Source organism: Tachyglossus aculeatus, chromosome 12 (assembly GCF_015852505.1).
Source record: "Tachyglossus aculeatus isolate mTacAcu1 chromosome 12, mTacAcu1.pri, whole genome shotgun sequence".
NCBI classification, from domain to species: Eukaryota; Metazoa; Chordata; class Mammalia; order Monotremata; family Tachyglossidae; genus Tachyglossus; species Tachyglossus aculeatus.
In genome coordinates this window covers 18,851,863-19,140,220 of record NC_052077.1, presented here as the reverse complement: position 1 = coordinate 19,140,220, position 288,358 = coordinate 18,851,863, and the positions used below count along the sequence as shown (strand labels likewise).

At 40.8% G+C, this 288,358-nt stretch overlaps 1 protein-coding gene across 1 annotated transcript; it reads left to right on the top strand.

Annotated features, from left to right (window-relative positions):
• The first annotated feature begins 90,084 nt into the window (after positions 1-90,084).
• Positions 90,085-251,251, top strand: TTC29 (tetratricopeptide repeat domain 29). The gene is made up of 14 exons (XM_038755243.1): positions 90,085-90,156; positions 94,139-94,184; positions 97,486-97,560; positions 99,487-99,584; positions 101,376-101,459; positions 117,570-117,793; positions 124,486-124,671; positions 143,354-143,566; positions 150,279-150,364; positions 183,226-183,317; positions 189,085-189,208; positions 194,147-194,378; positions 250,434-250,491; positions 250,727-251,251. Exons 3-13 carry the CDS (start codon positions 97,531-97,533, stop codon positions 250,463-250,465), a joined length of 1,401 nt encoding a protein of 466 aa, XP_038611171.1. The 5' UTR covers positions 90,085-90,156; positions 94,139-94,184; positions 97,486-97,530; the 3' UTR covers positions 250,466-250,491; positions 250,727-251,251.
• The last annotated feature ends 37,107 nt before the right edge of the window (positions 251,252-288,358 follow it).

The following is a 288,358-nucleotide window of genomic DNA, read 5'->3' as shown; positions in this document are numbered from 1 at the left end:
AGATTTTTGAGGAGGGGAGTAACATGCCCAGAGCATTTCTGCACAAAGATGATCCGGGCAGCAGCTTGAAGTATAGATTGAAGTGGGGAGAGACAGGAGGATAGGAGATCAGAGAGGAGGCTGATGAAGTAATCCAGTCGGGATAGGATGAGAGATTGAACGAGCAACGTAGCAGTTTGGATGGAGAAGAAAGAGTGGATCTTGGCGATGTTGCGGAGGTGAGAGCGGCAGGTTTTGGTGACGGACTGGATGTGAGGGGTAAACAAGAGAGCAGAGTCGAGGATGACACCAAGTTTGTGGGCTTGTGAGAGGGGAAAGATGGTAGTGCCATCAACAGTGATGAGAAAGTCAGGGAGAGGGCAGGGTTTGGGAGGGAATACAAGGAGTTCAGTCTTGAACATATTGAGTTTTAGATGGTGGGCGGACATCTCTCATTCAGCTTCAGTGTTTTAGCACAAGTCTAATAAATATTCTTGCAAGATAATTATAAACTAGCAGAAATTATGTAAGGAACAGAACTACAGATCTTTTCTGAAGGAACAGAAAAATGAAGATGTACCTAGCCAGTAAGACTGATAAGCATCTCTAGCCTGAAGGTTTTCTTATCATTTAGCAACTCAATCAGTAGTATTTATTGAATGCTGACTATGTACAGAGCACTATACTAAGCACTTGAGAGAGTACAGTACAACAGAGTTGGTACACATGTTCCTGCATGTTTTAAGAACTCTTGTTTTTTTCATAATCATCAATGGTATTTGCTGAGTGCTTACTGTGAGCAAAGCACTGTGCTAAACGCTTGGGAGAGTAAAATACAATAGAGTTTGTAGACACGTTCCCTGTCCAAAACTAGTTTTCCTGTAGAAAGAATTCACAATGGCCTAAATGAAGAAGAGACCCTCTGTGACAGTGAGGTATTTTTGAACAGAGCTGCCTCCTCTGTTCAAAGACAATTATAGCCCTTTCATTGCATATTTAAAATAGATTGCAGGAAGGGAGTCCAAATGTTGTAAGCCAAGGCCAAGACAAATCAGCAGTTCTCAGTGTTCAACAGAGCGTAAACATTCTCTGCTAAAGTGGGAACAAGTGCCTATGAAACTCTTCTCTAGACTGCAAGCTCCTTTTGGGCCAGGAATGTGTCTACCAACAGTTACTCTCCCAAACACTTAGTACAGTGCTCTGCATTCAGTAATTGCTCAGTAAGTATGATTGATTGACATACTGGCTGACTGAGAATTTAGCTTCTATGCTATACAGTAAAGTGGAAATGCAAAACTAGTTTTAATGAATATATGAAAGAATGTCATTTAAAACTCTAATCAATCTATCATTTATTGAGTGCTATGTGCAGGGCACTGTACTAAGCACTTGTGGGAAAACAGCACACATTCCCTGCCCACAGTGAATTTACAGTCTCGCTTATGGATATGTATGTAAGTACAGGGGTGGGAATAAAGGGATCAAGTCAGGGTGATATGTATATATGGTTGTACATATTTATTACTCTATTTAACTTGTACATATCTATCCTATTTATTTTATTTTGTTAGTATGTTTGGTTTTGTTCTCTGTCTCCCCCTTTTAGACTGTGAGCCCACTGTTGGGTAGGGACTGTCTCTATATGTTGCCAATTTGTACTTCCCAAGCGCTTAGTACAGTGCTCTGCACATAGTAAGCGCTCAATAAATACGATTGATGATGATGATGATGAAGGGAATAGGAAAAGAGGAAATGAGGGTTTAGGGAAAGTCTCTTGGAGAGTGTGCTTTTCAATAAGGCTTTGTAGGTGGGGAGGGTATTTGTCTGTCATATATGAAAAGAGAGAGGCAGACCAGAGGCAGGATGTGAGGAAGAGGTCAATGACAGGATAGATGAGATTGAGCCACAGTGAGTAGATTGGCATTGTAGGAGCCAAGTGTGTGGGCTGTGTTGTATTAAGAATAATAATAATGGTGGTATTTGTTAAGCACTTACTATGTGCCAAGCACTTTTCTAAGCAGTGGGGTAGATACAAGGTTATTAGGGTGTCCCATGTGGGGCTCAAAGTCATAATCCCCATTTTACAGGTGAGATAACTGAGGCCCAGAGAAGTTAAGTGACTTGCCCAAAGTCACACAGCTGACAAGTGGCAGAGCCAGGATTAGAACCCATGACCTCTGACTCCCAAGCCCGTGAGGTGAGAAAGGAAGAGGCAAGGTGAGTTAGTGGTTTAAAACTGATGGTAAGGAATTGCTGTTTGATTTGTAGGTGGATGGGCAACTGCTGGAGGTTCTTAAGGAGGGGGAAAGATGGCCTGACCATTTTTGTAGAAAAATGATCTGGGCAGCAGAGTCAAGTATGGACTGGAGAAGGAAGAGACAGAAGGCAGGGAGGTCAGCATGGAGGCTGATACAGTAATCAAGGTGGGATAGGATTAGTGTTTGGATTAAATGGTAGAAGTTTGGTTGGAGAGGAAAGGACAGATTGTGGTGACGCTACGAAGGTTAAACCAGTAGTACTTTAGTGATTGAATATGTGGGTTAAATGAGAGGAGCCTAGGATGACGCCCAGGTTGTAACCTGACTTGTGAGACAGAAAGGATGGTGGTGCTGTCTACAGTAATGGACAGCAAGGACAGGGTTTCACTGGGAAGATAAGGAATCCTGTTTTGGACTTGTTAAGTTTGAGGTGATGGCAGGACATCCAAGTACAGATGTCTTGAAGGTAGAAGGAAATGTGAGACTGGAGAGAGGAAGAGAGAACAGGACTGGAGATGAAGATTTGAGAATCATCTGCATAGAAGTGGTAATTGAAGCCACAGGCATGAAGGAGTCTCCAAAGGAGTGGGTATAGATGGAGAATAGAAAGGGACCCAAAACTGAACCTCGAGGCATTTGAGAACTACCACTGGACTGTTACATTTATGACCATAAAGGATTTACTTGAAATTCTAATTCCAGAGATAACTCTTTAAGTGAGAACATTTCCTGATGAAATTTTTGTGCAAAATTAATGTTTCTTTGGCTCCTCACGAATTTCAGAATTTCTATTGAAGTACATCTCAGCTGGTAATCTTTGGAATTCAGAAATGACAACAACCAAACTCCCAGAAAAAAATCTTATTTGCTGATTTGCTGACCTTGGTGTCATCCTCGACTCCGCTCTCTCATTCACCCCCACATCCAAGCCGTGACCAAAACCTGCCGGTCTCAGCTCCATAACGTTGCCAAGATCCGCCCTTTCGTCTCCATCCCAACCGCTACCCTGCTCATTCAAGCTCTCATCCTATCCCGTCTGGACTACTGCATCAGCCTTCTCTCTGATCTCCCATCCTCGTGTCTCTCTCCACTTCAATCCATACTTCATGCTACTGCCCGGATTATCTTTGTCCAGAAACGCTCTGGGCATATCACTCCCCTCCTCAAAAATCTCCAGTGGCTACCAGTCAACCTATGCATCAAGCAAACACTCCTCACTCTCGGCTTCAAGGCTGTCCATCACCTCGCCCCCTCCTACCTCACCTCCCTTCTCTCCTTCTACAGCCCAGCCCGCACCCTCCGCTCCTCCACCGCTGATCTCCTCACCGTACCTCGCTCTCGCCTGTCCCGCCATCGACCCCCGGCCCACGTCATCCCCCGGGCCTGGAATGCCCTCCCTCTGCCCATCCGCCAAGCTAGCTCTCTTCCTCCCTTCAAGGCCCTGCTGAGAGCTCACCTCCTCCAGGAGGCCTTCCCAGACTGAGCCCCTTCCTTCCTCTCCCCCTCGTCCCCCTCTCCATCCCCCCCATCTTACCTCCTTCCCTTCCCCACAGCACCTGTATATATGTATATATGTTTGTACTTATTTTTTACTCTATTTGTTTATTTATTTTATTTGTACATATCTATTCTATTTATTTTATTTTGTTAGTATGTTTGATTTTGTTCTCTGTTTCCCCCTTTTAGACTGTGAGCCCACTGTTGGGTAGGGACTGTTTCTACATGTTGCCAATTTGTACTTCCCAAGCGCTTAGTACAGTGCTCTGCACATAGTAAGCACTCAATAAATGCAATTGATGATGATGATGATGATAAGTTACTTTTGCACATATTTGTTATGTGTACGGTTTTCACTTGCGACTTTCAGAAGTAGCGTGATCTTTTCAACATTGCTCTTTGCGCTCCCTCTAGTGATACTACCATGTATAAACATTGTTTCTGTGTGAGAGAAATGGAATTTCCCCAGTGGCCCACAAAACATTTAATGAAGTGTGTAGCACAAACATTTCATTACAACATATTGTGTACTTTTGCCTTTAATAACTACATTCCTCATCGAAAGACTCTCAATAGCTTTCAAAAATGAATTACACTAGTATTATTTTTCCCAGAATATAGTTTTTCCCTGACAGGAACGGCAGTTTCCTAAACTATTGTATTTATTAGCAACCTGTTGCCCTTCGACACCGGTGCCATTTTCATCGACCCTGATAAAGTGTGTATCATTTAAACTCTCTTTTAAAAATTATTAAAATAGTTTTAGGTTATTGTTTCCTGCTTCGTAACTGCGCACCGCAGCGCAGAAATCATTGCAGAGTAAGAGCAAGCGAGCTTCTGAAATAGACTTTTATAGTCACTGGAGATTAGACAAAAAGTATGGATATGTCTATCTTAGTAATGGTAATGGCAGTGGGGGAAGCCATTCCTTGATTGGAAACAACTGAGCCAGTGCTCTGAACTGCCTTTCAACAGCTCTCTATTGTCTTTTGTTGATACTTGGAAACACGGAGGAATCCCATTGTCAGCACAGTTTTTTTTAATATGAAGGATAGTTTATTTTAAACCACTCATTAGAGTGCAGCCATTTCCTGATCCCTCCCTCCCTCTCTCCACCAGAGAATACCCTGGTAGGTATTTTATAGACAACACAGCAATCATGAATCACCACGCCACCAGTGACTCTCTCTTTTTTTTTTTTTTTTACCACGTCAACAGATACCCTTAGTGAATTGTATAACCCCATAATTCTAACTTTGCTATCTCTTTTTATTGTATAAAATGCATTCGTGTGAAGTGAACCACTTGGGTGCTTGCATAAAAAATTTCTATCAAAAAATGACATTGTATATCGGTGTGATTTGAGCCTCTGACAACTGTTTTTCATTGATGTCCTTCATTTTAAAGCCTGCCGGGCTCCTCAGATGAAAGACACTTTACAATGTTGATACCATATAATTATTAATACTTAAGCACAGATCCTCCCCAAGGAAAAAAAAAGCTACTTTTGGGTAATGACTAATGAAAGTGTATTCCTCCAGAGGAGAAAAAGGCTTATCAATTTAGAGAAGTAGAATGGCTTAGTGGAAAGAGCTTGGGTCTGGGAGTTAGAAGACCTGGGTTCTACTTCTGGATCCACTACTTGTCTGCTGTGTGACCTTGGTCAAGTCACTTAACTGCTGTGTCCCAGTTACCTCATCTATAAAATGGGGCATAAATCCTGGTCTCTCCTACTTAGATTCTGAGCCCCAAATGGGACAAGGACTGTATCCAGACTAATTACGTTATATCTACCCCAGCACTTAGTACAATGTTTGGCACATAGTAAGCATTTAATAAATATAATTTTTAAAAGTCTACTATAGATAGGAATGATTCTGTCAAACATCATGCTCATGCAAGTAGACCAACATCAGCATTTTAGAAAATAAATTCACTGCAGCAGAAACCCGAGGATCTCAGATCAACATGTGACTCCACCCTAGTCCCTCAAAGCAAGAAACATTTCCGCCCACAAAAAGATGCCATTTTAATGAAATCCCTGAAATGAAATCTCATTCCTGTAAGCAAATTGAAAACTGCCTTTCATGGATGTGTTTAGCCCTGTTCACTGGACTTGATTTTGGAAACCCTTGAGTCCCTTAGAATACCAGTAACTTAGGAAATGTCAGGGAAGACCAGGAGTTACTGGCCAGTAGCTCCTTGGTTTGATAGAAGTGGGTTTGGGGAAGTCCATTTCCATGTGGACAGCCAATGGATGAGTAATATTCCCTGTCCAGTAAAGGGGCTGTAACCATGTGTTTGACAAAATTTAAATGAAGGAGGGCAGCCATTACCGTTTGCTATGTGGAAGGGAGAAACTGAGGCTTGCATTTTAATGGTTCTAGTAGATTTTCCATATCCCCCTGGAAGCCCTTCACTGAGAAGTTGTCACCCTTTGGTTGGAGATTTTTGGCAACAGATTCACAGTTCCTCTCCTAAAAGTGGAAAGAGAAACTTTCCTAAACAGTCTAATTGGCATCTTTCAGGATCTTTCTCTGCTTTTGGATACCAGTTTTAACCAAAATGGGCAAAAGTAGTTTACACATCTCAGTACCAGCAATTCAAACTCTGACCCTGAATAATAAGAAATAAGATATGGACTTCTAGCCATTCTTTCTGCCATTCACTACTCCATGGGTGAGTTTTTCTGAGAGAACTTTGAGAAATGCGATCATTTCTACTTTTTATTAAAAAATAGCATTTATTTAGCACTTACACAGTGACAGGCTCTGTACTAAGTGATGGGGTAAATGCAAGCTTATCAGATTGGACACAGTCCATGTCCCACATGTGGCTCACTGTCTTAATCTACATTTTACAGATGAGGTAACTGAGGCATAGAGAAGTTAAGTGACTTTCCCAAGGTCACACAGAAGACAAATTGGTGGAGCTGGGATTAAAACCCAGGTCTTTCTGATTCTCACCTCCATTCTCTATCCACTAGGCCATGCTGCTTCTCATACTTTGAGAAGTTCTCAAGAAAGTGAATGTGTCAGAGTGTTTCATGATAAGCCTATTGTCATTAAGTGGATTCTTGATTGAAAGCATTTACATCCATGTGACTATAAAAGGATTTTTCTGGGCCTCTGCCAGGGCTACTTAGTGAAATGTTTAGGAAATTTATTAGTGGGGCAACTAGACAAACTAGGGTGAGGTGGTAATCGGGACCATGCAACTACTCTTGGGAAACCAGGGCTCTATGAGGGTGATCTCTGTATCATTTAAATCAGCAGTTCTTGGCCCTTCTTGGAATCTGTTGCTATTTCCGTTGGCTTTTTACTTGTCAATATTTCTGGTATATTTGACTTATTCACGAGCACTTATGTGTTCATTTCAGAGATAGAACCAGTGCAAAGTTATAAAAACAAGAGAATGGAATTGTAGGGAACTCCCAATATCTTAATATAAATATCTGGAATTTTTTTATGAGGGGGACTCATTCTCCCTCTCATAGTTCTCTTTCCCAAATACACCTAATGGGGTAGTTTTTAAACACTTTTTAAATGTTTTTGGGATTTTGGAGTGCTAAATAATCTTTGTGATTCACTTAGATGACTTTTTTGTGCTACTTCAAAGATGGATGTGAAGAGAAAAAAAATTAACTCTTAAACCGAAAATGAATTCAGGAAGTAGTCTAGTGTTGGGGTTTTTTTTCTTTTCTGATTTTGTACCCTGGTCTGTTACAGAATCACTGCAGTGGTGAGATCGCAAGCAGATCGATTAATGAAGTCAATGGTTTCTGAAATAAAGCATTCAATTGAGCCAGGAAAAAAACTCTTTCTTCTAATGAGCCTTCTATGGCTGGTTCACATGAGTATGCCACCATACCTGAATAGAGAGCAGTAGGTAAAGTCGAATTGGGTAGTTGGAACCCGAACTGCCTCCTAGCTTCCAATCACATGATTTCTTCTTTCCCCTCATGATCAATACATCCTAGGTCATCTTCCATGTTCATCGCTTTATCAGTTTTTGAATCGCTGATGCTGTGTTTATCAACTCAGTGCAGTTAATCTAGAATGTAGATTCGTGTTGAGAGAACCTTCCTTTGCAGATGGCATTAATTGGCACTGCAGGCAAAGGGGAGTGTGGTTAGGATTGAATCTAACCTGTCTCCTCTGGAGATGGTCAGAAAATGTCTTCAAGATGGAGACATGCTTGGGTGTCAGCTAGACTGTCACTTCTCACCTATGCCTGCACTCTAAGCTTTTCACATGGAATACATCTCTTGAAAAAAAAAAGTCCAAAGATGAGGTATTTTGTGGCCAGAATGTTATCCATATTGCATGTAGGTGCAGAGAGTTTTCCTGTAATGGGAAAATCACACTGTAGCAACCATTGATTCAGTGGTTAATGGCTAGCTGGATTAAAAGGCATCACATAACTTGGACTTTTCAAAACAACTTCATATGTTATTGTTATGTTTATATTCTTACCACTCATTTCATTTGACTGTTTTTAGTACTGTAAAGATGCAAAAACACAAACACAAGGTATTATACAATAGCAGTAAGGCTGAGCAGAAACCGCATAACAGTCCTGCTTTGACCTATGTCCCGTACGTGTCTATGCAGGTGTCTGTAAACAGTCCAAATTTCCTTAATTTCCCCATAACGTGTGTGTGTGTGTGTGTGTGTGTGTGTGTGTGTGTGTGAGAGAGAGAGAGAGAGAGAGAGACCCTGAGCAAGCTAACTCATTTTCTGTGTCCCAGTTTTGCCAGCTGCAACATGGAGGTGATGATACTTTTCCCCTATCATCTCCCAAGGATCTCATGGCTTGATAGATGCACTTTTGAAATATATGTTGCTATTGGACTTGGCTTGAGGGAAATATGAGGAATTTGAACTAAGTAATCAAAATAATTATGTGCTATGCGTGATGAAATATTTGAAATCCCTGGGATGAGGAACTACAATTCCTTTCTGTGTTACTGAGGGCATCAGATTGCTGCTGTGTGAAAATGTTTTAGGAGTGCTGCCATTCCACCAAAGGTTTTCTGTCCTCCCCTCACCCCAGTCTCCCACAGGCACTGACTGCCCTGAGACACAAAGTGGTTACTTTTCATTCCGCCCTCTGCCAGATGGAAACAAACTGAAAGTTCATCAGCTTTTTTACCCGAGTGCAGTTGGGGCATGTGCCCAGGTGGGATCCTTTTGTCCTTTTCTTGAAATCTGTCAAAGACAAAGCTAAGGTTCAGTGGGAACAGATCCTAAACTGTTTTTGGTGGGTGCAACCACCACTGCAATGGATTTTAAAGGGAAAAAAATGAACAGTTTTCCTCTTTAGCACACCCTTGAAAGGAAAGAAAAGGGGGAAAGGGGGAAAGGGGGCAAGTGGCAAAACAGTGATCCAAAACAGGGGACCAGCTCAAATACAGTTTTAGCACCTCTGGCTTTCAGAACACAGTTGGATGTAATGTCTACATCAAGGAACTGACAGAATGAAGCTAACTGGTGTGGAAAAAAAGCCCACTCCTTCTGAAGCAGCTTCTAAATACCAGTTGTCTAAACCTATTGATAAGCATGGATGCATTATTAATGAAGCCTGCAGCCTGCCTGGTGCTGCTCAGATGGTTCAAGCATTTAGCAGGAAATATTTCTGTGAAGTGTGGCACAGAATAATGACAGTGTCTGTCTTAAATCGAACAAATGACTGTAGCAAGCTCTGGGGAGGCTCAGAGCTAGCAGATGCTTTCCAAGTCAAAGGCAGAGGGCCACCACCTGCTGTAGGCAGGAAGGCAGACAGCAGTCCACTGAATATCGACTGCTTAATAATGCAAGACAACAGGAACCCCTAGCTCTTCAAACATGGCACTGCCCCTTTATCATGTGCTTTTCATCACCCTAATGAGCAACTTGAAGAATTAGATGCTAAAATGTCTTCCAGCAATTCCCCAAAGACAGGAACTCAATCTGCTCCTAGACATTCCCTTCCGCATACAAAACGAAGGATTCTTCCTCTTCTTTTTTATCCAGACTAGTTAAATGTTCCCGGTATTCCACAGTGTACATTGGTAGCATCTGGGGACAGCAACTTCAACTCGCCTTAAAATGTCCTCAGGGAAAGGCAGTTTTCCTCCCTCCACAGTCTTCCAGTGTTTTAAAGAGTGCAAATCTACCTGATAGATGGCTTTGTGACAGATTGCCTGTTGTTAGTCAGAACTTCAGTAGGAATTTAGGAATCCAATGGGAATCTTGGAAGAAGATAGTGTATTCAACTGGGCTTTCCTTTGATGGCTTCCAAAGTCTTCGTTTTCTGCTTCTGAATGTGAGAGGCTCCTTTCTGTCACTTGCATATGAATGAGATTCAAGCATAATTCCAAGGGAAATCAACCGTCTCAGCCAGCAGAACAACTTAAGTGCCTTTTGGGATGCCACTTGGGAAAATAGGCCATACTAGGTGATCTATAGGGATGGCCTCTCCAAGCCAGTACTGAACGGGTATTGAGATGGTGTTTTTTCATATTCCTTTACTTTGGTGGATTGAATCAAACTGCTAGGCTGCTTTCAAGAGTCATTTCCAACTAATGCCATTTTCGTAGAACAGCAATCAATTCTGAAAGGTTGAGCTTCGCATTCATGGATGCTTCTCCACTGGAGACCTAAAAATTGAGAAGGAAGGGATTATGACTAAATTCCAACGCATGTGCTCATAGATCCTTTTTTTTTTTCCCCTGACATTGAAACCAACTGTGTTGTACTTTGACTGGTACAGGATTGTGGTCCTAATGCATTTTTTCCTCTGTATTTTCCCATCTTAACAGAAAAAGTGAAGCTTCAGTGAATTGTTCTGAATTGCAATCTTACAAAGAAACTGGAGGTATAGAATTAGTGTCAACAGGTATTCATTGAGAGGTGGAAGAATTATGTTATATAATAGCAGACTTTAGACCTTATTTTAAAAATCACTCATAAAATGTAACTATCATCCGTAATGCATACTAAGTGTAAGGTTAATATCTACTTAGTACTTAAATCACAGTTGTGTTCCTGAAGAACACTACGGGGGTGGATGGTTCGATACCACCACGGCTGGTATTAAATGTTATTTTACTGCATTAAGCTGCGAAATGTGAAGTTGTCAAAAGACAAAGCAACACAAAGTGTGATGCAGTAAGGCTGATGTGATATAGAAAGAGGGGTGATCTATTGATTTAGTAAGACTGGTACAGGATATGTAAGGTTAGTACAGTTCCATGTAGTGAGGTAGCACCTGGGAAGCAAAGGAGTGACATGCTGCGACTAACGTCAGTTGCACATGCACAACTATTTCTTCTGATGCCAGGCCTCTTCTTTCACCAGCAGAACATACATCCGTGCCAGTGCGATTCATGTTGTAGGAAGAGTATTCCAACATTCCCAAATAGAATTATACCGAAATCACACAATGAGAAAATATGCTATAGAAGGAGTGTACTTATGTGATCTTGTTTAAATATAAATATGCATTTATATTTATAAATGTCAATAGATAAATAAAGCATTGCCTATTTTCCCTCCTCCTCCTCCTCCCATTTCTGTCCAAATTCCTTGAATGGGTTGTAAACATCCGTGGCTTCTACTTCCTTTACCTTGTTAACCCTTTCCAATCCATTCTCCATACCCTTCACTCTGTTGAGACTGCTCCTTCTAAGGACACCAACATCCTCGCTGTTCTGCACACAGTAAGTGCTCAATAAATATGACTGAATGAATGAATCCTCCTCGACCTCTCACCTGCATTGAACACTGTGGACCGCTTCCTTAACCTAAAAAATTTATCCAATATTGGTTTTTTGGGCACAGTTCTCTCTTGCCTCTCCTTTTATCACTCTAGCCATACCTTCTCAATCACTTTCCTCATTTCTTACTCTGACCCCCACTGTTTAACTGTGGATGTCCTTTCAAGTCTGTTCTGAATCCAGTTAGTTCTATTTATCCTCTTTCCCTTGGGGTACTCATCTGACCCCACAACTTTGATTACTATCTGTGAGTAGATAATAATAATAATAATAATAACAATAATAATAATAATAGTATTTAAGTGCTTACTACATGCCATGCACTGGGTGGATACAAGCAATTAGGGTTTTTGTTGAATTGTCTATATTTTTGAGGGAACCTCTGATCATGTTTTTGCAGATAGCTATATGGGTTGCCATAGTCTGGAGTAAAAAGAGGAGAGATGGCTAAGATGATGGAAGAGATGATGGCTAAGATGAGAAGCAGCATGGCTCAGTGGAAAGAGGAGTCAGAGGTCATGGGTTCAAATCCCAGCTCCACCAACTGTCAGCTGTGTGACTTTGGGCAAGTTACTTAACTTCTCTGTGCCTGTTACTTCATCTGTAAAATGGGGACTAAAACTGTGAGGCCCCTGTGGGACAACCTGATCACCTTGTAACCTCCCCAGCACTTAGAACAGTGCTTTGCACATAGTAAGTGTTTAACAAATACCATCATCATTATTATTATTTAAGAGAGCTGGCAACTGGACAGGACCCATACAGGTTTTGCAAGCTAAATTCAGTTTATCAGTTTTAAATGTATTTATGTACCTGATTTATAATCATATACTCTATATTGTAAGCTTCTCCTCTAGAGTGTAAGCTCCTTATGGGCAGGGAACATGTCTGCCAACTGTTGTATTTTTACCCTCCCAAGTGCTTAGTTCAGTGCTTCTCACAAAGTAAGCACTCAGTAAATATGATACTTGTTAAATACTTTATTTCTGAATATTTGGAAGAGAAAGTACTGAAAGATTAGACAAAGTTGAGGGAAGAAAACTTTCAGAGCACCCTGTGGGGTTTTATCATATTTTCGTCTTTTAAAGACCACTCATCACTAATGCTTCACTAGGGCAAAGTTAAATTGTCTCCCTCTTCCTCCTTCCAGCCTGGAACTCCATCCTCCAAATACGATAGACCACCACTTTCCCAACCATCAAAGCCTTATTAAAGTCACACCTATTACAAGAGACCTTTTTCAATTATGCAGTCTTTTCTCAAACTCCCTCTCCTTTCCGTGTCACCTATGCACTTGGATCTCCACCCTTTCATTTCTGCTTTGGTATTTACCCCACCCTCAGCTCCAAAGCACTTAAGTACATATCTGTAATTTATTCATAATAATGTCTTTCTCCCCCCAGACTATAAACTTATTGTGAATAGGGAATATGTCTACCAATTCTGTCGAATTGTACTCTCCCAATTGCTTATTACAGTGGTCTAATAAACACTCAATAATACCACTGATTGATTGATTGAAAGTGTCTCACCACTTGGTACCTGTGGAGTCTTGAGTGGGAACTTCTTTACAATGTGGTTTAGGTCCAGTAAATCACAAAAGTAAATCACTGAGATTACAACTGGTCATGACCACCTGTGCTGTTTTCAATCTCAGAAAAAGCTCCCTTCCAAGACACTTGCCTTCTTTCAGGGGCTATGAAACTCTATCCTCGATGCTGAGGTAATCCCACAAAAATCTAACACCTTCTGTACTTGCTGCCATCAACCCCTAGAATAAAGACTCTGCCAGTGTTCTGACCACCCCCACCCCAACCACAATGACAAGAATGTGAGGAGGAACGCATAATTGTTTTATTCAGGAAAGCCTTTGATCAAGGGACGTTGGAGCTTTTGAAATGTCTTACAACTGGCTAGCTAGGAATCAAAGTTTTTAAAACTGGCAGGGTTTTGAGCCTTCAAAGATGTCTTTTCTAGGGACTGTTGGCAATTGCTTTCCCCAACTAGGCTCTGCTAAAAGGAGAAATATACTCCAATAATCAAGGCTCCCAAATAGCTTGTGATGGGGGGAAGATAGAAAGAGTGCAATTAAGGCAGTGTCAAAGCAAATAAAAACATATTCTGGGAGAAACCTTGAGATAGGTAGGACTTTCAGACCAGGGGCAGTGCTCAGTACTCTGAGTTAGTAGGTTGGCCAGAATAAAGTGAAGTTAGATTTAATCACTAGCCAAGAGAAATTGCCACAGGGAGGGGCTGGTGAAGCAGGTAAGTAGTCAAATAAGGCCTCCCAAACTAACTGAGGCCATTCTGTCGGGCAAACAGGGCCTCCTCTTTAATCAGTCCATTGTTATGCTTTTGTTCTAAGGAAGGCATCCCACTAGCTAAATAGTCTCCTGCCACTCAGATCCTTCTGTCTTTAAGTGCAGTTAGGTAGTAGGAGTAGGTGGTCCTAAGTTTCTTCTCTTTGGATGCCATCAATGAGAGTGGTTCTTCCCTGCTGGATATTCCTTCCAAGGCTAGGTCCCGGTGGAGGATTGCTCAACCCAAACAGTAGCCACTTTTGGGATGATGAGGAAGCCAAATTTTCTGAATACTAGGCTCCCAGATCCTCTTGGATACCAATATTGTTTTCATGGCTGTAGGTCTTTTTCCCACTGAATTCTGGAATCTGAATCTGAGTCAATGTTGTGGGAAGTGGTTCTGCTAGACTCTTGTTGTAGGCTACATTTTATTTTCAAAGTGATATAAGGAATTGATTTTTTTTTTTCTCCCTAGAGGTTTTTTCAAGAGTGTAAAAAGGTTACGGGGTAATAGTCAATCAACCAATCAATCCATGGTATTTATTCAGCACTTACTGTGTGTAGAGCACTGTACTAAGTGCTTGGGAAAGTACAATACAACAGAGTTGGTAGATGTGATCCCTGCTGCAAGGAGTTTTCAATTTACAGGGGGAAACAAATGTTGAAAAAGATTAAAATAGCTTATGGAAAGGGGAATTAAAAGAAATAGTAGGGTGAGACATTAAAATAGATTAGGGTTAGGGGAAATATAAGTATAAGGGAAACAGAATTGAAGAGTAGTCATTGGTGGGTTCAGCAGTCAGTGAATTATACAGGAACAGATTATTTGAAGTAAACTTTCTTGCTTAAATTTAGTTTTTATCTTCACTTTCTAGTCCCTGTTGTTACTAATCACAGTGATGTTTTCATAAGCTAATATGCTCTCTGATCCTCTCTCCATCTCAGCACACTAACTCAGAGAAGTGCTTCTGTAGTTATCTGATTTAATGGACTTTTTTAACCAATTATTTTTGCATTCTTAATCTAATACTTAGAAGTTTGTGATACTCTCATTCCTCTACAGATCCCCAAACTGGTTACATCAATATATTCAAAAGAGCTGTAATAAGATGTAGTGTTTGAGATTACTGCAGACCAAGTGAACTAGATTAACAACTTCCTGGTTCGAGTAAACTGCCAGTTCATTGAGGCTTACCTTTTTTGACCTGAATCTTCCTGCTATGGCATACGGAAGAAGGGGGCCTTTGCTTCCAAAGGTTTGGCATTGTGGAATGAAGCCATTAGTTTTGCCCTCATAGCTTTTTGGTAGCCAAAAAGATCCCCCTAGGAGCCAAATGGAGGGCCAGAAGTGGAGCCAAGATGATGTTCCCATTTTCTGCCCCGGCCTGCAGGCCATGGCAATCCGACTTGGCTCAAACTCGGAAGAGTTCCTCCCAACCCCACTGATCTCTGGCCCAGCAAGAAAACCTGGTGAGTGGTCCAGAGGTGAGGAGGACATTTGGCATAGCCACTCTAGGACCCTCCTGGCCCTGCCCTATCTAGCAAGGGATTGGCTTCCAGGGAAGCACTATCTCAGCTGGAAATGGGTGGTTTCCTGAGCTCAACCACTTTCCATTTTCCCAATGTCCTGTGCCAGGCTGTTCCACTCCCTCATCACTTCAGTTTGAGAGAGAAGCAGCATGGCTCAGTGGAAAGAGAATGGACTTGGGAGTCAGAGGTCATGGGTTCAAATCCCTGCTCTGCCGCTTGTCAGCTGTGTGACTTTGGGCAAGTCACATCACTTCTGTGACACCTGTTACCTCATCTGTAAAATGGGGATGAAGATTGTGAGCCCCACATGGGACAACCTAATCACCTTTGATCCTCCCCAGCGCTTAGAACATTGCTGTGAATGTAGTAAGCACTTAACAAATACCAAAATTATTATTATTATTGTGCAAAATAATAATGATAATAAAAATGATGATAACGACAATAGTTGTGGTATTGGCTAAGTGCTTACTATGTGCCAAGCACCATTCCAAATGCTGGGATAGATACAAGGTAATCAGTCCCTCACAGTCTTAATCCACATTTTACAGATGAGGTAACTGAGAAGTGAAGTGGCCTGCCCAAGGTCACACAGCAGATATGTGGCAGAGCTGAGATTAGAACCCACACCCTCTGACTCTCTGGACAATGTTCTTTCAACTAGGCCATGCTGCTTTCCTTGTGCCTGTATCTCACTTTAGCAAGCTTCACTCTTTTGACACCCCAACCTTGTAAACCTCATCTCAAGATCATACCCACATTTTTAATGTTTACAGTATTTGTTTATGAGATTTGTCAAGCACTTACTATGTGCCAGGCACTAACTGGAGTAGATACAAGATAATCAAGTTGGATACAGTCTATGTTCCACAGGGGGCTCAGAGTTTTAATCACCATTTTATAGAGGAAGTATCTGAGGCACAGACAAATTAAATGACTTGTCCAAGGTCACATAGCAGACAGGTGGCAGAGCTATTAGCATCCTGATCCTTCTGACTCCCAAGTCCGTGCTCTATCCACTGGGCACACTTAAAAAAGTTGACATCCCTGCCCATCAGAAAAAATCCCATAGTCTTAAGAACACAGTGCATTTGTTTTTTTAACCTGCCTAAGGAATTGGCACTTCTGCATGGGAATTGGGAGGCAATATCCCAACTGCATTTGAATTCCTTTCATTTCACGAGTTCATTTCATTCAGTGGTATTTATTGAGCAGTTACTGTGTGCAGAGCACTGTTCTAAGAGCTTGGGAGAGTACAATACAACAGTGTTAGTGGACACGTTCCCTACCCACAAGGAGCTTATAGTCTAGAGGGGGAGATATGCATTAATATAAATACATTGCATATATGGACAAAAGTGCTGTGGGATTGAGGGTTGGGTGAATATCAAGTGCTTAAGGGTTACAGGTCCAAGTAGGTGACACAGAAGGGAGAGTGAACAGGTGTCAGGAAGATAGCATTATTTTGGAGACATTTTTCAGAGATTTGCCAGTCAATTGTATTTATTGAGCTCTTACTTTACGTAGAGCACTGTACTAAGGTCTAGAAAGAGTACAGTATGGCAATATAACAGACAGATTCTCTGCCCATAATGAGTTCACAGTTGAGTTTGATGTTGCAATTTCAAAGCCATCATTTTGTCAGTTTTACTGTCCTGTTGGCTCTATTCAATTTGAAACCTTCAACTTGGGTAAAGTCTTTTTCTGCCCCATAATTATAATCTGCCCCACTGTCATTATTGCTGCAGGGAAGGGTGACATGTTGAAATAGAAATGTACAAATAAATAGTTCCACAAACTCCTCACACAACCAAACTTTGATGAGAGCTGTTAAAAGGTAAACAGATATAATTGGGTTTTATCTCTTCTCCCTGCTTCAGAATCTGTAACTAATATAGGAGATTACAGATAGTAAAATGATCAAAAATTTGATTCTTTGGAGAATAAATAGAAGAAGCTAGAGGCCTGGATAGTCCACATGCTGGATAATCAGCTTCTGACTGTTTGGAGAGCCAGTTGTAAACCATTCCTCCTAACCATGTTTTTCCATTTTATCTACTCATACTAAAAGTTAGGAAATGAATTTTTTTTTCAAGAATCAAGAGGAAGCTTTTGCTGTGCCAATAAATGACTAGGACATTGAGTTTTTTTTCTTGTGAGTTCCTCTTCCACTATTGAATAACCAGGATTCTTTTTGAAAGATGCATTTTAAGTGTCTTTCAAAGAAGTTGGCAGTTTGAGCTTCTCACAGAAGTGAAATAAACCATAAATGAGAAACATCAAAAGTAACTTACAAAGAACTTTTTTTAATATTAAAGTGGTGAATCAGAACTCAAATTAACAAGTGCAGGAGTCCGCCTATAATGAAATCTTTTTTCCAACATAACACTTCATTATAAAAGAAGTTTTTCCTATAATAGAAGCAAGTGTAATTACATTTTTATATATAATTAGGACATTATTATCATTTCACCATATCAAAGTTCATTATGAGACATCTGCAATGCATTTTTCATAGAGCAAAAATAAGAAGAGAACAGGGGTCCTTCAATTAGACTCATATAAGGACATCCACAGAGACCGAGTGAAGCTGATCAAACAGCTTAGCCCAAAAGGGGCCAGGTAGAGCCCAAGTTACTTTATGACATTGAAAAGAAGAGTTTTCTCCCCCTATCCTTTATGGTTTCTAATTATAGTTTTCACTCCAGTCTAATCTGCTCTATACTCTGGGAGTCCTGGAAATAGCAGTGAACGGTGCCTAATCCAGGTGGAGTTTCCCAAGATCTATAGAGACATTTCTGACATATTGCTTCAAGCAGTTTTCATTTTTTTTTTCCTTGTTCATTACGATTCTCATTGTACCCAATATCGTCACCTGGCAGGTGATGGGATTTTGTGCCAAGGGATCTTTATTCAGATTTTGTGGCCAATTTTGATCACCACATATTAACAAGATTTAGAGAAATTGGAGAATACCCAGAGAATGACAAAAGACCATGGAAAGCCTGGAAAATAATTCCTAAGAGCAAGGTCTGAAGGCATTGGAACTGTAAACCAATAAGGGAGAAAAGTTAGTGATGTGGTAACTGTTTAAAAAAAAATGGAAGGGAATTTAGATGGATGATGCTGGCCACTCTGTCTCTGTAACTCCTGAATTCCAAACAAGGAGAGGGGTTGAAAAGAAAGCAGGATAAGTTTCTGTTGAACATTAAGAAGAACTTCTGATTTCCGAACATTAGAACAGACTGTCAAGGAAACTGAGCCCGTTGTTGGGTAGGGACCATCTCTATATGTTGCCGACTTGTACTTTCCAAGCACTTAGTATAGTGCTCTGCACACAGTAAGCGCTCAATAAATACGATTGAATGAACGAATGAAACCATGGAGTCTTCATCCTTGAAAATCTTTTCGGTGCAACATCAATTAATATTATTCCATGACACCTACTGTGTGCAGAGCACTGTCTACAGCACTTGGGAGAGAATAGAAATGATTTGAATAATCTCTGCCCTCAAGGAATATACAGCCTAGTGGGGAGGCAATCATTAAAATAAAATCTCAAAGAAGAGGAATTAATAGAAGACAAAGATATGTATTTAAGGGCTATGGGGTTGGGGGTCGTGAGTACTGAAGGGCTTAGGTGATGTGGCAGTCATGAAGTGGCAGTTAGAGGACTATAAAGTGGGGAGATAGAAATTTTAAGTGGAAGACCTCTGGAGGAAATATAATTTCAGAAGGACTTTGAAGATGGAGAGAGCAGTGGACTGTCAGCTCTGAAAGGGTAGGGAGTTCCAGGTGTTGGGAGGATGTGAGCAAATGGCTGGTAATGAGAGAGGCAAAAAGTAAGGCACAGTGAGTAGGTTGGCTTAGGAGTTTCTGCTTGACTGGGAAAGGAATGGGCACCATTGGAGGTTTTTGACTAGTGGGGAGACATGTGTAGAATGACTTTTGAGAAAAATGATCTGGATTGCTAAGTGATGCATGGGCTGGAGAGAGGAGAGGCAGAAGGCAGTGAAAGCAGCAAGGAGGCTGATGCAGAATTCAAGCCAGAATGCAACAGGTGCCTGCAACAGACTTGTGACTGCATAATAATACAATAATTATAGTATCTGTGAAGTGTTTTCTATGTGTCAAGTACCATTCTAAGCACAAGTTAGGTTGAACACAGTCCCTGTCCCACATGGTGGTCACAGTTTGTATGAAGTGGAAGGGAAGGATTTGATGAGAGGGTGGTGTCAAGGATAATGCTATGGTTGTGGCCTTCAGGGAAGAGTAATATGGTGATGTTGTCAACTGTGACCCCAAATCCTGTGATTTAAGAATGAACGGGGTAAGCGTAATAATGGTAGTAGCATTTATTGAGTGACCACTGCATGCTATTCTCTGGACTAAACACTTGGTACATAGAAAACAAATAAGTACCATGACCCTGCTCACAGGGAGTTTAACAGTTAAGCAGCTTGGATCTTGGGTTCAACAGGAATAGGGGGTAGTGTTTTTCCACTTACATTCTAATTCTACTAAACAGAAGTGAAGTATACCCTATTAAAACGATCCTGCTGAAAGTCCTGGTTTTGCTGTACAGTTGGAGAGAGAACATTCTGGCATTTGAAATGGGCATTGTTCAAGTAAACCTCAGATATTTATACATAATGAGGTGTTATCCAATTTTCAGCTGGTCTGTTTCCTTTTTAGTGGATGTCTTCATGTCCAGTGTTTTCATTTTAAGTAAGTGTCTAGCATCCCTCCAACTCAGCTCCTACCTCCAAATTCCACAGCTTAGAAATGGTGGCTAAATTCACTGGACCTAGGAGGGGAATCCAAGTTTCTGGAGGAAATAAGGGGAATCGGGGTTCTCCTCCCTCACTTCATCCTGTAATTAACACACTAGAGTCAGGAGACCTCACCAATCAATCCAAAATATTTATTGAGCACCTACTGTGTATGGAACACAGTACTAAGTGCTTGGGAGAGTACAGTAGGATTAGTAAAAGTTATGCCTATCCTCAAGAAGCTTGTAATCTAGCAGGAGACAGGCACTGAAATAAATTACAGCTAGGAATGACTTTGTTACATTACACATTGTCATGGACATTTGTCTGGCTCTCTCAAGGGCTGTCAGTGGCCACCCTATTACTTCATAAGCAGCAGCATTATTTTAATTTATTATTATTATTTTGAAGCAATGAAGTAGGGGGAAAGGAGACATCCTTCTCATAGTGATAATAATAGCAGCAACAACATTTTTTGAACTCCCTACTTGTTTCAATGCCCTTGGGAAACACAAAATAAGTGACATATTCCCTGCCCACAAGGAACTTAGAGTCTAACAGGAGAGGCAAATGTAAAAATATTTACAACAATCGGAATCAAATTAGATTGAGCAGACATAAAAGCATGAGTGCTAAGCAGAGTGTAAATTCCTATGTGTTATAAATATTGTCTGCCTTGATGTAGTGTATCAGATTCCAATTATATCTTGGAAATGCAATCAACTGTACTTGTATATTGTATTTCTGGAAGTCCCTTTTTACTAAGCAAAACAAGTAAAGAATTTGCCTTGGTTTCAGCATGCAAGTTGGGTGAAACACCTCTCTTAACCTATGAAAGGATTGATCACATATGCAGAGTCTGAGGTGAAACATTCATATTTAATTATGTCAGCCAATAATTTTTTATGGTATTTGTTACATGCTTAGGTGTCAAGCCTGTACTAGGTGTTGGGGTGGGTAAAATCAATCAATCAATCATATTTATTGAGCGCTTACTGTGTGCAGAGCACTGTACTAATCAATCATATTTATTGAGCGCTTACTGTGTGCAGAGCACTGTACTAAGCTCTTGGGAAGTACAAATTGGCAACATATAGAGACAGTCCCTATGCAACAGTGGACTCACAGACTAAAAGTGAATCAGGCTGCCCACATGGGGTTCACAGTCTAAGTAGGAGGGAGAAGAGGTATTGAATCCTTATTTTGCAATTGAGGAAATTGAGGCACAGAAAAGTTAAGTGACTTGCCCATGGTCACAAAGCAGACAAGTGGCAGACCTGGGATTAAAATCCATATTCTCTGGCTTTCTCATCCATGCTTTATCCAATAGGCCACATTTCTTCATATCGTGCTGTGGAGGAAATGGTGAAAAAGAAAACTCCCAGGTCACAAAGATTCTGGCTGCCCCTTCTCATTGTCATCATCCTTCATTTCCACACTTTAATGCTACCATAGTTTCTAAAGGATTTAAATTTAATCTTCCAACACAAAGTTTGGCAAAAAGTCAGAGCCTTTGAAACTGAATACTGAGCCCATTATATTGTCAATAGTGGACAACGTATTTTGGCCAGTTCCTTTTAAAACGTGAAAACAAATGGATTGATTTTTGTATACTTTCCCTCACTTTGCTTTTTGTAATTTCATCTAAATCTACAAATTTCCCAACAAGGAGATAGTATGTTCTATAAAGAAGGATTTGAAAGGGATTTGTGAAATAATAATCGGGAAACAGTTTTTTAATCTAGCGGGGTTTTCTCTTTGGGACTCTTTGGATTTTGCAAAAATCCAGATTTACAAGAATGATGGACTAATATAAATGATAATTTATCAAGCTGAAGAGGTTATTTTATTATGATTTAATTTGTATTTCCATGCTTGCTAAAGTCAAGCCAGTCCCACTAGAGATTCCCTAAGTGCATATCTAACTTTACATGGCTGCCCTAGAGAAGGGAAATATCATCCATGGATTCATGGTAATTTATCTCACTAAATGATTGCTGCCAAAGTGATTTGTTTGTTTAGTTTAAACTTACTTCATATGTAATATTCAGCTTGTTTTCCCCCCATTTCTTGTCCTTAATATTTCACCAAATTTGGGGTAGAAGTCTATTGGTGGCATTAATGAGAATAATATAAATGGACTACATCTCTCCCTCTGTTGTACAAATACTGTTTCAGTGGATCATTGTCATCTCTCTAACAGGGCCCTGTCAAATAACACTGTTGAAATATAATGTGGTGGCTTGACCTTAGTGGGGATCCATCCTTACTCCTAGCCTAATGTTGCAATATTAGAGCTGAGGCATTAAACCTTAAATGCTATTCCTACAACGTAGACTGAGAAGCTTTTTCTACTGATATGTTCTAAGCGCTGGGGAGGATACAAGGTGATCAGGTTGTCCCACGTGGGGCTCACAGTCTTATTCCCCATTTTACAGATGAGGTAACTGAGGCCCAGAGAAGTTAAGTGACTTGCCCAAAGTCACACAGCTGACAATCGGCAGAGCCGGGATTTGAACCCATGACCTCTGACTCCAAAGCCCGGGCTCTTTCCACTGAGCCACGCTGCTTCCCTGTTGCTCTGCTTAAGGTCACGCGGCTGACAAGTGGCAGCGTCGGGATTAGAACCCAAGACCTTCTGACTCCCGGGCCCACATTCTATCCATTATGCCGCTTGTCTGCTTACTAATGACAGCATTTGTTAAGCGCTTACTATGTGCAAAGCACTGTTCTAAGCGCTGGGGAGGATACAAGGTGATCAGGTTGTCCCACGTGGGGCTCACAGTCTTCATCCCCATTTTCCGGATGAGGTAACGGAGACCCAGAGAAGTGAAGTGACTTGCCCAAAGTCGCACAGCTGACAACTGGCAGAGCCGGAATCTGAACCCAGGACCTCTGACTCCAAGGCCGTGCTCTTTCCACTGAGCCACGCTGCTTCTCTACCCCAAATAGGGCTTGCCAAATAGTAAGCATTTAATACCACAATGTAAAAACATTTTATGTCTAAAATCATTACAATACAACTGACTGCCCCTTTCTCTCCCCTCCCTCAAATCTGTCTGCCTTAATATTTACCTTGTAAAGGAATTAGATTTTACACCCGGAGCCAGGAAAAAGAAAATGGGAAGCAGAAGACGTGGAGGTTTGGATGGAGCTTAGCTGGCTGAGGTGGAAGTTCTGGAGTAATTAATTTGTACTTCCCAAGCGCTTAGTACAGTGCTGTGCACATAGTAAGCCCTCAATAAATACGATTGATGATGATGATGATGACGAGTAGACAGGAGCCACTCATGACCCGGTGAACCTGAGATAACCAGGAAGGAACTTTAGGCATGTGACGGGAAGCAGAGGACAAAGGTTGGGAAATGGAAGTAGCAATTTATTCATTCAATCGTATTTACTGAGCACTTGCTGTGTGCAGAGCACTGTACTAAGCGCTTGGGAAGAACAGGTTGGCTACATATAGAGATGATACCAGTAGTAGCATTTCAGTTTCTCCAGGGTGAATGCATTGTATTAAGCACTTGGAAACTGTAGAATATAGTTACTTGTTCTCTACCAAAAAGGAGTTTATATTCTAATGGGGGTGACTGTTATAAAAACATTTTCAAAATAAGCAGAATACATAATTGGGCATCCAACAGCAAAAACGTAGATACGTAGGCCAAAGACACGGCTGATATATGGTTAGATTGGGGAAAAAAATAATTTGCGTTTAGGGACTTGGGAGAAACAGGCTGTTTGAATAAATTGTTATTGTTAATACTGCACCTGTCTAGGGATCTGCTCACTATATCTTTGAACCCATGTGAAAAAAATAAAGGAAAAGCTCCAGGACTTTCTGGCTAGCCGAGAAATGTCTGAACTCAGCCGGACTGTAACAGATATAAATAAAAGCTTGTTTCTCTATATGCAGACCAGAGTGAACTGAGCCTCAAAAATCTAATCCAGATCTGGATCTCGGACTGCTTGTCCTTACACTGAAGTTCCTGGGGAGCCAGGAAGCTCTGGGGATTCTGGGCGCATTATCCCCATGAGAGAATTTGGATCCCTTGGAATTTTGGTCCTTAATCTTAAACCTGCTTGGGGCTGCCAAGGTAGAAATGCTTTGAATTACCTGGAGAGACAGGTAGATGGGACCTGGCCCATCTCTAAATCCCATTAGAGGAGTATCAGATCTAGGGTATCAAAGATGCTCTCGCTTGTTAATTGATTTGTTCGATGGATTTTGAGTTAATTTATACCTAGGAAAATGGACAACTGGGACAATTGCCAAATGAGAAATGAAAACAATTGCCCAGATTGGCTGGATATTTTCCTAGGTCTTATTCCGGGTTTATGTTATCAAAATAACAAGTTTGATCATCATCATCATCATCATCATCGATCGTATTTATTGAGCGCTTACTATGTGCAGAGCCCTGGACTAAGCGCTTGGGAAGTCCAAGTTGGCAACATGTACAGACAATCCCTACCCAACGGTGGGCTCACAGTCTAGAAGGGGGAGGCGGAGAACAAAACCAAACATACTAACAAAATAAAATGAATAGATCAAGTAAAATAAATAAATAAATGGAGTAATGAATATGTACAAACATATATACATCTATACAGGTGCTGTGGGGAAGGGACGGAGGTAAGATGGGGGGATGGAGAGGGGGAGAGGAAGGAAGGGGCTCAGTCTGGGAAGGCCTCCTGGAGGAGGTGAGCTCTCAGTAGGGCCTTGAAGGGAGGAAGAGAGCGTGCCGCGCACGTGATCGGGGCGTGCCGCGCACGTGATCGGGGCGTGCATGTCACGTGATCGGGGCGTGTCGCGCACGTGATCGGGGCGTGCCGCGCACGCGATCGGGGCGTGCATGTCACGTGATCGGGGCGTGTCGCGCACGTGATCGGGGCGCGCCGGTCACGTGATCGGGGGCGTGCCGCGCACAAGATCGGGGCGTGCCGGTCACGTGATCGGGGCGTGCCGCGCGCGTGATCGGGGCGTGTCTGTCACGTGATAGGGGCGTGCCGCGCACGTGATCGGGGCGCGCCGGTCACGTGATCGGGGCGTGCCGCGCACGTGATCGGGGGCGTGTATGTCACGTGATCGGGGCGTGCCTGTCACGTGATCGGGGGCGTGGCTGTCACGTGATCGGGGCGTGCCGCGCACGTGATCGGGGGCGTGCCTGTCACGTGATCGGGGCGTGCCGCGCACGCGATCGGGGCGCGCCGGTCACGTGATCGGGGCGTGCCGCGCACGTGAACGGGGCGTGCCTGTCACGTGATCGGGGCGTGCCGCGCACGTGATCGGGGCGCGCCGGTCACGTGATCGGGGCGTGCCGCGCACGTGATCGGGGGCGTGCATGTCACGTGATCGGGGCGTGCCGCGCACGTGATCGGGGCGTCCCTGTCACGTGATCGGGGCGTGCCGCGCACGTGATCGGGGCGTGCCTGTCACGTGATCGGGGCGTGCCGCGCACGCGATCGGGGCGCGCCGGTCACGTGATCGGGGCGTGCCGCGCACGTGAACGGGGCGTGCATGTCACGTGATCGGGGCGTGCCGCGCACGTGATCGGGGCGCGCCGGTCACGTGATCGGGGCGTGCCGCGCACGTGAACGGGGCGTGCCTGTCACGTGATCGGGGCGTGCCGCGCACGTGATCGGGGCGTGCCGCGCACGTGATCGGGGCGTGCCGCGCACGTGATCGGGGCGCCCCTGTCACGTGATCGGGGCGTGCCGCGCACGTGGTCGGGGCGTGCCTGTCACGTGGTCGGGGCGTGCCGGGCACGTAATCGGGGCGTCCCTGTCACGTGATCGGGGCGTGCCGCGCACGTGATCGGGGCGTGCCTGTCATGTGATCGGGGCGTGCCGCGCACGTGATCGGGGCGTCCCTGTCACGTGATCGGGGCGTGCCGCGCACGTGTTCGGGGCGTGCCTGTCACGTGATCGGGGCGTGCCTGTCACGTGATCGGTGCGTGCCGCGCACGTGATCGGGGCGTGCCGGTCACGTGATCGGTGCGTGCCGCGCACGTGATCGGGGCGTGCCTGTCACGTGATCGGGGCGACTGGCCTTCCCAGTATTTCTGACCTCCATCCTTCTATAGGTAATTATGGAATTTCTCTGGCTGCATTTCCAGCTATTTAATGGCCAGTCATTTTCCCAAATGATCAAAAATGGGTGCTTATTTGGGGGCTCTAAGATTAACACCAATTGCGATGTGCCAGCCCAGTGAATGAGTGTTGGATGATAGGGAAGAGATTCATTTTAGGTTCTATTTTGTGTTCCAGCCTTCCTTTCTCTGAATGCAGAGGGCATGGTGGACAAACTAAGGTACAATTCCAAAGTTGATCCTGGCAGATGTGAACATTATAAATAAACTTCACATGTAAAAAAATACACTGTACCTACATCCTCCATCCTGGATTTTTAATACAAAAACAGGAAAGCAAGACATTTTGTTTTACAGATGAACTGACTCTATGCTTACTTGATTTGGGTAATTATTTTTGTTAGTCAGTAATAGTAACTGGTATTTGTTTAGTACACACAATGTGCCAGGAACTGTTCTAAGTGGGGTAGTAGACACAAGATTATCAGGTCCTACATAGGATTCACAGTCTAAGTAGGAGGGAATCCCCATTTTGCAGATGAGGGAACTGAGCCACAGAGAAATTCAGTGACTTGCCCAAGGTCACACAGCAGCTTCATGAGGGAGGCGGCATTCCAAGCTGGGTCCTCTGATTCCCAGGCCTATTTCCTTCCAGTAGGCTACATTGCTCAGTAAGTACTAAGGCCTTTAGGAAAGCATCAAAAAAGTGAGGAAGGCGCCCTAAGGCTCACTCTTAGACACTGCATTATTATTGCATTTGCTCTGCTATTATTTAAAATACCCTGAACCATCTGGAAGTTGCCTCCCTTCTCTTCCTTCTCCATAATGTCTATCATTTTTGTCTCTGCTCTTATTCTTTCCAATCTAGTATATATTTGCAATTTGAATCAGCTTGTCTAACCTAAATAGATTGTAAGCTCTTTTAAGGAAAGGAGCATGTCTTTAACTTCCCTTTTTGTTTTGATGTATCTAGTTTGGTCCTCTAAACACAGTAGATACTCAGGAATTGTGACCATACGGCCCACGTCATCCCCCGGGCCTGGAATGCCCTCCCTCTGCCCATCCGCCAAGCTAGCTCTCTTCCTCCCTTCAAGGCCCTGCTGAGAGCTCACCTCCTCCAGGAGGCCTTCCCAGACTGAGCCCCTTCTTTCCTCTCCCCCTCGTCCCCCTCTCCATCCCCGTCTTACCTCCTTCCCTTCCCCACAGCACCTGTATATATGTATATATGGTTGTACATATTTATTACTCTATTTATTTATTTATTTATTTTACTTGTACATTTCTATCCTACTTATTTTATTTTGTTGGTATGTTTGGTTCTGTTCTCTGTCTCCCCCTTTTAGACTGTGAGCCCACTGTTGGGTAGGGACTGTCTCTATGTGATGCCAATTTGTACTTCCCAAGCGCTTAGTTCAGTGCTCTGCACATAGTAAGCGCTCAATAAATACGATTGATTGATTGATTGATTGATACTGATATTGATGATCAGTAATTTTTCTATTTTCATTCATTCATTCAGTCGTATTTATTGAGCACTTACTGTGTGCACTATTGAGCACTGTACTAAGCGCTTGGGAAGTACATGTCGGCATTCCTTGTACATTTTGATTCCTTTTGGTCAGCCTGAGGAAATGGAACTGAGAAATGTGGCTTTCTGTGACCACGACAGAGCCTCTGACAGAGCTAGGGATGGTAGTGGAGAAAAGGAACAATGTGGAGCTCTGGGCCCTGAAATGCTCACTTGTGTCTACGACCACGCCTTGCATGTATGCAACATGGGTAGGCATGCTAAAATGAGCTCTAGAAAATACTCAAGTTGATAGTCTTCCATCCAGAACAATGAACAAGTCTTGGTTCTTAGCCTCTGGGGCCAAAAATCTTGCACGGAGGAATTGTTTCTAGTGCTAGTGGTTTGCATGCACCAACCTCACTCTGCCGTGTCATCCAGTCATGTTCCAGCTGGGTCACAGAATACAATGCACAAGTAAGAGTGCAGGACACTGTGAAGGTCAGTTAGAGTTTTGTTTTGTTTTTATGTGTGGGGCCCATTCATGAATGATATAGATTCAGCATTCTTCTGGTAGCATTGAGCCAAATCACTGAAAGCTAAATGTTTGAAAGTCAATCTTCAGCAAATCAACTGTCAATGTTCAATTAGTTCTGAACCAGTTGTCAATAAATTAAGCATTGAAGCCTCTTCTTAACCTTAATCTTAATCTTGGGTTTAAATCTAACCCTGGCTCCACTGAGTTTTTTGACACATGTGATTGTCTTGTAGATTTATTTCTACTTTTCGCAACACCGATGTTTGGATTTGTGTTGAACATGGAACTCTAAACTGTTCATTTAGAAGATGATTTCTTACCCGCCCCCACCCCCAATGATTTAATTCATGGATATGATTTGTATAGCATGTTACTGACACTTTGAACACTATGACAAAGAATAGTGGGCAAAAACTGGTTATCTTATAATTATAGAACCCTTTTCCCACACTTCTGCAGAAGAGTTAGAAACCAAAGACATGGAGTAAGACAATATTCCTCTTCAGTTCCCTGAACACTGTGACAATGCTGTTTAGTTGTTTGTTTCTTTGTCTTGCTGGGGTGTTTTACAATAATGCTGTAGTGTTGGTTGCACCTGGTACCCTGAAGACATCCACGGAAGTTAAATTATGAAGCAAACTTAAGCTTTGAAGAAATTTTTATTTAATCTGTATTCCCCTGTTTCATCTACACATCCATCCAGCACAATCTGCATCATTATTAACTACACCATCTTTCTAAAAAAAAAAAAGTAAAAAGTAAGACATCTGTGTTATAACATTAATATATTCAAAGGTTTTTACTTTCATCTTGCAAGCATTAACACTGTAAATGCAGTGTAAGCGCAACTTCGAGCTTCATTGAGTTACCAGAAGAAAAATGTACTTAGTGGTACCAAAAAGAATATGAAGAAAGAAAGAAGAAGAAAAAGAGAATGAAAGGAGTCAACCAAACTGGGTGGTATGCAAAAAGCTGAATTTTATCCATAAACAGAGCCCTTTTTGCCTATTGCTGTTACATACCTTTGTTTCTAATTGCTAGCACAATTTTTAAGGCACTCAGGCAAGCCTCTAGCAGTGTGCTGAAGGTGTGTTTGTGCTGTTATGCCCTCTGGCTTTGCTGCCAGCCTATTCCCTTAGATCAGAGCCAGAAGGCAGACTATTTTCGAATACCGATCACCTCACCCAGACCTAATCCTTTGAGTTCTCTTTGGCATCTATTCCTTCTGCCAGTTTCCTCTTCTGTTCCTCTCTTTTCTTCTGAAGTTGACAACAAAGACATCCTCAGGGCCCTCCTTGATGTGAGACCACTCTTGATGTTGTTACAGTGTGGTTTTTTTTGTACCCTAAAGTTGCGCTACTTTTATATTCAGCTAGCACAATATTTGCACACCAGAAGATAAAGAAAATGTGAATATGTTATACAGAATGATAGTTTCTTTATAATTTGTACCCCTTAGTATTTCTTGATGGAAACCTTTTTCTTTTCCTGTCATTCATCTACATACCTGATCAAGAACCTGTAGGTGTCTTTTCAGAGGCTACGTTCCTCATATGCCTTAAATTGGCCTGACCTGCCACTTTTAATTTTAAAAGGACGGCTGAACAGGATGTGGATGAATATGGAATTTCTATGAAGCACAAAACTTTTGAACGGTTCCTGTCCTCTGTGATAGTGAGTTTTAAAAGGGAAATCTCCAAAGAGCTAATTAGTAGACAAGTAGAGCTCAGCCTGAACAAAGCTGAAAAGATAGCAGATAACTAAAAGGACCTGGCCAGAGCTGACAAAAATCAAAGCACTGACAGAGAACTGGCAGTAACCTTGGGCTGCTAACTGACAGGGACAATAAAAAAAATCCTCTGAACATGGCAGAGAGTGACAGCCCCGCTACAGGCTCTCTGAAGAGCACCAAGTCTCCGCCAAAAAGGAAGTAGCAATCTTCCGACAGGCAGTACTGTAGACCTCTTCCTCCTGACCCAGTGCCAACAGAGATGGGCTGGCTTTGGCAATTCTCTCACAGAGGCACGGGAGCTGAGACTCAAAAGCCTTGACAAAAACCCAAAAAGGTCTTCACTTTTGTTGCAGAGATCCTGCTGAACTGGAAGAGGAAATAGGTGACGATAGAGGCCAACATATCTCAACTAGTAAATGAGGTGGAGTTTGAAGGAGGGAAGTCTCATTGTTCAATTATGTGTTATTTTATTTACCTCCGTTCTCTGTATATTTCAGGCAATGAATATTCTTGGTCTGAATAGTCTAAACAGTTGTCTCTATTCTCCACTTTGGAATGCTAGCATGAATTTGGACTTGGAAAAAGGGATCAGTTTCTGTAAGCTCAGGGAGTTGACCTCCAGAGCACGGGCTTTGGAGTCGGAGGTCATGGGTTCAAATCCCAATTGTCAGCTGTGTGACTTTGGGCAAGTCACTGAACTTCTCTGTGCCTCAGTTACCTCATCTGTAAAGTGGAGATGAAGACTGTGAGCCCCCCGTGGGACAACCTGATCACCTTGTAACCTCCCCAGCACTTAGAACAGTGCTTCACACATAGAAAGTGCTTAATAAATGCCTTTATTATTATTAACCGAGAGATGCAGCAGAGAGAAAAGTCCAGAAGAAACTCACCTAGGCAAGTAATCAGTGAGTCCAATGTCAGAATAGGAAAATAATAAAATATAAATATATATAAAATATATAAATATAAAATAATCAAAACTTGAAAGAAACTTAGGGAACTTGAGGGCAAAGATTGATGAGCCTCAAGAAAACAAAGAGAAACAAGTAGTGAGTTCCATATAGGGACATGATTGAAAAACAAAACTTGCTAAGTAAATCTAAAAATGTAATATGATAAAGGAGTCCATCCAAAACAGAAGGGTGCTAAACTGACCCTTTGTCACTGGGGGTCCAAAAGTGAATAGTTGGTATAATTTCTTTATCAGTAAGCCACCTATGTGTGTCACACTTTCAGCTACCCAGTCTTTTGTTTCTTTTTGGCAGATCATTTCTGTTGGTAGAGGACACACACACTACTATAGTAATCGATGGTATTTATTGAGCACTAACTATGTGCAGAACACTGTATTAAGCGCTTAGGATAGTATAGTACAATAGACAAGTTTCCTGCCCATTACAACCTCAAATGCCATGCTTGCCATTATGCCATTTCATAAGAGGTACATGACGTAGAATCCTTCTAAGCACTCTTGGCTGGTCCTCCATTTGAACTTCATGGCAGTCTTATACAGTCAGTCGATAAATCATATTTATTGAGTGCGTACAGTGTGTAGGGTATAATACTAAGCACTCGGGAGAGTACAGCAAAATTATATAACAGACACATTCTCTGCCCACAATGAGTTTACAGTCTAGAGGGGGAGACAGACATTATTACAAATAAATAAATTACAGATATGTACAAAAGTACTGTGGGGCTGGGACCAGAGGGGATTCACTCATTCATTCATTAAATCATACTTATTGAGCACTTACTGTGTGCAGAGCACTGTACTAAGTGCTTGGGAAATACAAGTTGGCAACATATAGAGATGTTCCCTACACAGCAATGGGCTCACGGTCTAGAAGATGAATAAAGGGAGCAAGTCAGGGCGATGCAGAAGAGAGTGGGAAAAGAGGAAATGAGGGCTTGTCAGGGACAATCCCTTGGGGGAGGTGTGCCTTCAATAATACTTTGAAGGTGGTGAAAATAATTGTTTATCAGATATGAAAAGGGAGGGCATTCCAGGCCAGAGGTAGGACATGGGCGAGAGGTTGGTGGTGAGAGAGACGAGATCGAGGTACAGTGAGTAGGTTGGCATTAGAGGAGTGAAGTTTGCGGCCTGGGTTGTAGTAGGAGAGTAACAAGGTGAGGTAGGAGAGGTCAAGGTGATGGAGTGCTTTAAAGCAGATGGTGAGGAGTTTCTGCTTGATGTGGAGGTGGATGGGCAACCCCTGGAGGATTTTGAGGTGTGGGGAAAAGTCATTGCATGACTTTGCATGATCTTCTTGAATTTTTCTTTCCAATTCTGCTGCAGTATTTGTAAATATAACTCAGTGGAGGTGAGACATCAATTACAATATTGAATCCAGTAGAGTTTTAAACAGCTTTGGCAATACTGTGGCTCCATTCTGGGTGCTTCTACAGAGATTTATACAGCATGGACTGATTTCTGTTTGCAATTACACCTCACCTCCAGGGGGTCTATACACTTATATTTATTTCCAATTTCTTTGAAATGCTGTAAACAGCACTGAATTTCCCTATGTCAAGTGCTTACTTCTAGTTGATAAATGCACACCAAGCTGGGGTTTGGTGTTATTGGCATTTTTCTGTTAAATGACTGAGAGAGTTGGATAGGTGATAAATGAGTCTCTTGAGATGAATCCGACTTCTTCACTCCTGGAATATGGTGTGAAAGACCTCTAGTAAAGGCTTTGTGTATTTTTTTTGAGCAGTAAAAATTAAAGTTCTTTTACAGACCTCCAAAGTCTCCTTTCTTTAGCAGTACTGTCTGTTCTTTTTTGTGCAGTTGGAGTGCACTAGTTTAACTTGTAGGTACTGAATGGACATTTACTACCTACATTGATTTACTGTGACCATGTACTTTCTGCCCGGGAATTCTCTGCCTTTCAGAATTCAAAGGGTTCGTTCAACTTCATCCCAAATTATACCCAGAGCAGAGCAGCTTCTTTCCTGTATGAATTTGACTGACAATGAATTAAATGAATATAGGACATCGTAGATTTTTTTTTGTTTTGAGTCTGCTTGACATACTCTCTCAATTTTCATCTTTTAGCATGTGAGATGATCTTATTCCTTCTCATTTTCTTTTCACCATCTTCAGAGTCACCCGAATTTCAGCTGCCGCTTCAATACCTGTCACCTGAATTCTTCACAGACATTTAAAATTAGGTACGTTTCTAAAACATCTTTTGTAAATTATCCTTTACTCCCTGTCATTTTTTTCTGTTGACTTTGCCTTTTCATCATTATTTTTAACGTCTTCTGGAGGCTTTGTTTCTTTCTTAATATTATTTTCACTTTTGTCTTATTTGTTAATAGTTGCATGTGTAAGGAATACATTATATGAATTTGTTTATTTTCATGGAGGAGCTATATTTAAGTTTCAAATACATGCAATTTCTCAGCACATACTTTTTTTGCTAAATTAGCACATTAGCATTGCTTCTGAGCTATTTTAATTAGGTCCTCTTGATATAGTGATGACCTTTTGCTTTGATTACAGCATCCAGGATGTTAGAGAAAGTTCTTTATGGGTCTGATAGTTTATAATCAATATGATCTTTTTTATATCTTTATATTTCGAGAGGTTTTTTATCCATGCTTTCCTTTTTTTGCCTGTGATGTGCAAAGTATGTTTCTCTCTAAAGTGGATCTCTGAAAAAGTAATTTAAATGAAGGATCATTTTTAACTACAGTGTTGAAATGTTAATCTCCTGACACTCCCATACCTCAAATAGAGAGATACACCCCATGTGTCCCTCACCCACTGTTACAATTACACAGACACAGATTATGTTACTTCTTCTCTGTAGTTTTTTCACTCACTACTTTTATTACATAGCTCAAAGTCCAGGAAGATTTTTCTTTACTATTTCTAGCAGAGAAAATGAAGGGTCATTTTATTTAAAATTTTTTAAAATCATATCTGCAGATTGACCTTCCCTTCCACCAGTCCACTCCCAATACAGTGTCTTTCTAGAGCCTTTTGGTTCTTTAAAGTCCAGGTGATTCAATGCCCTCTTGGCTCCTCTTCTCTTTCCCAATGCCTGTCTTCATCCTGTCTCTTCTCTAAGAACTGATTAAAGTTCTGGGCCAGAGGTTGAGGAAGGCAGTGGGCTTCCCTGGTTGTAGTCAGCCCCCTCCAGCCATCCTGAAAACATACACACACATACCCCTTGGTCTGCCTGAGACTGTAATAATCATAATCATGGTACTTGTTATGTTCTATGTGCCGGGCAAAATTCTAAGTGCTGAGGCAGATACAAGATAACTAAGTTGGACACAGTCCCTGTCCCACACAGGACTCACAGTCTTAATCCCCATTTTACAGTGAGGGAACTGAGGCACAGAGAAGTTAAGTGACTCTCCGAAGGTCACACAGCAGACAACTGGAGGAGCTAATAATAATAATGGTGATGATGACATTTGTTAAGCACTTACTACGTACAAAGCACTGTTCTAAGTGCTGGGGGGCATACACGGTGGGATTGGAACCCATGACTTTCTGATTCCCAGGCCCGTGCTCTACTAGGCCATGACGGTAAACCTGTGAGCAAGGATCTACCAACTCTAAGTACTGTACTCTACCAAGTGCTTAGTACAGAACTCTGCACCCAACAAATGTGATTAATTGATTTATTGTGTCTGAGGAGAGCATCCCCCTTTCCCTGGCAATGCCAGGATTATTTTAATTCCAGGGGTGATTTCAGCAGAAGTAAGGTGTTGGGGGGAGTCTATGGGATTGGAAATATGATTTACCAAGGTAGGCTCTAGACAGCTGCAGTGGGCCTTCCTGAGAGGGGTGGGTCCGGAGCAGCTGCCCCTTCTGTCCAGTTGTTAAAGACCTTTTAGACTGTGAGCCCACTGTTGGGTAGGGACTGTCTCTATATGTTGCCAATTTGTACTTCCCAAGCGCTTAGTACAGTGCTCTGCACATAGTAAGCGCTCAATAAATACAATTGATGATGATGATGATGACCCGGCCTCCACTTTCACTCTTCACTGTTAACATTTCATTTTGCTCATGAAGGATATTTATATTTACTCTGTATATGAAAATGTAGACCGATCTCCGATGCTGTATTTGACTTCCCAATTGGTTCCTCCATGCCATACAATGATTAGGACTTTTAGGAGAAGGTTAATGCATTCTGAATGGCATTTAGAAAGATCATCTGAATAGCAGAATTTAGGCTAGATTGAAGGGAGAAGGGACAGGCTGAATGCAGGGGGACCAATAAGCAGGTTGTTGTAGCAGTTCAGCTGGGATGTGATGACAGGGGTACTGGATGTAAGGAAGGGGAAGGGCCAGATACTATTTGGAGTGAGCAATGGGACCAGATGTAAGAGTTACCAGTTACTACCTTGAGAAGCAGCATGGCTTAGTGGCAAGAGCATGGACTTGGGAGTCCGAGGTTGTGGATTCTAATCCCGGCTCTTCCTCTTGTCAGCTGTGTGACCTTGGGTAAAATGGGGATTAAGACTGTGAGCCCCATGTGGGACAATCTGATTACCTTGTATCTACCCCAGTGCTGAGAACCGTGCTTGGCACATAGTAAGCGCTTAACAAATACCATTATTATTATTACTACTACCTTGTTAGTCCTCTCACGGGAAGCAATTCAGAGAGAGTTTGCTCTCTTTGCTCAAACACTTCTGAAAGATTGGATACTTAATAAGCAGCAAAGTCAGAAATAGAGGCAAGGTCCCATATGGGACAAATCCTTTTACAAATCAAGGATCTTTCCTTATGTGCAAGTAGAGCAGGGGCATATCAGCCACATTACTAGTTTGTCACACTTGCAACCGTGGATAGGACCTTATCATTGAAAGTACCATCTTCAAAAATAAAAAACAATGTTAAACTAGTATAGTTTGTAGTTAGCTAACTTGTAGAAGTTTTTGTTCCTAGAAAGTGCAATCGTTCTTTTCTGGGCAGCAGGGAACCACTAGTGAAATATATAGTAGAGGCAAATAAACACACTTTATTTTGAATATCAGTCATTCAATCAGTTGTATTTATTGAGCACTTACCTTGTGCAGAGCACTACACTAATTGCTGTAGTACGCCATCATCTAGTAAATTATCCATGGCTTTGTTTGGAAACAAGCAGGCCCTGATTTAACAGCAGGGTTTTGCATTTTGGTTTTTTTTTTTTTTTTTGGTCTGAATCATTCCCTCCTTGGATAGAGTCTACCTTAAACCTTATCCAGCCTCTAATGCAAATTATGCTTCTCAAATTCTCTTATACGAAGCACTCAGTATATTCTTGCCAATTTAATAAACTATAATTTTCTTTAACTTGCCAAAGGTAAACATACCCTGGTGGCATTATAGGTAATGAACAATGTGAGTCAAATTTATGGTCCCATTTACAATAGCCACATTAAAAAAAATTAACACACTTCTCTCCAAAGACTGATGGAAAGGCCCCAAAGTATCAATTGGATAAAATTCAAACTTCTCCCCTTAAGGTCTTGGTTTTGAATGGAGATATGGCCCTAGTTTCATTAGTGACCTACCTCTCCATGGGCAACAGGACCAGAGTGGAAACTTAAGAGTTCTAACACTGTTCCTGCATTGAAATACTGGAACTTTAAGATTTTTGTTTAATTTTCCAGAACTTTAGTTTTCTGAACTATAAAATGGCAATTCCCATTCCATTTTAGGACACAGGGTGACCAAAAAGCATAGTTAGTGAATGGAAAAAAAAGAATGACTGTGGGAAATATCAGATTCCCCCACTGGTAGCCTTCATTGTAGAAGCAGCGTGGCTTAGTGTCAGATGTCCAGGCTTGGGAGTCAGAGGTCATGGGTTCTAATTCCTACTCCGCCACTTGTCAGCTGTGTGACCTTGGGCAAGTCACTTCTCTGTACCCCAGTTACCCCATCAGTAAAATGGGGATTAAGACTGTGAGCCCTCTGTGGGACAACCTGATGACCTTGTATCTACGCTTAGGACAGTGCTTGGCACATAGTAAGTGCTTAGCAAATAGCAACATTATTATTTGTGAACATAATGTGACATTGGTGCTGGCATGAATAGCATCTTTCATGAGCTCCAGAGTCAGTATAAAATAGTCACTTGGCCTAAAATTTGGGAGTTCCAGTCTTCGTAAGTCACGCATTAAGGAAAGTTGGTATTATGTTGGGCATGGTATATTCAACGCTGCACACGTCAACAAAGTCATTTCTTTCAACATCATTTCATGAGGCACTCAGGTAGACCTGTAGTTACAAAAGAACAATCCCTAATTCTGCCATTGTGTTCTTTTCAAAACAGATTGAAAACCCTTTCTACAAGAACTGACTGTGTAGTTAATACTGTATTTAAATTCAGATTTGGGTAATAGAAATATTATTTTTTAATGGTATTTGTTAAATGCTTACTATGTGCCAGGCACTGTACTAAGTGCTGGGGTAGATACAAGATAATCAAGTTGGACACAGTCCCTGTCCTATGTGGGACTCACAGTCTTAATTCCCGTATTATAAGTGAGGTAACTGATGCACAGAGATGTTAAGTGACTTGTACATGGTCACACAGCAGACAAGTGGCAGAACCCAGGTCCTCCGATTCCCAGTCCAGTTCTCTGTCCACTAGGCTACTCTGCTTCTCTATATCTTGCATTTATATAATAATGATGACATTTATTAAGCACTTCCTATATGCAAAGCACTGTTCTAAGTGCTGGATCTTATATCTTTTATTTATAGCTTGCCACCTTTCATCCCAGTAGACTTCTCAAACATTAACTGATTGCAATTATGAAACCCAGATGGAGAAATGGTAGAACAACCAGGATGTGACATATTTAAAGTCGGAGAAAGCCAGTGGCAGCCTGGAAGCAGAAACCAGGTCTTCTGATTTACAGGCAGTAGTGCAAATTTTATTGGGGAACTTGTCCACTAACTCTGTTATGCTGTACTCTCCCAAGAACTCCATAAATATGATTGCTTGATTGAGTTGTTAGGTTCTCTTCCTTAAAGGGTCACCTTTTTGGTGCTCCCATAAACCACTGACTGATGCTCTATTACCTACTCTCCTTTCTTCCTTTTGTTATAAATGCTCAGAGAAGGATCTCTAATATGAACTATTAATTGCAAGAGTATTTTTCATTATACTAATGTAGAACTTAAAAATATAATCGAGTTAATTTTATCAGAATTACAGTAGTTGCATCAAGCCTTTCCCGTTCCTTTTTAAAGTTTTCAATTAATGTATTACATTGCAATTGCTGCAGATCTGGGTGACTCTGCGGAGAAAAACCAAAGTGAGATACACTTAAACACAGAAGAAAGTCAGTAGTGGTTACATATTAGGTGCTGTGTGTGTATGCAGGATGAATAACCTACTTGAAAGCACCCAAACAACCTATTTCAGCTATTCATATGGACTGCTGTACACATCAGTTGTACATTCAACTTATTTGATTAGCTTTTCTGAAGCTATATATAATCATAATTCTTAGCATCTTTCACTTGCAAAGAACAATGTAAAGCTTGGGATATATCTGGGATATATTGGAGTGGTAAACATGAACTTTAAAAAGTTCAAAACTGGCTATTTAGTGTGGTTCATATGAACATGCAAAATACCCTTTCTAGGGAACACCCATAGGTCAGGCAAATGATAATATGAAATTAGATAAATATGAGGCATTGCTATATATTTTGTTTCTGATAATGTCAAGCAGAGGCTATATATTTTGTTTCTGATAATGTCAATCAGAGGCTTGATAGAATCATGTGATGGTTGTCAGGTGTTAGATTGTAAGCATTTTGAGGATCAGGCCTGTACTTCTTACTACTGTGGTATGTTCCCAAATAGTTGTTTCAGTGATTTGTACTCAGTAGGTAGTTGATAAATGCTGTTGTTAGTGAAAATGGCTCCTTCCCTTGACATCTAGTCTAATGTTTAGAATCAAACGCTAGCTTTTCTTCTCTATATTCCTATCTTGATTTATAGAAATTAAAAACTGGTTTTCCGTGAATGATCATGAACCCTCTTGAATCTCTTGATGCTTCTGGCCTGCAAAACACCGTATTAAAGCAAGTCACATTTGCATGTTACTTTCTGTGAGAGGAAATGTTTCCATTTGTTTTAAACTCAAAACCTTCAAGTTTCAAAGGGTGCCCCCCTTGTCTTGGTTTTATAGGATTGCGTTTATCATAATTCCAAATTTGTCCTTTCGATTCTCTTTCATGATGTAGACTTCAACTACATTCCATCTAAGCCATTTTTTCCCCATACTTTTTCATACTTACTCTTTCATACTGAAAGAGTTAACTCTTTCAATCTAGTCTCATAATAATAATGATTATGATACTTCATCATCATCATTCATTCAATCAATCATATTTATTGAGAGCTTACTGTGTGCAGAGCACTGTACTAAGTGCTTATAATCTGGTATTTGTGCTTATTATGCTTACTAAGTGCTTATTATGTACCAAGTGTTCCTCTAAATTCTTCAGTAGATACAAGCTTATCAAATAAAATAGAGTCCCTGTCCTTTATGGGGCTCACAGTCCAAGTAGGAGTGAATACGATTTAATCCCCATTTTACAGAAGGGATAACTGAGGCCCAGAGAAGTTAGTGACTGCCCAAACTCACACAGCAGACATGTGGCAGAGCCAGGATTAGAACCCAGGTCCGCTGACTCCGAGGCCTGTACTCTTTCCTCTAAGCCATGCTGCTTCTCATAAGGAAAGTTCTCTATTCATCTGATTATCTTGGTTGCCTTTTTTCCACAGATCCATTAGCTTAACACATCTCCAAAAGAATATACAGGTTTGTAAATAGATTCAAAAAAATTAACTGGGGAACCTAGGGAAACCTACTCCTCCTTCAATATTTTCACTGCCTTCTTTCAAATTTACTGGGGTCATTTTGCTACATCAGATGAAAGGCTAGATGTAGTCAACAACAACCTATTATGTTTTAAATTCTTCTTAAAATTATTTCTCATTCATCAACTTATTTCCAGGTCCAAGACCTGTACGTCTCTCTAATTTGCTGTATTCTTATCAGCAGCAACAGCATTTATAGACACCTCCTGGTGTTCTGAACTGTGTTATATATTGTAGTAAACAAGTTAAAGAGCCTGAGATCAGAAAATGAGCTTTATGGCGTAAATTAATTGGATATTTGCTTGATTTTAATTTCATTTTGCTGTCTAGATCTTGACCAGGGAAAATCATTTGTGGCATCAGATTTTAAAAGTGTTTAATCCCTTCCCTGGGTTAAAACCAGGTCCTGAAAATACGAGTCCTACCAATTTTATGTCACAATTACTTTTTAGTCATATTTTACCCTTCATCATCTTCTACATCCCTGTGATTGTTATGGAAGATTAACTAAGTGTGTGGCCTGGGTTCTTTATAGAAAAATCATGGATATTGATCTTGCCCTTGAGGGGTCTGCCCTCTCAGTTAAATATAGGCACAAATAGGCCAAAAGAGGGAAGTGGAGAAGAAGAAATGACTAAAATGAAAATTAAAGTTCAAAAGACAGATGTGTGTGTTATCTTGAAAATAAGACTTTCTCCTCATGAGCTTTATGCACCTACTCATAAAGAGTAGGGACAGATGAGTAAGTATGTGAGACAGGGACAACTAATGTTCCTAGATGATACTAGGGTGGGAGGCAGGTATTTTATTCTTACGTGCCTCCCTACATGCTCTCTGTCTCAATAATTCTCAGTATGATTCTTTCCCCACATAAGCTCCATGCTTGCAGCTTATCTTGTCTGGGTGTGGCATTTGAGGGAATGGCTTTGAAAAGTAGATTCAGACTTAAAAATGGAAGATGTTAAAGCCAAGGTCATCGGTTGGAATAGCTCAGATTACTTGAAGGTTAAATGGGTTTATGTGGTAGGGAACCATAGGTGACATTTAAAATGAGTTTAATGCCACCAGCAAAAGTTGACCCTAGAAGTTACAAAGCAGATGTGCCTACCTAAAGAAACTCACTAAGATCTCAAGGTTATTACTTAATATCAGTGCTTGTTAATAATAATAATAATGATGGCATTTATTAAGTGCTTACTATGTGCAAAGCACTGTTCTAAGCACTGGGGAGGTTACAAGGTGATCAGGTTGTCCCTTGGGGGGCTCACAGTCTTCATCCCCATTTTACAGATGAGGGAACAGAGGCCCAGAGAAGTCAAGTGACTTGCCCTAAGTCACACAGCTGACAATTGGCCGAGCTGGGATTTGAACCCTTGACCTCTGACTCCAAAGCCCGGGCTCTTTCCACTGAGCCACACTGCTTCTCCAATGCTGTTACTGGTTGTAAAAACCGGCCTAGGTCATTCTGCATTTCCAATAGAATGAAGCATGTTGTGAAAGAGGTCACATTTTATTCCATGGTTGAAGTGCTACAAATCTATGCTTCTGATCCTCCTGGAATTCTTCAAATTCATTTGGTTCCATTCCATACTCATTTAGCTGGCTCAGAGGAGAAAGATGCTGCTTCCTCTTTCCAGTTCTTCCCTTTCCCTAAGACTAGGGCAGAATGATCTGGTCATATCAGCAAGCCAGTATCACAGTTCGGAGGTTAAGACTCATTCATTCATTCATTCATTCAATCAATCATATTTATTGAGTGCTTACTGTGTGCAGAGCACTGTACTAAGCACTTGGGAAGTACAAGTCGGCAACACATAGAGACGGTCCCTACCCAACAGTGGGCTCACAGTCTAGAAGGGGGAGACAGACAGCAAAACACAACATATTAACAAATTAAAATAAATAGAATAAATATGTGCAAATAAAATAGAGTAATAAATGCATACAAACATATATACATATACACAGGTGCTGTGGGGAGGGAAAGGAGGTAAGGCGGGGGGGATGGGGAGGGGGAGGAGAGGGAGAGGAAGGAGGGGGCTCAGTCTGGGAAGGCCTCCTGGAGGCCATCTGTCATCTTGAGGAAGATTAGGAGGGATAGTATTGAGCGTCTAATGATAAGACACAGTTGGCAGTAGGGGCTTTGCCTTCACAAATGATGTGCCAGTCTCAAGAAATTTAACTTTGTTTCCCTGCCATAAAAGGCCATCCTTGCTAGGAACAATGTGGCACCTGCTCTGCCTGCAATCAGATCAGAACAGTACTGACTGTATCTGACCTTTCTTTTTATTGGTATATAAGCACGTATTACCAGTGCTTATATACCAGACACTGAACTAAGAGCTGGGATAGATGTAAGATAATCAAGTTGGGCACAGTTCATGTCCCATGTTGAACTCACTGTCTTAATCCCCACTTTACAGCTGAAGTAACTGAGACACAAAGAACTTAAGTGACTTGTCCAAGGTCACACAGCAGACAAACTGGGGAATTGAGATTAGAACCCAGGACTTGATTATTTTGCATCTAGCACAGTGCTTAACAAATACTACTGCCAGAGATATGACATAAATTGCCCAAGGCCACACAGCAGACAAGTGGCGGAGCCGGGATTAGAACCCATGACCATCTGACTCCCGGGCCTGTGTTCTATCCACACCACCATGCTGCTTCTCTGTACTAAACTCTATCCATTACACCATGCTAAGATATAAAGCTCAGGGTAGGAAAGGTAAAGGAACAGGGGTAAAAGGGCAAAACTGTGTTACTAGAGAATCGATTTCACTTTAGGAAGCGTACCTGACAGTACCCTGTGAAGTCAGTAGTTGCCCCTCACTGATGCAGGGACAGTGCATGACTCTAAACAATCAATCAATCAATTATATTTATTGAGTGCTTACTGTGTTGAGTACTGTACTAAGCATTCGGGAAAGTACAGTACAACAACACAACAGACACATTCGCTACCCACAATGAGTTTACAGTCTAGAGGAGGAGATGGACATTGATATAAATTAATAAATTACAAACATGTACATAAGAGCTGTGGGGATGGGCGGGGATGAATAAAGGGAACAAGTCAGGGCAATGTAGAAGGGAGTGGAAGAAACGGAACAGAGGGCTTAGTCAGGGAAGGCCTCTTGAAGGATATGTGCCTTCAGTAAGGCTTTGAAGTGGGGAGAGTAATTGTCTCTCCAATATGAAGAGGGAGGGTGTTCCAGGCCAGAGGCAAGATGTGGGTGAGAGGTCGATGGTAGACGACATGGAGGTACAGTGAGTAGGCTGGCATTAGAGGAGTGAGGTATGCCAACTGGGTTGTAGTTAGGAGAGAAGCAAGTTGAAGTAAAAGGGGGCAAGGTGATTAAGAGCTTTAAAGCTAAATGGTAAGGGGTTTCTCTTTGATGCAGAAGTGGATGGGCAACCATCAGAGGTTCTTGAGGAGCGGAGAAACATGGACTGAATGTTTTTGTAGAAAAGCGATGCAGACAGCAGAGTGAAGTATGTACTGGAGTGCAGAGAGACAGGAGGCAGGAAGGTCAGCAAGTAGGCTGATACAGTAATCAAGGCAGGATAAGATAAGTGCTTGGATTACTATGGTAGCAGTTTGGATGGAGAGGAAAGGACAGTTGCCTCGCTTTCTTTGCTTTTTGAGCCATCATTGTGTCGCAGCAAGCCATAAGACATTGGACAGCTAAAGAATGAATTATTTTTAAACTGCCACATGTCCTATTTGAATTCATTTTTCTTGTTCTTCCTACAACCCTGTCTTTCCCCAAATCTATTTTCCGTATTGCCCCTGCCATACGATACCTTCATTTGTGACTAGACTGTAAGTTTGTTGTGGGCCAGGAATGTCTATCAACTCTATTATATTGTACTCACCCAAGCACTTAGTGAAGTGCTCTATCTACAGTAAGCACTCAATAGATATGATTGATTCACTATCGAGTAGCAGATTGGTGTACACACACACACGCACTGCTTTGAAATCTGAGGTTATGTCTTCAACAGGCTAATATTCAATATCAAAGATATATCATTCCTAGTGAGCATAGTAGAGCAAAAATGTTCATAAATTGTAATAATGCAGCTGTATGTCATTTAGGGCTTATTGATTGGGAAACTATACCCTGGATTTTTTAACGGCTATTTTTATCTTTGACCTTTGGAAACAAATTTAACATCCGAGTTTTAGCTTTTTTTTAACTACAAATGAGGAGCACATTAAGTTCCTTTCTTGGTATTGGTCTTTCAGAGAGTTGTGAGGCTTCATAACATCACCATTTCTAAAGCAAGTTGTGATGTTCAGTTTGAAAAGGTCTTAAAAGAATTGCAAAGCTCTCCCATTTATGTGAACTGGTAAAATATGAGGTTATATCCTCTATATTGGTCAGGTGCCTGAGGCCTGAGCGGTCACATAGATTTGATTAATTATTTCAAGCCTTTAGGTACATCTAAGTTCACCTGACAAGTGTTAAAATATAATGTGTAGACAAGTTCCCTGCCTGCCATGGCAAAAAATATAAGATTGTAAGTGATTCTTCCTTCCATATAATAATGGTCTCTTTTCCATACTTAAATAGGCAGCCAGAGCTGCACCTAGCCTTCCTGACTCTGGTCTCCTATTCCAGCTTTTCTGGACTTACTGCAATTACTTTTGCCTGGTTGGAAAATTTTGTATAGCTTCTTGAATCGATTTGATAACTGGCAGCCTTGGGTTTGAAACAGAGAAAAGTACCTGTCAAGGGAGAAGGTAATTTCAAACCCTTTAATCCCTGATCATTGATGGTAAGGCTTCACTTACCTATAGTTAGCAACAAAGCATCAGGTGTTGTTTTGTACTCAAAATTGTCATGTAAATTGTGCTAAGTCAGGACAACTATAATAGAAAATGCCTTTAGTAAAAACAAACATGTAATGAAGAAAATAAAGGGTGCTATTAATGCCTTCAATATTCCAGCTTTAAAAACTATACAAATTAAACTGAAGAAATGTATCATTTGTGGAAGACTTGCTGAATTAGCTGAAATAGAAGGGTTTTGAAAGGACTCTGAGATAGTACACTTTTACTTAAACTATTGCCCGCTACGTATTAAAGCCAATGGATTTTCCATTAACTTCCTGAAGTGAAAAGCTGATTTTTGCTGTGGGGTTAGAAAATCTGAACTGTTCTGCTATGCTTGTTTTTTCTAAAATTGTAATGGTGATATCCAGGAACTGCAGTTATGGCCCCATTTCCATGCACCCATTGCTGCCAAATTCCTAGAATGGTTGCTTATTCATTCATTCATTCATTCAATCATAGTTATTGAGTGTTCACTGTGTGCAGAGCACTGTAGTAACCATTTAGCACTGTTTGCTTACAACTGCTGCTTCCATTTTATCTCTTCCATTTCCCTCTTAACCCACTACAATATGGTTTCCTCTAACTTATTTTTGCCCATATATAAGCACTCATATATATGTTTATTCAATTATTTATTTAGACCATTCTGTTCTCTATCTACACTCATTTCCTTATTGAACTCATTCGCTCCCATGGCTTCAACTATCCTCTCTACACTGATGACACCCAAATCTACATCTCTGCCCCTGCTCTTTCTCCCTCCCTTCAGGCTCGGGTCTCCTCCTGCCTTCAGGACATCTTCATCTGGATGTCTGCCCACCATCTAAATATGGACTCAATATGTCCAAGACTGAACTCCTTATCTTCCCTCCCAAACCCTGCCCTCTCCCTGACTTTCTCATCACTGTAGACGGCACTACCATCCTTCCCGTCTCACAAGCCTGCAACCTTGGTGTCATTCTCGACTCTGCTCTCTCGTTCACCCCTCACATCCAATCCGTCACCAAAACCTGCCGGTCTCACCTCCGCAACATCGCCAAGATCCGCCCTATCCTCTGCATCCAAACTGCTACCTTGCTGGTTCAATCTCTCATCCTATCCCGACTGGATTGCTGCATCAGCCTCCTCTCTGATCTCCCATCCTCCTGTCTCTCTCCACTTCAGTCTATACTTCACTCTGCTGCCCGGATCATCTTTGTACAGAAATGCTCTGGGCATGTTACTCTTCTCCTCAAAAATCTCCAGTGGCTACCAATCAACCTACACATCAAGCAAAAACTCCTCACTCTCGGCTTCAAGGCTGTCCATCACCTCGCCCCCTCCTACCCTTCTCTCCTTCTACAGCCCAGCCCTCACCCTCTGCTCCTCTGCCGCTAACCTCCTCACTGTGCCTCATTCTCACGTGTCCCGCTGTCGACCCCTGGCCCACATCCTCCCCCTGGCCTGGAATGCCCTCCCTCTGCACATCAGCCAAGCTAGCTCTCTTCTTCCCTTCAAAGCCCTACTGAGAGCTCACCTCCTCCAGGAGGCCTTCCCTGACTGAGCACCCTTTTCCCTCTCCCCCTCCCCCCAGCCCTACCTCCTTCCCCTCCTCACAGCAACTGTTTATATGTTTGTACAGATTTATTACTCTATTATTTTTACTTGAACATATTTACTATTCTATTTATTTTGTTAATGATGTGCATCTAGCTTTACTTCTATTTATTCTGATGACTTGACACCTGTCCACGTGTTTTGTTTTGTTGTCTGTCTCCTCCTTCTAGACTGTGAGCCCGTTGTTGGGTCGGGACCATCTCTATATGTTGCCAACTTGTACTTCCCAAGCGCTCAATACAGTGCTCTGCACACAGTAAGCACTCAATAAATATGATTGAATGAATGAATGTATATTGAGCACTTACCCTGTGCAGAGCCCTGAACTAAGTACTTGGGGAGAGTACAATGTAACAAAGTTGGTAAGCACATTCTCTTCACACAATGAGCTTACAGTCTAAAAGCTTTAAGTAGTTGTAAATATTTTTAGGTTTGTCTCCCTCATCAGTGCGTAAGCTCCTTTTGCACTTTAAAAAGAGGTTTGTCTCCCTCATCAGTGCATAAGCTCCTTTTGCACGTTAAAAAGACAGAGACTCCTTTTCACTTGTCTGCCCCAGTTTGATTTCATTTTCTACACTCCCTGAGATACTTGAGTTTTAGATCACTGAAAGGAAAACATATTTGAGTTTCAGATCTGGGAATTTGGGCATTATCTTGTTGCCAGAGTTAATAGCCAACTAGTTAATTATGTCACCTTTGTGTTTGAAGTTGACACTGCTGAAAGTGAAATTGCAAACAAGGCCAAATTCTTGTGCACCATGCCATTTCTGGCCTCCATACATGTGGATGAGCATTACACTCTTCCTCCTGTTCCTGCCCAGATCTCCCTCCCCCTCCAATTTTTTAAATAATAATAATGGCATTTATTAAGTGCTTACTATGTGCAAAGCAATATGTTAAGTGTTTACTATGTAAACCCTACTGAGAGCTCACCTACTCCAGGAGGCCTTCCCAGCTTGAGCCCCTTCCTTCCTCTCCCCCTCGTGCCCCTCTCCACCCCCCCATCATACCTCCTTCCCTTCCCTGCAGCACCTGTATATATGTATATATGTTTGTACATATTTGTTATTCTATTTATTTATTTATTTTACTTGTACATCTCTATTCTATTTATTTAATTTTGTTAGTATGTTTGGTTTTGTTCTCTGTCTCCCCCTTTTAGACTGTGAGCCCGCTGTTGGGTAGGGACTGTCTCTATATGTTGCCAACTTGTACTTCCCAAGCGCTTAGTACAGTGCTCTGCACACAGTAAGCACTCAATAAATACGATTGATGATTGATGATGATGTACCAGGCGCTGTACTAAGTTCTGCAAGCTAATCAGGTTTTACACAGTCAGTGTTCCAAATGGGGCTCACAGTCTTAATCCCCGTTTTACAGATGAGGTAACTGAGGCACAGTGAAGTTAAGTGATTTGACCAAGGTCACACAACAGAGAAGTGGCAGAGCCAGGATTAGAACCCTGGTTCTTCTGACCCAGGGCTGTGCTCTATCCACTAGACAACACAGCTTCAAATTTTCAAGATCACAGTCCTTCCCATTTTCGAAGACCTCCTGAAAACCTGCCTCTCCCAGGGGGTATTGCCCCAATTAAACCCCACCTTGCCAGGTATTTTCTCACCAGCCACAGCCAAAACCACTTATGTTTTAGGTATCCTAGCACTTGTGCTTATTCTCAACCTAGATTAACTTTTTTTTATTTATCATCTTTCTTTTGATATCAACTGTCCTAGTGCTTGAGACTGGCTTGAATCTGTTATTCCACTTCATTTTGACTTCAAGCTCCTGTTGGGGAGGATCAATTTTTTTTTAATTGTACTCTTTCAAGTGCTATGTACAGTACCCTTCACACATTAGGTGCTTGGTAATCACTCCCTGAGTGCATTTCTAAGGGCAGCTAGCCACCAATGGTGCTGTTTAATGGCACTTCTGACTCTACCTCATTGGAGAATTAAATAGAGCTGTGTATCTTTCATAAGTTTGGGAGGGGTTGGGAAGGTTTTATTGCTTTTCCTATGGCATTAGTTAAGCATTTACTATGTGCCAGGCACTGTATTAATCTTTGGGGTATATACAAGATAATCAGGTTGGACACATCCATACCCCACATAGGGCTCACAGTCTTAATCCCTATTTTATTAATGAGGTAACTGAAGCACAGAGGAGTTAAGTGACTTGCCCAAGGTCACACAGCAGACAGGTTACAGAGCTTGGATTAGATCCCAGGTCCTTCTGACTCCCAGGACCTTGATCAATCCATTAGGCCTCACTGCTTTTCATAAATTAGGGGTAGGGTTTAGGCTTGACGATGAGAAAAGAATGTTTGTTTTTGTAGTGATGATGGGTTGTGCTAAACCATCCACACACTCTCTCCTAGTCTCCCTGAGATCAGCAGCATAACATTATCTGTTTATGAGGCTTGGATTTTATTAATTTCACAATCGAACAAAATTGTTGTTTAGGCTGCTCTTTCATAGACAAATGGAGAAATAAAAAGAGATGTAAGTATAAGTTAAAAAATAATGTTTCCTAATCTATTTTTATAAATTCATAGATTTACTTTCTATGTATTTTTTTCTTAAAATAAATCTGAGATTCTACAATCCCACAGATACAATGAAGCAGTCGTATGTCTTATGAAAGATAGCAGATGCTAGCATCTGCTATTGTTTTGACTTTGGGAGAAAGTTTTGAGAATAAAGAAAAATTTAAATGCCATTGTCAGAGCTTCAGGTTCTTATTTTCATTTAGTTTAATTAAAATATTTGGAGTATGCCTGTTCAAGAACTGATGAGAGAAAATAAGATCTTTTTCTACTCCCCCTATTTCGGAAACTTTGCTGCCTTCCTGTTTCAACTGGATATTTTTCATTTGTCTCATTTCTTAACCTTGACTAGGGTTTTAATCTTATGGTGCTAAGTCCTTAGAAATATTTAGCACTTAGAACAGTGCTTGGCATATAGTAATCACTTAACAAATGCCATTATTATTAATATTATCATTATATCAAGACAAATTTTTTTGTCATAGGCCATTATGCCATTAAATAATATAAGCTTATTCCAAATCAGACTCCTGTAATATTCAACATTCACTGAGAAGTTTTAGTTTCTTTTTTATTTTCTTAAAATCTGCAAGAATTTGTTTATCTCAGAAAAGGTTCCTCCCACTTCCAACCGCACCAGCTTTTCCAGAGGGTATTATTTTAATGTCTCTGCTGAGTGAAAGGATTCTTTCATGACATTTCAAACCCTCAAGTACCAAAAGGGTAAATAACTTGAAGTATTATTTTTGACTGACTTGACTTTGAAAAAGGCACAGCCTACACGAACAACTGCTGAAATTGAGGTGTTTAGGTATTTCTCTAAGCAGTCCCCTAAGTTAGCCTACTAATGTTACTAATGATGATAAACCCTCTAATTCATTGTATTAATGAGTTAGGGCCAATAGAAAGAAAGAAAAATCTATAACTTTTCCCCAAACTTAGCTAAATGTCAAGGTTTTTAAAGGCCTAGTTAGCAAGTATATTAGATGAGATATGTCAGTTTCCCAATTTACGACTCTGACTTGTCTCTTGTGATTCCTTATAGCCTCTAGCCATTCTCCTCTTACCTGAGGCATTCTGTAGCAAAAACCTGATGCTTCCAGTCATTCCGCATTCTTGTGTTTCTTCAAAAATAATTGGACAGGCGCCTTTCCATAAACAATCATCATTAGTTATATAAGGTACACAGATAAGAATACCATAAGAATAAGTTTCAATGGAATGTCTTGAGCCAGATAATAATAATTTGGCTCCTACGCTAAAAATGTGATTGACAGGGAGTTAATGCACTGAGCACTTTTCCAGGAGGCTGTGAGGCTGAGCTCCTTGATGCTTAGAAAGTCCTGCTCTCAGAAAAGTGACACAGACATTGACCAGTGAGGGTGTTGCTCTTCAATAGTCTGTTCCGTTTCCAGGCTCTATGATTAAAGTCATTATGGAAACTGTCAGCAATGGGGGGGGGCGGGGGGAGGGAATGAAAACTGTCACAAGAAGCAATTGTCTGAAATTTTCAAAATTTTTATAATGGTAAACTATTTTAAAGTAGCAGAGAAGATTTGTATTTAATGAAGATAAACCCGAATGAAAAAGCTGCAAGTTTCAAATGGAATCCCCTTCCATGCTAATGCCTATGTTCTTCTTTTCATTTACTTTGCTACTGTATGGAAATGGGAGAAATCAACTGGATTTGTCCTTATGAATGAGACTTAATAGAAAAATAAATTGCCCCACTGCAAAATTCTATTCTTAAGAACAAAATGTCCCCTGTCATGTAATGAGCATTTAAACAACATTAAGAATCATACACAAAAATTACCATTTTCAACACTTTTTTATTTCAAGGGCTGTCATAATAAGATAGGGCACTTTCAATCAGAACATTAACCAGTGTGAAGTATATAATTTCTGGAAGGTTCAGATATTCCCATTTTAATATATATAAATGCTATAATATCCAAAACTCTACATTTACTACATTTCTTTTAGACCTGTACATAGCCAATATTCAAATTCTAAAATTACAATATGATTTTATAAATAGTTCAAAATTAGATTATTTGCTATATTAAATTTGTAATGTTCATTGAATTTACCAAGATTATAGAGTGCTGACTGATTGTTCTTGAATGTATGAAACCCTTCTGTTTTGGGTAAAAAAAAAAATGGAAAAATTTAATTTACTTTAGTACTTTAATACTTTATAGATATAGTTAGGTTTAAAACTTAGGTCTGTTATAAGATTTTTTTAAAAAAATTGAGAGTGAGGTAAGAAAATCATTCTCGCCTGTCCCGCCATCGACCCCCAGCCCATGTCCTCCCCCTGGCCTGGAATGCCCTCCCTCCTCACATCCGCCAAGCTAGCTCTCTTCCTCCCTTCAAAGCCCTACTGAGAGCTCACCTCCTCCAGGAGGCCTTCCCAGACTGAGCCCCCTCTTTCCTCTCCCCCTCCCCCTCCCCCCACCCTACCTCCTTCCCCTCCCCACAGCACCTATATATATGTTTGTACAGATTTATTACTCTATTTTACTTGTACATATTTACTGTTCTATTTTATTTTGTTAATATATTTGTTGTCTGTCTCCCCCTTCTAGACTGTGAGCCCATTGTTAGGTAGGAACCGTCTCTATATGTTGCCAATTTATACTTCCCAAGTGCTCAGTACAGTGCTCTGCACACAGTAAGTGCTCAATAAATATGATTGAATGAATAAATGAATGAAAGGGTGGGTAACTAAACATACTTGATCGTGAGCTTTTTTTCCTACCAGACTTTATGCCTATTTTACTAACTCAAGAAGAAGCCTAGAAGGCTAGAAAATCAGCATCTCTTTCTTGATACAATAGTACCAACACTATAATATTCTTCTATTTATTTTTCTTTTCTCACCTGCTATGCTTAAGTTTTGGCATTAAGAATATGGTGTTTGATATTTTCAGGCTTAAAAACCACTTTAGGCTTTGGTTTCATTTTACTCTCAGTAAGAGAGATCAGAAAAAGCTCAAGTCACACAGTGAGAAACTTTATCCACTGAATGAGACATTATCCATTCCACCAGACTGCAAATCAAAGAGTATCTCTTAGGCTGCTTAAAAATTCATTTTAAAATCTGATCCTGATTGTACTTTTATGGTAATTTCATACCATCAATCATCCTTTTACCTTTAGTCTCTGGGTCCACTGCTTTCCCCATAGATCTCATTCCCTCTATCTCATTATAATTCTTTAGGTGAGAAAACAGGGTAAGAAACCTTAACAGAAAATGAGAGAAAGATGTAAATTTCTCGAGAAAAGTCAGGTTCACTAAGAAGCATGGCTAATGATATGTTCTGATCTTTTTTAAAAATTAAAAGATAGTGGGGAGAAAAGGACAGAAAGAAGGGGGAGCCCATGTTTCCCCTGCAAAGACCATATATTTGCAACCTGATATCTTTCACAGTATTGGAAATCCAGTTTGGAGCCCCAGTCTAATTTAAAGCAAAACACAAAGCAAGCAAAATTCTTTGAAACTCCTGAGAACTTACCTTTCATCACAGTGAAATCAATCAATCAATAGGATTTATTGGGTAAAACTGAACTCTGATATTTTTTGATTGCTCTTTTCCTGTTTAAGCAAGTCGTCTCTGCTAATTCTACTTTTTGCAGGCTACATTTATTAACAAATGAAACCGTCTGCAGGCAGACCCGACACACAGATCAAAACCTTCAGTGGGTGTGTGAACTCACATGGTGTTTGGAAAGTCAATAATATAGCTTTGGTTATTATTTTCCATTTGGCAATGTGCTTGCCTGTTCCAGCTACCAATTAATCACAGGAAGGGAATGGCTTATGTCACCCAGAAAGTGCTCATGGCAACTAAAATGATTTCTAACCTCTGGTCTAAATCAAGCATTCATTCAAGCTTTTCTGCATGATTCAATTTTACTAACAATACTAATGTAATATTTTTGTTCCGTTGATTTGATTCCTGACTCATAAGTGTAAAGCATGTTTCTTAGATAAGCAACCCAGTAAGAACTCCCAATACATTTAGATTGGAATAAAAAAGGATCATTATCCACACGGGTAAGGACTGATTTTTCCTAATATAATACTGCATCAGGAGGCAGGACCAACCATTTCTAATGTCTTTAACAAAATGCTCCCATAAACCATGGAATACCAGTAATAGCAATAATCCATCTGAAACGGGTTGTTACCAGCAGTTAGTGACCAGTTTCTTAGTTAATGGCCTGAGGGGAAAGGCTTAAAGAAAGCTGTATTCACTGTTTTCTCCCAGGCTATTTAACTGGTTGCATTAAGCTGCATTTTCATTGGCGTTTCTCATTATTTGCACTCTGACAAGACATGGTTTTAAGGGCTTTTGATGAAATCTTTACAATTTTAAGATGTCAAATAAACAAAACATCTGGAACTGGGGACTAGGTAGCTTTCTTAGTGTCTTATTTAGGAACCTAGGGGATAAATCAGAAAATACAGAAGTATATAGTCAAGATCATCTTGAATGCCCATGAGCCTCTGGGAAAAGTTAAGCCCTTTCATATTGCTACAGGGAGGGATGAACTCTTAAAGAGATAGCTGAAAGCCTTGACATCTTTCTCTTAAAAACTTACTGAACGAGTCCCGACACTCTTTTTCTTCTTTCTCCATCCATCAAACCAGAAGCAGTTCTACAAATTTCTCATTTTTCACTCTGAGAGTTTGTTGGTGACTCATCATTAACCCACCGGTAGGTAAATTATTTCACCCTTTTGCAGGTAGGGAAACTGAGATATAATCACTTCAGGAGACAGATCCTATGTCAAAGTCAGGATGAGGACCCTGATATTTTGAACATTCATCATATTCCTATATACTAAAATTTTAACCAAATCCCATGGCACGAATAGGTTCTATTAATATGTATTCGATAAAAATACATGAGTTAACTATAGGCCATAGGTTTAGTCGGGCCTGAAAGAATCTTTAAAAATCAGTCAGTGGGTACTTGAGCAGTGAAAAAAAAAATTGAAAATATAAACCACAGTAGTCATATTCTTGTTTGGGATTTCAGTGTTCATATACCATCCTATGCCCTGTTCACTGTGAAATCGGTCATGAATTCTCTCATTGAAAAGAATGGATGCATCTCAGGCTCATTTTCAGGACAAACAACCTACTGAAAGAATTGATTATAGAGATGGTAGTTTGTGCAGTGCCACCTGCACTCTCTCTTATCCTCATCAACTATGTTCTCCCTGGGGTTTGGAGATGGAGAGGGATGTCTTTAAGTGTGTAAGGGCTAGTAGAATCAATTAATCAACTGGTGGTGTTTTGGGAGTGCTTTCTCTGTGCCAAGCACTGTACTAAGTGCTGGGGTAGAGACAAGATAATCAGGTTGGACACAGTTCCTATCCTACTTGGAGCTCACAGTCAAAGTGGGAGGGGGAACAGTTATTGAATTTCCATTTTATGGATGAGGAAACTGAGGCACAAATTATTGGAGATGGTGAGGGGAATTCTCACTCATTTTGATGGTGAAGAGCAGCTATGTAACAATTCTGTCAATGCCTGTTTGCACACAGTAGCATCTACTTTAATTTATGCATCCTTTGAAATATGGGAAAATCAAGCACTATTTATCAACGCCCTATATCGAGGGGGTGTTATGTAGGTTGATAACGTTTGTGAAATAATTTAAGACTGTTGAAAACTTGTGGAAAATAGAGCTATTACTATATTGATAATATAATTGAGAGTAAAGGCATTCAAATATAAGATTGCTGTATAAGGTCGTGTGTGAGGGGTTGATTGTATTCCAAAAAGTAAGACTTGGGAGGGGAAAACTCTGGAAGGGAATGCAGCAGAATTGGACTACCTATATGAGAAGGTAATGTGTTATGAAGGGGCTGACTTTTTTAAAAAAATGTATTTGTTAAAGACAACGTGCCAGGCACTGTACTAAGTGCTGGGGTGGATACAAGAAAATTGGGTTGGACATTGTCCCTGTCCCACGTGGGGCTCACAGTCTCAATTCCCATTTTTCAGATGAGGTAATTGAGGCACAGAGAAGTTAAATGACTTGCCCAAGGTCACACAGCAGACAAGTGGTGGAGTAAGGATTAGAACCCATGACCCAGGCCTGTGCTCTATCCACTTCTCCATGCTGCTTCCTCTGAATCCCAGGCCTAGGCTCTTTCCACCAGGCCACACTGCTTAAGCAAGTGATTAAGGGGAAAGAAAGTGATTAAAAGATTCCATAAAACCCAAGCTAGACTTACCATATGTGGGAGTGAATACAGTGGACTGTGTCATATTGTCCAATTCTTCTTTAACAGACTTCCTTTGTTGCAAGATTGCAAAATTTAAATCCAGTAAATTTAATTTAAATTTATTTGGATTAGAAATCTAGAAACTGGTGGCCATATTACTTGAATAAAACAAGAAAATTCAGTTTAGCTCTTAGGGAAATGGTCTAAGCTCCCACAAAGTAAATGTGGTCAGGTAGCCATTCTTCCAGTACTACAAATCAATTTCTCATTCATGTATTTGAATAGGGCTTTATGATCTCTGATCATTTTGTACTGGCTAGATAGATGCATTATAAACAATTTATCCAAAGAAAATATTTTCCTTAGGTTGGATCATCCTCTGCAACTTCTATAATAGGAATTTGCAGTGGGTTGGTGAAGGGGCTTTGGGTGGGGGGGAGGAAACCTGTCCAACCACAGTGTTAGAGGAAACCGTGTTAAAATTCAGCTGGCATTCATGGCGCTTAATACAATTGTTATTGCAGATGTGTGCTGTGATAGCATTATGTCAGGCCTAATTGGAACATTCAGAGAGGCAACAGTATGGCCAGTCATAGCAAGAAAATGTTCATCCAGTCCAATGCCAAATTCCCAGAAAAAGTTGTCCTTAGCCCTCTTTAATAACAATAATAATGATGATGATGGCATTTGTTAAGTGCTTACTATGTGCAAAGCACTGTTCTAAGCACTGGGGAGGTTACAAGGTGATCAGGTTGTCCCACGGGGGGCTCACAGTCTTAATCCCCATTTTAAAGATGAGGGAACTGAGGCACAGAGAAGTTAAGTGACGTGCCCGAAGTCACACAACTGACACTTGGTGGACCTGGGGTTTGAACCCATGACCTCTGACTCCAAAGCCCGTGCTCTTTCTATTGAGCCACTCTGCTTTGCCATCAAAACTATACAGGGGAGGTGATCGATGGTATTTATTGAGCACTTATTGTTTGCAGAGCACTGTAATTAGTGATCAGGAGTGTAGAGAAGCAGCATGGCTTAGTGGAAAGAGCATGGGCTTGGGAGTCAGAGGTCATGGGTTCTAATCCAGGCTCCAACACTGACCAGCTGTGACTTTGGGCAAGTCTCTTGACTTCTCAGTTACCTCATCTGTCAAATGGGGATCAAGACTTTGAGCCCCACTTGGGACAACCTGATTACCTTGTACCTACCCCAGCCCTTAGAACAGTGCTCGGCACATAGTAAGCGCTTAACAAATGCCATCATCATTATTATGATTATTGTTACAATAGAACAGAGGAGAGGTTTATACAAATTTGAACTATTTGGGTGCGTCTAGGAATGGGTTACTGAGCTCAGCTAAATGTAGCCTCCCTCTGCAAAAGGTAGATTCTGTTTAAGTATCATGTGGGGAATGCTCAGTCACCCAGGAGCCTGGTTGATCTCCTGTGACACATAGATAAATGTGTCCTTTGCCAAGGATCGAGGCTTAATGTCCTAGTGTCGGGTGTGGGATAGAACCCTTCCCAGAAGGAGCCTGTGTCCCCTCTACACTTTTTTATTTGCACAGCCCTGAACTGCAGATCCCCTTTGGACACTGGCTGGAACTCTCCCTTCCTTCAAAGCCTTATCGAAGGCACGTCTCCTTCAAGAGGCCTTACCTAACTAAGCCCTCCTTTCCTCTTCTCCCACTCCCTTCTGTGACACCCTGCCCTGCTCCCTTTTTTCATTTCCCTTCCCAGCCCCACAGCACTTATGTGCATTTCGGTAATTTATATTAATGTCTGTCTCCCCCTCTAGACCATGAGCTCTTTGTGGGCAGGGACTGTGTCTATTGTTGTATGCTCCCAAGAACTTAATACAGTGCTCTATACATAATAAGGGTGCAGTAAATACAACTGATTGACTGACAGAGAATTGCCAGGGGAGAGGTGGAAAGCAATGCTTTTTAGGGGTATTTTAGAGGTACTCTGTGGTGCCAATTCTAGTCCAGTTCCACCCAGAGGGCAGTTTGCTGTCCGCCCCCCCCCCATTCCTACATTCTTCTCCCTTTTCTGCACCCCCCTTTCTGTGTATCTCCCCTTTCTGCATCCCTCTCCAATCAATCCATTGTATTTATTGAGCATTTACTGTGTGCATAGCACTGTACTGAGCACTTGGGAGAGTACAATATAATAGAGTTGGTAGACATGTTCCCTGCCCACAGTGAGTTTGCAGTATAGAGTGATCTTCCCTCTCCCTGTATCTCCTTCCTGCATCTGTAACAGCTGCTGCAGCTTCAGTGAAGTTAGAACAGCTGTCCGGCTCTTCATTTTTCTACCCATACGAAGGTGTCCTGTGTTATTTGCCCAACATGAGATGGGCTCAGCCTCATAGTTGGGCGATGGCATCAGTAACCATAGTCAGAGCTAAGGCAGTGTTGCAGGGGATAGAGACAGTTTTCTGGCTTAATGGTTCGCAAAAGCCATTCAAAACACTCTGTATATCCTCTAAGGCAAGTGTGAGCTGAAAGAGCACAGAGACAGAATATGGACGAAAAGTGGGATAGGCAGTGCTACATTAGGGCAATCATCTCTCCACCCTGCTATTTTTTCTCTAATAGTGGCAACAGGGTACCAGAAAAACTGTGTTGGGCTGTCTCCCCCTTCTAGACTGTGAGCCCACTGTTGGGTAGGGACTGTCTCTATATGTTGCCAACTTGTACTTCCCAAGCACTTAGTACAGTGCTCTGCACACAGTAAGCGCTCAATAAATATGATTGATTGATTTGGGCTTTTTTTGCCCTCCTGGACAACATCTAGCATCCCTACCTCTATCTCTAAAAACCTGTGTCATTTTGGAACAGGAACTTGAAATGAAAAGGAATATAATCCCTCTAAACCTACTTTGTTTAGTCCTAATTGCAGGCTGAGGCATGTTTAAGAAAATCAGTGGGGACAATGAGGGAGAGATTCTAGGTAGTGCCATAAGTAAGGGAATAGAAGAGTGATTCATGTTGTGACTTCTCATCCTGGTGCCTACTAGTGTTACCAATTAACATTTGGTTTGTGCCAACATTTTGTCCTAATGATGATTAGGGAACAAATATGGCTCATGTGGCCGAAAGAACAAATATTTGTATTGTATTGTGTACTGGGCTGATTTTTTCCGTTTGTAGTATGTGTTCATGATTGCAACATCTTAGCTGGCCTCAGGACAAGATGAGGTGATATGACCTCCCCTCACTTGTCTTCTGGGATTCTACCAGCGTTTGTATCTACTCAAAGAGACTCATCTCCTATCATCTGACTGGATTTACTGGTTCAGTGTCTCAACAGTACTGGCACATCACTAGGGTTTACTCAGTGCCCCCTGCTTGGTCATACCATGAAGTGAGAGAGAGAGAGAGAGAGAGAGAGAGAGAGAGAGAGAGAGAGAGAGTCTGTCCATCCATTCATCCTTCCTTTAAGGTTCCTAGAAGCATTTTTTTTGGTCTACCAGGATTTCTTCCTGAGCATTTCCAAGGCTCTATCTTGCATTTTACATTGCCAATATTTTATTTACAGAGCCTTACTGAGGTGATGTGGCACGGAAAGGGACTGCATGTTTTGTGACAAGGTCTCCTTTCAAGGCTTCAGCCTCAAACAGAATTAACTACACAGCATCAGCTGACCTTTAGCACTGACTTTTTAAAGCCAGTACTATTCTATGCACAGTAACTGCTTTATAGAAGGTATTGCTCTAAATCACACCCTATATGATTTTTGGGGCCATTTAGAATGATCTTATTCATATATTAACATAGAATGCAAAAGTCAATGAAAATTTGGGGTGTGATGCCTTCTGAGATTCTTCTTCCCTGCTGAAACTTATTCAGTAGTAGCAAGCATTATTTTTCAAATCGGCATATTCAGCTCTGTAGGATGTCAGCCTGAGCCATTAACTCCTGCCTTGTTGTGCATTCTAACGTGTTCTTATTCTCTATCATGCTAACTCTGAACTTATTGGGGAAGAAAAAATAAGAACCCAGCATGAAGCTCATTCTGACCTTAGGAGGGCCCCTTGAACTGCGTTTAAAAATTCAGGGGAAAAGGTCCTTGTCCCATGCATGAAGCTTTTTTACAAATGCCTAAGGCCTTGAATTTTAGAAAGTACTTTCATGATTGTTTTCACAGTAAAACTGTGAAATAAAGGAAAGACAGCAGTGCAAGTGTCACTGTCTGAGGACATAGAGCTCCTAGGCTTTCTGAAATCCAAATGCTGTCTGTGCAGCCACCGGGAACCCTTTTATATCTCCTGCTTTGAGCAAAATCTTTCAACAGCACCTGGCAGTGATCACTTCTGAGACCTGGTGAACCAGCCCGTGGCAGAATGTGAAGCATCCACTAATGTGGATCAGTCGGCAGAAACTGAAAAGACCTGAGCAGTCAATACTCCACTCCACCTCCCATCATGTTTTGGCAGAGGTAACCAATTGTGTCACCCTAGCTTGGGGGAGTAGCCTTGTTCATATTCAGCCTGCTAACTACGTCATCGTGAAAAGGAGAGTGTTGTTTCTACGTGCTGTGTTTACAACTTGGAATAATTTAACAGGTTATGGCTACCTTATAAATTGACATTTACCCTCAGCAAGGAATGCGTCTACCAATTCGTTTGTACTCTCCCAAGTGCTTAATACAGAGGAACAGCATGGCATAGTGGATACAGCACAGGCTTGGGAGTCAGAAGGTCATAGGTCCTAATCCTGACCCTGCCACTTGGGAATAACAGACCATTGCTTCACTCTATATTTTTTTTTTGGTTTACATTTTAATTTGATTTCCCTAGTACAATATCTCCTAAGTTTACTCCAAATACTAATTGTTAAATAATTGTTAAAAAATTGTTAATTGTTAAACACATTCTATATTCCAAGCACTGTACTAAGTGCTGGGGTAGATGCAAGATAATCATGTCAGAGTCATTGTCCTACCTGGGGCACAGAGTCTAAGTAGGAGGGAGAACAGGTATTTAGTCCCCATTGTACAAATGAGGAAACAGAGGCCCAGAGAAGTTAAATGATTTGGCCACAGTCACACAGCAGGCAACTGGCAGAGCCTGGATTGGAAACAAGGTCCTCTGACTCCAAGGCCTGTGCTCTTTCCATTAAGCCTTACTGCCTCTCAAAGGAAAACAACAATCCCTCTAGACTGTGAGCTCACTGGGGGCAGGAATGTGTCCGTTTGTCATTATGTTGTGCTCTCCCAAGCGCTGAGTACAGTGCTTTACACCCAGTAATCCCTCAATAAATGTTTGAATGAATCCAGCGTAGACCCCTAAATATATGACAGAGTTGGAACCTGGTGTTTGATGCTCCCATATTTGGAGGGGTAAGGACACTCAGCCTTATGGGATTCAGAGGTGTTGTAAGCACATCTTCTCTCAAGACTCCTGTCCTTGAACTTGCTCAGCCTTCAAATATAAGTTTAAACCTTATCACAAGAGTCGTAATCTAGAAAAGTGATTTTCCTCCCGAGAAAAGCCCTTAAACATCATCTTATTCCACTTTCAGATATGTAATTTAAGATCACTTTGCCACAACTCTTTGTTTCTCTTTGGTTCTAAGGGAAGCAGCTTGGCCTAGCAAAAAGAAAAAGTAGAACAGGGATTATTATTATTATTATTACTTTTAATATTATTTGTTGAGCACTTACTATGTGCCAAGCCCTGTACTAAGCCGCTGGAGTAGATACAAGATAATCAGATCAGATATAGTCCTTGTCCCACATGGAATTCACAGGCTAGGTGGGAGGGGAACTGGTATTGAGTGCCCATTTTACAGATAAGAAAACTGAGGCAGAGCACATTCAAGTGCTTTTTTCCAAAGTCACACTGTGGGCAAATGGCAGAGCAGGGATTAGAACCCAGGTCCTCTGACTGCCAGGCCTGTTTTCTTTCCACTAGGCCACTTTGAATGACATCAGTCTCCTAGTACTAGACTCTAACAACTTCAACACAGCCACACTGGGCAGGACATGTAAGGAGAATGAACAATAGTACTACTTAAACAGCTGCTGTTTGGTGTGCTGAAATTGGGAAACTGAAAGCGAAGAGGGTTGAGAAAACATTTAAGGCTATGGAAAAACAAAACCTCAGGTTATGCTTTATCCTAGCTGAAAGCCAGGAGCCACAGATGTCCTGCATGGTATTCTGCAAACAAGAAAGCTTTGTCAGGATTGTGAAAGTGAAAATACCAGTCAAGCACGGCAAACAACAAAGCTCATCAGGAAACACTCTTTGGTTAGGGTTGTAAGTTCCACATTGAACTTTTCAGTCATATATGTATTCCTAGATGAATTTCAACTCATGGGCATCATCTTTGAGCCTTAAGGATACAAAACTAGCACCTACTAAGGTAGTGCTTCTACCAGTCAATCGGTCAATTGATGGTATTCATTGAGCAATTACTGTGTGCAAAGCATTATACTAAACATTTAGAACAGTATTGTAGAGTAGGTAGACATGATCCCTACCTTCCAGGAGTATACACTCTAGTGAACCAAATCTAGGTTGCTCGAGTGCCACGTCACAAAAAGGTTCTTTTTCAGTGGCAAGCCACTTTGAGGTATTAATCAAATGGGCAGGGAATGTCACTGTTTATTGTTGTATTGTACTTTCCCAAGTGCTAAGCACAGTGCTGTGCATGCAGTAAGTACTTAATAAACACAATTGAATGAATCATCATCATCATCAATCGTATTTATTGAGCGCTTACTGTGTGCAGAGCACTGTACTAAGCACTTGGGAAGTACAAGTTGGCAACATATAGAGACAGTCCCTACCCAGCAGTGGGGAATGAATGAATTAGAGCACCATCTTACTATAACATAAAATAAATATCCTTCAAAATCATTATTCGTTCTAATCCCAAACAGGGTGAACTAGCAGATGGGTAACTTCCTTTTTACCTTACCCATTCTGCCATCTGAAAGTAAGCTCTTTGAACTTCCCTTGCTCATCTAAGTGCCTTGCAGAAAAGGAAAAACATATCTTCCTAACACTCCACATTGGAAGTTGTTTTGGCAGCTCTATCCAATTTTTCAAAAGTTGATGACAGTTAAGTTGGAGAAGCTATTTTTATTAGACATCTGTGAAGAGAATCTTGGCACTTTTCTTCTGATGGAGGAGGAACTTCTAGAACCATATTCCCTAAAAACCATTTTATTTCAAATACCTTAGGGGAAGACCCAGAAAATAGTATTGATTTTCAGAGTGTCACAAATGATAATTTGTAGAAAAAATGCAACTAGTTGATTGTTTTGAGTTAGAAGTGTTTCTAATTTTGTCAAGAGCAAGATGAAGACGGTTTTTTTCCAAAATATGCCAGGCTCCAAAACATCATTTATGGAATTTACTGCAAATTCTTGATCAATTCATGATTCTGATTCTAACAGAAATTATACTTAAGTACAAAATAGAAAATAAGATAAGAAAAATTAGGACAATTGATTTTGTGGCTTCAACTGAAATACAGTTTACAGTTTCCTAAAACTGTATGCAGGATTTAGGTAGGTTTCAGAAGTCCAGGTTAATAAACTACTATTCCAGGCAGTATTGAGTTGGGAGGCTTCCACACTCTAATTGCCAACAAGTCACAGATGCCAAACCACATAAGAAGGTGATAGCCTGATTGGAAGAAGGGAAATGACAATTCTTTCCCCATCATTCACCCCTAGGCACACTTGTCATCATTCATATCACAGCGAGTTACCTTTTTATTAGTGCATTTGTTTATATTTCAGCAGGTGAGCACGGTGTCTACATCTGCAAAATTGTCCTTAAATGATATTATGCAGGCTATGAGTTGTGGACTTCACATGCCAGGACTATAAAAGGTGTGAATTCAATATCGTGACTTCAATTCCCCTACTATGTCTCAGCCCCATCTATATGTCACTCAAACATATTTATTGAGCACTTACCATGTGCAGAGCACTGTACTAAGTGCTTGGAAGAGTACAGAATCACAATATGGCAGATCGATGAGCTTTCAGTCTAGAAGAGAGGAGTCTATCAAAAGCTAATTGTTATGGGCTCCAAATGGGAGACAACACTCATTGGTGTTCATAGTCATTCCCCTGGTTTTGCAAAGGTTTGGTAAAACAATTACTCTCTCCATACCATGTTTTACCACATTGGCCAATTCCTTGAATTGAGAACAATTATAATCTGCTAAGGAAATGTAACAGTGCATCTTGGAAAATCACTAGGTTCACTATTACCAGTTATGTGTATTGTGCACTTACTGTGCACAGATCTTGTACTAAGCACTCAATGAGTACAATACAACAGAGTTGATAGACATGTTTCCTGCCCACCATGAGCTTACAAATTAGGGAAGGAGTTTGCATCTTCAGGATTAAAGAATCCAGGTACTGAGGGAGCAATTTTGTTTCAAGTATAGAAGTCTGAGACAGTGGGTGATGAGCTAATCACTGCCCCCATGGTCCAAACATCTGACTCTGATCAAGCACTATCAAAATAAAGGTACAAGGTATTTTATTTCTATAATTATTCAGCAACTACAGTATGCTGAACATGTTCTAGTTAATTAGTTATATCCATCCCTGTTAATCCTTACTGTGAAAGCAGCATGGCCTAGTGGATAGAGCAAAGGCCTGAGAGTAAGAAGGATTGGGGTTCTAAACCCAGCATTGGCACTTGTCTGCTGGGTGATCTTGGGTAAGTCACTTCACTTCTCTGTGACTCAGTTACCTCATCTGTCGAATGGGAATTGATTGTGAGCCCCATGTGCGACAGGGACTGTGTCCAACTTGATCCATCCCAGCGCTTTTTACAGTGCCGGGCACATAGTAAGTACTTAACAAAAACTACCATTATTATTATTAGTATTACTATTGTGAGGGAAGAAGGGGAAGGAAATCAAACTCTTTGCAGTGATTGGACATAATGTTCAATTGGGCATTTAGATTCTGGGCTACATCAGCAATTAGTGGCTGACAATCTCTGGATTGTTGTTTAGGACCAAGAGTATGGCTTTAACGGGTTTGTGTCTGATTTGAGTCTGACAATTTTATGAAGGCTTGGCTCTAGGGGAGCAAGCCCTGTTCTGATTGCTCCACCAGGCTGCTGTCTCTACTTGCAGAGGTCCCAACAGCCCATTGCTGTGCTCTCATGTTTGAGACTGTGCCTCTCCATTTCTTAAATCATTTCTTCTGCCTTTCTGACAGGTAGATTTGTGACCTAGTGCCATTTTTGCATCCCTGATTTCTAAAGTTGGTTTAACAATTAATTGGGTTTGATACACAACCTCCTGGGCATGAAAGTCATTGAGAAATCCAGTTGTCATGGTAACTGTGAGTTCCAGACAATTTAAAAATTAGACTACAAATTAGCATCACCAATGAAGATTTAAGAGTCAAGAACTACAAGCCAGTATACTTTAAGATCAAGCTGAACAAACACTTGGCAAATTTCTTCTCAATCTCCTGGCTAGCTTGCTAGTAATAAACATGGATTTGGGCACATTTTGGATTTCCCTCAAGACTCCATTGTCAGAATATTATTATTATTGTTAATCCCTCCAAATAAAATTGAAAATGGAGTCCCGGAGAGGATTTTAAGTTTTATTTTGCTTGAGGATTTCAGAGGAAGACAGCACAGAGGTGACATTTAAATTGAGTTCTCTAGGGAGATGGTCAATAATCATCCTCAACAAATCAACCCTAGTAGCTAGCACACAAGCTTATGCATAAGCTTTTGCATGACTGCAATTAGGTTTTTCAACATTTATTTAAAGGATCAAGTGGAAAATTAATTCCCATCTCTATTCTGATTTTTTTCTGACCCAAGAGAGCCACTTACAATGACCCATGTTGACTTCAGTTTTTATTATACACCACTCAAAGCCAAAAGTGCCTGATTTGGATCTGAGATTGATAAAATTAATATATTGTTTTCTTTTTGGCTGGACTTTTTTCTACCTCCTCCTTTCTCTGTTTTGTGAAGGATCATATATAATTAGCATGGGTTCTTGATATTAATAATTATAGTATTTGTTAAGCACTTACTATGTTGCCAGGCACTGTACTAAGTGCTGGAGTAGATGCAAGATAATTGGGTTGGACACAGTCCCTTTCCCACATAGGGCTTTCAGCCTTAATCCCCACTTTAAAAATGAGGGAACTGAGGCACAGAGAAGTTAAATGACTTACCCAAGGTCACATAGAAGACAAGTGACAGAACTAGGAATAGAACTCAGGTCCTTCTGATTCCCAGACCTGTACTTTATCCACTAGGCCACAGTGCTGCTTATTATTTTTTTTACCCCAAAAGCTATGTTTTGAACATTCTAGATGTTAAACATACACTTGGGTTTGTTAATTTATGAGAACAGCCTGTATCTTCATCAGTGTCTAAGGTAGAACATCTGTTTGCTAATCTTTCCCATTCATTTGCAAAAGTATTAATTAGAAGTAAATAACCCACTTTTTGTCCACATAAGACTTTCAAAATTGAAGTGAGGAACACTTAGGGCAGGGAACATGTCTACCAACTCTGTTAAATTATCCTCTTCCAAGTGCTTAGTACAGTACTCTGCCCACAGTAAGCACTCAATAAATTTGATTGACTGATCGACTTAAAGAACCTCAATTCTAATCCCAGCTCTTCCACTTTTCTGCTATGTGACCTTGGGAAAGCCACTTAACTTCTCTGTGCCTCATTTCCTTCATCTGTATTAATGGAGGTTAAGATTGTTATGCCCATGTGGGACATGGACTCTGTCCAACCTGATTAATATCTACCCCAGCACTCAGTACAGTGCCTGGAACATAGTATTCACTTAACAAAAACCATAAAGAGAACAGCAATCATCAGTGCCTTTCTATCAGATTAAAAATGTGTTCTTAGATGCCAATAAAGATGGCATTTATGAGACTCCTGCTCATGCACCAGCAAGAGTCATGATTCGCACATACTACAGGACTTAAAAAACTGGCTTTCTCTGGGACATACTAATTTAGCAACCAGGAGAGCTTCACAGTTGAAAGAAAGTGTAAAGAAGTTTGTTTATAGGGTTGATTTTAAAATGTTTAAATCATGTTACTCTTCTCCCTCTCTTCTTCCACAGCCGCTGTTGTGGGTAGGGAATGTGTTTGTTATTGTTTATAGTACTCTCCCAATCGCATAGTACAGTGCTCTGCACACAGTAAGCACTCAATAAATACAACTGACTGAAATTTCCTCTCTGGCACTAGGTTTTTGCACTTTCTAAGAGCTGTTGCTGCTATATGTCATGTTTGTGTGAGCAGTTCAGTTAAGCATCTAATTCTTTACAGATGCTTTAGATGTAGCCCACATAGATTAGTTTTGTTTATGTCCACTTTTGTGTCCACCTGGGGATATGTGGTAAAAGAGGTAAATTTAGGATCCATGTTTGTGAAAGTCCCCAATAGATTCAGAGCTACCCTTAGATAAAATTTTAACTGAAACTAACAATGTATTCTAGACCTCCTGGTGCACTTGGAGAATGAGAGCATCTCACACCCATATCTCCATCTTGCAGATAGGACCAAACTCAGCTCAGTAATAGGATTTCTCTTTTGAAAAAAAGCAGATTCAGTCACCACTGCTCTGCTTTCTGTCCTTGGGCAAGGCACATGGGTTCTCTGTGCCTGAGCTAGCTCATTGGTTAAGTGGGGATTAATCAATCAATGATATTTATTGAGGGCTTACTATGTGCAGTGCATTACACTAAGCACTGGGGAGAGTACGACAGAATTAGCAGTCATGTTCCCTGCCCAAAATGAGCATTTAAAGATCTGTAACCTCCATGTGATCCATGGACTGTGTCTAATCAGATTATACCATTCCCACACCAGTACTTAGCATAGTGTTTGGCATATAGTAAGTGCTTAACACATGTCACAATAGTAATAATCATTATTACAACAATCGAAACATGCATTCATGTAGTCAGCCAGTTAAAGCCAGTTAAACGCCTCCTCTAGTCTGTATACTCCTTGTGGGCAGGGATCTTGTCTACCAATCAGTGGTATTATACTCTCCCAAGTGCTTAGTACAGTGCTTTATACATAGTAAGCACTCCGTAAATACCATTGATTGATGGACTGATTAATTGTAATGGCAATTAGTGTTCCTAGTCATGCCACCTTAGGCATGGCTGGCTGACCCCGAAAAATTGAATACACATTTTTCAAATAATGTATTTTCCTACACGTGCATTGTCACAGATTAAGATCAGTAGGGCAGTAAACCAATCTTGATCATGTTAACAGTTTTAAAAGAAAAACATACTTCAACTGTTCTGGTTATCTTCTCCTGCACAGTTAGACTAGTCAAAGTGGTTTTAGGAGTAGCATTTCATAATCTCAAAAATTCAGAGTAATTTATCAGGACTGCAGGATAGTTTTCTGTATGGCTTCTCCTTTTTAACATTCAACATTTCTAACGGTTTGTATTAAACCCTTATCTCTGCAGGATATTTTCCTTCCAAGGCTACATTACCTTAGGGAAACTATACAATACATTACCGTCATCATCTCCAGTATTATCCTGGTCCCCTCCCTAACCTGTCTTGGAATAAAATAATTCTCACTGAAACAGTTTTATTTAAACCCCATTTTTTCATTACTGAATTCTAGATATCACCCTGAAATGCATCATCCAGAAATAGTGAGCACCATTCTCTCTTTTTCCCAGTGCCAGGGTACTCAAACCCACATGACACTGTACCCTCAAACAGGCTCCTTGGCTTCCTCTCTGTGGTCCTTCATCAAGGCTCTTCTTTATTATTCTCCATTAATTTCCTCAAGTTAAGTGATGGGGAAGGAGATTGAAAGAAGCCAAGTGCTAAGTTGATTACCTCTTACAAGTGAGAATAATTTCCTCCTGGTGTTTGTGTGGTGTTTATGTTTTCATTTCTTGTCTTATTTAGATAGTAGGCCCGCTGGGCAGAAACCACATGTTCTTCAGTGTTTTATGTTGCAAGGAGTATTCCATCAACACCCATTAATGCAAAATAACCATATATCACAATAGCTTGTCCAGGCAAACCAGAGATCATAATTCTGCTCTAATTATGCCTGGAATGTACAGGTTCTTGTGTAGTTAAAAAAAGATTAGTGGCTACTTGGTGATGAAATATTATATCAATCTCTTGAAAATTGTTCTCATTAATATCATTTAACATTTACTGAGCAGAGACAGAATACTAAACCCTGAGCCAAAAGTAAAGGAAACTATCCAGTGTATTAACAGACTATAATTTACTGAAGCAAAAATAATCTGATCGAGATCCAAATAAATATTGCAAATCAGAGTACAGCAACAGGCTCAACATGCCTTTTGAGGAACTTGCACACAGGGGAAGCAATTCGACCCAGCTGTACCAGCAAATTGAAACTGCCCTCTGCTCAGTTCCCAGGCCAAAGATAAGACCCTGATCTTTTAAATATCTGGGAGGCAAATGAGGAACAAATAAGTAATTTCTAATTGTCCCCTGCAAATGAAGAACTAGAGGTAGTAGGAGCATATCAGTCATCCGAAACGATGGCAAGATTTTGCAAAATGAAGAGGCCTTTACTCCAAAACCATCTTCGGTGGCTAGAGGCAGAGAATGAGGGAAATATACTGGAGGCTGTAATAATTGCTGTCTGCCCTGGGAAATGGCATCAAGGCCAGAGCCGTCCTGGCTCCATGCAAGCTCGTCCTCTAATTATTGAAAAGCCTGTGTAGAGTCTCCATGTTAATCAGTCTCTCAGAGACTTCAGCTTTATGTGGTTAGTGCAGATTTATGGCATTTTTCTTTTCCTGTTATTAAAACTGATATTTCACAAGGAAGAACCCATCTCCAGACAACTGTTAAAATGCAAAGTTTCAGTCGTAAAAGAAAACTATGAGATTATTGTGAGACTATTCCATAGAGGATCCCGAACAAGGATGAGAAGCAACACATCAAAGACAAAGGGGAAAATATGGAGGGGGGTGGGGGGGAACAAGACACGACTTTAAAATAACAAAAGGCTCAACAGTTGGCCTGTAGAATCAAGAGGTTAGAGTGTAATTAATTTAAGTGCTTGTTACAATTATGAAGATAAACATTTCATGCATAAATTCAAGATGAATTATACATAATTATGACAACACCAAAGTAATTGGAACATTTGGATTAGCATAGCAGAAGCCAAATTGTTCTGTTTAACCAATGATCCTATGTCTGTACACAATGTGTGCAATAAATGTGTCTTCTGGATGATGGGAAGGTACACCTTTCTAAGAACACAATTTACATCATTTTACCCCTATTTTTAAGCAGAGTATTCACATACTAAGATTAATAGTATGAATGGTATTGAAAATACTCAAGAACTCACTTTCTGTTTAAGTATATGGTGTATTTACTTTTTGATTCGCAATCTTGATATTTGGTAATTTCTGACTATAATTCTATGTATATTCAGGGAATGTTTTATAGAAATGCTATATGGAAATATTAGTGCCGCTATTTGAATTTTACCTAGAATGTAGCTATAAGCTTAATTATAAATGTAGGTTTTGGGAGGAGAATTCATGGGCTATTATAGTCACTGGCATACCTTGGGCTCTACTTGTTTTGTGGTTGAATGGTGGTCAAAAGGTTCTTAATCTATTTCTATGTTATCAGCCTATCAAAATTACAAAAGAATGGGAAGGCTAACAGCCTGTTAGTTGCCCTTCATACTAGAAGAAGACTGTGAGCACTAAATTGTGAGCTCTTTGTGGACAGGAAATCTGTCTACCAACTCTATTGTATTTTATTCTCCCAAGTGTTTAGTACACTGCTGTGCACAAATAAGCGTCAATAAATACCATTGGCTGACTGATTGAGATGCATTGGGAACTGAAGATATCAGTGTAGCACCCATTGTTCTGGCCACACTGAGAATGCCCAATCTGCCACTTTATGTCTTGTCATGTTGTTGCTCACAGTGCCTGGCACTGTTTTAGTTTTTGCCACCCTATTTTAATATCCTCACAATGCTTCTCCTCCATCAGAGTCAGCCCTGACTGGCTGCAGGGAGAATCAGAGCAGGATCCAGTTTCAAAATATTATAGTACTGTGAAAGGAAGAGCATCTAAAATTTCCTAATGGAATCTGTTTCCTTCTTTTTAAATTTGAAATCAAACTTGTTTTTATTCCTGTGATACAATTTCCCCTTTGTTTAATGAAAGAATTCTGTAATCAGGTGAATGAAGAGGCTTTTTAGTTCAGAGGGGGTGTATTTAACCAATCATATAACATCTCTCCAAGATCAAATGTGTGACCAGAAAATTCTCCAACTAGATAAAATGATGTTGATCTCTCCTCTCGTTGTCCATTAGTTTACCTACCTTTATGCTTTCAAAAGCTGCCTTAAATTCCTCTTTTCCATTATTACAAAGAAGGCAGGCCCGCTTAGCCTTCACCTCCAGATTGTAAAAACCCTCAAAGGTGGAGACCTTGGCACCATGCTTTGCAGTTGGTAGGTACTCAGTAAATACCACTGATAGAGTGAAGTAGGTTCTGAAAGAAGCTGCAGTGAATTTTTCACCTTTAATATAGAAAGTTTTAAAAAAATCAGTAGAAGGTAAATATGCATTTTTGCTCATCATTACTTTTCTTTTCAGAATCTAAGCTCCTTAAGGGCAGGAGCTATCGACTTAACTATTGTAAATTTTGAATAACCCCTTGTGTAGCTAGTTTCATGAGAAATCCAATATTTGTTACTAAATCCCACTATCGTGGTTTTCTCACTAGAGTAGTTACTCATCGAGAGGATGTTTTATATTGTAGAAATATTTCCACTTAATTCTCATGCTTTCTTAGTTCATACATCTTTATATTAGTATCATCTGGTAATTTGGATATTTTTATTTGAGATTCTTTGACCTGGATTGGATATTCTTCTCTGCATCCCCAGAGAATTGCATCCAGTTTTATACTTATTCTCTCCCTTTTTATCAGATGCTATCTATTGTGCCTATGTATTTTACCTTTGGGGATTTCAATTATGCATGAATGTGATCTGCTTCACAGGAGCTGGTTTCCATTTGCCATCTAAATAACTCTGCACGAGAATGAGTAACCTACATTTAACTTCAGAAGCACTTGCAGAGATCAGTTGCAGTGGAGGTTCTGCTTTCCTCCATCTGCATTCAATTGATCATCGATTTCCAATGGGATCGCTATTTGTATTCCGAATCCGCCTTAGTGGGGATGACGGAACAGATTGGAGTCAAATGTTTCCCAGCATCTGAGTCCTTGTTTCTGTATCAGCCTTGGTGGGGATCCTAAAATATCCATTTTTTTACTTTTCTAGGCACTTATTTACTCCCCAGTTTTGTTTTTTTGTCCAGTGTATTTACTGCTAATTTTGAGCCATCTTTTTCAGTCTTCTGCCTAGAACTGGACTGGGATATTGGGACAGCAGGAAAATCCTCGAGGGCCATTGACTATGTGGATTGGTCTGGTATTCAATTGTGGCCAAATCCAAGGACAGAGGTGTCAGTGGCTACAAACCTGTCAGAAGACTCTTAAGAGCTCCTCATGAGCAGCAGCCAGAAATAGAGGGGCTTCTGTTCCTCAAATCTCCCTTCTCTCTCTCTCTCTCTCTCTCTCTCTCTCTCTCAATAAATCAGAGGCATTTATTGAGCACTTCTTATATGCAGAGCTCTTGGGAGAGACAATACATCAGAATTACATTCCCTGTTCATAACACCTTCCCTAATTAATCCCTCATTTCCTCTTCTCCCACTTCCTTCTGCAAAATTGGGCCAAGAAATCTCCCATGAGCAATGCCGCATATCGATTTCTAGGGTCTCTACTATCCTCGATTCCCATTTTACATCACTCTCCCAGACATGGACCCTCTTGGGTGTGGCAAGGTACTGTAGATAGTGGATTTATGCCTATCCAGAACTCATCAAACCCCTTCAGGACCTTTCATGGCATAGAGGATTGAGCATGGGCCTGGGAATGAGAAGAACCTGGGTTCTAATCCCCACTCTACTAGGTGTCCACTGTGTGACCTTGGGCAAGTCAATTCATTTCTACCTCATCTGTAAAATGGGGATTGATTGTGAGCCCCATGTGGAATAGGGACTGTGTCCAACCTGAATAAGCTTGTGTCTACCCCAGTGCTTAGAACAGTGCCTGGCACATAATACATACTAAACATCTATCATTTAAATAAGAAAAACCCTGCCACTGACCCTTTTTGTTGGATGCCAGCAGCCCAGGAGGTCCTCCTAAAATAAAACAGACATTATCCTCCACCCCAGCACTGGGAATTTCAGGTTAGGTCAAATCTTTCACCCTCTTTTCTCATAATAATAACAATAATAATAATAATAATAATAATAATAATAATAATAATAATGGAATTTATTAAGTGCTTACTATGAGCAAAGCACTGTTCTAAGCGCTGGGGAGTTTACAAGGTGATCAGGTTGTCCCACGGGGGGCTTACAATCTTAATCCCCATCTTCTGGATGAGGTAACTGAGGCACAGAGAAGTTAACTGACTTGCCCAAAGTCACACAGCTGACAAGTGGCGGAGCTGGGATTTGAACGTGTGACCTCTGACTCCAAAACCCGGGCTATTTCCACTGAGCCACGCTGCGGAACAGGTTTGCTCAGGCTGTTAGTCCAGAAACAGGGGGACCATTTTTGGCCCATTGCTTATTTTAACAGAGCTCTGGATTCTCTGGCAGCAGGCCTCCTTCCTTGCCTACGTGCAATAGCCGCCTCCACCTATGCAGCGAAAGTTTCCACCACCCTCATTTTGGATCTCTGCTTTCTTTTGCCATTCCCCATGCAGTTGCAACCCTCTCGCTGAAGTCACCGACCCAACTCCTATCACCATCCTGATTAACAAGGTGTGAGATGTTACTAACAGGCTTGCCCCATATTACATAGCTTGTACATATCTATTCTATTTATTTTATTTTGTTAGTATGTTTGGTTTTGTTCTCTGTCTCCCCCCTTTTAGACTGTGAGCCCACTGTTGGGTAGGGACTGTCTCTATATGTTGACAATTTGTACTTCCCAAGCGCTTAGTACAGTGCTCTGCACATAGTAAGCGCTCAATAAATACGATTGATGATGATGATGATGATATTACTGCGACCTGGTGCCATATGCTGAACCCAGTGTTTCTACTACCCACTCTTGAGGATGGGGAACCTCATGATTGCTTAGCTACTAACACCCATAGTCCTTTTTGTAGACGGATCTTACTGGTGTGATGACTCAGGCTGTTGCGCTGTTTGCTGTACCTTTGAAATTTGGGGAAATGCAGCCTTTCCATTCACCTACTCGGTACAAACTGCCAAGGTTTTGCTTCTTTTAGACTGTGAGCCCACTGTTGGGTAGGGACTGTCTCTATATGTTGCCAACTTGTACTTCCCAAGCGCTTAGTACAGTGCTCTGCACACAGTAAGTGCTCAATAAATACGATTGATTGATTTAATCCATGCTTTCATTAATGCTTGAGGGGTTTCTGCTAACGTTTATAGGGATTCCCATTATGTTTTTGGGATTGTTCATGCCTACAGGATGCTCTGGAGGCAATGAGGCTCTATTACTTCAGAATAATGAAAGAAGAGTTGAATACCTCTTTTTTTTTCAAAATGCTGTATGTTAGATGTGTCCAAGTGTAATTAAGAAATGGGTGAATATTACTGCAGGGCCACAGAAAAATTTGCATGTCTTCAAATGCCAGAAACAATCCAGTTTCCCATTCTGTCCTGCTCCCCAGCTTCTAACATCTGTTCCCCTGTAACTGAGATGCCAAGGAATGCTTCTTTCCTCATAATATCACACTGGTCCTGAATAAGGGCAAGCTGGATTCTCAAGGGGCGATATTAGATGCATCTGAACTATTTTCTCTCTTTCTTCATTTCTGTGAAAACAGATCAGACCCCATGCTCAGTATCCTGTTGCTTCTTTGCCTCTGCAAGGCAGAATGCACAATAGGTGTTAAAATGTGTACTGCTCCTGAAACCAATCAGAACAGGATGTCTGTGTTTGAAGTCAACATCTGACCATCCATTCACTTAGTCACAACTCACCCAGAAACTGGAAAGTGGGCAGGTGTTTTCAACAAAACCTTTTGTCCCACAGAGAACATCAGCAGAACAGAAAAATCAAAAGAACCAAGCAATATACAGATCTGAAGATGTCCTTTGTCTGCCAACAGTTACATTTAATGCCTGTAATATCAAGTGGCCCCATAAACAGCTGACTGGCTGAAATGTTCAAAGTAAAGTTCCAAGTATTTTAATTCAAGGGTTCATCCGTGATTTGACTGGCAGTCTCACTAATGAGGAGAGCAGCATGAACAGGTGGCTAAGTAAATACAAATCAAAAAGTATTGAGAAATAAATGACTTGGAGAAAGAAACAACAATTGCACCTCGGGGGAGTTTTCTGTCTTGAAACCTATTCAAACATACAGAGTGGATTTAAGACGGGCTATGCCTAATGAAACGTACCAACCTAAGTGCTCCTAAATTGATCATTCATGTGCTATTTCATTGTCTCTCAAGGTTTAATTAAATGTTTGCCTTTTGGCTAACCAGCAACAATTAATAAAAGTAGCTTAGATTCTTGCAACGTGAGAAATATTGAAATAGACCCCATTAGAATTTTAGTATTTTCTTTGAGACTGGTGAAGACTAATAATCCTTATATTAAGTACCAGGATAAAAGTAATGGTAGGGAAAGAACAAACTGGAGGGAAAAGATTCAGCAAAAAAGTGGAATAGAGCTGAAGCTGGGTTACCTCAGTCTCCTTTATTGGCAAGGAATCCAGTGTGGCTTTAGTGGGGAGGATGTTCTGTGGGAAGACCTCAAAAAGCTGTCCGAGTTGGGAGAATAAGTGAGCATTAAGAAATGTGGAAAGTTTAGTGAGCTCTAGTTCAGCGCCCTAAAAATGTCATGACTTGAAGCAGTGAAGACCCTAAAGAGCATGTTAGCCAGCTCTAGATGCAGGTCTTCACTGGTTCATGTCATTGCAACTTCAGGACACCGAACTACTGAGCACAGGCCCAGGAGTCAGATGATCTGGGTTCTTTAACTCGAGCTCCACTACTTTCTGTTGCTCAGTTTCCTCATCTGTAAAATGGAGATTCAATACCTATTCTCTCTCTGTTTGGACTGTGAGCCCCGTGAGGGAGGGACTCTGTCTGACATGATTATCTTGTATTCCAGCCCTTTAGTACAGTGCTTGGCACATGGCGAGTGCTTAACAGATACCACTGTTGGTATTAATTATTATTACCTCTGGACGGGGGTGAATCTGGCTCTGCTTGCGTTGAGACCCAAAGATCACTCTCGGGCATAGTGAGATGTGAGGGCCATATAGGACCTCCCTTGCCTTCAGGGCAGCCCTAATATTTTCACCTGGACTGTCCACCTTCTCTTACTCCAGGGCAATCCTGCTTTCTGGGCGGGGAAGCCTCCGCTTTATGCAGCGTGCTCTGTAGGGGTAGGACTAGCAGGCAGTGTGGACCAGTCTTCAGGCTATCCCGAGGCTGAGGAAGGTTCTGTGTTTTTAAAATCTCCTTTCATTTCCCTTGCTCAATTTCTTGCTTGCCTTCAGGACAGTAAAATAGCCATAAAGCGAGTGGTGGGAGGAGACCATAAATAGTGAGCCTGGAAAAAGCAAATTGGATAATGAGTCCCTGAATACTCGAAAGAATTCTACATGTTTACTCACTAAGAATCAAAAAAGCTCCAAGCATTAATAAAGCCTCAAACCATGTACAGAATAGTATTTGGCAGAGCAATTTCTAGGAATGTAATAACTTATCTTCCCACAGTATTTTTCAAAACTTTAATATAGTATGTTTCAGCTTTGTTATTGTACCACTGTTGCTTTTGTAAACTATATATCTGACACCACTGGGGTAGTGAATCCTGGTTTGAAGTAAAACCCAGCAACAGAAAGACACTGTGCTACTACTCCTGTTCTAAAAGTGGCAGTGAAGCTTCCCCCTAGGCTGTAAGCTACTGGTGGCAGAGAACGTGCTTATCAACTCTATTGTACTCACCCAGGTGCCTAGTACAGTGCTCTGTCCAAGCAAGCACTCAATATTCACCACTCATTTTTTCAAAATCCTACTCAAAACTCTATCACTTCTCCCCTTGCTTATTTTTGAAAGACATCTATTGGAAATCAAGGCTATTCTTGCAAAATGGAATGGAGTTTGAGTGTGGGGTGTGGAAGAAAAAAAAAGTGATACCAAGGGTTTTTTAAACAAAGGTCAAAGCAAAGGTCCCTGCACAGTGTTACCTGGATTTTCTTCTTGTCAGGCTGCTTCCACGATCTGAAAACTATTCACTTCTTCCTTTATATGAAGGATGACCTCTCATTACAAATGGGGTTTAGGTTTACCTTAGCATTTTAAGGTCCTTTTTTTCCCTCTGTGTAAAAAATATAAAAATAGCCTTCTCCTTTGGATGGGTGGTGGCATCAAGTCACCTACAGATCCCCAAAGAACTATTTATGTCATATATTAAACAAAGGAGAAGCATTGTGGCTTAGTGGAAAGAGCCTAGGCCTGAGAGTCAAAGGACCTGGGTTCAAATCCTGGATCTTCCATTCGTCTACTGTGGGACCTTGGGCAAATCACTTAACATCTCTGTGTCTGTTATCTATAAGATGGAGATTAAGACTGTGAGCCCCATGTGGGACATGAACTGTGTCCAACATGATTAGCTTGTATCTATCTTGGCACATAGTAAGCACTTAACGAATATCATGAAAAAGAAAAGAAAAATGAAGACAGAACTTCAAGCCTCATGACAGTTCTTAAGGGTTCTGATAAATATGTTGCCAGCCTCCATCGTTCTCATATGCATTGGTATTACCAATGAGAAAATCTGGAGTCCCAGATATATTTCTATAGTCCCAGATATATGCTCTATTTATATTTCTAGGATAAAATAATTATAAAGCATATGTTTTAAACTTTTTATCAGTATATCTGCTAGGTTGTTGAAAAATATTTCCTAAATTCACAAAATGCAAGTGAAAATTTCAGAAGACGTCAATGTGGGATTACGAAAACTTGTTGCACTCTGTAAATGGAGTGTCTGTAAACTCCTCTAGACTGTAAGCTCATTGTGGGCAAGGAAGGTGTCCGTTTATTGTTACATTGTACTCTCCCAAGTGCTCTCTACAGTGCTGTACACACAGTTTAGCACAATATGCTTCCTTGCTGTTTCTCATGCTAGTTCTTGCCCCAGGGGGTTTTGTTGCCACCAGTGGCTGATGATGATCTGTTTGTGCAGCAACTCTCCGATTTGCATACTGTTGCTCACTAGTGCAAATTTTGAGTGGGAGAGTACAGTAGGACTAGTAGACTGGATTCATCCTCTTAAGGGGCTTACAATCTAGAGGGGGAAACAGACACTGGTATAATTTACCAATAGGAGGAAGTAGAAGTGGATAAATGTATGAGTTAGTACTTTAGCACTCAGTCAACTAATCAGTAGTTTTTATTGGGTTCTTAGCTCATACAGAACATTATACTAAGTGCTTTGGAGAGTAGACCAATAAAGCGGTAGACATGATCCTTCCACAAGGAAGCTTATAGTCTAGAGAGAGATTAGAGTAGGCAAACATTTTTTGGTCCAGTCCATGTTCATTAATGTTCTTAATGCTCATGCTGCAGGCCCTGCTCCCATTAGGACAGTGAATGTAATAAGTGAATATGAGGGTAGGGGTGCAGCATATCATTGGAGCTGCAGAAAAGGAGCAGAGAGAAGCAGTGTGGCCTAGTGGAAAGAGCATGGGCCCAAGAGTCAGAGGACCTGGTTCCAATCCTGGTCCCACCACTTGTCAGCTGTGTGACTTGGGGCAAGTCACTTAACTTCTCTGAGGCTCACTTACCCATCTGCAAAAAGGGTGATTAAGGCTTTGAGCCCTATGTGACAGGGACTGTTTCTAACCCAATTATCTTGTATCCATTCCAGTGCTTAGTACAGTACCTGGCACATAGTAAGCACTTAACAGATACCATGAAAAAGTATTAAGTGTCTATACAGAGCAACCACATAGGCCCTTCAAAATTCTTCTACTTCAGAAATGGCTACCTTAGTGCAGGATGCTTAATATACTCATGCTAAGGAATTACATGGAACAATGTGACTGAAGCTGCAGTATGTGTGATGGATAAGAATATGTGATTTTAAAAGTGGTGTAAATAAGTTAACAGTATGTATCCTGACTGACTGAAAGATAAAACATAAAATTAAAAAATTATTCTTAGAATTAATAGTATCTCAACCTCAATCCTGATTATTATTTTTCATTGCTCTCAGGAAGGACCATCAAACTCATTTGCCTGAGGCATGCAGGAGATTCAGGTCTTCTTGCTCATGAAAGAAAGATAAATCACTCTTCAAGAGTGAGAGATATTTCAGTTTTAAAACTAAGGCTGCTCCCTGTCTTGGATTCTTTTATCCAAACTCACCGTTGTAGGTCTTTATCATCGTTTTTTAACCATCAAACATAGTTGTAATGCTAAACCGGATGTCAGACTGATGGTGTCATCATGAATAAAAACATTCTATGTTTCTATGTTTTTACCAAAGAATTTGCCAAGGAAATTTGAGCACATACTTATTTGATTTTAAGGGAGTTTTTTTACACTGTTCAGGGTAATGACTAGGCTCACTGGCTGTCCTGCTGTCAACCCCCAGCCCACATCTTCTCCCTGGCCTGGAATGCCCTCCCTCCGCACATTCGCCAAGCTAGCTCTCTTCCTCCCTTCAAAGCCCTACTGAGAGCTCACCTCCTCCAGGAGGCCTTCCCAGACTGAGCCCCCCCCATTCCTCTCCCCCCATCCCCCACACCCTACATCCTTCCCCTCCCCACAGCACCTGTATATATGTTTGTACAGATTTATTACTCTATTTTACTTGTACATATTTACTACTTTTTATTTTGTTAATATGTTTTGTTTTGTTGTCTGTCTCCCCCTTCTAGACTGTGAGCCCGCTGTTGGGTAGGGACCGTCTCTATATGTTGCCAACTTGTACTTCACAAGCACTTAATACAGTGCTGTGCACACAGTAAGCACTCAATAAATACGATTGAATGAATGAATGAATGAGTGTGGGCGGGGAATAGGGCTGTTGTACTCTCCTTCACCGGTTCATGGCATCACCTTCAACTATGAAGGGAAACTATATTTATGTAATTAAAGCAGCCCTGTTATCCAATACAATTCCATGGAGCTAAACTCTTTCACACTCCAAAACAGAGCTAATCATAGACTGTGATAGGACAATTTATACAGGTGCTTTCATTTTACCTAAAATTATTTTACCCTAAATTGCATTCCCCTGAAATTTGTGTTACATATTAAAAGAAATAATATTTTATATCAGGGCATGATTTGAAAGTCAATAATCAATTCTTCCAAAGAAGTAGCCCACAGTCATTTAAGAATAAAATACACCCTGTGCTCCAAATCAATCTGCTATTGCCAACAGCAAAAGATGGTTTCATTGCAAAGCTATATGTGGAGGCAAAGGTTCAAGGACTTAGTTATAACTTAACTGTTTGATTCTTTTATCTCTATGATTTTTCTACTACTGCAGGGGGAAAGTAAGTCTGCAGAAAAATATCTACCGCTTGTAAATTTGAGCATGCCAGTTATGATGTTACTGCAAGTGTAAAGCTTTTTAATTCACGTTGCTATTAGAATCAAAAAGGCCAGCATGACTTTGGCAGGGCGGGTGGGGGACAGACTTTAGCAACAAAGAAATATCAGTTTCAAACCAAGCAGATCTATAAAGCTATAAAGTGGTTGCTAATTTTCTGTCTGTGAGACATGCAGATTTTTGGAGAGTTTGACCAGTGTCACTTGTGAATCATACCCAACATCAAATGACAAGTAAGAGATTCTGGTATGACTCAACTTTCAGTAGTATTCATTAAGCTTCTACTTCGGCTAAAATACTGTACTAAGTGCTGGAAAAAAAAAATAGATGGGTGATAATTTGAGGTCCCTGTCCAGCAAAGCGCTCACAGTCTAAGAGAAAAGAGGGCAAGGAGTTAGGTGACAGTAATACTAAGGAAGATGAATAATTAAAAACACAAAAACAACATAAAAGACAAGGCAGTGACCAATACAATAAGAGCAGAAGGGTACTGTGGCTAGTGGAGAAGAGCTTCAGGCTCCCCACAAATCAGCCACAGCTTTTCCAGTGTTCTAAAGGTGGAGGAGGCCTCTCACTGGCACTGTTTCCTCCCTCTTCCCAGGCAGGATCCGGAGCTTATTGGAAAGTCCCAGTGGTGTGGAGGGGATGGGAAAATTATTTTCTGCTGAAGGACACCAGTAGAAACTTCATGCTGCGGACATCTTTCCATCCATCCCCAGCTTCACTGGGTGGGATGTGTTGAGGAAAATGGAGCACATGCAAAGCAGAAGGGTTAAAAAAAAACAAAAAACCTCAACGAAACATTTTCCAGACATTGCATAGCACAAATATATGTAACATATACTATGGGTATGTCTATTTCCAAGACAGTGCTACTACCTGAAATTTTCTATTCAGTTATTCTGTAACATGAGTTTTCATTTTGCATTTTGGATAGAACACTATTAAGGAATTAAGAATGTTGTGCCCTCAACACATCTGTCTACCTACAACGTGATGCTAAGTCAAAAGAAATGGTTTTGCACGTCGGGCACAGCTTGAGTACTATAACATGAGTTTTTGTGAAGACAGACTCTTTTGGGAATACAGCCAGTATTATAGGACCATATTTAGCACTAGGATGAAATATAAATGCCAGTACTGTATTACTCCTTAGCACATTTTACTGCATTGAATCACGAAATGAACTACATCATCTTAGTCAAGAAAGTCCCTAAAAAGAATATTTAATCTTCAAACGATATATCTAGTTGTAATACCAACTGCCTAATTAATTGCTGAATTAACACCTGATCTTCTCAGGTAGTTTTTAATCCTAATCATTTTTAAATGATGGGGGAAATTCAAGTTAATTTCACTAGAGCAGCTTGCAAAAGTATAGCTGCATAGCAAGTTTAGGTTTTTTCCTCACCATTGTAGATTGTTCCTGTCTGCACCTATGTTGCAAGGTGTTTAGCAAAAAGAAAATGAAAAGCTAAAGTAATTCTGGAGGCAAATTATCATTAACATAGTTGGTTCTTTCAATCTTTTGTGCTTCATGAAAATCAGAGATCTTACTCTGAGGTATATGTGCATGAGAAATTGTAAGACTGGTTAGTGTCTTTGTGTTTTTACAGAGTTTAATGCTGCCAGCTCTATCTCATTCAATCAGAAAGTGAAATTGAAAGAGCTTATTATTCATTCAATTTTTGAGCTTTATTATTAGACCAAAAATTACTCCATGCCGGAAAATGAGTATGAATCCTGAGTAAGAGTCTGCCAAAAAGAAAGTAAATATTCCTGTACAACTATCAGTGATAAAAAAAAGTGCAAAAACACATTCCATTCAATTGTCTTTCTTGTAATTTATAAAGGACCTGTTCTGATATTTCTTCCCACAGATAGATATCCCTTTTTTCCACACAACTTGCAGCCACTTCAAAGGTAGCTCAGTGCCCAAAGGAGAGATATGGAAGTGCAAAGAAATAGAAGAATCAAGTCCCACACCTAGCAGGTTTCAGCAATTTTTGATTCAAGTAATACTTTAGTAGCAACAGCAATAGCTCTCTGTTGTTCTGCTTTCTATAAATAACTCAACTTAATGGCATTCCTACATCAAAGATACCTTTAAGGATATTTAGTATGTATCACCATCCATAATTAATATTTGCCTGGAATGCATTCAATTTGCCACGTAGTCTTGAGATGCCTTCAAGGAGAAAAGAACCCCATTTTTAAAAGTGTTGGAGATTATTTGTGTGGCTCTGTTTCTTATAACGCTATTGAGTTATTCTATGAATCTACTGTGTCGCTAAATATTCCTATGAATTTTCTCTCTGTATAAATTAGATGTAATTTTTAATTCTCCCAACAGAGTGACATCTTTGAATGTTGGAGGGTATCAAGTTTTATAGGTCTTTTGGAACAAAGCTAATTTTAATTTTGCCTACATCATGAACTTGCAGACCTACCACTATGCAACTCTATCACATTTTTTTTGTTGAGGCTAATACAGTTTTTATTTCAACTTTGATTTAATAAGTTGTTTCCCTAGGAGACTGTTGGGTTGGTTACAGTAGAGTTTTACAGAATATGGTGTTTGTCTTTTTGTTTGCACCACTCTGAAAATACCATTATATTTTAGTACAGTGCCTGGTACATAGTAAAAGCTGAACAAATACCATTAAAAAAAGTCTATGGGAAAATGTATTCCATGATAGAGCTGTTCACATCCCCAATCCCAAGAAACAATTCACAGCTGTTCTTTGGGCTATGCCTATATACTGCTGCTGTGATACAGTTAAGAACAGCAGTTACAAAAGCAGAGTGGCGTAGTGGAAAGAGCAAGGGGTTGGGAGTCAGAGGTAGTGGGTTCTAATGCCAGTTCTGCCACTTGTCGGCTGTGTGACTTTGGGCAAGTCACTTAACTTCTCTGTGCCTCAGTTACCTCATCTGTAAAATGGGGATTAAGACTGTGAGCCTCACGTGGGACAACCTGATTACCTTGTATCTACCCCAGTGCCTAGACCAGTGCTTGGCACATAATAAGCTCATTGCAAATACCATTATTATTATTATTATTATTTTTATTATGAGCAGGCCTAAAGTATTGGGTGGTATTAGGTATCGATAGGGTACAGCCTATTTTTTTTCAGGGATTTTAACAGGGGTTGTTAATGGAAGACTCCCCATAGACAGATGCATAGTATCCCCTCTAGACTGAGCTAAGCTCCCAAGTGCTTAGTACAGTGCTTTGCACACAGCAAGTTCTCAATAAATACTTTTGAATGAATGAATGAATATTGAGATGCTCCACCCAAGATCCTTATCACTTATTACAGTGCGTAGCACATAGTGCTTAACAAATACCACAATTGTTTTTATTATCCCCAACAAGGGGAAGCACACTGGGCTAGTTTATCCTGGCCTGAACCCAGTCCAAGCCCAGCTTGCCTTTCTATTGGCTAGACTGAATGGCGAACTCCACTAATCCTCCAATTTCCTTGTTCCCCAAGAGCCATTAATAACTAGCAACCTTTTCTAGGACAGCTAATATTTGCTATTAATTGCTGAGGAAATGTTTGTTGGTTGACCAAATTGTGAGCCATTACTTGTGATTTGAAAGCTATCTCTAAGACTGCTCCTAAACCACCCTATTTATTCATTCATTCAATCGTATTTATTGAGCACTTATTGTGTTCAGGGCACTGTACTAAGCGCTTGGGAAGTACAAGTCAGCAACCCAACAACGGTCCCTACCCAACAACGGGCTCATAGTCTGAAAGGGGAGACAGACAACAAAACAAAACAAGTAGATAGGTGTCAATACCATCAGAATAAATAGAATTATAGCTATATGCACATCATTTAAAAAATGAATATAGTAAATATGTACAAAAAATAGAGTAATAAATATGTACAAATATACACAAGTGCTATGAGGAGGTGAAGGGGGTCGGGGGGCGATGGGGAGGAGGAGGAGGAGGGGAAAAAGAGGAGGCTCAGTCAGGGAAGGCTTCCTGGAGGAGGTGAGCTCTCAGTAGGGCTTTGAAGGGAGGAAGAGAGTTTGGCATATGTGTGGAGGGAGGGCATTCCAGGTCAGAGGAAGGATGTGGGCCAGGGTTCGACGGTGGGACAGGGGAGAACGAGGCACAGTGAGAAGGTTAGTGGCAGAGGAGCAGACTGTATGGGCTGGGCTGTAGAAGGAGAGAAGGGAAGTGAGGTAGGAGGGGGTGAGGTGATGGACAGCCTTGAAGCCGAGAGTGAGGAGTTTTTGCTTGACTCTTGCTCCTATTTCCAGAGAAGTTCTTGAAAGTCGTAAGTAAGGAAATTGTTATGGGAGTGCCACTGTGGAGGGAGAAGCCCAGAAAGAATAGTTTTTAGGCAGTAAGCCTAGCTAGTTAGAGAGCAGGAGTTCCATAAAGAGAGAGCCTATGAAGAAATCTTCAGCTGGAAGGGGTAGGTAAAAAAAAATATATATATATTTCCTCTTAATTTAGAAAATTTCAGCTTTAGGAACTTGACAGTAAACTTTGACATATTTGCACTAATGTAGCTCTAATTTTAGTATACCACAATTTTTTTTTTTATTAGAAAAGTGTGTTTAAAGACTTTCTCTTGGTGCTGTTGATTGGAAAAATATTTGAGAGAGTGAGGATTGATTAAATCCAGCTTGTAAAGAGGTTTGAAGACAAAAAATGTTGTCAGGATTGATGAGATAATAGTCTTTGAAATGCCCATAAATAAATCAATCTTTGTTTCCACCTTATTGCTGAGAACTACTACAAATGCATGGAGAAGCAGTGTGCTCTAGTGGATACAGCGCACGCCTGGAGGTCAGAAGTACCTGGGTTCTAATCCTGGCTCTGCTACTTGTCTGCTGTTTGATCCCCATTTCTCAGATAAGGTTACCGAGGGCCAGAGAAGTGAAACGACTTGCCCAAGGTCACACAGCAGACATGTGGCAGACATGTGGCAACCAGGCCCATACTCTTTCGGTGGGGGTGCTATAGAAAAGTTTGTAAAGGGAATCGAGTTAAAAAGGGAAGGAGACCAAGAACATTTGAGACGTTAAACTGGCAGGCGGGCAAGCCCCAGCAGAGGGAAAACCAGTAGGCCGAACTGCCGCCCACCGGCTCCACCTCCCATCAGCTGTGTGACTTTGGGCAAGTCACTTGACTTCTCTGGGCCTGAATTACCTCATCTGTAAAATGGGGATTAAGACTGTGAGCCCCATGTGGGACAACCTGATTACCTTGTATGTACCCCAGCGCTTAGAATAGTGGATAGAAGCACAGGCCTGAGAGTCAGAAGGTCCTGGGTTCTAATCCTAGCTCCGCCACTTGTCTGCTGTGTGACCTTGGGCAAGTCCCTTCACTTCTCTGGGCCTCAGTTACCGCATCTGTAAAATGGGGAATTAAGACTGGGTGAGCCCCACATGGGACAACCTGATTAGATTAGACTAGATTAGACTGTGAGCCCACTGTTGGGTAGGGACTGTCTCTATATGTTGCCAATTTGTACTTACCAAGCGCTTAGTACAGTGCTCTGCACATAGTAAGCGCTCAATAAATACGATTGATGATGATGATGATGACTACTTTGTATCTACCCCAGAGAAACAGAATGGCTCAGTGGAAAAAGCCTGGGCTTGGGAGTCAGAGGTCATGGGTTTTAATCCCGGCTCTGCCACCTGTCAGCTGTGTGACTTTGGGCAAGTCACTTAACCTCTCTGGGCCTCAGTTACCTCATCTGTAAAATGGGGATTAAGACTGTGAGCCCCAAGTGAGACAACATGATCTCCTTACATCCCTCCCAGCGCTTAGGACGGTGCTTTGCACATAGTAAGTGCTTAACAAATACCATCATTATTATTATCCCAGTGCTTAGAACAGTGCTTGGCAAATAGTAAGTGCTTAACAAATACCATCATTATTATTATTATTATAGAAAGCACTTAACAAATGTGCCATTATCATATGTACTTAGAGAAGCAGCGTAGCTCAGTGGAAAGAGTCCGGGCTTGGGAGTCAGAGATCGTGTGTTCTAATCTGACTCAGCCACTTGTCTGCTGTGTGACCTTGGGCAAGTCACTTAACTTCTCTGTCTGTTCCCTCATCTGGAAAATGGGGATTAAGACTGTGAGCCCCACATGGGACAAACTGATTACCTTGGATCTACCCCAGCACTTAGAACAGTGCTTGGCACATAGTAAGCAATTAACAAATACCATAATAGTTATTATTATAGTAAGCACTTAACAAATGCCATTATGCGTTAGTGCTTAGTACAGTGCTCTGCACACAGTAAGCACTAAATAAATATGATTGATGATGACGATGACTGCATGAATGAAGTTATGTTGCCAACTTGTACTTCCCGAGCGCTTAGTACAGTGCTCTGCACACAGTAAGCGCTCAATAAATACGACTGATGATGATGATGACTGCATGAATGAAGTCTCCTCCTCCCCATCCCCCCTGCCCTACCTCCTTCCCCTCCCCACAGCACTTGTATATGTTTGTACAGATATATTACTCTATTGTACATATTTACCATTCTATTTATTTTGTTAATGATGTGCATATAGCTATAATTCTATTTGTTCTGATGGTTTTGACACCTGTCTACATGTGGCTAACCCTAGCCCTAACCCTAACCATAACCCATGCCAGTGGCTGCCTGTCAACCTTCGAACCAAGCAAAAACTCCTCACTCTCGGCTTCAAGGCTGTCCATCACCTCACCCTCTCCTACCTCACCTCCCTTCTCTCCTTCTCCAGCCCAGCCCGCACCCTCTGCTCCTCTGCCGCCACTAACCTCCTCACTGTGCCTCATTCTTGCCTGTCCCACCGTCGACCCCGGGCCTGGAATGCCCCCAATCCCTCTGCCCCTCCGCCAAGCTGGCTCTCTTCCTCCCTTCAAAGCCCTACTGAGAGCTCACCTCCTCCAGGAGGCCTTCCCAGACTGAGCCCCCTTTTCCTCTCCTCCTCCCCATCCCCCCGCCCTACCTCCTTCCCCTTCCCTTAGCACTTGTATATATATTTGTACAGATTTATTACTCTATTTTACTTGTACATATTTACTCCTATTTATTTTGTTAATGATGTGCATATAGCTTTAATTCTATTTGTTCTGACGATTTTGACACCTGTCTACATGTTTTGTTTGTTGTCTGTGTCCCCCTTCTAGACTGTGAGCCCATTGTTGGGTCGGGGCCGTCTCTATATGTTGCCGACTTGTACTTCCCAAGCGCTTAGTACAGTGCTCTGCACACGATAAGTGCCCAATAAATACGATGGAATGAATGAATGAATGTTTTGTTGTTTGTCTCCCTCTTCTAGACTGTGAGCCCGTTGTTGGGTCGGGACCGTCTCTATATGTTGCCGACTTGTCCTCTCCCAATTGCTTAGTACAGTGCTCCGCACACAGTAAGCGCTCAATAAATACAACTGCATGCATGCATGAAGCATGAAGCAGCATGGCTCAATGGAAAGAGCCTGGGCTTTGGAGTCAGAGGTCATGAGTACAAATCCCTGCTCCGCCAATTGTCAGCTGGGTGACTTTGGGCAAGTCACTTAACTTCTCTGGGCCTCAGTACCCACATCTGTAAAATGGGGATTAAGACCGTGAGCCCCACGTGGGACAACCTGATCACCTTGTTACCTCCCTAGCGCTTAGAACAGTGCTTTGCACATAGTAAGCGCTCAATAAATGTCATTATTATTATTAAAATGGGGATGAAGCCTGTGAGTCCCACGTTGGAAAACCTGATCACTTTGTAACCTCCCCAGCGCTTAGAACGGTGCTTTGCACGTAGTAAGCGCTTAATAAATGTCATTATTATTATTAAAATGGGGATGAAGCCTGTGAGCCCCACATTGGACAACCTGATCACCTTGTAACCTCCCTGGCGCTTAGAACAGTGCTTTGCACATAGTAAGCGCTTCATAAATGCCATTATTATTATTATTATTATTATTATTAAAATGGGGATGAAGCCTGTGTGCCACACATTGGACAACCTGATCACCTCTTAACCTCCCCAGTGCTTAGAACAGTGCTTTGCACATAAGTAAGCACTAAATAAATGTCATTATTATTATTAAAATGGGGATTCATTCATTCTTTCATTCAATCGTATTTATTGAGTGCTTACTGGTTGCAGAGCACTGTACTAGGCGCTTGGGAGGTACAAGTTGCAACATATAGAGACGGTCCCTACCCAACAGCGGGCTCACAGTCTAGAAGGGGGAGACAGACAAAAAACAAAACATATTAACAAAATAAAATAAATAGAATAAACATGTACAAGTAAAATAGAGTAATAAATATGTACAAACATATTCATTCATTCAATCGTATTCTTACTGTGTGCAGAGCACTGTACTAAGCGCTTGGGAAGTACAAGTTGGCAACATATAGAGACGGTCCCTACCCAACAGCGGGCTCACAGTCTAGAAGGGGGGCTCACAGTCTAGAAGAGGGGCTCATTCATTCATTCATTCAATCGTATTTATTGAGCTATTACTGTATGCAGAGCACTGTACTAAGCGCTTGGGAAGTACAAGTTGGCAACGTCTAGAGACGGTCCCTACCCAACAGCGGGCTCACAGTCTAGAAGGGGGGATTCATTCATTCATTCAATCGTATTTATTGAGCGCTTACTGTGTGCAGAGCACTGTACTAAGCGCTTGGGAAGTACAAGTCGGCAACATATGGAGACGGTGCCTACCCAACATTGGGCTCACAGTCTAGAAGGGGGAGACAGACAGCAAAACAAAACATATTAACAAAATAAAATAAATAGAATAAATATGTACAAGTAAAATAGAGTAATAAATATGTACACATTCATTCATTCCATTGTATTCTTACTGTGTGCAGAGCACTGTACTAAGCGCTTGGGAAGTACAAGTTGGCAACATATAGAGACGGTCCCTACCCAACAGTGGGCACACAGTCTAGAAGGGGGGCTCACAGTCTAGAAGGGGGGCTCATTCATTCATTCATTCATTCAATCATATTTATTGAGCGCTTCCTGTGTGCGGAGCACTGTACTAAGCGCTTGGGAAGTCCAAGTTGGCAACATCTAGAGACGGTCCCTACCCAACAGCGGGCTCACAGTCTAGAAGGGGGGATGAAGCCTGTGAGCCCCACATTGGACAACCTGATCACTTTGTAACCTCCCCAGCGCTTAAGACAGTGCTTTGCACATGGTAAACTCTTAATAAATGCCATAATTATTATTATTATGAATGAATGAATGACTCTCCCCCTCGTCCCCCTCTCCATCCTCCCCATCTTACCTCCTTCCCTTCCCCACAGCACCTGTATAGATGTATATATGTGTGTACATATTTATTACTCTATTTATTTTACTTGTACTTATCTATTCTATTTATTTTATTTCGTTAGTATGTTTGGTTTTGTTCTCTGTCTCCCCCTTCTAGACTGTGAGCCCGCTGTTGGGTAGGGACCGTCTCTATGTGTTGCCAACTTGTATTTACCAAGCGCTTAGTACAGTGCTCTGCACACAGTAAGCGCTCAATAAATACGATTGATTGATAGAAGAGGGGATGAAGCCTGTGAGCCCCACAGTGGACAACCTGATCATCATCATCAATCGTATTTATTGAGCGCTTACTATGTGCAGAGCACTGTACTAAACGCTTGGGAAGTACAAATTGGCAACATATAGAGACGGTCCCTACCCAACAGTGGGCTCACAGTCTAAAAGTGGGCTCACAGTCTAAAACCTGATCACTCTGTAACCTCCCCAGCGCTTAAGACAGTGCTTTGCACATGGTAAGCGCTTAATATATGCCATAATTATCATTATTCTATTTATTTTATTTTGTTAGTATGTTTGGTTTTGTTCTCTGTCTCCCCCTTCTAGACTGTGAGCCCGCTGTTGGGTAGGGACCGTCTCTCTATGTTGCCGACTTGGACTTCCCAAGCGCTTAGTACAGTGCTCTGCACACAGTAAGCGCTCAATAAATACGATTGATTGATTATTATGCATGAATGAATGACTATCAATGTTAGGGCGACCCAAAGCCTCCAGCCCAGGCCACGCCCCTTGTGGGCGGGGCCTCCCCATCTGCGCTGCTGACGCTTCCAGCGAAGGCCACGCCCCCATGTGGGCGGGGCCTCCAATCAGCAGCGCGATGGAAGTCTCCAGCCCAGGCCACGCCCCCTTTCGGCGGGACCGCCAATCAGCAGCGCGATCGAAGCCTCCGCAATCCAGGCCACGCCCCCTTTCGGCGTGGCCGCCAATCATCAACGCGATCCAAGCCTCCAATCCAGGCCGCGCCCCCTTGCGGGCGGGAACCGAACACTTCTCCTTCTCCCGCCGCTGACGTCATCGTTTCCCTGGCGACGGGGCCGGCGTCCCCCTCGCCCAGCCTGGGCCACGAGGGCGAGGTAAGAAGGGTCATTCATTCATTCATTCATTCAATCGTATTTATTGAGCGCTTACTGTGTGCAGAGCACTGTACTAAGCGCCTGGGAAACACAAGTCAATCAATCGTATTCATTGAGCGCTTACTGTATGCAGAGCACTGTACTAAGCGCTTGGGAAGCACAAGTCAATCAATCAATCGTATTTATTGAGCGCTTACTGTGTGCAGGGCACTGTACTAAGCGCTTGGGAAGCACAAGTCAATCAATCAATCGTATTTATTGAGCGCTTACTGTGTGCAGGGCACTGTACTAAGCGCTTGGGAAGCACAAGTCAATCAATCAATCGTATTTATTGAGCGCTTACTGTGTGCAGAGCACTGTACTGAGCGCTTGGGAAGCACAAGTCAATCAATCAATCAATCGTATTTATTGAGCGCTTACTGTGTGCAGAGCACTGTACTAAGCACTTGGGAAGCACAAGTCAATCAATCAATCAATCGTATTAAGCGCTTACTGTGTGCAGAGTACTGTACTGAGCGCTCGGGAAGCACAAGTCAATCAATCAATCAATCGTATTTGAGCGCTTACTGTATGCAGAGCACTGTACTGAGCGCTCGGGAAGCACAAGTCAATCAATCAATCAATTGTATTTATTGAGCGCTTACTGTGTGCAGAGCACTGTACTAAGCACTTGGGAAGCACAAGTCAATCAATCAATCAATCGTATTTATTGAGCACTTACTGTGTGCAGAGCACTGTACTGAGCGCTTGGGAAGCACAAGTCAATCAATCAATCAATCGTATTTATTGAGCACTTACTGTGTGCAGAGCACTGTACTAAGCGCTCGGGAAGCACAAGTCAATCAATCAATCAATTGTATTTATTGAGCGCTTACTGTGTGCAGAGCACTGTACTAAGCGCTTGGGAAGCACAAGTCAATCAATCAATTAATTGTATTTATTGAGCGCTTACTGTGTGCAGGGCACTGTACTAAGCGCTTGGGAAGCACAAGTCAGTCAATCAATCAATCAGTCAATCGTATTGAGCACTTACTGTGTGCAGAGCACTGTACTAAGCGCTTGGGAAGCACAAGACGGCAACATATAGACGGTCCCTACCCAACAGCGGGCTTACAGTCTAGAAGAGGAGCAGCGGGTTCTCGCCTGTCCCGCCGTCGACCCCTGGCCTGGAATTTATTACTCTATTTATTTATTTATTTTACTTGTACATAGCTATTCTATTTATTTTATTTTGTTAATATGTTGGGTTTTGTTCTCTGTCTCCCCCTTCTAGACTGTGAGCCCACTGTTGGGTAGAGACTGCCTCTATATCATCGATTGTATTTGTTGAGCGCTTACTGTGTGCAGAGCACTGTACTAAGCGCTTGGGAAGTACACGTTGGCAACATATAGAGACAGTCCCTACCCAATGTTGCCAAATTGTAATTCCCAAGCGCTTAGTACAGTGCTCTGCACACAGTAAGCGCTCAATAAATATGATTGATTGAATGCCCTCCCTCCGCACATCCACCAAGCTAGCTCTCTTCCTCCCTTCAAAGCCCTACTGAGAACTCACCCCCTCCAGGAGGCCTTCCCAGACTGAGCCCCCTCCTTCCTCTCCCCCTCCTCATCCCCCCCGCCTTACCTCCTTCCCCTCCCTACAGCACCTGTATATATGTTTGTACATATTTATTACTCTATTTTACTTGTACATATTTATTCTATTTATTTAATTTTGTTAATATGTTGGGTTTTGTTCTCTGTCTCCCCCTTCTAGACTGTGAGCCCACTGTTGGGTCGGGACTGTCTCTATCTGTTGCCAACTTGTACTTCCCAAGCGCTTAGTACAGTGCTCTGCACACAGTAAGCGCTCAATAAATACGATTGATTGATTGAATACCCTCCCTCCGCACATCCACCAAGCTAGCTCTCTTCCTCCCTTCAAAGCCCTACTGAGAGCTCACCCCCTCCAGGAGGCCTTCCCAGACTGAGCCCCCTCCTTCCTCTCCCCCGCTTTACCTCCTTCCCCTCCCCACAGCACCTGTATATATGTTTATACATATTTATTACTCTATTTTACTTGTAAGTATTTATTCTATTTATTTTATTTTGTTAATATGTTTTGTTTTGTTGTCTGTCTCCCCCTTCTAGACGGTGAGCCCGCTGTTGGGTCGAGCCTGTCTCTATATGTTGCCAACTTCTTCTTCCCAAGGGCTTAGTACAGTGCTCTGCACACAGTAAGCGCTCAGTAAATACGATTTAATGAATGAGGGCTAGGCGGCGGCCGAGGCTAGACTTTAGTTCCCTTTCCCCAACTGCCCGAATGAGCCCCCCGAGTCCTAAAGTCGGTCCTGCGTCCCCATGGCCCGACCTCAGTTGCCGTGGCTTGTTGGAGGGATGGGCAAGAAGAGGCGGTAAGCACTGGGGTCGAAGGTCTGCAGCCGAAGGACAGTGCACCGCTCCGTGGGAATAATGATAATAATAATAATAATAATAGCATTTATTAAGCGCTTACTATGTGCAAAGCACTGTTCTAAGCGCTGGGGAGGTTACAAGGTGATCAGGTTGTCCCACGGGGAGCTCACAGTCTTAATCCCCATTTTACAGATGAGCTAACTGAGGCACAGAGAAGTTAAGTGATTTGCCCAAAGTCACACAGCTGACAGTTGGCGGAGCCGGGGTTTGAACTCATGACCTCTGACTCCAAAGCCCGGGCTCTTTCCACTGAGCCACGCTGCTTCCCCAAGAAGAGGGAGTGTGAGCTCGCTGTGGGCAGGGAATGTGTCTCGTGCTATAGTGTACTCTCCAAACCGCTTAGTACAGTGCTTTGCACACAGCGGTCGATGATGATGATATTTGTTAAGCACTTACAGAGAAGCAGCGTGGCTCAGTGGAAAGAGCCTGGGCTTTAGAGTCAGAGGTCATGGGTTCAAATCCTGGCTCTGCCAGTTTTCAGCTGTGTGACTTTGGGCAAGTCACTTGACTTGTCTGTGCCTGTTACCTCATCTGTAAAATGGGGATTAAGACTGTGAGCCCCACGTGGGACAACCTGATCACCTTGTATCCTCCCCAGTGCTTAGAACAGTGCTTTGCACATAGTAAGTGCTTAACAAATGCCATTATTATTATTATAATTTCATTATGTGTGAAGCACTGTTTCAAACACGGGGGGGGGGGGGGGGATACAAGGTGATCAGGTTGTCCCACGTGGGGCTCACAATCTTAATCCCCATTTTAATAATAATAATGGTAGTATTTGTTAAGCGCTTACTACGTGTCAAGCACTGTTCTAAGCACTGTGGGGGGATATAAGGTGATCAGGTTGTCCCACGTGGGGCTCACAATCTTAATCCCCATTTTACACTGAGGCACAGAGAAGTTCAGTGACTTGCCCAAAGTCACCCGTCTTATAATAATAATGATAATAATAATAATAATAATAATGATAATAATAATAATGGCATTTGTTAAGCACTTACTATGTGCAGAGCACTGTTCTAAGCGCTGGGGGTGGATACAAGGCAATCAAGCTGTCCCACATGGGGCTCATAGTCTTAATCCCCATTTTACAGATGAGGTAACTGAGGCTCAGAGAAGTTAAGTGGCTTGCCCATGGTCACACAGCAGATATGTGGCGGAGCCGGGATTTGAACCCATGACCTCTGACTCCAAAGCCCGTGCTCTTTCCACTGAGCCACGCTGCTTCTCTGTAGTCAATAATCAATAAATATGATTAGTAATATTTAATCATTATTGAAACGATGAATGAAATGAATGATGATGAATGATGATGAGTTGGAGGGAGAAGTAGATAGAGCCCAAACTGGAACAGTTCCAGGATTTTTTTTTTTTTTTTTACTTTAAGGGCACAATACTTTGGCCATCCATAAGCGTCTTATGCTCCTGGGCTTTGCAAATAAATGTATTTGCATTTAGGAAAAAGGACTGGCTTTTTTTCCATTTTTGTTTCTTATGGTACAGTTTGTTTCATCCTACTTTTCAGGGTGAATCTGCAAGTTATGGACTACCACTGGCAGTAATCACTAAATGTAAGTAAAAAGAAGTGAATGTATCGCAAACTGATATCTAGGCCTAGACAATTGTTTGTGTATATTTATGTTCATCACAAACAAGAATTGATGATTTTGTTGTTTATAACTTGTATTTAATGATTTGATAAGTAAGTGAACTCCCCAGATGCTAGGAGTAGTGAAGAAAATTAAAATAATGGGATGTCAGTATCCATCTTTATTACATTAAACAACTTTGCCATAGGGAATACTTTTGTTGTATTAAAAACAAAGTAAGATTTCTCTAATCTGTTTTATTGCTTTAAAAGCAAAGCAAGATTTCAGAATAAAATAATAATAGTAATGGTAATAATTGATATAGGTGGTAAGCTCCCTCTAAACTGTGAGCTTGTTGTGGACAGGGAATGTTTTCTAACAACTCTGTTTAATTGTACTCTCCTAAGTTCTTAGTACCATGCTCTATACAATGAGTGCTCAATAAATATGACTGACCTACTAGCTGCTAAATTTTGTATAGATTTAACACAATCAGAACAGACACAGCCCTTGCCCTTCATGGTGGGGCCCACAGTCTAAGAGGGAGAACAGGAATTTAATCCCCATTTTACAGATGAGGAAACTGAGGCATACAGAAGTTAAGTAATTTGCCTAAGGTAACTACAGGCAAACAGCAGAGCCTGGATTAGAATCTAGGTCTTCTGACCCATGATTCTGTGCAGTTTCGCCTAGGCTACATGGCTTTTCACTGTTCTTTGTAGATTTTCTTAACAATGTTAATATGATGTTCTCATGAAAGCCTGTATTTTCAAGTGCTCTTGCACTGGTGAATTAGATTTTACTGTGTCTCTGTATTTTGACCACTTTTTTGAACAGGGCCAAGCTGGCTTTCAACAGCTAATAGAGTTGAGTTAGGGAGAAAGCAGTAGTTATCTTTTCTCCCCTCCCAAGCTATTCTCCTACCCGACCCAAGTGACATTTGGCTCTAAGCTCTTCGGCTGACCCAGGTGCAGCATAAAGAAAAGGCTCCAAGTGACCGGTGCAAGTTTTAAGTGTTGCACAAACCAGCCCATGCAGATATTGCCCAGGATATCCGTGGGGCAACTGGTGTCATGCTCTTAAATCCATTGTATAAGAACCAAATCATAAATGGACAGTTTTCACGGGTTTTTTTTTAAACTTAAGGGTTTACATCATCAAAAGTTTTTCTGCCTGAAGAATCTCTATTTCCATTTACAGGCTGCTCTCCACCCTTTAAAACAGATTGCTTAATTTCGTGCCGATCACCCTGGGGTCACTTACTGAATATCAATGCTAACTAATGGTGATGAATCTCTAGATAAAAGAATGTGATGAAAAGCCAATATCACTATTTCTGTTTTACCAATGAGAAACCTAAGACACTAATTGGTTTAGTACATTCATCCCAAAGAGTCTGTGGCCTAGGTAAATCTCAGAATAAAATGAAAGCAAGTACCTGGGTGAAATATTAAATGAACATACCTCAACTCCCTTAGCCATGAGGCAGGTCCAGTTCACTCCAGCTTCAGCTATGTGAATCTAGGTCTAGGTATGTCCTAGAAAGAATCCTTAAGAGGCCAGATTGGTTCATTAGTTAATTCAGGAATTCCCTATGCCAGGCCTCAGCAGCCCACAACATGTTGTTAGATTCTTCCTGGCCTTCCAACTTTTGAACTTCGACTTTTCTCTGGGTTGTATGCAGTCCTAGCATGGCAGTATTTGCTAGTAATAATGTTGGTATTTGTTAAGTGCTTACAATGTGCCAATCAATCAGTCAATCAATCGTATTTATTGAGCGCTTACTATGTGCAGAGCACTGTACTAAGCGCTTGGGAAGTACAAATTACTGTTCCCAAATTACTTGGGAAGTACAAATTACTGCTTGTTTAGAACAAGCACTGTTCTAAACGCTGGGATAGAAACAAGGTAATCAGGTTGTCTCACGTGGGGCTCAGAGTCTTCATCCCCATTTTACAGATGAGGTAATTGAGGCACGGAGAAGTTACTTGACTTGACCAAGGTCACACAGCTGACAAGCGGCAGATCAGGGATTAGAATCCACGACCTCAGACTCCCAAGCCTGGGCTCTTGCCACTAAGCCACGCTGCATCCCACTAAGCCACTCTGTATTGTTGTCCTAATCTTCAGATCTCCACTCGACTAGCAGGGACATCAATATGGGCAAAAGCACCCAGAACAACAACACCCCAGGGAACTGAACTGGTCAGTCGCAGAAAAGTTAGAGAATCCAAAAGCCAGAGGAGAGAGAAGCAGCTCAAAGCCAACCCTCAGAAGTTGGTCCCCTTCTTGCTTCTTTCCCACAGCCTTCCTTCTCTTTCCTTCTCCTCCCACACTGAATCTCAGAACTGGTATGCTGGGGGGGGGGGGGGGGGGGGGGCGGGGGGGGAAAGGGCCTTGGTAATTCCTGTTCTGTATATGTCTAATTCAAGTCTGGAATAGTGATAGAACCCTGAAAATATTACATGTTTTTGACTTCATCCCAAATTTATGTTTAACAATGTAATAGAGACTAGCTCATCGCTCCAAGGAAAGTGGGGTGGGGTCCAGGGTAGGGGGAGTAGAGCAAATCAGGATGGGTCTGAGAGGCATTTTGTTGTCTTACAAAGTTGTCTGGGTGTCCTGCCGATTCTACTAATCCCAAGGTGAAGGGGTTGAACTACAGTCCAACCCTGTGCTGACTCCCCCTACAAGTCATAAGACAAAATCGGACCCCAGCCTAGTGCCCACCACAAGTCTGCTTCCCTCCCCCTACAGTAATATGGTGCCATCCAGGTTTTGGAAAACTCAGAGTTGATTCCCCCCACATTCATTATTCTAACCATCCACTCTCATGCATGTATTCAGAGAGATTTTTGAGTGCCCCAAAATGAAAGGTTTAAACATTTCGGTATAGACTGACTCCCTGACTCTTTCCCTGGGAAATACAATGCAACTCTCTTTTGCTTTAAAATTCAGTCTTTATCTCGCTCGCTCTCTCACACACACAAACCCTCCATTCATAGTTTGTGCCTTGAGGCTTGCCGGCAGGGCTTGCGATACTTACATTAATCCAAATTTAAGAGTAAAGGTGCTCCTGCTGATAATATTCTCAGATCAGAGAAGAGCAAAATGAAGGAACTGGCAGCTGAAACTTTAATAGTAGGAACTGTAAGCTGAGAACTTAAATAAAATGTGGATCTGTATGATAACTCAGACATGTTACTGTACTATATGTATAGCTGGGATTTTTACCCTGAGTAAACAGAAAAAAAAATTAAATCTACCTATCATATATATGCAGGTGGGCATTTTTGATAGGATAATAAACTGCTGATCCAGGATCCTGATGGCGTTGAGACCAGAGATGAGCACTAATGTGAGTATGACTGGAACTTTCTAGTTTCATTAGACCTCAACTCTAGGGTTAGAGATAGGATTAGGGTCACTCTGGAGTTATGAAGGTAGTAGGGCAGTGCTACCTCTGAATCTCTGTAGGGAAACAAAAGAGCCTACATGTGATATATAGAATCCTTCTGGTATTCCCAGAGATGTTGAAGCACAGTGGAAACTCCTTTTTACTGGAGAGAGAAGAGGATTTGGAGAACTGTTCAGAGGGCCTCCAAAAGGTGGGGGCCCCTTGCTCCATACCACCGTGGCAGAAACAGGAACCTGGGCATCCTCAGCCCAGGGTTTGGCTATAAGAACTACATTTGTGACTCTTGCAGACATGCAAAGGTTCCACGGTGATGGAAAAAAAAAGCTCTCGGTATTACTGGCCCCATTCCACCCAACTTATTCCTGGGGCCCCCGTGAGATCAGTCCCAAGCGTAATTATTTGGGGCCAAGTTTGAAGTAAGAGTGGCTGTTTGGTGTTTTCTTTTGGCTTGGTATTTATTTTTTGGTGCTTACTGACTGTTTGCTGTGTGAGAGCACTGCACTAAATACTTGGGAGAGTGCAATACAGTGGGGTTAGTAGACATGATTCCTGCCCACAAGGAGCTTACAGCCTATTGAAGGCTGTCTGTTTTATATAGAGAGTCACGACTATATAGCTTTCCATTAAAGAGATACTAAATCAGATCAAAAAGCAGGCAATTCTTAGCACCCAAGTTATGTTATTTTTTTAAAATGAGCTACCTCATAAATATCTATTAGCACTTTTAAAAAGGAAAACTGGGATTGTATATTAACATCTGCTCTTTTACCGTAGAAACCACATTATAATTCTGGGAACTTATGGTTTTATGATATTCTTTAGAAGCCAGCCAGGGGACAAGGAGAAGGACGTTGCTGGTAGTGGACAATAATGGGACACCCCAATACTTGCTGCCATCTGACCTTTTTGCCTTTCTTCTTGAAGATTATGATGATGGCATCTTTGAGATCCTGCAACATTTCCTAAGTAGCCCAAAGTAGCTTCAAACCATTTGTCATATCCAGATTTGACTACTGCATCAGCCTCCTTGCTGTCTCCCTGCCTCCAAAATCGTTGTCTTTCAGCACGTTTTCCTCCGCTACCTGGATCATATTTCTAAAATGTCACACTCCAAAACTCTCCAGTCTTCAAAAATTCTATACATCAAGCTGAAACTCCTGACCACTGGCTTTAAGGCCCCTCAGTCAGCTCTCTCCCTTCTGTATGTCCATTCATTCTCCCTCCACACCCAAATTCACACTTCTGGCTGGTCCCAAAACAGCCAGTTTACTTTGTTTAGTTTTTGTCTCGTCCACCATGTCTTACCTTTGCCCTTCCCCTAGCCTGGAGCTCCCTCCCTCAACAAGTGTCATAGACCACTGACCTCTCTTCAAAATTTCTTGAAATCCCCTCCAACAGGCCTTCCTTCCTTCTGCTCTGCACAAATTATATACTTCCATCTCCCCGTCTAAGCTGTAAGTCTTCTGTGGGCAGGGATATTGTCTACCAACTTGTACTCTCCGAAGTACGTAGCACACTGCTCTTCACAAAGTAAGTGCTCAGTAAATGCCATTGATTGCCACCTATGACTTGTGAATTCACATCCTCTGATCCCACTGAAGTACGAGTCTAACATAACCTATTAAATACTAACTCATGTTTATAGAAATATTAGACATTTTTCTCTTCAATTTTAGTATCTGTTACCCTTGCTAGAATGTAAGCTCATTGAGGGCGGAGACCATGCCTACTTAACTCTGTTTTACTCTCCCAAGTGCTTAGTACTTATGCTGTGCACAGAGCTGCTCAAAAATGCTAATGATTGGTTTTGAAGAATGCTTTGAAAGGCCATTAAAAGTACTATTTTGTTTTTTTTTTCACCTTTAGACCAAAATGAGAACTTTACCACCTCTACCATCACAAAGCCCAAAGCGCCTGCTTTACTTAAAGCCGAAAAAACTTAGTTTTTCAACAGGGTTTTCAAGGTACATGTCCCACCAAATTGACTTTCTTTCAAAAAATATCTCTAACAGTAAATAATGCCAATTAACAAAAAAGTAAAATGTTACTTGGCAAGGGTCTAGCTTTACTATTAAATATATATATTATTCTTTTTACCCCATGCTTCACGGACCGTAACATGGTGTTTAAGTGATGTTGGCAGGGAATGTGTCTGTCTGTTATATTGTACTCTCCCAGACTGAGCCCCTTTTTTCCTCTCCTCCTCCCCATCACCCCCACCCTACCTCCTTCCCCTCCCCACAGCACCTGTATACATGTTTGTACATATTTGTTACTCTATTTTACTTGTACATATTTACTATTCTATTGATTTTGTTAATGATGTGCATTTAGCTTTAATTCTATTTATTCTGACAACTTGACAGCTGTCCACATGTTTTGTTTTGTTTTCTGTCTCCCCCTTATAGACTGTGAGCCCATTGTTGGGCAGGAACCGTCTCTATATGTCGCCAGCTTGTACTTCCCAAGTGCTTAGTACAGTGCTCTGCACACAGTAAGTGCTCAATAAATACGATTGACTGAATGAATGAATGAAAGTGCTTAGTACACAGTAAGCGCTTAATAAATATGATTGAATAAATGAAAGTTTGCTACCTAATACCGGTTTCATCAAATATTCACCCAGAGGATGACAAAAGGGCAATTTCATGAAATTGAGAGGGGGAATTCTAGGTTTCCTGGTACTCCAGAAGTTAAATGTGAGTTGGAAGGTGTGTTTTAAGAGTCATTCATTCATTCAATCGTATTTATTGAGCGCTTACTGTGTGCAGAGCACTGTACTAAGCGCTTGGGAAGTACATGTTGGCAACATATAGAGATGGTCCCTACCCAACAGTGGGCTCACAGTCTAGAAATACAGCATAAAGTAAAGCCAACAAATTTATGTAGCAGTTCACCATCCTGTTTCCAGGCTTGACTATCTAAAGGAGATTCCATAGCCTATCTTGGGTTAAGTTTGTTATTATCCCATTTCTTGTGGGATAATGTCCTAATGTCCCTGAATTTCCCTTGTTGCAATTTAGACACTATACAGAATAGCATCATGAAATTCAGTTCCACCCTGAAATGTGTATATTGCACTTTTAGGCAATACAAAATGATTTTTAAATATCAGTGTTCAAAATGTTGAGTAACCTAGCTGCTGTTCTGAAGTTGAACAATTACCTTTACCCTTTTCTTTGTTAAAAGCTCAGCGGAAACATCCTCGTCCATTCCTTCCCCTTAAATAAGGGAGTTTTAAAATGCAGTTTGCTTAGTTTCTTCTACTAAGTTATTTCTCTATAGCTAAGTGAGCTTAAAACTATTTAAGGGTAGAGCCTGTGTTATCCCTCATTTTGATGGCAAGACACAAACTCTTCTGTAGTGCTATGCAACTATGAAACCACTGTTTGGTGTTTTGTTGGGGGTTTTTCAGGCAGAATGGTTGATTTTTAAAAAATGCGTACGTTAGTCCCAAGTAGGGCTCCCCTTAACTCATCCTTTAGTATTCGGATAAGACTGTTGCTTCATTTTATATTCTAGGATTTTACCCTTTTCCCTATTTTTCTTCTCCATTCTGAAAACTTAAAATCCAAAAATGGTTATCAATCAAAATGTCTGAGTATACTGGTTATGTATCTTTATGGAACGTTTCAGGTGCATTTCACTGTCAGTATTTCAGTATTTATTATACTTCAGGTTGCATTACATATATTCCTAAAGTCTTTCCATTTCAGTAAGTCAGTACTTTTAAATTTTTTTCCATTTAAATTTAGGTCTCAGTTGATCAAAGGGAAAGATGACATAGATCATTATCTGGAGGTGAATTTCAAAGGATTGTCAAAACAAGAGACTGCTATGTGAGTATAGCCTTTAAAAGCACTTTAGCATAAAGTTTGTGTCCTTTGTCTTGAATCTTCATTTTCTATTGCTTTTTCCTTCATTTTCTACTAAAAATTTAAGTCCCACTGCTCTGAACATCCTTTTTATTGAAACTTGGTACTTAAAAATTAAAACTGGTACTAAATAATGAGTCATTTCTACTGATCTTCCACATATCAAAGTTCAAATTCCAAGACTCTCAGTTCTCATATTTAAGGTATCATCATCATCAGTGGTATTTGGCACTTACTATGTGCAAAACACTGTACTAATAAGAGCTTGAGAGAGTACAGTACAACAGAGATGGCAGACATGTTCCTTGCCCACAAAGAGCTTACACTGTTATACTACTTTTGCAGTATTATAATATAGTTAAGGTAGTCATTAATTCCTCTTAGCATCCTTCTTATGGTGTTTTTACCACCATGAAAAAAATAAAGAAAGAATTCATACAATATCCAGACACCAAGAGAAAAGCTACAATACCACCAACACAAGTATAGACTAAGAAATTAAAGAAACTCATCTAGTTGGGCTGATGAATTAATTCCCCCTTTAACATTTCTTCCTTCCCCATCTCACCGTGTTCTACACTTTGTCCAAATACTTAATAGAAATCACTGATTTGCCCAATTAGTGTCTAATCTAACTCCCAAACAATGCATTTAAAAATCATTCTCTACAGTCATTATTGAGGATTTTTTAAACCATCTTTCTGTATCAAATATTTTAACTCTCTTTTTTAGGAGACTGATATACAACTCTAAATAATAGGATTTTCATGGTATTTTAAAGCTCGATATATGTGAGAGTTCATTTAAGAGAAAAATGACTTTATGCCAAGTTTTTTTGGCTTGCTGTGTTTGGCATTAGCCATATTTGAAAATTGGGACACACATAATTCAACATTTTAAAGCCACAGATATCATTTTTGGTTGTAATTAAACCACTAGAGGTTTTAATGGCACTTTCCAGAATTTGACTTTCACCATTTGTTTTCTTTCCACCTTCCTCCATTATGGTTGAAGTAACAATTATTAATAATTTTACAGCAATAATGATATTTTATTTTCCACTTCACTATGCTGTATTTTTTATGCTGGTAATTGGAGACATTTTGATGACCTATATAACCTTGTCAGGTTTTAATATGGCAACAGCTTAGACTAAACATGACTCAAAAAAATCTTTTGCTTTCCCTGGGGCCCTTCTAAGTACTTTAGTGTCTTTCCATTTCTTTCCTAATTTGAGTAATTTTAAAATGTTTGGAGAGAGAACTTGTCTGCTTAGCAAGATGTGCTAAACTAATCAGTGTGCCATTCAAAAGCAGAAACATTTGAATTTTTGAGTTTTAAACAAGGAATTTAGACTGTAGAAAATTACTGAAACTGCAAACTCTTAGGGTGAGTAGTTTTCTAATAAACTTTCATTTTGACAAGTAAAAAATGAAATCTAGATTTGAGCCATCTAGAATAAACTTGAGAACTGTGTATATTCATCTTTTGTTGTTCGTGATAGGTAATCTGCTTCTAAAGAAACAAACAAAATATTGCAACTACATATATCTGCCTTTTGTAGAGCCTTAAATTGAATTTCAGTATCTAATCCCCCAACCCACAGTTTGAGCTGATTTCATTTGGGGATGGCAGTTATATACATTTTTATCTAGAAATTCTAAATATGTTCACATTTTTCCAAGTGTCCAAAACTTTTAAAAATTCCTTCCTATCTTTATTCTAGTTTGTGACATAGCTTTAGACACTTTTCCCCAGAAAGTATGGCACCTTCAAGACTTTTCCTTCTACCTCATATGAAGTTCTGTTCTGTGCTTGCTAGCACACAAATCATTCCTGAAGAGTCATAAGTAATTCCTTCAGAATAACTGTGGCACATATTATTAGCCACACTAGAGAGTCCCTGCTATCTGCTTTCAGGTTTGTTTCTTCCTTTTTATCTCATCCTTCATGCAATTTTAGATTCTGAATTTCTGGTGCTAGCATTTTTAAAAAATACACTTATAGATATAAGAATATGCTCTTATATTCAGTTTTTGATCATTTTGAATCATGTTTAACATGGAAATAGCATTCTTTTTTTGAAGTGGTTTGTGAATGATAAATATGGAAATAGTTGTCAAATTATGGTATTGATAAATATAGTGTTGGGGAAAAGAGATGTCTTCATATTCATTGACAGAATTTGGAATTGAAGTTATTCTCTGCTGGCTAGTCAGTGAAGGATAATGAGAGTGGAAAATGATTCCATGGATTTCTGGTTTTGGACTTCTGTTTCCATATCCATTCACCCAATTTCAAGATCTGATCAGTATTTAGTTGATATTTAAAGAACTATTGTAAATATATCAAAAGTGGTGCTGTAGGAGAGAGAATTGCTTTAAGCCGGTTGAATTTCCCTCTTAATTTTTTTTAAGAAATCTGGTATGCCTTAATGAACTTGCAGTGCCAATACACTCACAATTTTGACTGCCATTTTACAAATCATGGAGCAAACTTTAATAAGATGTAGTACTCTAATTTTAGCATCATTTATGACATGATCTTATTAACTTTAAAGTTACCTCATTTATGGTTTTATGATTATTCAGGAGTTCATGGGATAGGTCTGCTCTTTTACCAACAGTTAGAAAAGAGATTAATTTGTTCAAAATGTAGTTGTGCCATTCCATTTCAGGTTAGCATTTTTTTCTTAGCCTGTCCAGTTTCTTCTCTTGATCTACACTCATTTGTGCAGGCGATTTCCTTAGCAGTTTAAGTAAACATGTCTTGTCATGAGAAGCACCTATGTGGAATGAATATTGATAACAGTAGCAGATGTGTATTATCTATCTCCTAACAAAATGAAAAACTTTCTCATTTCCATGCAGTGAAGGACTGACTAGGATACTGAGAAAATTGAAGTGGGTTAGTACCAGTATAGGTCAATCTGGGCTGGGCCTACTTACAGAAGTAATAATAATAACTATGATATTTGCTAAACACTTACTATGTGGCAGGCACTCTACTAAGCACTGGGGTGGATAGAAGCAAATCAGGTTGGACATAGTTCATGTCCCATGTGGGGCTCACAGTCTCAATCCCCATTTTACAGATGAGGTAACTGAGGGCTAGAGAGGTGACGTGACTTGCCTAACAAGGTCACACAGAAGATAAGTGGAGGAGCTGGAATTAGAACCCATGACCAAGCCCATGCTCTATCCATCACACCATGCTGCTTCAGCAGACTGATATACACTTGCACCAGTATCAGTCGGGGTAGCCATCAATCCAATTTCACAGTGGCCACTCTGGTTTTGAACTGGTCTCTTCCTAAGTAAAGTGGGACAGTGGGAGGGGCCGAGGTCATTAAAGTTGCCTGGAGGTGTATTGATAAAACGAGGCATCATGTATCCGGACAGAGGAGAGAGGAAGGCATTTCAAACAGTAGCAGTGGTGGCTTGCCTATGGCCCACCCCACAGCCCAACAAGGAGCTGGGGAGTCCAGCCGATCCCTTGGCCGGCAGCTGCCTCCTGCCGACTGTCCCATCCCACAGGGGGCTCGAAGTCTAAGTAGGAGGGAGTAGGATTTAATCCCCATTTTACAGATTAGGTAATTGAGGCACTAAGTGCTTGCTTAGGTCACACAGCAGGCAAGTAGCAGAGCTGGGATTAGAAGCAGGTCCTCTGACTCCTAGGCCTGTGCTCTTTCCACTAGGCCACACTGCTTCCTATTCTTCTGTTGCTGGTACACCATGTGCCAGTGGACCACTGGGTCACTGATAACAACAACTTGTATAGTTTGCTGCTTTCGCCCATGCAGAAACCTACCCCTCCACCTTGACATTCTGTCCAAACACTGTCAGTAAAATATATCCCTTCTCTTTCCCTTCCTACTTGGGTTGAGATTAAGCAATCAACAATCTTAGTCGAAGTTTGGCCCACGGTTTTAGTCAGCTTTTCGAGGTGTTTGAGATCCCTGCACGTTTAACCAAAGAGGTTGTGCAACTGAGAAGGCACCTTAATTTAGAAATGGATGATGCAGTTGTTGCAGAGTTAAATCGCATCACTCAGAGGAATCACTGCCCAGAAAGGACCATATCAAGAACTTTGACCGTTCATTGCGTGGTAAGATGCTGAAACAGGTGAAGTAGTTAATGTTTCTTCTCCATCAGCTAAAATCTTGGGATTAAAAAGCCTTTTCAATTTGCAAGAAAGAAGACAAATTTATAAATATGATGAATGCTTAAAGGTATTTGAAAGGACTTAGCATGCTACAAAGTACTTTATATAGGAAAGAAGGCAGCAGTTGCTCAACTTTCATTAGATAAATTCTTCGCTGAAGTTGAAAAATCATTCACAGCCAGCAAAACAAGCTCCTACTTCTGTAGCTCCTTGCAAAGGCTCTTAAACCAATTACTAGTCTTCATTCACTTAATATTGTGGAATTATGCTTTGAAATACTTTAAAGATTAAACAATTGTTTAGTATAGTTATCATTGTATCATATTAGTTTTCCAGAGGTTATGAAGCAGATCTTAATTTAACATGCAAATCTGTGTGGAAATCATATCCGTGATGATACAACCACATTTTCAAGGAACAAAAATTAGATCTCTTGAGAGATATTTGTACATGCTTCTGAGGAACAATTCTAAATGCAATATCATGACTGACTATACTAGTAATAGAATCAATCAATCAATAGTATCTGAACACCTATTACGTACAGAGCATTGTACTACTGCTTGGGATGGTAAAATACTACACAATTGGTAGACACACTTCCTGACCACAAAGAGCTAATAATATTTGAGTGACCACTGAGTGCAATGCATTGTACTAAGCACTTAAAAACTGTTAGAGAGAAATGGCCTGTTCCCTCTCCACAGAGGGGTTACGTGTTAAAGGAGGAGCCGGGTGCATATTTATTAGTCATTAAATGTACAGTGTGTTCCCTTCTACTTAGGCTGCAAGCCCCATGTGGGACAGGAAATGTCCAACCTGATTAACTCGTGTCTACCATAGCACATAGATCAGTGCTTGACACATAGTAAGTACTTAACAAATACCACAATCAATTATAATTATTACAATTGAATAACATATACAAAAGGACTAAATACTGGTATTGGTTTATATGACTTGAGGTGCTGGGAATTAATAAAAAAAGGCTTGCTGAAGGATGTGGGATTTTCAGAAGGCACTGAATAAGGGAAGAGCTGTGTTTTGTCAGGTTTGGGGAGGGTGGGTTGGGAATTCCAGGCCAGAGGAACAGCATGGGTAATGCGGTGAAGGCAGGAGAGGCGAAAGTGAGATACAGTTAGGAGGTGAGCCTGAAAGAAACAAAGAGCAAACTGGGGAGTAGCTGGTGAAAAAAGCAAATATGTAAAATAGGATGAGTTGTCATGACTGTCACGTGCTTTTTCCCCACTTGTTTTTGACAGTGGCAATAGAATATTTGTCTTTCTTGACATTGACCCAAATATTTAGCATGTCCCATCCAACATCCCTAACTTTTCCCTTTTTGCACTCAGCTTCACATTATGACTTGTTCATCCTTGATTTTTATCTAAATCCATTTTGAACCTGCAGCTAATCTTTGCTTTAGAGCTTTCTGTGATAAATATATGTGCTGTGAAGAAATGTTCTCTTTTCTATGGTTTTGAACCCTCACTTCTACCCCAACTTTCTTTTATTTTTTTAGTTCAAATTATATCTCCTCAAAACATAGATTTTGTTTTCCTAGCCCCAGAGCTCCCTGTAACTCTGCTCTGTTTTGCCACTAATATCACTTATTTCCACTTACTGCTTTTTTCTTTCTTACCACCTGCCCTCCCATATCCGAGACTGAACTGATAGAAGCAGCCCCCGGGGACGAGAAGAAGGATGAAGAGGGAGATCTGGGACTGCTAAAGTGCAAAGCCATCTGCTCATTTCCTTTCTCCCCCTCCCATCCATTCTCCCCTCAGGCTCCAGTACACGAAGGAGTGCTAGCTCTCACTGCTTCCACTTCATATCCCCCATCCCTTGACCCTTTTGCAGAGGGTCTTTGAGCCAAGGTATTGTACAGTTTAAAATAAAACTGGAAACAAAAAAATGATTTATTTTACCCTGAATTTTAAAAATAACCTCATTAATTTCCCTGCAAATTGTAGGGTTTTTTTCCCTCGAAAATCTAAACTTTACCAATAGCTCATCTTCTTTATCCCCCAACAGAATCATCTCTATTCACCATCTATCAGTGATTTTTTTCATACTTCTCTCCTTTTTACATATCTTATAGCCATCCCTTTGCCAGAAATGGTGGTGGAAATCTGCCCTGGAAGAATACTGCTGTGCATATGCTCATTGTAGCTGTTTTAGTGGAAGGGTGGAGCTTATGACATTCAAATAGAGAACAATTGTGTGCTCTTTCCAGATGGACCTTTTCAGGAAGGCAGGTCAAGGCGATGAAATAAAGGACATTGTCTGACACAGGGGTTTCAGTGACAAGCTGCTTCCAATGGTCAGGTTAGGTTTATAAAGAAAACCAGTGATCTAGGACTCTTGAAAGACCAAACTCTAACAAACATCTTATCATTGGCTTTAAGGCACTCAATTAGCTCACCCCTTCTAACTTACCTCACTGCTCTCCTACTACAGCCCAGCCCTCACACATTGCTCCTCTAACACCATCTCACTCACCAAACCCCAATCTTATCTATTTCTCTACCTATCCTGTCCCACGTCCTCCCCCTATCCTGGAACTCCCTTCCATATATGCCAGACCACCACTCTCCCCACCTTCAAAGCATTATCATGGTCACATCTCCTGGTTTTGCCTCCCCTGTATGGCATCTGTTCTCTTGGATCTATGGCTTTTGGGCATTTGATACCCCACCCTCAACCCCATACCACTTATGTACATTTCTTTAAATCACATATTATAAATTATATAAATGCCTATATCCCACTCCAGGCTATAAGTTCGTGGGCAGGCAATATGTCTATCAACTCTACTGTATTGTATTCTCCCAAGCTTGTAGTGCAGTGCTCTGTACATAGTAAGCACTCAAATGCCAATTGCTAATTGACTGCTCTTGAGTGTCATAGTTAGAACATACTGAAGTACACGTACTTGTAAAACACATTAGGTTGTAGCAGAACCCCATATTGTTCATATACAGCATGAACTCGCGTTCTAGTACTAACCCCATGTCCAAAGCTTACCTATGATGCCACAACTCATCCTATCCAAACACATGCACTATCCAAAGAACATTCCCTCATTTTGCTGTCTTCCAACTGAAATGCAGAGTGGAAACATGGGTTCTGGCAGAAGTGAGTCAGTTGCTTTACCAAGTGTCTCTTCAGTATCTGGAATTTGAAATTTGATGATTTCATCAGGCATCAAAAATCATGCTTCTTCCATATGTGATGCTGTGTTAAGTGATGGACAAGCCTAATTACTGGTCTTGGCCCCTTGAATTGTACATTTTGAAATAATTTTTCTCTCAATCTAGTCAGGTGTAACTTCATTTGTTCACCACTTGAATCTTATATCATTCATTTTAAAACAATTTCCTAAGGAAGAAAATATGAGTCAAACCTCTAATTAATAATTCCCTGCAGATAGTCTACTGCTTTTGAAAAGGAAAATGGCATATGGAAAGAGTAATGTTCATTTAAAATGTCTTTATTTTTTTAAGTGGAACACACTAACTTTTTTTCACAAAAAATATCCCAGAATTGTCAACATTTTAAGTCTGACTTCACTTGACTGAGATGCAAATGGGAGAATAAGATTTCTCAACAAAGCTCGTTTCAGAGACCAGAACTAGAAATCTCTAAACTGCCTGCCCTAATTTGTATTCAGTGCTTCTCATTTTCTATTGAAAATAAAATTTGAGAAATTAATCTGTTCCTGTGGTCCATAAAAATAGATCTCAAATCATGCATAGAAGAGGGGTAAAATTAGATCATATTTTTAAAGAATAGAAGTGTTGGAATAGAATATAGAGTGGTTATGTGGTTTACTTTTTCTAAAGAAACTTCTCTGTGCGTTTGTGTAGTAGAAAAGGTTTTCATCAAAAGGATAAAGTTATAATCAACTTTCGTACATTATATAGAACTTCAATTTACAAACTCTGCAAAAGAAAGTTTCATATTTAATGGAAAATCATGAATTATTCCATTTATTATCTACTTCCTCATTTCAAAGACATGATCTGGATAAAAGGCGGGGTGAATAATTTCAAAAAATACAATACATATTTAATGGGAAGGTGCAAACTCGAGATTCTCATGACTATTATCCAGTGCAGAGGAAACAGAATTTTACTTGCTAACCTTATCGAACTCATACAAAGATAAAATACATGGCATGTTTTAATAAAAAATAACACTGGGCTGGTTTTCCTTTTAGTATAACTTGTTGTTTTTACTAAGGTTGGTCTTTATGTTCTTGAGCTTTCACTTCTCTGTAAAAATTCAGTAATATTTAGGATCACTGTTAGAAGTTTCAAGATAAATGCAAAAGGATGTAAAATTTTAAAAGATCAGAATGCAAGACAAACTTTTTTCTCTATAATTTTAAAATTCTAATAATTATCATTTTAATTATGTGTGATAAGAATTATTGTATGCAAGATTCAGAAATGTTCTGTTTTGATAAGCACACATATGATTTCAAAATGCTGTTACCCCAGGTAAAAATTATATGACTTTTATGTAAGTGAATCCTAATATATATTCAGTAAAATACTACTTAGTAATGTATTGCATGTACATGTGCGCACATATGCACATACACACACACTTGAGAAGAAAAATTATGCCAAGTGACTGATACGTGTTTCTGTGGATAGGATTCATTTTCTTATTCTTTTACCTTTTGTTACTGAGGTGGCAATATATTCTTGTTTTTTTCTTCTAATTATATGATGTAATGGTAAGTGAAGCCATTTGAAAACATTTGTAGACTTTAATTTTTGTAATTGATTTTCCCCATTGTTAATTGCCCAGATGTCTTGAAATATAAAATAAATAATTAAATATGACAAGAATCCTGTCAGGGATTTGCACTTTAGTGCAAAATTCAGCACTATTCCATTAGGATATGTGGCATTTTCTTTTTGTGTCCATTATGATATCAAAAGGATTATGTTTTCATAATATCAGAAGCACTCCATTAGGTGCTGAAAAACCATCATTTCATGAATATCTTAATGTCCTATTCAGTTTATGTATGATATTTCAATGGGACTACAAATAACTATTATAGTGTATACGTAAATCTCTTCATGCATGGGTTCTTAGAGTATTCACTAAAATGCCTTAGAATTTTTTTTAACCTTGATTAGGCCAATTAGGTGAAATGAATGTTTTTCATCTTTGAACCATTGTTTTAATAGTCTGAATTGTGGCATAAAGGACTAGATAAATATGTTAATAATTTATTGCCATTCTAACTCATAAGTCAAAATGTATGTTATGTGTGGCTCATTACTTATTAATGATATTTACTAAAATTTCAAATACGTTACTTGATGGAAACTTCTCAAGTTATTTGCATTAATATGCAATGATTTAATATATAGCATGCTTAAGAGAAACAGATATTTTAAACCTAAATTGATGGTTTAAGTTCTGTGAAGGGGTGCTAAAGAACCCTCGTTCACATCGTGGAATCAAAAATATCAAGAATAAATATTCTGTTGCATGCAGTTCGAAGCCTTTCTACTTGACAATTCTGAAATGACAATTCTGAAAGTAGCAAGACAATGTTCCAGATTTTAGACTTGAAACAATGAGTTCCAAAGTTATTATCTATGCTAAGTTTTGGAAGTTAAGAAATAAATAATCCATGCATTTTATACAGAAAGAAAAGTAATTTGAAAGAGATGCAACTAGTGGTAACATCTTTGTCTTAGTACGCTGCCTATGCCATAAAAATGAATGTTTTTTAGGCTGCAATCCTTAGGCATTTGTTACACTTCTAAAGCAATTTGTTAACTTGCTATAGAAGAGTGTTATGCACTGTTTGGATTCATTCAATTGTATTTATTGACTGCTTACTGTGTGCAGAACACTAGTAAATACTTGGGAGACTACAATATAACAATTAACAGACAGATTCCCTGCCCATACATGCATACTTGTGCTACATATGAAATGAATAATATGAATTATCTTTTAAAATTATTATTATCAAAGTAATAAAAACAGTAATGGGAAGAACTTCTGTTTTAGTCTATGGATATTCCCAAAAGGCAGTTTTCACTGTAATTGTATATACTTTTCAAATTTTAAGGACTGTTTTCATGATGATTTCTTGTTTTCATTATCTATGAATTAGGTTCCTGATTTTTGGAGAAATATTTATAGCTGCACAATTAATAGTTCATATAAATATAGGTATTTACTATTCAGAAGATGATGAATGTATTCAAATCTAGTCAAGAAAATTGAAACAATCCTATTTTTCATGAATTCAAGTACAATAATGAGTGTCCTGGGCAGCCATCAAGATCTTAAAGACAATCATATTTTGAAATACAAGAAATGTATGGATTTTTCATGAATTCACTGCAATTTTTATTTTGATGATTAGGATTCATCCTCTTTTATAAATGTTCTATTTTAGTAGCAAATGTATTGTTCAAACGTGATCAATACTTATTAATATTGTATTTTTTAAACACTTGCTTTAATTAAAAAATGACTGTCAGCCTACAGCTGATCTAAATGATGAATTTTATACAGAAATGTTTTAAAATTGCCAAATTCTTATCAAAATTTAAAGGAGAAAGGATTCACCAAATATACTAGTGAGTGAAAATCAGAGTTGCTTCATTCAGAGAAAAAGTTAGAATTTGAGGTGTCCTCAAATCTTCTTACAGTTTTTCAGTTATTAATCATAATCAGAAATAATAGATTTACTAATTTTCTAGTCTATATAGACTAGACTATTAGACTAGTCTAATCTAGACTGTTATACCTTTGTTTTGTATGTATGAAATATATACAATTAGTTTCTGAAAGTCTAAATGAAGTGTTAGTATTTATGGATCCCCCAACCCTAGAAATGGTGTGTGTGCTAATAACAGTAATTATTTTAGCTGTGATTTTAAACTTGGCACTTAAACTTTAAGTTTAAATTTAAACTTTAATACTAAGTTTGGCAAATTCCTTGTAGAGGGATTATGTGACTCAAAGTTAACTTTGCAAGCATCAATTATGGTTTCTGGTTTGATATCTTTGCTTCTTCATGCAACCCCTATAAATCTGAATTTACATAGCCATCATAAGAAAAGCAAATCAAACCCATTATTTCCTGTTACCTAAATAAAAGGACTATCTATGTTGAGAAGTTTTTCTCTGAAAAATTGAAAGCAGTATCAGTTTGATTTAAAGTAAATCAAACTAAATTCTACTGACCTATGAAATTGGTGTTTGAAGTCTGGTGAATGGCATTATTTTATTTTCTGTTGATGGACCAGTGGCATCTTTGTCAAGGGAGTGGCAACTAGGATTTCTTTGGTCCTTGGGAAGAGTAAAGTTGGGATGGATTAGGGAGAAAAAAACCCTGCTACTTCCTCCCCACTTTGATTGTAAATTGAAGCTTGATTGTCTGAGGTTTTTTTTTCCCATGGAGCAGATTTCTTTTGGGGAATTTTATCCATGGGGGTCATCCATCACCTGTGGCAAAAATCCCCAAGAATTAAAACTGAATTTGGAAATAAACCAGGGAAAGTCATGGTTCTTGCCCTTATTACTCTCTGACTCGCCTTCACCCAAAGTTCTCCCTATTTTGGAACAATGGAATGAGACCACTGTTCCTCCAGCAGAAATATGTCAGCTTCCTAGGTATATCTTGAGTATTGGAATAAAAAAATAATTGATATGACAAAAATAATCTCAAAAACTTGTATATTCCCTTTTTAATTAAACTTGTAAATGTTATTTTTAATTTATACTTAGGATTTGTTCCCAATAGAAATGTAAAAGGGTCAAATGTACATTAGTAGAAGTATTATGTTTTTCTCAAATTGAATCTTTCACGGTAGCAACTGTTCTGCCGCCAAACAGTTCTCACCTCACCTTCCAAATCACAAATATATACTAGTGATTTTTCTAAAGGAGCTCTTTTAATAGTTTTTCCTTCTGTGGGAATCTTCTTATAGAATTTGTATTCCAAAAGTTTAGTAAATAATGACAAAAGAATTGATCTGAATATGATCTGACTGCAATTTTACTAAATTTCCAGTAGATGCCCCCAGAGACCATTCAACATATTGAAAATTCTAATCCCAAATAATTCTAGAGGTTAGATTCTTTTCTAGGAAACCTTTATTATTGTGTGTTTAATGCCATTTGAAAATAGATTACTAATCCTATTAGAGTATAGTCATGTATCATGAAAAGGGTGTAGTAATGTTGTAATTCCTTTAATAAGTAATCATCTAGGATAACTTCTAGGATAATCATCTAGGATGCTGATGTGACAGCATAAAGTGAGAAAATTATTTGATGATTCATCAGCATTTTACTAGCTACTAGGAACCTTTTGGTTTAGTAATACAGCTATTTTAGAAATAACACTGAATTTTCTCCTTCATCCTTTCCCCATATGCAACAATATACCAAACACTATACATTTTTGAGAAAAAATATCAACGTGTATTTTGACTTAGTTTCACAAGAAAATTACCTCAACTTTACTACTCTCCTCATGGAATCATCTGCTATACTTCAATGTAGGTGTAAGAAAAGGGACTGACTTTTACCACTAAAGTTAATATAACCGAAGCTGTTTAAGTATTAATTTACGAGTCAAAGTAATTATCCCTTAGGTGATTCTAATAACATTTATTCCTACAATATGAATCTAAGACTGTTATAACTCATGCATAGATAAGCCACTTGTAACATATTAACATAATGATATAAAAGTATTATATTATCGAGCTTCAATATCTAGGTATTCTTGTTTCTTAGTGTGCAATTTTGTCAGGTAAAGCGTGTTTTTGTGTGCTACATTTGTTTTAGCTGCTTTTGAACTGTTATTATGGAATATGGACTTATTGATCACCAGCTTCCCATGTGAAGAATTATACGTCAAGTGTATTAGAATCATCTTATCGCTGAATAATGGGCTACTGTAATCTTTCTGGTTGTGTGCCAAATTCTCTAATTATTTAGGATTGTCAATTACCAGAGCTAGATGAACCAAGTTTCCTTCCTTCCCCCTCCATCAATCTATCCTTTCTCCTCACCATTCTTTTTTCTCCTACTGCCGCCCTCAGGTCCTCCCACCAACTCCTTTACCTGGGCATTACTGCCCCAATGGTAATGACCACAGAAGAGCATTGTTAAAAGAGGCAAATATCCATCTTTGCTCTTGTTCCCTTCCCTTCCAACTCTCAATGGTGCTACTCTGGATAAGACAGAGCAGTCAATAGTTTGGGGACCGTTTTGGAACAAACAAATCACTGCGTGTATAAATGGAGTTCATAAGCCTTAATTAACCTTACATTCCAAACGCTTTCCTTGTAGTTAAGAAAGATTCTGGATAAAGTAAGAGCAGCTCTTCAATTCTTACCACCTTGTGACAACTTAGAAAAGAGATATATAGGTTGTAAACTCCCCGTGAAATTGTAAACTTCTGAGGCCAGGTTCCCAGTCTTTTGCTTCTGGTGCAGTCTCCAATCAATTCAGTGTGCTGTACCTCGTAGGCAATCAATTAATGCTATCGAATATCTGGCTGAAGTGGTGAGTTTCACCCGAGTCCATGAATATGCAACAACTATAAGAACTCACTCTCCAGCACATAAAAATTACATTTATGTAACTAAATATTGTATTTAATTTTCCACTTCCTTAATATCTATCATGTGCTATGAACTCAGTTCTTTCATATAATGCATACTTTCCCTACACATTAGATAGAACGCCATTAAGCAATGTGTGTCTGTCTGGATAAATGTTCCTGTTTTGTGGGGAAATTGAATATATGCCACTGTTGTCTTAGAGTATAACCTCCTAAAATGGTGAAGTCGGGTTTTGCTTAATCTGGTTGGGAAACCGCCTCGCTCAGGGATCATATGTATAGAATTATGGTGATCAAATTAAATCCATTTAAATAGATTTATCTGAATCGTATATTTTAAAATCCAAGCATATTATTAGGGTGAAGCTCAATATGCTTAATGACTTGGCTGTAACCCAAGAGATATTAGTACGTGTGGGGATGTTTTTATAGGAGTGGCTCTTGTGAAAAGAATTTTTACTCTTGCCAAAGACTTTAAAAGTGCTCTGTCATGCCGTGTTAAAAATATTTAACGCTTTTCCAGTTCTTATCTCTATCTCGACTTTTGTGGGCCCTTCCCTATCCCATGTACCCATGAGGAACATCGTTCTTCCTTCCCATTCCCAAATGCTCAAACAGCTTGACTGAGTGACTAGTCCCCATCCCGGATGGTTTAGAGTTACTTCATTCCAAAGAACAGCATGTTGGGAGACATGCCAAAGCATTGCTCCCGAGAGAGTAGGAATAATGATCCTTCTGCCTAACCACTGAACTCCACTGTATTACATAGTTGTCTCTTCTTTTTCTTTTGGAGGAAGTACAGGTTGCTGCTGAGTAATCTCCCCTCCTGTCAGGCCTATATTTGATGGGGATGGAGAATGGGATTGCCCAAAGAATGACCTAAATCTGTTCAGCACAGCTGATACCCTCCTTCCCTCAAAAGGGGATAAAAAGGGCCAGACACAAATGTGAGGGAGTTTAGGGAATTAAAGATGCCAAAAGAAAATTCAGTATTTGCACAGGGCCATCAGTTTAAGTGTTGAGTAGAGATTGTTTGGGTCCAAGTTCTTTTATGGAATTTAAATTAAAATGAATTCCTAACATAAAATAAGTAAACATGTGGGGGTGAAAACATTTTTAAAAATAATTATTTAAAGTCTTTAACTGGTTGCCCCCGTGGCTTATTAAGGCTGTGTCTCTGCCAGAAGGCCTCATTAGCTCAGTGATGTCTGTTGACATTTTGTCATTTTATTCTTGCTCGCTCTCACTTTCTCTTTCTCTCATATTTCAGATAAATGGGTTTTATTTTAAGTCAAACTATGAAATGGATGTTTCTATATGCAAAAATAGTGAAAAATGTTAAGTTAAAAATAGATTTATTTCCCTAATTTGTTTGAATTACTGAGTATCCATTTTCTGAGCCTGAAGTTCCCCCAAATTGATCAAGTATAACTGTGACTCCACAGTGATTGCCAATGGCTCTTGTTACGTATTATGTACTTGAAGATTGTACGTACCTTGTTTCTTTAAAGTAGTAGAATCCTAGGTGATAATGCAAATAGAGTAGTAATTCTGTTAATCAGTTCCAGTATTGGAAAGCCAGTTTATAGAAGCATTTAGATCCCATAAATTAGAATGTAGAGAAAATCTATGATCAAACTTTCATATTTTGTATTGAAATGCCACATTAAATCAATCCCTTTTATGTATTGTAAAGCTGATTCATTGACGGACTTGTTTTATATTCAATAATGTATGTCTCCAGATATGTATTTTTTAAAAATTAAGAATTATAAAACTGCCACATCATTAAACTAATCCTAGGTGAAAGCAAGATAATATGTAATGATTGTGTTTCCAGAAATTGTCAAACATTTTAATTTAAGCCACCATTACTGCCAGCAAAGCTGTTTTAAAATATACGTTATTTTGACCTTCAGTATGTAAGTTTATCTTTGCTCACCATTCTTAAGCGACAGGAAAATTTCAGCCGATTTCTATCAGCCATCAGTGTTCTTTTTGATATTGCCATGTTAATTTTTCTGACTGGCATTTCGTGCAGCTAGAATGGATATATTTACAACAAACTTCATCAAGATCATTGTGCCTTTTCTATTCTTGGCATCTTATTAAATCAGAATTATGTTTGGCATTTTTGAATTAAGCCACGATCGTAACATCCTTAGTTAATTTTGTGTGTGTTCCTGAAGGAAACGTGTTGTTTCGATGGTAATTTTACGACTAGACACATCATAGGGGCTTAAAGGACTAGAAAAAAACTTTGTTCTGATTCTTATTCCCAGTTACAGGAATTCACACAAGAAGAACATCTGCATAGAAATGCTGAAAGAGGGTTATCACAAGTCCTTCTTCGAGTTCTCCTCTCTGATACAGAAGTGGAATGCCTTGAGGGAGGCTGGAGGGCCTGGGTCAGCCATATGGCTCCAGACGTCCCTGGAGGAGCAGCCTCATAAACTGGATCAGCTTCACCACTTCCTGACCAGGGCTGAGGCAGCCGAACGATCAGGTATGTGGGGGAATTGAGGGTAGCAGAGCAGCAGGAGCCGCAGCAGTGAATGCCTGAGGGAAGATTCCAAATTGTTTCATGTATGAATCTGAAGCATTAAGGCAACTTAGCACATTTCAACCTTAGTCAACTAAGCTGTATTTATAGAATAAATGATGGGGAATGCTGAATTACTAGGCCACTGGTATACTGAGAGGCCCCGGTGACATCATCGTAAACCATAACGGGAAACCAAGGGAGCCTTGTCAAAGCATCAGAATCCTTAGATTCATTTAGAGTCTTGATTACACCCCAACTCTGAATTTGTTCATGGTTTTCCCGCTTTCTTTATGGCCTGTGTAATTACTTGGTAGAGAAACATAACTTGAAAAGTCCTCTTTAATGGTCAGAATTGTGTTTTCTGTAACTGAATTCAAAAACAGAACGTTTTAACTACTGTGTTTTTGGAGTTGACAGCTTCAATGGAAAAATGAATCGTGAATGTATCAAGTAAATCCCTAATCCGCAGTTGTGATGTAAGTGATACTTTGCTGTGCTGGATTGCCGTGTTGCGACCGAGATAATTCCTGGTTGACTTTGTGTCTCGATAGCCTGGCTGATAGGATTTTGGATGGAAATTGTTCGGGTTGTTGATATAATCTACTGTTTTGGGGCATGCAAAATTTCATTTGCGAGGGGAACTGAAATATGAGCAGAAAGAGCAGGTGGGGCAGCTGCTAGCATCAGCAAGGGAGGAAAAAGAGGATTATCTTCAAGGTTAATAGGTGTGAACAGCAAATCCACAGTGAAGGAGTAGGAATAGCTGGAAACTGTCTTCGAGAACAGTAGAAAAAAGAGTTACTTCAGCAAATCAGAGAACTACAGCAAAGAAACCATAAATGATAGCTATTACAGAGTAGAAATACAACAAGCAAACATGGGGAAAGGGAGAAGTTGAATAAGGGGGAACCTCCAACCATAAAGGGGAACCAAAGAGATGATGCTTGATCACAGAGATGATACTGGATGACCAGAAGGTAACCTCTGAGATGCCTGCACAGACTCCATTAAAAGGGGGAGTGGAGAAAATGAAATCGTAGCTACCTCCCCAATATTTGGACAGCATCCTGAAAACCCCAAGAGACATGTCAGAGGTGATCAGGACTCTGAGGCCGCAACCAGGAAAGAGCCTTGGATGTTGGAGGGGATGAGTGGAGCTTCTTGCGCCATGATCTTTGCCGATCGCTGACTGGGGAGCAGAGGCTGGCAAGGACTTTCCGCGTGCTCCACCAACCACTAAACGGCATCATTTTGGACCCCTTGCCACATCAACTCTTTGTTGGGTAATGATTCTGGGATGCTGGGTCAGGGCATCTCTTACAGGGAGTAGATTGTAAGTGCCTCAAGGCCAGGGTTTGTGTCTGTCAATTCTGTTGTACTGTTCTCTCCCCAATGCTTAGGAGAATGCTCTGCCCACAGTAAACACTTAGTAAATACCATTAATTAATTGACCCAGGACATTGTTGATAGAGGGTGTTGGTTGACAACAGAAGGCAGTGAATTGTCCCAGTCAGCGCTCACCAAGACCTTTCTACTAGAATATAAGCTTATCGTGGGCACGAACATTTCACTTCTTTATTCTGTGTTTCCCAAGGGCCTATAAGAGTGAACTGAACCAGCTGGGTGCTCAATAAATGGTACTGCTACTTTACACAAGTACTGGTTACCATCAGGGGACTAGGTAGGACTCTGGAAACTGTTAAGCACACTTGTCTGCCTTGAGGAGTTCACCAAGGTCCAAGGGCTACTCCACGATGACTCCCGAGTCAGTTCTGATGGAGTCTTGTCTGACCTTTTTGTGGCAGATAGAGTTAAGTAGGGCTATGTGGGAAGTCCTGCTCCGATTAACCTATTCATTTATTCATTCAATCATATGTATTCTGTGCCACTATGCTTCAGGATGTAATAAAGGACCTAGAAGCTGAAGCTGGGGTATGCTGTTGAGCCACCAAGAATTAGCTGGCTCCGAGACCCATCAAAGGATTTTGGGACTGTTAGTTGGAAGTTACAAAACATTACTCCATGTCATTTAGAAGCAAAAGGGTGCTTGAAGTGAATGTCCCCAAGGCTTTCTTCTCTGATTGACAATGCAGTTTTCCTTACCTTCTTTTGGTATTATGTTTAAACTTGGTTGAGGAATTTTTGTGTCTATAGTATTATGGTAGCTTGCACATATATTTGTGTTTCCATATTTTTACTGCAGTGATATCTGCTTAAAGGAATCACCTGCTGCCTTCAGAAAAGTAGACTTATTGGACAGATCACCTTCAAAAACAGGTTCTTGGAGAATCATAGAGATGCAAAAGGATCCCAACAGGCCATCAGTCAATCAATCCTATTTACTGCTGCCATACCCTGCTTCTAGGTCAAAGAATAACTATATACCGCCTCCCCCAATATATTCCAATTTTAAAGATCTCCAATGCAGAAGATCCATCTGCACATCCGCCAAGCTAGCTCTCTTCCTCCCTTCAAAGCCCTACTGAGAGCTCACATCCTCCAGGAGGCCTTCCCAGACTGAGCCTCCTCCTTCCTCTCCCCCTCCTCCCCCTCCCCATCTCCCCCACCTTACCTCCTTTCCCTCCCCACAGCACCTGTATATATGTATGTATGTTTGTACGTATTTATTACTCTATTTAATTTTATTTGTACATATTTATTCTATTTATTTTATTTTGTTAATATGTTTTGTTTTGTTGTCTGTCTCCCCTTTCTAGACTGTGAGCCCGCTGTTGGGTAGGGACTGTCTCTATATGTTGCCGACTTGTACTTCCCAAGCGCTTAGTACAGTGTTCTGCACACAGTAAGCACTCAATCAATACGATTGAATGAATGAATCCCATAGTCTTCTCATCCTGTTCCAATACTACTTCCCTCCAACTGAGAAACTCTTCTCTGTTTCCATTCAAATTGTCTCTTGCAACAGTTTCTGTCTTTGGTCCTTTGTGGATGTGGAAAATGTGTTTCTGTTGCTAAACTTTAGGACCTCAATCAATCAATGGTATTTATTGAGCACTTACTGTCTGCAGAGTACTTTCCTAAGCACTTGGGAGAGTTCAGTACAAAAGAGGAGGTATAACTGATCCCTGCCCATAAGGAGCTTACAGAATAGAGTGGGATGCAGATGTTAAAATAAATTACAGATGGATATGTACATAAGTGCTGTGAGGTTGAGCAGGTAGTGAATATCAAAGTGCTTAAGGGGAACAGACCCAAGTGCAGAGACAATGTAGAAGGGAGGACTTAGGCAGGGAAGTGAGGGCGTACTTAAAGGAGGCCTCTTGGAGCAGATGATTTAAGTAGGACTTTGAAGATGGAGAGAGATGTGGATCACTGAATATGAAGGAGAAACAGCATGGCTCAATGGAAAAAGCCCGGGCTTTGGAGTCAGAGGTCATGGGTTGAAATCCCGCCTCTGCCAATTGTCAGCTGTGTGACTTCGGGCAAGTCACTTCACTTCTCTGGGCCTCAGTTACCTCATCTGTAAAATGGGGATTAAAACTGTGAGCCCCACGTGGGGCAACCTGTTCACCTTGTATCCTCCCCAGCGCTTAGAACAGTGCTTTGCACATAGTAAGCGCTTAACAGATGCCATTATTATTATTATCATTATTATTATGAAGGGGGAGAAAGTTCCAAACCAGAGGGAAGATGTGAGCAAAAGGTAGGTAGTGAGAAAGACAAGATTTTTTTTTATTGACACTTGTTACGCCCTTACTTTGTGCCAACCAGTGTACTTTGTGCCAACCAGTGTATTAAGTGTTGGGGTAGATGCAAGATAATCGAGTTGGAAATGGTCCATGTCTCACATGGGGTTCACAGCCTTAAACCCCATTTTACAGATGAGATAATTGAGGCACAGAGACATCAAGTGACTTGTCCAAGGTCACAGAAGCGAAGTGGTGGAGCTGGAATTAGAACCCAGGCCTTCTGACTCGCAGGCCCATGTTCTTTCCACTAGGCTATGCTGCTTCTGTTAGACAATGAAGGTATATAGAGAAGGTTGGAATTAGGAAAGAAAACTGTGCAGGTTTGGTCGTAGTAGAAGACCCGGCAGCTGAGGTAAAACGGGGAGAGCTGATTAGTTGCTTTAAAGCTGGGTCTTTTTTGTTTAGTTATTAATTTTTTAATGGTACTTGTTAAGTGCTTTCTTTGTTCCAAGCACCTTACTAAATTCTGGGGTAGATAATCAGGTTGGGCAGAGACTCTGTCCCGTATGGGACTCACAATCTAAGTAGGATTCAACCCCCATTTTACAGTTGAGGAAAATTGAGGCACAGAGTAGTTAAGTGACTTGACCAAGGTCACACAGACAAGTGGCCAAGCCAAGATTTGAATCTCTGACTCTCAGGCCTGTGTTCTTTCCACTAGGCCATGCTGCTTCCAGGGAAAGGAATTTTTGTTTAATGTGGAGACGAATGAGCAACCAATGGAGGATTTTGAGGAGAGGGGAGACATGAACTTAGGGCTTTTTTTAGAAAAATGATCAATGCAGCTGAGTGGAATACAGGCTGCAGAGGGGAGAGACAGTGCCTTCTTCACTTCTGATCCCACCCCCAGTAAATGTACATGTAAATTGATCTTAAACAGCATTATTGCCTACCCAAGGGAAATTATTACTAGAGTTTTAGCACTGACTCAATACGGTTTTACAATTTTAAGCTTAGGTGCAAAATGCATTTTTTTTCTGTGATGATGTTAATGGGATTTGTTAAGCGCTTATTATGTCCCAAGCACTGTTCTAAGCACTGGGTTAGATACAAGGTAGTCAGGTTGTCCCACGTAGGGCTCACAGTCTTAATCCCCATTTTACAGATAAGGTAACTGAGGCAGAGAGAAGTTAAGTGACTTGCCCAAAGTCACACAACTAAGTGGCGGAGCCGGGGTGAGAACTCACTACCTCCGAATCCCTAGCCCGTGGTCCTTCTGCTAAGCCACGCTGCTTGTCAAAGATTTATCTGAGGTAAACTTTGGGGAGGAAAATTATTTACTTTAAAAGCTATTCCAAATGCCTACCATCACCAATGAAGATTTATACGGTCCTCTGGCCAGTAGATACCCTTGCCTCCTCACTTCAAAAGAAAAAGTCCTCAAGAGGTGGCAATCCTAAGCATGAAGATATGGAACTTATCCCAATTATTGAGGAAGGTTTCACATGGAAAGCTATGAAAATGGGCAAAGCACCTAGGTATAATGATACACCCATTGAGATCTTTAAGGATGTGGTCATGTTTCTTACCCTTCCATATGTTGAAAAGCAGAGGCAAAACTGAAGGAACATTACCATCATCACCAGCTAAGTATAGTGTTCTGCACACAGCAGTTGCTCAGTAAATGCCACTGATTGATCATCTTCAGAAATAAGGTAAAATATCTGATGATGGCAATTATTGTGATACCTCCATTACTCTTCATTTCTGGTTAAAAAAACAAACATATCCAGGATACTCCTGGACCAAGTATTGAAGAAGATTGGCTACTGTATTCTACCAGGATCACACTTTGCCTACTATATATTTCTGGGATCACAGTGTAGCTTTAGACCACAGCATGATGCAGAAAACCTAACCACAGAAGACAATGTAAGAATCAAGGTACCTGCAGGAAGCTGCAATCAAGATGTCCATATGATTTTCCTGGTTCTTATGAAAGCATCTAATACCATCAGCAGATCAGGAGTCTGAAAATTCCTTAGCAAGTTTATCTGCCCTGAAGAGTTCTTTAAGATTTTGAGACTGTGATATCATGGCTAGCTGTAGTAGAAGGGCTGAAAAAAGTTAATTAGATATAGAACTCTATCACAAATAAATATTGCCTGAATCCAGTCTTATGAGGAAGTATTTTCAGGGTGGAAATACCAAGTGAGTTGCTAATTTAAAGGAAACTTCATTTGAAGGATTTACTAGTGACTTGCTCGTTGAGAAAGAAGCTTGACCGCTTGTTTGAGGAAAACCAAGAGAAATAAACTTACCAAGGAAACCACTCACTGATAGTTCTTAGTTCCAACAAGACATTTCAAGCTACATTTCCTTCTCCCTCATCATTCTTTCATTTCTTGCTTCTAACAGTACTGTGTTTTTCATTAGGTAAGAATATCATTGTATTTGTATTTCCTCTCTTCCCTCTACTCCTCCAAATGCAACACCTTTGTGTCATGGTTGAGCAAGCTTGCTTTCTCAAAATCTAGAAATTTCAGGCATCAATCAGACAGGAAAGTTGTAGGGTGATACATGCTGTTACTTTCTCCCCTAGGGGTTTAGTGCATTGCTCATAGATATTACTCTGTCTTACATAGGGCTCTTTGTGTACTAGCCCTATGTTTTTGACATGTCAATTTTTCTTCCACATTTCGCTTCAGTGGATTGTTCACCAAATGTATCTCTTTAAATTTCCTCAACCATGAATTTTTTTTATTTTTGCGTTTTGCTTTTCAGTCATTTTTTTTAAAAGAGTTGTTAAAAAGTTTTGCTTCATTTCTGTTCAGAAATGATGCTCATAAAATACATTTTCACATCAGTATTTTAACCCAGGCTTAGTTACCATTTACCAAAAATGCCATTTTCTAGCAGCACAACATCTGAGATAATCAAAAAATATTGTGCTCTGTTGTATTTTTTTTCTGAAGTCTAATGATTTTGCTTTTCCACTTTAAGAGTATTATGAAGAAATGTACAACAACTTACTTTCTCTGGCCCGTTGCTTCGACAATTCTGAGGACAAATGGTTAAGAAATTATTTTTATGAACGTTGTTTTGAAACTGCCAAACTGATCCAAATTGATGGTGGGAGAAAAGAAGCTGAAACACATGCAATCCTGGGCCATGTCTGTGAAGAAAAACGTAAGCACTTTAGATTCAATAATATTACTTCAGTAGTTTGAATATTTCAAATTGCATGACTATGTTGGGATTTATGAAAGGAGTTATAGGTAAATGTACCTAAATATTTGATGGGTTTTTGCAAAGTTATAAAATAATGTTTTAAGACACTTTTTTCATTGAGTAGAGATGTTTGGGAATTTTACCAAAAAAAGTTACTATCCAATCCTCATTATTAGAATTGAGTTCCTACTGTGTGCAAAATATTGTAATAGGCACTTGAGGGACATAAAGGAATGATAGCCACTGTCTTAGAGGCATTTACAGTCTACTGAAGAAAATAAGTAAATTTAAGTTGACATCAATAGTTCTGAGAGCATGAAAATAAAAATAGCCCTAAATGAACAAATAAAGAGATACATAGAATTTTGAGGAGGCAAAAGGGTGGTATGACCAGAAGGATGAAGAGAGAAGCAGGAATCAAGGAATGTCTCCTGGCATGTACGTATGTATTCAGGAAATGGCTCTTTAAGGAAGTGACTTTTTAGGAGGACTTTGACGTCATGATTTGGCAAAGCAACATGGACCGGGAAAGGAATGAGCAATGGACCAGAGGGTGGAAAGTCAAAAGTGAAGGATAGTTATATTTTATTAGGAGGAGTGAAAACCACAGGCTAAGGAGAAGTAGCAGAAGATAATGGATTGGTAGGAGAGGGAGCCAACTGTAGGAGAACCCTGGGAGAGTTTAGTTTTGTTTAATTTTTTGTTTTTGTTTTTTCAAAAAGCAGTGGGAAGTCGGAAAGTTTTTGAGGATGAAAGTAATATGCTCTGGGAGTTATAAATGGGCTGAAAAGGCAAAAGAAGCTGTCAGAAAGGAGGCAGTAAGGAATCTGCTACATTAGTTCAAGGAATGAGAACTTGTAAAAGAGTGTTTGGTGTAAGAATGAAGAGAAAGGCAGAACAAAGAAGTGTCATAGTAGACGACCTCTTTGGTGTTAAATGAATTGTGTAAAATCATCTTTTCTCTTCTAAGCAATCAGTAGTACTGAGCATTTACTGTGCACAGGGCACTTATACTAAACATTTGGGAGAGTTCAATAAAGTAGACATGATCCTTTCCCTCAAGGAGTTTTCAGTCAAGGAAAAGGGGAAATAAACAGTAAAATAAATTACAGATAGGGAAGACGCATGACTTAGTGGAAAGAGCATGGACAGGGAGTCAGAGGACCAGGGTGCCCATCTTGGCTCTACCATTTGTATGCTAGGTGACATTTGGGCAAGTCACTTAACTTTTCTGGGCTTCAGTTACCTCATCTGTAAAATGGGGATTCAGTACAGTTGTCTCTTCTACTAAGACTGTGAGCTTTATGTGGGACAAGAACTGTCTCCAACCTGAGATTATCTTGAAACTACCATAGTGCTTAGAACAGTGCTTGACACATAGTAAGCACTTAAATACCATTAAAATAATAGTTCTTAATCAAATATAAAGATAGGTACATAAGTGCTATGGGTATGGGGGTGTAATGATTATCTGAATGCTTATGCGGTGCAGATTCAAATGTATAGGCAATGTAGTAGAAAGGGAAAGAGGGAAATTGGGCCACCCAGAAGAGATATGATTTTAGTAGGGCTTTAGAGGTGGGGAAGGGGGTGATTTGGTGGGTATGAAGTAGGGAGGCATTCCAGTCAGGAGGGTGCAATAATAATAATAATAACAATGGCATTTATTAAGTGTTTACTATGTGCAAAGCACTGTTCTAAGTGCTGGAGAGGATACAAGGTGATCAGGTTGTCCCACTGGGGGCTCACAGTCTTAATCCCCATTTTACAGATGAGGTAACTGAGGCACAGAGAAGTTGTGACTTGCCCAAAGTCACACAGCTGACAATTGGCAGAGCCGACATTTGAACCCATGACCTCTGACTCCAAAGCCCGTGCTCTTTCCACTGAGCCACGCTGCTTCTCATGTCAGCAATGTCAGCAGTGTCATGCAATGTCGTGCAATGTCAGCAAGGGATTAAAGACAAGTGACAAGATGAAGGAATCAGGAAAAGGTTAGTTTTAGAGGAGTCAATTGTGTGAGCTAGAGAGGCTTTTAAGTCTTTGATAGTAACCCTGAGATGAAGTTTACCTATGAGTGCAAGGATGGAAGAAAAATGCTAATGTAGATATGGACTATCCCATCAATACCATATTACACACAGATTTTTCCCCTTTTTCAACTGATACATTGCTGTTCATCAAGGCTGATTTTGTTTTTGCCTTTTTGTCCCACAGTTCTCTTGAATGAGATGTATAATTAGAGATGTTAGAAAAGTAAATGATACCTAAATGGCAGAGAGATGATGGAGTTAACTGAAATCCATCAGTCCATTCTCAAAGGATTGAAAAAACATTTTTATGGTGGAAAAAAGCATTTGTTTTTAAGGTTTTGAAAGGTAGTTAGTGATAAGGACTATTACCTCCTCAGAGGGGAGACCTGACCTCCATGGGTATACAGTGGTTGGTTTATGAGTCCTACCTGGTGTCACTCTCATGGGAAAGATTAATTTTACTACCATAGGACAGAAAACAGCCAAAGCCATTTTATCCATCTCCTCTACATAGCCACTGTCCCCTTGGTCATGTCCTCCCTCTTCTCTGAAACTTCCTCCCTCTCCTTATATGACAGGCCACTACTCTCCCCACCTTCAAAGGCTTATTGAAAAATCACACCTCCTCCAAGAGGCCTTTCCTGATTAAGCATTCTTTTCCCCTACCCTTCTGTGTCACCTATGCATTTGGATCTGTACCCTTTAAACATGATATTCACTCCACCTTCAGCCCCACAGCAATTATATACACATCTGTTATGCATTTATTTGCATTAATGTGCCTCCCCCTCTAGACCGTAAATTCCTTGTGGGCCAGGAACCTGACTACCAACTCTGTTGTGGTGTATTCTCCCAACCATTTAGTTAAGTGCTCTGTACACAGTAAGTACTGTGAATAACAATAAGTACAATAAATAACATAGATTGTCAGATGGAATACAAAGGCTGAATGAGAGAGACTAGTTGAGGATAATGCCAAGGTAAGGGGCTTTTGAGATAGGAAGGATAGTGGTATTGTCTACGGTGATGGGAAAGACAGTAGGAAGACGGTATGGATGGGAAGATGAGGAGTTCTCTTTTGGACATGCTTAGTTTGAAGTGTGCGTGGGACGTCCAGACAGAGATATCTTGAAAGCAAGCATGGTGTAGTAGATAGCATATGGGCCTGGAAGTCTGAAGGTCATGGGTTCTAATCTCGCTCCATCATTTGTCTGCTGTGTGACCTTAGGCAAGTCACTTCACTTCTCTATGCCTCAATTACCTCATCTGTAAAATGGGGATTAAGACTATGAACCCAATGCAGGACAGGGACTGTGTCCAACCCAATTTGCTTGTATCTACCCCAATGCTTAGTACAACGTGTGGCATGTAGTAAGCACTTAACAAATACCATTATTATTATTATTATAAATGCGAGACTGCAAAGGAGGAGAGAGATCAGAGCTGGATAGGTACCTTTGGGAATCACCGACATAGAGATGGTAATTGAAGCCATGAGAGTGAATGAGTACTCCAAAGAAGTTGGTGTAGATGAACAATAGACGGGGGCCCAGATCTGATGCTTGATGGACTCCCAGTTTTAGAGAGCAAGAGGCAGAAGAGTCTGTGAAGGAGACTGACAAAAAACAGGCAGAGAGCTAGGAGAAGAACCAGGAAGGACAGTGTCAGTGAAGCCAAGGTTGGCTAACGTTTAAAGGAGGAGGAGGTAGTCCACAACATTGACGGGAGCTGAGAGATTGAGGAGGATTAGGATGAAGTAGAGGTTCCTCACCATTGGCTGCAGGTGTCTTCCCTCAACTAAACTAAAAGCAGTTGTTTAGAATTTTACAAAATAGAAACTTTGCATATGCAGTACCTACTTCATAAGTTAAGTAATGAAATAATCATTTGTATAGAATGATTAGTGATCTTTTGCAATATTCCATGTCATGCTGTAGTGAAAATTATTTGAGTATGGTACAAGAAAACGCCTTATTTCTAATTTGTATGATCCTTTACTAATGAGTATTTGAATGAGGAGGTGGTGAGCTTTTTTAAAAAAAAAAATCTCTTTTGAAATCTCTTTGGTTTAAAAAAAGAATGGCCCCAAAAGGTTAGGAATCTATATGCTAAGGAGTCTATATGCTTAGGGTTATACTTAAATGGGTTTCCTTCTGTTGCTATGCCTACAGGCATATAATAATTAAGATTTAAAAATTGCCTCACAGTGCTCATTTGCATTCTATTGAGAGCAATAAATATTAAGGTAAGTAAAACTGCTTCTGCAATTAATGATCTTCTATGTTTTAACTTTCTGCAGCAGTATTGTTTTACTAGTATTAGATTTCATCCATTTCTATTGGCATACAAGTTGGAAACCCATATTAATCCAGCCACTCTTAGCATTTACCCACCTTGGTACTTTTGTACATATCAGTATACCGTATTTACTCGCATAATTGCCTACAGTGCATATTCCCCCTCCAGTGGCCTGATTAAAAGATTATTCTTGTAAGCATCGGTAGCAGCTGGAATAGGAAGAAAAGTCAGAACACACTAACAGCACAGAAGCAGCATGTCTTAGTGGATAAAACATGGGCCTGAGGGTCAGAAGGACCTGGGTCCAAATCCTGGATCTACCACATGTTTGCTGTGTGATCTTGGGCAACTCACTTCACTTCTCTGTGCCTCAGGTACCTCATCTGTAAAATGAGGATAAGAGTGTGGGACCCATGTAGGACAGGGACTGTGTCCAACCTGAATGACTTGTAGCTACCCCAGGGCTTAGAACTGTGCTTAACAAGTACCATAGCTGTTATTATTATTATACAGATTTGCACCAGGAAGTTTGTTTTTTGAAGAAATGTAAATAAAAATTCTTCATATACTTACAATTAAGTCCCCTCTTAACCTTTTGCTTTCTAGGGTTAAAACCAACCCAATTCCCCCATTTCTAATCTTCAGTCTTGTTGAAGCAGAAACTACCTTTTCACTTCCCTTTGTTTATTGGTTTACAATTTTGCAGTTCCAAGGTTGACAATTTGAGAACCCTATAATTAACTGTTAACAAAAGTCTTCAGATCTTTTAATATGGTGGAGATCTTCACCATAAGATATCATGAAAAACAGAAGCAAACATGAGAAACAATGCCATAAATTCTGGTATTTCTCCCATTGCTGCTACCTCAGTTGGCAAAACAGTAGGTGTGAGGGTTGGGATTTTAAAAAAAAAAACTGTAAAGAATTGAGAAACATTCTCACCATACATGAATCCTTCTGGTCCTTGATATGCCCCTTTTACGCCCAGCCATAATCATTCCTTTGCCTCTTAGTACTCAGTGAGCGAAGAAAACAGACTAAGCCCCACTTTTCCTCATGTCCCGCTCCCTGACTCACTCCCTTTTCTCTCCCCCCACCACCACCCCACAGCACTTATGTACATATCTGTAATTTTATTTATTTATATTGATGTCTGTTTATCTTGTATTGATGTCTGTCTCCCCCCTCTAAACTGTGAACTCATTGTGGGCAAGGATTGTCTCTCTCTATTGTTGTACTTTCCCAAGCTCTGAGTACAGTGATCTGCACACAGTAAGTGCTCAATAAATATGATTGAATACTGATTGGTCATATTTTGAGAACCTACAATGTTTTTTCTCTAGAGCAATTATGCCTGCCAAAGTTGCCATCACATGAGCTGGGGCAGTAGCACATAGAACCTGCTCTTTGCCACAGTATTTGTGGATATTAAATTGTGGGACATAGGAAGAGAATGGATAACAATAATAATAATGATGATGACATTTATTAAGCACTTACTATGTGCAAAGCACTGTTCTAAGCGCTGAAGAGGTTACAAGGTGATCAGGTTGTCCCACGGGGGGCTCACAGTCTTAATCCCCAGTAACAGTAGGATACTGTAACAGCTTCTGTATGATCTGCAATGGAGCAGCCAATAACAATTAAAACAGAGGATACATTTTAAGATGGTAAATGTTTTTAGATGGCAAGCTCTTTGAGAACATGTATCATCTCCTTTACTTTAATTGTACTTGCCCAAGTGAGAGTACACTTTGTGCTGCACACAAAGGGTCTCAACAGTTGAACAAATGAAAGAAAAATAAAAAAATAAATATTCAAGTAAATCAAGTGTCAGACAATACTGGATTTCATGGAAACTGGAGTTAGCTGTGGCCAACAGAACACCATGAATCAGTGTAGTTATGGAAGGAAGGAGTGACACTCTTTGAACAAAAGAGTCAAGAGGATCGTGAAACAAATTAAAGCACCAGGCAAAATCATTGCAGTTGCAGTCACAACTGTATGATAATAGACCGGGCAAGCACAGATGGAAAGAAAGTGAGGCCTCAGAATTGTCAGAGACAATGGCAGTGAGGTAGGGATTAAAAACTTGATGACGCCCAAGTCCAAATTGAAACCTTTGTTACCATGATCCAACTGATCCAGAGTCAGCTGGAAGAGACTGTAAAATGTCCCTCTCGAAAATATCCTAGGTTTGGATATTTGGGTGCTCTTAAGTGGAAGTCCTTACAGTGTCACTATATTATACTGCATACCTGGTGTAACTAATGTTAGGCGTACATGGATATCCATACACATTTGTGTGTGTGTGTGTGTGTTTTGCCCAGCAGTTGAACAGCCTGAAATAATTGCAGGATTTTAGCTCAGGGCCCTTTTTCCAAGAGCCTCAGATGAACAATAATAATCATTATGTTTTTAAGTGCATTCTGTACTTTGTATGCACTGTACTAAGTGATGGGTTAGATACAAGCAGCATGGCCTAGTGGGTAGAGCATGGACTTGAGAGTCAAAAGGTCATGGGTTCTAATCCCTGGCTCTGCCACTTGTCTGCTCTGTGGCCTAGGGCAAGTTGCTTTACTTCCGTCTGCCTCCGTTGCCTCATCTGTAAAATGGGGATGAAGACAGTGAGCCCCATGCGGGACAGGGACCATTTCCAACCCAATTTGCTCATATCCACCGCAGCGCTTAGTACAATGCCTGGCACACAGTAAGTGCTTAACAAATACTACAGTTATTATTACTGTTGTTGTTATACAAGGTAATTAGGTCCCACATGGGGCTCACAGTTCAAGTAAAAGTGAGACCAGGATCCCCATTTTGCAGATGAGGTAACTGAGGCCCAGAGAAGTTAGGTGAGTTGCCCAAGATTTCACAGCAGACAAGTGGCAGAGTTGGAATTAGAACACAGGGCTTCTGACTCCAAGGCCCAATGCTCTTTCCACTAGACCACACTGCTGTGTGTGATGTGGGGAGTGAGGAGAAAGGAGGCAAGGGAACTTTTATAGTCCCATAAGCATTTGAGCATTCAAATAAGGATAACTGTGGCAGCTGTTAAGCACTTACTACATGCCATATACTGTACTAAGCAATGGGGTACATATAAGACAATCAGGCCAGACACAGCCCTTGTACCTCATTGGGATCACAGTCTAAGTAGGAGGGAGAACAGATATCAAATCCCCATTTTGCAGATGAGGAAACTGAGGCACAGAGAAGTTAAGTGATGTCTACCTCATGTCTAACAAAAAGCTCTGAAAGTGTCTAGTCATCTAGGGGTTATGAAATCTGAAAGATCCACTCAGGATTTGATAGACCATAATCTCTAGGGGCCGCAGGACAATCACCCCAATTGTCCCTAGATTTCTGCCTTTTGTTGCAATTAACTGCCATTCCCCTGAAGCGCAGTAGCCAGTTGTTTCAAGATGATAAGAAAAACTAGACATGGTAGCCAATTGTTTCCAGATGATGAGAAGAACTAAACATGGAGCTACTGAGAATATGATTTCCTTGAAAATATCTTTAGTTTTATTTTTTAAAGTAGGTTGAAGAGATAGTCTGTCTGATAAATGGAGTCACCCTTCAGGAATGCTGGATGAACCTAGAGGCTATGCGACATTTTCCCTATTTTTATTTAACTCTATTTCTAGGTGGTTCTTTTAGACTTGCTCCAATTCAGGTATTTAATAGTCTCATAAAGTTATTACAAAATATTTCCCAATTACATTCAGTCTCGTACAACCTGAAGGTTACATTCTGGACAAACCCTGCAGTAAGAACACCTTGCATTATAATACATGTGCCTTGGCAAGCAAGGCACATCTGTGTAACCAATTTCTTCTGACACTGCATGTTCTTGGAAGAAAATCCCTGAATTCCCCCAGAACATTCTACCCAAAGCATGTAATGAAAATGCATATTAAGGGAGGACTGATTGCATTTTGTCATTTGATTGCACACAAGCATAATGCTTGTTTTGACTTTGTTTTACCTATCTCATTATTTGCCATCTTACCCATTAAGCTTTAAGATTTTTGTAGGGCAGGGATTATATTTTAAACTTCTTCTGAATGTCATATAAGTGTTTAGTACAGTACTCTGCATACTGTAGATAATAATGGATATTGAATACCTTTGAGGGGGAAGTTTGTGTTTTGATGTTTGTGCTCTGTTCGTGCAGTAAGACAATATATTGCACCTTTTGTAGTACTAGTGTGTGTTACAAAGATTCTTAATAAGAAATAGCATTGGGTTTATTTGTGCTCTTTTTAAATGCCTTTATTTTCTTTCAAATTATTACAGACTTTGAAACTTTACAACTATGATGCCTACTTTACAGAGATCCCATTGCGAGAGAAATAGCAATTGTATTGATAAAGTCCATCTTATCAAATTTTTATTTGAAAAAATATGTACTGATGGGCTGTGAGGATATTTTTTTAACAAACTCCAGCAGGGACTCCCAAGGGGTTCCCAGTTGACAGCCCAACATCCTAGTCATGCTACTCTTGTCAGTGTTTTGAAGTCCCAGTGTGCTTATTGCTCTTTTAATATAACAAAGCCAGATCATGGAATACATTTTTAATATTAAGCAAATATAAAAAAGAAGCTAGATCTTTTTGATTTCAATTTTTTTCTTATTTTTAGTAGAATATCGTATTGAACATTCACCCTTCCAAAGGAAGCTGAAAGATTATTCTCACTTGAATTTTAGTGTAAACTTCTTATAAAAGCAATTCTAATATTGCTATGAATATTCATTATCACATGTGTATAATATAGAAAAGATTTCCTCTCCCTGGACTAAGTAATCACATTTAATTTTCCTTTTTTCCTTGCATTGTTTCAACATTTTAATTCTGGAAGAAGTCTAAGAATGACTGTAAATATTAGGTGTTTTTTTTTACAATTAAAAAATCAATTTTGGGGGGCATATAGCAGAAATTGAGACTTTTTGAAAGAAATCAAAATGGCTTAGAGGGTTGCTGTTTTTTTTAACATTTATGTGCTTACCTTGTTCCAGACACTGTACTTCGTGCTAGGTAGATACAAGATGATCAGTTTGGACGCAGTCCATGTTACATGGGGGGCCCCACAGTCTTAATCCTATTTTACAGGTGAGGGAACTGAGGCACAGAGAAGACAAATAACTTGCTGAAAGTCACACAGCACACAAGTGGCAGGGCCAGGATTAGAATCTCCCAGGCCCATGCTGTAACTATCAGGCCACACTGCTTCAAATTGTTCAAATGATTTCTGAAATTAAATATTAGCACTTTTATCTCAATGGAAATTGTCATTTTAAGGGAGGAGTATAACAGTTTATTCTCAAACAACTGTCCATACATGCTTTTGAAGTAGTCTAGTAATTAATGAAGAGGTCCTTTTAAAGTATTGATAGCCACAAGAAAATTATACTATATTTGGTCTGTGTTAAAGAATCAAAGTCCTAGATCTTTGAATAGAACTTAGAATAAAAATGTAATTAGGTTACATCCCCAAAGTCTGATATATCTTTAAACAAGACTCCAAGTGAAACTTTATTAGCACTTCAAATAAATTATTTCATTGCTTTTTTTTATCATTTTTTCATCTCCTCTTTCACATCTGTTGCTGGCATTGGTGCTTGTATTCTACCTGTATTTCAGGGTATTTCATTTATTTACTGCTTAAAGAGCAGCACGAGGTGAAGCTGCATTCAGCGCCATATGCTCTGCCACAGATATTTCTGATTCAGAGATTTTCAAGGTCTCAAATAACTGCAGCTGCAGTTTCCACTGTATAGAATAAGCTTTTGGGTAGGCAGCATTTCTTCTGCCTCCAGAAATATTTGTTCCATGAGAATAATGGCCAGTGAGAATATAGAGGATTTTAAATGGAACATATGCTTTTTCTCCTGTTGCTCTCATATGTTTGTGTGATTTTGGAATGCAAAATTACACGGGGCAACCTATGTAGCTGTTTGGAGGAAAAATGTAAAAAGTTCCTTAAACTCCGTTTTTAAAGCGAACTGAGATTTGAACTTAATCCTCAAAATGGATATTTTGAGTTAGACTGTGGGGTAAGCCTGACATGTAAAATGTTCATTATTCATATTGGGAATATAATTCTCTGAGTTATATGGCATATCATTGCTGACTTGTTAGCTTCATTATGTTACTGTTTTGTTCAACTTTTATAACCTTTAACTCATTCTATTTAGTATTTTAAGATGATGTGGGAGATTAGTGAAGTTAATTGATTTGTTTTGTAATTATAGTCCACTATTCAGGGTTATAGTGGGCATTTATTTTCCTTTGTATTGAAATGTTTCTAAAATATAAGATTTATTGTTGCCAATATTACATGACCAACCATAATATTCCCTAGTGATATATGTTAAAACATGACTCAGAATGATTGCTATTACCTGTGAAGTATATACTCTTGATAAAAAAAACTGCTTGAAGCATCTGTGCTTTATTATATATAATTCAAGAGTAATAAAAATAAAGGGAACAGTCAGATGGGATGTTTTTACCTTAGACTCAGAGATGACATCACTGATTTGAAAAGCTCATATTTATGAATGATACTTTAAAATCAATAGTTACAATCAATGGTAATTCATTTCTCAATTTCTGAATTCTCATCAATTTACATGTTTATGAATAACTAAACATTTATTTTAGGAACTAAGTATCTTATTTTTACTAAAGCCTTTCTAGAACCTTTGATTTGCCATGCACTAAACTGCTATGCTCTAATAAGTTCATGGCAATTCTTTTTTTATAACCTGTAAAAATCTTCAAGATCTTTGGTGAGAGTTACAGGATCTCATTAGAAAAAAGTGTTTCAAAGTCTTTCCAAAATGAAAAACAAGCTCCTTAAAAGTTCCAAGTAAATTTTCTGACCAGTTGCTTTTATGATAATATTGTTAGAAAAGTATAGATATATAACTTTAAACAAAAATCTTTTTTTCCAGCATTCTTGATTTGAAATTAGGTGTACTAGGTTACGAGCACAGCAAATCTCCCCTGACATGTTATAAACCCCTGAAAATAGTGTTTTGCATTAGAAAGTGTAGGAAACTCTCCACTATTTTGGCATGAATAGTGCCACTATAATTATTATAATGGGATGTAAAAAAGATAATGTAAATTGTTCATGCAGTTAAATGGAAGTGGGCAATATCTTTTTTTTATTAGCAATAACATTTTTCTTTTTTTGCTACCATTCAATATTGCTTCTAGGAGATTTTATGTCTATATTGTACAGTATAATAACTTATTCCAAAAGATGTCCAGTAGGTCTAGATTAAAATGTAATATAATATACATAAAGCTTTATTGTTGCTTTGGGTATTTGTTTTAAACTAAAGTGGAATATTTCCCTAAAGTCCTCAATAAATGTTCACAATTTAAAACTGAATGTGCTTTCCACTTCTACCATTGCTGCTAAAGAAATATGTCTTATGGACCTGTCAAATTATTTTCTTACAATTGTTTCTGCTGCATTATTTTTACTGGCAAATGTACAAGTTGATAGAAAAGGAAATAATTAGCTACCGTCAGTATTGCTGATACATGGTTCTAGAGTGGGTCAGTCAGCGCTTCTTAAGAATTGTGACATTTTAAATTACCTGAATGGTACCAGAAGCATGTCTTTGGACATAATTAACATCCCTCCTAATTAATGTCAGGCTCAGACAGTCACACTTTGTTTATGAAATCACCTTATTCAAACTTATATCCATTTCTATATTGCAAACTTCAGAATTGTGTGCTGTTTTCTTAAGTGGAGTAACTCTTTTTTTTCCCTCCCCCTTCAAGTAATCAATGCACTGCTGAATGAGTTCATTTTAATGCACTCAATCATGCCTCTAATGTTCGTAGCTTACGGGCGCAAGCATCAGTAATGCAGGAATGTTATATGGCTTTAGTTTGGGCCATTTCATAAAATATTCATGGAATCAAAAATGTGCATCAAAATAGCGGCTGGGAGAATTACATTTATGTGCCTGCTTTTATGGCAGCTTCACATTTAAACCCATTTGTGTTAATATCTAGTCAATCTTTCTACTTTAAAAAAAAAACCTAAAATGGTAGAGATCATATACATCCTCCTTTGCTTAATATTTGCTCAAGATATCTTCTGAGATATAACAAATATCTATAAAGTTCCAAAGATATATAGGAAAAAGCAGGATAAACCAAGATTCAGATACTATTCCACAATACAGAATTTTGTTTTCTCTCAATGCTGTCTGTCTTACTGCCAAGCTATTCTGGTTTTACAAGACACGATGTGTTTTTTGTTTGTGTTTAGGTTTTTTATCTGTTTTTTTTATGAATAGATAGATCATTTTCCCATTTGTGTGGGCTTTAGGTAAAGTGAAACTCTCTGGCAGAGGTTTTATTCTTACAATGCACTTTCTTTTAGCTGCAAATATAAGTATACCAATGAATAGATTCTCCCTATATACTGAATATATAATTTTCAATTATTATAAAAATAATCATGACTTTTTAGTTCATTTATTGGAGTAGATTTTTTAACAACATAAATACTCAGAATGAGTCTTCTAAAGATGGATGTTTTATAATGCAGCTTCATGTTATTAAGATCAATTGAGAGCTCTGAGGATGCTTCAACCTCTTGAACTTTTGGGTTTTAGTTTTAACAGAAATTAAAAATCATTCAAATTATTCTTCATAACTCTGAAAGGTAGATGTCCACATTCCTTGTATTTCAATTTAGAGTGTATTGATGTATTTGAGAACTTCCTTTGAGAAATTATCCATGCAACTCTGGTTATGAGAAACAAAGATGGAGGTCGAGCTCCTAATTTCCAATAAAGTGTGCCAAAATTCACTTTTCCTCTAGAGACTTCTCTCTTTTGTAAAGGATTCCCAAGGAACTCTCTTTTATGTTCTACTTTCTCTCTTCCTTCTCTTTCTTCTCTGACCTCCCTCACCCTCTCTGCCCCTCTTCTCCAGAAAAGGGCAGGGCTAACAAACGTGTCCAGAAAGAAGTGTTGGTTCCTTGGCACACTAGTGATTCGAGATCTGGGCTGCATTTAGTCTTAATGGTACTGAATATTAAGTTTGAATTGCCAGTGTAGTAGAATAAATATATATTGTTTTAGTTTTTAAAGTCACTATATTGATAACCTTTGTCGAATGACTCTTTGGAACCTCACTAATTTTTATTGTAAACAAAAACAGTAGATCTCATGTGTTTAGAAAACAATGAATTTAGATGATTCCCCTATGCACAGTTTGGCAAGTTGAGCCCAGTCAGTGTTAAAAGATTTTTGAATTTATAGTGCCATTTGTATGTCATTTTGCACCTCCAGGATCCTAATTTGTAGCTTGCAAATCCATAGACCTTTCCTTTTAGCATACTTTTCCATACTCATTCCTATAGGTGTCATTTAGATATGTAGTGATAATCAACTGTAGGATTATATTTATCTTTTCCTCCTATATCACTGCCAATGTATTTGCAAATTGATATCCAGTTGGCTCAAGGATTTGCCAGTATATTTGAAGGCCATATTCCTTCTAAAGATAAAAATACGGCATTCTGCGTGTTTATGAATTTTTTGTGAATGGAGTTTCGATTCTGAAATAGCAGTGGTCTCGAATTTAGGGAAAACCAGGAGTGCTCAGATCCTAAAGCCAATGTCCCAACCTGCTTTTGGTGACTGAAAGGAGGAAGGTCCAGGGAAATAGGGTCAAGTCAGATTTGTTCAAGGTGGGCATTATCAAGTGGAACCAGGCCTTGAGGGACATTCAGGTGTAGGGGTAGGACCAATTAGGGAATCTGGAAGATAGAGGTTTATGAGAGAGCCAGTCCTTCAACCCCTGGTTCTCACTCTCCCTTCAAATCCTCTAGACTTCAGTTCTCCTCATCTTCAAAGCCCTTCTTTCATCCACCTCCTCCAGAAGGCTTTCCTTAATTGATTTTTCTTTTCCAATGTTCTCCCAGCTGCCTCCATGGCACTTCTAGCTATTCAGATCACACCCTCACAACCATTCTGAGCTCTTTTGTACTGATTGATTTACATACTCCATACTCTACTATTTAAGTGCTTGCTTTCACACATAGGCACATCTGTAACTGATTTTGTGACCACCTCATTAGATTGGAAGCCCCTTGAGGACAAGAATTGTGTCTTCTGCCAACTCTGATATATTATACTCTCCCAAGTGTGCAGTCCAGTGCTCTACACATAGTAAGTGCTCAATAAATATGATGGGTTTTTGCCTCTTTTGTGCACACTCCCAAGTGTACCCAGTAGACAATACATTTTCTTGATGAGTTAAAATGGACTGTGTGTCAAGACTTCTGCTTCACTCTGACTCTACTCAGTACCCCAAATACTCCACTGGCTCCCTGCCTCTAATAGCATCAAACAAAAACAACTCACAGTCAGCTGTGAATCTCTTCTTCATCTGACCCCACCCTCCTATCTGTTCTCTTCACCCTCTATTTCCTAACTTGCTAACATGATTCTTCTCAGGCCATCTTCTAGCTGTACCTCGCTATCGACTCTCCCAGCTCTATACTCTCACTCATGCCGTTCGCCTGACTGTAAACTCCCTCTCTCCCCAAATCAGACAGATCACAGCTCTTCCTAAGATCAAATCCCTCCTAAAATCCCATCTCCTCCAACATGTTTTCCCCAGTTAATTTCCTAGCACCCTGAATCATCTCATCCCATCAGCCATCTATGCTCAATTCATTTATTTTGACCACTCTAGTTGTAGTTCATCTTGGGATTATCTTGTCCATTAGAGTGTAAAGCTCCCTGTGGGCAGACCACCTGCCGCTTAGTTATTCTGTGCTTCTCAAACACCCAGCTCAATGCTGCTCACCAAGTGGGTGATCTAGTAGACTTTCTCCAATCCTGTAGACTTTAAACTCGTGGGTTCGTTGTGCTCTGCACACAATACATACTCAATAAATAATAATAATAATAATAATAATGGTATTTGTTTAGCACTTACTATGTGCAAAGCACTGTTCTAAGCACTGGGAAGGTTACAAGGTGATCAGGTTGTCCCACGGGGGGCTCACAGTTTTAATCCCCATTTTACAGATGAGGTAACTGAGGCACAGAGAAGTTAAGTGACTTGCCCAAAGTCACACAGCTGACAGTTGGCGAAGCCATGATTTGAACCCATGACCTCTGACTCCAAAGCCTGTGCTCTTTCCACTGAGCCACACTGTTTCTCCAATAAATATCTGCCATTTGTCTGCTCTGTGACCTTGGGCAATTCACTTAACTTCTCTGTGCCTCAGTTTCCTCATCTGTAAAATGGGAATTAAAACTGTGAGCCCCACGTGGGAGGACGGTGAGTTACCCAAATATCTTGTATCTACCCAAGCATGTTATACCGTGTCTGGAATATAGCAAGCACTTATCAAATACAGTCTTTTTATTACCATTATTATTATGACTGGGATCAGATTTATTCTGAGCATGGTTTTTGAAGGCTAAATGGAAGACAGAGGTGATGAAAATATTATGAGTTTGAAGACTATCCTAGGAGCCTATATTTCTTGAAATAGACTGAAAGTAATGCCATACCTTTATTGAGATAGTGGAATGAGTAGCTTTTAAAATCAAGACTGTTTTCTGCCACAAGTCGTCTCTGCTTACGTGTTATAAGCCAGAATTATAGAAAAGTGATTGCACACCTTTATTACTCATCTCTTGGTAGGTGTTGAAGGCACATGATTTTTTTAGTTATACATCACCAATCGTGCTGCTACTTTTAGTTCTACTCCAGTATATATCTAATACCCAAGAAATAATGCTATATATAATTTGCAGTGCACAAACACATATATAAGGTATGAATATAGGAAAAAAAGTAGCAATTAAATAGTAAAAGGTGTGTGAGGGCCAGGGGTGGCTGGGGGATGGGGGAGGGTGCATTTAAGGTTATGTATGTGTGTACACACTAAAGTGACTATTGAAGTGACATAACCAGAAAGATGGGAATTAGTAGGAAAATTCTTTGGAGTCGGTGACTTTTTAGGAGGCTTGAAGGTGGAGGGAGATGTAGTTTGGCAACTCTGAGGGGGAAGGAAGTCCCATGCAGTGGGAATTCGGTAGCAGTGAACCAGAGAAGAGAGAATTATGAACAAGTAGCTGAGAATGCAAGCTGAGTAGCAGGATAAGTAAAAGGAAAACAATGGCCCAAGAGCTCTAAATTCAAGGCTAGAAACATTAAATATGGAGAAAAATGAGTAGACATTTGAAGTTTTTGAAAAAGAGTTTTGTTCTGCATGGCGATTAAAGAGATCTGAACAGTCATCCATAAGGTAGATTGAGTTACCATTATTATTATTATATTAAGCATTTACTCTGTGTCAAGCCCTGTTGTAAGTGCTGTGGTAGATACAAATTACACATGTGACTCACCATCTAAGTAGGGGAAAGACCAAGCATTGAATCCCCACTTTACAGATGAGGAAACTGCAGCACAGAGAATCAATCATATTTATTGATCACTTCCTGTGTGTACTGAATTAAGCTCTTGGGAGAGTATAATATAACAGCGTTGGTACAGAAGCTGTGACTTGTCCGAGGTCACAGAGCAGGCAACTGACAGAGCCTGGATTGGAACCCCAGACTGTGTTCTTCTAGACTTCTAGACTATGGGCCCGTTGTTCGGTAGGGACCGTCTCTATATGTTGCCAACTTGTACTTCCCAAGTGCTTAGTACAGTGCTGTGCACACAGTAAGTGCTCAATAAATACGATTGAATGAACCCCAGGTTTGAAGTCCCAGGTTCTTTCTAATAGGCTACATTACTTCTGAGGAGGGAAGAGACTTGTTTGAAGAAACAGTTAAGAAGCCTGTTCTGGCAATGCAGCTGGGAAGTAATAAGAGCTTGAACTTGGGTGGTGACCAAAAGAATGGAAAAAAAATGACAGCAGGACAGGACAACTGCTGAATATAGGAGGCAAGATGAAAGTCAAACTTCTGGGACGGAGAGCCTGTTGGTGTTGCCTACAGTAATGGGAAAAATAAATAATGGCATTTGTTAAGAGCTGACTATATGCCAAGCACTGTTCTAAGCACTGGGGATGATACAAGGTCATCAGGTTGTCCCACGTGGGGCTCACAGTCCTCATCCCCATTTTACAAATGAGGTAACTGAGGCACAGAGAAGTCAAGTAAATTGCCCAAAGTCACACAGCTGATCAGTGGCAGAGCTGGGATTAGAACCCACAATCTCTGACTCCCAAGCCTGGGCTCTTTCCACTGAGCCATGCTGCTTCTTCAGGATGCAGAAGTTTTAGAAGGGAAGAGGAGGTAAATCCTTAACAGTCTTTACAGGCCTTATGGGTGTCCAGGAAGCAGAAGATGAGATTGTAAAGCAGGTGAGAAGTTGAAGCTGATGAGGTAGGTTTAGGAATCCTCCTCATGGAAATGGTAATTGGGTAAATGAACTACCTGAAAGAATGAATGTAAAGAGAGGAGTAGGGAACCCAGAACGGGATTTATGGGACATCCTCAAGTTGTAGGATAAAGAGCCAGCAAAGTTATGAGTGTTTCCCAGAGATGTAAGGAGAACATATGAATGCTATATTGGTAATACAAGGCTGGAAGGCTTCCTGAAAAGTATCAGAGTATCAACAGTATCAAAGGTAGACAAGAGGTCAAGGAGACTTGGGAACCAAGTAGACTTTTAGATGAAGCTATAAGGAGGTTTTTGGAAATTTTAGTGAATGTGGTCTTAGTAGATTAAAGGGGGAAAAAATCCCGATTGCAGAGGTTTGACAAGGGAAGACAGTAGATATACGCAACCTGTTCAAGGAGTTTGGAAGCAGGAAGATAGAGCAAATAGCCATAGTGAGGTGAAGGAATCCCATTTTTATATATGGGTTTCGGTTGTGGTTCTTCTCTCCTTTTTAGCAAACCTGACATCATCTTTAAAATAGCACATGAGATTTTCTTAGAGCACAAAATATTGCAAATTCCTGCCACATTACAAGATTTTCATGTACCACCTTCTAAAAGATACCCAATTCCACTTCCCTTTATAGTAGCCACTGTATATGTCCCTTCTGGCCCAGGAATCTGAAATGCAATTGGATCCTTCTTCTCAATTTTAAACCCTGGAAAATAATGATTTTGGGGATGAATGAGAAAAACTCCCAATAATCTTGCTCAGTGTTCCTTTTCCGCATCATTTATGCTGTATTTTGTAAACTGTACATTATTGTCTTTGAGTCATATGCAAAATTTTTAAATACTTCTTTATGGGTTATCCTGTTTATATTTATGAATGGCTTGTATTCTTCAGGTCATTTCAAAGAAGCTGCTGAGCATTATGAAGCATTCCATCAACTGACAGAAGGGCGGATGTGGAAGGATGAGGCGGGCCGTACTCACAACTCGTTGGCCTGTGAAAATCTCTGGAGGATCTACACAATACTAGCAGACAAAATGCTGGAAAATAAACAACACAAACCGGCCATCAAAACTCTAATAAAAGCTTTTGAAATAGCAAAAAAAGGTGGGTGGAAAAGAACACTCTCACATTCTGTTCTTTAGCGTGCAGACCCTGGGTCTCCCAGGAGTAAAGTAAAAATTGTCAAGTGTTTGACTGGGTGATTATTTCCTATGAAATTCAAAGACAAATGCCATCAATATACTTCCCGATTTCACTATAAAACAGAAGTGCCTTCTTGCTGGCAACAAGGAATCCATTAGATTCTTGAAAGCTTCATCTCCAAAAATGCTGTACCATGGGAATAGTGTTGTAATCAGAAGTTGGTCAGTTACAGAAGTTGAAAGTTTTTGAGATTATTCAGGATTGCTTTGTCTTTGAGTTATGGATTCTACAATTTGATGGACTATCGCACTTCCATTGTGCAAAATGTCAGTGTTTATTAAAAAAAAAAAAGATCAGCTGTAATTAAAGAGGATTAGCATTTTTAAAGAAATGTTTAGTTGAAGGTTTACTAGTAGACTTAATTTGTACCAAAAATGTTTCTGTAAAATAGAAAAAAGACAACTGATAGTTTCCATAAGTTGCCCCAGAAAAACACATAATTGTCCATTTGCTGTTTCCTGTTGGACAGCGCAAACTCTACTCATTACCACCAAGTGCAAATGTCTCCTGGATACCTGGCAGTTCTAGAATACCATCTCCTTAGAAAGAATACAGGCTATTAGACCTTTTAGAGTTAGATTTTATTTCTCCCTTCTAGACTGTGAGCCCATTGTTAGGTAGGGACCATCTCTATATGTTGCCAACTTGTACTTCCCAAGTGCTTAGTACAGTGCTCTGCACACAGTAAGCACTCAATAAATATGATTGAATGAATGAATTTCTCTTCACCTAGTGGTTCTTCGGATATCTAGTGGAGGATCTTTTAGGAGCTAGTTCAAATGCTTCTGAATCAAAGTCCTCGTCTTTTCATAGCTATATTAAGAGAGCCAGGCATAAGGGATTTATGAAACCAATTGGGTCAAGAATATTTTTAAAAGCTTTCCCTTCCATTTTGCCTTTTAAAATGAGAGTAACTTCCCTACCTAGGTGGCTGGACCTGCTCCAAAATCATTACCGGCTTCTCCCAGCATGAATCATTAAGAGCCAGGAAGGGGTGGGGAGGGAGAATGAAATACAGAAGCTCCCTTCCTTGTGTCCTCTGCAGTCCTTATTGAGGAGCTTATTGCTTGCTTCAGGCATACAAGGAGGCAGTCAGAGCCGTGCGTGACTCAAGGTGGTCCAGACCAGCCCTCCAGGATACTGGCCCACCAGAATTTTCCCCATATCCCCGTGGACCAGTTTACCATAAATGAACCTATATTGTGCCAGCTTTACAACAGGCTTTACAGAACAGAAATACAGAACACAGTATAAATTTATATCATTTTCATTTTCATATTAAATCAGAAATTTGGAATTATTTTTCTTCCAAATATTTTGGTTTCAGAGGAATCTAAGTAATTGAACAACATACCATGAAATCAAAATACCTCATCAAGTGCTTAGTACAGTGCTCTGCACGCAGTAAGCACTCAATAAATACAACTGAATTTTATGTTTTCCCTTGTGTAGTGTTTAAATTTAAAACTTCTAGGCAAAGCCCATAAAGCATAGTGTTTTTCATATAACATTTTCTGGGTACTTGGAAAGTTAATATAAGTGAATATTGTGTAAAATCAAAGGATTAATAGTATTACTGAGGACCTACTATTCAGAGTACTGCATGAAATGCTTGGAAGTGTACAGTTGTGGTCATAGATACGATTTCTACCCTCAGCTGGTTTACAATCCAGTAGAATTAGACATAATGTAATTTAGAGATTAGAAGAAAATGGTGATGGATAGGTGAAAAATAAGTACTTCAGTAGTGTGTATATACATATCTATATACATCTATATACATATCTATATACCTAGATATAGATATGTATATAGATGTATATACATATCTACATACATCTATATACATATCTATATCTATATATAGATATAGATATATGTGTGTGTGTGTGTATTAAAGTGCTATCAGTGGCTGTGAATTCCTTTGCTGAATTAGTTCTTCATTCATTCAATTGTATTTATTGAGCATTTACTGTGTGCAGAGCACTGTACTAAGTGCTTGGGAAGTACAAGTTGGCAACATATAGAGACGGTCCCTACCCAACAACGGGCTCACAGCCTAGAAGGGAGAGACAGACAACAAAACATGTAGACAGGTGTCAAAATTGTCAGAACAAATAGAATTAAAGCTATATGCACATCATTAACAAAATAAATAGAATAATAAATATGTACAAGTAAAATAAATAGAGTAATAAATCTGTACAAATATATTTACAAGTGCTATGGGGAGGGGAAGGAGGTAGGGCGGGGGGGATGGGGAGGAGGAGAGGAAAAAGGAGGCTCTCACTTGAGAGGAAGGATCTGGAGAGAAGAAAATTAATTAGGGAATGACTCTCCAGGAGGAGGTAGGAAGGCTTCAGAGCAGAGATGTGGTCTGGTGGAGTTGAAGGAGGCTGGAGTTCCAAGCAGGAGAAAGGGGATGTGGGCAACAGGTTGGAAGAGAATGAGGCACAATGAGAAGGTTAGCTTGGGAGGAATGAGGAGTGGGGTTTAGTGGGAGAAGAAAGTTGAGAAGTAAGAAGAAAACTGATGGAGGTAGCCTAAATACAATGGTCAAGTGATCCTGCTTGATGTGGAGAGAAATAGATAATCATTTCATTGGAAGTTTTGGTGAAGTGGAAAGATAACAGCAGAATGACATTTTAGAAAAATGATCCAGGCAGCAGAGTGATGAAGGGTGGCAGGAAGACCAGGTAGGAGGCTGATACAGTAGTGTAGTCCCACAGGGTAGGACAAACCCCAGGAAACATAGCCATCCAAAATGAGTGGAAGAGGTCTACCCAGTGGAAAGAGCCTGGGCTTTGGAGTCAGAGGTCATGGGTTCAAATCCCGGCTCTGCCAACTGTCAGCTGTGTGACTTTGGGCAAATCACTTAACTTCTCTGTGCCTCAGTTACCTCATCTATAAAATGGGGATTAAAACTGTGAGCCCCATGTGGGACGACCTGATCACCTGGTATCTACCCCAGTGATTAGAACAGTGCTTTGAACATAGTAAGCGCTTAACAAATACCGTCATCATCATCATTATTTGACTCCTCTCTCTCTCATTCGCCTCCCATATTGAATCTGAGTCTGCTGATTTCCTCAATATTTCAGGGACCCACCCACGTCCACTACCCTTGCTACAAACCCTAATTGCTTCCAACTTTTTACAGCCTCCTTAATGCTGTCTCTGATCCAGCCCCACCCCTCTTAAGTCAATCCCACTTCCAGATGCATGAAACATTTTTCTAAAACATTGATCTGTCTGTCATTCCTATCCTTAAAAAGTTTCAAAGGGTTCCTATTGCCTGTAATATAAATCAATAGGCCCTGAATATTGGACCAACCGCTTCCATCAGATGGCTCCCTTATCCTTTGTACTCCATTCTACTGTCTCCTACTTGCTGGTCTATCCAACCTACCTGGAACACACCACCTCTCTTTGCTCCTTCAAACCCCTTCCCCAAACCCAGCATGTCTAGGAGGCATTCATGGATAAATCCTTCTATCTCAACCCACTATTGAGATACAGCGTGGCCTAATGGAAAGATCATGCACTTGGGAGTCAGAGGTCATGGGTTCTGATCCCAACTCCGCCACTTGTCTGCTGTGTGACCTTGGGCAACTCATTTAACTTCTCTGTGCCTCAGTTCCCTCATCTGTAAAATGGGGATTAAGACCAATGAGCTCTACGTAGGACAACCTGATTACCTTGAATCTGCCCCACCGCTTAGAACAGTGTTTGGCATATAGTAAGCACTTAACAAAAATCATCATACATCAGCATTCTGGAAATACCTCTTGGAGATTACAAAATTTGAGGGAGGGCTTTGAAAGTGGAAGGGACATGCTTTGGCTGATGTGAACTTCAGGAACATTATGAACAACTACAAATAGGTTACCTTGAAAGGTGCAAAGACTGTGACAAGCCAACAAGAGTAGGCTGGTGTGAGAGAGATAGCTGATGGGCACTGAATTTATCAGTGATATTTATCTTCTTGTGATTTATTTCTTTTAACTATATTGTCCTGTGTTTAGCTTACGTTCTCTGACTTCAGACTCATCAAAGCCAGGAACATGTCCTATACTTTTTTTTAAATTGAGCAACTATTAGAACTTTGGATGTACAGTACTAGGTGCTTTATTGTTGATAATGATAACTTTGTGTATATGTATGTTCAAATGATTATTTACATGTGAAACTATGTGTGTTATCTGTCATGAATTCACTGAATGCTAACCACAAGTTGTTAAATCATCAGTGTTGCCTCTTAGGGACAGAAACCACATCTAATTCCCACCTTTGTATTTTTCCTAGCACTTAAGTACAGGTCTCTGCACACAGTAAGTGCTTAATAATACTATTACTACTATTTCTACTAGTTCTACAAAGGGCTTCCTTCAAAGCTCTGGGCCAAAGTTAGAATACTGTTGATTTTCAGCACTTTGATTTGCTGTTCATCAAGTCTGCTTGAGGGGAATGACAATAGATAACTTAGTAATGATTCCTTGCTTACCCTGTCATCCTATTATACTGACAGTGAATTGGGAAAGTTGTGTTGTCATTGAAATCTACCATTCTCTTTCTTTTACCCTCCACTTGCTTTCCTGTTTCATGAGGGGTGGTAGTAATAGTAGTAGTAATATATATTAAGCTGTTTCTGTGTGTAGAACACTGTGCCGAGTACTGGGAAAGAATTCCCAGATGGGAATTAGACCCAGTCCCTGGTCCTCAGAGAGATAGCAATCTAAAATTAAGAAGAGGAAAGAGATGAAACGGAACCCAAAGGCAACATAAAGACAAAAACAAGTGTCAGTAGAGCTCTAAAGCTAGAGAAGTACAATTTCAGGCTACTCACAGCTTTGAGTCCAGTCATGACTTCTGGACTGTGAGCCCGTTGTTGGGTAGGGATTGCCTCTATCTGTTGCCGAATTGTACTTTCCAAGTGCTAGTGCAGTGCTCTGCACACAGTAAGCACTCAATAAATACGATTGAATGAATGAATGAACTGCAACCACAATGACCAGTTCAGCAATATCTGCCAGTGCCTGCCTTCCATTTATGCATCTGCTGCTTTTCTCATTCCCACCAGAGTTGTGCAAGGCAAGTCAGGGATGGAAACTCTTCATAGACATGGAAAGGAACTGATGTGGGACCCAGGAAGGCAGCATGGTGGTCCATCAGTAGAAGACACCAAGGGCCCTCTAAATGTCACATTGGGAAGGCAGTGGATTCATGCAGCCATCTGGTAGCGAGTGAGAGAGGCCCAGGGATTGCAGTGCTCTGCAGAGCTGTAGATCCTCATGGCCCATAGTACACAAGGCATACTGGGAACAGGGATATTGGGAATCACATTTTCCCAGAGGATTCATGTGGCCATTTAATGGGGAGAATGGTGCTAGGGCAGTAAATGTGGAGAGTGAATGAGTTGTAAGGGATTTAACATTGGTGGAAGGATTAAGCAGCAGTATATATATATACTGCTAAGAATAAGGAATAAGGCAGTGAGTAGGTTGGATTGAGAGAAATGAAGCACATAAGGAGAGGGTGTAGCTGAAGAGCGAAGATAAGTAGCAGGGAGAAAGAGCTGATTGAGTTGATTGAGTGTCTTAAAATCAATGCCCAGCCTGCACCCTGATATATATATATATCAGCAGCAATCCATGTTTATTTCCATGCCAAGGTGTATTGGATTTTTGGTTTTTGAAAAACAAAGGCCTGCCTTGAGGATGTGACCTTTTTCTGCATAGGTCCTTTTATAAACTCAAAGTACATCGTATACATTTACTTCAAATAGCATCTTCTCAAATGATACAAATGAAATGTGTATTATAGGCCATACGGTATATTATTTGTATACTGTTACAGTATACTCTTACAGTAACATTTGCCACCCAATCTGTGCTGATTAGGTATTGGCATTGTGAATCAGTACATTTACAAATTCAGGTGAGAAAATAAAGGCCACACCAAGTACTTTGTTGCAGAAAGGGCACTGAAATAATTTGAATGCTGCTGTGGTGCAAGAGAATGTGGGAGGGGGTTTAATGTCAACCTGAGCTTCCTGGGTCATAATTAGATTCCTTCTATCAAGCTCAATTAGAATAGCTGTCAGAGGAGCAGTGTGGCTCAGAGGAAGCAAGGAGAACGGGCCTGGGAGTCCAAGGATCTGGATTGTTATTCCGGCTTTGAAAATTGCCTGCTGTGTGACCTTGGGCAACTTCTCTAGGCCTCAGTTTCCTCATCTGTAAAATGGGGATTCAACAGCTGCCTCCTGCTTAGACTGTGAGCCCCATATGGGACAGTAACTCTGTTTAATCTGATTAACATGAATCTACTCCAGATCTTAGAACTGTAGTTGACTCATATTAAGTGATTTACAAATACCATTAATAATTAGCTGTTTAAGTGTATTTGTTTCCACCTAGGTAGAAAGAAGAAGCAAGAACTGTATCATAAGAGCTTATAAAACAAAATACCTATCTTAACCCTCATATGTTCTGTAACAGCTCTAAACCTAATGAAGAAAACTCAGATAAACTGTTAAGAAAATGGAAGTATTATTTATTCTAGTTATAACATTCCTTAATAACAAAATGAATTATGCCTATGTTTTTCTTTTTAGGTGGACACAGAAAGATGGAAGGAAAAGCTGCCTATTGTTTGGGTTTGGCATATCACTCTTCCAATCTCTTTGATACTGCAGTATCAGTAAGTTGCTCCAAATTGAGTTTTGTTTTTAGCTTTCCATAAATCTGTTATGCTTATTCTTCCATAATTTCTGTGGTTGAGAAGTTAAAGGGCTATAGGAGAACTTCAACACCACACTTTCTGTATATATTAAACATCCTCAGGAATCATCAAACCAGTTCAAAAATATGAAAGGTATTAAAAGACGTGGATAATGGTGACCTGTGATTCACCAATTTCACTGGGAACAAAATGAGAGGAAAAAGACACAGTAGGTGTTCAGTAAATTGACTGATTCAATAGACGGTCACTCACTCTGGTCTTGTGGATACGATGAGTGATAATTCTATATTCCCCCTTATCAAACTAAATGTCAATTATTTTTGCCCTAAGCCTATACCTATACTTATATGTACCTATACTAGAGTCATAATTCAATCAATGGATATAATGTACTGAGCACCTACTATAGAAAGAGTACTGTACTAAGTTCTTGGTAGACTGTAATAAATCATCAGATCATCCACTAGAGTGCAAACTTCTTAAGGGCAGGGACTGTCTACTAATTCTATTGTATTCTTACAAGTCCTTAGTACATTGTTCAACACAGTACACTGATATCATTTGTAGTCATGATTCTTGCTCTCATGGATCTTACAGTCTAATGGGAAAGACAGTCACTAAAATAAATTACAGGTTTAAGGCCTCAAAAGAGTATAAAAATATTTATCTGTTGTGGGACTGGCCAGTGGGATGAATACTCAAGTGATTAGGTGATAAGAAGAACTGAAATTGCATTGGGGAAATATACGTGGTGGGGACATGAGAAATCAATCTAGAAAAGCCTCCTTCCAGAGATGTATTTCAGAAGGACTTTAAAGTAGGGGATAGCAATGGCCTGCCATATTTAAATGGTGGGGGGAATTAAAGGTAGAGGAAAGGGTATAAGCAGGAGGTCATTGGCAAGAAAGGAAAGAATAAGGCAGTGAGTAGGTTGGATTGAGAGAAATGAAGCACATAAGGAGAGGGTGTAGCAGAAGAGCGAAGATAAGTAGCAGGGAGAAAGAGCTGATTGAGTTGATTGAATGTCTTAAAATCAATGGCCAGCCTGCACCCTCCGCTCCTCTGCCTCCGCTAACCTCCTCACTGTGCCTTGTTCTCGCCTGTCCCGCCGCCGACGACCCCTGGCCCTCGTTCTTCCCCTGGCCTGGAATGCCCTCCCTCCACACATCCGCCAAACTAGCTCTCTTCCTCCCTTCAAAGTCCTACTGAGAGCTCACCTCCTCCAGGAGGCCTTCCCAGACTGAGCCCCGTTTTTCCTCTCCTCCTCCCCATCCCCCCGCCCTACCTCCTTCCCCTCTCCACTGCACTTGTATATATTTATACAGATTTATTACTCTATTTATTTCACTTGTACATATTTACTATTCTATTTATTTTGTTAATGATGTGCGTATAGCTATAATTCTATTTATTCTGACGGTTTTGACACCTGTCTATATGTTTTGTTTTGTTGTCTGTCTCCCCCTTCTAACTGTGAGCCCGTTGTTGGGTAGGTACTGTCTCTATATGTTGCTGACTTGTACTTCCCAAGTGCTTAGTACAGTGCTCTGCACACAGTAAGCGCTCGATAAATATGATTGAATTAATTAATTAAAATCTTGAGAAAGAGGGGAGATGGTTGAGGTGTCAACGGTGGAGGAAAAGATTTGGGAAGGAAGTTCAAAAAGTCATTTTCAGACATGCTGAGCTTGAGGTGCTAGAAGGACATCCATGTGGAGATATCCTGGAGGCATGGAGGATATATAAGATTTTAGAGAGAGATAGCTAGTGAAGGAGGGAAAGAATTTGAGTTGGGCAATGTTGGCCTAGATGTCCACCAACAGTGCTGGATGGCACAGGCACGGGAGTGGAGGAAGCATATTGAGGTGGTGATCCAGGGCTAGAGTTTGATAGTGTGAACTAAAATGAGGGTTTGGGAAAGGCAGGAAAAGGCAAAAGGAGTCTAGTTTGGGGGCAGAGTAGAGGGTGTGGATTTTTACAGTGAGAGGAGAAGTTGGATAGGGAGTCCAGTTATGCCATGGTGACTGGGAGTAACTAAGGGGAAAGGGGTCAATAGACTGGAGGAAAGATGATGGTTTGGCTGGAGAGTACTGCTTTCAGTTCTTTCAGACTAGTCTCAGAAGAAAACTCCTTTATTCCCCCAGTCATCTTGACTTCCTTCTCTGGACCCCAGCCTAGATATAGCAAACAGAAATACACATAGTATTCCAGGTGCAGTCATCCAATGGTTATATAAAGTGACCAACCTATACCTTTTGTGTTGTTTTCAATTCCCTTCCTCCTGATTTGCAGCACGTGTTTGGGCTTTTTAGTGCGGCTGCATCTTGAACTGCTAATTGTTAAAGAACAGTCAAGAATGATTGTTAGATCTTTTGCCTGTATGGTACCTGACAGTTCCAAGCCCGACATGACATTTAGGTAATTTTGGATTATTTCTCTGTTCATATTGAAGCTGTTTTTCCATAGTCAGTACCCATCTTCCCAGCATTTCCCTGCCAAGAAGACCTTATCCATAGACTTCACTATTTATAAGCATGTACATTCCTAGTTCCAGATGTTAGACCCACTATCCACACTTCACTATTCTTAAAAGCAACCATTTATTCCAACTCTTCATTTCTAATTTTTTAACCAGTTTATCATAAATAAAATAATCCCCAATGCTATGATTAATATGTTTTTTATTTAATCTGCCTCTGGTGGAACATTTAAAATTTTACCCCACTATTCCAACTTGTATGTCGTTTTACCAAGCAACCTAATGAGGCCAGCAGCCTCATTAGCCCCTTAGCTACTGCCACCAGGTGCAGTAGCCCATCCAGAACTCGGCTCAGGACTACTCTAGACCTAACTGAGTTCACATGTAGCTTGGTGTGGTATTAGCCAGGTCCCAGATACCAGAGGTCTGGGACTCTCATATGGAAAGTTAGAAATGGTGTAAGCCAAACTGAGCTATGAAACTGCAGTTCATGCAGGTCTGTGTAGAAGTTTGCCCTGAGAAATTTCTGCAAATTAGGAATCATTTCTTAGGTAGCAGAGTAGCTGAATATGTTGAGCCCCTCTTCTTAAAAAAAAAAAGTTCAGAGCTGTCTTGCCAGTTAGAAGGCTAATAACTGAATGACAGAGAAATTGGGGGGAAATCAAGCAACTGATTTAATATTAATGTTGAAGTTACAGATTAAAAGAAGAGGATGAGGAAATAGATATACAGAGTTGAGAAGGTCACCTAGAGTGAAACCAATGATTTAAGAAGGAATTTGAGTCTGTGACAGAGATGGGTGCCATCAAAAAATTTCACGTTCTGGAGTTTAAAAAAAATCCCTTTAGCTATCATCAAATACCTCTTGCAAGTAAAGGAAATATACAACTCTGGGATTAGGGTTTTGGGGAGAGATGGCATTCTTTAGAAACCAACAGCTTTATAAGAGAACAAACTAGTGTGAATTTTCACTTAGAGCTTTCTCCATTATGACATAATCAATGTTTGCCCAATCCTCAAAGCCTATTGGGAATAATACAGTCTAAGAAGTGTTTTTAAAAGTGCAATGGCTATTTTTAGCATTCTTTTCTTTAGCATACGTTTATTTGTGGGCAGGGAATTTGTCTGTTAGACTGTTCTCTCCCAAGTACTCTGTATTGTACTCTGCTCCCAGTTAGCTCTCAATAAATACAATTAATTGATTTGGTTTTCACTCTGTTCCACCTTAAAAAAAACTGAAGACACCTCAGAAGTTTCACTCAATCATAAGTGCCCCCAAAGAATTCCTGGATTTTACCCTGCTTTCTGTTACAATAATAGGACCTTTCAAAATAGATACACTCTATATTAGGGATGCTCATGCAAAATGAATCGGTTAGATCATTCATTTTGTTTTATCACAGAATTTTATCAAATGAAAAAGAGTTCATTGCATTATAAAAGTGGTAATGTAACTTAAGTAGTAAGCAAACTCTAGAAGTTTCACTTTGCTGCAGAATTCACCCAATATAATTCTCCTTTGTCAGGAAAACTGGCATGAATGTGTGAATGATTAGTCTCTCCAATTTATTTCTAACCTGCTACCACTAACCTCATCTGCTAGAATATGTTTCTTATATTCTACTAGCTTGCAAATTAGTTCTGTTTTCTCTTCAACACTTCAGAAAATCAATGGAACTAATGTAAGCAATTGGCCACACTGATGTGGATATGGATGCTAAATAATCATATGAATTATGTTATACTACCAAAGACTCTGTAGGTTGACTTTTAAAGATGACTGAAGCCATGATTTGTTTCAAAAAATATTATTAATATAAGGTTTTTTCTTCCTACTAAATATTTTTCAAACAGGCTACTTTGGGAAGTGGAAAGAGTTTAGATCTGGGAGTCCAAGGATCTGGGTTCTAATCCCAGTTCTGTGACCTTGGCCAAATCACATAATTTCTCAGTGCCTCATTTTCTTCTTCTATAAAATGAGGATAAAATACCTGTTCTCCCTCCTACTTAAACTGTGAGCCCCATTTGGAACAAGGACTGCATCGAGCTTGATTATCTTGTATCTACCCCATTGCTTAGACCAGCACTTGCACGAAATAAGCATTTATGAAATACTATAATTATGTTTGATACAAGTACTATAATTATTACTTTGAAACAAGATAGATCAGTGAACATTTTGATGGGCGGTCTTGATAATGAAGCCAGATTGGCCTAGCTTATTTTGGTAAAAGGTGCCCGGGAGCTAAATATCTTTGCAAGTGCTTGCTATCTAGACACCGCTGCCATTGTATCTGGTTTTCACATGTGGTAGCTTTCTTCTGGCCCTCTCAGGATCACACGTGGAGAGTTTCCAGTACTCTACCAGTCTAGGCTATGGGTTGTAGAGTCAGCAGAAGCATACCCATTCTATTCCTAGCTTGGGCAGTTGCTAGCAAGTGGAAAGCAATCTACTACAAGTCAAAACTCACCTTATGCTGGGTCGAGTCGAGGGTGGGAACTCAAACTTATTGTGCAGAAAGCAATGGTAAACCATTTCTGTATTTTTACCAAGAAAATTATCTGGATACACTACCAGAACGATTGCAGATGGAGGTGGGGTGTTGTGGGAGAGATGTGTCCATGGAGTCGCTTTAGGTAGGAGATGATTCAACAGCATAAGACAAGATAAACTTTCTCCTGCAAACCCAATTTGTGTTAGCTTCTGGTTAATCTAAGCAGGAGCTTAAACAAGAGAAGGTAAAGAATGAGAAATGATGGTGAGGTCTGGTTTATTACTGGAATTTAATTTGAAAAAGAACACAGGCTGAGAGAGAGACCAGAAGCAAGATAGAAAGCACTCTATGCAATATTACCAATGTCAGTCAGGAGTTCAAATTGCTTTCAACTCCTAAACTAAACCAGACACTATGCACTTTTGCTTTCAATTAGTGCTATTACAAATGTGTGTGTGTGCAGATCACTGTACTAGCACTTGGGAGAGTACAGCACAACAGTATAAAAGACACATTCCCTACGTACAACAAGTTTACAGTCTAGAGTGGGGAGACATATAGCTGGTGAATTATGATAGTTCTACATTATCCTGGGTAGAACCTTCTCAGCAATGGCAAGGAGAAAGATGATTTTGATGATGGCATTTGTCAAGCGCTTAGTTTGTGCCAAGCACTGTTCTAAGCACTGGGGGCATGCAAAATAATCAGGTTATCCCATGTGGGGTTCACAGTCTTAATCCCCATTTTACAGATGAGGGAACTGAGGCACAGAGAAATGAGAAATTAAGTGACTTGCTCAAAGTCACACAGCTGACAAGTGATGGAGCCGGGATTAGAATCCATGGCTCTGACTCCAAAGCCCGTGCTCTTTCCACTGAGCCACACTGCTTCTCAGTGAAAGATCACACAGTGGTTGTCACACAAGGCACAGTTGCCCTCTATCTTACATCTTTGAACCCCAAAGGCACTTCTTTGATTCCCAGATTGAGCACAACAGATTGCGGAATTTTGCGGTCAGCTCAGATCTGCCATACTCTTACGCTACTGCCAGTACTGACTACACTTGGTCACAGGATGGGTAGGGCACCCAGTCCTCTCCATCTCATGGCATAGTGGATAGAGCACGGGCCCGGGAGTCAGAAGGTCATGGGTTCTAATCCCAGCTCTGCACATGTTTATTGTGTGACCTTGGGCAAGTCACTTCACTTCTCGGTGCCTCAATTACCTCATCTGTAAAATGGGGATTGAGACTGTGAGCCCCACGAGACAGGAACTGTGTCCAACTTGATTTCCTTGTATCCTTCCCAGTGCTTAGTACAGTGCCTGACACATAAATAGCACTTAACAAATGCCATTATTATTATCCTCAGCATTGAGGGTCCCAGCGAGTTCAGAAGCTCCTAGACATGGCTGTGGGGGAGATGCAACAAGAGTGATGGTGGAAGGCTTGGGATATGCAGAAGTCCTTGGTGGCTGCTGCTACAGCGTGGCTCAGTGGAAAGAGCACGGGCTTTGGAGACAGTGGTCATGGGTTCAAATCCCGGCTCCACCAATTGTCAGCTGTGTGACTTTGGGCAAGTCACTTAACTTCTCTGTGCCTCAATTACCTCATCTGTAAAATGGGGATTGACTGTGAGCCCCCGTGGGATAACCTGATCACCTTGTAACCTCCCCAGCACTTAGGACAGTGCTTTGCACATATTAAGCACTTAATAAATGCCATTATTATCATTATTATTATTACCACCACCAAAGTTTCCATGGGAGAAGCAGTTGCAAAAGCACTCAGGATATAACTGAGCTAGTCACCAGGCCCATGCACCTACTGGGTCGTGAATTAGCTGACTCTAGGCTGCCTGACCCTCAACCCCATAGGATTATAATCCCCTGTCTATGGGTGGGGAGCAGATGTTAGGGAAGAGAGGCAGGAGAGAGTCGAAAGATGGCTCCTGCACATAGGCAATATCAGTGGGAGCAGAGGGGGGTCGGTGGGGATTGCGTGTGTGTCAGTGCGCATGTGCAGTGAACGTCTTGATAAGGCTTGGTCCCCTGGGAGATAATGGCTCACTTGGATGATCATTTGAAGCCCATCAACCACTTTTCCATCTGGCGTGGCGAGGCTTGGACCAGCTGCTTTGACAGGGTCGGACTTTACCATCATCTTTGAAAATGATGAGTAGTTAAGAGCCTATCCATGCGGGTGAGTGTGGCTGAAAAGAATAATGCGTGACCTACACATCCTGCCACACTACCAGCACTTAAGTCAGACCCTTGCTACCTTTGGATTTGTCTCATTCAGGATCTGTCCCAGCTTTTGAGCCTGACTCATGGATATAAAACCTGTGCTTAGGGAGAGCAACCCCTCTCTCAATTGCTACACAACAGGCTAATCTGCTCCACAGAAGTAGTTTTCCAACAGTCCACTGCTGTATCACACAGTTTGAGCCTGTTTTTCACTGTATCCTTATATTTTTTATTCTGTTCTCCAGGCTTGTGTGTGCCCCAAGTCAGTGTACTACACAACAACTGCACGGTCCTGCTGTCGCTCATTCTTGTCACATGTCCTCCCCAGTGGAGCTGTGTTGTTGTAAGCACTGCTTCAGTTTTGGTGAACTCCTTGTGTTCCCGGGCCTCATTATTGAGCATTTAGTCTTGCCATTCGATGTTGAGTATGGTTCCTAAATGGTGCTGATGAAGTTGTTCTAGAAGCTGGATGTGTCTAGTAGGACCAGGCCTCACAGTCATAGAGGAGGCTGGACACCGCTATGGTATTATAGACTGGCCTTCATTTTATATTGCAAGCTATGATATCAAGCTGTTTATTAAAGCAGTGAGAACACTTCAGCAAAATGATGTAACAAAGAAATGGTAAGCATTTGGGGGAAATCTAGAATTTAAACATATGATAAGGTTGACTTTTTCATGCAGAATGGTGCTAGATCCCGTTAAAATAGAACTATATAGTAAACAAAAGAGGTTTTGTATATGTAAGTGTAAGATTATGTAAAAGGGAGATATTTTCTCAGCTGAATATACAGAGAATGCTTAGTTTTTTTAAAAAAAATACAAAATAATGACGTATTTTTCCTCAACCTTATTTGTGGTATTGCTACTTATTGCATGTGCTAATTTTATGTTTAAAGCAAGGCATCATATATTTAATATATAGAAAATTGACCTGTCTTTTTCATATTAAAAACCAAAAGGAATTTACCTTTTTTATACAAAAATTCCTAAGAGGTTGGATTAAAACAACCTTTCCTCCTTTCAAAATGCTTATTACAGTATGAGTTTTTGAAAAAGTATTTTCATCCGTCTTTGAAATTGATCAATATGGGCAACAGTAGAAGATCAATCAGTTGTATTCACTATCTGCCGAACAGAAGTTGTCTTTGCTCTCCGCTAAGAAATCATTGCTTAAAATTTACCCTTCTGTTCTCAGTTTAATGGTCTCTGTATTCAAGGGGAGCTCAGATGCTTACAGAGATGAAATCATTGCATCCTTCTCCCAGAGGACAACTGGTTATCATTACACATAACATGCAGACAATACTGCTTGGAGCCATTTTGCCTCATGGTAGTGTGTAGTTCATCACCGGCTTCTGTAGCATGCTAAAGAGGTCTTGCCACACAGCTTGGGACTATTGGGGAGGAGACTCAGGGGTCTCAGCAGTTATTTTCCTGCTTTGCATCAGAGTTCTTATCTTCTTTATCCTTTTGTCCTGTGACCCACCTCAGGCAGTCCCCTTCTAGGGGAATCTAAAAGGAGCAGCTGTTTGAGATTCCGTGTCTCCAATTGTTGCCACTTAGTTCCTTTGTCTATTTAGCTTCTTACCTTCCCTCGGCTCTCTCATCAGTAAGGATATAAACTTGTTTTGCTTTCATTCAATTCATCTCATATTGTGGAGGAGCATATGTTTAAAATATTCATTATCTGACACGGTAATTAAAAGGTGAAATGATTAAGCAACCACTTCTGTGAAAATTGCAACCACCTCATCCAGATGGAAAGAAGGGTTTATTTTCAAATGAATCAAGGCAAAATATGTAGAGAAAATCTGTATTTGATACTCATTCCCATTATTGTCTTTAAAACTACAGGGTTTTCTTTATACTTATATGCAAACTATTTTTCTATCTATGCAAATACTTTTATCGTAGAAGATTAAGTGGCTAAATCAAGGATTTAAAATTGCCTTTATAAAACATTGAAAGCAAAGTGTTATTTTATAATTACCATCATTTTAAACTGAACTGTACCTTTGAATAAGCACTGCATTTTTTCAGTTACTGGAGACTGGATTTCTATTATCCTTTGACTCATTTAAAAAAGACCTGATTTTTAAAGTTAAGTTCATCTTATTTTTACAATGTATGTCTGAAGAGATTAATTACTGACCTCAAATTACAGATATCAAAAATCTAACAATTACATGTATTAATACATTTTTTCTCCAACATTTGAAAACTAGTTTTCAATCTCCCTAGAATCTAAACTTTCCCCATTAAAAAAAAAAAAAAACACCAAAATTCAGGAGTACTTCCTGTGTGTGTGGTTTTTTTTAAAAAAAAAACTCCTAAAACAGGAATGCAAAGAAATTGAAAGCTTTAAGCCAGCTCAAATAATCATTCAATAAATAGGGGATAAAGAGGGGAAAGTTAGTAACTCCTTATTTTCTTCATCCATGAAAAGACCTATGAATAGCAAAGACCTGGGAAATTTCATCGTTTGTTTGTACGTGGATTTGAACATGGAATATATGTACTCCATAAAAATCAAAGACCAAACAAATCTAAAAGGCCTCTTACCCAACAAAGCAGCCTGCTTAGTTCATCTTAAGAATAATTGTATAACAGGCCTAGAGGCAGTGGCCCAGCTGTTAGCAAAAGTCAATGTGGAGACCACCAAAGAGGGTTAGATAGCACAGCTGGAAATACCCAAAAAAGACTTTATAATTTGCCATGGAAAGTAAAGATATGAAGAGGACTTGAACATTTGAAAATTCACCTATCCACTTGTCATCTGAGAAAGGAAAAACAAATCCTTTAAGAAAGAAGAACTTAGTTGGGTAGGCTTATGTAACTTTCCAAAAATATTCCCAAATGAATCTCTAGGTAAGGCCATGGTATGTATCTTTCACATTTTGGCACTCATGCCAGCATTGTGCAAACACCTCCTCTGCTGCAACAACCTTACATGAGGGGTCAGTGTAATGTATTCTAAATCACAACAGTGCTTTGCAAGGGAGAAAATTCACTGCTTACATTGAATTTGACCTCTGCCACCCATGAATTTGGTTGTTCATTTGTGTAAATTAAATCACAGAACGGTCAACTCATGGGTATCTGTGCTGATAGGGGAAAGACATACCATGGATAATTGAAAATTCACAATTAATGTTATAAACCGCCAAACCTTTAACAACAGCAGTGTACTAGAGGCAAAATAGTCCTTTTTCCCCTCAAGCGTATCTGGATGTGCTAATAAGTAGTTAATGGTCCCAAAGTAGGCAGCAAATGATGAGAAACAGGGTTCTTACGTAATCAGCTCTGACTTGAAATTTAACCATTCAATAATACTGCTTTTTCATGCCTTGCCACAAAATATTTCTGAAAGTAGTGCTAAATTTTGGCCTATAATATTTTGATTAGAAGAATATAAGCAAGTTTTTTTTACAAAACTAGAAAAATTAATATTTGCACTCCTTCAAAATAGATAAAGCCCAGTTTCCCATATTCTGGGAAAGTTGTTTAAATTATCTTGAAGTTAATAAAATTTACCAATTGTTAATATTCTCTAGGAAAATGAATAAAAATATTTTAAAACCTGACCTATTTTATAAAGTTAAATTTTCCCAGGGTTATTTTGCCCTTGGTCCACAATTCAGTGGGCCTGGGTACATGGTATTTACTGGTATTTACTGAGAACTTACTGTGTGCAGAGCACTGTACTAAGCACTTAGGAGAGTGAACATGAGTTTATGTAAATTTACACATTTAGTTGGCTAGATATTCATGGCTGAAATCAATATTCAAAGGCTTACTGTATAGTGGCAGAACAGTTTCACAAGTCTATGAGTATTTCCTATTGAGAACTTTTGAAGGACAAGAATTTTTAGGTCAATCAATTGTTGGTATTTATTGAGCACCTACTGTTTGCAGAGTGCTGTCCTGAGTGCTTGGAAAAGTCCAATTCAATAAAGGTACTACACAGAATCCCTGCCCTCAGCGAACTTAAAAATTTTTGTAGAATTAAAACTGTTAGTGGATTGCATTTACTATTTGCATTCATTAATATGAAATTCTTGGCATGTTAGGGTGGACTTCATTCAATCATATTTATTTAGTGCTTACTGTGTGCAGAGCACTGTACTAAGTGCTTGCACTGTACTAAGCTCTTACAACAAAATGTTTTAAGGGTATTTATGAGTATGCTATGCTGCTGGCCCAAAGTCATGCACTGAGCATCATATATCAGGGTGGCTACCTTGGGAGTGAGATGGCCACCTCAGGAAAGTCAAACAACTGATATCAGCCCTGGTCCTTGCTGCAGCCCTAAACCCTCTGTCATTCTCTCTCATTCCTTTTGCCTTCTTTCTGGGGAGAAACATTGCCTAGTGGATAGAGCAGGGGCCTGAAAGTCAGAAAAAAAAATTATGGTATTTTTTAAGCACTTACCGTATGAGAGGCACTGTTCTAAACACTGGGATAGATACAAGGTTCACAGGTTGTCCCACTTGGGGCTCACAGTCTTAATCCCCATTTTACAGATGAAGGAATGGAGGCACAGAAAAGTGAAGTGACTTGCCCTAAGTCTCACAGCTGACAAGTGGCGGAGCCGGGCTTAAAACCCACAACCTCTGACTCCCAAGCCCATGGTCTACCTACTAATCAATCAATCAATAGTATTTATTGAGCGCTTACTGTGTGCAGAGCACTGTACTAAGCACTTGGGAAATACAAGTTGTCAACATATAGATGGTCCCTACCCAACAGTGGGCTCACAGTCTAGAAGGGAGAGACAGAGAACAAAACCAAACATATTAATAAAATAAAATAAATACTAAGCCACCCTGCTTTTCTAATTATGGTATTTGTTAAGCACTAGTGTGTGCCAGCTGCTGTATTAAGTGCTGGGATGGATACAAGCAAATCAGGCTGGACACAGTCCCTTGTCCCACTTGAGCTCACAGTCTCAATCCCCATTTTACAGATGAGGTAACTAAGGCCCACTGAAGTGACTTGCCCGAGGTCACACAGCAGATGTGGCAAAGCTGAGATTATACTACTACTAATAATAATAATTGTGGTATTTAAGTGCTTACTATGTGCCAAGCACTGTTTTAAGTGCTGGGGTAGATACAAGGAAAGCAGGTTGTCCCACATGGGGCTTACAGTCAATCCCCATTTTACAGATGAGGTAACTGAAGCCCAGAGAAGTTAAGTGTCTTGCCCAAGGTCACACAGCAAAGTGGCAGAGCCGGGATTAGAACCCACGACCTCTGACTCCCAAGCCCGTGCTCTTTTCACTAAGCCATGCTGCTCCCCTGACCTTCAGACTCTCGGGCCCGTGCTTTATCCATCTCACCACCTGGGTTCTAATCCCGGCTCTATCACATGTCTCCTGTGTGATTTGGGGCAAGTCACTTCACTTCACGTACCTTATTCTATAAAATGGGGATTAAGACTATGAGCCTCATTTGGGACATGGACTGTGTCCAACCTGATTAGCTTGTACCTACCTCAACACTTCATACTATGCCTGGCACATAATAAGCTTTTAAAAAATACCATTAAAAATACAGGATTACCATAGTCCCATGATAAACTACTTCTGACTCAAGAGATTTTAGCAGGTCAGTGGCAGAAGCATCACAGGACTTAAAAACCAGGAAAGAAATGGCAGCTATCTGAGCTGTGTGTCCTTCTCCATCCATCCAGAAATGGCATGGAATGGAAAAATATTCTTTACCTTCCACTTTATATTATAGATTTGGCCAGCAGATGTTCAGGATCAAGGAGAGATACTAAATTCATTCGATTGTATTTATTGAGCGCTTACTGCGTGCTTAATGTCAAATGGTTTCATGGCAGGATGTCATTTGTTAATACCTGACAATGGCAACCATTCTTCCATCCATGCCCCATTTTGCCTTGCATCCTACATAATAATAATAGTAAGCAGTTACTAAGCACTTACTATGTGCAAAGCACTGTTCTAAGCACTGGGGTGGTTACAAGGTGATGATCAGGTTGTCCCATGGGGGGGCTCACCGTCTTAATCCCCATTTTACAGATAAGGTAACTGAGGCACAGAGAAGTTAAGTGACTTGCTCAAAGTCACACAGCTGACAATTGGCGGAGCTGGGATTTGAACCCATGACCTCTGACTCCAAAGATCATACTCTTTCCACTGAGCCACACTGCTTGAACATACAGCTCTGACCCCCCACCCTCACATCCATCTCTTATTCCCCCATCTTTATCCTGCTCTCCTTGATTCTGAAATTTCTGTCTTCGTGAGTCTTCTTCACACACCCTCGAAACAGTGAGGCAGCAGGGACAGAACAAAATCAGGTGACACCAGACTCTCCCCATGTGATCCTGTCCCCTGAGGCCTTGTAGGTCCCGGGAAGTGCAGACTATGAGGAATCTGTCCTGGGGAGAAGGGGTGGAGTGGCTGCAAAGAATGCAAACTGAAGAAAAGTGGATGAAGAGAATACACTTGTAAAAAGAAGAGCATCGGCAGAGAACTTTGAATCCAATGATCAGAAGCCTTTACTTAAAGAAGGGAGCAGTGTGGCTAATAGAGCATGGGTCTTGGACTCAGAAGGCCCTGGGTTCTAATCCCAGCTCTGCCACTTGTCTGCTGTGTGACCATGGGTAAGTCACAACTTCCCTGTGCCCCAGTTACCTCATCTGTAAAGTGGAGATTCAAACTGTGAGCCCCACATGGGATGTGGACTGTGTCCAATCTGATTAGTTTGTATCTATCCCAGTGCTTAGTAAGCACTTAGTACAGTGCTCTGCACACAGTAAGCATTCAATAAATACGATTGAATGAATGGTACATAACAAATACCAGTAAATAAAAAGGAAATGAGAGAAATGGGGAGCACTAGAGGATTTTGAGGCAGGAATATATTTGTGTTGAACAACTGCTTAGGAAGATGAACCAGGCCACGGGGTGTAATATAGATTGACAACGAAAGAGGAGGCCAGTTCAGTAGTCTGCTTGGAAGATGGCAAGAGTTGGAATTAGAAGAATTGGAAAGGAAAGAGCAGATCTGCAAAAGATTGTAGAGAAAGAATGGGCAGGATTTAGTACAGACTGGAGGTAAAGATTAAATAAAAGATAACAAGGAGTAACAGATAACACCAAGATTGTTGGCTTTAAGTTACAGTGAAAATGACTTGATGGGGAAGTTAAAAGGACTAGTGGGAGGGTGGGAAGAGGGGAAGATGAGTTCAGTTGGAACCATTTTGAATTTAAGGTGGCAGCAAGGACATCCATGTGGAAATACGCTGGAGGAAATACAAGTAAATTGTGATCCTGCCACAGCCATGCATTGCCCCAGGTATAGAGCCCCCCCACTTCAGAGGAATACACCCATACAATATTTTAATTCACCTTTAGGATTCTACCCTAAATCCCCATAAACACAGTGTGCCTCCCAAATTGGTCTGTGATTCACTATAAAGTGATTTTGCTGTAGATTATTACAGAGAATATATACTTTTACAAGCAAATTGAAATTCAGATGGGATTTTTAAATAAAAAGGGTTATATTAAAAAGTAAAACATAATGGTTCCCTGTGGAGAGTCCTGATGAAGTGCAGAATAATCCTTTATAGAGTCACAGTCATGCAGTTACTTGGGAACTGATTTTTCTAGTGACCAGAACTAGAACATCTTCTTTGAGGAAGCAAACTCTCAGATTTGTAAGATGCCAACTAGTAATTCTTTCTTGACAGCCTGCATTAAAAGAATAATTCATGATAGATGAGTTATTATTTAGACTGTGAGCCCCATGTGAAACAGGGATTATTTCTGACGTGATTAACTTGTATCTACCTCAGTGGTTGACACACAGTAAGTACTTAACAAATATAATAGCAACAGTAATAATTAATAATCAAAATATTAATTTAATTTTGTCAATTTTCAGTGCAGCTGAAAGTTTTGTCCTTAATCTCATAACATAGGTGTCATATTTTTAGTAATAGTGCTTAACAAATACCAACATTATTATAACACTTTTCCTTCTTCAGTGGTAACTTTGTAACTCTAGACTATGAGCTCCCGCTAGACTGTGAGCTCGTTGTGGGCGGGGAATGTGTCTGTTGTTGTGTTGTACTCACCCAAGTGCTTAGTACAGTGCTTTGCACAAAGCAAGCACTCGATAAATACGGTTGAATTAATGACCGAATAAATCCCTCTAGATTGTAAACTCATTGTGGGAAGGGAATGTACTGCCCAACTCTGTTATGCTGTAGTCTCCCAAGTTCAGTGCTCTGCACACAGTAAGCTCTCAATAGATATGATTGATAAATCCTTCAATGCAGATTTCACTGGTTTTGGTTCAAACTCAGAAATCAAATATGAAGACTCAAATGTTCTATAAAATGGCTGTTCCTAGAAACCTGATGATATGAGCATGATTGTAGATTTTGGTGTGAGGTTTAACAACTAATATGTACTGTTTTAAAGAGGAACTTGATTTTATCCTCCTCATGGGCTTGATGGGAACGTGTCTACCAACTCTATATTGTACTCTCCCAAGAGCTTTGTATAGTGCTTTGTGCACAAGAAGTCCTCAATGCCGTTGATGCTGATGAGAACAGAATCATTACCCACATTCAAATGGAACAGCACTGACTAGAGGATACTTTGTCTAGGAACAATCTTCAGAGTGCCATATCTCAAAAGAGACTTGCCAAAGATGGATTAGGACCACCTAGGACAGTATACTGGCCTTAAATCTTCTAGGTATCATTCTGGTGGCCTCTGTCTGTGTTCAAATCATTTCTTGCATATTCTTTGCCTTCTGATGAGAAGCAGCATGCCTCAGTGGAAAGAGCACGGGCTTTGGCGTCAGAGGTCATGGGTTCAAATCCCTACTCTGCCACTTGTCAGCCGTGTGACATTGGACAAGTCACTTAACTTCTCTGTGCCTCAGTTCCCTCATCTGTAAAATGGGGATTAAGACTGTGAGCCCTCTATGGGACAACCTGATCACCTTGTAACCTCCCCAGTGCTTAGAACAGTGCTTTGCACATAGTGAGCGCTTAATAAATGTCATTATTATTATTATTACATGAGAACCAGTGTAGCCTACTAGAAAGTGCTTGGGTTTAGGAGTCAGAAGACCTTGTTTCAGTCCTGGCTCTACCACTTGCATGTTGTGTGATATTGTGCTAGTCACTTAGTTTCTCTGTCCCTCAGGTTCCTCATCCGTAATATAGGGATTAAATACCTGTTCTCCTTCCTCTTTAGACTATGAAGCCTGTGTTGGGAAAGGACTTTGTTTGCCCTGATTAATTTGTATCTACTCTAACACTGACTATATGGCTTAGCACAAAGTAAGGGCTTATCAAAAACTATCATCATCATCATTACTATGTGTAGCCAGGAGCATGGCTTGCTAGGATTACCATCAGCTCTCTCCCTTAAATATAAGGTTTGGCAAAAACAAATCAACAAGACTGCCATATAGGAGATTTCTGATCTCTCCTTACCTGGAAAGCAAGTTCAATAGAGAGAATTGCAATAACAGTTGCCTATTCTGGAAATATCTTCTGCTTTTACAAGTGACTTGTGATGTGATGGAGAAGCAGCGTGGCTCAGTGGAAAGAGCGCGGGCTTTGGAGTCAGAGGTCATGGGTTCAAATCCCAGCTCCGCCAATTGTCAGCGTGTGACTTTGGGCAAGTCACTTCACTTCTTTGGGCCTCAGTTCCCTCATCTGTAAAATGGGGATTAAGATTGTGAGTCCCCCGTGGGACAACCAGATCACTTTGTAATCTTCCCAGCACTTAGAACAGTGCTCTGCACATAGTAAGTGCTTAATAAATGCCATTATGATTATTATTATGTATTTTACTCTTTGTATTCCACTGGCATGTATTATTTGTTATTTTAACCACCAGATAACCATAATGTTGTGCTTTGTGCAGTTCTTGTAAAGAATTCATAGTAGTGTAAAACTTTTCTCATAATGTGCCTGTGTTGTATTCCGACACCAAAAGGAATTTTTAGATTTGGAGAAAGAGGGGAACTTTTATCAACAATAATAATAATTGCTATTATCATTATTTTTATTATATTTAAGTGCTACTGTGAGTCAAGCCCTGTCATAAGTGCTGGGGTATATACAAGCTAATCGGTCTGGACTCTGTCTCTGTCCCACATGGGACTCACAATCCAACCAGAAAGGAGAACAGGTATTAAGTCCCCATTATACAGAGGGAGAAATTGAGGCACAGAGAAGTTAAATAATTTGTCCAAGTTCACCCAGCAGGTAAGTGGTAGAGCAGGATTAGAACACAAGTCCTCTGACTCGTAGGCCCATGCCCTTTCACTAGGCCATACTGCTTCTCGCTATTCCACCCGTGTTTTTTGCAGGTAATGTTGCTTTCATAATCTTTACTCTGAGGTGAAAAAGACTTAATTCTCTATTTGCAGATGCAAAAGAATTAGTTAATTTCAGGACCTGTACGAGGGAAATTATTCGTTGTTGGCAGGGAACATGTCTGCCCACTCTGTTATATTGTATTCTCTCAAGTCTTAGTACAGTGCTCTGTACACAGTAAGCACTAAATAAATATGATTGAGTATAGGAAATGGAAATCATTAATTTGATTTTTTTCAGAGATAACTCAGTCTCATGTTTCTCTCTCACCTTTCAATATAAACATCTTTCAGTGTACCTAAGTCATTTAACCCATAAGAATCCTATTGTTTATGTTTTACTGTCATTGCTTGTAAACTACAAGCTACTTAAGGTGTGCCTGTTTTAGTAATTAGTTTTTTTATAAGCCTTAAGATACTTGGGTGGAAAATTTTTCAAATAACACTTCAATCTACAGGATGTTATCTAAGACACACATAAGCAAAGGAAACTTTTTCAGCCAATACATGTGCCTGCCCTTTAATGAAAACATATCCACAGTATGTTATTTCATTTATAAAAAAAAAGCATTGTGCCCTTCCAAAGTGTAAAAATTTTAATATAAGATTATGGACTTTGAGCTAGGGTCAGGGATGTAAGTTGTAAAAGCATTATGAGCAAACCTACCTTTCTCCCGGGAAAATATGCCAGGGATGGAGAGCTTGAAAAATATACTCACTGAAAGCCTTTTTTTTCAAATTTTTAAAGTAAACTTCACCTAGACAGGTATTACAGATTCCCTTCAGTTAAAACCTTCAGGATAGGATCATGGAATTTTGATCATAGCATCTTTTTAGTACTTCACCTGCTGTTCTTAATCTGAAAAAGGGAAGAAAATAATGTAAAACTCAAGAGATGGAGGATATAGATGAATTCCGAAAAGAAGAATGCATCATATTCCCAGTAATTATTGGAGGAAGGGAGAGGAGACTGTTAGCTCAAAGTGTAAACAGTGTGAATGAGCCTGATTTTATAAGCTTAGCATATCTAGACCCAGATAGGGCTTGGATTAAAGGCTGCCTGGAAATCTATGATACTGGAGGAAATTACAATGCATAGTAAGGAAGCATTTGGTCACATAGGAGGTGGTAGAGGAAGTTATATCAGGTGCAATATCAGAAAGTTGAACGGGGATTTGAATAAATTCATTAATGTGAGATCCTTAATGGGATATTCTACAATGTTAATAGCTAGCCAAATAAGATGTGAAAGACCTCATCTGAACCTTTTGCCATCACTTGCAGGGCTGTGCACTAACTTCTGCTCTGTCAATCTATTCCATGGAGTCATAATTAAAGACCCTACAAGAGTTCTCCAAGCTAGTTTTAAATTCTGTTCTGATCTTAACATAACCAAAACTGAGCTCCTCATCTTCCCACCCAAACCCCATTCTCCCCCAGACTTTTCCAGCCCTTTAGACAGCATCCTTCCTGTTTCACAATCCTGTAACCTTGGCATTATCCTCAACTCATCTCTCTCATTCATTCATTCATTCATTCATTCATTCACTCAATCATGTTTATTGAGTGCTTACTGTGTGCAGAGCACTGTACTAAGTGCTTGGGAAGTGAAAGTCAGCAACATTTAACCCACACATTTAACCCACACATTCAATCTGTCATGAAATCCTGTGCGTTCTACATTCACAGTATTTCTAGTACCTCCAACCTTCTTCAATGCTAATATAAGCATTAAACTTGACCCAGGCACTAAATCAGCTCTCTTATCATACCTTACCTTACCGATCTACCACAACCCACCCTGCACACATTTCATTCTTCTAACGTGAGCCCACTTATTGTACCTCTACCTCTTCTGTCTCACCACTTACACTTTGTCCACATCCCTCCACTGGGCCTGGAAATCCCTCCTCCTTGATATCTGATAGACTCCCTCTTTTTCCATCTTCAAAGCACTACTAAAATCATATCTGCTCCAAGAGGCCCTACCTTATTCACTCTCCCCTCTGCACTTTCTAAGCCCCATAAGCATTTTGATTCTCACCCCCAAAGCACTTATATACATATCCTTATCCTCTGTCATTTCCTCTATTCAAAATTTAACGTCTCTCCTCCTCTACACTGTGAGCTCCTTTTGGGCAGAGACCATATCTACCAATTTCTTTGAATTGCACTCTCCTAATTACGTGGTACAGTGCTGTGCACACAGTAAGCTCTCAATAAATGCCACTGATTGATCGACAGGGATCGTGTCTACCAAGTCCATTGTATTACATTCTCCCAAGCACTTAATACAGTTCTCTGCACATAGTAAGCACAAGCACTCTAATACCATTGGTTTTTTAATTACTAAGTGCCATCAAGTCATTTCTGATTAATAGCAATAGTATATCTGTGGATATACTTCAGAATGTCCTGTCCTCTGCCATAATCCGTAACATTTCTCACAGTTCTTCTGTTATCGTTGTTATGGTCTCTATCCACCTAGCTGCTGGTCTGCCTCTTCCATGTTTTCCCTGAACTTTTCCTAGCATTAGTGTCTTCTCCAGAGAATTAGTCCTCACGATTGTGTCCAAATACCATTGATGGATTGATCCTATTTCCAACTCAGGCTGGGAACATCATCCCCAATCCTAGAATTACTAATTCTAGTGCTCTTGGACTTTATTGATTACTCCCTGAAAACACAAACCCAAGCAGATATGCAGATGATTAGGAACTGCTTCTCAGAATCTGCAAAATGCTGTGGAAGGGTAATTAGTCTGAATAAGACCTAGGGTGCTTCAAGGACTTCCATAAGTGGCACAGAAATAAATATGCCCTGAATTATGCTACCTAGGTAGCCCACTGTCCAATGATGCAAGGCTAGGCAAAAAGATAGATATCCTTATCTTCTGTCTTGAACCTAGAAAAACAATATGTCCTGTGGGAGACTGTGTGTGGAACCTTCAAAGTGTCCGCAATGACCAAACTGAAGGTAATTGAGCAACTGTGATGTCCATCCTTCACTGTGGAGTTGAGAGCTGGATTTACCCAGAGAACCCCAATCAACTCTGTTCCAATGTGCAATAATTACTTCAAATGCAAGGCAGAATCAGAAACAATTAGGTCTTTGATTTCTCAGAAACTGATTAATTTTCCAGTGTGTGCATCCTGATTCACTGTTCTCCAGGCCCCTAGGGGCTTCTGCTCCTTCCCAGAGGTTGCTATATCACTGCTCAGTAACATCTCCAGTAAAAGGGAAATAAGATTAAGCTAAAGCCTGGCATGTTATCATGTATATCCCAAAAGTGGAGAAAGAAGTTGAAACTACTGGTTAAGTTGAGATTTGGGAGAAGTTCGGGGTGAATTGTAATTACCTATGTGTCCATTGCACACTTTATCACTGCTAATCTAGGAAAGACTAAATTTTGAAAAACTGAAAATTGAATTTAAGAAGCATGGTACTTGACCGCCTTTAAGAGTGAAAAAGCATGAGCCAAAGCTTATCATTCTGCCTCAGGATGGCACTTTGTCCTCACAATGTGTACACCTGAAATGACTTCACTGTTCAAATTAGTAGGCGAATAAACCTTAATATCTGCTATTCAATGCAGGAATTATTCTATTCCAAGCTCTGACTTACATGGTCCCAGACCAATAATTTTACTTATGGTGCCTTCTTTTCCTCATCTGTAAAATGAGTGTGAAACATCATACAATTGAGAGGAAAATCCTAATTTAAATAAATAATGATTCATTTTTTCTGTACTCATTGCTAGTAATTAAAAGGGCAAGGTTTTCCTCAATTTAATTAAGCATGTTCATTTTATAGTGAACTAAAATTATTTTTCAGTCATTAGCATGGTTAGAAGATTGCATTCAAGTTTTTTCAGAGTAATAATATAAGACTAAACTTTTAAATGCCATAGGATCAGTTTTTTGACTGGTAGAGAGCAAACTAGAAATAATTTAATATTGTTTGAAATATTGATTTACATAGGAGTGGAGGAAATCACTGAAACTTAATTAAAAGAATAAACTTATGATATGCTGATCAATAATCAGAAAATGTAGAATATAATGACAACATTTTCTGAAGTTTCTTCAGAAAACCTAGAGCTTGCCAAAAGAAGGCTATCAACCATTTGTTTTGCTGTTTTACTGCCAGCTTATTTCAGAGCTGATCAAAAGCACTGGTTGAAAAATGTAACACAAATCCCACTTCTAAATAAACCATTAAAGAATGTTAAATCGATATGTGATTTTTGTAATATTAATATTAAAAACATTTGTCGCAAGCTTCTTTATGACTACTTATAGAAATAACTACTACTCATTCTGCTTTTCATATAATAATATTATGTACTAAACTCTGTTAAAATGTTGTTTTTAAGCCTTTAAACAGATTAATGGAATTTCAGCCGTTTATTTTTCACATAAATGTCTTGAGCTTTTATTCAGTCATTAAAAATATACTGATTAATTCACTGATTGTATTCCTTGCATAGGTTAAGGCTGTAAGGTTTTGTTTATTGAAAGAAAACTTTGCCTTCTATTTGCATGTCTGCAGTAAATTTGGCTTTTATGCAGTCTGTATTCTAGTGTGGTAGCCTCAGTGTTTAGATATATTCTAGCAATACAATTTTGCATTTTTTGTTTATCTCTGAAGATTCTTAAATATACAGAAAATGTCTTATGGACTTTTATGTGCAGGAATAAAGATATCACGAAGTGTTAAAAGAGACTATTGATAGGTGTTGTACAGCAGGAAGCTATGGGCATTGAAGCGTGCACATGCAAACATTATGATATTAGGGTCTTATGAGGCTTAAGCAACTTGACAGCCAGGTTTATTAGTGTAGACAGAGTACTGTGATAAAAGCAATCCAGGCATCTGGATCACAGTGCTACTATATGAAGGCATTTGTGAGCAGTTCATGCATTTGTACTTACCCGAGTCTCTAGGCTGGTCCACCTCTCTCTCATTGTTTCCTTCTCCGCCCTTGCCTGTCTTTGTCTTTTATGTACTTGAAGAATCTCAGTTTTCCTTTACAAGTCACCTCCATCTGCTTATGTGTCAGCCTGGCCCTTATGCCACACATCATGTTGAGGAATTCTCAAGATAAAGAACTGTATTCTCATCCCTACTTCTGCTTCAGCCTGTTTCATGCTTGTTACTGCTCAGCACTCAGCACTACACTGGCTTGTTTTGTCAATAACCATTTATTTGTTGCTGGAATAGTAGCAGCCTTTACATCTGACCTCCCTGTTTCATCAATTATGGATAGATTATTGGATGTGAACATCTGCAAAAGCTTGCTGTTGAACTCACCTCCTGGCTGGGATTAGATAAAGTATTAAACTGTTGTTTATTGTCAGGCCAAAAGACTTCTGGGAAGCCAGGGAATTCCAGGGCTAGCACAGCCCCATCAGCAAGGACCAAAAATTGTTTAGTATTGCCATGGTTTCCCATAAGATTTTATCCATTTATTATTTACACTTATTACTAGTTGTTATAACATACTTGATAAAAGCTCTTGGCAGGCATACTGCTTTCAGTCATTGTCACATCTGTCAGAATATGATTCATAAAAGGCTTTCCTTCCTCCTGTATCACTGTGAATGAGCAAAAGATAAAGCTCATTTGCTATAAAATGGTAATGTGAAGGTGTTCTTCCTTTTTTTTTTGAATTTTAAGAAATCTGTTCACATGCACTGATTTCAAAGCATAACATTCTGTTCTAAAGTAGAGTTTACCATATAAATGGTTGGGATATCAAATTGCACAGAGGTAATATGCTCAAAATCATTTTCAAGGATTTTTGGAAAAAAGGAACTGAATTTTTATTGAATTTGATCTTGAACAAGGAAGACTTTAATGAAGGAGATTGTAAATAGATGGCAGCTTTCCTTATAGGACATATGAATCTTCTCTTGTTAATTGGTTCATGCACAAATAGAGACATTTTCATAGTATCGCTGTTTATTAAAACATCTTATTAATCACTCATTAGTACAGATTAATCTCTGATCTTTTTTCTGGTAAGCCACATATCCTTTAGAGCTCTGTGACAGAGCAGTGTTGAATGTGAAAGACGGAAGCTCTGAATTGAGAGGTAGGAAATTTGAATTTTAGTTTTAGCCCTGCCACTGGCTTGTTTATAAAACAACTTCCCTTGTTTGTATCTCAGTGCTTTATCTGCTGATATGAAAATAGTGAATCCAATTCACGGCCTCTTAGCCCTCATGGGGTAGGTTTAGCAATGAGTAGGGATGTCCACCGGAAGAGATAGCTGCAGTAAATGTTTTATGATGGCTTTCAGTGGAGGGGAGGAGGTGTTTCCTCCTTGCCCTTGACTGAGTGCAACTTTAGTCCTACAGAATCTAATAATAAAATCTGAGGTTTGAATTGCACCTGAGGATGCAAAGGAATTGGTGTAGAATTAGAGGTTAATCCAAGAGAATAGCAAGCATGTGCCCTGCAGGATCACTGTGCGTTCTCCAGGACCCATTAATCGGTCTTCCAATGCCTTGGGTGGCCTTGCTTGAGATCTTTTGATGTGCGCTCTAGATTGTAAGGTCGTTGTGGGCAGGGAATGTCTGTTATATTGTACTTTCCCAAGTGCTTACTACGGTGCTTTGCATACAGTGCTCAATAATGTTTTGGGGGTATTTATTGAATGCTTACTATATGCAGACCACCATACTAAGTGCTTGGAGGAGTACAATATAACAGAGTTGGCAAGAGTGTTCCCTGTCTGCAATGAGCTTACAGTCTAGAGGGTTGATTTATTGATGTGGGCAAGGTGCCAGATGTCATTTTGCCAGCAGCTGCCCAAAGCCAAGGCTGCTGATTTTCTGGCCTAGGCAGAATGATAGAGAGGGCACCTTCTCACCTCAAACCAAGAAAACAAGGTCTAGTAATCTTCAAATTTTAAGGGGAGATCAAACTGAAAAACATTTCCTCTCTGCCATCTTTCTCTCAAAGAAAAATGAAAGCGCTTTACAAAGTACTTTGAATTCCTCTGGAAAAGGTGTCAATTGCCGAGCTGAAGTGAAACAAGTGGTTTCAGGGCACCAGGACAGCAATTTTCATGTTGGGATCTATGCCCATCCATCTTCCCTCTAATCCAGTCTCCAGTCCCAATGATGACTAAGCAGGAGGGAAAGGAAGGGCTTCAAGTCTCAAGATGGTCAGAGACTTAAAATTCCAGAGCTTGAACATGTGCTTTGGGAGTTGATTTTATAGTTTGAATTACTATGTCCTTAAATGTTTTATCCCATGTTTCACTGTTGAGCACTGAAACTGTGGAAGTTGAAATTACATATTGCTAATGAGAAGAAACTTCACTTTGGGAATATGAATAAAATGAGCAAAAGTATAAATTGGTAATTATTAAATAAATTTGATTGTCACCCAAAAGTAGTTGTGAAAATCTTCCCTCCTCAATCTGTGTTGCTCACTGATGCTCATTCTTTCATAATCTGGGCAGCTTGGAGCAATTTTTCATCTTTTTGCATTTCTAATAGACCCCTATTTACAGGTGTTCTTTATAACACAGCTCAGTACTTGCAGCTAGCTCTCATGTTCCTGTTCTCCCTCCTACTTAGACTGTGAGCCTCATGTGAGGCAAGAACTGTGTTCAACCTGATGCTCTGTATCTACCCCAGCCCCTAATACAGTGCTTGGCAAATAGTAAGCACTTAAATACAGATTTTGAAAGCCACCAGGAGATCTCCTGAAAGACAAAAAAAAAAGATGTTAATGATCAGAAAGTGAAGAATTGCTTTAAAATATATATTAATATATGTATATTAATGTATATATATTTAGAGGAAAATCCAGTCATATTTTAGAGAGGATTGAATAGGTTTTCCTATGACTCCCTACTTAGGTCTGTATCTAGTCCCCTCTCCTTTTTATTTTTTGATTGTGAGTCTTCTCCCAAGGAGCAGGGACCGTATCTAATTCCCACCTGTATTCTTTCTCAGCCCTTAGTACAGTGCGCTTCACACAGTAAGCGTGTAATAGCTCATTGTGGGCAGGGAATGTGTCTTTTATTATCTTGTTCTCTCCCAAGCACTTACTACAGTGCTTTGCACACAGTAAGCTCTCCATAAATATGAATGAGTGAATACTGTTACTACTACCACTTTTGTTATTATTAGCCCCTTAACACTTACTAAAATTAGTAAAGACCTTCCTATCCCTCGATACATGGAGCCAACTTAAGGGTAGGCTTAGGGCAGGAGTTAATTTGGGACTAGCCACTCTTTATCTTCCCTGTGTGTCCACTGTGGATCCCTCATTGTTTTCCTTTTAACTCCAACAAGCAATTCGTACATGTGATGTAATAATGGCAGTGGTGCTCATTGTGAAATAGATTATTGATCAACTATACTTCCAAGCATAAATAAAAAATCTCATTATCAAAGTTTTATTATCAAACATGAAGAGTTGTAATTCATTAAATTCTAACGTTGTTACTGTGCTTGACAAAACAGAATAGAGGATTTGTACTTCATCTGCCATAGATAATAATAATAATGATATTTTTTAACTGCTTACTATGTGCCAAGCACCATTCTAAGCACTGGGGTAGATACACAGTAATCAGTTTGTCCCCCATGTGGCTCACAGTCTTAATCCCCATTTTACAGATGAGGTAACTGAGGCACAGAGAAATTAAGTGACTTGCCCAAACTCACACAGCTGGTAAGTGATGGAGCTGGGATTAGAACCCATTACCTCTGACACCCAAGCCCATGCTCTTTCCACTAAGCCACACTGCTTCTTCATTGATGCATTCACTATAGTAATAAAACATCGAAAAGAATGATATCCATGAAACTATGGAAAAGTATGAGTGTAAAAATGTAGGATGAGAGAAAAAATGCCAGGAGGACAGAAAATAGTACCTAACCTTAACTGGAAAAATAAAAAGAAGGAAAAAAGAAATTCCTGATTTTTCATTTTTGCATATGTGGAACAAAAAATTATATTGTAAAATTCATTTCATCCATCATCTGACTTCAAAACTTTTTAATGATTAGTTTTAAGTTCCCGAGAGAGAAATTTCATCTCAACATTTTTTTTGCCATAATTTAAGATTAATCAATAAATAAATCAATGGTATTGAGTGCTCGAAGAGAAGTTCAGTTGACCCAAGTCTTTGTGTAGTCATCAGTATCACCTAACTTCTGAAAAAAGGTTATTATTCTAGCCTAGTTTTAGAGCAGCTGTCTTTATGCTCCTCTTTGGCTGATGTAAGTTTTGCATGTTCTTGTGTCTATTCCAGGCTTAACACATAATAAGGGTTTAATAAATGCCAAATTCTAATGAGAAGTAATGAACTACCTGAAGTAAAAGTACATACCTTGAATGAGCTGTACAAATTGATAAGGAATATAGTTTCTGCAAAATGGAAAATGTTTGACTAATTGCTTTATATATCTTGTTCTAAGTTGCCCTGCCTTTAGTGTTTGTTAACTGTAACTAATCTTGTAGAAAATAACCACTGAATTTATTGCACATCCGTTCCCTATGTGTTTCTAAAAGTGATGTCTGACGAAGTATGGCACCACCATCTTTTCTCTACTTACGTCAGCTGTCTACCAGTGCCTACTATGGGCTCTTGTAAAATTTCTGTGGAGGCTATTAACCAAGCTGGTCCTCAGCCTGTTACTGCAATGCTTGTCAGAAGTCATTAGCTACTGATTTCTTTGACTAACATTGCAGGTGATTGTCTGAATCATGTTCAAGAACTGTAAATGAGGCAGAAGCATCCTTTCTGCTCACTGACTGTGAAGTGGCTAACAGGGTTAGATTGTCAGAAATAAGAATAGATGTTTTTCCAATAAAATTTGACAATGATTTTAAGCACAAGGTGGCAAACACAGCATATTTTCTGGTTTTCTACTTATTCCAGAAGCATAACTCTCTACTTATTTTTTCTTAAAGTAACACACTGAATTGAGAGAGGTACAAAAATTTTTCATATGAAATGTTATGATTTGGCATTAGGTATTATTTAATGATTAAGGTTTCATAGGATATGAGTACCACTTTTTATTTTCCTTTTAAAGATGGTGGGTATAATTTTTGATTGACACTGGAAGAGACTGAAAAACAAATTCATGGCTAGCAGGGCCCCTTGAAACTTTTTAGTTTTAAGAATAATTGCGGTATTTGTTAAGCACTTACTATGTGCCCAGTATTGCACTAAGGACTGGGGAAGATCAATCAATGGCATTTTTTGAGCACTTACTGTGTGCAGAGCACTATACTAAGCACTTGGGAGAGTACAGTACAACAGAGTTGATAGACATTGATATGAATAAATTATGGATACGTACATATCAGATACAAGATAATCACATCAGATACAGTCCCTGGTGGCTTACAGTCTAGGGTTGGGGAGAAAAGGTATTGAATCCCCATTTTACAGCTGAGGAGACTGAGGTACAGAGAAGTTAAGTGACTTGCCCAGTGTCCCACTCTAAGCAAATAACAGAGCTAAGGTTAGAACCCAGTTCTCCTTACTCTCAGGCTCATGCTCTTTCCATTAGGCCATGCTGATCACTAAGCTCTAACGTGGTCCGAGTTGTGGCTGAAAAAGCCTATGGACAACTGACAGTCCATTCCACGCAGGGTGGGAGTAAAGGTTGTACTCGACCACTTTCATGTTTAACTACTTGGGTTGTCTGTCACTTTTCAAATCTGCTTCTTGGTATCCAAAATTTAGTGAAGCTCAGCTCAAAGTAGTTATCCCTTGTAAGTATAGCATATGCTGTCTACCGCTGCTGTCTTCCACCATCCTTGATTCCACTCTTTCATCCACCCCGCATATCCAATCTGTCACCACATCCTGCCGGTCTCACCTTCACCACATCACCAAGATCTACTCTTTCCTCTCCATACAAACCTCTGCCATGTTAGTATAATCACTCATCCTATCCTGACTGGATTACTGCATCAGCCTCCTTTCAACAGTCTCCCAACCTCCTGTCTCTCCCACTTCAGTCCATACTTCACTCTGCTGCCCGGATTATCTTTCTACAGAAACGTTCAGGGCATGTCACCCCATTCCTCAAAAATCTCTAGTGGCTGCCTATCAACCTCCATATCAAAAAAAGCTCCTCAGTATTGGCTTCAGAGCTCTCCATCACCTTGCCCCTTCTTACCTTACCTCTCTTCTCTCCTTCTACATACCATTCTGCTCATTCCGCTCCTCTGGTGCTAACCCTCTCAACTGTGCCTCAATCTCACCTGTCCCACCGTCGACCTCTGGCCCATGTCCTACCACTGTCCTGGAATGCCCTATATCCTCAAATCCACCAAACAATCACTCCCCCCTGCTTCAAAGCCCTATTCTCTGTTCAGCACTGAACTAAGCACTTAGCACGACTACACTAGGGATAGTAGATAAGATCCCTGCCCTCAAGGAACTTACGGTCTAGTGAAAGAGACAAACATTAAAATAACAAAATAATTTCTAGATTGGAAGATGGAAAGTGGATATTTAGGTGAGTGTTTAAGTAATGGAGTATGCATAAAGTGCTACAGGTGGTTGCAAATATGTGAGAGTGTTGGCACAGAGTGCTGGGTTGAAGTTGTGGGGATAAAATTGGGGAAGCGGAGAAATTAATCAGGAAAGGCTTCCTGGAGATGATGTGATTTCCGAAGTGCTGTGAAAATGGGCAGATCTGTGGTCTGGCAAATATGAAGCGGGGAAGGACATGAGCAGGAGGTCAGTGGTGGGAGAGATGAGAGTGAGACACAAAGCCTCAGTTAGACTAAGGGGAACCCAAGAGTGCAAAACCAAGCCGTCTGATGAATTTGGGGATCGACTGTCTTCTGATGAGTGATTACAATGGTGTAAAGTTGAGCCTGTGGAAGGCCAGGTGAGGTGGAGGTGGTGGTGCCCAGTCAAAGGGAGTTGTGTACTTGATCAGCTTGAACTTTGTGCCAATCTAGTGCTGTCCCTGTGGATTAACATTAGCCCATGCTAGGCCTCAGGGTTTGAAAAGAGGGTAGGCTCCTGGGGTTGACTTTGTGTTTTGTCTTCCTGATATGGATAGTTCTGACAGGAGGAGTAAATAATTTCAGGGTTGGGAATGGCAGGCATGCTGTGGGGTGGAGGTAAATATCATTGCTTAAAGGGTACAGATCCAAGTGCATAGGCAACACAGAAGAGAGAGTTAACATTTGTTCTGCATTGAAATCTGTTTTAAACTGATCAGCTGTGTGACTTTGGGCAAGTCACTGTCTTCTCTGTGCCTCAGTTACCTCATTTGTAAAATGGGGACTAAGAGTGTGAGTCCCATGTGGGACAATCTGTTACCTTGTTTCTACCCCAGTGCTTAGAACAGTGCTCAGCGCTTAGTAAGCACTTAACAAATACCATCATTATTATTATTATAATTACTGCAGATTCAGAATCTGTGATTTTTTATTGTATTGAATTCTTCCAGTGAATAAACTAATTCCTAATAGTAAGTTAGGCACTCTTGGAAAATGTTTTCAATTTTGAAGCTCCCTAAAGTACCATTTGTAAATTACAGGGTTAAATTGGTCCAATATAAATCCAAACCCTTTAAATAGAGTGTCCTGAAAGGGATGCAAAATAAAGGTTGATTCATAAGGAATCCAGATTGGGTCACATTAAGATCTTTTAAAAATAAAGGATCTGGATATTGAATTTTGCACAGATGTGGCAGTGTATGGGTCAGAAGATTAGAGTTCCATTAACATCCCTATTTGTTTCTGCCTTACACTAATCCTGTACAGGGATAGCAAATCCTTTGTCTCAACCCTCTCCATTGCAACTGTATCAGCAGTCAGGAGAGGGAAGTGAAGAAATGGAGAACAGTGACTGAGTGACTGTATCAGAGGCAACAGGAGGCCCTGGATAAGCACATGGGAAATGCTGCAAACCTGGGGGCATCATCCCAGATTTTTGGGAAATCAGGGTGTCAACTTACGTTAGTGATGAGCAGGCAAGAAAGTCCAATTGGATTGAGCGATGGCAAAGGGGAATGTCTGATAAGGTGAGCCCAGGGGTTCAAAGATATTAGGTAAGATGGATGACTTAGGAAAGTGAGAGAAATATGGAGCAAGGAAGAGACAGGATGGACAGTTGGATGAGTTAGGGAAACTGGGGTAAGCCTGAAAGACATGCTCTGCACAGAGTAAGCGTTCAGTAAATGCCATTGGTTGATTGACAGGAGGTGAGCAGGGCATGGAGGCTATTTGCATGGCTGGAAGCAATGTGGATCAAAGTTGGGGATGGAAGGACTTTAAGCTCCTCCCTCCTACCTTGTAAGCTCCTTGTGGGCAGGTTATGTGTTTACCAACTCTTATATTGTACTCTCCCTCTAGACTGTGAGCTTGTTGTGGGCAGAGAACGTGTCCGCTGTTGTATTGTACTCTCCCAAGTGGTTAGTTCAGTGCTTTGCACACAGTAAGCACTCAATAAATACGATTGAATAAATAAATGAATGAATAATAATTGTAGTATCTGTTAAGTGCTTACTATGTGCTAAGCACTGTATTAAGCATTTGGATGGATACATGATCAAATCTCAGATGAGGTGAAGTAGGAGGGAGAATAAGTATTGAATCCCCATTGTGCAGATGAGGAACTGAGGCACAGAGAATAATAATAATAATAATAATGATGGCATTTGTTAAGCGCTTACTATGTGCAGAGCACTGTTCTAAGCGCTGGGGGGGATACAAGGTGATCAAGTTGTCCCACGTGGGGCTCACAGTCTTAATCCCCATTTTACAGATGAGATAACTGAGGCTCAGAGAAGTTAAGTGACTTGCCCAAGGTCACACAGCAGAAATGTGGCGGAGCCGGGATTCAAACCCATGACCTCTGACTCCAAAGCCCGGGCTCTTTCCGCTGAGCCATGCTGCTTCTCTAAGAAGTTATGAAGTTATGACTTGCTCAAAGTCACACAGCAGACAGGTGGCGGGAGGCACAGAGAAGTTGTGACTTGCTCAAAGTCACACAGCAGACAGGTGGCGGGACTGGAATTAGAACCCAGGTCCTCTGACTCTCTGGCCTGTGCTCTTTCCAGTAGGCCACACTGTTTCCCAAGTGCTCAGTACAGTGCTTTGCACATGGTAAGCTCTCATAAATATGATTGATTTAGGGAACAACAGGTAGACAGGCAGGAACAACAAAGAGGCTGTATTCATAAAAATGTGTTCTTTGGGTTTTTGAAATCCAAAGGCTGTCAAAAATTCTGGGAGTGTATAATACACCACTCATTCTATTTCACAGAAGCTATTTCCTGCATAATCAGACTTTGACAGATGAATAGAAGAGAAACTATCTGTACTATTGATAATTTTATAACATACTCTAGTCAGAGAGTGGGCTAAAGGATACATACACATCCTCCCTCACACCTCCCCACCCTCCCAAACCAAGCCAAATGACTTTCACTAATCCTTTCTTAGAAATGTGCAAAAAGGATTTCCATAGATGGTCTTTGGAGAATTCTTGTGTTCTCATGTGTGTAATAGGTTGGGTCAAGGAACAAAGCAAGAGAGTAAAGAATAGGATTTCATTCTCTGTGTTTTTCTCTTCTTGCCCTTTGGAAAAAAAAAGATGAGATGATAAATTGTACAATACTGATCTAATTAAATTAAGATCGTATGTTTAATTTTGGCAGGGGTAACACTTTGATACTCAAGAGGTCATTGTTAATGGAACATGTTTGTAACAAAGATTTTTAGTGTGTATTTAGATATGATTAACAAATCACATGTGAACAAATAGTGATGTGCCCAGGAAATCAAATATGCATATACCTTGAAGTTATGCTCTTGAAAAACTATTTACTAAAAGAAAATTGTGTTCTAAATGCCGTAGATTCGAGTAACATTGTATTGTTTCCTTAGATATTCATCCATACTTTAAAACGATTCACTTTTGTAGTGTTGTTTAAATCATTTTTTTAACTGCAAGTTTGGTAATGGTAAAAGCAAAAGTTTTTTTAATGAAATAAACTATCAATACCCCAGCAAGAAAAGTATTACAATAAAAATATACTTAATATGTACCAAAACAAACTCATCCAGGTGTAAACTGTGAAAATATGCCTGAGATCTAGATATACTGTGTGTAGAATATCAATAGAAAATTGTTTTATCAGGTTTAGCATCAAAAGCCCCAAGTCTGATATTATGTATTTAATATGTATTTTTCTTCCTGACAGATTCTGAACACCTACATAGAAATCTCTACAACGTTAGATGACAATATTGGCATAGGGAAAGGATATGAAGCTATAGCCAAGGTCCTAAAAAGGTAGGTTAGCACATCTTGCCTTGCTGCCACTGAAAATCCATTCAACTGTGAAAGACTTAAATTGTTAAGAGGCCTGTCGCTTCCCATTACTGACTGCTTAAATTTTAAGCAGGGCCCTTCTCAAGTGACCCTTTCATCAAAAATTATTTTAAACTAACACCTTTTAAAGTACAGTATCAAAACTCTTCTTTAGCTGTTAAATTATATTCCACTTCTCTTTTGTTTCTTAAATTTAATCGTGACCTTGGCTGTAAGAAACATCCAGAAGAATACAAAAATATCTACTATACTTCAGTAGATGTGCCTTACTGTAACCTTTCTAGACCTCTTCTGCAGAAGAAATTTGCATTTATTTTTCTGTCTCACTTCGATGAAGGCATTTATTGGTGTTCTGAGCACAAAGTAAACAAATAGTCTTTAAACCGTAGAATTTTATATCTCTAAATTATAATTTTACTTTTTAATCTATAGTTGATGTCCAAAATATCTGTAATCAACATGGACTATGAAAACAAACTATAAAATCATATTTCTGTTGCTCATCGTGTTGTGATTAGGAAGTACTCAGTTTAGTTGATTTGTTTGGTATCATGGTTTGAGTCTATAGCTTCTTGAAGCTATGGTATTATGGTATTCTATTTTATTAAATAATCATTCAATTCACCTATATTATGAAAATCTAAATTGCCACACCCTTTTGCATTGTGGGGCTGTACAACACTTATGTCCCATGTAATATTCCGGAGCTAACTTTATATGCCCTTCAAAATCCCAGACAATTGAGCTCAAAATACACAGTTTTAAACAGAAAATCATTTAAACCTGACTTTCAATTTGGTGTTCCATAACCATTATACCAGGGTAAAGGTTAACAGAATTACCAACGAGGACACTAATGTTGATCAGTCAATCAATGATATTTATTGGGTGCTTACCATTTGCAGAGCACTGTACTATGCTCTTGGAAAAGAACAATATAATAGAGTTGGTAGCCATGGTCCCTGCCCACGAGGATCTTCTACTCAACAAGGGAAGAGAGACATTAAAATAAATTACATATAAGAGAAATAGTATGGCATAAGGATATGTATATAAGTGCTGTGGTGAGTATCGTAAGGGATACATGGCCAGGTGCAAAGGCCGTCATTAATGTTGAGAGGATTCATTTTGGCTTTTTAAATTTCAATTAAAAAGTTGACATTTGCAATATTATGTAATGACGTAATGAAAACCACACAGTATCAGAGTTTGAATTCAATAAAAAGGGCCTTTAGAGAGCCCTTTTAAGGAGTATGTCCTGGATAATGTAGAAATGGCAGCAGGTCCATGGTACACAATTCTAGTTTCTCCAAGTAATATGCTGCAGTTAGGGCTCATGCCTGGGGGGACTAGCAGTCCTGCTCTCTTCCTCTCCTATTCTGTCATCAGATTGGCTGGGCTCTGGGAACTGTCTTGAAGACCGTTGGACTGAGAGAAATATGGGGACCCAGGAATGGAGGTTGGAAAACCATGGGATGCTTGTTTTCAGTCAAGCCAGTGTACCACCATCAAGACATCTTTGGCAGACTTGAAGGCAGTACTGGGGCATGTTTCTGTGAATTGCTCCGGCATTTATACGATAAATCCACTGTGGGTGTCCGTTAGGCATGAGGAGTCAGGACTGTCCCTTCTGACTCCATGACTAATGTGGAACTGTCTGCTGAAAAGGGCATGTAGGACTAACATGATTGATAAAGGTCCAGTATAAGTTTTACCAAATCCACTGATGGAATTTCTTTACAATGGGAATTCCAGAATGAACAAAACTGCTCTCTACTACCAGCTAGTCTCGAAAAATGAAGTGGAGAAATGAGCAGAAACTTATTTGTATACAAAGCAATCATGGATACTTCCTGTTAAAGTCATTATTTTTCAGAATTATCTATATATTTGTGCCAGTGTGGTCTGGTGAATACAGCACAGATCTGGGAATCAGGAGACCTGGGTTCTAATTCCAGCTCCATCACTTGCCTGCTGACATGTCACTTAACTTCTCCGTGCCTCAGTTTCTTTATCTCTAAAGTGGGGATTCAGTACCTGTTCCCTCCTCCTACTCAGACTGTGAGCCCCGTATAAGATAGGGACTGTGTCCAACCTGATGAATACGTATCCTCGCCAGCACCTAGAACAGTGCTTGACACACAATAAGCACTTAATAAGTATCATTATGATTAGAAGTAGTATTACCTCCCCATTCACTTTGCCAGTATAAATACAGCCAGGGAACTTTATGAGAGGATTTTGAAAAACCACAGCTGTAAGGGATTGTAAAGATGGGATGGCCACAACTAATCCACCTCTGTGTTTTGTCCAGTCTAGTTATAAATTTTCCCAATAGTCAGGTGTGAGTCATATATAATATATTATACACAGACATCTTCTACAGTAGAGCTTATTTGATTAGTTAATATGCTGTTTCAGCTGTGAAATCTACCTTTCTGTTATAAGCGAAATTAATTTTTGCTTGAGAGAAATGACATGCCCTAATAATTTTCACTTTTTCTTTTTAGAGGGACAAGAGGATTTTGATATGAAATTTCCTAAAACTGACCAAAATACATCAAAATATTTCCATTCATGAAATTAAGAAAGGCTTTTTTACATTTTCTCCTGTCACTGATTCCATTTGCCTTATTACTTTCATCTGTAGCCCACAAACTTGGTGGCACAATCAACAAACCCCTTAGCGGCTGTTTCATCTCTGCTCTATTTGATTTCTTCTCTCTGAGTAAATGATTAAGTTTTCATGCATTGGTTCAACCAAAATCTATGTTCACTCAACCACATCCTTTATTGATTACTTCTACTGCAAACAGTAGGCCAAGTGTGATATACATAATTGGACAGTTGTCAGGGGATGTGGGCGTTAACAGTCCTGTTTTCCCTGTTGGAAACTGGAATCACCTTGATACACAAATATTCTGAACTGCTTCATTCTCATCCTTTGGACCGAAGAGTCCTTTTCCTCAGAATATATGTTTTTAACTCTCTAAGGCCTGGTTGAATGAATTTAATGATTATACCATATTATATGCCGTTCAAGTTGCACCTGTGCACTGCATATAGAAATCTGGAATTATAATATTTGTCTAACACTTTAACCCTGTCCTTCACCTTATATAAGTAATCTTCAGCATTTTTTGTGTGAGAATGCTTGTTTTTTTCCTTTCGAATGGCAAATTTATTTCTAAATTTATTGTAAAATTTCAAGTTTGGAAGCAGGGAATGGCAGAATGTGTTTATTATGTGCCAGATGACATGTTAAAAACTTTGCTAGATATAGAACCATGCATTTATGTTTATTAAGTATATTATCAATCATTAATCTCTTATTTCTGTTGCATCTTTTATCTCTATCAAGTCCCAGGTAATTTCTGGGTATTGGAATGCCTATGAAGTCTTGTGAGGATTTAACTTAAAAATATTTATCTTAGTATTATTTCTAAATTTGCTCTTCATTATTATTCATCAGTGGTATTTATTGAGTACTTACAATGTGCATGTACTTAATTGATGCACATTCTCCTTACCTGGGTCTTCACCAGCACATTATCCAAATAATTTAGATCTAAAAATAAACGTTTGACCCAACTGTCTAGGTTTCTCATGTCAAAAACAGTTCTACTGAAAATAGCCAGATTGAGAGTAAAATGTACTTTTTTCAACCTACCTAGATATATGCTCATTTTGTCCCATGTCTTCAACATCTGAAAAATGAGTTCTTCTGGCTATTAAGTTATGGTTAGAACATTGAGTTCTGACTGGTATTGTACATAATAAATGAAATTCTAATGAAATTCAAAGCAGCAACTCAACCTATGATTTTCATCTATTGAAGATACAGATAAAGGTAGTGCAAGATATTTTTTCAGTCTAAAATATCCAGACAATGGAAACCAAACTGAATTTTGAGGTCTACATCACTTGTAGATGTCAGCCCAGGTAGACAGTCTATTACTTATTACTTATTCAAAACTGTGATTGTCTATAAATTCTGTTTTTTCTTAACCAAATGCATTGCCAGCTTCTCTTTTCTTCTCACAAAAATCTTGCAGGAAGTCTAAAATTCATTTGCATACCAAATAGTCTATTTGGGGAAGCAAATAAGCTTAGAAGAGACTCTAAAGTAATTGCATTTAAAGAGTCCATCACACTTAGGTTAATGAAGAATTTTTCTGGTATTCTTTTTTTCTTGGATACTCCTTTCTTTTATAACCAATATATACACCTTTCTTGACATCAAGTGCTTTGGACAGTTGCAGTGCCCAATTAGAATTCAGGCCCTCAAGATTTTTTTTTTAATTGCTGGGCCATTTTAAGAGGGGAATAGGGACTTTAGGTAAGTTGGTGGTTGTAGTTCCTGTCTAGAGCTGCAATAATGTTCTGAAGTCTTGTTCTGCTTTACTATGCATTATTGCTTTCCTGTGCTGTCACTTGGGGTTCATTTTCTGTCACCCCAGGAGAAGCAAAAGCAGACAAGTCTGAGAAATGGGAGCTAGAGACCTGGGACTATGGCAAGGGTCTACAAGAACTATCAGGGTAAACAGTAGTATCAGCTTTGTCCTGTAGAATGACAGATTGGGTGGCAGTTCCTGAGCTCAAATAGAGGCTGGCATAGAAAAAAAAATATCATGATGGACCACTCTGGGTGGAGCCTTTGATGAAAGCTACCCTATATAAAGTTTTATTGAGGGGACCTGTGGAGCACTTAGTACAGTGCTCTGCACACAGTAAGTGCCCAATAAATATGATTGATTGATTGGTTACCTCATCTGAAAAATAGGGATTAAGACTGTGAGCCCCACGTGGGGCAACCTAAATACCTCGTATCCACCCCAGAGCTTAGAGAAACGCTTGGCACATAGTAAGCGCTTAACAAATACCATTAGCAGCGTGGCTCCGTGGAAAGAGCCCAGGCTTTGGAGTCAGAAGTCATGGGTTTGAATCCCGGCTCTGCCAACTGTCAGCTGGGTGACTTTGGGCAAGTCACTTCACTTCTCTGGGCCTCAGTGACCTCATCTGTAAAATGGAGATGAAGTCTGTGAGCCCCCCGTGGGACAACCTGATCACCTTGTAACCTCCCCAGTGCTTAGAACAGTGCTTTGCACATAGCGCTTAATAAATGCCATTATTATTATTATTATTATTAATGGTTAAAAGTACCATATGTTAGTTATTTGGACCTATTAAAATATATATAGATATAGGTATACCGAAACTCATAAATGTCAAGCATATATCAATCACTCACAAATACTAAGATACCATACTTTACAGTGTTAAGCTCGCTGTGGGCAGGGAAGGTGTCTGTTTATTGTTGTATTGTACTCTCCCAAGCACTTAGTACAGTACAGTGCTCTGTACATAGTAAGTGTTCAATAAATACACCCTTCTAATTTGACTTCAGAAAATGACACGATATACAGTGTGACACAAGAATCAGCAGTTTGCTATGATCTCTTTGGCCATGAGTGAATTTTGAGCATTAATTTCTTGCTTGCATTTAGCAATGTGATGATGTTAGAGTTTCCCATCAAGAGTGAACAGTGAGCCTCAATTCTGAGACATCAGGACCGAGAATCTGCATAGCCCCACGGCTGCCTATCTACTCACTTGTGGCATCCACTGTTCCAGGAAGATCTACTGTGCAAACTACTATAGCCCTGAACAATTTTTTCAGTTTTTGCATGTGGATACTTGAATCACCTTCTGTTTTATTTATTTCCAGCCAAGGAAAGTTGACTGAAGCACTCGATTACTTGGAAAAATATGTGAAAATCGCAGAAAGCAATAACGAGTGCCAAAGTGTAGTGGAAGGATGTACAATGATCGGCGATATTTACAGTGCACAAGTGAGTGACCTGGTTATTTATACTGCACTATAGGCTAATGCTGAACTTTCCCGGCAGAAGTAAAAGTTTGGTTTCTTCTTCTTCTCCATCTTCCAGTAATGAGGAATGCATAGAAAACTAGGTCTTCTCTTACTACCTTATTCCTGTCCTACTCAAAAGTTTTGTTTTGAGATGCAAATTCATAATGAAAATAAATTAGTGTACTGATTTTGTCACACCTCAAATATGAGCTGGGCTACATATCATATTTAAAATAGTGGGATTGGAAATTCAGAAATTTGCTCTTGGGATTTTTAAGTGCCTTGTAGCACTTAGTTGTTGAAATGTAGTATGATTTATGGCACTGTACACACCCGACTGTAGTATTAGGTGTATAATGCTGAGAGGTGCATAATTCCTGTCAGTCACATTCCGTTTGTTTACAGCCATAAGATTATTCCTCCTTGAAGAGTGAATGGAGGGCATTACTTTCTTTTCCATAATCTTAAGGGACGTTCAGCAATAGTATGTCTTTTGAAACATAATATAACAATATATACGAAGAATTTCAGCCTGGGATCAGTCTTTATTTTTTCCTCAAGGCTTATAGCTAATGCTTTTCATTCTATCTGTAGAGAAATGTGCCTTTATATTGGTCCTGTGAGATCACAGCATTTTGCAATGAGTTTTTGTCAGATCTTGATCTCTCTATTAGTAGTATCCATATGTTCTGTTCTCTTCATCCCTCTATTATTAAATAGCTGAACCCTGTTCAACTACCATGGAAATCAAACGATTTGGTTCTAGTCCCGATTCTGCCTTCATCTCGTTAAGGTGGGAAAGATGATGATGATGATGGTATTTGTTAAGCATTTACTACGTGCTAAGCGGCGGTGGGGGGAGTACAAGGTGATCAGGTTGTCCCACGTGGGGCTTACAGTCTTAATCCCAATTTCAGATGAGGCAGTTGAGGCCCAGAGAAGTTAAGTGACTTGCCCAAGGTCCCACAGCTGACAAGTGGCAGAGCTGGGATTCGAACCCATGACTTCTGACTCCAAAGCCCGTGCTCTTTCCACTGAGCCACGTGGCTATGCAATGTGCAGCCCCTCCATCTGGCTACTTGCTCACTACACTCAACCTCCCTTTGGTAACATGCCTGGGATGAACTAGAAAGCATGGGGCACTGCACAAGTCACCATCATTGTTCTCAACTCCTCTACTCAGGTTCTCGGTCCTGAAGTCCCAGAACCGAGGCTTATCCATCATTCCTCAGTTTTTATAGTTTCCTCCAAATTCCTGCATGAACATATAAAGAAACCACCACCCAGTTTTGCAAAAATCAGTTAGAAGTGGCAGGTAGCACTAGGGTCATGGGCATCTGGCAAACGAAGAATGTGGCAGACAGAACCACGTGTGAGAGTTTGCTTATTAGCTTTCTGCAGGACATCTCTAGACTGTAAGCTCATTCATTCAATCGTATTTATTGAGTGCTTACTGTGTGCAGAGCACTGTACTAAGCACTTAGGAAGTACAAGTTGGCAACATATAGAGATGGACCCTACCCAACAATGGGCTCACAGTCTAGAAGTGATAGGCTCATGATAGGCAGGGAACGTATCTACCAACTCTCTGGAACTGTACTCTCCCAAGTGCTTAGTACATTGCTCTGCACACAGTAAGCACTTAATAAATACCGTTGATTGATCTGCCTTTGGACCAGTGTTGGTGGTCCTTCACTTTCAATTGCACATTTAAGTGAGAATTGATCATTTGGCATCCCAAATCATCCCCCTCAGTAACTTCTAAAAGTACCAGTCAATATTTCACCGAATCCTGTTGCTCATTGGGTTAAACATCGCAGATAGGTTGGGTGCTTTCATGTAAATTTCTTGCTAATTGGGTCAAAATTGTAAACAGCGAATATTGAATGCTCACTACCTACTGAGCGCTGAACTGGGCTGGTGAATAATAATAATAAAAATAAAAATAATAGCTGTGATATTTAAGTGCTTACTATGTTCCAGGCACTGTTCTAAGCACTGGGATGGATACAAGCAAATTGGGTTGGACACAGTCCCCTTTCCACATGGTGCTCACAGTCCTCATCCCCATTTTCCAGATGGGGTAATTGAGACACAGAGAAGCGAATTGTCTTGCCGAAGGTCACACAGCAGATAAGTGGCAGAGCTTGTTTGTGCCTTGACATTTGGATTTATTAGCATTCTTCATGTGTATTCAGATAAAAGATATCAAACTGGCTTGTCTTTGTCATCCCTAAAATGCAATACCAAGGTAGATTTACATCTACCACACTCCTCCCATTTTCTCAAGTGAGATATCCAGCCTATGTAAACAGAAGTGAAAAACCAGTGAAGATGGACACTGTAGCGGAGAAACGTTGTCCCTTCTTTCTCTTGAGCTAGAGCTAATCTGTGTAAGTGTGCACTACTGGATTGCCAGGGGGGAGTCAGCACACTGATGGAAGTAATCCATAATGGTCTAGAACAGGTCACCAGTCAAAGAAGTAGCAGGGGCCTCATTCACTTTTGAATTATGAGAAACAGCGTGGCCCAGGGGGATAGAACATAGGTGTGGGAGCCAGAAGGACCTGAGTTCTAATCCCACCTCTGCCACTTGTCTGCTTTGTGACCTTGGGCAATTCACTTAACCTCTCCATGCCTCATTTACCGCATCTGAAAATGGGGATTAAGAATTGAGCCTCACGTGGGACATGGACTGCATCCAACCTGATTAGCTTGTATCTACCCCAGCACTTAGTACAGTGCCTAACACATCATAAGTGCATAACAAAATAATAAATGCATAACAAATACCATTAAAAAATTATTTCAAAATGAAGGCTCTTTTTTTTCTCCCATCTTTGAGTGAGGCACCCTGGACTAGGGACTTCACAGTAACTCGGGGGCCAGGCTGCCTCTCAACACTGATTTGTGTACAGAGGAGCAGACTAGGGCATAATGCAGCACCAAACCACCATCCAAGGCCATAGTACAGGCCCAAACTGCAATTGTACCAGGCAGCGAGTGGGCTGCCGGCTGTGCTGTTGCTTTCTCAGAGAAGCAACAGGGCTCCCCAGAATGCCCCCTCTTCTTCTCTTCTATTGGCTTTCTGCACCCCAAATTCACCCCTCCCATCCCTCTGCTTCAGTCTCTGCTCCTCCTGCTCCTTCTGGTCTGTTCTCCCGGAACCCGGCTGCACAGCTCCAACACAACTGACCTCAGACTTTGCTTCCACTGCAAACCTGCATACCCAGGACACTGCCCTCCACCCCTTACTTGGCCACAAAGTTAAGTGGCCAGGACAGCTCAGAGGGAGAGTAGGCGGAGGCAGAGATCCATGCTCCCTCAAGCCTCATATACCAGCAAAGGTACAGCTAGCTTAGGACTTCTTGATTAATTAGGTAAGACAGGTAGAGGCTACTTTCCAGTCAAATTCAATGAATCAGAGATTTCATCTGCCTTGAATTAGTGACTTTGAATTTGATAAGGAGTGTTTTCCAACTCTCAAACAGGAACCCCTAAGCCTACTGGGAGCATTCAGGGTGCCTATGCTGGGGGGAAGTGTGTGGGTGGGAGGAAGCAAGGAGATGGGGGAAGGACTTTAAGTGATTTGGCCTCGCCCCGCCTTCCAGTATAAGTTGATGTTTACTTACATCCTTGAGTGGGTAGCCATGAGAACAGGGATTTTGACTTGTGATGGAGTCTCCAAATGAAAACAATGGATGGACTGAGCCTGAGACTTCAGGACTGGCAGCAAATATAAAGGAATTGGTTATAGTGATGGTGATTTGTGCCCAGCCACTCGAGCTGTCTTATCCATGATGCTCACATCCCCATTAGGGCCATGAGTGCAACAGTGTAGTGCATAGCGAAGAGCAGCTGGAGGATTTGGGATTTTTTTTACATGTATGACCCAGTTATGGTCGACATAACTACAACCTTGGAGCCAACCTACAGTGCCATGGCTAGGAAGGCAGTTGCCCGAGAGCTGCTGCAACAGCATTGACCAGCTGTTTTTCAGGATTCTTGCTAGATCTTTCCACCTTGCAGAACAGCTGGCTCTACCACTTGCCTGCTGTGTGACCTTGGGAAAATCACTTCATTTTCTCTGTGCCTCAGTCACCTCATCTGTAAAATGGGGATTGAGACTATGAGCCCCACGTGGAATAGGGACTGTGTCCAACCCAATTTGCTTGTATCAACTTCAGTGCTTAGTACAGTGTCTGGTACCTAGTAAGCACTTAAGAAATACTATAATTATTCATTATTATTAACTCTAGATAGTTAGAGATGGTCAGTTGGAAACCTTTGCCACTGATGGCATAACCTCAGCCCAAAGAACAGGGACTAGAACTCAGGTCTCCTGATTCACAGAGCAGTGCTCTTTCCACTGCCCCAACAGCAGGGCTTTTGCTTCGTAGGGCAGCTACCAGCACGCTCCACTGGCAAGTGAATTATTTGCATCATCCTAAAAATAGCAGAGCCAAGCCTCTATTTTAGGCCAGAAGAGGGAGACAGGAAGAAGTCTAATCTCTACTCTGCTAATCTCAATTCTGTGTTTCAAACATCCTCGGGCATCAAAGTGGTGAGGGACAATAGAAATTGTATTTTTAAAATGTGATTTCTTCTGAAGGCGGGCTTGCACAAGAAGCTTTGGTCTCACGGAGCTGAATGATCAGGGGCCTATCCACCACGAGGGAGAATGCCAAACCATTATTCATTCATTCATTCAGTCGTATTTATTGAGTGCTTACTGTGTGCAGAGCACTGTACTAAGCGCTTGGGAAGTACAAGTTGGCAACATATAGAGACAGTCCCTACCCAACAGCGGGCTCACAGTCTAGAAGGGGGAGACAAACAACAAAACAAAACATATTAATAAAATAAATAGAATAGTAAACATGAAAAAAGGTTTAAAATCTTTCCCTTTTATTCTTAGGGATTCTATGACAAAGCCTGTGAATCTTACAAGAAAGCTTTTGATACAACAGAGAACTTAAGAATCCCATCTCTGGTGGATGAAATTAAAGTTAATTTTGGCATTGCGAAAGCTCATCAGATGATGGCAACATTTAACCGTTACGTAGAGCCTAAAGATCATATCAGCCTTGAGTACCTACTGCAATGGAAGGAGAAGAGAAGTGACCTGCCTGCTGACCCTGTTACAGATGGTAAGACATTGGCTCGGAAACATATTAGTGCCATATCGTCTAATGGTTAAGTCATTTTTCTTGTATAGTTTTATTACATTATTTGCTGAGTTTAATCTTATTTGGATAACCCTTGTACTCCACAAGGGTTGGATTCCCTTTTGGTGGGATATTAATTGATTTAAAGGGTCTAAAGGAAACACAGAAAAATGGATCATAATGATCACTGTGACCTGTTTAAAATGCTGAGCGCAACATTCCCAGGGTATTTTTGCAAATTATCACAGCCACCCACCAATAGTGATGCTTCACTTGAATCATAAGAGCAGCTTTTTAAGCCTCCTCAATATCTAGCCTCTTCTTCCAAGAACACAAATTTGATAGTCCAGAAGAGACATTACAGGAATATCCCTTCTAAAGAAAAGGAAGTCATTTTTCCAGTCATTTTTACTTAGCACATATGACCATGTAAATTCAGAGACCAAAGGGGTTTTTTTGGTTTTCTTTTTAATACCAGCCTCATTTCTCGATAATGGCTTTAGTCAGGTGGGAGAACCATGTGCTAATACAGATAAAGGACTCGCTCTAGGATGAGGGAAAAACAAATAAACCAAATAATACCATATATTTGCCATCATTCTCCCCAGTGACCAGTGTTAGGTGTGCAGGAAGGCACACTCCCCCTTTGAAACTTCTATGGTAACATTTCTGCTGCAAGCAGAAGAGCTCAATGTAACTTTGTCATCTTGGAACAGAAGCTATTACACAGTCCAGATAAAAGCATAGTAAGAGGAATAGGACAGACCCCAAATCCTACAAAAAAAAATAGATTAAATTGTGTGTATACATCATCGATATCATCATCATTATCAATAACTTTTGCAACCTACTCTATTAATTTGTTATGTCCATTTTAGTAAGAATATGTTAGTTGACCATTTTTAAGAGAATAATTTACTTGGATCCTTCATGAATTATCAATTCAGATACAGTCAACTCTGAATTAGGTGCTGAATATCTTAGCTGTTGATGAAGCATAACTTTTTTTTTCTTCTCCCTCCCTTTGCTACTCATCTTCTGGATGGTTCAGTATTCTTGAGAAGTAGCATGGCATAGTAGATAAAGCACAGGACTGGGAGCCAGAAGGTCAAGGGTTTTAATCCTGGTTCTGCCACTTGTCTGCTGTGTGACCTTCGGCAAGTTACTTCACTTCTGTGCCTCAGTTACCTCATCTGTAAAACAGGGAATGAGACCATGAGCCCCATGTGGGACAGGACTGTGCCCAACCCGATTTGCTTGTATCTACCCCAGCACTTAGAAGAGTGCCTGGCACATAGTAAGCACTTAACAAATACTATAATAATAATATAATAATTATCATTATTATTACTTAATATGGCTACATAGGGCAGCAGATAAAATTCAAATCTCTACTTGGTTATTTGTTATGATGAAAGATGTGGAGGAAAAGCAGTGTGGCTTAGAGCATGAGCTTGGGAGTCAGAAGGACCTGAGTTTGAATCCTGGCTCCATCACTTGGCTGCTGTGTGAACTTGGACAAGTCACTTAACCTTTCTGTGCCTCAGTTACCTTATCTGTAAAACAGAGATTGACTGTTAGCCCCATGTGGGACTTGGACTGTCCAACATGACTAGCTTATATCTACCGTAGTGCTTAATACAGTGTCTGGCACATAGTAAGAGTTCAACAAATAACATAAAAAAGGAGAATATGGTCAAAATTTAAACTACAAAAAGGAATGAGAATTATGTTGCAATGTTAACTTTCTCATACCCCTAAAAGTCAAAAGACAGGAACAGATATTCTTCTGTGCTCCACTGTTGAGTGTAGATATGCACAAAAATAAGGTTAAGGACAGATGATCTTTTGAATCCATTTGTCTTTCAGTGGTAATTATACAGTAGAGAGATCCCTCAACCTCCCTCGTTAAACTTGTTTACCAACCTGAGAGAAGGTTTTTAACATGAAACCTCAAATTTCAGTGCTTCAGTTTCAGTCTGTTTCCTCTTATTCAGCATTGCAGGCATGAAAAGCAACTTAACATCCTCATAAAAAACCCATTTTGAAGAATTATTTAGTTAACTTTCTTTTCTCTAGGCATGCAACCCAATTCCTTAAACTTTCCCTTCAGAAAAGATAAAAAGATTTACAAGTTCAAATTGTTTTTTGATTGTCTTTCCTCTACCACATAGAAAAGAGAAAACTAGTAAAACAACTCCAGTCAACAATAATTAGTTGTGTGCTAATAAAATCAATAAAATATGCATCTAAATATGCTACTGAACAATCTGAGTGTCTCTTGAAACTTCCAGGTTTTCTTTTGGTGCAAATACATATCTAAAAGCTTTCTATGGAGAGCTCCCCATGTATTTGGAAAAAGGCAGATCAAAGTTTTGAAAAATGCATTATAAATGCTGTTCAGTTATCCCCCACCTCTGAGACTTCCATCCTCCAAACAAATCATTACCTCACTTAGAAGGCAATATTCTTCTAAGCAACTGAACATAGTCCCAAAATGAAAGAAATCAGGGAGAACACAAGTCTCTAGATACAATAGACCAATGATTTGCCACTAATAATAATAATAATAATAATAATGGCATTTGTTAAGCTCTTACTATGTGCAAAGCACTGTTATAAGTGCTGGGGAGGATACAAGGTGATCAGGTTGTCCCACGGGGGTGCTCACAGTCTGGATCCCCATTTTACAGATGAGGTAACTGAGGCCCAGAGAAGTGAAGTGACTTGCCCAAAGTCACACGGCTGACAAGTGGTGGAGCTGGGATTTGAACCCATGACCTCTGACTCCAAAACCTGGGCTCTTTCCGGTGAGCCACGCTGCTTCTCAACGTATAGAGACGATCCCTACCCAACAATGGGCTCACAGTCTAGAAGGGGGAGACAGACAACAAAACATATTAACAAAATAAAATAAATAGAATAGTAAATATGTACAAGTAAAATACTGAAATACTGTTCCTTCATCTTCACTGCGGTACAGAGCTGAAGGCTTGAGGACTTGCTATGGAGCCCACCTATGTAAAGGGTATCCCAGAACCATAAAGACACATATAAAATCTGTGTCTTGCACTGTCTCTTTCATCAGAGCAAGGATGGTTTTCTGAAAATAACCCAGTAAGCTCACTTTTCTAATCAAGTAGGATCTATTGAGTGCTTACTGTGCTAAGCGCTTGGGAAAGTACAGTACCTGGGACAACGTGGCTCCTCTTTGCTTGTATCCAAACACAAACTAGAGAAACAAGGCCTTACTAATCATCTGTCATCTTTATATCTTTTACAGGGTTCATAGCAAATACTGAGCCTTGCCTTTTATCCCAAGCAACTTTCAGAATTCTAAAATATCCTGTTCTTCCTTGAAAAAAATACTACCTTTTTATGTGTAGAAATAGAAGGAAATTCATATTTGACCTGGCCAGTAAAGAAGCACAAATTGAAAGCAGCAAAATCTATGAGTTCTGAGGACATAAAAGCCTTCCATCCAAGTCCCACTCTAGACTTCCCTAGAATATAGTTATTGTCTTCCATTGGAACTATTTTGCCTACAACCCGGGACAAATATGAACTTCTTTTGGAAGTTTTCTTTTGGAAACTGCAGATATGCTGAAATAGTAGCACTCAGTGAAGTCATAGCTCTCTTCATTAATGTTAATAGGGATGTAAACCTAGAAATGTAGTTATATTCATTTAAAGGCTTACTGTTAAAGGTATTTATTGACTGCTTATTGTGTACTAAGCACTTGGGAAAGGACAATAGAGTTGGTAAACACAATTCTTGCCCACAAGAAACCAATTTTGTTGCTAATCTTCATACCAACAACATGCCTTTAATGACCTTCCTCATTGTTGAGAAATGAAATCACACTTTGGAATTCCAGATGTTCAGTGAAAACAAGTCCATAAATCCTGAATCTATGGGATGGTTGAAAATACTGAGTATCTGGGTAGCTGTGATATCATTATTTCCCATAAAAATGATCAGACAGATAAGGATTTTCTAGCAACATAAATAATTCAGGTTTTTACATTTTTATAGGGAATAGTAATACCTAGGAGTTTGTCTTTCAGAAAATATTTCCATTATTTGTCAAAGCAGTTGTTGCTACCGCATTAAAGTCTATAAAGATGCACTAGTCTCAATCCCCACAGTCCATTGCTTACTTTTGTTACTTGGAAATCCCAGCCTTTTGAAGAATGGAACAAGTTAGCTTCACTTAAGCCCCTTAGACCTTTGGAATACTTTCATTCTTCCCTTATTCCCTGATAGAGGTAGAGAGCAGCCCATGCTGCTACCACCAAGCACATCTCCTGACCATGCATGTCTCAAACATACGGTATCTGCTACACTCTAGCCGTCACCAGAAACATCCACCCATTCCCTCCTTACCCTTCCCAACCAGCTTCATGACAACCTTACACTGGCACTTAGGACTCCATAGCAGAGTTCTCCACTGACTTATGAGCAAAGGGAAAGTTGTAGTCAGTATTTTACCCTAAAATTAGTTTTAAGAACCTTATGTGCCTGTCCCATATCCTTTTTATATGTCTCCCTGGATTAAGAGATACAATTGCCAAATAATAAAAAGATACCTGGATAATAAATACCTCAATTCCCCATGTTTTTTAGATCAAGTCTATAGCTGTATTTCACTTTTCCGCCTCTGAAAAATGTGAATATATAATATGCCCCAAAAAGCATTTCATAGAGTGGAATGGAGGAGCTATATTTAAACACTTGCATTTTTCCAAAAATAAAATCATCTCCCATAACAAATATTCAATAATTTCACATAAAATTTAATTTTAAAGGTATTTTAAAAGACCAAGCATGACCAATACTTCTTTCCACACTGTGTGCCTGTAAAGATGCTCCTCTGTTATTATACATTCTCTTGTTTCAGTGCTTCTTTTTAAAATCTGTTTCTCAAGCTCCTGATCTTGTTTCACAAAAGATTCACTGTTATGCTCATGTTTCTTGAGACAGTGCTTTATTATGACTTTTAAATGTTTGTTCAACATTCTCTGCTTGTAATTGCCTGTTTTGGCTTACCATAGACTAACTGTTTGGGTTTCCTATTGTCTATTTTCTTCATTTGTCGCACCAAAGTTACGATAGAGTGAGAGTTGCATTAAGGATGATGGATTTATTGCATTCTTAAGGTCTCATTACTGGTGATCTTATCTTGCTAATTGATGAAGAGTGTGACTCCAATGATCTTTCTGGTGAAACTGCTCAGGGTGCTAGATGTGTCTCTGAGTTGTCAAAATCTCAGAGACCCCTCATTATCACCATCACAAACGCTAATTATTGATCACCTCCCCATAGCCACTGCTACTTCTTTGTAGACCTTTAATGTGAGAGTAGTACAAATTCCCACTCAGCTTCTGGGTATCCCTGCTCCCACCTCTATTCCTGCCCCTCTTCCTGTCACTGTCCTTGTCAGTGCTGCTCCCCTTGAAGTCCCTCCCTAAAAGTCAGGTGAATGCCTCTTTTTCCCTCCATCAGTACTAGTGGACCAGATCCTCAGGTTTCAGCCCTCCTGCCTCTCCAGCTGGCCCTAATGGTAGCCTCAAGCATGGAACAGAGACTAGGTTACATAGGACTGCACGTACAATACACCCCTGCTTTATTTCAATGTGAAGGAGTTGGAGTACATTCAACTCTGACTCAGCAAGCTATTCCATCAATCTGTGAGAGCAGTCATTTCATAGCCAGTGAGCCTAATGATTCCATCTTGTCCTCCACACAAGTGATAAAATCTCAAAATTTGTTGCTATGAGACTATTTTACTAGCTGTCCAGCTCAAGTTCTAGGCAGATTAAAATTTCTCTCCTCTTGATAAAAACTTGAAATTCAGTTCCAAAGTATTTTTTAAGAATGGTATATTTTAGAGCTACTATGCACGGCCTGTGGAAAACAGATTTACATGTAGCCTGATAAAATGTGTTTTACTGGCATTCTCAGTTTGAAAATTCTCCTGCCCACATGGGCTAGGGTCTTACCCCTGCTAAATGAAGTCATAGAAGCAGAACAGAAGTACTTAAATTTGAAATAGAGGGAGATCCTTTTATTTAATCTCTCTGTGATTGAAACTTCTGAAGCATTTTAATAAGGAAATCACATTATATCTAGCATGAGTTTAATTTCCTTTCCCCATCTCATTTTATTCTATTCCTCAATCAGAACCTTGCACAAATAGGTGGTCTTGCACCATGCCCTCAAGGTTAACTGCCTTGGCCTTAGTTGGACCAATATGAAATACTAAATTTTACTTGTTTGATAGCAGTATCTTTTAGCTCTAGGGGATTCTTTTTATTGACTTTTTTAAGCTTCTATACAGTCAAAATGTGAAAGAGACTGGTTAATTTCTAGTTCTGAATGGGACAAGTCATATCAACCAAATTGAAACTAAATCATCATGGGTTTCATGATACCAGCAGAGAATGTTCTTGAAATATGCTGAACACAGTTGTTAAGGAGAGTTTTGATTCTGTGCCTACAGAGGTTGTCATGTCTTATTTTATTTAAATTCCAAGGCTACTACAATTCCTTGAGATATGTTAGACCTCATAAACATTGAAATAATAATTCTAATAGTTGCTAAACAAATATGCAAATTCAAGGGAGTTTGATTTCAAGACCAATAATCAATAAACAATGACCCTTTCAATGATGACCAAAGAAGAGACTTTACCACTCAGTCAAGGGCATAGGTGAGGAAGAGGGGAGGGAAAACTGTTAGGAAGGCCTCTTGAAGGAGATGTGATTTTAGGAGGGTTTTGAAGGTGGGGAGTGTGGTAGACTGTCAAATACGAAGTGAGGGAATTCCACGCCAGGACTGAGGATTGAGGCTCTGGACAAGGAGTTGAGAGTGAGATATTTGAGATTGAGGTACAGAGAGTAAATTAGTGTTAGAAGAGTGGAGTATGTGGATTGGGTTGTAGTAGCAGATCAGAGAGGCAGGGTAGGAGTGGGAAAGCTGATTCAGTGTTTTAAAGCCGATAGACATTTCTGTTTGATGAGGAGGTAGATGGGCAGAGATTGGTGGCTTTTGAGAAGTGGGGAGATATGGACTAAACAGTTCCTCAGAAAAATGATCCAGGCAACACAGTGAAGTGTGGATTGGAGAGGGGAGAGACCAGAGGCAGGGAGGTCAGCCAAGAGGCCGATGCTGTAGTCAAGGAGAAGCAGCGTGGCTCAGTGGAAAAAGTGTGGGCTTTGGAGTCAGAGGTCATGGGTTCAAATCCCAGCTCCACCAATTGTCATCTGTGTGGCTTTGGGAAAGGCACTTCACCTCTCTGTGCCTCAGTTCCCTCATCTGTAAAATGGGGATGAAGACTGTGAGCCCCACGTGGGACAATCTGATCACCTTGTTACCTCCCCAGCGCTTAGAACAGTGCTTTGCACATAGTAAATCCTTAATAAAAATGTCATTATTATCATTATTATAAGGAGGTTTGGATGGAGAGGAATCAACCAATCAATCAGTAGTATTTATTGAGCACCTACTGTTTGGAGAGCTGTTCTAAGTGCTTGGGAGAGTAAACTACAGAAAGTCCTTACTATTGAATTTAAAGCACTCAGTCGCCTTGCCCTCCACATCTTACCTTGCTGATTTCTTACTTCAACTCAGCCCGCAAACTTCACCTCTCCAATGTCAACCTACTCACTGGGACTCGATCTCTCTATCTCGCCACTCACCCCTTTCCCAAGTTCTGCCTCTGACCTGAAACCTCCCCCCCACCAACACCTCCATATATGCCAGACCACCACTCTCCCCACCTTCAAAGCATTATTAAGGTCACATCACCTCCAAGAGGACTTCCCCAGTTGAGACCTATTTTTCCTGACTCTTCCTCACTTCTGTGTCACTTATGCACTTGAGCACCTGGCATCCACCCCAACTCCTCTGCCCCACAGTACTTATGTACATATCTGTAATTTATTTATATCAATATCTGTCTTCCCCTCTAGAATGTAAGTTCCCTGTGGTCAGGGAACCTGTCTACCAATGCTGTTAAAGTGTAGTCCCCAAGTATAGTGCTCTGCACACAGTAAATGCTCAATAAATACCATTGATTGTTTGATGTCTACAGTGATAGGAAAGTTAGGGGAAGATAGGTTTTGGGTGGCAAGATCAGTTCTATTTTGGGCACGTTAAGTTTGAGGTGTCAGTGGGACATAAAGTTAGAGATGTTCTGAAGGCAGGAGGAAATGTGAGACTGCCAAGAAGGAAAGAGGTCAGGCTAGAGAGGTAGATTTAGGATGGTAGAGATGGTAGTTGAGATGGTAGTTGAAGCCATGGTTATTTAGAAATGGTAGTTGAAGCCATGGGAGTGAATGAGGTTCTCCAAGGAAGTGTTTGTTGATGGAGAGTAGAAGGAGACCCAGAACTGAGCCTTGAAGGTCCCCGATTAGAGAGTGGGAGGCATAGGAGGAGAGTCAGCAGAAACTAAGAAGCATTCAGAGAGATAGGAGGAATCAGGAAAGGACAGTGTCAGAGAAGCCAGGATTACATCATATTTCCAGGAGAAAGGGGGTAGTCCACAATGTCGAAGGCAGTTAGAGGTTGAAGAAGATTAGGATGAAGTAGAGGCTATTAGATTTGCCAAGATAGAGATCATCGGTGACCTTAGAGTTGGCCATTTCTGTAGAGTGAAGGGGGTGGGAGCAAGATTTTAGGGGGTTGAGGAGAGAATTGGAGAAGCAGTGGAAGCAGTGAGTTTAGACATCTCAGTCAAGGAGCTTAAAAGTTGGATCACCTTTGTTTCAAATAAAAATGATGGGTTTATGGTTTACATTCTTTCACTTCTCTGGCCATCTTTGGCACTTATTTAAACAGCATTCTTGCGCACAGGAATTTGAAAAACACACCATTGACTAAGCACCCAAATATGTTGTGTAGGGGGAAGGGATGACCACCCGTTCCACTGTCACATTCTTAGTCTGTTTCCTGTTTCAGAGTATAAAGAACTTCGAACAGTGCACTGTGGGAATAAGCTTTGTAGAATCAGTACTTAAAATACTGTTTGGTATTGGGACTGCTAACTGAAATTTGGGCCTCTAAGTACCTGGTTATCTCTATTGATGATGATGATGGTATTTGTTAAGTGCTTACTATGTGCCAGGCACTGTACTAAGTGCTGGGATGAATACAAGCAAATCGAGTTGGACACAGTCCCTGTCCCACAATGGGCTCACATTTTTAATCCCCATTATTTACAGATGAGGTAACTGAGGCACAGAGAAGTGAAGTGGCTTGCCCACGGGCACACAACAGGCGCAAGTTGCAGAGCCAAGATTAGAACCTTCTGACTCCGAGGCCTATGCTCTATCCACTACAGCATGCTGCTTCTCTATTGTCAGTCAACGCACAAATCCTCTGACATCCAGGGCTTTACAATGCATATCATTTCAAAATTTCAAATGGTGTAAAAGGCTAATGCAATATATTCCTCAATAATTTGATTGGCAGGAAATGGAGAACACAACATTACAAGCAATGCTCTTTAATAATTCATAATTACTTACATGAATCTACTAAATTTAGGCCCACATTGAGATGACTAATTATGTTGAAAATTCAAATAGATGCTTAAATAGATGACCATGGCCCCAGGCCCTTCCGGTTGTTTCTGCTGTCTCATTTAAACATGCAAATGTTATTAAACAACTCCTGCTAAAAATTTTTCAAGCATGTGCAAGTGTAATTACACCTATAATTATGCATACAGAGTATTATATATGTGGATTTTTTATAAATCCAGCCTTTATATAGCATTTCTAGTAAAATGTCAAGAAAAAATAATTAGTGACATGTGTGAGGTCAGAATAGGTGCACTATTTGACCAGTGTAATATTTCTTGATATGATTGAATTCCTTGATTTTTGCAAAAGAAATGCTATGCACATTTGTATTTGAATGTGAAAGGCATGTAAACCGCTTTTAAATGAATCTTAAACTTCACATATGATATTTCTATGCTGTAGTTTTTTGCGGCTAGAAGAAGTCTGAAGTTGAAATTATCTTGTTTCCTCCACTGAGCAAATGCAAGCACCTTCTACCCAACTTGAATGCAGGGAGACTGCCAGGGAACTCAACTTGAGGTGCAAGCCCTACGGACTCATCCTCAAATTACACAGGTGATTGAAATCCTCTGGGCCAGAATACCTTAAGGACTGTAGAATGGACTTTTTGTCACAAAACAAATAATAGCTTTTGCTACTCTCATGAATTACATTTTGTTCCAATATAAGTGCTGCTAGACCCTGGTTAAAGCTCTTAACTGGTTCCATAAAGATGGTATGGCCTGAAAGAGGATTAAATGAAATATAGTTTCCCCCTAGAAATAATGCAAGTGCATTAATGCAGTCCCAAGATCCAAATAATTGACAAAAACAATATGCTTGTGTTTTAATGGTGCCCAAAAACACTATAAATATGGTTTCAAGATCAAACAGTAATTTAAATATGTAGCAATAATAGGAAATTTTTAATATTTATATGGATATATGTAACTAATATTGGAAATGTTACCTATCACAGCCTATAACTCTTTGCTGAGTAGAATGGAGATCCTTCATTATCTATGCTAAATAGACAGCTCATAAATGCTAAATTGAAATGGGCTTTACTAACCCTATTCATGTCAATCAAAATACTTTATGGGCTGAGGAGGTGGAGGAAGCACATTTTTAGGCCAAGATAAACTTGGCAGCACTATTTCAAATTGATAAAAGGCTGCAAAAAATACTGCCATTGCAATCCATTGCTAACACAGAGTAGCAAGAGAAATGCAGCATGTCCTGGGAGTCATAGGGCCTGGGTTCTAATCCTAACTCTGCCAATTGCTTGCTGTGGAACCTTAGGCAAGTCACTTAACTTCTCTGTGCTTCAGTGCTCCTGTTCTCCCTCTTACTTAGACTTTGAGTCTCATGTGGGACAGGGACTGTGTCCAACCTAGTTAAATTGCATCTACCCCAGTGCATAGAAGAGTGTTTGGCATATAGTAAGTGCTTAACAAATGCCATAAAAAAGAGCATTAAAATGGGGAGAGGAATGTAGTTCCTCAAAAGTCATTGAAAAATTAGAGTCTCCTAGCCCTTATTTTGACTCTGAAACCGGGGACTTAAATGTCCAAGCCTGGCTGCAAGAGTAGAGAGGCTCAAGGGTGGAATAACATGGGGAAAGCGATAGGGGTATAAGATTCCGTTAAACTCTTGGTCCCAGAAACCAGAGCAGAGGGCTCTGAACATTTATTTGATGATAGCCAATTCTTATAAGGAACTTCCTCCCTCTATGTAACTTTTCCTAGTCTAGATATTGGCTCTACTGCACTCTTCCATTTGCTGTTGCCTAGGTACTGAATAGGAAAAGGATATGTTACTGAGTTGTCTGCACAGGCTCTTCCTCACCACATTAAGCCCTCATTTCCTCTTCTCCCATTCCCTTCTGCATCACCCTTACACGTGGATTTGCACTCTTTATTCACCCCTCCCTTAGCCCCACAGCACCCAAAATTTATTTTAATGCCTGTCTCCCCCCCTAGACTGTAAGTTCATTGTGGGCAGGGAACATGTCTGCCAACTCTGCTATATTATACTCTCCCAAGCACTTAGTTCAGTGCTTTGAATATGGTAAGTGCTCAATAAATACAATTGATTTTGATTGACTGTTATGGAATATCAAGGAATATGTCCTGAATTTCTTGCATGTCAAATATAGAAGTGGAGGAAACAATATCAAGGTCTTAACATGCATTTTTAGCCTGACCAAAGGACTCAAAAGCATCAGAAACACAGAGCTCTAAACACCACCAAAGCAGTTTAGCTGCCCTAAGAAATTCATAAAGACTCTGAGATTATTCCATGATGATATGGCTAAATTTAACCTTTTTCTCCACCACCAAAAGAGAAAGGAAGAATTTCATGTAGGTCCAGTCTTGTTCAGCCAATTCTAAGCCATATTCAGGAACTCAAGAAATGGGGAAGATTTCCTCAGGGAAACTCCTTCAACTAATCTCAATAAAAATGTAATTTTTACTTGCCTGTAGGACTCAGTCATGTCAGGGCTGGTTTTGGAATAGAATCTTACAAATTGCATGTAAATCTGTAGAGAACGGTATCCACTAATGCATCCACGCTTCCAGGACGTTATGGCTATATCTTGGGGTTCACCTGTATTTTATTCCACATTCCAACATGTCCCTGCAGAAAATCACTCTCCAGATTATTTAAAAGTTGTAGTAATAATTATGGTATTTGTTAAGCACTTACTAGGTGCAGGCACTGTACTAAGAGCTTGTATTTCCTGCTCTCAAAGAAGCTTCTTCCAAAGCAATATCTGGATTGCAGGATTATGGGCATTGTTTGGCCAGGAAACTTTCTTCAACCCACTTAATCCGGGTTGATTTCTGGTGATGTTTTGAACAAAGGAAGTAAAGGGTGGTTTATCAGAAGGGCTGTGTTTCTGGCCTATGGAATGGTATGTACATGAAGCAGGGACTTAAAAGTGGGTCTGAGGACAAAGGAGATCAAGAAAAGGTTCTCTTACCAGAACAGAAGGAGTTAGTGAGAGAATGTATGCCTACAGTTTAGTGGCATTAAAAACCAAATGCAAAAAAATGCATAAGCAATACAGTTGTGAATAAGAAATGTCATCTTAAAACCCATCTTAAACACCACGTACTCAGTCTTTAAACTCTTCAGAGAAAATTGAGGGTATAATTTGTCAATAGTAGAACAGTGCTTTGCACATACAAAGTGCTTAACAAATGCCATTATTAATTATTAATTAATTAATAGTAGCAGAGAAGCACAGTGGCCTAGTGGAAAGAGCCCGAACCTGGGAATCAGAGGACCTGGGTTCTAATCCCAACTCTGCCATGTGTCTGCTCTGTGGCCCTGGGCAAGTCACTTAATTTCCCTGTGCCTCAGTTCCCTCATCTGCTTAAACTGTGAGTCTCATGTGGGACCTGATGATTTTGTATCTACCCCAGCGGTTATTACAGTGCTAGGCACATAGTAAGCGCTTAACAAATGGCACAACTTATCTGTGCCTCAGTTACCCCATCTATAAAAAGGGACTACTCCCTCCTATTTAGACTGTGGACCCATATGGGACAGGGATGGTGCCCAACCTGATAAATTGTATCTACCTCAGAGCTTAGAACAGTGCTTGGCTCATAATAAGCACTTAACAAGTACCATTATATAAAGAAAGTATATGTTGCCAGTATGAGCTAAACATTGTGTCCACTTTGGAGCAGTTGGGACTGCCTCTTCACATCATTTTGAGGGCAACAATTTAGCTATATACACCTAGAAATATTTAAGGAGCTTATTCTATTTTAAAATTAAACTAAGTATACACTCTCCATAAAATGGCTCTTTTATCAAACTTGAGCACATTTCCTGCTGCTTCTGAACTCTACATTTGAAATCCTTGTTTAGGCCATCAAAGGAAGGAGTTCCTATCAGTAGAGCTTCCAAAGTCCTTCTACTGTATTTCGTGGAGTGTTCAGTTGACTGGCTGGGAGGAGAGAGACTGAGCAGTCCTCAGGCCTCTCAGGTGGTTTCAGTCGATCGGTTTCAGCCGAATGATGAAAAGGTTGAGATAAAATAAACTGACAGTTGCTACTCATGGCAGGCAGGAGGGAGTACCCCAGCAGCTGAGACCCAGGGAGTCCTCTTAAACAAAGGCTTTCACTGCACTGAGGAATGAAGTCCAAAACACACACACACACACACACACACACACACACGCAGATTAGCAGCTGGTGACCTGCAGGAGGAGGGAAACTGGGAAACACACACCAATTGTTGGCTAATTAGAAGTCATTCCCACCTACTTAATACCAACCCATTAAGCAGAGAACACTTTTCATCTTACTCTCTCTGCTACATACGACATTATATTCCAATCAATACCCTCCAAATGGCTGCCTCGGTGCCCACAAATGAACACATTGCAGTTCAAGAATGCAGGAATTGAGCTGAGGCAGTGAAACTGCAGCTTTCATAATTTCTAGACGTCTCTCAGAAGATACAAATGGAGTGTTTGTGAGGCTTGGATGTAAGAGTTACAACTGTCGATTGACAGGTATTGGAAACTCACCAGCACTGAAAGAATGTAAGAACCGTGAACTAACCTTAACCTGAATAGCAAACAGTAGCTCAAGTCAGCTCGTCCAATTTCAGTCAAGCATTCAGCTCAGCGTGGCTCACTGGAAAGAGCCCGGCCTTGGGAGTCAGAGGTCATGGGTTCTAATCCTGGCTCTGCCACATGTCTGCTATGTGAACTTGGGCAAGTCACCCAACTTCTCTGAGCTTAAATTGTTTTTTTACATAGGAAATTCATGAATAGCAGTTGTGTGTAGCAGTGCCATTGTCCTTATGTGCTGTCTTTCTAATGAAGTTTATAGTGTATTTTTGGAAATTCTTCTGAATTCAAACTTCCATCACAGAAATGTACCCTGAAAATTTAGTATGGTCTGGCCCAAAAAAGCTATTGTTAATGCATCCTCCTCATCATAAAAGTATTAAGTGCCTTCATGTTCAAATTGTCTGTACGACATTCTGATCCAAGCTTGATCCCAAAGCCAGAAATCACTCTCTATATTGGAGCCTGTTTACAACATTTTAAATTGCTTCAAAAGAACTCCAACTGATGAATTCTGAAGACAGCAGTAACTTCTATCCGCTGCTAAAAAGACAACTGACTTCAAAAATAGGATTTGAGTGAGGATTATGGAAGAAGCAAAGGTTGATCATTAATTGACTGAATGAATTGTGTGGGCATGTGAGTGTGTGTACATGTGTATTGAGAGAGAGAGCTGTTCATATTTCAGAATAATACTACTGACTATGAGAATCTATCCATGGGAGCAGGCAGAGTTGAAAATGTTTGTCCATGACCTTCAACCTTTTCCACACTGTTGTGCCAAGACAATTATCCTTTGCCAAGCAGATGCATTTGCCAATTTTAGCCTCTGTCTTCTAGTCTGTCTCTGTCTCCCATTATTATTAAAGCCTCTTCTCAAGGTGAGAACCCCAACCCTGATTGCCACTGATAGTTGCTCCTGTTATCTCCTATTATCTTTGATTGAGGCTATGTTTCACTATCTTCAAGGCTATTTTGTACTTTCAAATGCCTACGTGATGCAGAAATGAAGGTTCAATAGGAGAAATTAGAGCTTAGTCAGGGAAGGCCTCTTGGAGGAGGTGTGATTTTAGTAGGGCTTTGAAGGTGTGGAGAGTGATGGTCTGTTGAATATACCGAGGGAGGGAGTTCCAGGCCAGAGGGAGGCCGTGGGCAAGAGGTTGTCAGTGAGACAGATGACATAAACGTACAGTGTTAGAAGCGTTAGAGGAGCGAAGTGTGTGGGTTAGGCTGTAGTAGGAGATCAGCAAGGTAAAGTAGGACGAGAGCTGGTTGAGTGCTTTAAAGCCGATGGTCATGAGTTTCTGTTTGATGTAAAGGTGAATGGGCAACTGTTGGAGGTTTCTGAGAAGTGGGGAGACATGGACCAAACTTTATTTAGAAAAATGATCCAGGCAGCAGAGTTAAGAATGGACTGGGGTAAGGAGAGACAGGGAGGTCAGCAAGGAGGCCGATGCAGCAGAGAATGTGTCTGCCAACTCTGTGGTATTGTACTTTCCCAAGTGCTTAGTACAGTGCTCTGCACATAGTAAGTGCTTAATAAATACCATTGATGATGATGGTGATGATAGGTGCTTAGATCAGTGTAACAGAAGTTTGGATGGAGAGGATGAATGGATAAGTGAATAAATAATTGTGTACTTAGAGCAAGTGCTAAGGATGGATGTTGGGTTGACATATCCTGGAGTGGAAATTAATCAGGGAAAATTCCTTGAAGAGGTGGGATTCAGGAGGGCTTTAATGATAGGAAGAGCTATGATATGATGAGCTTGTTAGGGGAGGGAATTCCAGACAAGGGAAGGGCATGAGCAAACGATCAGAAGTTGGAAAATAAAGAATGAGGTATGATAAAAGGTGTCCTCAGGAGAAGCAAAGTGTGATCTGGGAATCATCATCATCATCATCAATATGTATTGAGTTCTTACTCTGTGCAGAACACTACTCAGTGCTTGGGAGAGTATAGTACAATAGATTTGGTAGACATGTTCACTGACCACAGTGAGCTTATATAAAAGCAGGAAAGTCTTTTATTTTTGAGGAAAACAATACGGATGTCAAGTTCACATACAAATGTGAGTGTGGCTGAAAAGGTCAATGCAGGACCCAAAGCCCCGGCCACACTGGGCACACCAAAAGACTGACTCTCCTGTTGTCATGCTTAATGTTTGCAGTGCCTAACTCTCATCTCTTTTGCCACCTTGTCCCTTGTTCTTTACAAAGTTTTTGCTCGGAGAGACATTCCTTTCTTGATAGTGCACAATGCTGGCTTATCTTCAGCAGTTGACCTCCCCAAGTTTTTAGATAGGATGGGCTTCCCTATCTTATATATCGGTTCTCTTCACCTACTACTGCTCTGCTCACATTTTCCACTCTCCCCAGGCTCACCTAACTGTTCCTTGCTCTCCCACCTTCAGTCCTTCACTCATGCTGTTTGCCAACCTGGAACATCTTCCCACACAAAAATCTGCCGGACCACAACTCTGCCCATTTCCAAGCCCCCCTAAAATCACAACTCCTCCAAAAAGCTGTTCCCAATTGATTCACAAGCCCCCAGTCAGATCAATTCCTACCCTCATCAATTACATTTACTTAAATATTTAGCTTTTTTTCTGCTATTTCATCCTGACATACTTGCACAATTTTCTTCCTATATCTGATATCAATCAGTAGTATTTATTGAGACTTACTGTGTGCAGAGCACTGTACTAAGCACTTGGGAGAGTACAATACAACAAAGTTGATAGACACAACCCCTGCCCACGATAAGCTTACAGTCTAGATTTGTAAAATCATTCATTGTCCATTTCACCCATTAGACAGTAAATTCCTAGGGGGCAGGGGATGTGTATGTTACTTCTGTCATACTTTACAATTGCGTACTACAGTGGATTTATTCAGTAGGCACTAAATAAACACCATTGATAGATTGGTTATATGAAAGAAATTGTCAAGAAAATTGCTTATCATGATTTGAAGTATCATTTATAATAAATGCACAGCAATGAAAAATGTGCGTTTACAATTTAGGAACATAAACCCTCTTGGAATGACCTTTGGTTCAAAATTCTAAGGGCATAAAAGAAAAATGTAGTTTCGAGAAGGGAAAGATCTGGTCAAGATAAGATGTGCTTGAAAGCAACCCTTTTGCAACCAAAAGTTAGGCATAGTTAATAGGTTAATTTCTGTTTATTGAATAAGAGCGCCCAATGCTGATTGATATAGTAATTTCAGTGTTTACTATGGCAAATATTTAGCTCATTATCAGTTTTAATAGCATTTTGCAGAACAAGCCTTTTCTTGACGTCCAGAAAATACTATTAAATTTCCTGCATAGATACATTGTTATGACATGCAATAACTACTTGAATATAAAGGGAATTAATAATTTAAAAGGTGTTAACAAATTAGGGCCATCATTAAAAATAGACTTTGAACCATTTTGTAGCAAAATCAGATTGAGGTAATGCTTTGCTCTTATGATAAAGAATTACTGCATTAATTCTGCAAAGTGAACTTATTGCTCCTATTCGTCTCCAAAACCCTGGAGCATTAAAAGACAGGAAGAATGAAATGATCACTGCATTTTTTTCCAAGCACAACAGCTCTAATATTTCCATCAGAGTTTCACAGCTCAGCTCGCATGGCTGTGCTAAAGGGAAAAAAAAAAAACACATACACAAACGTCATCTTTCCTTTGTTTCCTTTTGACTGGTTTTATGATATCAGGTCAGATTTTTTCTGACAGTTTATAAAAATGAAGAGAAAATTGAGTTTTTCTTGAACAGCATGCGTATGGACTGTAAAGAACTATCTTATTTTCCATCTGCCTTTTCCACTTTTTTCTCCTCTTTTCTTAAAGAATAATAGCTTCTTTGTTGTAATTATTGGCAATAAATTGAAAAAAAATAGTAGTTCTAGTTAACTTGTGCTTCCCCCTAATTAATTACAAATTTGTTTAGTTCATTCATACAATTAGTTTTGGATCCTGAACTTGGTTAAATGAATCTGAAAGAACTTGGGTATTACTATAACTGGAACTGCTTAGTAGTGATATTTAAATTATCCTTTGGGTAAATTTGAACCATCAAAATACCGGTAGACTTAACAGATACCTTAATCGTTGGGGCATTTTGAGAAGCAGCATGATCTAGTGGAAAGACCATAGTCCTGGGAATCAGAGGACCTGGATTATAGTCCCAGTTCCGCTTATCTGCTGTATGACCTTGGACATGTCACTTTACTTTGCCTTAGTTATCTCATTGGTAAAATGGGGATTATGACTGTGAGCCCCACATGGGAAATGGACTGTGTTCAACCTGATTATCTTGTATCTATTACAGTGCTCAGTACAGTGCCTGGCACATAGTAAGTGCTTAACAAATACCATAAAAAATTATGTCTACTCTGTGCCAAGCACTGTACTAACCACTGGGACAGTCAATCACCAATCATATTTATTGAGCACTTATTTTGTGTGCAAAGCACTATATTAAGCGCTTGGGAGAGTACAAGTATAACAATATAACAGACATGTTCCCTGTCCAGAACGAGCTTACAGTCTAGAGGAGAAGAAAGACATTACTACAAATAAATTACTCATATGTACAAAAGTGGGGCTGAAGGAAGGGTGAATAAAGGAAGCAAATACAAGTGCCAGGGTGATGTAGAAGGGAGTGAGAAAAGTGGAAATGAGGACTTACTCAGGGAAAGTCTCTTGGAGAAGATGTGCCTTCAGTAAGGCTTTGAGGGTGGGGAGAATGATTGTCAGATATGAAGAGGGAGGGCATTCCAGGCCAGAGGCAGGATAATAATAATAATGATGCCGCTTACTATGTGCCAAGCACTGTTCTAAGTGCTGGGGGGGATACAAGGTGATCAGGTTGTCCCGCGTGGGGCCACCGTCCTCATCCCCATTTTACGGATGAGGTAACTGAGGCTCTGAGAAGTTAAGTGACTTGCCCAAGGTCACACAGCAGACATGTGAGGAGCTGGGATTCAAACCATGACCTCTGACTCCAAAGCCCGGGCTCTTTCCACTGAGCCACGCTGCTTCTCTAAGCGCTGCTTCTCTAAGCTCTGTACTAAGTGCTTGGGAAGTACAAGTCGGCAACATATAGAGATGGTCCCTACCCAACAACGGGCTCGCAGTTGGGAGCAGCAGGGGCCTAATAATTATGGTATTTGTTAAGCGCTTACTCTGTTTCAGGCTTTGTACTAAGCACTGGGGTGGATACAAGCACATCGGTTTGGACACAGTCCCTGTCGCACAACGGAATTGCAATCTTAACCCCCATTTTTACAGATGAGGGAACTGAGGCCCAGAAAAGTTCATTCATTCATTCATTCGATTGTATTTATTGAGCCCTTACTGTGGGCAGAACATTGTACTAAGCACTTGGAAAGTACAATTCGGCTACAGATGCAGACAATTCCTACCCAACAATGGGCTCACAGTCTAGAAGAAGTGACCTGCCCTAGGTCACGCAGCAGACATGTGGTGGTGCCGGGATTAAAATCCAGATCCTTCTAACTCCCAGTGCTGTGCTCTATCCACTAGGCTACGCTGCTTCCCCATACATTAGCATAAAACTGGTAAATAAATAATAAGTAATTATGGTATTTGTAAAGCGCTTACTACGTGTCAAGCACTGTACTAAGCACTGAGGTGAGCGAGAGGTCAGCAGCGAGATGGTCGAGGTATCGTGAATAGGTTGGCATTAGAGGAGCAATGCGTGCAGGCTGGATTGCAGTAGGAGAGCAGCAAGGTAAGGTAGGAGAGGGCAAGGTGACTGAGTGTTTTAAAGCCAAAGGAAAGGAATTTCTGTTTGATGTAAAGGTGGATGGGCAACCATTGGAGGTTCTTGAGGAGTGGGGAAACAGGACTGAACATTTTTTAGTGATAATGGAACCAGGGAAAAATTCATGGTTGCCCCAACTATTTCAGAACTACTACAGATGTCTTAGACCCAGGAGAGAAGAAGGGAAATACTAGCATGTCCACATTTTTGTATTTCCCTAATTAAGCATGCTGCACAAACCACTCAAGGTTTGCTCAACACAGACGTTTTTTGGACCTGAGCCTAGCCTTTACAGTTCACAATACAGAGGTGCTGCATATATATCTGAGACTGCAGCCAGTGATCACCCCCCAAAAAAAACCCTCTCCTCATTTTAAAAGTTCTGTCTGGACTGCTGATTGCACCAGGTAAGAGTGGCAGGAATAAGCAATCAATAGCATTGAGGGTTTACTCTGCATAAAAAAAAAAAGACCACTGTACAAAGCTCTTGGTAGACTAGCATGACCTAGCATGAAAGAGCATGGTCCTTGGAGTCTGAGGGCATGAGCTCTAATTCTGGCTCTACCACATATCTGCTGTGTGACCTTGGGCAAGTCACTTAACTTCTCCATACCTCGTTTCCTCAACTGTAAAATATGGGACAGGGACTGTGTTCAACCTGATTACCTTGTATCTATTTTAGCATTTAGAACAGTGCTTGGCACATAGTAAGCACTTAACAAATATCTTAATTATTATTAGTACAATAGAGTTTGTAGGAATGACGCTTGGGGTAAAATAGGATTAAAAATACATACATGGGTGCTCTGTAGGGTGCGGAGAGAGGCAGGTGGATAATGCACAAGTGCTTAGGAGATGCAGAGCTACTGAAGTGGTAGTAGTGGAGGAAATGTATGGGGTGATGAGAGATTCATCAGGAAAGCTTCCTGGGGGAAAATGCAAAATGAGAATGGCCTTCAAGATTGGAACAGCAGTGGTCTGCCAGTTGTGAATGTGGGAGGGAGTTTCAGGCAGAAGGGAAGGCTTAAGCAAGATGTCAGTGCTGAGAGAGTTGAGAACAAGGCACATCAAATAGGTGAGCTTGAAAGGAGTAAAATGTGAGCTGGGATGAAGTGGAAAGGGAGCGAGATAATAAGGGGGAGAGAAGTGCCTTAAAGCCAATGGCCAAGACTTTCTGCTTGATGTGCAATAGAATAGGCCACCATTGGAGGTTTGGGATGTGAAAAAATGAGTGCAAAATGATGATTTAGAAAAATGGTACAGGTATCATAGTGAAATATGTACTGGAGAGGGGAAAAACAGAAGGCTGGTAGGTCAGTGAAGCGGCTGTTAAAGTAGTTGGGTCAGAATATGGCACTATTGGACCAGCATGGTGGCAGTTTGGATAGAGAAGAAGGGGTGGATCCTAGAAATGTTGTGAAAAAAAGGACAGACCAGAAGTCAGGGATAATGTCAAGTGGTCAAGGGAAGGTGGTGGTAGTTTTGTCAACAGTGAAAGGAAATTTAGTGGAGAACACTGGTGAGGGAAGATGTTAAGTTTTGGACATAATGACTTGAGGTGCCTGGGACAGTCATGTAGAGAGGTCCTGGAGGAAGGAAGAGGTACTAGATTGCAGTAAAGAAGAGGGGCCAGGTCTAGTGAGGTAGGTTTCAGAGGCATCCGTGTAGAAATGGCAGTTGAAGCTGTGAGAGAGGATGAGCTCAAATGAACAATAAAAGGTGACCCAGAACTGAGCCTTACTGGCAAAAACAACCACAATTAGAGAGTGGGAGACAGAAGAAGAGTCAATGAAAGAGTGCCTTCACTCAAGAAGGGGCAGCCAGAGTTAGGAGGGAGAACCAGAAGAAGACTGGATCAGAGAAACAAAGGTTAGATAGTTTTTCCAGAGCAGAGTGGTCAGCAGTGTCAAAGGCAGCTGAAAGACCAAGGCATATTAGCACAGAGTAGAAGCCATTAGATTTGGTGAGAAGTCATCAGTGACCTTGAAGAGAGTAGTTTTAGTGGAGTAGATATCAAATTATAGGGGGTGGAGCAGGGAGTTGAAGAAGAGGAAGTGGAGACAGCGAATATAAACAAGCCATTTGAACAGGAATGTTAGGAGATGGGGCAATAGATCAATGGGATCAAGAGATTTTGGGGGCATAAGAAACATCAGTAGCCATCAGTTATGGTTGAAGGAGAGGGAAGACTGTGAAGCTGATCCCATCCAACTCACATGCCTGTTTACTTGTTTTGATGGCTGTCTCCCCCGCTTCTAGACTGTAAACCCATTTTGGGCAAGGATTGTTTCTATTGCTGAATTGTACTTTACAAGAGCTTAGTACAGTATTCTTCACACAGTAAGCGCTCCATAAATATGATTGAATGAATAAATGAATCTGTGATCTCCCTCCCTTGTTTTGACCTTGAAAGACAAATGGGAACTTGACTAGCTGCCTAGCTATAAAAACAGTGATGTTTCCCAGCTAACTTCCAAACTCCCTTCCAGACTTATAATAAAAAAAAAAACTGGTCTGATAGATTAAAAGGTGTAAATGTTCCTATAGTCCTGAAAATGGGCATCTTTGAATAGCTTTGTGGGGTTACCTCCATTTTGCTGTGTGAGGTGCCATATATTATACTAGGCAAATGGTTTTCTAATAGGTAACTACATACTGTCCTCAGTGTTGAGTTCCAGTTGTGCCCACCCTTAATTGACCCACTTCTGAGACTTATTTTGGTGGAAACTGAAATTTGTGAGGGTGAGTGCTCATCTTGACCTACTTTTGTCATATCGATTAATTTCTTCATGGATTTTTATAATAGCCTGAGTGCACCAAGGCACAGTAGAGAAACAAACCTGTATGTTTTTCAGTCAGTGAAAGCTTTCAGCTTTTTAGGTCATTTTCAAGGTGACATAGACATTTCTACTAGAAAGCTATATTTTCCAGAATGTTCAAAACAACAACAGGAAACAGAGATGCCCGTTTCTGTGGGAGCATATATATCATTTGTAATACCATTGAGACTCTATCAAACCTTAATTAAGAATTGAGGAGCAGAATGTAAAGGTGGGAAGAAAGAAAGGAAACTGTACTAGCTAGCATACACAGAAATCATGGCCAAGCCTGGGCAATGGGATAGACAGAGTGTGAAGCTGAGATACCTGGGTCAGATAGAAGGGCATAGGGCAGATGGAGCTTGTGGGCTTTCCAGAAAACGTGTGAACTAGAAGAAACCTCTGACTACCACTGATGCCAAGAGATGTGCAGACTAAAAGCCAGACTAACGAGGAGGAGGACCAGGAGTAAAGCTGGAAGGACCACAGGGTTGGATATAGGCTAATGGTGGTAGTGGGGGAGAGAGAGGCTGGTGACAGGGGCATCCATATAGGAGCTATTACTAATTACTACTATGTATCCATTTCCTTATGTAGCTTTTCTTCTTTGTCCCATCTGTAATTTATTTTAGTATCTGTCTCCTCAACTAAATAGTAAGCTCCTTGATGGCAACAGCTGTCTCCTAATTCTACTCTGCTCTCCCAAGTGCTTGGTACATTGCTATGTACACAGACATTGGTTTCTTACTTTAAAATTCCAATCTCATACCAGGCTTCTCTCTTTTCTTGTCAATGACTCATCTCAATTTAAATATAAATCCGGGTGAAAGCTAAAAACTGCCATTTGACCTACCAGCCTCCCTGCTTAGTCTCCCACAGCCCTTCAGGAAGCAGTGTGCCCTAATCAATCAATCAATCAATCATATTTATTGAGTGCTTACTGTGTGCAGAGTACTGTACTAAGCCCTAATGGATAGAGCACAGGCCTGGGAGTCAGAAGGACCTGTGTTCTAATCCTGCTATGTGACCTTGGACAAGTCATTTCACTTCTCTATACCTCAGCTACCTCATCTGTAAAATGGGGATTAAAAGTGTGAGCCCCGTGGGGGACAGGAACTTGTTTCCAACCCCATTTGCTTGTATCCACCCCAGTGCTTAGTATGGTGCCTGGTGCATAGTAAGCATTTAACAAATACCAAAAATATTACAATTATTAGTATTCTTAAAAGCTTGTGTACACAATGCATATATATTTAAGAGTTTTCTTTTAATGCTACTGTAGTTCCAACACTGTTTCCCATTTTATGCAAGTCACTATAAATTGTGAAAAGGCAAAATGTTGTGGCCAAGTAACAGTACTGCATAGTTTGTGAAGTACCAACCAAATTTTTGCCCGGTTGCCACAGAACTGGGTATTGCAATATATGTGAACTTAAATGATTATCCCAATCTGCAAATATTTGTGTATTTCCTTTTCCACATTCCTTACTAATATTAGATTCTTCCTTGTGTTTTTAAGGCCTAAATTCTGAAAGACCAAAACTTTCTGCACATAAAAACTGTAAAAATGGAAGAGTCAAAAGAGTGGACTATTTTTGGAATGTTTCTTGAAATGTGTCCAATCTTTTGATTGCCTTTTTAGGCCTTGCAGAATGATGATGGTTGGTTTAGCGACTTACAATAAATGTGATGGAGTTAAATTGGAGTGCATATATATAAAAGGGGATAAGTGATATTAGCCTGAAGGCCAAATTTAAAGTCAAAAAGTCTGTTCATACAAAGTAAAATAATGTATCTAGTGAACTAGATCATGGTGATCTCTGGGGACAAAAATCTCTAGGCTCTGAGCCACTTTTAGCAGATATTTAAGTGGGGGGAAAAAACTCCCATGGTACCCCAGGAGATGATCGTCCTTTTATAACCAAATTTGTTCAGTGCATTTTTCTGCTTCAATGCTATGTCTGCCGGTATTGCTTTACTCAAAAATCATAAGGCTTCAGGACCGACAGTCCCTTCTTTATTATACTGTGATCATCTGCAAATAAAATGTCAAGCACAAGTGATGCAATAGAAGCAAATGATATCTGTGTCTGAGTATAATGGAAAAAAAAATCTTCCCCAACTGCTTATAGTTCTTTCCTAGATTCCACTTGGTGAGGGAGGGGGTCCTAAATTAATTCCATTTGATGGGAGCGGGGATTTTGTTTGGTTTGGGTTTTTTTTTTCTTTTTTAAAAAAAGCATTTTTGATCACTAGTAAATTGTGACTATCCAGGGATCTAAACTTCAGAAGGAACTTCAGATAGACTACTTCTTGGGGAATCTGAGAGTTTGGAGTTCTATGGATATGATCCTGTCAGCACCCGGAAGGCCGGGAAACTGGGAAGCTACATCACTCTTGAGTAGCCCCTGGAGGCTAGCTTAGAGCAGCGATCTGGCTTCCGAGGAAGCTGTCAGCCCTCTGGGCTACAGCGGTATGCTGTTTTTAATAAGAATATTGTAGAAGACATTAACTGTGACTTGGCATCTGTTTTCTCCCCCAAATCGGCCAAAGTAGAAAGGTTCACAAGCCATCACACTAACAAATTGGACTAATTCACGATCTGTATAGAGTGATGGAAATTACCCAGAAGTTACATTTAAATAAGGAAGATGATTTGATTGTCACTTTAGCCAAAGACTGCTTGCCCTCTGTGTTCTCAATTCCAACTCTGTTGCCCTATAGTACAAGGTAAAGTGAAAGATAAAATTCCCCCCACCCAGGGTGGTATCACCAGTGTCCTCTCTTTTGGCTTACCAACAACCAAATCTGGTACTTATTGTGATTTTTTTTCTCCTGAATGAAGTTTAGAACTTACACTGAGTCAGCCTGTAAATATTAATGTGCAACATTTGAGAAAGCAAAAAGGTGAAGATTGAAAAGAAGAGGCTTTCTCTGTGAGGTCTGTAAGTGCTGCAAGTTTGGAGGTCAATATATATGATGTCCACTTTCAGAACCTACTTAAGATGGAGACTAAGATAAAGAAACTGATATCCACTCTATTTTCCAGTCTTCATATTCCCTACTTTCTCTCCCCTCAGTCAATTACCCTTTGAAAGGGTAGACCATTTTTCTACGACAAGGAAATTCATCTGAAAGTTATTAGGTAACTACAACTGCTCAGTGTATTACCATAAGAGCATTAAACAAAACACAATTGCCCTCTATATTTAACTAAACCACCTCAGTCATACTGTGCTTAAACTGAGGGTGAAGTGAGCAAAATTCATTTCAGATCCTCTACTCATATTTTGCATAGGCTGTCAAAGTAGACAAGTCGGAATTCTCTGCCCATAACTGTGTGAAACGTGCTTCATAATACAGGTGTTTACATCCAAAATGTCTACTAAATGAAGCAATCAATAGTATTTATTGAGCACTTACTATGTGCCGAGCACTGTACTAGGCATTGGTAGAACATAATTGAGTAGCGTTCATAGACATGTTCCCTGCCCACAGAAAGCTCACAGTCTAGAGGCGGGGAGACAGACAGTAAAATAAATTACTGACAGAGAATGATGATGGTAATGATTGTGATATATAAGTGCTTACAATGATCCAAGCACTATACTAAGATCTGGGGTAGATACATGATCACCAGGTCACACATGAGTTCTTTTTTTGTACATGTCAAGTTTTAGGTGTCAGACATTTAAGTAGAAATGTCCTTAAAGGCAGACAGAAATGTGAGACTGCAGAGAAGGAAAGAGGTCAGGGGTGTAGAGGTAGTTTAAGTAGGAGGGAAAACAGATATTGAATCCCTATTTGCAGTTGAGGAAACTGAGGTATAGAGAAGCTGTGTGACTTTCCCAAGGTCACCCAGGTAAGTGGCAGACCCCACTTAGAACCCAGGTCCTTTGGCTCCCAGGCAAGAATATAAGGATATGTTCACAATAAGTGCTGTGGAGGTGGGGTGAATATCAAGCGCTTAAGGAGTACAGATCTAAATGGTGCAGAAGGGAGGGAGAATAGGAAAAATGAGAGCCTAGTCATGGAAGGCCTCCTGGAAGATGTGCGATTTTAGAAAGACTTTAAAGGTGAGGAAAGCAGCGGTCTGTTGTATATGAGGGGGGAGGGAGGCCAGAGAGAGGATATGAGCAAGGGATAGGCAGAGATAGATGAGATCATGGTGTGATGAGTGGGTTAGCATTAAAGAAGTAAAGTATGTGGGTTCAGTTGTAGTAGCAGATCAGCAAGGATAGGTAGTAATAATAATTATTATTATTATGGTATTTGTTAAGCGCTTACTATGTGCTAAGCACTGTTCTAAGTGCTGGGGTAAATACAAGGTAATCAGATTGTCCCACCTGGGGCTCACAGTCTCAATCCCCATTTTACAGATGAGCTAACTGAGGCACAGAGAAATTAAATGACTTGCCTATGGTCACACAATAGACAAGTGGTGAAACTGGGATTAGAACCCATGACCTCTAACTCCGAAGCCCATGCTCTTGCCACTAGGCCATGCTGCTCATCTTGGTGGTGGGGGTGAGCTGATTGAGTGCCTTAAAGTCAAAGGTAAGGAGTTTTTATTTGATGCTGAAGTGGATGGATAGCTATTGGAGGTTTTCAAGGAGCAGGAAGATGTGGGCTGAACTTTTTCTAGAAAAATGATCCAGGCAGCAGAGTGAAGTATGGACTGGAGTTGAGAGACACAGGAGATAGGGAAGACAGCAAAGGAAGCTGATGCAGTAGTCAAAGTGAACTATGATAAGAGCTTGGATCAGCACAGGAGCCATTTGGATAGTGAGGAAAAATGGATTCTAGAGATGTTGTGAAGGTATAACCGAAGACTTGGTGACAAATTGAGTACAGGAGTTGAATGAGAGTGATGATTTGAGAATAAGGCCAAGGTTGGGGCAGTGTGAGACGGGGAGGATGGGGATGCTGTCTACAGTGATGGGAACTTCATGAGGAGGACAGGTTGGGTGGCAATATGAATTCTTTTTTTCTACGTGTCAAGTTTTAGGTGTCAGATATCTAAGTAGAAAAGTCCTTAAAGGCAGGCAGAAGTGTGAGACTGCAGAGAAGGAAAGAGGTCAGGGCTAGAGAGGTAGATCTATGAACCATCTGTATATTCATTCATTCATTCAATTGCGTTTATTGAGTGTTTACTATGTGCAGAGCACTGTACTAAGCACTTGAAAAGCACAAATAGGCAACATATAGAGACAGTCCCTACCAAACAATGGGTTCACAGTCTAAAAGGGGGAGACGGAAAACAAAACAAAACAAGTAGACAGGTGTCAGTACCATCAGAATAAATAGAATTGTAGCTATATACACATCATTAATAAAATAGAGTAATAAATATATACAAATAAAGTAGAGTAATAAATATGTACAAATATATACAAGTGCTTTGGGAGGGGAAGGGGATAGGGAAGGGGGGCGGTGGGGAGGAGGAGGAGGAGAGGAAAAATGGGGGGGGCTCAGTCTGGGAAGGCCTCCTGGAGGAGGTGAGCTCTCAGCAGGGCTTTGAAGGGAGGAAGAGAGCTAGTTTGGCGGTTGTGTGGAGGGAGGGCATTCCAGGCCAGAGGTAGGACATGGGCCAGGGGTCGATGGCAGGTCAGGAGAGAACGAGGCCCAGTGAGGAGGTTAGCAGCAGAGGAGCGGAGTGTGTGGGCCGGGCCATAGAAGGAGAGAAGGGGGTGAGGTAGGAGATGGTAGAAGCCTTGGGAGAAAATGAATTCTCCAAGGGAGCAGGTATAGTTGAAGAATTAGGAGACCCAGAACTAGGTCTAGAGGGACTTCCACAATAAAGGGTGGGCATTAGGGGGTGGGTGACAGAAGAAGAACCTGCTAAAGAGACTGAGGAGTGGCCAGAAAGATGAGAGGAGAACCAGGAGAGGACAGTATCAGTAAAGCCAAAATTAAGGTAATGTTTCCATTACTGAAGTCTCTGAATATCAGTGGTGAGCTGTTTTTCAGAGCACCACAGGAATCCCCTTGTAATACTACTAAGAATATGACTGTAGCAAGTGAAATCAGAGGAGAAATGAAAGGGAGCTTCTGAACAGCTTAAAACAGTCATAGGTAGGGAATCAGAAAGCGATAAAGTGGTTAAAAAAAAAAAAAAAGAGCAGAGATCAGAGGGACCAGAGCGGCAGGAAAGGGAATAAGAGGAATTCACAGCAGCCAAAATGTCCACCAAACCCTAAGAAGTTAAATGTAGTACTGTATCTGAGGCCCAGAGCTGAAGGAAAAAAAAAAAACTTGTGGAGCTCAGAGCACCTGATATCTTTATAATTAATTACTTAGATGTGATTAGGGCTAACAATGGGATTCAGATGCCAACTAAAGTCTCATTCCAGAACAGAGGGAAGGTACTATCCTCTCCAACACTTCCAGATTATTTTAAGCTTTTATCCGTAAACCTAGGTGACAGTTTTAGTTTGAACATTCTGGCTAGTTTCATTTTCCAATAGGTTATGTATAACTTATTTAAAAGCATTGCTGTTCATTTGTTAATGCCCAGCTCTAAATGTGCCTCAGAACTAAAAATTAAGTATTTAAAATTAAACCTGTGAACAATAACGAAGTTGTGCATCTTAAAAGTCTGAGCAGAAGACTGGAGATTGAGAACCCAATTAGTCGGTGGTATTTAACAAGTACTTAGGTTGTGCAGAGCACTACTAAGCATTTGGGAGCTTGCAATCTAGCAGGAGAGACAACTACAAAAATGACAGGTAGTGTGGAAGTAATAGAATAGAAAGATGTGTACCGAACTACAGCAGTGGGATACAAATTCTTGAGTGATGTTGAAGAGGAGGAGTAACAGAGTGGGGAGATGAGTAATTAAGCAGGGAAGGCCTCTTGGAGGAGGTGTGAAAAAGGAAAGCAATCCAAGCAAGAGGGAGGATGTAATCAGGGTAACAGTGTGGCCTAAGGGAAAGAGCATGGGCCTGAGAGCCAGAGGACTTGGGTTCTAATCCTGGCTCTGCCAATTATTTGCCCTACGACCTTGAGCAAGTCATTTTGCTTATCTGTGCCTCAGTTTCCACAACTGTAAAATGGGGATTAAATCCTACTCGTATTTAGACTGTGAGCCCCATGTGGGAAAGACACTGTGTCCTCCCTGATAAATTTATACCTAACCCAGTGCTTAGAATAGTACTTGACACCTAGTAAGTGCTTAACAAATACCATTAAAAAAAGCAGAAGGTCGGACAAGGGTTGGGGAGACTCCCAAATTCTAAGTCCATATCTACCTCACCTTGTTTTCCAATTGCTTTAACTTTCTACATTTGGGTCTCCTCTTCCTCAGTGTGCAATTTATCATCTGTGCTGGGGCTTGCCAGGGTTCTGCCCTAACCCCTTTTCCAGAATTACCCAACCTAGGAGCACTGTGCTTCTGTAAGTATGAAGTCCAAGCATCAGGCCTCACACGGAGGACAGAGTTCATATTTTGCAATACAAAAATAAGCACTTTTCCTTTGAGAAAGCACAATGTGTGTGCAGGTGTGGCCATCCTGAATTCCTTCATAAGAATTTAGGAAGGCGTGATTAGAAAAAGGACTCTGGACAATAGACTATGTTTTATAATCACTAAACCTTATTATTATAAAATAAGATTTAAGCAAAAAGGAAATCCGATTAGAAGAAATCATTCCCCCCACACCTCCCTGCAAGTGCAAAAGCAAGAGTAGTTTGATCGTTTGAAAGAATGAAATTAGAATGAATAAAATTTGAACATAATGCAAGTGAATGCATCCATTTGAACAAATACATAGCAATAAGCCTCTTAATAGGATGAATGTTCTGGTAAACTCCGAGTATGAATATAGCAGTCGTCTAACATATACCATATCTAGGGAGCTGATTCTTTGTTTAGTATAAGTACCAATGGGATCTCAGTAAAAGAGATGGCTAGCCTGCTTTGCTGTCTGCAGAGTAGATTGCCTTAAGAGACATTGAGACCAGTAGAGAAAAAAGAAATTACACTGATCCAATAGATATACTGCTGAGAGGTTTCTATTATATTCCAACCTCAGACATTGTACCACCATTAAATTCACACTTTCAGGCCCTGGGAATCAGGCCAGCATGACAGAGAAGTTTGGCTAAAATGAATCTACTTTATTAGTTTTTGTGAAAATGATTAAGCTCTGTGGGTTCAAGATCACTACTATTTTTCAAACAGTCAAAGCATTCTGAAGCTAGGCAAATAAACCCTAATATAAGAGACAAAATGAGAAGAAACCAAGAAAGATAAAATTGAATAAGCAAGCTACTAGAATTCCTGAACTGAACTAGAAAATAGCACAAGGTCATTTATTTGGCATAGTAAAGAAATGTGCTAGCAGGCAAACATTTTTTTAAGTCTTTTCAGGAGACTGCCCATCAAACAAGCATAATTATAATCAGAATTCTTAGAACGTTCCCAAAATTCCTGAAGGCAATCAGCTCAACTCAAATTAGTAACTCAGATAAATCACCATTAATTAGCTAATATAAGCCAGCAGGTGGTTTTGAGCCCAGAGACAATTCCTGGTTATTTAAATTATGTATACTACACCACACCAAAGACAGAGTAAGGAAAGGGGGGCAATACACACAAGTCTATAAAATTCAAAAAGATCCTGTTTAGGGATAATACTCACTTCGTCTCCTGCAACTCCCACATTTTATCCAGAGGAATAGAAGACAGCTTTGGTTCCCCACCACCCCAGCCTCATCCCTCACTACACCCATATCCAGCTCTAATAATATCATTCACCAACATTATACACAGCACTTATTTCAACATTGATTATGCATGTGGTGTTCTAGGTCTGCATTGGAAGCTTGCTTGATTATATTTGTTCTAGAAAAATTTCCAATTACTAGCGGATGAACTGCAGAAGAGTCTTTCCATGATAATTGGTGCCACAAGAAAACCTTCATCGTTATCTTTATAAGCTGTGTTCTTTCATTGACCTGCTCTAATTTATTTAATTTAGGTAAACCTAAAAAGAAAGTGAAAAAGATGTATTGTGGCACAATTATCCCTAACATTGCATTTTGAAGTTGAGGAGTAACATTCAATTTTTCATTTCCATTTCATCCAGAACTTAACTTACCTTGATTATGCCACGAAAAACTCTATAATGCTCAAAGACTAATTGCAACTAAGTATTTCTTAAGAATCTTTTCCCTTGAAGAACAATGAAAGTTTGGGTATTTTGGAAATGAATTGGTCATGATATTATACCTCCAGACTCTTTATTGATCAAAATCCTCTGTAGAGATTCTTTGGAACATTTTTACAGCCAAATATCCACTTTCAATTTTTTTAGGCTTTAGCTCAAAGATAAATTTGAAAGTCTTTCCAGTTTAAATACCTTATTAAGGCACAATTGATGAATTAATGAAATCCTTGAAACAAAAGATGAATACAAATTAAGTGATAGTCCTTGAGGTAGGCTAATGTGCACTGTTTAATTAATTGAGTTTATTGAGTGCTTACTGTGTACAGAGCACTGTACTAAATGGGAAGCAGCATGGCTCAGTGGAAAGAGCACGGGCTTAGGAGTCAGAGGTCATGGGTTCTAATTCCAGCTCCACCACTTGTCTGCTGTGTGGCTTTGGGCAAGTCACTTAACTTCTCTGGGCCTCAGTTACCTCATCTGTAAAATGGGGATTAAGACTGTGAGCCTCATGTGGAACAACCTGATTACCTTGTATGCCCTCCAGCGCTTAGAACAGTGCTTGGCACATAGTAAGCACTGAACAAATACCATTATTATTATTATTATTAAATGCTTGGGAGAGTACAATATAACAGAGTTGGTAAATACGTTCCCTGCTCATAATGAGCCTGCGGTCTAGAGCAGGAATAAGAATGCATGACTAAGTGGGAAAACCTCAGTATCACAGTGCTGACAGTCTACCGTGCGCAGAGCTCTTTATTAGGTTTTGGGGAACATAGAGGAGAAGTGAAAAAAGTAAGAGAAAACAGTCCCCACCTCCAAAGTAGTTGCCATTTAATAGGGGAGGTGGTAGGTATAATTGACATGTGTGTTGTTGTAGTCTTTAAAGGCACAAAGCTTTCATCTTTTCAGAACAGAGCAGTAGTCTGCTTTGGTCAATGTTGTCCCAGGTTCATTGGACCCACATACCTTGACTGAACCCCAGAATAGAACAAGCACAATGAAATTCAGTGTTTATAAGCTGAGAGGGGAGACTCTGAATTTTAGGCTCAACAGGGAGAATGAACCCTGGTAAGTTCTTGGGGCTCACAATGCTGAGACCCCTCCCATCCCAACCTGGAGAAGCCCTGGAAAGCTAAGCAGTCCTGAACATCTGACTCTGGGCACCACTCAGGGCCCCCAACAACAACCTGAGTCCCCCAGGTTAATCCTTGAACCCTTCTGTTGTCATTGCAGTCTTCTATCCTTAAAAAGCCCTGGAAGCATCTCCTTCCCTCCAGGACCTGCGCCAGCTCCATGAGGGGCCAGTGAGGCCAGACATAGCCAGGCATCTCTAGGAATCTTGTTTTTCCTCTTCAGTAGGATGGAATCTTGGTTTTCTGTCAGAAACTTGTCTTAAATTGGCAGCCATAGTTTAACCTCCAAATGATTTGGAAAATTATTTTAGCTTGAGGTTTTGGTGGGTTGGCATGCATCACTGTCAGAATGAACTACAGGCATAGCCCAGGATACATCTAGATTATGTGCCTTGAAAATGTGGCTGGAACATGGGGAACATTTTTCCATATACATAATGCAATTAATAATAATAATAATAATGGCATTTGTTAAGCACTTACTATGTGCCAAATTTCTGTACTAAGCACTGGGGTGGATATAAGTAAGTTAAGTTCTGTGTCAGAGTCAGCCCTAACATGACAGCCAAGCCACTAGAGGTAAATAAAGATTACTATCTAAATCCCTCCTCCCCATTCTGTCTTTTGCCTCATGTCCCTTTACCCACACCCTGTCACATACCCCTATTTTCTATTTTTAAAACTAATGAGGCGGATGGCACTGCCACTCAAGCCCTTGACTATTCCCAACTCGCTATCACCAGTGGGATGACAAGTGGAAAGGAAAAGGGGGATATCATATGTGAGGCGTGTAGTGGCACTGTGCATGGCACTAGTATGCCCAAATTGAGAAAATCTATTTTAATTTCTTGAATTTAGGGTTTTAATAGATTACTGTCTACTCACTTCACATAGCTGCAAAACATAAATAACATAATAATCTGGTGCTGATTACGAATTCTGCAGAAAGGTCACCCTAAATGGATTTTATTTTTTTAGTGTCTTTTATTGCTAATTTACTATTTTCCCCTCTTTAAATGCCCTTTGGCCATTGTTGGCATTGTTGCCCTGATTAGGGACAAAGATGCTGACTTAAGCTGATGTAACCATACCCTTTGATATCTATTTTGGGTAGGGGGAATTTATAATATGCTGTGGCTACTGCTGCTCACAAATGATTTATTTATAAGAACTGTCCTCCTGTAGGGATGGTGGTCATGAGCTCAAAACTAAAGGTGAGTTCATATACTCCACTTGCTCCAGGAGATGAGAGTCTTTCTAGTTTCTGTGGTGGTGCCGAGAGCCTTGATAATCACTAGCAGTGATTTCTCAATTTTATTAGAGTGAAGCATTCCTTTCCAAAGAGCTTGTCCCATACTGTAGTTGGCAAGGAGGAAATAAGCAAACTGTCAAGACTGTTACAGTGTCCTGACTTGCTCTGACCATGAAAGGCAATACAATGAGCAGCAAACAGATCTAATTGTTTTGCCTGTTACTTTATCATTTCAACATCTTGTGCTCAAGCACAGCAGAACAAAGAAATGTTGTACACCCTGAAAGCAATTTTTATGTCCTTTTAGTCTAGAATTACTGGGCATTCTTGCATAGGATAAAGGTTCCTAATCTGTTGCTTGAAGTCCTTCAATGGAGCTCCAATGTTTATTCAGTGTTCACAATCAATCAACAGGAATTAATGGTCAATCAATCTATGTTTACTGAGGACTTACTGTGTGTACAGCACTGTACTAAGCTCTTGGAAGAATGAAAATACAACAGAGTTGGGAGACATGATGCTTACAGTCTAGGGGAGTGCTCATTGCATTAATTGGGAGAGTATAATAGGGTAGATAGGCAGGATCTCTACCCTTAAGGACCTTAGAAAGGTCAGTGTCTGGTAATTATAGGTGGAGGGCAATGTTAAGAGAAAGCAGCTTTTCTTTCTTATCGCGTGCTTTTTCTTCTTTTTTTCGGTATCTTTCTTTGAGTAGTCATACCCACATTTCCTTCACAAGCACCAGCTTCTATCTGCCTCCATGTGAGATCTTTTCACCACTAGCGATCTTCGTCCTCCTTCCTGTTCTTCTGTTCCAACCCTGCTCTGGCTCATTTGTTGCTAAGTAGGCAACACAGTAAGTACTTCCTTGGGAGTGAAAGGAATCAATCAGTAAATCAGTGGCATTTATTGAATGCTGACTGTGTGCAGAACACAATACAAGAGTGCAAGAGAGGTGGTAGACAAGTTCCCTACACACTAGGAGAGTACAGTCTAGAGGGGGAGGTAGACATTAAAATACATTTTGAGATATGTACATAACTGCTGTGGGCTGAGAATGGAGTGAATAAAGGGTACAAATCCATGTGCAAAGGTGACACAGAAGGGAGAGGGTGTAGGGAAAATGAGTGCTTAGTTGAGGAAAGCTTCTTGAAAGAGGTGTGATTTGAATAAGGCTTTGAAGGTGGGGAGAAGGATCATCTGCCAGACATGAAGTGGGAGAGAGTTCCAGGACACTGGCAAGGGGTCGGTGGATAGATAAGACAGAGAGTGAGGTATAGTGAGTAGGTTAGTATTGGATAAGCCAAGTGAACATGCTGGGTTACAGGAGGAAATCAGTGAGGTAAGTTAGGATGGGGCAAGGTGATTAAATGCTTTAGAGCTGATGGGAAGGAGTTTCTGTTTGATGTGGATGTGGATTGGAAAACACTGGAGGCTCTTCAGGAGTGGGGAAACATGGACTGAGTGGGATTTTTTTTAGAAAAAGCATCTGGGCAGCAGAGTGAAGTACAGACCGGAGTTGGAGAGACAGGAGGCAGGGGGGACAGCAAGGAGGCTGATGCTGATGAGAACAGACTAGGCTTTGCGGATGAAAAGAAATATATTCCCACCTCAAGTGTTTCTCTCTTCTGCACAATGGCAGAGACGCCAGTTAGTTTGCCCCAGGGAAGAGGAGGAGCAGGAGCATTGGTCAGTAGTTATGTACCCACTCACTTCCTCTAGAAGCAATGGAGAAGGAGATTGAATGAGAAGTTAGACCCTAGAAGAGAAGCTGTCCTTCCTTCTACCTCTGTTCAGCAAGGGGGGAGCTTAAGTGCTCGAGTAAAGCCACCAACTCCAAGAAAGTATAGGGATGGTGATGTCCAGTTTACGGGAACAGGACTGGTTGCTGGAGGTGAAGGGAAAAAAGGAGGGGAGTTCTACGTGGCCTCGGGGAGAGAAAGTCTTTGACGAGCACCCAAGAATGCTGCAGATAGGAGGCTTGATTTGCAGGAGAGGGAATGGAGAGGATGTGACTGGAGTCAACCTAGGAAGAATGTGCAAAGGGACAGGAAAAGGATGGGTGTGTGGTCAATTCAGAGGCCCCGTGTGTTCACCCCAGCACTCCCAACAAACTGAAGGTCAATAGGTGGTCTTATGAACCTGTCCCCATTCTCAACATGAAATGCTGGTTTGGAAATGCCTTAATGTAAGATGAAAGAAACTTGCCAACCCACCAGTGTATCTCCTTAGCATTCATTTCTGTGTGCCTCAGTGAAGGAAGTAAACTCTGAATTTGGGGGAGAGTGGGTATTTTCTGGAGATGTGAGTTATCTAAACTATTCCCATTTCCCTTCTCAACAGATCATTGAGCAATAAAGTAATTGGGATTATTGCCTCATTAATCAATGTAGAATCTGACTCCCATCTCCAAATAAGAATGAATTCCAATTCCTCATTGATTTACACTGCAATAATCCCAATTTCCTGCTTATTTTTGTAGGAAAGACTCAATTATCTGTGAAAAGGGAGACAGAAATAGCATGGGCAATAGATAGTCATAGTAATCCTCCAAAAAATCTTTTAACACCCTCCGTTGGAACCTTGAGTATGAAAACTAGGGAAAATGGTTTGAATTTCATACTTTTGCAATTCCTCTTCCCACACTCTGTATTCATTCATTCAGTCGTATTTATTGAGCACTTACTGTGTGCAGAGCACTGTACTAAGCGCTTGGGAAGTACAAGTTTGCAACATATAGAGACAGTCCCTACCCAACAGTGGGCTCAGTCTAGAAGGGGGAGACAGACAACAAAACAAAACATATACTCTGTAGTAAGAGTAGGGAAAAAAAATTATCATATTTGTTAAGCACTTTCCAGGCACTGTACTAAGCACTGTAGTAAATATGAAATAATCTGATTGGACACAGTCCAGGTCCCACATGGAGCTCACAACTTTAGTCTCCATTTTAATCTTCATCTCTTGATGAAGTAACTGAGGCACAGAAGTGACTTACCTAAGGTCACACAGTAGACAGGTGACGAAACTGGATTTAGAATCCAGGTTTTCCCGACTCCCAGGCCGATGCTCTTTCCATTAAGCCACACTGCTTCTCTTAAGATTCCAAGGGCTTGGATAATCCCCATTCTTGACAATCAGTCTCTGAAAAACCAAGAATTGGCTGTGATTGTGGGACAATTATAGCCACACTTAAAGGTAATGATTCAGTTTTCCTAAGTGTCCAAGCTCTGTAGTTTTTAAAGTCATTCAAAACACCAAAGAATGAACTAAGGAGCAGTAGAGTCGGAGTTGCCAGTCCACTCTCCAATCCCTACAGTTTTTAGACCCCACCGATTCAGTCTGTGTTAATTTTGACATTAGAGCTGGGAATGAAAAATCAATACCCTTTTGATTCTGAGATCAAAGTTACTGCACCCTGGGTAGAATGTGACATTATGCTATATCTATCTATCTATATCTATATCTATCTATCTATCTATATATATATATATCTATATATATATATAGATATATATATATATTCTGTGATCTATAAGTAGAGCAGTAAAAGTTTCCACTTGGCTGTAGAAAAATCAAATGATCATTCTGGCTAACTTAAATCATCTTGAAGAAATTCTGTGAACCAGGATTAGAACCCCATGGCGTGAGGGAACGTTATCCTTCTCAGAATTTTCTGTCCAGTATTTTGTGGTGAGTTTTCACTGAAGGAGAGAGAGATGGCCCTAGCTGCTAGCCTCTGTCATCTTTGACTAGTGCAGTGGAGTGCACAGTGAGCCAAGCTTGAGCACTGCTTTCTCTTTTGAAGGCAGGTTGAAATGTAACCCAATCCTCCACTTGAAAACTCCTCCTAAAGATATTTGTTTTGCCAACTCTCCTAGTGCATTTTCTAGGTCCCTGGTTGATTGGAGTAGGCCCGTCTGAAGGTGCAACTTTTGTTTTAGAAAAGACTAATTAGGACTTTATTTGAACATTGGTTTTAAAAAAAACCCTCAATGAGCCCTTCCCTTCCTACTTACCCACTCTCTTCTCCCCATAAACCCAAAACCCTCCTCTTCATGGGAAACAGTGGGTTGCCTAGTGGAAAGAGCACTGACCTGGGAGTCAGAGGACCTGGGTTTTAATCCTGCTCTGCTACTTACCTGCTGTATGACCTTGGGCAAGTCACTTAACTTCTTTGTGCCTCAATTCCCACCTTGCTCTCCCTCCTACTTAGACTGTGAGCCCCATTTGGAACCTGATTACTTGTATCTACCCCAGCACTTAGAATGGCATAATGGATACAGCACAGGCCTGAGAGACAGAAGGGCAGGGGTTCAAATCCTGGTTCCGCCACTTGTCTGCCGTGTGACCTTGGGCAAGTCACTTAAATTCTCCATGCCTCTGTTATCTGTAAAATGGGGATTAAGACTGTGAGCCCCACTTGGAACAACCTGATTACCTTGTATAATAATAATAATAATAATAATGGCATTTATTAAGCGCTTACTATGTGCAAAGCATTGTTCTAAGCTCTGGGGAGGTTACAAGGTGATCAGGTTGTCCCACAGGGGGCTCATAGTCTTAATCCCCACTTTACAGATGAGGTAACTGAGGCACAGAGAAGTTAAGTGACTTGCCCAAAGTCACACAGCTGACAATTAGCAGGGCTGGGATTTGAACCCATGACCTCTGACTCCAAAGCCCGGGCTCTTTCCACTGAGCCATGCTGTTTCTCTAATCTACCCCAGCGCTTAGAACAGTGCTTGGGACTTAACAGATATGACAATTATTATTATTATTCATTCCTCTCAGTCATTCTAACCTCGTTCTAACCTCTCCTGCCTCTGTTTTATTGCTCATGCCCTTCCCCCGGCCTGGAACTCCATCTCCTTTCAAAGCTGCTAGCCCACATCTCTCCCCATCTACAAAGTTCTTCTGAAATCACAATTCCTCTAGGAAGCTTTCCCTGATTAATTTATCTTCCCTGTAGGGAAGCCTGTAGCCTCCCAAATACCACATCAGCAATTCTGCACCAACTCTCTGAATTATTTCAGTGACTATCGCCCCAGATAGATTTAAGCTCCTTAAGAATAGGAATCATGTTATCAACTCAAGTGCCCTCCTTCAGAAGTGCTTAATACAGTGCTCTTCACATAGTTGATGCTCAAAAAATAGTAAGGAATGATTGATAGGTTAAAAAAAGCTGACTGAGCCTTAAAACTTCTACCAGATTTGTTTAAATTCCCATCATGCTGTTTTAAATAGATTTAAGTAGATTAAATAGATGAATAGATTAGATTCCCCCAGAGCCACATGTCCTGTTTGGGTCCCTCTCCAAAATTTCACTTTCGTATGCAGAAGGATGCTGGTCTGTGGGGTGCCAGAGACCATGATTGTCTAATTCACTTTATAAAGCCACCAAAAAGAACTGAAAATGGACCCCCAGAGAGAGTTGAGACCTCACCTATTTGAGATGCTCCGGCTTTGTGGCAACTGCCAGCTCAGAGCTGCTCAGCCTACCTTCAGAAGCGAGTCTAGGTGTTGTAGGGCCTGCCTGGGCTAATGGTGCTTCAGGACATGATCTGATGCCAGCCCCAAGAACTTGGCCCATGCAGTCCTCTGACCTCAGCACCTAACCCACCACAGGGGCTGGTGGAGCAAGTAAGGAAAGATTGCTGGTGTGACCACAAGTCGAATTAATCTTTCCCCTAAAAAAGCCAGCTTTATCAGCTCCTTTGTTGTCATTCAGGCATTTCTCAGGCTAATGAACAGCTTACACATGTTCATGAATAATTCCTTTTGACTCTGTACCCAGCCAATCCAAACAAGTAACTTCAGGGCACCACAGGAGAATTATTGTCTGAGGAGAGAGAGAAAGAGAGTGCACACAGACATGATACTATATCATGAACTGCACAAACACAAAAGCCATCAGACTTCGTGGGCATGATCATGCCTGTTCCCTGTCCATGTGCTTCGGGGCTTATAAAGACTATGTGCAGCCCAAGACATGGGCAAAAGGCAGGCTTCTCAAACAGCAGAGTTAGCCACACAACAAACGAAGATCTTTGTACTTGGAATGGCCTGCACAGAGTCATACAAAACACACACAGAGATCACAGTCACTATCACCTTCAAACTGTATCTCTGACAATGACACCTACCACTGGTGAGGTGATCATACACACGTGGCTTAAAGGACTAATGTGGAACTGACCCATCCTCCCTCCCTCGCTCATTGAGGACAGATCTTTGCTGCACTAATGGGTTTGTCCCACATTGGGTCTGTCATTGTTTTGAAGGCTGCCTCCTAGCATTCTGATCATAAAAAGCTTTTTTTTTCAAAAGAGCAACACCATAAGACAGGGAGGTGACTGACCTGATTATCTTGTATCTGTTTCAGTGTAAGCTCATGGTGGGCAGGAAATGTGTCGGTTATATTGTTATATTCTATTCTCCCAAGTGTTTAGCGCAGTGCTTGGCACATGGTAAGTGCTTAACAAACACCAGTTATTATTAATATTATTATTATTAGGCTGACTTGACTGCTCCAGCAGTCTCCCAAAAGTCTGCTGGCAATGTCACACTGTGTGAGTCGCCACTTTACCATATCTTTTAATCAGTTTTTCCACCTTCTGGGCTTGTGTGAGAGCCCTTTTTCAGTTTCCCATAGAGTAGCTGCTTCACTTATTCTCTTGTGTCCCTAAAAGCAGAGTTGCTGTTAGAATCGTCTCAGTGTTGGTGAGCTGAATGAATGCCAAGACTTTAGTATTGGTAATTCTGTCTTGCCATTTGCTATTGAGTATGGTTCAAAGCAACAGTGAACGTGGTGCCTGGAGCTGCATGTGTCTCCTTTATGAGGTGCGGCCCTCCTAGCCACATAAAAGGCTGGGCACCCTGTGAAACAGCATGATGTAGTGAATAGAGTGTGGGGCTGGAAGTTAGGTGGTCATGGGTTCTAATCCCAGCTCCAACACTTGTCTGCTGTGTGGCCTTGGGTAAGTCATTTCACTGTGCCTCAATTACTTCATCTGTAAAGTGGGGATTAAGTCTGTGAACCCTAGGTGGAACAGAGACTGTGTCCAGCCCGACTGTATCTACCCTAGAGCCTAGAACATTGCCTGCCACATAGTAAGCACTTAATAATGATAATAACTGTGGTATTATTACAACAGTCTAGTAGACCTTCAATATGGTATGAAGGTGGTACCTCCATTGTCTCCACCACAGGTTTGCATTCTGCCAAAGGCCATGCTGGCCTTTGTTGTCTATAGGATTGAAGAATGATATTCTTCCCACTCCCATGCACGTAAGTACATATCCCTATATTCTGCTTCTTTTCCTTTGTAATTTATTTAAGCATCTTCCCACCTAGATTGTAAGCTCCCTGAGGGTAGGGATCTCTAGGATGTCTGTAGGATTGTTGTCTGTTGGATTTTTGTGGGTGGAGGCAGGTCATAATGTATAGTGTCTTCATACATAAGTCCATATTGCTATGCTGAATCTGCCAAATAATTAATACTCATTTACACACCTTCTTGTTTATGTGACAGTCATCACGTAGAAAAGAAACAATTCTCAGTAACTCTGCCAAAAGTAATCTCCTGTGCATGGAATTTCAATTACTTGATAACATCAGCTGGAGCATAGCCAATTACAGGAAGAGGCTATGGATAGGAGAATGGGAAAGAAACTCCAGGGCCATCTTAAAAAAATTTCTGAGCCAGGAGAAGAGTGGTCTCCATCTCAGGGTCTGCAGGGAGCAGGTAAGGGAAGCTGATGTTCACCAGCAAGGCCAAGGCCCAACTGGGTGAATTGCATGGGAAGATGTGTGAATGATGTGCCCAGAGAAGAGCTCCTGGAGGAAGTATAAGAAAAGGATTTCACAGCTGAGTGGTTACCTTGGGTGTCTTTTAGGAGTAAGTTCTAGGTCCAGGATAGGAGTGATTCCTGGATCTAGTTTGACTTTTGGCAACTATTGTTACTGCTAAACCATTTTGTCTACATAAATACCGGTTACCTGCTTATAGACAAAGGTGTTGGTGTAATCCACGTATCAGTCAATCAGTGATATTTATTTTTTTAAATGGTATTTATTATGCACTTACTATGTGACAAGCACTGTTCTAAGCACTGGGGTAGATACAAGGTTATCGGGTTGTCCCACATGGGGCTCACAGCCTTAATCCCCATTTTACAGATGAGGGAACTGAGGCACAGAAGTTAAATGACTTGCCCAAAGTCACACAGCTGACAAGTTGCGGAGCAGGAATTAGAACCCAGAACCTCTGACTCCCAAGCCCGTGCTCTTTTGTGTGTACTAAGGGCTTGGGAGGGTACAATACAATAATGTTAGTAGGCACAATCCCTGCCCTCATGGAGTTTGCGATCTAGGTGGGGAGGTAGAGATTTAAATATATTACAGAGGGAAAGAAGCAGAATATAGGGATATGTAATTAAGTGCAAGGGAGTGGGATGAATATCCATGTGCCTACAGGGTACAAACCCAAGAACTAGGCAACACAGAAGGGAGGAAGAAGAGGGTAGAGAGATGAGGTTAGTCAGGGAAGGAGATATGATTGTAATACAGACTTGAAGATAGAGAGAATGATGGTCTTTAGGCCATATAATCTTTGGTGGTGTGTGGGGGGAACCTTCTAGCCAGAGGCTCACTCTCCCAGGCCTTGGTCCTTCTCTGGACGAGATTGACCCCACTGCATGCCCTTGGCCCCCACCTCTGAAACCAGGAGAAGGTGGTTAGTCTCTCTGACTTGCAGAGTTGGGGAACTTTTGCTGGAGTAGTAATCTCGGAGGAGAATTTTGACTGAGGAAGAGGAAGGTTGTAGTTGGAATTCATTTCAGGCACCGAGATTTTCTTTTATCGTAATCTGTTCACCCAAATCCTGATAATGAAGTTGTCACAGAGCTGAACTGTGGATTTTTCAATAACTCTGATGGCAGTTGAGTCCAAGGTGTTAAACAGAAAGTTTTACTAAAGATCAAGAGAAAAAGCGACATTGCAAGTGAGGAAGTGGGAAGTGTTTTTTTTGTTTTGTTTTGTTTTCTGACATACAACGATCTGAAGCACAGAAAATGCAGTTTTGGCAAAATAACTCAGTTTAAATTTAAATCTCTATCACTTCCATTTTTATCCCAGTGTGAAAGCACCTCTTTAAAATATAATCCTCTAAGACGTTCTATAGGTTCTTTCTCACTAGAGCAAGATTTCTGAGGTGTTCAAGTCGAAATGGCCTCTTGGTCCCAGTGCCACAACACCTATGGGAAGTCCTATGGACTCAACTTGCTCACTTCATGAGCAGGGCCAGGTCAGGAGTCCAGAATGGTTCTCTGACCCAGGAGATGCAGTTTTCCCGGGGTCTTTAGGAATTATAGGGCCAGAAAGGACCTACTAAGTCTCTTCCCCTGTTCCCAAGCAAAGGAAATGATGAAGCAGGGCATGGGCTAATCCCGGCTCCACCACTTCTCTACTGTGTGACCTTGGGCAAATCACTGAACTTCTCTGTACCTCAGTTCCCTCATCTGCAAAATGGGGATTCAGTACCTACTCTTCCTCCTACTTAGCAAGCCCCATATGGGACCTGATTGTCGTATATCTACCCCAGTGCTTGATACAGTGAAAAGAGCCCGGGCTTGGGAGTCAGAGATCATGGGTTCGAATCCTGGCTCTGCCACATGGCTGCTGTGTGACCTTGGGCAAGTCACTTAACTTCTCTGAGCCTCAGTTACCTCACCTGTAAAATGGGAATGAAGACTGTGAGCCCCATGTGGGACAACCTGATGACCTTGTATGCCCCCCAGCGCTTAGAACAGTGCTTTGCACATAGTAAGTGCTTAACAAATACCATTATTATTATTATTATAGTGCTTAGCACATAGTAAGTGCTTAACAACCACAATTACTATTATTATTGTTAAGAGGTGAGAAGACAGTGGGTGAAGACCCACTCCAAACCCAAATACATGGACCACCCACCACCGGGTGAGACTGTCCTATCAGTTCCAGAGTGGCTGGGGATTTTTATCCATAAGCATTGAGCCTCTAGGTAGACCGCAACAAACCATCCCAGAACAACCATCCAGATAGTCTTTAAAATCTCCAGTGGCCTATTAAGGCACCTCTCAATCCATAGCCAGATGGGGCCTTCTCCGTAATGTCTCATCCAAATCCCTCCTGCCTTTTTTACGTAAACCCATTCTTTTGTGTTTGAGGGAAGGGGGTGTTCAGAAACTGTCATTTCAAACTAGGCTTACAGTTAGCACATTCCTTCAAGTAGAGATGACTTTATATTCCTGTAACCAGTTGCACCATTTAATTTGAAACCTGCCATTTCCATAAAGTTGATCTCTTCAAAAATTAATCAGGTTACTTACAGTAGGTTTGAAAGGCTCCTATTTAATGTGCTATAAATGCTGTCTCCTAAAGGTACCTAATTATTTGTCCACTCTGCTTGAGCAAGGAATAAAGCTTTGTAGCCATTTAATTTGTTTACCTTGTTGGAAATAATAATCCAAACTTAGATCTGATGGGATTTTGACATGCAGGTTAACTGCATGCAGCTGTTGTTTTTTTCCCAAGGAATCTCACTGTCTCTTACTATTTCAAAAATGAATTGTTGACTCTCTAATAATGCAGGTTTATTTTCCTTTCAGAATATTCCAAGACCTTTACTGTCCTTGGGCTGTATTTTAGGACTGGCAGAGCACAGTCTCAGTCCTGGTCCCTGAACCCACCCGGGCCCTAGTCAGACTCCTGAAGGACTCTGTCCCATACTAGAAACCAGGTTGGATCTGTTTTAGTGCTCCTGTTTGCAGGAAGAGAGGCTAGTGACTCAGTAATAGTAATAGTGGGGGTGTTTCCTGGCACTTCTAGAGCTCAGGATTCTGTGTTCATGAGGCTGAGCTCTTCTGTGGCCCTCCAAGTCAGTGTGCTGCTGGAGAAGAAGTCAGGGGTCTCATCTTGCAGGGGAAGCAACAGTAGCCTCAGACTCTCAGAGCAGTGTCTAGAGAAAAACAGTTCCCAAAAATGGCCTATTGCCTCCATGCCAGGCTGAGCCAAACCAGGCTCAGGAGACCAGAGCAGGGGGGAGATGGTTCTTTCACACTGCATCTCCTTTGGCCATTGGAGCCTAAACTAGTGGCAACCTTTTGGGCTGGATGGTTCATCCCCCACCCTTCAGGCCAGCATGTCGGTATTTTCAAATCCTTGATGCAACACCTGAGGACTCCAGCTCTAGCCTACACTGCTGATTCTTGACGCTTTACATCACCTCTTTGCTCCCAGCTGCTCTGGCGAAAGAGTCCCTGGTCTTGAAATGGGGGGGGAAAACCTGGTGCCACTTTAAAGCCTTTACCATTTTTCCAAAATATTATGGAGTCTTCTAAAAAGTCCGCAAGGTTTGGGGGGGGGGGGGGGGGAGAGAAAGAGAGAGAGCGAGAGCGAGAAGGAAAAACGAGTTTCAGTTTTGAGAAGGATAGTGTTCATGGTAGTCTCATCCCTTTTCACAGCTATCACTGTTCCTGGTACCTAAATATTTAGGGCTTTCCTGATAGGGAAACAGAAAGGGACAGAGGTGGGGAGGAGTAGAAAAATTGGCCCACTAAGGATTCTTTCCCTTGCTGGACAACTTGCATACTGAATTAAGACTCTAGAAATACAGAGCTAAAGCACCCACCCTACTTCTAAAAATAAATTGTAGATTAAAAAGATCTGTAAGGAATATAGTGTACAGGAGTTATGCTAAGCTTATTGTGGGCAAGAAATGTGTCTGTTATACTGTACTCTCCCAAGTGCTTAGTACAGTGCTCTGCACACAGTAAGCACTCAATAAATTTGAATGAATGAATAGCTGAATTCAAACAAAACTTTTTTAAGGGAAAAACTTCAAGGCTTAATGCACCTTCGATGCAATACCAAAAATGATCATATCTACAAGACAGAATCTTTAGCTTTATATAAATAGATCAATGTCCCCCAAATCTCACTCCACTACTGTAGACAGAAAGGTCAATGTTGGGTAGAAATGTGCTTAGTTAAAAGCAGTGAAGTTGGATTTCCCTCAGAGCCACTGGGTTGCTGAGCAGGGCCCACAGAGCGTGTACTGCAATAACCTGGAGCTGTGAGAAAGTGGCATTTCTGGAATCTTTGTATAGGTTTCTATTTTTCATTGTCTCGCTGGAGAAGAATGACTGATGGGCTTTCTTTGTGATTTCCTGGCTTTTAAGAGGGTAGTTTTATTTATTTTTTATGGCCAACCTTACACTTAAGTGTAATTTTTGCTTTATGTAACATAAAAAGGCACAACTACAAAATGTTGCCCCATGAATTAGCAAGAACGGCTGGACACAGGACAAGAAATCTTTTAAAGATGTATGTGCACGTTAAACATCTTGGATGGGAAGGCCTGCCGGGGATTTCTTTTTTTTAATGCAACAAAAGTACACCATTTCTGCTCTTCAGAAACAGTTTCTTTCAGTTTCATACTGCGCTTCTCCAAAGGCATATTACATAAGTAAGGGCTTAGTTTGTGCATGAGAATTTTACCTCTTGGATTCTTTCTAAATCCTTTTTTTGATCAACCCAGTATTGAACAGATCTATATTGATTCCTGCTACATGTGTTTCTGGTATTTATTTTGATATGTGGGATCAAAAGCCAAATTAACAAGCATAATCAATTTTCCGAGTACTAAAGAATAGTCCGTTAGCACTCTTGGATGTATCCTTCCAGGGAAAGCCTCTGAGTGAGGAGGTGGCATGATAAATGGATCGATGCATTCAATCACTGGGTGTAAAAACATTAGCCCTGGGAAAAGAGCCTCCCTCTAAGAGCCGTAGCTCCCCAGCTTCACTTGTGTGCCACCGAACGATTTGCATTTTTAGAGAAATCTCATGTCTGCAGTGAGCTCCAGTGAAAACATGAATAAATTGCTTTCTTTCCCTCTTTTTCTGACTTTATGAAGTGGAATCCATTAGGGGTTGAGTCAAAGTGTAATGAAATAAAGGCAACAACTGACATGATGGAAACCCTGGATTAGGTTTCATACTCGCCCAAGCTCAGCTGTCATGGCCTACGTGTCAAGTTAGTGGTCTTCAGGGAGGTCCCTGAGTACATGGGGCTATTTTTTTCAACTGCCACATTACAACAGATCTCTAAAGCAGCCAGAAATTAAATGGAGGAATGCAGATTAAGAATTAAATAGACCTGAGTACTGAACTCCCCACAGAGTCTCCAACTCAGGTGAATCAATCCTCTGAGGCATGTTAACTTCCACGGCAGTTGCCTAACTGACACACAGGTTGCTCCCCTGGGGCAGACCGAATCACCTAGGTTTCCATGCCTTAACTAGGCATTTTAGTGTTAAATGTTCTTATCTTTTCCACAGCCCTGTACACTGCTTCTCCTCTTCTATAGACCTTTCTGTCTATAGTAATGGAGTTAGATTTTGGAGACATTGATCTATTTATGTAAAACAAAGGTTTTGGATTGTAGACGTGATCATTTTTGGTATTACATCTAAGGTGCATTAGGCCTTGAAGTTTTTCCCTTAAAAAATTTTGTTTGAATTCAGCTGTTCATGCATTCATTCATTCAAGAGAGCCCAGTGCCAATTGCATGGCTAAGATGGTTGGCTTGGCCCTGTGCTAAGGGAAAAGTTGAAATCCCCTATACACCGTAAGCTTGTTGTGGCCTGGAATGTGTCTGTTTATTGTTATATTGTACTCTCACAAGCACTTAGTGTAGTGCTCTGTACACACTAAGCACTCAATATATACAACTGACTGACAGGATGCAGGTATGCCAGGCACCCTCATGGGGCATTGCCAAAAGGAGGAGGAATTTTAGTGTTAAATGTTCTTATCTTTTCCACAGCCCTGTACACTGCTTCTCCTCTTCTTCAGCCTGTAACAATCATTGCCACAGTGGTGGGAGGCTATTCAGATATGCTCCTGACTGAAAACATGGCTCACAGAAATGGTCACCAAGCTACACGCTTTTGGTCTCAGACAATCAGTACCTACTTAAAGATTGCAACAGAACAGCAAGTGTGCAAAAGAATTTCCAACTAGATCTGGGAATAACCTCCTATCACTGATCGACCCCCCTGAAACCCACTGCCAAACCTCGCTTAGCAGCTCTTCTGCAGACATGCCACCCGCAGGCCCCTTCCTGCTTCCCTGGCTTCCCACAGCCTTTCCTTCCGGACACCCCTAACGTGGATCTCCTTCCTCAAAACTCCAAAGTTTTTTTCTTCTTCCCCCTTTCCTAGCTCTCTCTTCCTTACTTCAAATTCTCTCCTATGACTGATATGTTATGCAAAACAGCTTTCCCTCTATCAATCAGTGATATTTGAGTGCTTACAGTATGCAGAGCTCCGAATTAAGCACTTGGGAAAGAGCACAATAGAGTTGTAGACAGGATCTCTGCCTGCAAGAGGCACACAGAGTATGGGGGGAAATAGACATTGAAATAAATTATAACAATATTTACATAAGTGCTGTGGCACTGGGGTGAGTATCAAAGGGCTTAAGGATTATACAGTCAAGACCATAATTGATGGAGAGGGATTGATTGATTGATAGGGGAAATGAAAGTTTAGTCTGGGAAGGATTCATGGAGATGGGACTGTAAGAGGATTTAGAAGGTGGGGAAGAGTGGTGAATGGTCACATATGAAAGGGAAGGCAGTTCCAAGCCCAAGGGGGAATGTGGGCAAAGGGCTGACAGTGGGCTAGACAAGATTAAGATACAGTAAGTAAGTTGGCATTAGAGAATTGAAGTGTGCAGCCTGGGTGGTATGTAAGTGCTTAGTACAGTGTTCTGCACACAGTAAACACTCAGTAAATACAATTGAATGAATAGTAGGAGATCAGAGAGGTAAGGTAAGAGGGAGAGAGCAGATTGAGTGCCTTAAAGCCAATTCTAAAAAGTTTCTGTTTGATGTGGAGGTGGAGAGGCAACCATTGGAGATATGGATTGAACATTTTTTCAGAATAACAATCCAGACACAGAGTGAAGTATGGACTGGAGGGTGGAGAGACAGGAGGCAGGGAGACTAGTGAGGAAACTGTGGAAGCAGAAAAGGTGGGAAATAATTGCTTGGATCAGTGGGTAGCAGTTTGGGTGGAGAGGAAAGGTAGATGTGAGTGGTGGTGTGAAGTGACAATGGACAGGGTTTTGTGACAGAGTGAACGTGGCAGTTGAATAAGAGGTGAGTCTGAGGAGAATGCCAAGGTTACGGATTGTGAGACTGTAAATTCCTTGAGGGCAGGGATCCCTGTCTACCAAATGTATTATACTTTCCCAAGTGCTTAGTACAGTACTCTGCACTAGGTAAGTGCTCAATAAATACCACTGATTTATTGGCTGGTCCTGGGGAGTGAGTAGTTTGTTCTAGAAGCTTCAGGGTCTTTCTCCACTTTGTGTGGGACTAGCCTAGCTTTGACCATCACAGCCTACCATGATGTCAAATTCAATTTTCAAGTGTCAGTTTATCAGTTTTGAAGGCAAATCTAATTTATAATAGATGGGAAAGGCAAGTTAAATATCTAAATGGGCTGTTCTTTAAATGTGGAGCACTGAGGACATGACCCAGGATTTCACAAATGTAGCATCCGTATCTTCAAGAAGGAAGGTAAGAAAGCTTACCATGCCAAATGTGGGACCTATTTCTTCATTTGCAGATTCTTGTTAGTCATTTTCTACTTGCTTGTAGCCCATGTTTTGACAGTGATCCCATAATTGTCAAATAATCAGAGTGGTAATGAGATACAAGAGGCACAGTGATGGTTCCTGTATGACAAATCCAGGAGAAATGAAGAGTAAAATATCAAGACCATCCGCATTATATTCATCAATCTTACCCTCAGTAAAGTCAGAGCCTGGTGGTCCTGGGAGAGTGATTTTAAGTATCTACCTTATGGAAAAATCTCCTCAGTTTAGTCTAAAAATGTGGCAAGGTGATTGATTACCTAGTATTCCAAACCCAGAGATGTATGAATGCATCTCAAATCTAAAATAGAGATCAAATATTTTTGATTAATTTGGGATTAATCAGTTTGCTTTTATAGAGAAGCAGCGTGGCTCAGTGGAAAGAGCCCGGGCTTGGGAGTCAGAGGTCATGGGTTTGAATCCCGCCTCCCCCACATGTCTGCTGTGTGACCTTGGGCAAGTCATTTCACTTCTCCGTGCCTCAGTTCCCTCATCTGTAAAATGGGGATTAAGACTGTGTGCCCCACATGGGACAACCTCATCTCCTTGCGTTCCCCCCAGCGCTTAGAACAGTGCTTTGCACATAGTAAGCGCTTAACAAATACCAACATTATTATTATTATTATTATTATTTGTATCATCTCCCCAGTTCCCCAACTCAATGCAAGTAGCTTTCCATGTTGATGTGATATTTCCAGGAGTTCTCAGCCCTAGGTTCCTGCCAAAATAACCCCCAGGGTCACTTTAGGAGACCCCAGACCCCTGTTAGCCTTTGCTGAATCTTAATGTCCCCCATTTCCGTCCTTCCCTGGACTGGAAGGATGTGAAGATCCCTGTCTAGCAGACCCCACTGCTGCCACCACCACTTGTCCAGCCCAGGCTTCTCTCCAATAGCCAAGGATCGCTTGGGAATTAGCTTACCATCACCCTGCGGGGACTAGAGAAAGCTCACAGATAAAAAAACTTTCTTCCCCGTACCAGAAGCATCCCCTCCAGTCCTACCTCAGGCCAATACTAAGATCAGAGATCTCAATCACTTTTAATAGACATCTTGCCAAGTATTCTTAGCTCATTAATCAGATAAACAGAAGGCTGATCCAAATTCTCTCTCCCTATACCTGATCCTTTTTCCCTAGGACTTTTTCAACTTTCCTATGAGCTACCCAGACCTCATGTTCCTCTGCTTCTTTTCCTTCTTCTCTTGGGGCATCCCAGGTTCCAGTCTCTCATCCTCTCTGTGTCCTTTGGATGCCAGGGGCAGATCTATGCTGTTCAGTTGCCTAAGAGGAGAAAGTGCCTTGTTTCTCTGGAGTCCTAACCTCTGGGTATCCTAGTCCTCCAGAATCACATCTCTGTGCCCTGTTTCTTTCAGGGTCAGTGCTTGAACCTTCCCCACATCCTGCCCTCCCAAGATTGTGTCTCACAGCTTCATTCATTCATTCATTCAGTTGTATTTATTAAGCACTTACTGTGTGCAGAGCACTGTACTTTCCAAGCGCTTAGTACAAGTTGGCAACATATAGAGACGGTCCTTACCCAACAGTGGGCTCACGGTCTAGAAGGGGGAGACAGACAACAAAACAAAACATAGTAACAAAATAAAATAAATAAGAATAGTAAATATGTACAAGTAAAATAGAGAAATATGTACAAACATATATGCAGGTGCTATGGGGAGGGGAAGGAGGTAAGGCGGGGGGATGGAGGGAGGGAGGGGGAGAGGAAGGAGGAGGCTCAGTCTGGGAAGGCCTCCTGGAGGGGGTGAGCTCTCAGTAGGGCTTTGAAGGGAGGAAGAGAGCTAGCTTGGCAGATGTGCGGAGGGAGGGCATTCCAGGCCAGGGAGAGGACGTGGGCTGGGGGTCGACGGCGGGACAAGCGAGAATGAGGCACAGTGAGGAGGTTAGCGGCAGAGGAGCGGAGGGTGCAGCCTGGGCTGTAGAAGGAAAGAAGGGAGGTGAGGTAGGAGGGGGCGAGGTGATGGAGAGCCTTGAAGCTGAGAGTGAGGAGTTTTTGCCTGAAAAAGCTTCCCTTTTCCAAAATGGCTGACAGTCTCTTCCTCAACCATTTAACACCCCCTTCATCCTTTCCAATCCTATCCTCTGACTGGATGGCTCTAATCTAAGTTACTACCCTGTTGCTTGTCAGTAGTAGCTTCTTATTAAAATTATCTCAGGGAGGGGCATTTAGGAATGAATCCCCCCCCCCCCCCCGATTGTTGGGGGTAGTTAGAGTGACTGCCTTGGTAAAAGTTCAAAGGAAATTTTTCACTAATATACTGTATTTTCTAACTCACTTCAAGCATCTTTAACTCCCTGGCTCTCTTTTCATTTCTTGTCAGTTCTAAGCACCCTACTCTCCTTGCCCTCTCCCAACAACATATAGGTCTTTATGACTTTCCTGTAATGCAAATGAAAAATGCTTCTCCAAATTAATCCCAATCCTCCATTTCCTTGCTTTTGAGAAAACACCTATAGATTGTCTTTATATTAGATAGTAAGCAGCGGGGACCATATCGTTGTAGCTTACGTAAGCCTCTCACACAATACTGTGTGCAAAAAGGCACCTAAACAATGATTAATAGAAAAATTACTTAGAATTACTATGACAAAGTAACATCTGAAAATACCTTCCTCCTGCCCTTCATTTTGAGTGGTAGTTAACTCAGGATTCAAATTCATCTAAATTAACCTTTGCTGAGCACTGAAACTCTAACAAATGTTTGTCAGGCATCCATTCTTTCATTGTTGGGTTAAAATAAGTGAAGCAGAGTCAGTGTCTGAAAAAGACATAGTTAAATATTATTTAACCATAGGAGAATGATTTTTCCGTTATGAAGCATCACTGACATTTTGGGTTACAAACTTTTTCCCCCAATATTATGCAGCTTTATTTTCATACAGTGTGGTTTCTTTTATAAGGCTGTATTATAACTGGAGTGAATTTATAACTATCATCTACCACGTCTAAATAGTGCTTAGCACCACTAGAGACAATATAATAGGATTGGAGTGTACTGATAAAAATACACCTTTTCTGAGCAGCTAATTCTTGAGGGGGTTTTGAGTAGAATAATGAGAGGAAGGGTCCTATTGTTTTTTTATCTTCAGAGATGGTTAAAAGTAAAATCTGATCACAAATGAACCAGAGAAATATAATGAAAATAACTAGCACCAGAATTTAGCCATGGGTTTAAACCCATCTTGGACATGGCAAAAACATAATACCTACTGAATTTCTCATATATCATAATCAGTTTCCTTATGATAACTTTTTGCTTTTCAATAATTACCTCTGAGTCATTTCATCTAGGTTAACAAAGAACAGCTTTTTAACATTAGGTGGTCAACTTTGACAGTGTCAGGGCAAACCCAGTTAATGGAATAATAGCCTGCAGGGTCCAGCTAAATGATATACGAATATAATCAAGCTTTGTGATGACTATTCAAAAGTAATCCCTTTAGCTGCAACTGCAACATATATTTCAACCAGGCAAAACAATATGAAGAAATTCTCTACAGACTCCACACTGATACAATACAGCCTTCATATCCCTACTGTGTGTTTGCTGCTCAGAATGCGTTTTAAATTTAAGGTAATGGCTACTGTATATTCATGTAAGCTTAGAACAATACCTTTGATTTGTTGTAGAAATGTTGAATTAGCTACCAAGGGTCCTATTCTGTAAACTTTGACACAACCCTTATTTTCAGTTTACTGTTTGTGCTCTTGTAGAATAAACCTGAAAAAAAGGCTTGCATACCAAAATTATACAATTCATTAATCAATCAATCAATCGTTTTTGTTGAGCGCTTACTGTGTGCAGAGCACTGTACTAAGCGCTTGGGAAGAACAAGTAGGCAACACATAGAGACAGTCCCTACCCAACAGCGGGCTCACAGTCTAGAGGGGGGAGACAGAGAACAAAACCAAACATACTAACAAAATAAAATAAATAGAATAGATATCATCATCAATCGTATTTATTGAGCACTTACTGTATTCAGAGCACTGTACTAAGCGCTTATGTACAAGTGAGATAAATAAATAGAGTAATAAATATGTACAAACATATATACATATATACAGGAGCTGTGGGGAAAGGAAGGAGGTAAGACGGGGGGATGGAGAGGGGGACGAGGGGGAGAAGAAGGAAGGGACTTATTCACCACAACTCCACATACTGCCTCTTCCTTTTCTAACTTTCTATTTTGAAACCCTACACTATTAAAAAAAAAATGCAGTATCTGCATTGCACTTGGCATGATGCACTGTTCTGAGAACTTGGGCAGTACAGAGAAAAGAAAGGACATATCCCCTGCCCCCAAGGAGCTTATACGCTAATAAGGAAGAAAGACTTAAAAATAAGACATAAAACTGAAGGTACTAAAGGGATCTCTAATATAGTACCAGAATCTACAAGGCAGATGAATAAATGTTTCTTTTTAAACCGCTCTGACAATTACCTCTTACAAGCAGGCAGTTTGACACAAAGATTTGACAGAGAAAGAATTGTACTCACTTTATGATATAGATATGAGTTGGTACTGGTTACAAACCTCCACCAAGTGACTTTGGAGTGATTCCCCCACCACCCCGGCCCCAGTGGGGACTCAGGGGAGTGAGTGGGGCCTTGCCAGAAAGCACTCCTGCTCAACCACAGAGTGTGGTTGATACGATTGATGATGATGATGTGTGCTGGGGTGGACTGGAGAGGGAACCCTCACTCCCCTGCCTGCTGAGGAGGCCCAGAAATGCAGTTGGATCACTACTGTCCTCAGCAGTTCCTACTGTAAGCTCCTTGTGCCTGCTATCTCTGTTGTGCTTTACTCTCCCAAGTGCTTAAAAGCATGTTCTGCACGCAATAAGCCCAGTGAATACCGCTGATTGATTCTGGATTTACTGTGTTATCATTAAATCACATGTACAATTACTGAAGTCCACTATTTTAAAATACACTCTCCAGCGGTAACAACCTCCTCAGTTGCACCCAACAAGGTTACATGTGGCCAAACTTTGTATCTGAGACACAGAAGTAGAAAGGTAACACACAATATTAACCAGGCTGCTCATTGACCCCACACAGGGCCAGGCTAGAACCGACAACTCTGAAACACCTTCCCGCTAGAGGTTATATTTTTTTCCTTCCTAAAAATATCTGAATGCTATCAATAAAGGCAAGATCTTAATGGCAGGAAAATGATCCTCATTCAGGTCTCTGAACAGTGTCCATACTGAGACTCTCAATTATTTCCTTGCTTGATGGATTTCCCATGTTTTTAATAGCATTTATTAAGCACATAATATGTGCAAAGCACTGTTCTAAGTGCTGGGGAGGTGATCCCCTTCTAGACTGTGAGCCCGTTGTTGGGTAGGGACCATCTGTATATATTGCCAACTTGTACTTCCCAAGCACTTAGTACAGTGCTCTGCACACAGTAAGTGCTCAGTAAATAAGATCGAATGAATGAATGAATGAATCAGATTGTCCCATGGGGATCTCACAGTCTTCATCCCCATTTTACAGATGAGGTAACTGAGGCACAGAGAAGTTAATCAATCATATTTATTGAGCGCTATGTGCAGCGTACTGTACTAAGCACTTGGGAAGTACAAATTGGCAACATATAGAGGCAGTCCCTACCCAACATTGGGCTCACAGTCTAAAAGGGGGAGACAGAGAACAAAACCAAACATACTAACAAAATAAAATAGAGTAGATATGTACAAGTAAAATAAATAAATAAATAGAGTAATAAATATGTACAAACATATATACATATATACAGGTGACAAGTTAAGTGACTTGCCCAAAATCACACAGCTGACAATTGGCGGAGCTGGAATTTGAACCCATGACCTCTGACTCCAAAGCCCGGGCTCTTTCCACTAAGCCAAGCTGCTTTATAATTTACCTCGAATAACAGTTTGCTTAACAATTAAGCATATGTAAATTTTGCATCTAACTGGTATATATTTACTCCTTTTACAGAAAGCCTAGAAAAAGCAGTGGACAGGCTGTAATAGGCCTCATTCCCAGAACTCCTAAGGTACAAATATTTTCTCGTTCTCCACATGTTTTATCCTCACACGTGATAATTTAGTTCAAATTTTTTTTTCTTTTTTTAAAAAAGACAAAGGTTTATTTTTAAGCAACAGAAGAGTTTGTTTCATTTTTACTTTAGTGCCTGTCATCTCAAAAATCATTAGTCTATTAATATCTCCAGGATGATTATTTTTTTCTACCAAAACAAGTGTACTAAAATAATTTATTTTTCCTTTCAGAGACGCTTCTTAAATGGAACTTTTGAAGTTCAGCCAAAGATCAGAAAAATGTTTGGTATCTACTGGGTCTTTGAGCTATAGAATGGGATAGAATAGGAAACAGGACAAAATAAGTATGATGCTTATGTCTTCGTGGGATTATGAAATTCCTATACATCAAAAAATAATGGATACAAGCATTTCTGAATACAAGAAAATAAAATGACCAATAAAGTGTAAAGAAAAATTACGATGATTTAGTAAAACATGGCTTATTAATAATCAGTACATATTTATAAAAACCTGGATGTTTTCTGCACAAACACAGTGGATTACTACAGTGCCACCATAGTCTCTAGTGTTTTGGCAAATAATCTACTAAGTAAAACTATGTCACCAAGATCTATTTTTCAGTATAAAAGTAGATCTCCCACAGCAATTGACTCATTACCTTTCTGCTTAAATTATCTGCAGAACTCCCCCAGTTCTCCCTTTGGCTGTACGAGAATTGTTCTTAAGAAAAATAAAATGTAATCATTATCTACAGCTGGATTTTTACTTATTAGAGGATGAATCTAAGTGACCAACAATAGTAGCAATTAAGTTATGAAAAAGCAAGCTGAACTGACTCTTCACTAATAAGGTGGCCACTGGTGCCACTCAAAATAACCAGGCATGACTTTGCTAACACAGAAGCAACAGTTCTGTTACATAATTCAACTTCTTACAAACCCTTATGAGGCTACTACTATGAGCCTTCCCTGATTAAGTCTCTTTTCCCAGGCTCCCTCTCCCTACTAGTCACCTATGCACTTGGATCTGTGACCTTTGGGCATTTCATATTTGCCCCACCTTCAACTCCACAGCACTTAGGTACATCTCTTTAAATTGTATATTCAAATTATTTACATTTGTCTCCCCCTCTCTAGACAGTAAGCTCGTTGTGGGCAGGGAACATGTTTGCCAACTCTGTTTTACTCTCCCAAGCGCTTAGTACAGTGCTCTGCAACTAGTAAGCACTCAGTAAATACCACTGATGATGGTACTACTACATTATGTAGTAGGTTTTTTGCAGAAATGCATAGAGTATGACATCAGTTGGACCCTTACTGCACTCTCCCCACCACTTAGTACAGTGCTCTGCACATAGTAAGTGCTAAATATGATTGAATGAATGAATGTAATCTTGGCCCATCATGTTCTCCTTCCAAGGTTCAGAAAGCTGGCTACTAAGAAGGTCAGCGTCAGGGACAGACCAACTGAAAAAGGAACAAATGGCTGCCCTACTACTTACTAACCCTTTTTCCAAAACCAATGAAGAATTTTGGGAGATTGAAATCAAAAAATTGAATTCTGCCATAAACCAGTTTGGTTCCACTTACAGGCAGTAACCAGAAAAAATGCAGATTTCAGAGTTTCTTTCAGTTCAGGGTACTTCTTCCATCTGGTTGGTTGTGCTGGAAACATGATGAAGCATCAGACATTACTTCCTGAAAGCAGATTGTCCTTTATAATGAGAAAAAAAATATAGTTTTACCTGAAAACTAAAGTGGTCTATTTGTTGCATTTCTTAAAACCTATTATAATAAAAATATTTCCCATCAACTACTACTTAAGCTGTGGATGGTATAGTACTTTCCTTTAATCAAAGATTTTCTAGAATACATCTTTTATAGAGGCTATTAGTTTCCATCACCTTTTAAATTCATCTCACGAATTAATAAGCTAGAACAATCCTCACTTGACAGTTCTCCTTTTAGGAGGAAAACAGTTTGGAAACTAGTCTAAAATAGGAACAATTCTAAATTCAAAATATATTCTTATCTAAAAGTTGGGGGTGGGGGGGGCTTTGTACCAACTGGCTTTCACAGTAATTCATTAAATAATTTTGAGGGCTCTTCCTTAGAACTCTAAATGGTCAGTCCTCTGAAAACTGTAAAAATAAATGTGCCAAAGATACATACACCTGGAAGTCAACAGAAATCTAAAATACTGTTAACAATAACTCTGGACTCTCCATTGAATCTGAGCTATTTTTCTTAGTTAAAACCAATGTTCAAAACAAAAACAGTTTTATAACTTATGGATCAAACATCATTAGTTTTTATTGAGCATATTTTGGTGCAAAGCAGTGGACTAGCCACTTAGGAATCTGTAATAGCAACAAAAGATACAGTTCCCTCAAGGAAATTGCAGTCTGATGGGAAGGAGTCAACAGTCAAATATGCAACAGCCAAAAGAGAAAGAGCCTAGAAACAAATGATAAAATCACAAATAAGCAGTAAGTACTGAAGGAGATAATAAGCAGACACACAAATCCTCAGCTGGCATGACCAGAAAGGGAGGAAGTTTCCAAATAGCTCTTAGGAAGGGCTTTAAAGGTGAGGAGGGATGGTGTTTGTTTCAGTCTGCCAAAAGTTAGGAGATGAGGACTTGAAACAGAGCAATAGTAGTAGTAAGTGTAGAAAGGAAGTGGCAAATCCTTGAAATATTAAAGAGGATAATCCGGCACCTTTTAAACACTGACAGAGGTGGTAAATGACAGAGAGGAGTCAAAGATGCAAGTTTTGAGATTACAGAAGTTGCTGGTGTGATTAACAATAGTGGTAAAATTAGAAAGAGATGGTTAGAAGAGCAAGATGACAATATCAGCATTAAATGTAAGTCCCTAAATAAATCTTTCAATCTTCCCACAAGTAATGCGATAAAATCACTCCGAACCAAATTCAATGCACAATGGTTTCTAATTCATTGTTAGTTACAATGTTAAGGCCTGAATGTACTGCAATGATTTTACCTTTTAGTTTGTGGAGGGTTTAAAAAAGGACAAATATTAACATACCATATCAATTACTCAATGATATTTATTCAGCACTTATGTGCAGAGCATTGAACTAAGCACTTGGGGGAGTACAATACAATAGAGTTGGCAGAAACATTCCCAGCCCACAACAAGCCTGTAGTTTAGAGGTAGACATTAAACCATATGACACACAATGGTTAAAGCACTGCAGGATCTGGTAAATAAGTAGAATTTGTTTTCTACTACCCAAATTTGATGAAACTGTACTTACACTAGTTAGGATCAGCCAATCAACAGAATTTATTGAGTGGCTGTGGTGAACAGCTCACTCTACTAAGCACTATTCTAACAGGGAAGAAAAATGCTCCAGGAGGCCTTCCTGATTAATCTCTTATAATAATAATAATGATAATGATGGCATTTGTTAAGCATATACTATGTGCGAAGCACTGTTCTAAGCGCTGGGGGATACAAGGTGATCAGGTTGTCCCATGTGGGGCTCACAGTCTTAATCCCCATTTTACAAATGAGGTAACTGAGGCTCAGAGAAGTTAAGTGACTTGCCCAAGGTCACACAGCAGACATGTGGCAGAGCAGGGATTAGAACCCATGACCTCTGACTCCCAAGGCCATGCTCTTTCCACTGAGCCAAGCTACAGATCAATCAGTGGTGTTTACTGAGCACTTTTACTCTATGAAAAGCACTGTACTAAGCGCATGGGAGAGTACAATAAGAGTTAGTACACATGATCCCTGCCCTCAATTAATCAGTGGTATTTATTGAGCATTTACTGTGTGCAGACCACTGTTCTAAGCACTTGGGAGAGTACAGTACAAGAGAAATTAGCAGACATGTTCCCTGCCCATAATGAGCTTAAAGTCTAGAGGAGCATGGAGGTGGTGTCACCAGTTGTGGGAAAGTTAGATCTTACAGTCTAGAGGGGGAGATAGACCCGCAAACAGCTTGCAATCTAGCAGGGGAGCCAGACACTAAAATAAATTCCAAGTAGGAGAAGCAACAGATGAACAGATAAGTACATACTTGATACAGGCAGGAGCACGGAACCCAAATGATAGGTTAACGTAGAAGAATTGATATGGCAATAGAGGGGAGAGATTAGTTAGAGACACTCTCCTACTGGAGATGAGATTTCAGCAAAGCTTTGAAGACATGGAGAGCAAAGGTCTGCCAAATGTGAAGAAGAGAGTTTCAGGCAGAAGGGAGAGCCTGAGCAAGAGTTCAGCAGTTCAAGCAGGGGTGTAGGAGAAAACTGAGGATAAAGAGGGGGAAAGAGCTGATTTAGTGTCTTAGAGCTAATGGTCAGGACATTGATGTGGAGAGAAATGGTCCACCATTGGAGGTTTTTGAGGAATGGAGAGATGTGCACAAAACAATTTTAGGAAAATAATCCAAAGAGAAGAGTGATGAATGAACTGGTGAAACTGATGCAGTAGAAGTTGGGATATGAAAAGTGTCTGGACTAGCATGGTGGCAGATTCTAGAGATACTGTGAGGAATGAACATACAGGATTTGGTAACTGAGTAAATATGGGAATTGAGAGAGAGAGAAGTCAAGGATAATGCCATGGGTGAGGGTTAGAAATACATGGAGGGAATCAATTGGGCACTTACTGTTCTTGGAAGAGTACAATATAACAGAGTTGGTAGACATGTTCCCTGCCCACAATGAGCTTACAGTCTAGAGGAGTATGTGATGGTTGTGGGAAAGTTAGGAGGAGAAAAAGATTTGGGAGGGAAGACAAGAAGTTCAGTTTTGGATATGTAGAACTTAATATGCCCTGAAGGCAGGAAGAGATCCGAGAATGCAGAGAAGAGGAGAGGTTGGGGCAAATAAGGGAGATTTGGGGGTCACCTGTACTGGGGAGGTAGAGGAGATTGAGAATTAACCCAATCAACTATGTGCCGAGCACTGTACTAAGAACTTGGGAGAGTACCATGCAACAAAATTAGCAGACACATTCCCTGCCCCTAATGAGCTTAGAGTCTAGAGGATTATGGCAGTGGTGTCACCAGAAAAGACTTGGGAAAAACCCAGAACCGAGTCTTGAAGCACACTTCCAATTAGTGGGTGGGAAACAGAGGAAGAAACTGGAAGAAACTGAGAAGCAGCCAGAGAGGTAGGCTGAGAGGCTGTGTCAAAGAAATCAGGGTTAAATAGTGTTTCTGGGAGAAGGGGTTAATCCACCATGTCAAGGTAGCCAAGATATCAAAGAGAATTCAGATGGAGTAGAGTTTGTTCAGTTTGGTGAGGAGAAGCTCACCCTTGACCTTTGAGAGTCATTTAAATGAGTAGAGTGGGCAGAGGCCAAATTTTAGTGAGTCAAGGAGGGAGTCAAGGGAGAGGAAGTCAAGGTAGTAGGTACAAATAACTTGTTTGAGGAGTTTGGACAGAAATGGCAATAGGGAGATAGAGTGTCAGCTGGATGGTTCTGTGGGGTTGATACAGGTTTTTGGGGGTTTTTTTAGGAAAGGGATATTTGACATATTTGAAACATGTAGACATGTTTAAAACGAGTGGATAAGGAGCCATCAGAGTGGATAGATGACGTTGACAGGGATGTAAGATTGATGGAGGGATAGGGATGCAAAAACATTGAGTTTGAGATTTGTGCACTGAAGTGGAAGATTGGGTAGGGAGTCCAAATGGGGAATGATGCCCTGGGATAAGAAGAGGGTAGAGAGAACAGGGAGAGGGAGAGTCAAGAGGTTGGAGGTCTCACTGTGGGGACAGAACAGTTGTGGAGGATAAGCGAGAAGGCTGGTAGGGAGGTTGGGGGCAGAAAGTGGGATTTCAGAGTTGGCAAGGTTTAAAATGGCACTGTGTGTTGTTATGATGAGATTCAGTGTGTAGCCAAGCTAGTGAGGTGGAGCATGAGGGTGGTAGAGTTGAGGAGTGAGAGGAAGCGCGTAGTCTGATTGTGTTGGGGGTTATGCCTGGGTTACACCCACAGAATGGTTTCACCATTTTAAAATACCAAGTGAATAACTGAACTGTACTTTCCAAGCACTTAGTACAGTGCTCTGCACACAGTAAGTGCTCAATAAATACAATTGAATGAATGAAGGGAGAACAGTAATTAGTACTGTTCTGTCCACATTGTGCTCAATAAATATAAATATATAAAATAAATAGATATAATTACCACCTTGTATTTAATAATCTACTTCTCCTTTCTGTGATTCACCTCTAACAGGGTTTGAATCAGAATGCTTACTCTGTGCAGTGACCTGTACTAAGTCCTGGGGAAAATACAATATAACAGAGTTCCTCAAATAATATCTAGTTACCACTCCAATGCCAATTTATGCCATCACTGCACAGCTGCAATTTTCTGCATAATTTTGTTTGGCCTAAATGAGCCGGGTTATCTAGTGAACTCAGACAGCAAGGTACAAGCTCTGACGCTTCACTGGCCTCAGAAGAAAAGACTCCCACCTAATGTTACCAATGTGACTTCCCTGGCAACTCGTTCCCCCAGCACCATTAGAGGCCAATCAATTCTATCAAATCTATTTGGGGGTTTTCATTTTTATATAATGGTAGAGTCCCATGCAACTCCGGCTTTTTTTCACTAGCAGAGGAAAGGGAATGTTTTTAATTTTTAAGCTACACTTTACCATAAACCTCTTCCATAGGAATCTTGGTCAATGCCACCTCTGGGCTGTCACTACAATCGTCAAGCCACCTGGCTAGGGCTATCACAGGAGGCCACTGCTGACTCTCCCACATGGTCTTACCATTCACTTGTAAATATAAATGTTTGAAAAACACCTTAGAGCACTGGAAATATCACCATTGAAAACTGTAGCTCATTACCGGCTAATGCACACTTGGCCAAATCCTGGGAGTAAGTTAGTCACTGCGTGTTGTACTAAAAACACATTTAAGAATGCCAGGAAGTAAATGATCAAAATATATTTCTATGAACTGATTGTACCTGCTCCAAGCTACATGCTACAAAAAAGTTAGGTGACAGTGCCCACTTCAAAAAAAGCAGTATAAAATCAACTAATCTCCGTTTAGGAAAATGAGCCCCAGATTTTAATGTCCGTCCAGCGGAGCTACCTCAACAACGTCACTCTGCCAAAAATGCCTGGAACTCACCCGTCACAAAAAACCACACTGTGACTGCAAATTAGAGTTCGGAGTGGTGACTCAAGGGCAGATACATATATTAATGTGCTAATTTTGAAAACTATATGAAATGTTAACATTGTAGACAAGCTTTTGTTTGCACTGAAAGTTGAAATTTGAATAGTATGATGAAAGGAAGGGGTAGGAAACCACCAACTCCATGATAGCGGTACCACTGTTTCTACCAGAAGTAGCAACCGTTTTATCAAACCACTGGCAATGAGAAAACCCACAGTCTTGGCCCAAAGGCAGGGTTTGGCATCAGGGCTGAGAGCATACCAAGATGGTAGCTCCAGGCAGCCCAGTCCAGCCCAGATTGACCTCCCAGCAGTGGCCCTTTCCTGGGCTTACGCCTCTCCAGTCTGGATTAGGGTGCCAAAATGGCCCCTGACCCAAGCTTGCCCCAGCCCAGAATCAGGATCCACTTTGTCTCAGAGATAAAAACTCTAGTCTTCCCATCTACCCAGGCCCCAGTCAGGATTCACTGTTCAAGATAAAAAATGAATTGGCAGTCCTGGGGCTTTGTCCAAATTACCATTTGTCTGGTCACCCTCACAGTCTCAGGGTCATGTTGGTGTTCGTGTGGCCCCAGTCAGGATTCACTGTTCAAGATAAAAAATGAATTGGCAGTCCTGGGGCTTTGTCCAAATTACCATTTGCCTGGTCACCCTCACAGTCTCAGGGTCATGTTGGTGTTCGTGTGTGTGTACTCTCGCCTGCTCTCCTTCTCACTCTCTCAATATATATATATATATGTATATGACGGCACTACCATCCTTCCCGTCTCACAAGCCCGCAACCTTGGTGTCATCCTCGACTCCGCTCTCTCATTCACCCCTCACATCCAAGCCGTGACCAAAACCTGCCGGTCTCAGTTCCACAACATTGCCAAGATCCGCCCTTTCCTCTCCATCCCAACCGCTACCCTGCTCATTCAAGCTCTCATCCTATCCCGTCTGGACTACTGCATCAGCCTTCTCTCTGATCTCCCATCCCCGTGTCTCTCTCCACTTCAATCCATACTTCATGCTGCTGCCCGGATTATCTTTGTCCAGAAACGCTCTGGGCATATCACTCCCCTCCTCAAAAATCTCCAGTGGCTACCAATCAATCTGCGCATCAGGCAGAAACTCCTCACCCTCGGCTTCAAGGCTGTCCATCCCCTTGCCCCCTCCTACCTCACCTCCTCCTACCTCACCTCCCTTCTCTCCTTCTACAGCCCAGTCCGCACCCTCCACTCCTCCACCGCTGATCTCCTCACCGTACCTCGCTCTCGCCTGTCCCGCCATCGACCCCCGGCCCACATCATCCCCCGGGCCTGGAATGCCCTCCCTCTGCCCATCCGCCAAGCTAGCTCTCTTCCTCCCTTCAAGGCCCTACTGAGAGCTCACCTCCTCCAGGAGGCCTTCCCAGACTGAGCCCCTACCTTCCTCTCCCCCTCGTCCCCCTCTCCATCCCCCCATCTTACCTCCCTCCCTTCCCCACAGCACCTGTATATATGTATATATGTTTGTACATATTTTTTTACTCTATTTATTTATTTAATTTATTTGTACATATCTATTCTATTTATTTTATTTTGTTAGTATGTTTGGTTTTGTTCTCTGTCTCCCCCTTTTAGACTGTGAGCCCACTGTTGGGTAGGGACTGTCTCTATATATTGCCAATTTGTACTTCCCAAGCGCTTAGTACAGTACTCTGCACATAGTAAGCGCTCAATAAATACGATTGATGATGATGATGATGATACATAATGAGAAGCAGCGTGGCTCAGTGGAAAGAGCCCGAGCTTGGGAGTCAGAGATCATGGGATCTAATTCCTTCTCTGCCACTTTTCAGCTGTGTGACTTCAGGCAAGTCACTTAACTTCTCTGTGCCTCAGTTACCTCATCTGTAAAATGGGGATTAAGACTGTGAGCTCCACATGAGACAACCTGATTACCTTGTATCTCCCCCAGCGCTTAGAACAGTGCTTAACATAATAAGCACTTAACAAATACTACCATTTTATATATATATATATATATGTGTACACCATATAATAAAATAAATAATAATGATGGTATTTGTTAAGCACTTACTGTGTGCCAAGCACTGTCCTAAGAGCTGAATCTAGACAGTAGAGAAGGAGCTAATGCGCTCTCTTTCTTTCTCCTGTCCAGATATTTCTTTTTTTCTCCTCTCATCTTGATCTAATAATCCTTCTAGGTCTGGTTCAGCATCACTGGCTGCCTCTGGAATGCCAGTTGATCTCTAGTTCTTGAGGAATGACTCTCTCTTTCCTGCCCTTTTCAACCTCACCCCCCAGACATTCATTCATCCATTCAGTTGTATTTATTGAGCGCTTACTGTGTGCAGAGCCCTGTACCAAGTGCTTGGAAAGTACAATTTGGCAACAGGTACAGTCCCTACCTAACAATGGGCTCATGAAAGGAAATGGGCACCTGTGATTGACGGATGTACTGGCTACTCTGATGGAGAATGTCAAACCACTTGTTTGAAAAAAAAATTGAAAATCCACATTTCTTTATGCTACTGTTAGCAACCTTGGTCAATAAAATGGAAATCTGCACCTCATTCTTCTTGTCATACTTTACATAATAATAATTGTGGCATTTGTCAAGCGTGCACTAAACACTGGGGTAGATACAAAATAATCTGGTCCCACATGGAGTCACAGTCTAAGGGGAAAGGAGAACCAGGACTGAATCCTCACTTTACTGCTCAGGAAACCAAGGCACAGAGAAGTTAAGTGACTTGCCCAAGGTCACACAGCAGGTAAGTGATGGCATTGAGATTAGAATCCAGTCCTCTGACTCACAGATGCGTACTCTAACAAGTAGAAGTGCCGTAGTATTGGCTTCAGACTTTTTTCCATCTTACATATAGGTTCCCTTTCATTCATTCATTCATTCAATCGTATTTATTGAGCACTTACTGTATGCAGAGCACTGTACTAAGCGCTTGGGAAGTACTAACTGGCAACATATACAAACGGTCCCTACCCAACAGCAGGCTCACAGTCTAGAAGGGGGAGACAGACAACAAAACAAAACATATTAACAAAATAAATAGAAAATAGTAACAAAATTAAGTAAATAGTGCTGTGGGGAGGGGAAGGAGGTAGGGTAGGGGGGATGGGGATGGGTAGGGGAATGAGGGGGGCTCGGTCTGGGAAGCCCTCCTGGAGGAGTTGAGCTCTCAGTAGGGCTTTGAAGGGAGGAAGAGAGCTAGCTTGGCAGGTGTGCGGAGGGAGGACATTCCAGGCCAGGGGGAGGACGTGGGCCGGGGGTCAACTGTGGGACAGGCGAGAATGAGGCACGGTGAGGAAATTAGAGGCAGAGGAGCGGAGGGTGCGGGCTGGGCTGTAGAAGGAAAGAAGGGAGGTGAGGTAGGAGGGGGCGAGGTGATGGACAGCCTTGCAGCCGAGAGTGAGGAGTTTTTGCATGATGCAGGTTGATTGGTAGCCAGTGGAGATTTTTGAGGAGGGGAGTAACATGCCCAGAGCGTTTCTGCACAAAGATGATCCGGGCAGCAGTGTGAAGTATAGTTTGAAGTGCGGAGAGATAGAAGGATGGGAGATTAGAGAGGAGGCTGATGCAGTAATCCAGTCAGGATAGGATGAGAGATTGAACCAGTAGAATAGCAGGTCGGATGGAGGGGGAAGGGCGGATCTTGGCAATGTTGCGGAGGTGAAAGCAGCAGTTTTTGGTGACGGATTGGATGTGAGGGGTGAACAAGAGAGCAGAGTTGAGGATGACACCAAGGTTGTGGGCTTGTGAGATGGGAAGGATGGTAGTGCCATCAACAGTGATGGGAAAGTCAGGGAGAGGGCAGGGTTTGGGAGGGAAGATAAGGAGTTCAGTCTTGGACTACTTTATCTGTTGCATCTCAGCTCACTTGGCTGAACTCTCCAATCTCCCTCTTCCAAGCTCTCACTCACATTGTTCCTCCAGCCTAGGGCCCCCTCCCTTCCCAAGTCCACCCAACCACTGTTCTCTCCATCTTCGGAACCCCTACACTTAAGGAAAGCCACCCTGATTAATGCTCTACATACCAATCACATGGATCTAACACCCTTAAATTATGGCATTCCTATCCTTTGCATTTCTATTGTTTACCTTGGACAAGTCACTTAACTTTTCTGATACTCATTTACCACATATGTAAAATGGGGATTAAGACTGTGAGCCCTATGAGGGACATGGACTATGTCCAACATGATTAGCTTGTCTCTCTCCCAGAGTTTAGAACAGTGCCTGGCACAAATAACTGCTTAACAAATGCCATTTTTTTAAAAAGTGGTATGTTCTCCAACCACAGGGAGCTTACACTTTAACAGGGAACACAGACATAAACTCTAACGGAGATTATCTTGGTATCATGGACCTAGTTCATTATGTCCATTAGCTGCGAGAAGCCAACTTGAACTGCAGCAGTGATTTGCACAGCAAGACGACCACAATATTCTAGCTGTGCAATCTGCTCCGGTCTTGGCACCCAGCAGCCCCCACTCCCTGCTGCTTGAGCTACTGTGACACCTGTTCCCACCAAAAGTTACTGGCCAATGGAGCTCAATCATCCATTCATTCAATTGTATTTATTGAGCGCTTACTGTGCACAGAACACTGTACTAAGCACTTGGAAGAGTACAGTACAACAATAAACAGACACAGCCCCTGCCCACAGTCAAGCACACTTTCCCCCAACCCCATGCTGGGGCCTCTCACAATGACCACATCCAACATGGCATCGTCCCCCCATTGACACACTTGCAGCCCCGCCTCTGCCTCAGTGTCTCTGCTGGGGGAATGAGGTCAGGGGCCAACCAGGGCAAAATGGGGACAACATCTTTTGCTGCAGATGGCAGTGCTGTCACACTGGTTTTCCCTCCCCTGTCCCTTGCCAGCTGAGGATGGGGAGACAAAGTTCAAAAATAAAACTTGAGCATGGGGATGGGGAGACAAAGGGAGGAGGGAGTCACATCCAGAGTTGAGTTGGCAGGAAAGTCCCAGGAATCAAAGGAAAATACTAGGAGAGGGGAACAGAACCAAACAAATTGCATGGAAGCCTATGGGAAATCATTCCCCGGGACACAGCTGTTCTTGAGGATCACTGCTGTACCATGGGGTACGTCTGTACAATACTGCACTATCAACTTGTAAAGTCCTTTTGAAAAAGTTATGCCTAAGTCCCTGGAAAGTCACTTGACCAGGATAGAGAATCTTTCTATCTCCCTATTGCCCAACGTAAATTAGAATTATTATTACAGTGTTATTGTTAATCACTTATATGTTTCCGGGTCTCATCTAAGCACTAGGAGAGATACCAGTGTATCAGTTTAAACACAGTCCCATCCTTCATAGTGCTCACAGGCTAAATAGGAGGGTGATCAGGTATTGAATCCCCATTTTAGAGATGAGGATAAGGTACACAGAAGTTAAATAACTTGCCCAAGGTTCCCAGCAGGCAAGTGGCGAAGTCATGATTAGAATTCAGATCCCTCTGACTCCAGTGCTTGTGCTCTTTCCACTACCCCAGGATGCTGCTCCATGCTGTTTTTAGATGACTATGGTTTTTTGCTGGAGGGAAAACCATCTTCTATTTGCCTAATACTGCCAAGCACTTATTTTCTTAATCATTCATGAGGTCTCCCAAAGAGAACAATGAAAGAGCCTTGGTCCTGAACCAAAAACCTACAAGAAATTGATGAGAATGACTTACACAAGACATAGAACGCCCCTCCATCCCAGTCGTCTTCCCACAGCAGGGGTGCGGCACCCTGCCAGTTGCACACAAAGGATTTTGGCTCAATGTGAAGCAGTGTGGCTCAGTGGAAAGAGCCCGGGCTTGGGAGTCAGAGGTCATGGGTTCTAATCCCAGCTCCGCCATTTGTCAACTGTGTGACTTTGGGTAAATCACTTAACTTCTCTGTACCTCAGTTACCTCATCTGTAAAATGGGGATTCCAAGTGTGAGCCTCACGTGTGACAACCCAGTTACCCTGTACCTGCCCCCATTGCTTAGAACAGTGCTTGGCACATAATAAGCACTTAACAAATGCTATTATTATTATTATGATGATGATGATGATGATGATGATGATGCCAACACTCTGCTAAAGCACCATGAGCCGGCAGTGGTCACCTTGGTAACCATTGTGGTCATAGCCACCCATGCCAACCAGGGATTTTCAGGACTCCTGCTTTGGCCTGTTCCATCCTAGGCAATCCTTTGGTCACCAAGCCTCATTGAAGGCACATCTCTTCCAAGAGCCCTTCCCTAACTCATCTCCCCTTCTCCCTCCCGCATCACCCTGATTTCCAGTGAATCTCCAGTGGCTACCAATCAATCTGCGCATCAGGCAGAAACTCCTCACCCTGGGCTTCAAGGCTCTCCATCACCTCACCCCCTCCTACCTCACCTCCCTTCTCTCTTTCTACAGCCCACCCCGCACCCTCTGCTGCCAAACTCCTCACCGTGCCTCGTTCCCGCCTGTCCTGCCGTCGACCCCCGGCCCATGTCATCCCCCTGGCCTGGAATGCCCTCCCTCTGCACATCCACCAAGCTAGTTCTCTTCCTCCCTTCAAGGCCCTACTGAGCGCTCACCTCCTCCAGGAGGCCTTCCCAGACTGAGCGCCCTCCTTCCTCTCCCCTTCGTCCCCATCACCATCTCCCCGTCTTACCTCCTTCCCTTCCCCACAGCACCTGTATATATGTAAATATGTTTGTACATATTTATTACTCTATTTATTTTACTTGTACATATATATTCTATTTATTTTATTTTGTTAATATGTTTGGTTTTGTTCTCTGTCTCCCCCTTCTAGACTGTGAGCCCACTGTTGGGTACGGACTGTCTCTCTATGTTGCCAACTTGTACTTCCCAAGCGCTTAGTACAGTGCTCTGCACACAGTAAGCACTCAATAAATGCGATTGATTGATTTCCTCCCTTTATTCACCCCTTATCCCTCAGCACCACAGCAAATATGTACATATCCATTACTGATTTATATTAATATGTCTCCCCCTCTAGACTGAAAGCTCGTTGTGGCCAGGCCATATGTCTATCAACTCTGTTATATTTTACTCTCCCAAGTGCTTAGTACCCTGCTTTACACACGGTAAGCAGACACGTGGCAGAACCGGGATTAGAACCCAGGTCCTTCTGATTCCCAGGCCCGTACTCTATCCACAAGGCCATGCTGCCTCCTATCCTTTTTTGGGTGTTCACCTTGCCGAGAATGTTGTACCTTTTTTGAAACTGTATATCAAGTCTGCCACCATTTTGTAATCTATAGATTTCAGAAGTTTCACATGCTGAGAAACTGTGGGTCATTTTTGAATATAAGTTTAACCAAAATCTGAATGTCTGGCCTCTTTATGACTCTCCTAGCTTGTTAACTGAGTTTGCGCTGCCGACTTCAAGGAGCCCTGCAGCCCAGAAAGTACACCCATCTCTACGTGGTACAGTAATCTGATAAAGAAGTGTTACTGTTTAAACATTTAACATTTGGTTTGAATTCCATATTATACAGGCAAGAAGAACTTCTTGTCTAGTGAACTTTCAAAATGCTGTGCTAGGCAAAATGGGGGAAGCATTCATTTAGGGGAGAAGGTCTGTTAAAGAATTTAGTACTGGTAAAATGTGCCAGCATGATAATCAGGAAATAGAACCTTTTGCATCTATTCTGCCCTCCTCCTCCCCACTCCACATTTACTTTCACATTCAGTAGGTACTCCACTGGCAGGAGTGATGTGAGACTTCTACACACCATCAACTGGCTTCAACTCTGACTTCAAGGAAGCTTTGCTCAGACGCTGTATGCCTGCCTGAGCCGGACATTCACTTTGCCAATTACAATGGTAGCTCTCCAGGAACCAGAGGACCTGGACCCAAAATCTGCAGTGATCTCCATCTCCTTTCACAGGAAGAGCAAAAATGGTAGTCCATCCAATGCCTCACAGCTTCCTGCATTTTCATAAGCCTCGTATGCCATCTCCTCCAGGAAGCCTTCCCCAATTAATTCACAACACTCCAGAACAGTGATCCAACACCACTTCTAACCCTTGTATTTTACTCCTATCCTCAGCACTTTGTCCATATGTATTTTTATTTTTGAATATTATATATATGCATTTTTCCATTAAATTATTCATTTAGTAATTTCATCCTGATATATGTTTACTTCATCCTGATATACACTTGTTATTCCTTACCTGATATTTGTAGATAAATCCTGAACCTTCATCTGGCTCTATGCTGTGCATACTGAGCAGGGTGGACAAAGAGGAACAGCATTAGGGCCAAATCAGGAACGGAGATGAAGGGGAGACTAGAGATACCTACTCAGAGCTGGGATGAGAGAGGTTGGGAGAGGGTGGGACCTGGCAAAGCATTGGGAGCCTCCGCCCGGCTCGGAAAAAGTGGAGGAAAAGAGAAGAGGGTAGGTCCCAATACCAGTCCATGCTCCCTAAACCTCAGTTCTGGGCAAGTTAGAAACCACCCTTCAACCTGCAGTGGAAGCCTTAATCCCTCCCACAATATACAACTTGGTTGCTTTTCTGCTACATAAATGGACTGTGGACAGAGTCCTCCTCTCCTTCAGTATGATCTGCACTGCTAATAATTACGATTGATTGATTGATTGCTAAAGTGTCACCTGCAGGTGAGAGGATCTAAGACACTCCTAGCACTGTGACTGACCTGGTGGCAGACCTCACCTATCCACTATTCATTCATTCATTTAATCGTATTTATTGAGCACTGTGTGCAGAGCACTGTACTAAGCGCTTGGGAAGTACAAGTTGGCAACATATAGAGACGGTCCCTACCCAGAAGCGGGCTAGATGCACATCATGAACAAAATAAATAGAATAGTAAATATGTACAAGTAAAATAAATAGAGTAATAAATCTGAACAAACGTATATACAGGGATTAGAACCCACGTCCTCCGATTCCCAAGCCCGGGCTCTTTCCGCAAAGCCTCGCTGGTTCTCCGGCCAGCCCTTCCCAGAACCCAAGTCTTCCTCAATAAGGCAGGTCACCTAAACAGTGACTCTGTGCCCAGGGAGCCCAGATTTAGAGAGAAGCAGTGTGGCCTAGTGAAACATGCACGGGCCTGGGAGTGAGAGGACCTGGGTTCTAATCCCCACTCTGTCAATTGCTGTGTGCCTCAGTTCTCCACCTCCTCCTACTTAGGCTGGGAGCAGGACTGTGTCCAACCTAATTTACTTGTATATGCCCCATTGCTTAGAACAATGTTCGACACATAGTAAGCACTTAATACCACAAAAAAAAGTGACCGGCATTTTGGACCTGTGATTAAAATGTGAACCTCATTAATGGTGATGTGATAAATACCTATTACTACTACTGTTGTGACAAAAATAGAAGCGACGTGGCCTAGTGAATAAGCCTGGGAATCAGAAGGATCTGGGTTCTAATGGCAGCTCTGCCATGTCTGCTGTGTGACCTTGGGCAGGGCACTTAACTTCTCTGTGCCTCAATTCTGTCTTCTCACAATGGGAATTAAGACTGTGAGCCCCATGTGGGATATGGACTGTATACAATGTGAGTAGCTTGTACCTATCCCAGTGCTTAGTAGAGTGCTTGGCACATAGAAAATGTTTAATATATTTTTTTAAGAACATGACCTTATGTGATAGATGTTAACCAGTACTGCTGGAAATGTAGTTGAGTGACCTTCCTTAAAGTGCAGAATGGGAGAAATTCCTTTTACTTTTTTTGAATGGTGGTTTCAAGGAACTCTTTTCTATCTTAATCCTTTCTTGGATCTTAATTCTCCCTCCTTTCTTGGCTTATAACTAAATACTCTAATTTACTTATAATTAAATATCCCTTAATTAAAAAGCAATTTGGAACATTGTGTGGAAGATAATACACAAAATAAGTCATAGCATTCTTGCTACAAAGACTCTTCCGTACATCGGAATTTTTATTACATAAATTTCAGGTGTTCTTCAATATTCCCAGACGATCTGCAGAAATTTATTTAATAATGATCTCCGCCATCTCGAATGTCATTCAGTGTTCTAAGGGGGAAAATTTAACATACTTCTTGAATTGTGATTTACTCAATTTAAATTTAATATGGAGACATGACATCAACCTTTATTTAAGGATTATTGCTCATGTGCAACTTCTTATTAATGTCTTCTTCAACCTATGAGCCTATTGGTCATATAAATGTAATAAATAATGAATGCTTTCTAGCCTCCAGTTGAAATTCCATGAGCAGAGAATGCAGAAATGTCTTTGAGAAAACGAAATGACCAAGAAAGGAAGTGAAAAGTAGGGATAGAATGTTACAAAGTTTAGTTTAGCACCTTATTTTATTTATTTTAAAACACTTTTGAGATGACTATCTGTCAGAGATGAGGTCCTGCATAAAAACAGAAAGGGGAAAACCAGACCACAACACTTGCATACCTGACAGGGAGATTTCAGGTGTCCCAGAGTTTTGAGAGTGCCACTATTTTTGATTTCTCTTAAAAGCACAGGGAGGTTAAAAAATGGCAGTATCCCCAGCTGGGAAATCTCACAATCTTGCTACCACTCCAGCTGCTTTCTAACCACTTGCCAGGTGAGCCATCAGTGAACACCCTACTCCCCTACTGGTTTTGATTTATTTGGTTATTTAAAAGAAGTGTATCCACAAACTCCTGTATTTGGTAAGGCCACTGGACTCCTGAAGTTCCTTCCAGTCTTGTGATTCTAGAGGTGACTGTACCCTTCACTGCATCAGGAGAAACTTCTCCACAGAAATTAATTTTCCTTAAGAACATGGGATGACTGACTATTCCTTTGACTAGATTTGCCTCAACAATGCCTCCTTAAATCAACAGGAATCTTTTTGCTACCTACGCCCAGCCCTTCAAGTCCACAGACTATATGTTTTGAATACACTTCCTGATGTTCTACAGAAATAAAGCCCCCTCAAATCAATATCTGCAGGAACAGAGCATTTTTACAAGCAATATATAACTTCTCTTTGCCATGGGCCCCACACAAGTTATTCCGAAATAGCTCTGAGTTTCCTGGAAACTCCTAGCATCCTTTCCAGGTAAGGGGAGCTTAATGCCAGTATTATTTTAGGTAACACTTTTAAAAAAAAAAACGCCAAATGCTCTGTAGATGAATATTTTGTAAGGAAAGTATTTACCCAAGAAAAATATTTAATTTAACTGGACTAGTTTCCCTCAGGGATCATAAATGCAACATTTTTCTGACCTATAAGCCACATATACATAGGGCAGAACACCTATCAAAATACCCACAAAGGGGTATGGAAAAGTAAAAGTAACTAATGCATTTTGCATGCAGATGAAATATGACATCAAGAGACTTCTATGGCTTCAAGAGACTTCTTTTAAGATCTCCCAGCACAGTACCATAGTCTACAAAATGAGTTTTGCTCTTCGTCCAACATGACAGACTAGCAGAATGAGAACCAGCTATAGAAGAAGCACCCATCACTCACAATAGTGTTGTTCAGTCTACCATGCTCTGTACCTCAGGCTTTTTTGTTTTAATATGATGCATTTTCACATCTTCCCCCTCCTAGACCTGCTGAAATCAACAAGTATGGAGGGGACATCCTGCTTAAGCCCTAACACAAACTTCTGCTCAACATAAGGACCACTGAGGAAATTCCACAGGATCTAAGCATAATCACCACCATTGTGGTAATCAATCATATTTATTAAGTGCTATGTGCCCAGACATGAGAAGCTTGCACTGTAACAGAGTTGATAGATATGATCTCTGCCCACACGGAGCTTACAGTCTAGAGGGGGACACAAACATTAATATAAATCAGTAAATTACAGCTATGTCTCGACTGTAAGCTCGTTGTGGGTATGGAAGCATCTATCAACTTTGTTGTATTATATTCTCAATATAGTATAAAATTCTGCAAACTGTAAGCACTCAATAAGTACCACTGATTGATTGGTATGTACATAAGTGCTATGGGACAATTACCAAGACACATGGTAATTGTCTCCAGTGTTAGCAAGCTCCTGGCCAGTGGTATTCTCTGTGTGGCTCCGCGGAAAGAGCACGGGCTTTGGAGTCAGAGGTCATGGGTTCAAATCCCAGCTCCACTACTTGTCAGCTGTGTGACTTTGGGCAAGTCACTTCACTTCTCTGGGCCTCAGTTCCCTCATCTGTAAAATGGGGATGAAGACTGTGAGCCCCCCACGGGACAACCTGATCCCCTTGTAACCTCCCCAGCACTTAGAACAGTGCTTGGCAAATAATAAGCACTTAATAAATGCCATTATTATTATTATTACTCTCAAATCAGCTACTAAAGACTATCATCAACTAAATGCTCCCAATCACAGTCCAGCTTCCAACCCTAAAATGACACAGTGGACGTGATCTTTGCTGAACATCAGTCAGGAAAACAATTCAGGGAGCAGCCCCAAGCCCTCTACACAGTTATCATAGTCCTTACAAAAGCATGTTAAACCAATCATAGAGGTACCAAATTGGGCTGCCCTGAAAAGCTCATGAGATTATGTGACTACTTCCTGATGGCATGGCTGGTCAGGTCAGAGCTAAGGGTGACTGTCTGATAATAATAATAATAATAATAGTATTTGTTAAGTCCTTACTCTGTGCCCAGCACTGTTCTAAGCGCGAGGGTAGATATGCAGTAATCAGTTTGTCCCGTGTGGGGCTCACAGTCAATCCCAATAATAATAATAATAATAATAATAACAATGGCATTTGTTAAGCACTTTATGTGCAAAGCAGTGTTCTAAGCACTGGAGGGATACAAAGTGATCAGTTTTGTTCCATGTGGGGCTCAGTCTTAGCCCCCATTTTACAGATGAGGGGGCTGAGGCACAGAGAAGTGAAGTGACTTGCCCAAAGTTACACAGCTGACAAGTGGTGGAGTTGGGATTAGAACCCATGACCTCTGACTCCCAAGCCCATGCTCTTTCCACTGAACCATGCTACTTCTCCCCATTTTGCAGATGAGGTAAGTGAGGCACAGAGAAGTTAAATGTCTGGCCCAAGGTCACACAACAGACAAGTGGCAGAGCAGGGATTAGAACCCACATCCTCTGACATCCATGCCCATACTCTTTCCACAAAGATACGCTGCTTCTTCAGTGGAGTAAAGCAGGAATGTGTACATGGCCCAGTCCTGTTCTATTTATTTTCTGCAGCCACACTGGAAGATGCAACAGGAAACCTGGTTTCAGCTGTTAGACTACACTTCCACACCTTTGAAAACTCTTCTCACCGTGGGCCAGTCACTTAACTTTTCTGTGCCTGCAGTTACCTCAAATGGGGATTAAGACTGTAAAGCCCATGTGGAACATTGACTGTGACCAACCTAATTATCTTGTATCTACCCCAGCACTTAGTACAGTGTCTGACACAAAGTAAATGCTTAACAAATACTATATTTGTTATATTTGAAATATATACTATATTTCATCTTATTATTATAAGATGAAAAAAAAATCCTAACAGACTTGGAGCATCAACCAAAGTCCTAGAGACAGTCAAGAATCACTGCATGCAGATGACTGAACTCTAGAGGTTCAAACCCAGGAAGGCAAGCTAACTCACAAGAGAGCCAGGCCTTAACAGCTAATGTTAAGTCTAAAGAAACTGAGGGGCTGTATCAGCCCGGAAAAGGGAAGCCATACATAGGACCAAAAATTTATACTGGCAATACAGAGAAAAATGCTGTCACAAAATTCTGTTCCTTAGGCAACACACCAACCAACAGTGGAATGATAGAGAAGTAGAAGACAGAATCAAGAAGGCCAACATATCCTTTGGAAGATTGTCAACACAATAGAGGGTGGTGGTAGTGTGGTACCAGGCTCCAGACCAAACCAAAAGTTTACAGAGCTGGGGTGTTGCCTAACCTTCCCTCTCCTTGGGAGATTTGGACCTCCCATAGACACCACATTTGGCTTCTTGAACAGTTCCATCAGTGTCATTTACAGGCCATAAGCAATTTCAAATAGCAAGACAAAAATGACAAATGATGAATTTCCGAAAAAGTCAGTCTCCTAGCACTGAAGTTACATTTGCCTCATCACAGCTAGGTGTGACGTGAGGAAAATAAATGACAGCAGGATATCCAAATAACTGCTGTATGGAGAGCTGAAATTGTCAAACTGGAAACAAGAACAGAGGAAACAATTTAAGAACCCAGTAAAATGCCTTGGGCAATGCTGCATCCCAGGTGAAAAATGGGAGTCAACTATTCAATTCAATCATATTTATTGAGTGCTTACTGTGTGCAGAGCACTGTACTAAGCGCTTGAGAAGTACAAGTTGGCAACATATAGAGACGGTCCCCACCCAACTGTGGGCTCACAGTCTAGAAAGGGGAGACAGAGAACAAAACAAAACATATTAACAAAATAAAATAAATAGAATAAATATGTACAAATAAAATAGAGTAATAAATACATACAAACATATATACATATATACAGGTGCTGTGGGGAGGGGAAGGAGGTAAGGCGGGGGGAACTACAGAGGACAGATGGCACAGCATACTGCTTTCGAGAAACGAGTTTTTATTTTAGAGCAAAAACTTAAGAAACAAGGCGCAAGGAAACAAAAGCAAAAGTAACACTAAGCAATGCAAACACCAAAACACAACACACAAAAACGCCTTTTTGCATTTCCAGTGTGACTAGAACTGCGGGTGCTGCTACTGGTCTTCTGTCACACACACTCACTCATAAGTGAATTTTGCCTTTAGCGGGGTCTCCCTCAAATGCGAAGGACAACTCTTTTCACAGTGTGAGTTTGTCGCTGCTGTGTTCTCGTGTTCTGGCACTTTTCTTCCTACCCTGGAGCCCATTTCTAAGAAGAAACAGCCCTCACCTAGCACGAGCCAGTCATTACATTCGGATCCTTCTCCTCTTCCTGCCTCAGCATTACAAAGATAATCCCTTATTTCCTCCTCGAAAATCAGGGTGGTGAAATTATGTGGTGGAGACAAGGATGCCAGTAAGCACTGTCATCTTCCCAAAGTCTTGGTGCCGAGAGAACCCCCATTTCTGATTGCCGTACACTGTCACATTCTTTTTTCATCCTAATAGTCCTCAGCCATGCCACCTCACTGGAGTTTGTGTTTCTCATGTCTTGGAACATTTCTTATGCCCTGCTTGCTTATAACCTTCCTCCTCCCATGTTTCACCCACTCCTCACCCTGCTGCCTTGATCTTACCACCCAAACGCTGCTTGGTTACTCACTGAGCCACCCAGTAAAGTCGGGTGTCAGTGAGCACTGTCTCAACTTTAGCAGACAGGCTGCTCCAGGATGAAGACCGTTGATGAAAAACTTCAGTCAAAACATACTCAAACAGCTATTTTTCTCAGCTACTTTCAGCTTACAAAATGAAATTTTAAAAATTTAAGATCCATTTAATTTCATTGCCTAAACCTGTTCCTTTCACCTTAAGATGCATTTAATAACTGAGAAATCAATAAGCTGTTTGTCTATCTGCATGTACAGTAGACCCTAAAAGATAAATAGAAATATTTACTTTTCCTAGAGTTCACTGTTTTTTATTGACAATCTCTTCCCCATTGCTCAAACTCATTTAGATTCTCTTCCAATAGATGTCCATGCATAAAGATGAAAAGTGTAAAACAATTTTATTAGAAATATTGATTTTAAATTTAAAACTGTTGAGAATAAATTGCTTGTTTAAGGAAAGCCAGAGGGGAAATAAGCACTCTAAGGGCATGTCATTCTACTTATAATTTCTAAGAGGAGATATTTTGCAATCAAGTTAAATTCATGTCTCTGGACCTGAGCTGCAAGGAAATAAAGAAATTGGTGCTACGGAATTGTCACAGTGGATGTCGGCCTACATCTTCAATTCCAGTAGCATACATAAGGCTTGCTCATTTATTATTCCTCCATCCCCAACATACATTCAAGGAAGCCACCAGGAACCTCCGTGCGATAAACTCATCCACCCAGAGAGCTGGCTTGTTCACAGAGCAATGAAGGGGACATTAAATCATAGCACATGGGGCTGAAATAGCTGACTATGGAGGGGAGTGTGTCTGCTCTTAACAATGGGTAGCTCTTTGCTGGTTGAAATCAGGCACACCACACCTCCTCTCTTCCCCTGGCCACTTTCCTCACCCCTCCCCATCTGCTGCTATTCAGGGTTAGAATAAGTGCCCAAGGGAGAGAAGGCCAAGGGCCTCCGGAGGGGTGGAAGCAATGAACTTGGGGGAAGTGAGAGAAGGAAGAAAGATTAGAGACAGAAACAGCTATAGATGCACATTACCCACCCACAGATGCCCAGTTGCAAGAAATACACCAACGAGCTTACATAATACTTCTACAGACAAATGGCTTTGGCCCAGAGCAAAGGAAAAGCAGCTGGTGGAGGTCAAAGAAAAAGTGCCAAACACATCTGCCACCCCCACCCCTAGACCTCAATTTCCCAAGCCCCTGCTCCGACTATCCAGGGAAGTGCCTGCAGGGAGTCCTTCTCGGGGGCAGACAGAGGCAGAGATTCAGGGGAGCTGTTCTAGCAGCTGCACTCACCTTCTGCTGCTGCTATTCAACTCTAGGCTGGACTCACCACAGTTTTCCCAGTTACTGCCATGGCTAAAAGTGAGATTTCACTCATCTCAGCAGACTTTTGGAAAAAAAAAATTACTTTTTTTCCCCCTCAACTGCTTATGTGTCTAGCAATGTTTTAACTGGAAACATTTTTACTTTCCCTTGGAATATTTTTTTTGATAGAGTTAAGCCCAAAAGTACAATATTAGCCACACAAATTCTAAAGGACATTTTTTCTTAAGGTAAGATTATCACTTTAAGCAGCTCAGCTCAGTGGAAAGAGCATGGGCTTGGGAGCAGAGGTCATGGGCTCTAATCCCAGCTCTGCTACTTGTCAGCTGTGTGACTTTGGGCAAGTCACATCACTTCACTTCTCTGTATCTCAGTTACCTCATCTGGAAAATGGGGATTAAGACTGAGTCCCACGTGGGACAACCTGAATACCTTTTATCTCCCCCTCACCCGATTAGAACAATGCTTGGCAAATAGTAAGCACTTAATAAATGCCATCACTTTATTTACAAAGGTAGATCTGAAAGTGAGAGGTAAACAACTGCTTTATAAAATCAGCTTGTGAAAAATTAAGGAATAGATTTATGAAAAGTCAGTGTATTCCTATTGCTCTATCCTAGTTTCCAGTTCATTGGAAAAAAAAAAAATTCAAGTACCAGTGAGCTGTGTTCAAACGGAAACTAGACAGAATTAGGATGGATGTAACCGAACCTAATTCAAGTAATACTACTTACAGCAGTATGAATGAACCAAAGAGGTTTAGATGTTCACCTGAAGTCTTTCTTGTTCACATACCATAAAAATGAATTTTTCTGCATAATTGTTTTTGCCCACATGAGATTAGCTTTAAGAATAAAATGCTTTCAAGGTGACAGCTTCTGAAAGTACTAGAAAGAGCCTTGAAATGGCTCCAAATGATTTTCATATTAAACTGCTGGATAGAAAAAAAGAGTTATGAAACAAGGGATATGAAGAATGTGGGTAGGTGTCTGCTTTTAGCTTTCCAAATTACTGAAAATCAATAGCTGGTTTTTGTTAGGTGCCTTTGGGACGCTCATCTTTACCTCATTAACACAGGGACTTTAACACCTGGCTGTTTACCCAGGTAACACGCGTATTGGGTCTGTTTCCTATCATTCAGAGGTGCAGAGATGCTTGCCAAGGGGTCACTACTCCCTACCTTCCCCCACCCTTCACCACATGACAGTCCATAGTGACTGCTGTTTACACAGTTGTTGCTGTTTATGTCTCTGACTTCCTTTTTAAAAAAATTGTATTTGTTAAGCACTTATTCTGTGCCAGGCACTGTACTAAGAGCTGGGGTAGATACAAGCTAATCAGGTTGGACACAGTCCATGTCCCACATGGGACTCAAAGTCTTAATCCCCATTTTACAGATGAGGTAACCAGGGCAGAGAGAGTTAAGTGACTTGCCCAAGGGCACCCAGCAGACATGTGGTGGAGCCGAGATTAGACCCCAGGTGCTCCCGATACCTAGACCCAAGCTCTATCTACTAGGCTATGCTGTTTCTCCATTCATGGGCTCCCTCAGACCTTAGCTGAAGTTTTACTGCTACAGAGCAGGTTCAATTTTCTGCTCCTGCTCGTTTCTCAGCCTTCATTGCTTATACCACACTGCAAGCAATGTACTTCCCTTTGTCTTTGTGACAAAGGGAATCAGTGGTCAATCAGTGGTATTTACTGAGCACTTAAAGTGTGCAGGGCACTGTACTAAATGCTTGGGACAGAACAACACAACAGAGTTGGTAGACATGCTCCCTGTGCGCAGAAAACTTATACCGCACTTCATTCAACTGCCTGGATCACTTTTCTAAACACCATCCTGTCGGTGTCTCCCCACTCCTCAAAAATCTCCAATGGTTTCCCATTCCACTCCATATCACACAGAAATTCTTTGCCACTGGCTCAGCTTCCTTCCTCCTACTTATCTACTCTTTTCTTCCACTGTACTCTCCAACTCACTTGTTTTTTTGCTTTCAAGCTAATCTGCTATATCTGATTTTCATCTCTTCTTCAGCAACCTCTTGCTTACGCCCTCCCATCTATCTGGAACTCCATCCCCTTTCACAGCCAACAGACCCCACCTTCAACACCTTTCTGAAATCTCAACTTTTCCAGGAGACCTTGCCCATCGATTCCTAATCTCTTCATTTTATATCCATAACTAGTGTTTCAGCACTTCCGCACTAATCACTCAAGTACTCAAAACGCTCCTTAATATCTGTACATATCTGCATTCTATGACTTCCCCCATCCATAATTTCAATGTCTAGCTCCACTACTACACTGTAAACCTGAAGGCCAGAATTATAATTCCAATGTACTCTCCCAAGCATATTTTCTATAGAGCTCTGTCCTCTGTAGGTGTTCAATATTTTGGTTAATGATTAGAGGATGGGTGGTTCAAAGTTGCCATCATGTCTAACATTTAACACACAGTACTTTATTATGCCTATCACTAACAGAAGGCTATAAATCCTTGCCACCCAGTGCTAAATTGATTAATTTATTCACTTTAAGCTGTAAAACACAATGGACTGTGTAGTAGCAGAACAGTAAGAATGAGACAGAGGCTGGGAAGCATAGCAGCACGATACCTTGACCAGTGGTATACACACAATTGTTTCTTCTTACCCTAAATTTACTCAAGCCAGGTTGTGGATTGTGTTATACCAGAACACATTGTGTTGTGAAAAGAATGTTTCCTAATTCATCCGCTGTATTATGTCCAAGTTGTAAAATGAAAACCCGTAACAGCAGAATTGAGTGTAGTGATTTGCTCCATACCCTTTATTTTTACCCTTTTGCTTGCATTCCTAGTCAATCCCTACTTGGAAGCGGGTGGGCTTGCTCACGTGAGTACGAACACTGGTCAGCTTTAGAAGGAGAATCTTAGGCTTTTAAAACAATGGTTGCACAATTTCAAATTTTCAGCAGATTACACTTACATGCCTTTATCCTTTCTCTAACTTTTTTTTCTAACTTTTTGCTGTCATTATGAAACCCTCACCTTGCAAAATGATCAAATGGAATTCTTCAAAACCACAACTGTTAAAATGAACCTGGCTGTCTTTCCCCAAACTAAACATCTCCCTCATTGGCAGTTTAAGTCATGTAACTGGCATCTTTTTCAAAAAGGACAAATGAAAATTTAATGCGCACAAAATGTCATGCCATAATAAACATAGATTCTGGATTAAAGTGTTCAAATAAGCAGTTCTGAAGCTGAATACTCAGAAATTCATTCATTCAATTGTATTTATTGATCACTTACTGTGTGCACAGCACTGTACTAAGTGCTTGGGAGGTATAAGTTGGCAACATACAGAGATGGTCCCTGTTAGATGCCAATGTCCACAAGCCTAGGGTAGTATCTGTTTAATACAGCAGGCACACTGCCTACAGGAAAGAACACAGGCCTGAAGCTCAAAGGACCTGGGTTCTCCACCACTTGCCTGCCTTCTCTGTGCCTCAATTTCCTCCATACCTGTTCTCCTACATAGACTATAAGCCCTGTGTAGGACAAGGACTGAGTCCGACCTGATTAACTTGTATCCATCCCAGCACTTGGAACAATGCTTGACCACAGTAAACCCTTAACAAATACCATTAAAATAGTAAATAAATCAGCCATCACAGTAAAATAGCTAATGATAAACATGCATTTTCAAAGAGAAAATGAAATGAATTGTTTTAACTCAACCAATAGGGTTTATTGCATATTAACTTTGAACTCTGACACAAATGTAATGAAAATTGCAGACGTGTGTGTGTGTGTGTGTGTGTGTGTGTGACAAGATAAAAACAATGCTGTCACTGAGGAAACAAGACTTAAGGGAAAACTGTCTATTTTTCATGTTTCTTAAACATGCACATGGCGGAAATCATAGAAGAGGCCACGATCACTGCATTCAAATAGAATTTCGATATAATGAAATGAGGTTTAACAATTATTATGATAATTATGGTATTTGTTAAGCGCTTACTATGTGTCAAGCACAGTTCTACATGCTGGGTAATTACAAGTTAATCAAGTTGGATACAGTCCATACAGGCTCCATTCCACTCAATCTGCTAACCCCATAATAATAATAATAATGTTGGTATTTGTTAAGCGCTTACTATGTGCAAAGCACTGTTCTAAGCACTGGGGTAGATACAAGGTAATCAGGTTGTACCACGAGGGGCTCACAGTCTTCATCCCCATTTTACAGATGAGGGAACTGAGGCCCAGAGAAGTGAAGTGACTTGCCCAAAGTCACACAGCTGACAAGTGCTGGACCTGGGATTTGAACCCACAACCTCTGACTCCAAAGCCCGGGCTTTTTCCACTGAGCCACGCTGCTTCCTTCACTTATCTCCTACTGCAGCCCCGCTGGTCCACTCCACTCCTCTAGTGCCAGCTTACTTACTGTGCCCCAATCTCACTGCTGACCCTTTTCCCGCATCCAGGCACATAGGGGGACTCTATGCCACTCCACCACTCTGTCCATCTTCAAAGCATTATTAAGATCACATCTCCTCCAAGAGGTCTTTCTCAGTTGAGCCCTCCTTTCCCCAGTTCACTCTCCCTTCTGCAATGTCTGTGCAATTGGATCTATGACCTTTGGACATTTGAAATTCACTCCACCCCCAACCCCACAGCTCTTATGCACATATATTTAAATTATATTTTATAAATTATTTATTCATATTAATGTCGATCTTCCCCTCTAGACTGTAAGCTTGTAATGGGCAGGGTGGTGTTCATGCCTGCAACATCTGCTATTGCTATGATCAAGGTTCAAACGATGAAAAAAGGAACAGGATTGTCAGGCAGGGAGGGAACCAGAAAGATGGGGGAAATAGGAAGGAGATGGCATTAAATCCACTGGAAAACAAGGAGGACAAGGAGGGAGGTGGAATAAGGGGAGAAAGAGATGGGAAGGGATTTACAGTGTATTTTTCCTTTCTTATCGTTCTCAGCCATCACATCAGGCCTGTTTCTAAAAGGAACCTATTTGTACATAAGTCTAAGGACCAATGTATCCCATATGTTACAACTACATTTTCAAAACCATAACTCCATCCTATCATGGGGTATTCTTGTACTAATTTCCCTAAAAATTATCAGTGAATGTTAGGTATTATTAGTGTCTGAACATTTCCTTAATTTTCTGCTTCAACTGTAATAAAAATATGCGTGCATGTTTAATGGGGTATTGAATAAGTGAATTTATATTGTAAAGTTTCAACAAAATTTAATTGATATTTCTCCAGTGCCACGAAGCCAGTGCAACTTTATGGACAAAGATCCTCCCATTCAGTGAACTGCTCACAAGTTGACCATCTCAAAGTGGCAAAACCCTTTCTCAAGAGTACCATGGTCTGGCTTTGGCCCTAAATAGCAAAGTAGAGGAGAGCGGAAGGAGGATGCAGGTGGGACTCCCTCTGCCACCGTCAGGGTGGGCAGGGGTTCAAAACACCATACCTTGCATTTCCCAGGGGATTCGTTTCTCTCCTCCAAAGGGCACCCCCAAGTTTCCAGACCCACTCCCCTCCTCAAGGGGTTGGGGATGGAGCCAGGATCTGACTTCCGTGACAGCCATCATGACTATGCTCAGATCCCCTTCCAATTTCAGCTGAATGGCTCTCCCTGTCCTAGCCTCACACCGTTTCTGTTTTGCTACTGAAAAGACACAGAGCCCTGGGAAACAGAAACCTTTTTCCAGTGTTTATGCTTTTACTAAGAAAAGAGCTCTTAGGTTCTCCAAAAGTTGTACCAATGCAGCACATAAGACCTCCAGGTTGCTTCCAAACTGCTCCCTCCTTTCCTTCACCACATTTGCATGCATTCAAGGATTCAGGTAGAACTTCCCACCAGACTAGGGCAAACATGCAACAGACAGATTTGCCCATCAATCAGATCCTGTTTTGGGAAACCAATCAGAGGAAGTCAATATTTTCACTGGTGGAATCCAAAGAACAAGAGTAGCCCTTAAGCTATCATTTGCTGGGGGTGGGGGGCAAACAATAATTTTTGAGTACCCATTTTCTCCCACACTTCTTGAATATTTATTAGGAATTACTTTAACAAAATACAGTTTACACATGCCTATAAACTCTCCTTCCTATCAAGAGAAAGTGGTTCAGTCTAATGTAGGAAATCTCAGTTAACTGAATTGTTCCTGTAAATCTGCTAATGAAAATCCAGCAGCGTGGAGAGCAAACCAAACCATCCACTGCTTCCCAGTCTACCCAAGGAGACAGGCAAGCAGAATCACTTGGAAAGCAAAGCTTAATATACACCCATGTACAGCCACACACATACACGGAAGACAATCTGAACCATGTGACAAATACACATAACCTCGTTTACACTGAGGCACAAGGCAAGAAAAAGTACTAACCACTGAAGTACACACACCTCCGCCAAAAAACTTACTTTTCCTATACTTTTCACATAGAAGATGATGGTAGAATTACAGAACATTCTTCTAATGCACATCTGTTTGAATGCAGCCCGATAGTGGCAAAGAAACAGTTATATAAGTAAATGCACATAGTATAGAGTGAGTACTATAACATAAGTTTTCCTTAATGTATGATTCTTCAAGAATGCAACTCCCATGTTAAAGGAGAACTATGCATGCATTTTTCTTATATGTATGTTAAACTGTAGACCAGAAAAAAATGTAGTGGGGGTGGGGGAGGTGGGCAAGGGGAGGCAAAGTGCATCTTTGGATAGGTGAACTTTGTCCCACAGGTTGATTTCTGGAAGGGAAATGAGCAGTGTATTTTACATCAGCACACTTCAATCCTAATTCCTGGACACTTCTGAAGGTCTATTGATTTTGATGAAGTTAACTTAGGTGATGTAATTTATAATTTCAGCCCAGGGGAACTAATCAGTTGATCAATAGGTAATAATAAAGAAGGAGAGGACTTTGTGAAGCTTGCTGCAGTATTTATCATGGTATTATTAAATACCTATGTGCCAAAGCACGGTGCTAAGTGCTGAGTTGGATAAAAATAATCAGACTGGATAAAGGAAATGCTTTTTCTTCAAATTATCGCAGCAGTGGGTGGGCGGAGGAGAGGAAGACAGTTCTTTGTATCTTTAAGTCTGCTCTGGAACTTTCCTGCATGGAGGCAGGACTGAGGAGGGGTAATAGTCCAAGACATCATTTACAACAATACCCTAACCCTGGTTGCTATGCATGCCACCATTAACAGAGGGTTAATGCCCCAATCAATTAACCAATCGTGTTTAGTGAGCATTTACCATGTGCTGAGCACTCTACTAAGTTCTTGGGAAAACAGAGACAGTAGACACAATCCCTGCCTACAAGCAGTTTATGACACTCTAAAATGCCTAGACAATACCATGGTTTCGAATTTCACTCTGGGACATTGCTCATTGACTGAAGAGTAAATAAAAATTTATCAAAATGAGAAATTAAAATGATGTCTGAAGAGCCAAGTTTTATCTGCTATTACCAGATATTACTTCAGAACAGTTTTCAGAAGGATCACCTTACCTCTGTTTTTATTCCTCTATAGAAACAGAATGTAAAGGTCTGAGTAATATGTGGGATGTAAAGTTTTACTACTACTACTAATAATAATAATGGGAATTGTTAAGCACTTACTAAGCGCTGTTCTAAACGCTGGGGGACATACAAGGTTATCAGGTTGTCCCAGGTGGGGCTCACAGTCTTAATCCCCATTTTACAGCTGAGGTAATTTAGGCAAAAGGGAGTTAAATGACTTGCCCAAAGTCACACAGCAGAGTCAGGATTAGAACCCAAGACCCTCTGACTCTCAAGCCCGTGCTTTTTCCACTAAGCCATGCTGCTTCAAAGAGCCCCTAGATGTGGAGATGCTGACCTCAGGCAGGCTACTGATTGCTGACTTCCCCCTTTCCCAGGATATCTCTCTTCCCCTTTAATGTCTCTCTCCCTGTAGAGAACTGATCCGAAGGTCAATAGTCCATCTTAATCCTCCTAGACCACTCAGATGCCTTCAGTATTGTGGACCAGCCCTTTTCCTGGAAACATTATCTAATATTGGCTTCAGGGTCACTGTCCTCCCTAGTTCTCTGCTTCTCTCTTTGACCACTCCTCTTCTGCCTCCCACCATCTAACAGTGGGAATCCCTCAAGGCTCAGTTCTGAGTCCCCTTCTAGTCTCCAGTTACACCCAGCCCATTGGAATACTAGTTCAACTACCATCTTTATGCTGATGACTCCCAAATTTATCTCTCTGTCTCTGACAGCTCTCCTTCTCTGCAGTCTCACATTTCCACCTGCCTTCAGGACATCTTTAGTTGGATGTCCCTCCGACACTTCAAACTAAGCATGTCCAAAACAGAAATCTTTATCTTCCCACCCAAACTCTATCCTCCCTCTGTCTGTCCCATCATTGTAATAATAATAATAATGGCATTTATTAAGTGCTTACTATGTGCAAGCACTGTTCTAAGTGCTGGAGAGGTAACAAGGTGATCAGGTTGTCACAGGGGACTCACAGTCTTAATCCCCATTTTACAGATGAGGTAAGTGAGGCACAAAGAAGTTAGGTGACTTGCCCAAAGTCACACAGCTGACAAGTGGCAGAGTCAGGATTTGAACCCATGCCTCTGACTCCAAAGCCCGTGTTCTTTCCACTGAAGCCATGCTGCTTCTTTATTGTAGACAATACCAGTGTCCTCCCTAACTCACTAGCCTGTAACCTCAGCATTATCCTTGACATCTCTCTCATATAACCCATAGATTCAATCTGTTACAAATCAATCTGTATTTATTGAGCACTATGTGCAGAGGACTTGAGGGAGTACAATACCAAATCCTGTCAGTCCTACCTTCACAACGTCTCAAAAATCCACCCTTTCCTCTTCAAACTGCTACTTCACTGATCCAAGCACTTATCCTACCCCACCTTAACCACAGAATATGCCTCTGCATTGACCTCCCTGCCTCTTGTCTCTCCCCACTACAGTCCATATTTCACTCAGCTACCCAGATAATTTTTCTAAAAAACATGCAGTACATATCTGCTCACTCCTCAAGAACTTCCAGTGAATACCCAACCTCCTCCACATCAAACAGAAAGTCCTTACCACTGGCTTTAAAGCACTCAATCATTTCTCCCCATTCTACCACACCTCACTGATTTCCTCAGCCCCCACACTTCACTCCTCTAGTGCCACCTTACTCACTGTAACCCTGATCTCACACCTCTCCACCGATCCCTTTCCCACGTCCACCCTCTGGCCTGGAACTCCCTACCCTTCAACATATGCCAGACCACCACTCTCCCCACTTTCACCTCACCCTCAGGATCTACATCCGTACCCTTAGAGCACCCTCACCTCACCTCATATTCACCTCACCCTCGGGAGCCAATAGCACTAATGTACATACCTGTAATTTTATTTATTTTTATTAATGTCTGTCGCCCCATCTAGACCGTAAGTTAGTTGGGGGCAGAGAACATATCTACCAAGGGCTTAGTGCAGTGTTCTACAAACAGTAAACACTGGATAAATACCACTGATTGACTGATTCCCTTCCCCAGCCAAAAATATACATTAGCAAAGTGAAAAAAGACCTGAGGCTGTTTGCCCGTGCAGTACTTCCATTGGCATTTAAGGTAAACACCTGGATCAAACACCAAATGAACCCTGTTCATTAGCATTTACGATAATCACCTGAACACCACTCCTAAGGGGTTTTCTATCTGACCAGGGATTTACTATCCCTGTGAAAGGACGTGTAGTAATTTAGTGACCAGATTGTCTCGATTTCAAAAAGGAGTGTATCCACCTCACCTAGGCTTTTTAGGGAACAAAGAGCAAACCAAAAATCCAAACATAGGTTGGTTGGAGGTGCGGGAAAAGAGCCAGGAACAGGAGATAAAGAAAAGAAAAAATCCAAGAGACAAGGAACACACACCCATAATGCTGAGGCACACTCAAGGAGCAGGGAGACACCCACTCAAGGAACATAGAGAAGCATTATGGTCTAGTGGGAGTCAAAAGTACCTGGATTCTAATCCTAACTCCACCACCTTTCCGCTGTGTGACCTTGGACAAGTCGCTTAATTTCTCTGAGTCTCAACTACCTCATCTGTAAAATGGGGATTAATACTGTGAGTCTCATGTGAGACAAAGATTGTACACAACCTGATTAGCTTGTAACTACCCCCAACACTTAGTACAGTGCCTAGCACATAGTAAGTGCTTAACAAATGCCATTTAAAAAAAAAACCTCTCCCCAAGATTTCTTGTGAACTTCAATCCCTTCATTCATTCAATCGTATTTATTGAGCGCTTACTGTGTGCAAAGCACGATACTAAGCGCTTGGGAGAGTACAATATAACATCAGAGATATTCCTTGCCCACGAGCTCACAGGTTAAAGGGGGAGGCAGATATTAATATAAATAAAGTACAGATACATACATCTGTGGGGAAAGGATGAATGAGGGAGCAAGTATGAGCGTCACAGAAAGGAGTAGAAGAGGAGGAGAGGAGGGCTCAGTCAGGGAAGGCTTCCTCCCAACACCCACCTTCATTTATTTGTTGTCTCCTCCTTCTTGGGACCCAGCCGTCCCCGAGCTCCTGGCTGTCTGCGCAGTGTCCAGTTTAGTTCCCGGTTTTTATGACGTCTTAGGTGGGGAAGCACGGACCGGGTCCTCAGGCCTACTATGACAAGGTAAGCCAGGTCCTCTGCCACAGTCGCCATGTTGATCGGGCTTCCTCTCGCCACCTGTTCGGGGGCCGGGAAAGGGAAGGGGGGGTTAAGAGGAGGGGCCTCTAAAGGGAGTGTGGCCTGCCCACCTGCAGCAGCCCTGACCACTCTCTCCACATGGCCATGTCCTGATACCAGAGCAGGGCTTGGCTAAGGGCGCGGTGGTGGCCGGTCCCCGGCCTCTACTTCTCCTCTGAGAGAAAGTAAAGGAGGACAGGAACGGGAAGACTGTAAGCTCAGTGTGGGCAGAAACACATCCACCAACTCTGTTGTACTTGTCTGCTGTATGACCTTGAGCAAGTCACTTAACTTCTCTGTGTCTCAGTTACCTCATCTGTAAAATGGGGATTAAAAGTGTGAGTCCCAATTTGGGACAATCTGATTACCCTGTATCTACCTCAGCGTTTAGAACAGTGCTTGGCACATAGGAAGCGCTTAACACCAGTATTATTATTATTATTATTATACTCTCCCAAATGCTTAGTATGGTACGCTGCACACCTAAGCGCTCCATAACTACGGTTGATTGATTGATTGGGAAGCAGGTGTCTAGTGGCCCCTGAGGCCCCAGGGCTAACAGAAGCGGGAAAGCAGTGAATTTCTGAGGGTGTCCAGGGCCCAGAACTGGTTCCGCCTGAAGAGGGATGTTCGGATGCCGTCCGTTAAACCTAGTTTTGCTTTCCTAGATCAGACCCCCAACCAAGCCCATTTCCTCCGTGTGCTGAGGGAGCCGCCGGGGTGAAGAGGGAAACCACCGGGGAACAGTAATAATTAAATAATAATAATAACAATAATTGTATTTGTTAAGCGCTTACTATGTGCCAAGCGCTGTTCTAGGCACTGGAGTAGATACAAGGTAATCAGGTTATCCCACGTTGGGTTTACAATCTTAATCCCCATTTTACAGATGAGGTAACTGTGGGACAGAGACGTTAAGTGACTGGCCCAAGATCACACTCCAGACAAGTGGCGAAGGCGGGATTAGAACCCACGTCCTCTGACTCCCAAGCCCGTGCTCCTGCCACTAGACCATGCTGCTTCTCTAAGGGTGGTATTTCTTAAGCGCTTACTTTGGGCCAAGCACTGTTCTACGTGCTTGAGTAGATACAAGCTAATCAGGCTGTCCCACGTGGGGCTCACAGCCTTAATCCCCATTTTGCAGAGGAGGTGAGGCAGTGAGAAATTAAGTGACTGGCCCAAGGTCGTACAGAAGACTAATAATAATAATAATAATAATAATTGCATTTATTAAGCGCTTACTATGTGCAATGCACTGTTCTAAGCACTGGGGAGGTTACAAGGTGATCAGGTTGTCCCACGGGGGGCTCACAGTCTTAATCCCCATTTTATAGATGAGGGAACTGAGGCCCAGAGAAGTGAAGTGACTTGCCCAAAGTCACACAGCTGACAATTGGTGGAGTCGGGATTAGAACCCACGTCCTCTGATTCCCCAGCCCGTGCTCTTATCATTAAACCACGAAATACTGCGAAATCACGTGCAGGGAGGCCCGACGGTCTTCCCCAGCCCCCACCCACCTTCAAGGTATCGGGGAGAGCTGGCGCTGCACTTAGTACAGTGCTCTGCACACAGTAAGCGCTCAATAAATACGATTGATTGGTTGATTGATTGATTGATTCTTCCCTCCCGAGACCCCTCGGCCTTCGAGGGAAGGAGGGGACCCCCAGAGGGGCGAGGGGTGACCCCCTGGAGCAAGACCGTGCCCCAGATGAGTCCGGGAAGGAGTAGGCGGGCCAGGCCAGGCCCCCGGGAACAATGAGGCAGCTGGCAGCGACCCCGACAGTGCCCTCGCACCTCGCTCCCCCTCCTCTTCTCGTTGCCTCCGCCGCCTGGGCCGCGGCCTCCCGAATGTAATTTTGCCCGGTCTGTCCCCAGTTGGTTGCCTAAGGCCACTGGCACTGAAAGAGAAAGGGAGAAAGAAAGCGAGAGAGTGGTGTCATTCCTACCAACTGGGTTCCTTCCTGACCCAGCCACTCATCTGTCACCGCTGTCTCATTCCTGTTATTTACATCTGTCTTTAGCATTCTAATTACTCGCTTTATTACTTTAGCCTGGAGGAATCCTGTAAAAAACAACGGAGATGAGGATCCTACCACACAATAAAACTGCCCAAAATCCCCGCTGCACATTATAGGGAGCACTTGAGAATATTTGCGCTGTTATATGACCTCAATATGTCCTTAAATTGATCTTATTATATCTCTCTTCCTTCTCACCCTCTTTCTTTCTCTCGCTTTCTCTCTTCTAGCTCTCTTCCTTTCTTACCGCTCTAATGAAGTCTTAAAGTGGGGAGTTGGGAAATTGGAGGTTCGCACTGATGGGCTTGTTTCCCTGGATGTGACAGGAAGGAGTGAGTTGGGATGGGGACACAGATATTGGCATTCAGGACATAACCATCGAGGTTAAAGATCCGTTCCTTTCTGCTCTTGGCTATGTTTTGTGTTGTTCCAACAAATACAAGGCAAAAATCCACACACCCAAATTTCCAGATGCAATCAAACGTTTCATAACCCTGCATTAATCTTGATGAGGTTTCTGAGAAGACGAAGTGGTTAAAAGGGTAAGTAGTAGGAGTGGGAATAAGGTTATAAAATCATATGTTGTTTTTTTCTTTCCACTGTGGGTACTGTCTTCAGAAAAATTGAGGAGGAGGGCGGGAGAGTTTGCAAAATGTAGCTAGTCCCTAGACAATAGAAATCTTGACTAAATAATGCCTGAAAATGGACACTCCTAGCCTGAAGTTAATACTGTACAAATCTAGAAGGAGAACTGGAATGGAAATGCAGATTTCTAACTGGTATTTATTCCTGTTAGTGGAATGCTTGTTGCACTCAGTTGCAATTTTCTGGTCCGGCTAATGGTTTTCTTTATTGTGTTACCCTAACATAATCTCCTCCAGAAAAAAATGACAGAATATATGGATTTTTAGATAAATAACCGAGGTAATTTATTGGCCCTTATACTCTTCTGATGGAGTGGTTGATAGATAATGTAATAATATGTACATAATTAAGCGGGTTTACTGTACCTCAGTCAAATTAGGTTCAGCGACGGTATCTCTCTCAGTCCCTCTCACCAGGCTTTCCTTTTGACTCCTTCAGCGGTAGAGCGAGTGGGGGCACTGGGAAAGTGGGGAGAGAGAGAAGGCAAGCAACCCAAAAACTTCCAATCAGTGGAACAGAGCTCCTGATCCTGTTCTCTCCATTCACCCTCTCCCGTGTGGGGAGCGTGAACCGAAGCAATGGTCCGGGAGGCGGGGAGAAAACAATGGGCCCTGCCTGAAAGAGGCCGCGAGGTAGGAGAAGGA

Excerpts from the sequence above, each read along its gene's own strand:
- TTC29 (XM_038755243.1), top strand. The coding sequence starts at position 97,531 with ATGGCGTTGAGACCAGAGATGAGCACTAAT. Across the intron at positions 97,561-99,486 it reads GACCAGAGATGAGCACTAAT|ACCAAAATGAGAACTTTACC; the intron begins GTGAGTATGACT and ends TTTCACCTTTAG. Across the intron at positions 194,379-250,433 it reads TGCTGACCCTGTTACAGATG|AAAGCCTAGAAAAAGCAGTG; the intron begins GTAAGACATTGG and ends CTCCTTTTACAG.